The following is a 288,358-nucleotide window of genomic DNA, read 5'->3' as shown; positions in this document are numbered from 1 at the left end:
AAAAAAATCACAAATTCTGGAGATCAAGGACACACTTAGAGAAATGCAAAATGCCCTGGAAAGTCTGAGCAATAGAATCGAAAAGAAGAAGAAAGAACTTCAGAACTCGAATAAAAGGCTTTTGAATTTACCCAATCTGTCAAAGACAAAGAAAAAAGAATTTAAAAAAGGAAAAAAGACTCCAAGAAATTTGGGACTATGTTAAATTTCCAAACCTAAGAATAATGGATGTTCCTGAGGAAGAAGAGACATCAAAAAGTTCAGAAAACATATTTGAGGGAATAATCAAGGAAACCTCCCCAGCCTTGCTAGAGACCTAGACATCCAGAATACAAGAAGCTCAAAGAAGATCCAGAAATTCATCACAAAAAGATCATCACTTAGGCACATACTCATCAGGTTATCTAATGTCAAGATGAAGGAAAGAATCATAAGATCTGTGAGGCAAAAGAATCAGGTAAGCTATAAAGGGAAACCTCTCAGATTAACAGCAGATTTCTCAGCAGAAACCCTACATGCTAGAAGGGATTGGGGTCCTATTTTTAGCCTCATTAAACAAAATAATTATGAGCCAAGAACTAGTAGCCTGTGAAACTAAGCTTATAAATGAAGGAATGATACAGTCTTTTCCAGACAGACAAATGCTGAGAGAATTTGCCACCAACAAGTCAGCACTAAAAGATCTGCTAAAAGGAGCTCTAAATCCTGAAACAAATCCTGGAAATACACCAAAATAGAACCTCCTTAAAGCATAAATCTCACAGGACCTATATAACAGTAACACAATTAAAAAAAAACAAACAGGTATTTAGGCAACAAATAGCATGATGAATAGAATAGTACCTCACATCTCAATACTAACATTGAAAATAAATGGCCTAAATGCTCCACTTAAAAGATACAGAATGGCAGATTGGATAAGAATTCACTAACCAAATTTCTGCTGTCTTTAGGAGACTCAGCTAACATCTAAGGACTCATATGAAATTAAGTTATGGGGTGAGAAAAGATAATCCATGCAAATGGACATCAAAAGTGAGCAGGACTAGCTATTCTTATATCAGACAAAACAAATGTTAAAGTAACAGCAGTTATAAAAGACAAAGAGGGACATTATATAATGATAAAAGGACTAGTCCAATAGGAAAATATCACAATTCTAAATATATATGCACCTAACACTGGAGCTCCCAAATTTACAAAACAATTGCTATTAGACTTAAGAAATGAGACAGATGGCAACACAATAATAGTGGAGGACTTTAATATTCCACTGACAGCACTAGACAGGCCATCGAGACAGAAAATCAACAATGAACAATGGACTTAAACTATACCCTACAACAAATGGACTTAACAGATATTTACAGAACATTCTACCCAACAACTGCAGAATATACGTTCTATTAATCAACACATGGAACTTTCTCCAAGATAGACCATATAATAGGCCTCAAAACAAGTGTCAGTACATTTAAGAAAATCAGAATTGTATCAAGTACTCTCTCAGACCATAGTGGAATAAAATTGGAAATCAATTCCAAAAGGAGCCTTCAAAATCATGCAAATACATGGAAATGAAATAACCTGCTCCTGAATTATCATTGGGTCAATAATAAATCAAGATAGAAATTAAAAATTCTCTGAACTGAATGATAATAGTGACACAATCTATCAAAACCTCTGGGATACAGCAAAAGCAGCGCTAAAAGGAAAGTTCATAGTATTAAATTCCTGCATCAAAAAGTCTGAAAAAGCACAGATAAAAAATCTAAGGTCACACCTCACAGAACTGGAGAAACAAGAACAATCCAAACTTCAACCCAGCAGAAGAAAAGAAATAACAAAGATCAGAGCAGAATTAAATGAAATTGAAACAAACAAAAAAATATAAAAGATAAATGAAGCAAAAATCTGGTTCTTTGAAAAGATAAATAAAATTGATAGACCATTAGCAAGATTAACTGAGAAAAGAAGAGAGAAGATCCAAATAAGCTCAATTAGAAATGAAACAGGAGATGTTACAACTGATTCCACAGAAATACAAAATATTATTTACACCTTTATGCACATAAACTAGAAAATCTAGAAGAGATGAGTAAATTCCTAGAAATATACAACCCTCCTTGATTAAACCAGAAAGGTATAGAATCTCTGAACAGACCAATAACAAGCAGTGAGATTAAAATGGTAATAAAAAAAAAACTGCCAACAACAACAACAACAAAAAATCCAGGACCAGAGAGCTTCACAGCTCAATTCTATCAGACATTCAAAGAAGAATTGGTACCAATCCTATTGACATTATTCCAAAAGATAGAGAAAGAGGGAATCCTCCCTAAATCATTCTATAAAGCCAGTATCACCCTAATGACAAAACCAGGAAAGGATATAACAAAAAAAAAGAAAGCTATAGACCAATATCCTGATGAATATAGATGCAAAAATCCTCAACAAAATACTAGCAAACTGAATCCAACAGCATATCAAAAAGATAATCCACCATGATCAAGTGAGTTTCATTACCAGGGATGGTTTAACATCCATAAGTCAATAAATGTGATACTCCACATAAAGATAATTAAAAACAAAAATCACATGATCATCTCAATAGATGCAGAAAAAGCATTTGACAAAATCTAGCATCCCTTTATAATTAAAACTCTCAGCAAAATTGGCATAAGAGGGACATACCTTAAGATAACACAAGCTATCTATGACAAACCCACAGCTAACATTATACTGAACGAGGAAAAGTTAAAAGCATTTCCCCTGAGAACTGGAATAAGGCAAGGATGCTCACTTTTATCACTTCTATTCAACATACTACTAGAAGTCCTAGCCAGACAAGAGAAAGAAAAATGGAGCATCCAAATCAGTAAAGAGAAAGTCAAACTGTTACTGCTTGCTGATGATAAAATTGTATACCTAGAAAACCCTAAAGACTCATTCAAAAAGCTCCTAGAACTGGTAAACGAATTCACCAAAGTTGCAGATACAAAATTAATGCACACAAATCAGTAGTTCTACTATATACCAACAAAGTGGCAAAGCTGAGAATCAAGTTAATAACTCAACCTCTTTCAGAATCTGCAAATAAAATAAAATACTTAAGAATATACCCAACAAAGGATATGAAAAACCTCTACAAGGAAAACTACAAAACACTGCTGAAATAAATAATAGATGACACAAACAAATGGAAACACATCCAATGCTCATGGATGGGTAGAATCAATATTGTGAAAATGACCATACTGCCAAAAGCAATCTACAAAAGTCAATGAAATTCCCACCAAAAGACCACCATCATTCTTCATAGAACAAGAAAAAACTATCCTAACATTCATATAGAACCAAACAAGAGCCCACATAGACAAAGCAAGACTAAGCAAAAAGAACAAATCTGGAGGCATCACATAAACCAACTTCAAACTATACTATAAGGCCATAGTCACCAAAACAGCATGATACTGGTATAAAAATAGGCACATAGACCAATAGAACAGAATAGAGCACCCAGAAATAAAGCCAAATTCTTTCAGCCAACTGACTTCTAATAAAGCAAAAATAAAAATAAAAATAAAAATAAAGTGAGGAAACGATATCCTATTCAACAAATGTTGCTGGGATAATTGGCAAGCCAAGTGTATAAGAATGAAACTGGACCCTCATCTCTTACCTTATACAAAAATTAACTCAAAATGGATCAAAGACTTAAACCTAAGACCTGAAACCATAAAGATTCTAGAAGATAACATCAGAAAAACCCTTCTAGACATTGGCTTAGGCAAAGACTTCATGACCAAGAACCCAAAAGCAAATGCAACAAAAATAAAGATAAATAGATGAGACTTAATTAAACTAAAAAGCTTCCACACACCAAGAGAAATAATCAGCAGAGTTAACAGAGACAACACACAGAGTGGGAGAAAAACCTTCACAATCTATACATCTGATGAAGGACTAGTATATAGAATCTACAAAGAACTCAAACAAATCAACAAGAAAAAAAAACAAACAATTCCGTCAAAAAGTGGGCTAAGGACATGAAAAGATAATTCTCAAAAGGAGATAAACAAATGGCCAACAAACATATGGAAAAATGCCCCACATCACTAACTATCAGGAAAGTGCAAATCCAAACCACAGTGTGATACCACTTCACTCCTGCAAGAATGGCCATAATCAATAAATTAAAAAATAACCGGTGTTGGCATGAATGCAGTGAAAAACGAACACCTCTACACTGCTGGTGGGAATATAAACTAGTACAACCACTATGAAAAACAGTGTGGAGATTTCTTAAAGAACTAAAAGTAGATCTACCATTTGATCCAGAAATCCCACTACTGGGTATCTACCCAGAGGAAAATTAGTCATTATATGAAAAAGATACTTGCACACACATGTTTATAGCAGCACAATTTGCAATTGCAAAAATATGGAACCAGCTCAAATGCTCATCAATCAACAAGTGGATAAAGAAAATATTATATACATATATGTGTGTATATACATATCTATATCATCTATATCTATCTATATATGTGGAATACGACTCAGCCATAAAAGGGAATGAAATAATGGCATTCACAGCAACCTGATGGAGTTGGAGACTATTATTCTAAGTGAAGTAAGTCAGGAATGGAAAACCAAACATTGTATATTCTCACTCATATGTGGGAGCTAAGCTTTGAGGACACAAAGGTATAAGAGTGATACATTGGACTTTGCAGACTCAGGAGAAAGTGTAAGGGATGGCAAAGGGCAAAAGACTGCACATTGGGTACAGTGAATACTGCTTGCATGATGGGTGCACCAAAATCTCACGAATCACCACTAAAGAACTTATTCCTATAACCAAACACCACCTGTTCCCAAAAAACCTATTGAAATACATTTTATTTTTTTTTGAGACGGAGTCTCGCTCTGTCACCCAGGCTGGAGTGCAGTGGCGTGATCTGGGCTTACTGCAAGCTCCGCTTTCTGGGTTCACGCCATTCTCCTGCCTCAGCCTCCCGAGTAGCTGGGACTAGAGGCACCAGCCACCACGCCCGGCTAATTTTTTCTTTTTGTATTTTTAGTAGAGATGGGGTTTCACCGTGTTAGCCAGGGTGGTCTTGATCTCCTGACCTCGTGATCCGCCCGCCTCAGCCTCCCAAAGTGCTGGGATTACAGACGTGAGCCACCGCGTCCAGCCGAAATACATTTTTTTTTAAAGAAAAGGTTAAAGAAAAGATTTATGATGAGGTGTGTAGGGGGAGATGATGAATGAATGCATGATGAATCTGGGGATCCCATGGTACAGCCAAGTGATGACATCAACAACAGTTTGTTATGTTGTTGAAGAAATCAGAATAGAGATCTGAGATAGGGATACAGAATTGCACATCATCAGAGTGTAGGGAAAGTCACAGGCCTAGATAAGGTCACCTAAGGACAAAGTGTAAAGTGGGAAAAGACAACTGAGGAAAGAACCTATCCCATATTTATAGATTAAGTGGAGGAAGAAATGTCTATGATGTTGACTGGAAAGACCGCAAGAATCAAAAGGAAAGACAGAAGAAAAATGTCAAGGAAGATAAGACAAGAGCATTCAATTACACAGACATGCTCAATGAAACCAGGACTGAATTGTCTATGGGGCTGCGTCATTCAGAAGTCATAAGCTTCATGCAGTGGAGGAGATGGAAGGCTGGTTGCAAGGCAGTGGAGAGTTATCCAGCAGTGAGGAAGTGAACCAAAGGCAAGGGGAAACAAATATCAATAAACCTGCAAGAAAAATAAGGATAAAACAATAGATAGAGGAGACGTAAGATCAAAAGAAATCTGATCATTTTTTAAGAATTATTATTTTGATTTTGTAAGACGAGAAACTAGAGCATGTTTATAAGTAAAAGGAAGGAATCAGTAGAAAAGAAAATACAAAAGTTGCAGAAGGGAGAAAGAAGAAATGCTAGATAGAGCAAGGTAGAGCTATTAAGGCAGATCACGAGGTCAGGAGATCGAGACCACGGTGAAACCCCGTCTCTACTAAAAACACAAAAAATTAGCCGGGCGTGGTGGCGGGTGCCTGTAGTCCCAGCTACTTGGAGAGGCTGAGGCAGGAGAATGGCTGAACCTGGGAGGCGGAGCTTGCAGTGAGCCGAGATCGCGCCACTGCACTCCAGCCTGGGCGACAGAGCGAGACTCCATCTCAAAAAAAAAATAAAAATTAAAAAAATTAAAAAAAAAAAGAAGATCCAGAACACAAAGGGGAAATGGTTATCTCTGAAGAAAAGAACAGACATATCTTTTTCTAAAAAGAGAGAAATGAGAAAGTGAATAGCAATGGTTTTTATATCCATTGGAATCCCAAGGAGGATACGGAATTCTTATTTGAGAGCTTTGTCTCTGTGAATTCAGATTGCGGTCATCACCTGAGAGGTGGTTAAATCCTGAAGAATGCGATAAAGGTGTGGAATAGCTATTGTTAGAAATGAAAGACATGGAACATAGGAAAGAATTACTGAGCAGAACTGAAGGCACATTTGACTCTAGAAACATAAAGTTGTAGCCTTGCATCCCCAAAGCCACACTAATGATATTTTCCTCAGGGATTCTTGCTTGTTCTACAAATACAGGGTTATATATTTTTCTAGGAAAGTGAAGACAAGGGGAAAATGCGTAGGGAATTGAAGGCACAGAATTCTCCCCAAATTAATCACCTTAAGTGACAAAATTAAGAAAATCTGGAGAATTGCCTCAATACGCCATAGATTTGAATGGATTTCCCAATTTCTCCCTACCTTTCTGATAATGTCCAAGATTTCCTTGCCAGGCATTTCAATGCAGTGCTGGAAATTTAAAGCTTAAAATAGAGTACCTAATCTAGAGAACACATTTTCCAAAGAGTAATTACTGAAACAATCATCAAGCACAAATTACAGATAAAGATTCTCTCCTTGATTGGAAAGTTCACAGATTTGGTGTCACACAGATTGTAGGTTTAATGGCCAACCATGACACATAAGTACTATAGGACACAATAAACTTGCCTTAACCTCTTTCAGCATAACTTACTTCAGCTGTAACATAGGGGTTAAAAAATGTGCTTTATTCAGTGTGCATGGACAATACAGACAAGATTAGATAGATACTCAATAAAGGGTATCCATTAGCTATTACTATTTCTTGTTTTGATAGAGGGAACAATGTAAACAGAAAAGAGACACAACACCCAAAATGTGAGGTTATTACCAAGAAAGAGAAGTGATACGAGTTGAAGACAGACTCCACTTAAGCCACAAATTTATCCTAGAGCCAAACCTGTTTGCTGGCTGCTGTTCAAGATGAAAGAAAAAGGCTCAATGCAGCACTGAAGTGTATTGCAACCGTGAATGACAATGGAGAAGGACCCTTTTGCTGAGCTTTTGACACACTGCAACATTAGTTTACCTGATTTATTCCTATTTCTCATATTAATAGCACAGCCAACTTCATTAAAAACGTGCTACATTCTTAGACATTCTCTTCACTGAATCAGTGACATAATAAACACAATAAAAAAAAAAAAAAACAGCACCCTCAGGCCAGGTGCAGCGATCAGGCTTGTAATCCCAGCATTTTGGGAGGCCGAGGTGGGTGGACCATCTGAGGTCAGGAGTTCGAGACCAGCCTGGCTAACATAGTGAAAACTTGTTTCTACTAAAAATTAGCTGGGTGTGGTGGTGTGCGCCTGTAATCCCAGCTACTCGGGAGGCTGAGGCTGAAGAACTGCTTGAACCCAGGAGGCAGAGGTTGCAGTGAGCCGAGATTGCGCCAGTGCACCCCAGCTTGGGCAAAAAGAGCGAAACTCCGTCTCAAAAAAAAAAAAAAAAAAAAAAGCGCTCTCATGCACGTCACAGTTTTTCCTGTTGGACAGTGCATTTTAATTACCACTGCTTTTGAGAAAACAGGAATACCTCCTAAATTCACAAAATATTTTCTTCCCTAAGTGTCCTTGAAAGGCCCTGAAATCCACATCTCAATAACAGTTTTTCATGGGTTAGAAAGAAGTTGCTGGGCTGTTTTTTTTTTTTTTTTTTCCAGGGGAACCAAAGCATAACCATGAGACCCCCCTCCCAGGTAAGAGATAGAAAATGTCAAGGACTGTTGAGCACCCAGCAAATTTCCACAGTGGATCAGTAAGAAGTTACTTAGCACAGGTGTTTAATTATGATGCATTAGGGAAATGGGTAGTGTTCAACGGGCCTCAAGCATGAACCTCCACCTGTGCAGAGGTCTAACATTGGTTCATGGAGTGATAATACTGAGGGGAGTGATTATGCGCCAATCCTGCTCAAGGGTCTTTCTTTTCTTGGTTGATGCAACCAAGTTCACTGCCAGGAAGCCACGGGTTTCCCCACATGAGCAAGTCCATCACACAAGTTTGTAATCTGCATCTGGGTTATCTCTCCAGGAATTAGCCATTTCTGAAAGCAACTAAAAAATCAGAATAATTCAATATGCCCTGCAAAGAAAGTCTCTCCACGTAGAGAGACTTCCCCAAACTCTGGCTTTATAATAAGCAAAAGAAACCAATGTACTGGCCAAATGGCCAGGCAAGGTCATTGTAATTAATTCCCAAACAATAGCCAGTCACCTTCAGTTATTCTGGATAGCATTCTATGGTCAGGACTGCCCTGAGGCCCATTAAATTGAGCATTGTCCTAAGACATTCATAAGCATTATCTCAATTAAGTCTCATTTATATTATTGTTTACACTATTGTGATTACTATTTTAGAGATAAGAAAATTGATGTTAAGGATTGTGACATTGTGATATAGCTTTGGATATGGGTCCCCACCCAAATCTCATGTTGAAATGTAATCGCCAATGTTGGAGGTGGGGCCCGATGGGAGGTGATTGGATCCTGGAGGCAGATTTCTCCTGAATAGTTTAGCACCATTCCCTTGGTACTGTCCTCATTATAATCAGTGAGTTCTTGAGAGATATAGTGGTTGAAAAGTGTGTGGCATCTCCCCCATCTCTCTCTTGTTCCTGCTCTCACTATGTGATGTGCCTCCTCCCCCTTTGCCTTCTGCCATATTTGTAAGTTTCCTGAGGCCTACTCAGAAGCCAAACAGATGCCGATATGCTTCCTGTACAGCCTGCAGAACGATAAGCCAATTAAACTTCTTTGCTTTATAAATTACTCAGTCTCAGGTATTCCTTTATAGCAATGCAAGAGCAGCCTAATACATCAACGCTTATATTTTTACTTGAGCTATCTGTCTGCTCAAGACCCTGTAATACCATGCACGAGACTCTAGAGCCTAGGAAGAGTATGGTAAATAATAACATAGGCAAAGTTTGTTTCCTGCATTCCCAAGCCTACCACCCACCCATGCCACTTCAGGACTCATTTATCTTTCAGACAGTCTCCTTCTCCTTCTCCCTTTTTCCCCTACCCAAAGTACACAGTTCTCTGTGGCTACCCTCTTAAGAACAGGGAAGCAAATCTAATAAGTGAGTCTTGAGCAAAGCTACTCATACTTAGTAGAAAATGATTATACTATGGTCCTATCTTTTAAGGATTGGCAGATGAGAGACAGTGTGTATGACCTGGTAAAATTAAACAATCAACAATGAGATAAGGCAGAAACATTAATAGCCTTATCATCATGAAACTTGGGTTCTCTCATAGACTGTGAGCTCGTAGAGAACCAGGATTATGCATATTAACTTGTTTAACTAGCTCAGGGTCACTTGCATAACAGAAACTGTATATATGTTTGTCAAACTGGGTCAAACTAATTCTGGCTTTCCCACTCAGTTTAGAGTAACCTAATAGAAACAACTTTGTAGACCTCAGTTTATTTATCTATATTGTGGGAGAGTTAGACCACATCAGTGGCTTTCACACTTATTTTTCATGGAACCCTGCATTCAAATAAAATATTAATCATGATCATAAACAAATTAAACAGATAAAAGTAAAGCCATTTTTGTTTAATTAATAGGCTATCCCCTTCCTCTCTTCCCTAAACAGTAACAAAAACCGTTAGAATGTGTTATACCTAACTTTCATGGCGCTTAATGTTTATTAACTGTATGTGTTAAACATCCCAAATTAAACTTTGTTTTAATACAGATATCTCACTGAATTAATTTAATTTTAACTTTCTGGGCAATAGTGTCAACACAGTCCATTTAGAAGGTATACCACTTACTAGCTGGATGACTTTGAAAATTTTCTTAATTTTTCTAAGCTTCATAGCCTTTAGCTCTAAAATGGGAATAGTTTGATGAAGAGGATACAAGGAAATAAGGAATGTAGTATACCTATCCAATACCTTCCACAGAGTAGGTGCATATTTAATGTTTCTGTTGGAGGGAAGAGGTTTTGGACCCAGCATAGGATTCCAGCACTGCACACTCAGACAGACCAACAGAGTTTCTGGTCCTGCAACAAACCTGAGGGTGGCTCCTTAGGGGCAGATATACTCAGGCAATACTGAGAGGAGGGACTGCATGGGCATTGGTTACTGGCTGCTATGATAGCAGTCAGCTTCTCTCTGGGGCGAACAGTACCCTTGTACTTAGGAGCTGTAAAAACAAACCCCAGTTTACTATCTTATTTGGAATTTATTTTTCTCCAGTCATAATAAAGTTTGTGTGTGTGTTTTGTTGTTGTTGTTGTTGTTGTTTTTGAAATTAATTATATCAGTCAAAACTCCCAGGTTTCGTCAAGATTTTAAAGCCTATTCAACACAAACATTTACTGTCATCTAGTAAGATTTCTCTGCTCCCTCCTCCCAGGAAACATATCAAATTGAACTTGAAGAAGGTTCATTATCATACACAATTTCAAGTATGGTCGTGAACTATTTAGATTACTACTTAGAGTAATACTTACTATTAATTTTGCATAACTGCTAATTAGCAATGAGACACTTGAAATTATTTGAAATTTTTGACCCAATTTAAGAATGTCACAAATATTTTAGGAAAGCAGTTACATTGCCAAAAAAAATCCAACTGAATATTTAAAATCCATGCCTTTTATGACATGCTAATTATATTTCAATTTTAAAAGAGGTATTACAGATATTCAAAATGGCTACACACCAGAAGTTCTTATGACTTGATATTGTTATGTGGGATGAATACTACATATAATTAACATGTGAGATATGAACACTTTTTATTAGGCCTTAATGGAAGTACCTAACCATTTTTTTTTATCTTTAGGGATTCAAAGAATGTAAGATTCAGTACGGAGGTCAGTGACATGCTGAAACATTTGAATTCTCCCATTTCATGAAGCATCAGTTCTTTTTCCCTCTTCAATTCTTTTATGTGACTGACAGTTCCATCCATTTTTTCCTGAGGCTACTATTGAAATTCCTTTGTACTTGTAGAAGCAAGTTTGTTGGTTCAAGAATTTTGTTTTACCTCTGCCTCTAAGACTTGTCAACGGCAAATTAGGACAAGGAATTCTAATTTATGTTTCAAAGGCCTCAATAGTAGTGAGAAGTATTTTTATTTACATTCCCCCCCCAAAAGTGTCAAGTCAAGATGATGAACCACAACACACTACTGTACAATTATTAGAAAATTCCAGGAGGAGTTGTGAAATATGAGAAGTAAGGGCAAGTGGGAAGAATGTGGCTAATTCTAATAAGAGTCCTAAAATGTGCAGCACAGCAGCCGAAATTGGATTGGAGGGAAGCAGAGTGTATATCTGGCCCTTGTTTGTTCACATTCATTACATATAAACATATATATATATATAACCTTCCCATAAACATATGTATATTTAAAGAGGTTAAAACTATTTCTAATGTTTCTACTACTACATAATAAGCCTAAACTAATACAAGCTGGTCTTAGCACAAACAGTGGCTTTATCATGCTTGTTTTGTTGACATGCTGTGAATATTTTCAAAAATACAGAAAAGTTGAAGCAAATTTGCAGTGAATGTTTATATATCCACTACTTAGAATCCATAATTAACATTTCCTGTATTTGCTTTATCACATATATATCCACTTCTCTCACCTGCTATCCAATCATCTTATTTTTTGAAGCAGCCAAAGTAAGCTACAGACCTCAGTAACTCTAAATCTCAGTGTGTTTTTTATTTTCTCTTATCCTGACGCTAATCTAGTCACTGAATGATAACATTGGTGCTTTTAGCTAAGGACTTTTAGTTTTTTAGTATTTTGTCTTTTTGCTTGAATGAAGGTATTTTACTTGTTAGATCATTCTACTGGCAATATTATGGGGAACATGCAAAGTGGGGATGAAGAGGAATAGATTTCCATCTCAAGCTCCATTCAGCACAGTGCAGAAAATATGATACAATTACATGGTGATAAATTCAGCTGCCTTCCTGATTATGATTTCCCTTAGACATTTCAGATTTAAGCTCTATGACATTCGAGATTCACCTATCACTCTTCAATTCTAGGGCTGACACTAAGGAACTGAGGCATTGGTGATGGATGTATGTTCTTCACAATCTTGATCAGTATCTCTCCTGTTATGGAATCGTATCAGGTGTATCAGGTCCTCTCTGGTCCGTGGACATGTCCCCTTCTATGCCAGCACTGGTTGAAGTGTAACTAGAGTATCATTCAGTCCTTAGAGGGTTGTTCCACTCTGTAGTCTTCAATGTGGCATTCCCTGCAAGGACAAAACCTCTACATGCCCAGTGACATGTTTCATAGCTCATTTTCCTTCACACGGAGCAAGGGGCAGGGAATAAGGCACAAGAACTTTTGCATGTTCTCCAGTCCCTCTTTGTGGCTGCAGGAAACATGACAGTTTTTTCTTTGGTCTTCTTACACCTAGACAGACCACAATGGCATTTCCATTCTCTGTTGCCCATCCCAGGGTTGCTTGGGAATTCTCTGCTTTTTATGGCTTCACCCACAGGTAGAGGAAGACTGCTTTCTAATCTCAGATCCTCAAGCCTAAAAAAAATTCGATTCTGCCCTCCTCACCATACACATAGAACTTTCACACCTCATCTAATACTCTTCTTTCCTAAAATCTCTAGCCTGTCTCTTCTAGCCTAGAAGGTTTTATATTCACTCACTGTGCCAGGTAAAACAGGATAGCTATGTATTCTTCCAAATTTATTGTTTAATCTAGGCTCTAGATCTTGGGAGATCAGAAGCTGAGCATTACCTTATATTGTTTTTCTTTGCATTTCAGCTGTGACTTCAATTTCCTTGGCACATAGAGTCCAAACATAGTTTGAACAGAGGAAAGGTGGTGGAATAACAGATTTTTTTAGCAAAGCAAAAAGCATCACAATAATATTTAGCTCATCTCTTCATATCTGCACTGTATGGGTTCATATGTTGCCTAGAACAGTAGTTCTCAACTGGGGGCAATTTTGACCCCCCCAACTCACACACAGGGGTCATTCAGCAGTATCTGGAGACGTTTTTGTTTTTTCACAATTAGAAGAGGTGGGTGCTACTGACATTTTTGTTTTTCATAATTAGAAGAAGTGAGTGGTTCTTGCATTAGAGAGACGTGATGTTGCTAATCAAACTACAATGCACAGGATAGTCCCCACAACAAAGAACTTTCCAGCTTTCCTGCCAAAAACAGCAAGAGTGTCAAGGTTGAGAAACTGTCGTCCAAACCAATCCTTCTAAAACTATGTTTGAGGGAGCCCAAGGATTCTATGAAAGGGTTATCTCAGGAGCTGTGGGGAAGATCAGTAGCCTCCCCCATCTTGCTCCAACCAGAGTAATTTTACTTTGCACATAAGTTCCCATATAAAATTTCATTTTGTGGGAAAAATGGAGGGGTTATTCACTATATTTTTAAAATCACTATAATAGATTATCCCTAGTGAAATGTTTTCCTAATTTTTTTTACAGATCATAATTTTTTAAGGTAGGGGGACTAAAATGATATTTTGCCAATTAATCACATTAATAACATTTTTAAAGACTCTCATTCATTTTTACTATTATTTACCATTGTCTCATAAAAGCAATAATCCTCTCCCAGCAAAAAGACAATAAATTTATAATTTCAGAACAAAGAACAGCAATTCGAACTGAAACATTGTAGCCTCATGGAAAACTTACAGTTGTTATTTGTGCTTTTCTCATTTGCAGCAAACCAGCCCAGCCTCTGTTGAGAGACTGATAAGAACCTCTGCTACAGAATCCTTCAACTCTGGGATTCAATAAAATCTTTCCTCACAGACACACCCAGGATCAATACTTTGCATCCTTCAATCCAATCAAGTTGACACTCAGTGTTAACCATCACAAGTCCACCTGTTGTCAACTTGAACCCATACACATCTCCTGAGATCATAAGTAATCTTCAAATAAAGACAATAATAAGGTCACAATTACACTAACATAATAGAACTATATTTTTTTACAACCGGAACACCCCAATCCTCAACCCAAATAGTATTACATAAAGTCAACAATACTTAAATTCCTCAAAGTACTGTCTCATTAATTCAGTGGCTCTTGCAAAGGTTTCTGCCCAAAACTATAATAGTAAAGAGGCCTACATTGACAAAGACTTCTCAAATAAGCCACAGCAGTTAGAGTTCTGAATCTGGAACCTTGTCCAATTAAGCCTAGGTTTTACAGATTCTAATACAGTGTAAGAGAAAAATACATTGTAAGAAATCACAGTAATGTTTTTGTTCATAATGGATAGTTGCCTCCATTTAGTTCTCCCTCCCTTCATCTCCAATCCAAATTCCCAGGAATCAGCACCATAACAATTACCAGCAGGACTAGACTCACTAACCCAAGGTACAAGATTGACAATCAAGAGTCAGTTAAAGAATGAACAAGAGTGAAGGTAGATGACATTATATCTGAATTTGTGACTGCTGACCAAATGATTTGAGTGAAAACTTACCATTTTTATGTTCATAAGCCATGAAAACAAAGACAAAGATATTCTCAAGCATTGTTCTAAGCCATGAAAACATACACATTGATATTTTCAAGCATTTTTTTTCTATCATGAGGAACACAACAAATTCCTGTCAGTAATGGTTGCCCAGGGCCCACAACCTGTGCAGGTAGTGGGATCTCCAATTGATTCTGTTCCATGTACAACCAGAATGAGAAGACAGGAAGCAAACATTAGCTTTTATTTATGTTTTTTTTTAGCTGTATTAACTGGTAAAATCTACTTCTCTAGAGAGATCTCATTTGTAAATACTTAGACCATTTTATTCTCCCCCATTAGCCCTCAGCTCCATCCTCCCCCTCCCACCAGCTAACATTCACATAATGAAAATAATTTGTCAATGAACAGCTCTTAGAAGAGATAAAGTCATAACACAAAAACAATTTCTTCTACATGAATGTCAGTGATGTCATTGTATTTTACATTGCTAAGAGAACTGACATCATTATTAGTCAATATTAATGAAACTTCAAACAAATGACAATGTAGACTACAAAAATATCACAAAATAGAAGATATGCTTTTAATTCCTAAGGGTTCAAAGTCTAAGAAAAATTCAATGTAATCGTGCATAACATAACCAGATCTTATCTGGCCCCTAGAACTCACAGGGTGAATCACACATAAGGCACACACACAGCGTTTTCCAATTCTATTGTGGGCTTTGATGTATTATTGTTACTTTGCTTCATTTTGTTTTGTTTTGCATGGACATAATAATAGAGAAAAGGTGACTAAAAATGGAAGTGAAGCAATAAAAGAAAACAACTAAAATATATTGAACTTATATTCTGGGTCAGATGTTACGTGTAACTGTTTTATTTATTCTAAAGTAGTTCTAACAGTCCTTTGAGATTAGAAAAATAATCTATGTGTGATGAAATTGGAGTGTAGAGAGGTTAAGGACGCTTTGCAAGTCCATACCTTTAACCCCAAATAAGACCACCTTCAAAGTCCCTTATCTTACCACTCCATCAGCTGAAAGAGGGTGCATTGAGCAGGCTTTTATAGTGTGCCTATCATATGGTAGATGCTTAATTATGGAGTCATGGAACAGGAACTTGGAAAAAGAGGAACTTTTTAAAAATTCATTCATTTCACAAATATTTATTGAGTACTTACCCTGTGCCAGACAGAAGAGAGGCTCCCACCTGGAAATGTTGACAAGGAATAAAAGATAAATATTAGTCAATTGCTGATAATTACTGAATCTCACCCAATCCCATTGGTCAGCTTTCCAAATAGCTTCTGCACTCCGGTTGGTAACCTCACATTATTGGGGGCATGTGATTCCCAGCAGATCTGCTTCTCCCCAGAAGCCTGTTTTCTAGGCTCACTCTGATTTCCCTGACTTTTTTCAATCACAGTTTGCATACAATCTGCAAATTACTAATTTTTTCAAGTTCAAATAATTTAGTCATTAAAAAATAATAAGCCTTTTTAAAAATCTTTTGTAAAAGTTAAATAGTGCCTAGTTCACAGAAGGTAGCCACAGGGGCCTTTTGTTTTTCTTCCTAGAAAGAAACAGAGAGCCTTAGCCCAGCCTTCTCATTTTACTGATAAAGAAACTAAAGCACAAGGAAAGGACTTGGATTTTTATACTTACAGGACTACTTACTAACAAAACTAAGACAAAAACTCAAGTCTCCTAACTCCTGGACTAGTACTATTTGCAATTCTATGACCACTTCCCCTGCCATTTGGAATTGAGTCAATTCCCCAAATAGGGAAATCTTTCCAATTTATAGCTTTAATTATGTGTATGAGAGTCACCAAATTTTCTGCCTATTCCCATGCCCATTTTCTAATTAAACAAGTGATAAAAGATGTGACTGACGTAATGAACATCAAAAAAGAAGAAATAATGAAATAAACATTATGAGGTTATGACTTGGCTTGAGATCAATTCACTGGTCTTCATTATACTTATTCATACAAGCTTGGGTTTTATCCAGATGAGCTCCAACTCTGTATTCTAATTCAGCACTGTGGTAGCTTCACATATTTTATGTATTTAAAAAATAGTAAGACATCAAATCCAATCAAGAATATTTAAGATCTTATATGCATAAAACACTATCATAGGCAATACAGAAAAATAAACCTGTTTCAAAGACAGAGTCCCTGATACAAACAAGTTTTACAACTTTTTTTGCAAAAAAAAACAACAGAATTTCTTTCAGGAGAGACATGTCATTCATTCATTCATTCTCTAGTGAAATTGAGCATCTATTATATACAAGCACTTTATTAGGGAGACCATCAGTGAAAAGGATCCAACAAAAGAAGCACAGGTATAGATGTATTCATTATTCATTATATATTGTTGCATAACTAACTACCCCAAAACCTAGTGGTTTAAAAAAACAACAAAATTGTATTATTCTATAGTTTCAATTGGTTTGGAATTGAGTTATGACTCAGCGGGTGCCTCTGGCTCAAATCTCTCATGAGTTGAAGTTATGCTGCAGGCCAGAGCTCCTATTTGATCTGAAAGCTCAACTGCACAGGAAGGGGGCTAGAAAAGGATCTGCTTCCTATCTCACTCACACTGTTATCGGCATACTTTAGTCCCTTACCATGTGGGCTTCTCCACAGGGCTGCCTTGGGACACAACTGACTTCCCTCAGGGAGAACACTCCAAGAGCGAACACCCAAAACAGAAGCCATTGTCTTTTTATAGCCTAACCTCAGAAGTGACATCCCACCATCCCATCACATCTTCATTATTCTGTTCAGTAGAAGTCGGTCAATAGGTCTAGCCCACATTAAAAGGGAGAGAATCATAACATGGAAGGAGTCATCACTAGGGCCATGTTAGGGACTGTGTATCACCACAGACCTTGCCCATAGGAAGCTTAAAGCCTTTTATATTATAATTTTTTTTACTATGTTGTTCCATGGGTTTAAAATATAACGGGCCAATGGTAGGTTCTCAATAGACATTTGTAGAATACTAGGTGATAAATAAAAAAGGCAGACTGGGGCTAAATTGACAAAGTCCTAGAATGCCTAGGTGAGTATTTTATAATTAATTTAGTGGACAAGGTAGAATCACTCATAGTTGGACCATTAAGGAGCATAACAGTTGGGGAGAACTTTTCTTCAATCTAATAATGTCATTTGCCACCAATTCTTCTGTTCTTTCCCAAGTGATGAGAAGATGGCTTCCATCCTTGTTTCTACTTTAAGGTTATCACCTATCCCAGTTTGCTGAGACTATGGGAGTTTGCAGGACATGGCACTTCAGTGCTAAAACAAGGAAAGTTCTGGGAAACCTGGGATGAGCTGGTCGTCCTACTCTACCTCCATAACTCATTTTTCCCTTCAGGAGGAACAATGGCCAAATTGATTGGTTCACATTTCCATGGGTTACCTCAAAAACTAATAGTCTCTCTCTCACCATACTGGGCCAGCTATGCTTGGCCATGGTCGGGGGGCTCATCTCATGCTTCCACTGCCTACTCGAGAAGGCTCAACCAAGTTCTCTTGTCTGGGTTTGCCAACAATGAAACAGATGGTGTACACTGCTTCATTGTGTCTATTTCTCAACTCAGCGGAAATCACAGGGAAAGGAACCAATTAAGATCTTCCATATATTTAACAACGATTGAAGCTGTATTTTCAGAATATTTAGTGAGTATTTATAAAGTGCTAACTATGTGCCACACAAAGTATTAGAGAAAGAGAAATAAGGCAATCCTTACCCTTATGACACTCACAGCTGAATGGGAGGACAGACGTATAAACCAATTTTTAAATACAGCACATTGAGTCATAGTCAATGTCTGTTAGAAGGGTAATAAAAGTTTTGAGTGTTTCTTCAGGAGGTGATGTTTGAATCAAATCATAAGAAATGAATACAAGTTTGTGAGGCAAATATGTTAGAAAGGGCATTCTAATAAATTGAACAGCATACAAAGATATCCAAGTATAGAAACATGAGGGAAATAACAGAAAATAATTTAAAATGTCTCCATCAGTAGGAGAATGCAGAGGCATTGCAAAAAAAAAAAAAAGGTAAATTTTATCTGGGTACTGGATGTTCTGGAATACCGATTACGACTAAAGACTAAGAAACTTAAGTTACAGATTGGAAGGTGGGAAGAACAGCTATTAACTCTGAATACAGTTGGGGGCCATGCAAAAACTGGAAATAAAATGTGTATTCATTAGGGTTCTCTAGAGGAACAGAACTAATAGGATATATATATATATATATATGATATTATATTTTATATATATAGGAGTTTATTAGTATTAACTCACAGGATCACAAGGTCCCACAATAGGCTATCTGCAAGCTGAGGAGCAAGGAGAGCCAGTCTGAGTCCCAAAAGTGAAGAACTTGGAGTCTGATATCTGAGGGCAGGAAGCATCTAGCACAGGAGAACGATGTAGACTGGGAGGCTAGGCCAGTCTAGTGTATTTTCACATTTTTCTGCCTGCTTTATATTCGCTGGCAGCTGATTAAATGGTGCCCACTCAGATTAAGGGTGGGTCTGCCCTTCTCAGCCCACTGACTCAAATGTTAATCTCCTTTGGCAACATCCTCACAGACACACCCAGGATCAATACTTTGCATCCTTCAATTCAATCAAGTTGACACTCAGTGTTAACCATCACAAGTCCACCTCTTATCAACTTGAACCCATACACATCTCCTGAGATCATAAGTAATCTTCAAATAAAGACAATAATAAGGTCACAATTACACTAACATAATAGAACTATCTTTTTTTACAACCGGAACACCCCAATCCTCAACCCAAATAGTATTACACAAAGTTAACAATACTTAAATGCTGACATGAAGTCAATAAATCTTATGTTACATGATAAAGGAAAAGGAAATAAATGAAGATACTTTGTTAGTATAAGTGTATACATGTACAAACATGTTTTTAACACAAGGAGGAGGAAATACTCATGACAGTTGAGTCCTCGTTTCTGCAGCTGGTCATGTGGTTGTAGCTGGTATTGATGACTACCTTCTTCTACTACCCATTCTGCATTCCCTTTGCCTTCAGCAAGCACCTCAGCAGGTACTGGTTTTTTTTCCAGTGGAGTGACCCAAACCTTCATTTCTGAAGGGTCTGGGCCATTTGTACTCCTGCCTGAATTGGGCTGTTGTAGTTTCCCATTACCTTAATCACAAGGCATGGTAATACTAAGAGATGCCCTGATGAATCTCTTGTATTCCATGCATTCTCTTCCTTACTTCTCTTGTGCAGTAGTAGACTGATTTTGTCTTGATAGTCTGGGTCAATCACCCCAGCAAACACTGTAACTTCCTTCTTAGCCTGTTGACTTAAAGGTAGGAGGAATCTAAAGTGTCTGGGTGGCAATCTTAACTTTTAGTTTAATGGAATCATTATTGTCTCCTGGTGGCAGAGTTTCTCCCTCTGGATCTGAGACCTCTAGGCCAGCAGAACATAATGTCATGGGAATCGGAAGCAAACACTTTGCTAGTGGACCACTAGGGGTGATGGTGAGTAGTGCTACTTCCACTTTCCCCCCCTTGATTCCTGGACCCATGAATCCTGGCTATGGGAGAAACAGTATCATATATTGGATGCTGATTCAGAGCATACATGGCCTTCTGGCCAGTCCTGCAAATATTGTCATTGTAATTGTGACTTAAAATGACCATTCCACAGTTCTACCAATCCAGTTGCTTCAGGATGATGAGGAACATGGTAAGACCAGTGAATTCTATGAGCATGAGCCCACTGCAACATGTATTTAGCTGAAAAAGTGAGTGCCTTGGTCAGAGGCAATGCTGTGTAGAATATCATGACAGTGGATAAAGCATTAGCCCATGGATGGTAGTCTTGGCCAAAGCATTGCATGTAGGATAGGCAAACCCATATCTGGAGTAAATGTCTATTCCAGTGAGGACAAAACTGTGCCCTTTCCATGTTGGAAGAGGTACAATATAATCAACCTGCCATCACGTAGCTGGCTGATGACCCTGAGGAATGGTGCCATATCGAGGGTTCAGTGTTGGTTTCTGCTGCTGACAAATTGAGCACTCAGCAGTGGCCACAGCCAGGTCAGCCTTGGTAAGTGGAAGTCCATGTTGCTGAGCCCATGTGTAACCTCCATCCCTGCCACCATGGCCATTTGGTTCATAGGCCCATCAGATGATGACAGGGGTGACTGGGGAAAGAGGCTGAGTGGTGTCCACAGAACAGGTCATCCTAGCCACTTGATTATTAAAATCCTCCTTTGCTGAGGTCACCCGTTGGTGAGTGCTCACATAGGATACAAACATCTTCACAGTTTTTGGCCACTCAGAGAAGTCCATCCACATACTTCTTCCCCAAATTTCTTCATCTCTGATTTTCCAATCGTGCTTCTTCCAAGTCCCTGACCATCCAGCCAAACAATTGATGACAGCCCATAAATCAGTATATAATTGCACATCTGGCCATTTCTCCTTCCAGGCAAAATACACAACCAAGCACACTGCTCAAAGTTCTGCCCACTGGGAAGATTTCCTTTCACTGCTGTCCTTCAGGGATGTCCTAGAAAGGGGCTGTAGTGCTGCAGCCGTCCACTTTCGGGTGGTGCCTGCATATTGTGCAGAACAATCTGTAAACCAGGTCCTAGTCTTTTCTTCCTCTGTCAGCTGTTCATAGGAAATTCCCCCTGATGCCATCAGTGAAGGCTGGGGGAGAGAAGGCATGGTGGCAGGAATGGAGACCATGGGCATTTGAGACACTTCATCACATAACTTACTTGTGCCTTCAGGACCTGCTAGAGCCCAATCACATATATACCACTTCCATTTGATGATGGAATGCTGCCGTGCATGACCCACTTTATGACTGCATGGGTCAGAAAGCACCCAGTTCATGATAGGTAGTTCAGGTCACATGGTGACTTGATGACTCATAGTCAAACATTCGCCAAAGCTCAGTAAAAGGCTAAGAGCTGTTTCTCAAAAGGAGAATAGTTATCTGCAGAAGATGGCAGGGTCTTGCTCCAAAACCCTAGAGGCCTCCAATGTGATTCACGTATAGGGGACCACCAAAGGCTCCAAACAGCATCCTTGTCTGCCACTGACAACTCAACCACCATTGGATCTGTTGGGTCATATGGCCCAAGTGGCAGAGTAGTTTGCACAGCAGCCTGGACCTGTTGCAGAGCATTCTCCTGTTCTGGACCCCACTCAAAACTGGCAGCCTTTCAGGTCACTCAATAAATGGGCTGGAGTAACACACCCAAATGAGGAATATGTTGCCTCCAAAATCCAAATAGGTCCAGTAGGCACTGTGCCCATTTCTTGGTTGTAGGAGGGGCCAAGTGCAGCAACTTATCCTTCACCTTAGAAGGAATATCTCGACAGGTCCCACACCACTAGACCCTTACAAATTTTACTGAGGTAGAAGCTCCCTGAATTTTAATCAGGTTTATTTCCCAAACTCTGGCAAGCAAATGTCTCACCAATAGCCCAGTGTGTTTGCTACTTCTTGCTGACTGGATCCAATTAGCATAATGTCATCAATGTAATGGATCAACGTGATATCTTGTGGAAGAAAAAAGCAATCAAGTTCTCTCCCAATAAGATTATGACACAAAGCCAGAGAGTTGACATGCCCCTGAGGTAGGACAGTAAAAGTATATGGCTGGCGTTGCCAGATGAAAGTAAATTGCTTCCGGTGGGCCTTATGGACAGGAATGTAGAAAAAGGCATGTGTCAAGTCAATGGGTGCATACCAGGTACCAGGAGATGTGTTAATTTGCTCAAGCAATAAAACCACATCTTGTACAACAGCTGCAATTGGAGTCACCACTTAGTTAAGCTTACAATATCATTCTCCAAGATCCATCTGTCTTCTGCACAGGCCAATTAAGAGAGTTGAATGGGAATGTAGTGGGAATCACTACCCCTGCATCTTTCAAGTCCTTGATGGTGGCACTAATCTTCACAATCTCTCCAGGGATGCAACATTGTTTCTGATTTACTATTTTTCTAGGTAGAGGCAGCTCTAATGGCTTCCATTTGGCCTTTTCCACCCTAATATCCCTCACCCTACCAGTCAGGGAGCCAATGTGGGGGTTTTGCCAGCTGCTAAGTATGTCTATGCCAATTATGCATTCTGGCACTGGGGAAATGACCACAGGATGAGTGCGAGGACCCACTGTAAGTTGGACCTGTGCTAAAACTCTATTAATTACCTGACCTTCATAAAACTCTACTTTAACTAAAGGACCACAATGACATTTTGGGTCCCCTGGAATCAACGTCAGCTCAGAGCCAGTGTCCGGTAGTCCCCGAAATGTCTGATCATTTCCCTATCCCCAGTGCACAGTTACCCTGGTAAAAGGCTGGAGATCTCCTTGGGGGAGGATGGGAGAAAGATTAACAGCATAAATTGTCAATAGTGTAGTAGGGTCCCCTTTGCAAGGGGACCCAGCCTTCACTTCATTCAAGGGGTTCTGGGTCTGTAAACTGGCTCAAGTCTAGAAATTGATTGAGGGGCCTTGATTCTGTTTTCATAATTCAAATTAGTCTTTTGTCCATAAAACCTAGAAATTTTTCTGTGTATATAAATTAAGTAGGAATGCAGTAAGCTTCCTCTCAATTTCATGGTGTTCTAGAAGCACCATGATTAATTAGCCAATGCTAGAGCACTACAGGAGTCAGACTATTGTAAATGCTGCTTTGCCTCTGCTGTTCATTACAGTAGGTATGCCCACCTTGCCTTTGATGGTTGAGTGCTGCCACTTGGCCCCTGCCACCTCAGGATCCAATTATTCCCATTGTATTTAAATTTTGTAGCTGAGTGACTGCAGTTCCCAATGTTAGATCTGACATACAGAGAAGAGCAATTACAGTGCTCTTCAAAGATGCAGGTGCTGCCCTCACAAATCTATTTCACAAGGCATTGGTCAAGGGTATATTTTCTGGACCCTCCCAGCTGGGATGAGTAGGTCTAAAGTGACTAATTCACGCCACCCATCCCAATCTCCCTAAGCATTTGGATCCCTTCCTCTACATTAAACCAAGGGAGATCAGGCATTTCCAACTCGCTCACAGTGGGCCATCTTTTAATCCATATTTCAGCCAACCAGGCAAATAAACTATTAGAATCTTTTTTAATTCCCCGAACTGCAATATTAAATTCAGAGTTTCTACTTAGCGGGCACAAATCAATAAATTCAGCCTGATCCAACTTTATGTTCCTTCCACCATTATTCCACACCCTTAAGATCCATTTCCATGCCTGTTCTCCAAATTTCTGCTCGTATAAATTAAAAAACTCAAGCAATTCTTTTCTAATGTAGCTCACCTACTCATGGGTCACACTCTCAACTTCACCTCTCGGGGCCTTCTGGGAATTTAGTCTAAGTTATAGGTCTAGAAGCAAACAGGGGTGTTGGGGGTGGCACCTGAAGAGAATCAACATTATCTTGCCTAGCAACTGCCTCAGGGGAGGCCATCACTGTTGCCTCAGGTAGCACACGCTTTACCTCCTCAGACAAAGGTGGAAAGGCTGATGGCAGCATGGGTCCGGGAGGGGATGTTACCATTACTGCGGATGGGGAAACTATTTCTTTGGGCAAAAAGGTTTCATCAGAGCTTACAAACTCAGTGTCCCCAGCTTCATCAGGGTCCTCCCACACATCTCATTCTCTTCCAATCAATGTCCTCACTTTAACAGTAGACACCTGGCGAGGCTGTGGATACATCTTTTGTTGCAGGTCAGCCACTCGCATGATAAGAGTTTGTGTTTGTTTTTCCACAATTTCAGCTCTTTCTCTTTAGGAGATAAGACTCTCACTCAGGGAAATCTTAGCAGATTTGAGGCTCTGTATCTGCTTCTGAAGCCATGAGTTAGAATCCCTGAGCTTATTTTCTTTTATCACTTTGTCTGTTGAACTTAGAAGCAAACAACCAGCTTCATTATGTTCCTTGATTCTCCACATATGGTCAAAGGCATTATGTATAGAATCACTAAACTCCTTGCCTCTCATGAGCGGTAAATCAGGAGTGTCAAATGCATTTATTTTGCATAACTCTCTAAACAGTTCATGCCAAGGAGCATCAGTCTTCTCCATACTATTAGAAGTAGAATCCTTAGCATTTTGGGGTCTAATCATATTAAGCAGCCAACTCCAAAAACCCCAAAACTAACAAAAGAACTCTATCCTTAATATACTGTTCCTCTGGAACCACCCCTGGCCCTAAGATCTGTATTAGTCAGGGTTCTCTAGAGGTACAGAACTAATAAAATAGATATATATCTAAAGGGGAGTTTATTAAGTATTAATTCACACTATCACAAGGTCCCACAATAGGCTATTTGCAAGCTGAGGAGGAAGGAAAGCCAGTCCAAGTCTCAAAACTGAAGAACTTGGAGTTTGATGTTCAAGGGCAGGAAGCATCCAGCACAGAAGAAAGATACAGGCTGGGAGGCTATGCCAGCCTAGTCTTTTCACATTTTTCTGCCTGCTTTATATTCTAGCTGTACTGGCAGCTGATTAAATGGTGCCCACCCAGATTAAGGGTGAGTCTGCCTTTCCCAGTCCACTGACTCAAGTTAATCTCCTTTGGCAACACCCTCACAGATACACCCAAGATCAATATTTTGCATCCTTCAATCCAATCAAGTTGACACTCAGTGTTAACCATCACAAAGTGGTTGTCACTGTATGAAATGAGGAGAACAAATTGGACAGATACAGGTAGGGAACAGAATCTTCAGGACTCTCCCACCAGAGATAGAGAAATAAAAGCACAAGAATCAAAGGTGACACCAAGACATTTATCCTGGGAGACCAAGAAAGGAGAAGTGCTCTCAACAGAACTAAGAAAGTAAGAAGAAGCCAGCCTTCTGAAAACTCATTCAGTAAAATAAATGTTTTTTTTTTTTTGGGGGGGGGGCGGTTGGTAGAGCATCTAAGTTGGGATGTGGAACAAGCAATTGAAAATGTAGGCATAGGTCATAGGAGAGACAGCAGGGCAACAGATACAGGTGTGCCTAGAGATGATGGGTGATCAATGATCCCCAAACAAGAGAGATGATATTTTTTTAAAAGGCAGAGACTGAATATTTAGAAAAGCAAACATTTTCTAAACAGAAGAAAACAGAGCCTTTTGAAATAAGCAGTGAAGAGAAGCAGTTCAGCAGTGTAACTTACAAGAAGGAAGGGAGACTTTCAAGAAAGCAGAGATGATCAGTAGGACTGAGATATCGAAGATGTTGGGGATTATATGGTGGCTATGAGAGTGTGGCCATTCATGAACAGTCTTGGCAGAGAGGCAAATAAAGGTAGCACAGGTGTGATAAATGAGGAGAAACTGGTGGAGTTGCAGGATAGATAAAACTTATCAGAAGTACTTTTGTTTTTTTTAGCTTAGCAAGATTTATGAAGAAAACTCCTTCAGATTATTTGGCTATCTATGCAAAACATCATTTGTGAACAACATCAAATATTAAACCTAAATTTCATCTAATTATTCGTCTATCTAACCAAATAAGCACTATGCCAGGTATTACGAATACAAAAACAAGAGTTGATTGGTGATCTTTACCTTCAGGAGGGCCTTCCTCCTGTTAGTCACAGACTAAAATACGAATAAAGATGCCCAAAGTATGGCAGTTGCTACAGCAAATCACAGAGGACAAAAGAAGTTCAAAGAACAAACTGGAGTTTCCTTCAGGGCTTAGGGCTTACTAACATTTCCCCCTCAAAAAAAGACCGCAAAATGTTGATTCACCCACAGAAGAGTGAAAATCAGAATAGGCTCCAGTGACACAAAGTTGTCAGACCCTCATAAATATACCAAATAGCAACGAACAATCTCAGACAATATAAGATAAAGAACTTGAATTTTAAAAGCTACAGCAACAAGTGACTCAAAAAACTGAGGGACTAAACAAGCAATCTTTTGTTATTTTCATCAGAAACACTCTTTTTGCTTTTAACTGCAATTGGTGACTACTGACTAATAGAAAATGTGTAGGAATACAGTTTAAGGGTTGTATGTTACCGTAGATAACACTCATAGGATCTTGCTACTTAGAGGTCTTACAAAGGTGTTGTCAAATAGATAAGGTCTGATACAGTTCAAGCATGAAAAACATATGATTTATCTGTATAGCCACAGCACAAGCTAAGGATAGAAGCTGGGATTCTTCCTTCTGCAAAGCAGAAACAAGGCAAGATTGCTAACGTCATCCTGACTCACCAAGTGCAGCCAAGACTGTTCCTTTCAGCAAAATTGCTGAACTGTGTGGTCGAGGCTGGATGATTTTCATACAAAGGGACACTTCCACACACACGGCTCTCCAACAGCAGAAGAATCTGTGAGGCTACAACAGATGTGCCCTATTGAAGAATCCTCTCCACATGCGCAGGCGCCAGAGGAACAAGTGGAAGAACAGATCAGCCCAGCAGGGGCCACTTGTGGTGGAAGAAGATGGCAAATGAACTTACAGGCCTCAGCTTAAATCTGCCACACCTGGTGTTCACAAAGCTGTGAAACAGAAAAGAGAAATATTCAATTATCCATTATCATATAGACTGTACACCTTTCTCAGCACTCCTCAGGCTTCACGTCATCTGCAATTATTACCGTCATGGCTAATTAGCACTAAAGACAAGCCACAACACGCCAGCACTATACTACCCAATAGAGCTTACAGGCACCCAAGCCCTGCTAGGCAGTAACTACTGTAGTTTAGAGACAGTTAGGCTGCCCAGGTACCTCCTCTTCTTAGGGTGAAGGGTGGGAAGAAGGAGGATAAAAAACAAATGAATCACACCTGGGAAGGTCTTCCTCCTTAGGAGAGGGTCTGGGCTTCCCACGTCATCAGCTGAAGAGGGTTTACACTGGAGACTAGGCAGAAAAATTACCCCATGCCCCCACAACCCTTCAAACATGGAGTATGAACAGGTAAACATATGTAGCTAAATGTTTTGTGAGGCTTCAGGTAAAGAACTCTAAGAGAATGTCTATGTCCAAGATAAGAAGCACCATTTCGGGCAACTACATGAGGCTATGATTCCCATCACGCCCTGGAATCTACAGATTTTACAGTCAAAAGGGCTTTGTAGGACTTATTTGCTTGAACTTCTTAATTCTACGGGTTAAAAAACTGAGACCCAGAGAAATAATATATTTAATATGACACAGAAATGATTCAAATATCTAAGATGATGTTCATCTAGTTTTATTTACTCTGGACAACAAAAATCTTGGCACTGCTAATTACTAACCTTATAAAGTCAAGTGGAGGATTTGTGGGAAATGGATGGCCCCATATTCTTTAATAAGAAGAATATAAACTTCCTAAAGAAATTTAATATAATGGTGTAACAATAAATTCTAATGTCAGTCTCCAGACCCTTCACACCAGGAAGAGGTGATACCTGGATCTAGTTCTTCCGGGTCTCCCTCATGTTCCTCATAACCACACCCCATGCGATGGGGCATGAACTGGGGTGCAGGAGGAGGTGACACCTGGATCTAGTTATTCTGGGTCTCCCTCATGTTCCTCATAACCATACCCCATGCGATGGGGCATGAACTGGGGTGACCATTACTTGCTGCAGGGTCTCCAGTACCGGATTCAGGTAATGAGTCACCTTTATATTTTAGCTTCAAAATGGCATTCTAACTTAAGCATAATTTGAGGATTGAAGCTTCTCTGGAGACATATCTTTTGGTGCTGTGGTTACAGGAAGGCTTCTTTGTTAAGCAGAGTAGGCGTAGGTAGTACAGTGACACTTGTCTCTTTTTCTGTAGAAGAGTTTGATAACAGTAGCATCTTGTAGAGATGAGAATATTAAATAAAATAATACAGAGAAGAGTGTTTCCAAAACAGTTTGAGCTCTCTAAATGTTAGCTATGTATTTTGTCTTAAAGTGAAAATAACCTGTCTTTATATATACCTGAAGATAAAATTTCCTGTATCAACATCTCTCAGAAAATGGCACCTTGGGCACTACTTCTTAGTCATTACATGATTGATATAATAGGTGCTCCAAATAATTACTTGGCAAATTGGGAAGAGTCCATAGTATCTTCCTTTAATCTAGGTGTTTTTAGGGAGTCGTCCTTTCTACAACCGACTTCCAGTTTTGTAAGATGTCAGTTCCAGTGTTCTCTTGCCAAGGGATACAAATCTATATCCACAATCATAACTGCAGGTTTCTCCTTCCTGTTGCCCACAAATATAATGAATTTGGCAGAGCCTAGATTGTAGTTTTCTATGACTGAATGGGCCTGTATTCCACTTCTACTTTGAGGCCAACTGCCACTTAACTGTGATACAAATCTGTGATTCTGATATTGTTATAAGTGAGGCCTACAGCTTTTTGACAGTAAGTATGTTTTAATTTTTTTTTTTTTTTTTTCTTTTTTTGAGGCAGAGTCTCACTCTGTTACCCAGGCTGGAGTGCAGTGGTGCAATCTCGGCTCACTGCAACCTCAGCCTCCCAGGTTCAAGCAATTCTTCTGCCTCAGCCTCCCGAGCAGCTGGGACTACAGGCGCACACCGCCACACTCGGCTAAATTTTTTGTATTTCAGTAGAGACGGGGTTTCACCATGTTGCCCAGGCTGGTCGCAAACTCCTGAGCTCAGGCAATCCACCCGCCTTGGCCTCCCAAAGTGTTGGGATAACAGGCATGAGCCACGGCGCCTGGCCTGTTTTAAATTTTTTAAGTAAGCAGGACAGAGAGGAAGAGAGAGAACCTTACTGTATTATCCAAGAGCAGTGATGATCGTGTGGTTATGAAGTGAGCTCAGTGTGCTTGTCCTTGCATCTAGCAAATACTATACAGCTCTATTTCTCCACTAAACTCATGACTAAATGGGGACTGTCAAATAAGTGAGGATATTGGGACAGTACCTGTCACCTACCACAGGACACACTCAGGTCAAAAACTGCATTCAAAGAAACATGTCCAGCCTCTAGCCATTTATTTCAGTCTTTTTGTTCTAATTGATATTTTCTTATATACCATATAAGAAATCAATTTAAAAAGGAAGAAAGAGATCAATAAGAAACATGTATTCTCAAAAGCTTACCTAAATTTTCATTTACTAGCTGATTTACACCAGAACACTTCAAGTATTCCATCAATTTGAACACCAAGTTCTATCAAGTTTAGTAAAAATATTTGAAGGATTATTTTTGAAGGCTATTCATTTAGTTGCACTATTCACTAAAGAAACAAACATAATTATTACAACAAGCAACTTTTATATATTCCAAACCAGCTTAGTTTGGTTTACTATAAGCCAACATCTTTGACTTGTTATTGCTTTTATATTTCATTCCAATAGTTTAAAAAATACATAAAATAATCATTTACATTTTAACATGCCATAAGTTTATATTCTGAAAGTACTTGGCCAGGCACAGTGGCTCATGCCTGTAATCCCAGCAGTTTGGAAGGCCAATGTGGAAGGCCAGACTCCTGGTGCTTGAGCCCAGGAGTTCAAGACCAGCCTGGGTAACGTGGCAAAACTCCATCTCTACCCCAAACAAAACAAAACAAACAAAAAAAACAGAAATTAGCCAGGTGTGGTAGTGCTTGCCTGTAGTTCCAGCTACTTGGGAGGCTGAAGTGGGAGGACCACTTGAGCCTGGGAGGTTGAGGTTGCAGTGAGCAAACATGGCACCACTGTGCCTGGGCAATAGAGTAGACCTTATCTCAAAAAAAAAAAAAAAAAAAAACACTGAAGAAATTTGAAAAATGCATTTGAATATTAATCTATCGTTTTGTGCACAGTTATATGAATTACATTCACTTATGTAAATTAAGTATATAGATTCATTGCCTTTAATCACACACAGGAAAATATTAACATGTATAGAGTAGCTTTTACAGAGCAGTGGAAGTATGACAGATTAATCATATCAGAAAAATTAATCACTGGAGAAATTAAAGAGTTTTTTTTCTCTTTTCCTTCCTCTTCTGGACCTAAAGAATATCCATTTCTATATCTCCTTTGTTCTGCCCCCATCCTGTGGCCACAGTCCTCTTATAAACCCAGAACTTCTTGGCATCTTCCTCCCCATGTGAAAAAGGATTCTATGGGCTAGTAATGATCCCAAAGTGATTTTGCAAAGACGAAGTTGGGCTGAGTAGTGGTAGATCCTGGATCAGCGCCTCACATTCCTCTCAGTAGTGTATGCCCTGACTTAGATGGGGTAATACTACAATTAATAAAACCTTTGGTCCTTTTGCATTTTCTATCCCTTTGTATCAAATCAGATAAAAAAGTAAGAAATATATAATACAATCAAGAACACTTAAGAACATTTTCAAGCTATACATATAACAGATCTTAATGGCCCCATTGGTTAGTGATCAGTCACTTTGATGTCAGCAAAGGAAAAGAAGGAGAAGAGAAAACAATCTTTAATTGTGAACCTATAGATAAAAATAAGTCTGAGTTTCACTTTTACCATTTTCTCTCCCCTTTAATGACTCCATCATTTTTGCATTAAAATATACATAACATAAAATTTAATATTTTAACTTTTTAAATGTACAGTTCAGTGGCATTAAGTACATTCACATTGTTGTGCAACCATCCTACCATTCATCTCTAGAACTTTTTTATCTTGCAAAACATAAACTCTGTACCCCTTAAACAATAACTCCATCTTTTTGTTTTAATTTTCTTAATGGCCAACATGTGTCAGTCAGCCAAACTTTTTAGCATTTGCTGTCTACTTATCTAGTAAGGAGGGAAATTGGAGATGATGTGTCTGCCCCCAGGGAGTTGACATGTTACAACGGAAAGTTGGACAAAAACACTATCTCATAAAGCCAGTCATTGAGCACACACCTGACACTTAGGCAGGTGCTACATTAAGTGAGTTTCAAAGTAGAATAGCTGATAGTTTAGTTTCAAATTTCCCAGTCGCAATTCAAAATACATAGCCCTAATTCAGAGGAATATGCTGTTTTTAAAAACGATGAATCCTTTCAATAAGAAGGAACGGTGCTGCTATTTTAACCACACTTCTCAGTATGTTATTTTTGAGGGTTAATTGGTCTTTATTTTACAAATCCTCTGGGGTAGTTTTAGGTCAACTGAGACAGGCATTGACAATTCCTGAAAATCCCAAAGCATCTCCACATGTTTCTTAAACTATTGTTGGCTGCTGTGAGCAGAAGTGAGGCTAAGTGGGAATCCCTGTATTCTTGGGCCTATATGTAGGCCACAAGTCATTCTTATTTCTAAATCTGTCATATCAGAATGTGACAAATAGCACTTCAAAATTTCCAGGCCCAGCCTAAGAGGTTAAAATACAATTTGCCCTTATTAACAAACATTGCATTTTGTCTGAAAATTGGCTGTACCACTCAAAAACAAACAAACACCTCTTATTCACCTTTCTGTCTCAGGAGGTCAGCATTGAAAAGCTACCGTTTAATTTCTCTTTTTTAAATGGGAACCAGGTGTTGTATGCGTGTGTGTGTGTTTTCTTTAAATCACTGTTATTACATGGCACCAAACAGAAATGGACATGCTGATATATTCCAAGTTGACTATTTGTGTTCTCTTTGCTAGTGATCATTAATTTCATTTGGACAGTTATTCATGTAAGCAATTTGCCACTATGATGACTGAGAAAAAATACTGAAGCAATAGGTTTTTAAAATGTTAATACGTGGAAAGAGATATAAATCTCTTGCAAAACATATTTCTTCAAGTTTTATATTTAGTCTCCGGTGATATAAACCATAAAATTGTGCTAGCTAGTCCAAGCTGTTTTTATTGAAATCTTGGTTTGGGAAAACAAGGATTGAATCTCTTAAAAGCTCATTTGGAATATAAATATTTGAGCTCTAGCTATAGTACATCTATAAAGATATCTAGAATTCAGGAAGATAACACCAATGGAAAAGCAAATTTCTTTGGTTCAATTTTCTCATGGAAAATGACATACATGCTGCTTTAAATAGCTGCTGCTGCTTCATGAAATTCTTCAGGAAAGGATCTATTTGAAAGGTTTTTGTTCAGCATGCTGTACTTCTGCTGGTGTCTCGAGACTGTTACTGAATTTATATGGAAATGAAAGATGGAGACAGCAATGCAAACCTAGTGTTTTACAAACTCACCTTTGTCTGGCCTCACATAAAGCTGTGCAATTGACCTCATTAGATCTGTCACTTGCTGGTTTATTTCTGGGCCTCTCTCTAGCTTAAAATAACATGAGAACTATCCCCAGACACCTTTCTAATAGAAAATATATCACTGGAACAGGATAATCTGGACCCCATGGCATAAAGCAATAGTGCAGAGGAGTTATGGTCACCTAAGAGGACCAAAGGGACATCTTCTGATTGGGTTGAACTTACTTAGACATTGCTACCTTTCAACTTCTTCATCTAGTCTAGCTCTCAGGATTTTTGTTAACTGCAATTATCCTGCCTTTGAAAAAATTATGTGTCTCTGCTGGACAAAACATATTGTATTCTTAATGTTGAGAAATGGCTTGGAAAAGAGATCCAGTCCAACATCTTATATTATAAATGAAGAAACTGAGACCTAACATGTTTAATGACATATGAGCCAAAAACTAGCCCTAGTATGCTGATTATCTGTCTATTGTCTTTTCTTATAAGTCATTTACACAATTATGGCATTTATTTGGTGTGCCTCCATGGAAAAGTAATTCTTTTAAAATATAAATAGGGACTAGAAAATCTTTCTATACATAAGGGTATAAACTATATCCCAAAAGGGTTCTTGTTTTCTTTAATTATTTTAAACTATCTTTTACTATCTGTAAACATTAACTTCTCCTCAACAAGCAAATCTAGAAAAATAAATTTTTCTATCACATTTTGTCAAATTGAATCATACATTAATTGAAAGCTTAAAGAATTATTGTAATCACTTACTATTTTCCTTTAATGATTTTCAAATTTTGAGATGGAGCCAAATACCTTTCTGAGTAAAAAAAAAATAGAGCAATTTACAGAAGTGATATATATTTGGCAAGATTTGCAGGTAAAATGGGTTTTCAAAATGTACGTGTTTGAGTAGATTCTCTTATGGGATATATTTAAAGATATCACACTTAAAAGGAAGCTTGAAGCAATATCATGTTCATAAAAATTAACTGCTGTCTTACCTAATGTACAAGACCTGAATTCATGTTTAAAATACTTCTCTCATAGCTGTTTTCAGAGTTGGCTAAAATTTTACAATAAATTTTTGTAATGATACAATCATAAGATTTAAAGAATCATCAAAGGGCCTAATTTTTTCTTCTTTATATAATTTCTGTACTCCAAAGGTGGTTTTTCACTTAAAAGATAGCACTATCTATAAAAGCAAGCTATGGCCCTGGTATGATTAATTCTTTTCATTTATCCAGTCATTTTAGAGTCAGCGATTCAGTAGGGAGGAGATGACACACTCAGCAGGTGTAATTCAGAAGAATGCAATAAAGGGACTATTCACTAAGATGCAGGCAGAGTTAAGGGTAACTAGCGAGGAATGGTGCCTTCCATTGGCCAAACTCAAGCAGAAGCAATGGAGAGCAAGAGAAGCCTGCTGTGAAGTCCATAGAAGTCTGCTTCGGTTTACAAGTGCACAAAGCAAGGCAGAGGGGTGCAGAAGGGGAGGATGAAGAGTGGATCTGAAAGAGGCAAAGTGTGAATATCCAGCACATTGTTCCATTTGGAGTCATTAATTTCTGTGCATTCTCTTAGCACTTTATATATCTGCATAGCATTTATCACATCTTACAATATTTCATTATTTACATACTTATGTCTCTCAGTCATCTATGAGCATCTCACCCTGAAACTAAGGAGAAAGTTACATGCAATTTTAACAATTTCAAGGCTGTCATTTGGGCAAAGAAGGAAAAAACACAGCCTACCCAAACCTGACTGCTGGCATCAAAGGAGAAAAACAAAGAGAGGGAGATGGAGTTGCTTTTCTTCCTTTCTTGGGACCAGGGTATGGTTTGCTGGTATAATTCCCACAAAAAGAACAGTAAGATAAGAGGAGACAAGGTATGGGGTGTGGAGAGGCAAGCTCACCTCCTTGCATCAGAGCTTAGATAAAGGTTTCCCACCTCATGGCCACTTCCCTGGGAGGCTCATTTGACAGAGATTGTGTGGTCACAACCACAGTAGCACAAATCCAGTCTCTTACATCTGTTGGCTCAGGTCTATGTTTAACAGATTGTTCTTTTTTTCACAGGTTTATTTATTCACAAACTTATTCCACAGAATTTTCTTTTTCCACTGAGTCTTTCATAGTATGGGTGTCCCATAGAGCAGAGGAAACAGTGACAAAAGAAATGAGTCTAAATGCTTTCTTGAAAACGTGAAAGTATTTTAAAATCACTTCAGGCTCCTTAACTGCTAAGTAGATGCAAAGATCTGTTACACATTGGAGAAATTACAGTCTCGGCTTCCTCTTGAGAAAGCATCATTTGTCTTGTACAGCAGAACTCCAGGGACACAGTGATATGGTATTTGTTCATTAACTACTGTCCAAGTCCTCCTAACTAGGTTGTAGCAGATGACCTTCTCATCACGTAAGCTGACCAGACCTTCTACATGAATGAAATCTGATTGCTGAATAGTAAGCAAAGCTTTCTAAAGGAATTAAACACATTTAATTTTTTTTTTTTTATTTTTGAGGCAGAGTCTCGCTCTGTCGCCCAGGCTGGAGTGCAGTGGCGCAATCTCGGCTCACTGCAAGCTCCGCCTCCTGGGTTCACGCCATTCTCCTGCCTCAGCCTCTCCGAGTAGCTGGGACTACAGGCGCCCGCCACCACGCCCGGCTAATTTTTTGTATTTTTCAGTAGAGACGGGGTTTCACCATGGTCTCGATCTCCTGACCTCGTGATCCGCCCGCCTCGGCCTCCCAAAGTGCTGGGATTACAAGCGTGAGCCACCGCGCCCGGCAGGAATTAAACACATTTAATTTTATCAAACATGTAACATTTGCTATCACAATATATTGCTTGATTGGAAATTTAAAGGTAAGCATTAATATACATTAGTTTGCCCAATTTTTCCTCCTCCCTCTCATACATTTAACACAACTCTGGCTTTAATGTTTATTTAGATTTCATATTGGAATTTTCTTGGATCTTTCTTTGTCCCTTCTAGGGTAATTTTATGGAGCTATATTCTTTTTCTCATTGTACTCAGAACCCTAAAGTGAATAAACAGGAATGTTGATTCAACTTTTTTTATTCTTCGTTTTATAATTTTAGTTATGAAACATCACGGTTATCTGGAAGTTTAACACTTGAAACCCAACTCAAATGTAAGCTAAAATAAACAACACCATGATCAACAATAACAAAAAATTTTCTGTATGTCTCTGCAATAGCCTGATATAAAGCAAATAAACAAAAAGCTTACATGCTTAACTCCATAAGTCTTCAAAGGGAGCTACGAATAGTATTTCTGAATTTCTCTAACAAATAGGCTATCTGATTTCTTAGCACACAATATATTTATGAAAACAGTATAATGTAGCCATCAAGAATTGAGACTCTAGAGTCAGACCCACCTTTCGTGTAATTCAGCTAAAAGTTACTTGTCTCTGTGTGTTTCAGTTTTCTCATGGTAGTAGACAGCCCAGAAGATGGGCTACAATAATTCCTGGTTCATTAGTGTTCATGTCCCTGTGGAGTCCCCATCCCTTGAATGTGAGCTGGATTTAATTACTCACTTTCAACAAATAGAATACATCAGAAGCAGTGAGATGTCACCTCTGAGATTAGGTTATAATGTCCATTCTTTCTCTATCAGAAACCTTATTCTGGGAGAAGCAAGCTGCACATGTTGTGAGCAGCCTCATGGAGAGGCCAATGTGGGAAGGAACTGATGTCTGCAGCCAACAAGCAACAAGGACATGAGGCCTGTCAACAACCAAGTAAGAGAGCTTAGAAGTGGATCTTTGGAGTCCTTCCAACAATTGTGTTAGTGACCTTGAAAGTGGACCTTCCCATCGCTTGAGGTCAAGAGTTTGAGACTAGCCTAGCCAATACGGTGAAACCCTGGCTCTACTAAAAAATACAAAAATTAGCCAGTCGTGGTGGCACACACCTATAGTCCCAGCTACTTGGGAGGCTGAGGCAGGAGAATGGCTAGAACCCTGGAGGTGGAGGTCGCAGTGAGCCGAGATCGTGCCACTGCGCTCCAGCCTAGGTGACAGAGTGAGAATTCATCTCGAAAAAAAAAAAGAGAGAGAGAGAGTGGATCCTCCCAATGGAGACTTGAGATGACTGCATTTTGGCCAACATGTTAATTGCAGCTTTGTGAGAGACCCTGAGTTAAAATGACCCAGCTAAGCTACTCCTAGATTCCTGATAATAAGAAACTCTGAGACAAATGTGTGCTATTTTTCAATCACTAAGCCGTGGGGTAATTTTTTATACAGCAATAGATCACTAATACAGATTTTGGTAATGAAAGTGTGGTGCTATTTTAAAAGACACCTAAAATGTAAGAGTGGCTTTGGAACCAGACAGTGAGTGGGCTTCGGGTAAAGTATTAGTTAACACTTAACATGCCTTGAACATATCGTGGAGAATTTTGTACTTTGAGGATACAGCAGGTGTGGGCTTGTAGGAAAGCAAGAAAAGTCTTACTGAAAACTGATTAGAAAGCAATAAATGATAAATACAGCCATCTATGACACAGAGATTCTCTGAAGATTGAATGACTTAATGCATGAAAACATGCAGCATAATGCCTAGTACATAGTAATCCACTCAATAAATAATATAAAATATGGTGCCTCCCGCATGTTCTCATTCATAGGCGGGAATTGAACAATAAGAACACTTGGACACAGGGTGGGGAACATCACACACCAGGGCCTGTCATGGGGTGGGGGGATGGGGGAAGGATAGCATTAGGAGAAATACCTAATGTAAATGACAAGTTAATGGGTGCAGCAAACCAACTTGGCACACGTATACATATGTAACAAACCTGCACATTGTGCACATGTACTCTAGAGCTTAAAGTATTAAAAAAAAATGGTGCCTCATGCCTGTAGTCTCAGCACTTTTGGAGGCCGAAGTAGGGGGATTGCTTGAGCCCAGGAGTTTGAGACCAGCCTGGGCAACATAGTGAGACTTTTTTTCTACAAAAAACCAAAAACATTACCCAGGCATGGTGATGTGCCCCTGTAACCCCAGCTACTCAGGAGGCTAAGACCGGAGGACTGCTTGAGCCTGGGAGTTTGAGGTTGCAGTGGGCCATGATCACGACACTGTACTCTACCCTGGGCAACACAGCAAGACCCTGTCTCAAAAATAAATAAATAAAATTTTTAAAAATATTGAATATAAAAAAAATTCATTGATAGAATCTGGCAATAGAAAAAATAGCTGACAATATTGAATAGTTGCACTAAGATTATAAAACTAGACATGAAAACAAAAAACAAGGTATTTGAGGTGCGTTTAGTTAGAAGAAAACATCTCAGCAGCCCATACATGAATACAGTCATCCTAGGAATCAGTAGGGGATTGGTTCCAGGAACCTCATAGATATCAAATCCTCATATGTTCAAGTCCTACAGCCAGCCCTGTTGAACCTGTGGATACAAAATATCAGCCCTCCTTATCTGTGGGTTTCACACCCTATGGATACTATATTTTCAATCTGTAGTTAAATTTGAGAATGCAGAATCTGCCGATATAGAGGGCTGACTGTAATTGTATTTCTGCTCTGTACAATAATGACTTTTTATAATTACTCTTATACACATAAAAAACAGAATTTCATCAACATTTTCTGAAAATTGGTAACTTACGATTTTTCTGTTTCTCTTAACATACCTCTACTTCTCTGGTTACCTAAAAACTTCAGTCTTCTCTTTTCCTTGCCTTCCAACCTCTAACCTAATTAAATACCATATCTTGTTGGTTCTTCCAAATGTCTGCTCTACATACCACTTCATTCATATATATATATATATATATATATATATATATATATGTATATACACATTTTAAGCACCTCTGTCCAGGATCTGGTCACACTGTGCATAGCCTACTTTAATAGTCACACAACTCACACCCTGCATATAACTGAAATCCCTCTGTCTGTGATTGCCAGCACCAGCCCCTGTACACCCAGACAACAGGACTGGAAGCTGAGAACCCTTCTTGAGTTCTCATCTTCACTTCTCACATTTAACTGGCAATATAGTTCTGCTCAAGGCTGCAAGTTAGGATGAAAAAAAGATGAGAGTCAAAGTACACTTCATGAGAGTACTAACACTTAGAAAATGGACAATTAACACAAAGCATTATAGAAGTTCTAAAGTAAACACACAGCCCCAAAAGGCAAGAAAACAGAGTTTCAAGGAGGCAATGCTAAACAATGGTGAGTGCAAAAATAAAAAGTTTAGGTGGACAAACACTAGCAGAAATTAAGCATCTTATTTTTTATTATTTATTTATTTATTTATTTATTTTGAGATGGAGTCTTGCCCTGTCACCCAGGCTGGAGTGCATTGGCACGATCTCGGTTCACTGCAACATCTGCCTCCTGGATTTAAGCAATTCTCCTGCCTCAGCCTCCTGAGTAGCTGGGATTACAGGAACACAACACCATGTCCAGCTAACTTTTTGTATCTTTAGTAGAGACAGGGTTTCACCATGTTGGCCAGGCTGGTCTCGAACTCCTGACCTTGTAATCTGCCCATCTTGGCTCCCCAAAGTGCTGAGATTATGGGAGTGAGTCATTGCGCCCTGCCTGAAACTGAGCATCTTCTATATGTAAGGTGCTATGTTAGCTAATTCATTTATTCAACAGATGGTACTGAGGACTATGTCCACAGTACTGTGTGAGGTACTGGCTACGTCACAGGACATATGACAGTGAAAAATAAATATGCTGCCCCACTCACAGATTTACAATCTAAAATGATCTTATTTGATTTTCATAAAAGCCCTAGGGTTGGTATTATACCCTTACGTTTCAGATTAAAACATGGAGGTTCCGCTGTGTAATGTAGTTTATCAAAGATGACACAGCTATAAAATTATGGGGTGGGTATTAGAGCCCAGGTTAGATTGACTCTAAAGTCATGTTCTTTCTACAATATGATCCTACCTTCATAAGATGAACATTAAAAAATGGTCATTGGAATTGGCATCCAGACATAAAAACCTTCCATTTCTATAGGGTAGTAGAAGCAGACTACTATACTTCATTCCCCTAAAAGGCCTGATAATTCAGACATTGGAAAGAGTCTCATATCCATGGGCCAAAAATTTTCCCCAGGCTTGAAAAAAAGAAGATAATACCATCCTCTGTTGTAATAAAGAATTTAAGAGCCAAGATGGCCGAATAGGAATAGCTCCAGTCTATAGCTCCCAGCATGAGCGATGCGGAAGATGAATGATTTCTGCATTTCCAACTCAGGTACTGGGTGCATCTCACTGGGGATTGTTGGACACTGGGTGCAGGACAGTGGGTGCAGTGCACCGAGAGTGAGCCACAGCAGGGCAAGGCATTGCCTCACCCAGGAAGCTCAAGGGGTCGAGGAATTCCTTTCCAAGCCACGGAAAGGGGTGACAGACGGCACCTGGAAAATCGGGTCACTCCCACCCTAATACTGCGCTTTTCCAACGGTCTTAGCAAACGTCACACCGGGAAATTATATCCAGCACCTGGCTCTGAGGGTCCTATGCCCACAGAGCCTCACTCATTGCTAGCACAGCAGTTGGAGATCGAACTGCAAGGCGGCAGCGAGGCGGGGGGAAGGGCGCCCGCCATTGCTGAGGCTTCAGTAGGTAAACAAAGTGGACCGGAAGCTCAAACTGGGTGGAGCCCACCGCAGCTCAAGGGGGCCTGCCTGCCTCTGTAGACTTGACGTCCGGTGGCAGGGCATAGCCAAACAAAAGGGAGCAGAAACCTCTGCAGACTTAAATGTCCCTGTCTGACAGCTTTGAAGAGAGTAGTGGTTCTCCCAGCATGCAGCTGGAGATCTGAGAATGGACAGACTACCTCCTCAAGTGGGTCCCTGACCCCTGAGTAGCCTAACTGGGAGGCACCCCCAGTTAGGCTACTCACACAGCCGGGTACTCCTCTGAGACAAAACTTCCAGAAGAACGATCAGGCAGCAACATTTGCTGTTCACCAATATCCATTGTTCTGCAGCCTCTGCTGCTGATATCCCGGCAAACAGGGTCTGGAGTGGACCTCCGGCAAGCTCCAACAGACCTGCAGCTGAGGGTCTTGACTGTTAGAAGGAAAACTAACAAACAGGACATCCACACCAAAACCCCATCTGTACATCACCATCATCAAAGACCAAAGGTAGGTAAAACCACAAAGATGGGGAAAAAACAGAGCAGAAAAACTGAAGATTCTAAAAATCAGTATGTCTGTCCTCCTCCAAAGGAGTGCAGCTCCTCACCAGCCACGGAACAAAGCTGGACGGAGAGTGACTTTGACAAGTCGAGAGAAGAAGGCTTCAGACGATCAAACTACTCCAAGCTAAAGGAGGAAGTTCTAACCCATTGCAAAGAAGTTAAAAACCTTGAAAAAAGATTAGATGAATGGCTAACTAGAATAGCCAGTGCAGAGAAGTCTCTAAAGGACCTGATGGAGCTGAAAACCACGGCAAGAGAACTATGTGACGAATGCAAAAGCCTCAGTAGCTGATGCAATCAACTGGAAGAAAGGGTATCAGTGATGGAAGATCAAATGAATGAAATGAAGTGAGAAGACAAGTTTAGAGAAAAAAGAATAAAAAGAAATGAACAAAGCCTCCAAGAAATATGGGACTACGTGAAAAGACCAAATCTACATCTGATTGGTGTACCTGAAAATGATGGGGAGAATGGAACCAAGTTGGAAAACACTCTGCAAGATATTATCCAGGAGAACTTCCCCAATCTAGCAAGGCAGGCCAACATTGAAATTCAGGAAATACAGAGAACGTCACAAAGATACTCCTCGAGAAGAGCAACTCCAAGACACATAATTGTCAGATTCACCAAAGTTGAAATGAAGGAAAAAATGTTAATGGCAGCCAGAGAGAAATGCTGGGTTACCCACAAAGGGAAGCCCATCAGACTAACAGCTGATCTCTCGGCAGAAACTCTACAAGCCAGGAGAGAGTGGGGGCCAATACTCAACATTCTTAAAGAAAAGAATTTTCAACCCAGAATTTCATATCCAGCCAAACTAACCTTCATAAGTGAAGGAGAAATAAAATCCTTTACAGACAAGCAAATGCTGAGAGATTTTGTCACCACCAGGCCTGCCCTACAAGAGCTCCTGAAGGAAGCACTAAACATGGCAAGGAAAAACCCATACCAGCCACTGCAAAAACATGCCAAAATGTAAAGACCATCGAAGCTAGGAAGAAACTGCATCAACTAATGAGCAAAATAAACAGCTAACATCATAATGACAAGATCAAATTCACACATAACAATATTAACCTTAAATGTAAATGGGCTAAATGCTCGAATTAAAAGACACAGACTGGCAAACTGGATAAAGAGTCAGGACCCATCAGTGTGTTGTATTCAGGAAATGCATCTCATGTGCAGAGACACACATATGCTCAAAATAAAGGGATGGAGGAAGATCTACCAAGCAAATGGAAAACAAAAAAAGGCAGGGGCTGCAATCCTAGTCTCTGATAAAACAGACTTTAAAACAACAAAGATCAAAGAGACAAAGAAGGTCATTACATAATGGTAAAGGGATCAATTCAACAAGAAGAGCTAACTATCCTGAATATATATGCACCCAATAGAGGAGCACCCAGATTCACAAAGCAAGGCCTTAGAGACGTACAAAGAGACTCAGACTCCCACACAATAATAATGGGAGACTTTAACACGCCTCTGTCCACATTAGACAGATCAACGAGACAGAAAGTTAAGAAGGATACCCAGGAATTGAACTCAGCTCTGCACCAAGCAGACCTAATAGATATCTACAGAACTCTCCACCCCAAATCAACAGAATATACATTCTTTTCAGCACCACAGCACACTTATTCCAAAATTGACCACATAGTTGGAAGTAAGGCACTCCTCAACAAATGTAAAAGAACAGAAATTATAACAAACTGTCTCTCAGACCACAGTGCAATCAAACTAGAACTCAGGATTAAGAAACTCACTCAAAAACTGCTCAACTACATGGAAACTAAACAACCTGCTCCTGAATGACTACTGCTACATGATAAAATGAAGGCAGAAATAAAGATGTTCTTTGAAACCAAAGAGAACAAAGATACAACATACCAGAATCTCTGGGACACATTCAAAGCAGTGTATAGAGGGAAATTTATAGCACTAAATGCCCACAAGAGAAAGCAGGAAAAATCTAAAATTGACACCCTAACATCACAATTAAAAAACTAGAGAAGCAAGAGCAAACACATTCAAAAGCTAGCAGAAGGCAAGAAATAACTAAGATCAGAGCGGAACTGAAGGAGATAGAGACACAAAAAACCCTTCAAAAAATCAATGAATCCAGGCACTGGTTTTTTGAAAAGATCAACAAAATTGATAGACTGCTAGCAAGACTAATAAAGAAGAAAAGAGAGAAGAATCAAATAGACGCAATAAAAAATAATAAAGGGGATATCACTACTGATCCCATAGAAATACAAACTACCATCAGAGAATACTATAAACATCTTTACACAAATAAAGTAGAAAATCTGGAAGCAATGGATAAATTCATTGACACATACACTCTCCCTAGACTAAACCAGGAAGAAGTTGAATCTCTGAATAGACCAATAACAGGCTCTGAAATTGAGGCAATAATTAATAGCTTCCAACCAAAAAAAGTCCAGGACCAGCTGGATTCACAGCCGAATTCTACCAGAGGTACAAGGAGGAGCTGGTACAATTCCTTCTGAAACTATTCCAATCAATAGAAAAAGAAGGATTCTTCCCTAACTGATTTTATGAGGCCAGCATCATCCTGATACCAAAGCCTGTCAGAGACACAACAAAAAAAGAGAATTTTAGACCAATATCCCCGATGAACATCGATGCAAAAATCCTCAATAAAATATTGGCAAACTGAATCCAGCAGCACATCAAAAAGCTTATCCACCATGATCAAGTGCGCTTCATCCCTGGGATGCAAGGCTCGTTCAACATATGCAAATCAATAAACATAATCCAGCATATAAACAGAACCAATGACAAAAACCACATGATTACCTCAATAGATGCAGAAAAGGCCTTTGACAAAATTCAACAGCATTTCATGCTAAAAACTCTCAATAAATTAGGTACTGATGGGACTTATCTCAAAATAACAAGAGCTATCTATGACAAACCCACAGCCAATATCATACTGAATGGGCAAAAACTGGAAGCATTCCCTTTGAAAACTGGCACAAGACAGGGACGCCCTCTCTCACCACTCCTATTCAACATAGTGTTGGGAGTTCTGGCCAGGGCAATCATGCAGGAGAAGGAAAGAAAGGGTATTCAATTAGGAAAAGAAGAAGTCAAATTGTCCCTGTTTGCAGATGACATGATTGTATATCTAGAAAACCTCATTGTCTCAGCCCAAAATCTCCTTAAGCTGATAGGCAACTTCAGCAAAGTCTCAGGATACAAAATCAATGTGCAAAAATCACAAGCATTCTTATACACCAATAACAGACAGAGAGCCAAATCATGAGTGAACTCCCATTCACAATTGCTTCAAAGAGAATAACATTCCTAGGAATCCAACTTATAAGGGATATGAAGGAGCTCTTCAAGGAGAACTACAAACCACTGCTCAATGACATAAAAGAGGATACAAACAAATGGAAGAACATTCCATGCTCATGGGTAGGAAGAATCAATATTGTGAAAATGGCCATACTGCCCAAGGTAATTTATAGATTCAATGCCATCCCCATCAAGCTACAAACGACTTTCTTCACAGAGTTGGAAAAAACTACTTTAAAGTTCATATGGAACCAGAAAAAGAGCCCACATGGCCAAGTCAATCCTAAGCCAAAAGAACAAAGCTGGAGGCATCATGCTACCTGACTTCAAACTATACTACAAGGCTACAGTAACCAAAACAGCATGGTACTGGTACCAAAATGGAGATATAAACCAATGGAACAGAACAGAGCCCTCAGAAATAATGCCACATATCTACAACTGTCTGATCTTTGACAAACCTGACAAAAACAAGAAATGGGGAAAGGATTCCCTATTTAATAAATGGTGCTGGGAAAACTGGCTAGCCATATGTGGAAAGCTGAAACTGGATCCCTTCCTTACACCTTATACTAAAATTAATTCAAGATGGATTAAAGATTTAAATGTTAGACCTAAAACCATAAAAACCCTAGGAGAAAACCTAGGCAATACCATTCAGGACATAGGCATGGGCAAGGACTTCATGTCTAAACCACCAAAAGCAATGGCAACAAAAGCCAAAATTGACAAATGGGATCTAATTAAACTAAAGAGCTTCTGCACAGCAAAAGAAACTACCATCAGGGTGAACAGGCAACCTACAGAACGGGAGAAAATTTTTGCAATCTACCCATCTGACAAAGGGCTAATATCCAGAATCTACAAAGAACTTAAACAAATTTACAAGAAAAAAACAAACAACCCCATCAACAAGTGGGTGAAGGATATGAACAGACACTTCTCAAAAGAAGATATTTATGCAGCCAAAAGACACATGAAAAAATGCTCATCATCACTGGCCACCAGAGAAATGCAAATGAAAACCACAATGAGATACCATCTCACACCAGTTAGAATGGCAATCATCAAAAAGTCAGGAAACAACAGGTGCTGGACAGGATGTGGAGAAATAGGAACACTTTTACACTGTTGGTGGTACCATAAACTTGTTCAACCATTGTGGAAGTCAGTGTGGCAATTCCTCAGGGATCTAGAACTAAAAATACCATTTGACTCAGCCATCCCATTACTGCGTATATACCTAAAGGATTATAAATCATGCTGCTATAAAGACACATGCACACGTATGTTTATAGAGGCACTATTCACAATAGCAAAGACTTGGAAACAACCCAAATGTCCAACCATGATAGACTGGATTAAGAAAATATGGCACATATACACCATGGAATACTGTGCAGCCATAAAAAATGATGAGTTCATGTCCTTTGTAGGGATGTGGATGAAGCTGGAAACCATCATTCTCCGCAAACTATCGCAAGGACAAAAAACCAAACACGGCATGTTCTCACTCATAGGTGGGAATTGAACGATGAGAACACATGGACACAGGAAGGGGAACATCACACACAGGGGCCTGTTGTGGGGTGGGGGGAGGGGGGAGGGATAGCATTAGGAGATATACCTAATGCTAAATGACGACTTAATGGGTGCAGCACACCAACGTGGCACATGGATACATATGTAACAAACCTGCACGTTGTGCACATGTACCCTAAAACTTAAAGTATAATAAAAAAAAGAAAAAAAAATAAGAAATCCTGAAAATGCCAAGAAGACAGTGGAAAGTGTTTGGCTCATGTTAATTAAAGAATCAACAGAGAAAAAAAATTAAAACATATAAAGAATTTAAGCTCAGAGTCAGACAGATCCGATTTGAATTCCAGCTCTGCCGCAAAATAACTGTGCATCCCTGGGCAGGTTACTTAACCTCCTCAAGTCTTAACTTCCTCATCAGTAAACCGGAGAGAATAGTAACTATTTAACTGAGTTGTGTGGATTAAACGATGTAAAGCATGTGAAATGGTACTCCTGCCATTTGTGATGCATCCTCTGAATGTTAGTTTATTAGAAGTTTCGTGGAATGAAATATTAACTGAGGCTTTCCTACTAAGAACTTTCATTCTAAAAGGGAGAATGAGGCATGCAAAAATTAAACAATACATATAATGAAGTAGCATGAAATAAATAAATTTTATGCAAAATGCTTTTGGAGAATAGAGGAAGGAGCAATAAATTCTGTCATGACGAAACATTTCAGTGATTATATGATTTTGGGAAGACTTATTTCAGTTAGTTTGTTAAAACAATAAGTCATTTTAGAAAACTTACTTTAGAAGTAGTTCTAGCTGTGGGATTAATTTTATTTTTTAAAAAAAAAGAAATTCCAGGAAAATCCCTGATAGAATTTTCAAAAAGAACAATCCAAAACTTTCCCTTCCTTAATTCTTCTCCAGTGCTTTTTCACTCTCAAGAGAAAAGGTGAAAATTACCTTCCAGGTGCCAGAACAAACGAGCCAACATCTCTCTGAAAGAAGGCAGCATGTGCCTCAGTGAATGAGGCTCAGATGCCCACTTGGAATTCTCAGTCTTGCCTGCCCTGATTTCAAATGGAGCTACCCTGCTGACATGTTCTTATTTTGTCCCGGAAATGTAAATATGCATGGAGGAGAATGAGATTCCATTATATAACCTCTACGTGACCTTCTGATTTCTGTTATTGTTTTCCTAGGGTAAAAAGATGATAAACAAATAATGCTAAATAAAGTTATCTACAATGTTCATGCATTCTACCTGCTATTACAGAATGAACCTGTTGCTTTGTCATGGTGTTATGAAATTAAAAAGGAATAGCTACTTGACTTTGAGGAGACAAATTACTTCTTTAAAACCTCAAAGTAAATATTCCTACAATGAAAGGGAAAAAATATGTATTCCTTGTTGATTAACAATTGAGTCAATACACTGATACTGATTTTGATTTAATTAGATGTATGTTTTTCTTCTTACTCTAGAACGTATATCAATTGAAAATATCCATCTTTGTTAACAAGTAATTACAAGCTAAAGAAACCTTACAGTATTTTAAAAAATGTAACAGATAAGAAAACCTTATATAATGCCCAACACTCAGTGCTGGTGAGGTTAAGCTGAATTTGGAATTCTCATTTTCTTTTGGTGGCATGATGCCACAGTTTTGGAAAAGAAAATAGCCAAATATAGGTAGTGAGATAAAGATTATCATCTCCCTTAGTTCTATAAACTCTCTCTCAAGAATTTACACTCTGGAAAAGTTTCAACATAATCAAAATGTTTTAAGAGTGAGCATAGCAGAATATTTATAATAGCACAAAGGAATTGGAAACAATATGAAAGTTCATGATAGGAAAATAATATGACAAAATTTTGAACTATTGTGATATCAAAAAGTCATTAAAAAGATATTCAAACTATGTGGACACATGAAAAATGTATTAAGTGAAAACACAAACAATAACGTGGTATGCACACATTAGTTACAATTACATAAAATACACATATATGTAGTCAAGGGCTAACAAATCATATGGAAAAATGAAAATAAATGTTATGATTATGAGATCATAGACATTTTTTCTTTTTTGAATTTTTTAGTGCTACAACATAATTTTTCAACAGTAAGTGATCCATGTATGAACCAAGAAAAAACTTTACTCTTAAATGTCTTCTAACATATTCTTATGGGAACTTTATTCTAATTAACTTGCCCATTTCTTATTTTTATTGATTATGTTTACCTTATTTTTATTCTCCCCATTTTAGATGTTTGAGAAAATGAGTAGTTGATTAAACATGCAAGAATTTGATTAAGGAAAATACATGTGCAAAAGGAAATGGGGAAAGAGTTGGAAAGGGTCAGGGAAATCATCAGAACTTGAGGGGAGGAACACCAGAGATGGCTGGTGGAAGCAATGTAGACCCTCCTCCCCACGGTCTCAGAAAGATTGGCCAAACCCTGGGCAAGTGGTTCAGGCAGTTATTTGACAAAGAAATCCCAATGTCTTCCTGAAAACTTAGCAACCTGCAGCACACAGTCTTTGGCAGGGAGCAGCCTGTGCAAGGTGAGGCCTCACAGCACACATGGCACAGAAATTTAAAATTCAGCTTCAGCAGCCATTGGTCAATTACCACCTTCTATTAGGAGGTCTGACAGTTATATTCTCCAAGCTGCCATGGTACCCAAATATGATAGAAAGAAAGTCACCCGTACAACAATACTTGAATATCAGTCTGTCTGTCGTGAATGTTTCATAATAACTAGAGTGACAATAAACTGCTAAAAGAAAAAATTTAAAAGCATTTAATGTCAAGAGATGATAGTACAAATTAAAAACTATTTGGGACCATTTAAAGGGCCATCCTTCTTTTCCTTGACCTTAATGAGCCACAGCTACGTTAATACTGGGAAGCAGATGCTACGTGGCCCATACTAAGTTATTAGTTAAATCAAATATCTGCCTGTATGTTCTAACTGAAATGTTGTACAAATCAGTGAGCCATAATATTTAAACGATGAGTTACACATTCCTTCCATAAGGTTTACCCAAAGACCTTGGACACTGGTCCCAAGTAGTCCATGACTCAGCTTCTGGTTCTAAAACTTACTTGTTGAATGGTTTTAGAGGGGGAATATGAGTCGTTCGGCCTCAATATTTACATAAAAACTGGAATGATTATACTTCCTTCATATTCGTCATTATGGTAATTAATGAGATAACATATGTGAAACACTTATGTATTCATCTATTTTGCATTGTTATAACGGAACGCTTGAGACTGGGTAATTTATAAAGAAAAAAGTATTTATTTTGGCTCACAGTTCTGCAGACTGTATAAGAGGTATAGTGCTGGTATCTGCTTCTGGTGAGGGCCCCAGGAAGCTTACAATCCGGGTGCAGGGTGAAGGGGGAGCAAATGTGTCACATGAGGAGAGACAGAGTAATAGAGAGGAGAGGATGTGCCAGGCTCTTTTAAACAACCAGCTCTCTAAATAATGAGAACACACGGGCAGAAAGAGGGGAACAATTGACACCTGGGTCTACTTGAAGGTGAGTGGGAAGGAGAGGTTCAGAAAAAGAAAACTCAGATACTATGCTTAGTACCTGGATGATGAAATAATTTATATACCACCCCACTGAGTCACGAGTTCACCCATATAACAAACTAAGCATGTGCCCCTGACCCTAAAATAAAAGATAAACTATTTTTTAAACAAAAAAATGAATAAACAACCAGCTCTTGTGTGAATTAATAGAGCCAGAACTCACTCATTACCCCTGGGAAGGCACCAAGGCATTCATGAGGGATCTGCCCCCAACACTCAAACACCTCCCACCAGGCTCCATCTCCAACACTGGGGATCACATTTCAACATGAGATTTGGAGGGGACAAACATCCAAACAATATCAACTTAGAACCATACTTAACATATATTGGTAATCAACAAATTTTAATTCTCTTCCCCTACACACACACACACACACACACACACACACACAGAGAGAGAGAGAGAGAGAGAGACAGGCTTTTATCAGGGCAAGTGGCTCTTTGGTTTATCATGTTTTCCAGGACAAATCCAGCCTTCTCAGATTTTTTTCTATGGTCATACATCTTCAAAAACCACTTTTCTCCAATTTTACCCAGCCCAACTTTCCTATCCAATCAAACTGGTCCCCCCAGGATCTCCCAAACATACCATGTTTAGTCTCAACAGCAAATATTGCAACTTCTGACCCTCTTCTCCCTTCCTCTCTACTTTTTAAACTTGTATTCACATCTTACCTTTTCACAGACCCACTCATCTCCCATTTCAGTGAGCTTCTACAGTACTTATTAACATATTGTTCATCTTGGGAGTAAAACATATATGCTTATCTTACCACCTTCTACCATTCTTTATCCTCCCAGGTAACTAGGAAGATATACATTAAACCCATAGTAAATTCTGAATTAATTTTTGTTTAATAAGTAGATACTCCCTATATGTCAGCTGACTATTGACATAGAGCTTTATGCTGTGATATATTTGTAAATCTATACACATTACAATGATTTAAATGTAAGAAAAAAATTAATTTGTACTTTATATAATCAGCTTACCTGGTTCAGAAGCACATGTATGAACAGTGACAATCAGAAGTGATCTCCAAAATAATAGTATTATTAGCTACGGTATGACTACAATGTCATTGTAAATTTAGAAATTAATACAACACTTATAAATGCTCAAATGAATAAATATGCTTCCACATGTGTTCAGTGGGACATAAGAAATACAGATCTGATGACCACTGATCTAAGGCATCTCATACTAGAGCTTTATCCTAGAACCCAGTAAGGGTCCATTTAACCTTTAGACACTTTAAAAATAATATCTGAAAATCATCAAACATTACTTTAGCACACACTCATATCCAATTAGGACCCATCAAGATCCCACATAAAAACACACGGTCTAGACCCAGCACCAGTTTATATGCTTCTAAGTTCAAATGGGCACTATCTAAAAGTCCTGTACATTTAGAATAACATAATTCCCAGGAGAATCTATATTAATGTACAGAGAATAAATAATACAGCAGGAGAAAAAGTCCACTGGCAAAATTTCTATCAATCAATAAATGTGTTGAAATGGAGACATGATGAGATACGATGTGGCATGACATGGCAGAACATTTTGTTTCAGGTGTCCATTGCAAGGGTCCTATAGCTGAGGGAGAATGTGGAACAAGAGGCAAACCCCAGAGAGAAGAGACTTTACCTTTTTAACTTAGGATTTACACTATGTGTCTTACATAACCAGGTATGATAAAGGAAAATGTGTTTCCATCAATCAGAGAAGGAAGCCATGAAGAAGAAAGAGGAGGTGAATAATTGGCAAGCTGGGGTGTAATGATGGCACTGGAAAGCTATGAAGTCAGGAATGGAGTACGTCTGCCTAAGACAAGTACCTCTGGGGGAAGGGGGAATCATGTGTCCTAGGAAAAGAGCTGCACACGAGAGCTTGGAGCTACATTTTGGAAAATCTTCAAACTGCTAGTAAAAAGAATATTACATTTACCAGTGGGGACTTTATAAACATGAAACGTAGTGTTTGTATAATGCTTTAAATTCCTTAGGGGAAGGTGTTATGTAGACACAAATAGGCAAATTATGAAATCAAAATCCAACATTTCTGAGGGAGTTGTCTTTGTGGAAGCAGAAATACTTTCCCTGCCCCACTAGTTTTCTTTCAGAATCAATTTCACTTGCCCTAAAATTTCAAAAAGAGAACAGCCCACGATATTGAACGCCTCTGCAGGTCAGCCGTGTTTTCTCCAACAGTCATATCTGGCAAAGTGAAGAAGTGGGAAACGCAGGAGCTGTTTTTTAAGGATGAGTTTTTAGCAGTACAGCGTGGAGGATCAGCAGAGGAAAATCTCTCCTTTGGCCATTCTGTTTCACTTTCCGCAAGGGAACTATTTTCTTCATCATCTATCCCAACTGACAAGTACAAGCACTTTGGGCCCTAACTGAATGTGAACATTGTCAAAAGGAATTGGGCTAACGGGAGGCATCTGCAGCTCCACCCCCATTGCATTCTGGTGGGGGCCAGGTCGGCCGACGTGGCATAGAGGCTGGTGGGTAGACACCCCCGCACATGGATCCTCACATACTGTATGCATCATGACCAGCCATAAAAACAGTCACAATGAATCAGCTGTGCTGCGGAGAGGCTCCTTGGAACCTTCACATTCGATTTCCATCCGACTGACATCCGCAGGTTGTAGTCGAAGGCTCGATTAAACAGGTTTGAAACTAACCCACAAGTCCCTGACTGGTGGTGACTCACTCGCTGACTGGGCCACTGGTTTGAAAGCTTTTGCTGGTTTGAGAGAACTCACGGTAGACTTGACTGTGTTTGCAAATGGCTAAGGGTTTCATTTTTTGAAAATACACATCTGTCAGTGAAAGCTTCCTGACCTCTTGAACGAATAGTTGCTAGAAGGGGCCTAAGAGCTTCAAGAGGAGAAAAATTCATTCAATCAGGAATTCCAATACAAATACCAATTTAGAAAATGAGCTAATCCACCTTGACAAAATGTTGTCACTGCAAAGTTGCAAAAAGGAATTACGCATAAATACGACTTTAAAAATTAGAGGCCCCAGAATTTAACAGCTTAAGTTTGCTTCAAAGGACTGCAGGGAAGCAGCAGTAGGTTTCAGGTGACAGCTTGGAATTCACTGGTTCCCTACTCGGCTCAGGTACAGGTCTGACAGTAACACGAGCTTTCCAACTTGTTTCAAACTGAAGTATTATGAAAAGGTAAATTATGTTTTGTATTCATGACTGAAAGCATTTTACTTTAAAGCCAGTGCGGCTGACGCTGTCAAGGTAGAGATTCAAGTTTTATGTACAGTGCCTCCAGCCCAGCCGATGTGAGTGAGGCAACATGACAGCTTGTAATAAGTAATTTTTATACAGTTACATTTATCACTCAAGTAGGCTTGGCAATATTAAACACAGACCTTAAAATACTACAGAAGAGGAGGACAGGGGCTGGAGGCCATGGAGGCATTTCCCCCGTCTCATTGCAAATGTGGGTTTGTGCATTTTTTTTTCCGCCATGTATTCCTGTTAATAAGGCACTTTTTAAGATATGCGTCCAAATGCTTTCCGACTGTTAATATATCACTAAGAGGTTAAGAATGGAATGACCCCATTTGGCCCAAAGGATGTTATTTCAGGATTTAATGAATTAGATATTGCTACCACTTTCAGGTGAAAATCAATTGCTTCAATTAACAAATTTCTACCAATCCAAATATTTACAAAATGGAAGGCCTCGAGTCTTCAATTTCTGCTGCATTATACCTTTGTTTCCCCTACAGCTGTTCCCTTTGCATCCTTCATTAGCATCTCATTTTTGCTAAAGCCACAAGGCCAGCTATGTCTCTGCAATGACATGAGGCTTTCCTGCCTTCAAAAGCTGACAATTTGGATATTCTTTTCCTAAGAATTTCAATAGAGTGGAGTTTTGCTTTTTTATCATTTATTCAAATATGTTTAAAGTTGGGGAAGTATAAGAATTAATCTAGGCTGGGTGCAGCGGCTCAAGCCTGTAATCCCAGCTCTTTGGGAGGCTGAGGCGGGTGAATCACTTGAGGTCAGGAGTTCAAGAGCAGCCTGACCAACATGGTGAAACCCCGTCTCTACTAAAAATACAAAAAATATTAGCCGCCTAAAAATTAGCATAGTGGTGCACGCCTGTAATTCCAGCTACTAGGGATGCTGAGGCAGGAGAATCGCTTGAACCCAGGAGGTGAGGTTGCAGTGAGCTGAGATTGCGCCACTGAACTCCAGCCTGGATGACAGAACAAGACTCCTACTCAAAAAAAAAAAAAAAAAAAAAAAAAAAAGAATTAATCTAATTTTTTTTAACTGAAATGAATATAGACAGAGAAATATAGATATATAGAGATCCCCATCTAAAAAACAAAGTCCTATCTAACATGGCATACCCTTTAAGAGTTTTAAGCAACTTACTCATTTATCCATGTAATCCCATTAATGTCTTTATGAGGTGGGTACCATTTTTAAACTTCTGTATCTATTAGATAAGAAAATTAAAGTACAGCAAGGTTAAGCAATTTTTGAAAGGTCACACATCCAATAAATAGTGTAATATGGACTTGATCAGTCTAACTATAGAGTCTGCTCTACTTAACCACTGTGCTAACCTGCCTTTTAAAGCAAACTGTAGGGGAAAAGAGACTCTAATGAAAGAAAGTGTTCATTCCTTTCAGCTGGAGTAGATATAGAAACCTTGGTTCATGAGAAGAAAGCTGTGGTCACACCAATTTGCACTTATTCATTAGATGTCAAGTGCTTTTGTGAGCATTTAGTTGGACTTCCCACATCTTTCTTTTGGGTTGCCTGTAAATAAAGCAAATCAAAAAAAGCAGGCAAAGTACTTTTCCCCCAAACTCTAGCTGAAACAAGTAAAATTGAGTTAACTTGGATTCATTTGAACTATGAAGTCAAAATCCATTTAATCTGTGCACCCAGAATTTAATTCCAGTTTTCCAGTGTAGCCCCCAATCATTTATTTATTCTATAAACATGCATTGAGTGCCCATTATGTGCCAGGCAAATGCTAAGTCCTGTGGAAACAATGGTGAACTAGATATAGTTCCTTTCTCGTGGAGTATACAGTCTAGTGATTTTGGCCCCATATGTTCCAGCTGCTGTACTAGATAATGAAGACAAACATAAAATAGACATTGTTCCTACTGTTAAGAAATTGATATCTATAAGTGAGATGTAGCTATATAAATAAATAAGCACCATTAGGGTTAAAATTGCTGTCAGGTGTATATACGGTGGGCTGTGTGATTAAAGAAGCTTACAAATAGATTATTAGGACCAAGTGTCCTTTGTCCCCCAACTATAAAATAATCTATCATTCAAAATAGCAAACCTATGTTTAAGAGATAGATATAAATGAGTATATTTTTCTTTGAATCCATTCAGACATGATGATGGAAGCCACTATAGTTGGAATATTTGTGTACCCCTAAAATTCATATGTTGAAATGCTAACCCCCAAGGTGATGGTATTAGAAGGTGGCGCCTTTGAGGAGGTGATTAGGTAATAAGGTTAGTGCCCTCATGAATGGGATTAATGCCCTTATAAAAGGGCTTCAGAGAGCTTACTTGTCTCTTCCACTATGCGAGGCCACAGTGAGAAGGCCCTATACTATGAAGCAGAAAGTGGGTCCTTACTGGATACCAAATCTGCTGGTGTCTTGATCTTGGACTTCCCAGACTCTAGAACTATGAGAAACAAATTTCTGTTGTTTATAAGATTTCAATCTATGATATTTTGTCATAGCAACCAGACCAAGACAGAAGCTAAAGAATAGGTTACTTCTAATTCTTATCAATACCAAAATGAATTTCACTGTCATTCCAGGAAATTACATTTACTGTCTTGAGGTCACCAACCTCATTTGCTGGAAAGAAACTAGACCTGGACTCTGGAGACTGCTGAATAAAAGCTAGAACTACTGCTGTTAAAAACAATGGATCAGAGAAGTCAAACCTCTGTTCTGATTCCACCAAACCAGAGAGAAATTTGGGGAAAGAAGCTAATGTGTGAACCAGTTTCCTTCTGACATTTGTGTAGAGACAGGGAAGAAATTCATCCAGATGATTGCATTTTAACATTGCCAGTGAGCTCACCCACATTTGGATACTTAATATAATTTCAATTTCTCTACATCAGTGGTTCTCAAACAGGAGTGATTTTTGTCCCCGAGGTGATCTTCAGCAATGTCTGGAGACATTTATGGTTGTCAAAACGTTACTGGCATCTAGTGGGTAGAGGCCAAGGCGGCTGCTAGACATCCTACACTGCACGGGACAGTCCCACAACAAAGAATTTTCTGGTCCAAAATATCAGTATTGCCAAGGCTGAGAAACCCTGCTCTACAGACAGCACAAATCTGGAAATAATTTGGATTCCTACCATCTCCAAACACCACACATAGGCAAGTTCTACTGACCACCAAGGACTTCAGCTCAAATGAAATCACATGACATCTCTTGGACCTCCAGGGAGTGCTGATAGAAAGTGGTCAGAGAGCAGGAAATGGCTTCTAATTAGTAGTGTCCTCACAGGATACAACTGCAGAAGATAATTTCCTGTCCCCTTATTTGATGGGAAGATTAATCTGTTACTAAATTCCAGATGAGGAAGATTTTCAAAAGTTTCAAATAGCAAGATTGTAGCCATACAGAAGGCAATTATGTGCAATTTGTACAGTGTTCGACAATCAAAATGTAAATACGATGAGTTGGTTGCAGTAAATGCATACGGCATGTTTACCTTAAAGAACATCAAGCTGAAGAAATTCTAGTGGGGTCTGACAGTTGGGAAGAATTATCTTTTCAAATTGCAATTTTTATCTGTGAGATAAAAAGGAAAAATAAGATATTTACTCCTGGGGAACTATTATCTCTGTGTGTGTGTGTGTGTGTGTGTGTGTGTGTGTGTGTGTGTGTGTGTTTCCCCTGATAAGGAGCAATATAGGTATGGGGCTTTGAAGAGATGGAGATTTGATAACTTCAGTGTTCTGGCAAGATTTATCTGCACAGAGACAATTAATTTTGTTGCATTCACAGTGTTCTATACAACATCTAAAACACGATCAGCTTCTCAATAATATTCTCTTCCTGTCATATAATAATGTATACACCTAGTGTAGTGTTCGATTTTGGTCCTTATTTCCTGATTCTGAAAGCCTACTAAGAACTTTGGCAGCAAAAAGAGTTTGCTAATTCCGGGGGGAAACAAAACCTAGCTTCCATTTTTGCTTACATGTAAAGCAGCCAGTTCAGTTTGGCAGAAAGTAGACATACAACAAATAGTATTCTCTCTGCATCCCTTCCCTTTTTCTATTTGCCACAAAAGATTTTTCTTCTCTATTGCTAAAACTTACAGAGGCAGGAAAAAAAAAGACTGGGATATTTACACACATAATGGGATAGCCCATGACAAATATATTTTTATTCAGATATCAACCTGCTGAAAATGTTAGGTGGTTGAAGTTTTGCAATAAGATGGCAAAATATAAAATTTAGAGTACCAAAAAATACTGGACTTTTTGCTGCCTTCTCTCCAAAACCATAATGCATACCCACACAGACTTCAAACCAGAACACACAGCAAGATCCAGCCTACTCCTAATATTAGGAAGCCTCCTCATGCATTTGCCAACTAGATGCCTTTTAGCATCCTTACTGGAGAGCCCACCACAGTGCATGTGCAACAGACGGGCTCTTCATGGCTGGCTGACAGTGCCTGCCTGTCAAAACACTAGGCTGGAAGCACCTGACATGGATCGCATCATAGTCATGTAGCTATTTACCTGACGAAGCTTAGTCCAGCTGCTAACCATGCCGTAAGCCTCTAGCACACACCACAGCTGCAGTGAAATGTGATGCCTGAGAGCTGTTCAAACCAACCAGCAGCCAAAGTCTACTCTAGGTAGCACCTAAGTTTCATTTCATTTCAGCAAAGTAACTAACAGTAGTTACCATTCTTAGGCAACTTGTTGTGGGTGAAACAGATATTGAAAGGTTTTGCTTTACTTTTGAATATTGGAAAAGCTCACAGAATTGGGGTAATGTTAAACATGAAGTACACAGTATTGATAACTGTAGGAAATATAAAAGCGTATTATTTTTGTTTTGCTTTGTTTTGTTTTTTTGAGATGGAGTCTCGCTCTGTCACCCAGGCTGGAATGCAGTGGTGCAATCTCAGCTCACTGCAACCTCTACCCTCTAGGTTCAAACCATTCTCCTGCCTCAGCTTCCTGAGAAGCTGGGATTACTGGTGCTTGCCACCACGCCCAGCTAATTTTTGTATTTTTAGCAGAGACGAGGTTTCACCACGTAGGTCAGGCTGGTCTCAAACTCCTGACCTCGTGATCCGCCCGCGTTGGCCTCCCAAAAAAGCTTATTATTTTAAAAAGCTTTTGGAGGAAGAAACCCTATAAACGATTACACTCTACTCTTTCTCATTATGGATGGGGTTAATGAGGCCCAGAGTGCTATAGTAACCTAGCACGATTCCCTGATTTGAAATCCCTTGTGCTTGCCAACATGCCATCTCCTCTCATAAGCATTAATCAACATTTATAAACAGAAAATCAAAGTTTATCCATAGAATTTATTATATCGATACAAGTGCTGTGCAGTACAATTTGGCAATATCTATCAATTACAAATATAAATACTGTTTCTTACAGCAACTTAATTTTTAGTCATGTATCTTATGGCAACACTTACTCACATACAAAATGACATTTGTACAGGGTTATTTCTTTGCAGAATTGGAAACAACCCCGATGCTCATAAATAGGGAAGTGACGGATTAAACTATAGTATATCACACAATGTAATTGAATACTATGCAGCTGTATAAAAGGAAAGACCACTTTCTGTGTTGATATGAAAAGATCTCCAAACATCCAGGGTATATTGTTCGGAGAAAAAAGCAAGGTATTAATGAAATATCTCTTGTATGCTACCTTTGTGTAAAAAGGGGGCTTATAAGAATAGATATTCATGTTTGCTTTTATGTATTAGAAGTATAAAGGAGAATTTAAAGTGATTATCTAGAGGAAGCAGTGGGAACAAGAACTGTGCTGTGAGCAAACCTTCTCCATGCATAATTGATTATAACACTTTTTCTGCTTAGACCACGTAAGTGTATTACTCACTTAGAAATAATACAACATTTTGAAGAATTAAAGATACAAAACTAAACTCCATGAAGAAAATAGACTTGTCATTTGCTTTTGAAAAGTCCTGTTACCCATAAAAATGATTCATACTGATGTCCAGAGATTGCTTAAGTGCATACTATTATCAGACTGTATTTATGATTTAAAAGGAAACTTCTGCCTTAATCTCTGCTTCACAATTGCTCAGCCATGCGCACACACACATGCATGTGATCCTTCCTAATGATATAATTTCAGCCATGTTGGTAAATTGGTTCTGGGTTTGTCAGATGGCTTACCCACTCCATCTCTTTACAGGCTTAGCTCTCATAGGCAGCCATGGAAAATAATGGGGAAATCATTTGGGAAACATGGAACTTCCAGAGAGTCAGATTATATATAAATATTGGTTTTGGTGGCTCACGCCTGTAATCCCAGCATTTCGGGAGGCCGAGGTGGGAGGATCACGAGGTCAGGAGACCAAGACCATCCTGGCTAATACGGTGAAACCCCATCTCTACTAAAAATACAAAAAAATTAGCCAGGCGTGGTGGCGGGCGCCTGTAGTCCCAGCTACTCGGGAGGCTGAGGCAGGAGAATGGCGTGAACACAGGAGGCGGAGCTTGCAGTGAGCGGAGATCGTGCCACTGCACTCCAGCCTGGGTGACAGAACGAGACTCCATCTCAAAAAAAAAAAAAAAAAGAAAGCTATTAGGCATAAAATATAGCTAGGTTTGCAATCCAGTGTGTGACTTTGACATGGGATATAAACCTGATCCTCTCTATGGTTTGAGAACAGTCTCCTAGTCTATAAAATGGGAATAATAACAGTGTCTCCTTCACAGGAAGCTATGAGGACTAAATGAGATAATGCAGGCTAAGGTTAGTGTAGTACTTCACACATCATAAGCACCAGATCGATGTTAAATTGACCAGCTCTCTCCTCCTTTTCATTTCTTCTCCCATGAATGCTTAGTTAAGAAGATACCAAAATTAGGACCTATCAAAATATATTGCTGTTTTTTCGATTTCTAAACAATCATTGTATATAAACTCCCATGTGTCCTATGATCTACCTGATGCCTTTCAAATCAGATCACATTGGTTCCCAGTCTTTCACTGTCCATCACTGTTAGGTATATTCATCCCTTCTCCCCCTTAAAGCACTGGACTTCTAGCATATCCCCATTAAATCCACTTGGGATCAAACACGAAACGCAGCTTGGGGTTACCTAAGAGTCTTAATTTATAAAAAACACACACACACACAGAGAGTACATGTGTTAAATGCTTCCATAGAGCTAGGGATTAATAGTTAAGGTCAGAGGCTCTAAAACTCTACCACTGTAGCTCATGATCGTCTATTGAAAGGAAGGCTAAAAGTTAGTTTTACCATGTCTACAAGGAGGAAGCAGAATCATGCAATCTTTTATGTTTTCTACACCATCCCAAGAAATTTTGAACCCTCGCCTTAGCGTCTAAGGCAAATCATTTTCAAGACTGCCTCAGTCCTTTTCCCACATTCCTATCGTCTGTCCCAGCTCTTCCGAATGTCCTGGGATCTCTCAGAGTCACTGTAGCCCTCAAGAAGCAGATAAGGTTATGTAATTATAAAACAGCCACTAAGTGCTCGAACCAGAATAAGAAATAACTTGAGGACGTTTTCTGTTGTCAGACAGAAAGTGGCACCAAGTTTCTCCTAAGCTAAAACAATTCAGTCAGAGACATACCCAAAGTAACTGCAGCTACCATCTTAATTCATTTACTTCAATCAAACAATCAAATCATCTCCATTGTGGTAAAATCTAATTGATGTTATGACAATTAAGCCTTAAACACCCTTCTCAATCAGTCATAGAAACTGGGACTTGGTATTCCCCTCGGTGGTTAAACTTTTAAAACCTGATTGTTTGCTTTAAACCACACCAGAATAAGAGACTGGTGATAAATTGTGTCTCTTTTCTGGTTTAGCACCAACTACATGCCTAACCAGGTAAATTGCTTGGCACCAGTCTTCCTAACTCAAAAAAAAAAAAAAGTTGTTAAAACATTAAGGACAGAGTAATTATGATAACTGAGATAATAGCAATGAACCTGACTCCCTCTTTGCTTTGAGGAATAGCTATACATCAATCCCTACTTTCCCACCCCTGGAGGCAATGGGTAACTTGTAAACTTGGACACACTGGCTTCAGTTATCAGACCTCAATTTCTGCTTTAAGAATAGACAAAAATCAAGTCCAATAATAAGTACAAGTGTTATGGAAGAAATCAATGTTTGCTAATGCTTTCAGATCTTGATTGAAAACTGCCTGGGGGAGAACATTTTTTAATAATTATGTTTGCATTCTGTTCACATAAATACACTCCATTTTCAGTGTGGTCGAGGTGCAGCTCGCCCTAGAGTTTTTCTATTAAGTTCTACCTTGAGAAAATCTTGTGGAAGCTTCTGTAAGATGTTGTTATTATTACTTTTTTTTTTTTTTTTTTTTGCAAAGTAGGTTGTGAGAGATTTCTTTTTCCTAGAAGATAAAAATGTGCAACTGAACAGTAGTTGACAGCATCTTGTTCAGGCTAAATTCCTCGTCTCCAGACAAGGTAGATTTAGGCAACTACGATTGACATCCCTGAAAACAGGAATAGACTAAATAATGGAAGCACAGATAGATGTGGGGAAGGGCTGTTATAATAAACTCAGCCAACTGTTCAATTAATAATTTTTTAAAGAACTAAGTCTTACTAAATGCCCATGAAGCTTTCATTCCAAATCATTTGTTTAATTTCATGTGTAAATTATGGAAACACACCAATTTTCCAACTATTGAAACAGATTTTGGAGCTATGTTGTTTGAAGTGACTGTAGTTCAGAAACATCTCTTTTCAATTAGCTCTGAAACCTCTTTCAACAGCCTTTCATAAATAGGCCAACATCAATGGCATGCTCAGATCTAGTGTGGGTCTCTAATGGAAATGCACAATGGGCCTCGCGCCATGCCTGCAGGGGCAAACATCTTCCATTTCAGACAGATCCAATGAGAAGTGGTGCCAGCTATTCTGGGTCTCCCACTTTTTGGTCTCAGGTTTAGCTCATCGCTAATCAATGCTTGTGTTGTTTAATTACATTGTACAATCAGTAATGGTTTGTCACTCGTTGAACCTGGGCGGTCTTCTGAGCCATCACCAATGTAAACTGCAAAGGCAAGGTAACCTTAACTGCCAGGACTCCACATTGGAAAACAGAAACATCTTCCTGATAAAAGGAAATGCTGAGTTTGGGGGGAAAAAGAAAAGGAAGATAATGTTCTTATATTTAAATTGTACAAAATACTAGAGGCCTGTCCCTTCCCTATCCAGAATTCTGGACCAGAAACGTCTCCCCACCAAAGGGTTTATACAACTCTTATCTATTCAATAGCACTTACTGACCTGAATGATACTGGAAACTCAGTAGACATTGATTGATATATTGACTAAGAACAAGTTTAGCATATATATATATCCACATATATATATATATACATATATCACACACACATATATAGAGAGAAAGACAGAGAAAGAGAGATATGTATTCCTCTAGTACATCGAAATTCTGAAATTGATTTCATGTTCCATTAACTAGGAATGTGATGTTGCATGGCACTAGAGAATGAAAATATTTTTTAAATAAAGGATTAATTATCTTACAATAGCCAAAATGTTTATGGTCATATAAATATATTTATTAGTGATATAGTATAGTCAACAATCAATAAGAAGAAATATTTAACCAATCAGAATGGACACAGACTTGTCTGCCATTATATCTTAAACTTAATCATAAAGTGTTAAGTTTAAGAAATTAAGTTTATGTAAATTAACAAAAGCTTAAATTCCAACACATTCATAGCCAGAATGGTGTGTTTTGTCAGCATAGGTAGACAACCAGACTTCTGTCAAAATGTACTGCAACATGGATGGTGGAGTACAGCTAGAAAAGTAAGTAACTGGGAAATTAAAGTGCTGTGTTCAGTTTCAATGCTGTACCTCAAATAGATTTAATCCCAGTGCTCCTGTTGTTAGCAATAAGAAGATATTCTAGTTATATATTGATAGAACTGGTTTAAAAAAAAGCAGATATTGGTATGTTTTTCCTAAAGTAAACAATAAATATAGGGATGATTTGTTTTATAAGAAATAAATTAATTGATAATTATTCCATTTGCAAAATCAAATCAAGTATGCCCTTAGAATCTCTTTGAATGGGAAAAATCTGTTGCCTTTAAAATACGTTCTTTCAATTAAACATTACAGGCACTTTTATTAAAAGTAGGAAGAAAGACAAAATAATCTACTAGTTCCGCTCATCTGAAAGTTCCAGCCAATAGAATAAGTAAAAGAAAGAAATACACAATTAAGAAAGGAGATATCAGTGCATCATTATTTGAATATGATATAATTGTCTATGAAAGACAACTTAAAATCTAATAAAAGGTCATACTATGTGTTAGAATGTAAATATTAATTGCTCCCCCACATATAAGAAATTAACTTTTTAGAAAATTTAATTGAAAATGTACAGCATACATCAAAAATTCACAATGCTGAAAAATAAGCAAGTATCTAGAAATAAATAAACTTAAATATATGCAAGTTTCAAATGAAGAAAACTGAACAATTAAAAAACTTCAAATTCATGAAGAAGTGTATCATGATTAGGTAAAGAAAGACATAATATTATAAAGATATCAACTCTTCCTTAATTTAGCTTGTAAACTTAGTTCTGTTCCAAATCACAATGTGGTTTTCATAATAAAGAAAACAAATCTAAAACTCATTCAAAAGAAAGACTTGAGGAAAAATATAAAGAATTTTAATGAAGAATAAAGAGGTCACATAATTTAATTTTTTAATTTAATATTTAATATATAATATACTAAATTATATAATAAAACTACAATATTTTAAATACTTTGGGAGTGGCATAAGAATTAAATAACAGAAAAATTGAGCCTTAGAAAGCTAAGAAACAGACTGTCCCCTGCACATCAACTTAGTTATGTTACAGTATTTCAACCCAAATTCAATGAAAAGAATCCTTCCAATAAATATACAAAATTTGTTAACTATTTGGAGGGAAAGTTAGATCTCTATCTCAAACCATACACAAAATAAATACCAAATTGACTAAAGAGTTAATTGTAAAAACTGAAATCATAAAAGAATTAGGTAAAACAAAGGATAAATCCAAAAGAACAATTAATAACTCTACACAACAACATTGATGCATCCATCTTAAGTGCATGTTGCTAAGTGAAAGAAGATAGTCCAAGAAGCCTACATACTGTATTATTCCACTTATGTGACATTCTGGAAAAGGTAAAACTATAGAGATGGCAAAGCCTGTGGTTGCCAGGGGTTTGGAGATGAGGGAGGGTTAAAAAGGTGAAGCACTGGGGATTTTTGATGGCTATAAATCATTCCATGTACATTCCTGAGGAACCTGGTGCTGAACCATTCTTGGACAACCTGCTTCTGGGTCAGGGTTTTGTACATAGCAGAGTGGCTGTCTCACTGTGATTATTGAGTCAGCCCTTGACATAAGGGTGTGTAAGATATAATAAAGAGAAAACACCAACAATAATTTTAACAAGCAAAAAATATAAAAATAAATAAAATTATTTTATATGGTACTACAGTGGTGGATACATGACTCTGCATTTGTCAAAATCCATATAGCACCTTAAAAATACCAACCAGGAGGGGAGGGGATGCCCGAATAAGATGGAACTGTGAGAAAACAATCTAGCTGTGTTACAAATATTTGATATAACTTGTGTAAAGTACAACAATGTAGGGGCAAGGAAAAAGACTTACTGACCTAAGTAACTCTGGAAATGACTGGAACCATAAAACTAAAAACAAATAAAACTGTATATAGCACTGAACTCAACCTGGCAATTTGTTTTCTGTGGGGTCTTGGGTGACCAACTCTGAAACCAGTACACATGTAGGCTGAGATTGGAAAAATAAGTAAAAGGATGATAGTTGCTGGAGCCAGGATTGTTACCTGAGGAGTGAGAATTTACAGATAAGCAAAAGGCTAAGAATGAAGCATGTGTTTGTAGATTAGAGTGAGAGACATGAGTAGGATCTCATGTTTAGCTTAATAAAGATGTTAATGGATATATATAATCATTGATGTTATAATCAACATATATAATCATTGATATGGATATATACACAGATTATACATATACTTTCTTGCTCTGTCAGCTGAGAGGATCTAGAAACAAGGATTCTCCAGTAGCAATGTGCAAACCCAGGACTCAAATTTTCATTTCTAATAACACCCTACAATAAAAGGAACTAAGGCTCCTTGGAGAAATTACTGATTGCAGAGTTGGGAAAGGAATATACAAGATTAGCCTGGAGCTCCTTGTAGTGTCAGGAAGTAAGGAGGTGCTCCAAAACCAAATGATTGGGGAATGTCAACTCTTTGACAAAAGCCAACTGAAAGAGCTCCCACCTGGGCAACAGGATGAAACCCTGTCTCTACTAAAAATACAACAATTATCCAGGAATGGTGGCATGTGCCTGTAGTCCCAGCTACTCAGGAGGCTGAGGCACAAGAATCACTTGAACCCAGGAGGCGGAGGTTGCAGAGCCGAAATCATGACACTGCACTCCAGCCTGGGTGACAGAGCGAGACACTTTCTCACAAAAAAAAAGAAAAAAAAGAAAGAGAAAGCTCTCAATGGCCAAAACTGGAACAATTTGAGTAATGAAATTGATAACATTGTATTGGATTAAATAAATGGATTAAAGCATGAAAAAAATCTCCATGAGTTTATACAGATATAAATAAATCATTGAAAAAGTAAATAGGAGAGAAGAGACGAATCTCCTGTAATGAATTCCAAACAACTTGTGTAGATACTCCACTGTCAAGGAGTTTCAAGCATTAACTCCCTACAATTTAAATTTGTGCCACGCATATGGAAAAATAGGTGAGAAGACAGACGAGTAACTTTACAGTGGAAACCTGATGAGCACTATCTTTCTCCGATGATCAAGGTTAATATAAATGTGGCTTATCACTGATGGTGTGTATTTTTGATATGATATAATGATGTAGAACTTTACCTCTATGTTGTGTCTCCCAAAAACCCATAATCCCAATCCAATAATGAGAACAGTATTAGACAAATCCTACCTGAGAGACGTTCTACAAATATTTGGCCAGTACACCTCAAAATGCAAAGGTTATCAAGAACAAGAATGGTCTGAAAAACTGTCACACCCACAGGAGCCTGCAGAGGCATGATGATCAAATGCAATGTGGTGGTATCCTAGATGAGATCTCAGAACAGAAAAAGGACATTAGGTAAAAACAAAGGAAATCTGAATAAAATATGGCCTTCAGTTGATAATAATGTATCAATAGTGGTGTATTAGTTGTGACAATGCATTGTACCATTTGTGAAACGAGCACTATACTAATGTAAGGTGTTTATAATGAGTGAAACTGAGTGCAGAGTATATGAGAAATCTCTGTACTATCTTTGCAAGTTTTCTGTAAAACTATTCTAAAATAAAAAGTTAATTTTTGTTTAAATGGAAGAATTGTTTTTGATCTCTGAGTTGAAAAGACCTTTCTAAGCATAATGCCAAAAGGTGAAATCTCTATAAACTAAAAGATTAACAGATTTGACCTCATAAAAATTAATGATTCCTGAATGGTATGGCCTAGGTTTTCATCTAGGGTTTTATGGTTTTATGTCTTACATTTAAGTCTTTAATCCATCTTGATGTAATTTTTGTATAAGGTGTAAGGAAGGGGTCTAGTTTCAGTTTTCTGCATATGACTAGCCAGTTTCCCAACAACATTTAGTAAATAGGGAATCCTTTCCCCATTGCTTGTTTTTGTCAGGTTTATCAAAGATCAGATGGTTGTAGATGTATGATGTGATTTCTGAGGTCTCTGTTCTGTTCCATTGGTCTACGTATTTGTTTTGTTACCAGTACCATGATGTTTTGGTTACTGTAGCCTTCTAGTATACTTTGAAGTCAGGCAGCATAATGCCTCCAGCTTTGTTCTTTTTGCTTAAGATTGTCTTGCCTATGTGGGCTGTTTTTTGGTTCCATATGAAATTTAAAGTATTTTTTTTTAATTCTGTGAAGAAAGTCAGTGGTAGCTTGATGGGGATAGCATTGAATCTATAAATTACTTTGGGCAGTATGGCCATTTTCACAATATTGATTCTTCTTACTCATGAGCATGGAATGTTTTTCCATTTGTTTGTGTCCTCTCTTATTTCCTTGAGCAGTGGGTTGTACTCCTTGAAAAGGTCCTTCACATCCCTTGTAATTTGTATTCCTAGGTATTTTATTCTCTTTGTAGCAATTGTGAATGGGAGTTCACTCATGATTTGGCTCTCTGTTTGTCTATTATGAGTGTATAGGAATACTTGTGATTTTTGCACATTGATTTTGTATCCTGAGACTTTGCTGAAGTTGCTAATCAGCTTAAGGAGATTTTGGGCTGAGATGATGGAGCTTTCTAAATATATAATCATGTTATCTGCAAACAGAAACAATTTGACTTCCTCTCTTCCTAATTGAATACCCTTTATTTCTTTCTGTTGCCTGATTTCCCTGGCCAGAACTTCCAATACTATGTTGAATAGGAGTGGTGAGAGAGGGCATCCTCATCTTGTCAAAGGGAATGCTTGTCAAAGGGAATGCTCCCAGCTTTTGCCCATTCAGTATGATATTGGCTGTGGGTTTGTTATAAATTGTTGTTATTATTTTGAGATATGTTCCATCAATACCTAGTTTATTGAGAGTTTTTATGGGCAAAGTCTTCATGACTAAAACACCAAAAGCAATGGAAACAAAATCCAAAATTGACAAATGGGATCTAATTAAACTAAAATGCTTCTGCATAGCAAAAGAAACTATCATCAGAGTGAACAGGCAACCTACAGAATGGGAAAACACTTTTGCAATCTATCCATCTGACAAAGGGCTAATATGCAGAATCTAAAAGGAACTTAAACAAATTTACAAGAAAAAATAAACAACCCTATCAAAATGTGGGCAAAGGATATGAACAGAGTCTTCTAAAAAGAAGACATTTATATGGCCAACAAACATACAGAAAAAAGCCCATCATCACTGGTCTTTAGAGAAATGCAAATCAAAACCACAATGAGATACCATCTCAAGCTAGTTAGAATGGTGATCATTAAAAAGCAAGGAAACAACAGATGCTGGAGAGGATGTGGAGAAACAGGAATGCTTTCACACTGTTGGTGGGAGTGTAAATTAGTTCAACCATTGTGGAAGACAGTGTGGTGATTCCTCAAGTATTTAGAACCAGAAATGCCATTTGATCCAGCAATCCCATTACTGGGTATATACCCAAAGGATTATAAATCATTCTACTATAAAGACACATGCACACATATGTGTATTGCATCTCTACTCACAATAACAAAGACTTGGAACTGACCCAGATACCCATCAATGATAGACTGGATAAAGAAAATGTGGCACGTATACCCCACGGACTATTATACAGCCATAAAAATGGATGAGTTCATGTCCTTTGCAGGGATGACATGGATGAAGCTGGAAGCTATCATTCTCAGCAAACTAACCCAGGAATAGAAAACGAAACACCGCATGTTCTCACTCATAAGTGGGAGTTGAACAATGAGAACACATGGACACAGGGAGGGGAAGATCACACACTGGGGCCTGTCGGGGGTTGGGGGTAGGGAAGGGATAGCATTTGGAGAAATATCTAATGTAGATGACAGGTTGATAGGTGCAACAAACCACCATGGCACATCTATACCTATACCTATGTAACAAACCTGCACATTCTGCACATGTATCCCAGAACTTAAAGTATAATTTTAAAAAGTAATAACTCATAACATAGTGTAAAGGTATATTAATTGAGGAGAAATTTTTTGCAACATATACTTTAGCAAAAAAAAGATATATTTAACCTGTAAATAATGCTTTTTATAAACCAATAGTATCAAATTTTAAAGACAACCTCATGAACTAGCAATTCTCAAAAGAAACGCATAAGTTCAATAAATATAGGAAAAGCATTCAACCTTGCTAAGTAAAGATATGAAAATACAATCAAATAAGCTATTACTGAGCAAAATTATTTTAAATTATAATGTCCCTTATAGCGTGAAAAGAAAGAGGAACAGTGGAAGGTACAATTCTAGGTGAGAATGAAATTTTGCTGTGTTTCCAGAAACAAAGTTTGTCCAAACATATGCACACAAAACACACACACACACACACACACACATTCATACACATAAAGGCATTAATATAGAAAGTCCACTTCTAAGGATTCATCATAAGGAAGCAATGGACATACAAAAGAATGCTCCAGTAAAGATCTCCAATGGCAGGAATTTAGTAAAAACGAATTATAATGATATAGGAAACATAAAACCTGGCAACTAATGAAAATCACTTATTGATGATTCTTTAATGTGGTAATATTTATAATGTATGAGAAATAAAAACAGTTAACTTTTATTTTTTAAAATATGCCCACAAAGCAAAAGACTGAAAACAGACACACAAAATAGTGGTTTCTCTGTGAGAGGTAGGATTGGACATAGGAGAGGATAGAAAAACTGCTATTTTTTGCAATTTAAAACATATATTATTTGTGTTTTTATAGCATCCATGTGTTGTTTTATAAGTTAAAAACTAATGAAGATGTTATTTTTACAGTCTTCTTCCAAAAAATTACTGCCTAAAAATTTCAGTTTATATTTTAGTTGTATAGATATGCAGAAAAAGCTGGGAAAATATATACCGAAATGTTAATAATATTTGCTACTGGTCATAAGATTACTGGGTGTTTTTGTTTGTTTGTTTTGTGCTTTTCTGAATTTTCTCTTTTTTTAATTCAAGGTTTATTCTTTTTTATTTTCCTTCCAGCTTTTAACTTAGGTTCAGGGAGTACGTGTGCAGACTTGTTACATGAGTAAATTGTGTGTCACTGGGGTTTGATGTACAAATTATTTTGTCACCCAGGTAGTGAGCATAGTACCCAATAGGTAGTTTAATTCTCACCCTCCTCCCATCCTTCACCCTCACGTAGGCCCCAGGGTCCATTCTTACCCTCTTTGTGTCCAAGTGTACTATATGTTTAGCTCCCACTTATAAGTGAGAGCATGTGGTATTTGGTTTTCTGTTCCTGTGCTAATTTGCTTTGTATAATGGCCTTCAGCTGCATTCATGTTGCTGCAAAGGACATGATTTAATTCTTTTTTATAGCCGCATAGTATTCTATGGTGTATACGTACCACCTTCTCTTTATCCAATCCACTGTTGATGGGCATCTAGGTTGATTCCGTGTCCTTGCTATTGTGAAAAGTAACGCGCAATGAACATGTGTGTGCATGGGTCTTTATGCTGAAATTATTTATATTCCCTTATATATCCAGTAACAGGATGCTGGGTTGAATGGTTTAAATTATGTTTTAAGTTATTTGAGAAATCTCCAAATTGCTTTCCACAGTAGCTGAACAAATTTACATTCCTACCAGGTATGTATAAGCATTCCCTTTTCTCCACAATGAATTTTCTAATTTAACAAAATTACTGCAATAATAATAGTCATTTGTAAGAAAAAAAAACCCAGAAAATATAAGATAATTTTAAAAGATTTTTTTAAATTCAGAAACAATGCATACATAGTTATGTTTTTACTTTTATTTCAATTTTTATTTTAGATATTGAGAGAACTCCAGAAAAGTGCATTTATAAATAGTTATTCACCTAGCTCCCAATGTCTTTCTTTTAGTCACTAAATACTAATTCTTTGAATGGTTACTTACTTTGTACCACAAACTAAGATGACTATTTTTCCATAACTCACCATCTTTCAAAAAAACTGTAGGATATAATCAATTTGCCTTCTTTAGAAAAGAAATTAGACATATTGTCAAAATATTGTGTAACTGGATTTGAATTGCTACAATTATAAAACTTACAGAAATTCTAAGACAATTAAATATGACATTTGGGCAAAATGGCCATCAGGCTAAAATAGCTGGGGGAAGGAGGTATGGGCAGAGAGGCACTTGCTGATACAGATGCCTCTGTAGGTTATGACCCTAATATATCTTGATATAAACGTATAAAACTTTTAAAGTGTATCCAAATTTATAGTGTAAAGGGATTTCTGAGGACAGTGGCTTCTCCTAAATTAGGAAACCCAGAAGTATATAAGGATCCTTAATTAAGTTAAATAATGCCTAAAGAGTGTCTAATGTGATTGTTTTCAAAGGAAAATGCCGATGTGTTCATAAAACAGGTATCAGTGAAAGTGATTTGGAGTTAACTGCTGTTCCCAAGTTTAACTTGAAGAAATTTTCTAATTAAACATCACCTATTTCTTTAATCAAATCAAAATCTAGGTCCTGTAAGTCAGCTGAGATCAAAACCTAAGGTTTGTCTAATCAGCATATCAGTATTAGCTAAAATTATGCCTCTGAATGATGGCAGCTAATAGGTGCACATGGCAGTTTCCTCCCAAAGGATATTTAAAAATATGTTCTGCCATTGTTGGCTTTTATTGAGCTTCTTGCTCTCTGCATCTTTCAAAGAAAGTTATAAAATGAACTGATTTCCACACACAATTTGGTTTCCTTATCATCACATTCTCCCATTAGGGCCTTGGAGGCATTGCTTCAGGAGCTCTGGACTTCAGTCCTCACTCGAGAATGAATTAGTTATACAAGCTTGAGCACACCTGAACATCCATTTCCTTATCTGCAAAATGAAAGCTGCAAACTGAATGATCTCTAATATTCCATCCAGTTTTATAATTTTAAATCTCTTAAGTCACAAAATGAGTTAGTGCTCAGTACATTTAACTGATGGAAATCAGTTTCTTAAATAATCTCATTAAACAAGGTGCATAACTTCCTAGATGTGTAGGAGTGTTAACTGCTTTAGAAATGTGTACTAGTCCACTATTGCCTTTCAAATGCTGCATAACACACCTAACCAAAAATCACTGGCTTACACAATTATTTACCCTCCTGCTCACAGAAGGGTAAGTAATTGTGTAAGCCTCCTGCAGTTGTCTTGGACTGTTCTGTCTCAGCCTCCAAAATGTAGGATGGCTAGAGCAACTCTGCTCCATGTGTCTCATTCAGTGGTCCAAGGTGGAGGGGCAGCAGATACCTAGAGGCTGTTTTATTAATGAAGGAGTTTGGAAGCTCCAAAAGGGGCCAGTGGAAAAATCAATGCTTCCTAATACCTTGGTTCAAACTGGCAGATTATCACTTCCACCTACGCCCATTAGCCAAAGCCAATCTTATCACCAAGCCTAACATGAATGAGCCAGGGAAACAGACCCTTCCACTGAGGTAGGGAGTGGACAAGGGAGTAAGTACTTCTGAAAAAAATTCCAGTCTATCACATTGACAGACAGCCCAAAGAGCAGAGCTCATGAATGCAATTTTCTTTTTTTCTTTTTCTTTGCTAAGATAGGATTTTGCTCTTGTTGCCCAGGCTGGAATGCAATGGCGTGAAGACTCACTGCAACCTCGGCCTCCTGGGTTCAAGCAATTCTCCTGCCTCAGCCTCCTGAGTAGCTGGAATTACATGTGCCTGCCACCACACCTGGCTAATTTTTGTATTTTTAGTAGAGATGGGATTTCACTATGTTGGCCAGGCTGGTTTCAAACTCCTGACCTCAGGTGATCCACCCACCTCAGCCTTTCAAAGTGCTAGGATTACAGGCATGAGCCACTGTGCCTGGCAAATGTATGCAATTTTCTAAATGACTTGAGTGGATAATTAGCTATCATTCATTGAATCAACACATGTTTTGAAGAACCTTCTAAGTGTCAGGCAGTGTTCTAGGAGCTGACAGGGCTTGCTGGCAAAATAAGATATGCAGGGTGAGAGAAAAAAAGATAAAGATGATGACTCCCAGATTTTAGGCTTGTAGAAGCTGGATGATGGTACCATTTACTGAAACAGAGAAGAGCAGGAGAAGTAGGTTTGGGTGGGAAGTTAAGGAATTTGCTTTAGACTTTCACCATGTGCACTGGTCTTTACATTTTATAAAGTGCTTTCACTCACATTATGTCCTGTTACTTTTCATCTGACAAGGAAAAGTGGTGAATAGCCTGTTTTTGTTTTCCATTGCTGCCTTTAAAAAAAAAAGGCACAGATTTGGCAACTCAAACAATACACATTTATTATCTCATGATTGCCTTGGGAAAGGACTTCAGGTAGGAATTGACTGGGTCTTCAGCTCAGGTCTCACAGGCTGAAATCAAGCCAACTGTACTTTCTCACCTGAGTTTCTAGGTGAGCTGTTCTAAGCTCACTGGTTGTTGGCAAAATTCTCTTCTTTGCAAGTGTGGGACTGAGATCTTTATTTTCTTTCTCCCATTGGTCAGGGTTGGTCTCAGCTTTTAGAGGCTCCTTGCCCCCATAGGAAGATCACAACATAGGTGTTTTCTTACTATAGGTTAGCAGGAACCTCTCTGACTTATTCTGACACCAGCTGAAGAAAACTTTCTTTTTTTAATGGACTGGTAATTAGATTAGGATCGCCCAGATATTTTGGGACTTTAATTCCATCTGCAAAATCCTTTCACAGAAGTACCTAGATTTGTGTTTGACTGAATAAGTAAGGGCTAGGAATGTTAGGAGGGGACCATCTTTGGAATTCTACCTACCACATAAGCCCACTTTGCAGATGACTCAACTGAACCTTGGTTAAATTGACTACCATCAGAAAGCACATCTAGTGATGAGGCTTATATCTGATCTTCACCTTATGATTCAGTCTAGAGCTCCTTCCACCATGCCATGCCTCCTCTTTTTCTCCAGGCACACTTCCTACAATACAGTGACCACTTTCCCACTTGCCTTCTTATGAGCCCTGAACTGTAAACAATACAGCACCCTACAAAATTATAATTGCATTATTATTTACATATTCATGTGTCAAATCTCACGTAGCACTTAATAAGCACCGTAGGAATTAACCAAAGCAGGGAGTTTCTAGTTGTACATTTAGAGAATCATGGCTATGCACATTTGATGTTAGCATTTCCTTTGAAACATTTTCACAGCCATAAAAGTAACCAGCATGCTATTAACCAACATGTTAAAGTGGTGCTAATACTATTAACAATATCTTTTTTTTTTTTTTTTTTTTTTTTTGTGATGGAGTCTCCCTCTGTCACCCAGGCTGGAACGCACTGGTGCAATCTCAGCTCACTGCAACCTCCGCCTCCTGAGTACAAGTGATTCTCCTGCCTCAGCCTCCTGAGTAGCTGGGATTACAGGTGCCTGCCACCACACCTGGTTACTTTTTTTGCATTTTAGTAAAGACAGGGTTTCACCATATTGGCCAGGCTGGTTTCGAACTCCTGACCTCAAGTGATCTGCCCACCTCGGGCTCCTAGTGTGCTAGGATTACAGATGTAAGCCACAGCGCCCAACCCAATATCATTTTTAAAAGTACTGTTATCAAGTATTTATCAGAAACAATAAGTTAAACAAAATTAATCTGGCAATATAGGGCCTTTTAAAGCTTGTAATATGCTAATATGTGTTATAGAGCAACAAGAGGGAGATATAACATATGAAACTTCATGTAAAGCCTTTTTTCTATCAAGCATTTCAAAGTGCTAGCTTGCCACAGGACACTTTAGTTTTACGTAAGACCAAGTCCCTTTCACTCATCACTGTCAAGGAGTATCCCTTACCTCTGTAGCTTTCGAGGCCATGGGTAGTGGTAGGATGGATAAGCCCATTCTACCTTAAGAAACTCTGTGTCCTCAAAGTGACCAGTGGAAAGGTGTTGTGGTCAGTCTGTTGCTATTCAGTGACAAGTGTACCTTAAAGAATGGAAATAAAAACACATCAAAACTGGAACTTTTTTTTAGGCCTTATAAAATATATTCCAGAAATGAACCTGGAGAAAACAGAAGGTCTAAGGAAATACTATATTGGGGAAAAGAGAGGGGGAAAAAGGCATCTAGCACAGACATAAATTTTTATGTCAGCGGACCTAAGATGGATATCAAAGTACATATTAAATTTACCCAGGATAACTAATCTAAATGACCTAAAAACCAAATCTGCCATTAATCCCAAACTTGGTGATAAATCTATGGCTGGACATTAAAAAAAAGATGACATGCATAACTTATACTATGTACATCAGGTTCCAAAGCACATAAAGAAAACTTGGGAATGTATTACATGTGACCTCAACTGTACACTAAATTCTGAGCAGTTCTTGCTTTAGATTTTTTAGTTAAGAGAAATATTCATAGCATCATTTTTTCTTGATCAGCGTAGATGAACTGTACATAAAAAAGACATTTTATTCTTTCAATCAGTACTATTTCTTCAAGTATGTTCATCTTTTTCCAGTGCTCTTTCAGCTTCTCTTTCTCATCATCAGGAGACATTATGGGTGGCCTATTGCTAAGCTTTGCAGAGAAGAAACCCAGCAAACCTACATGAGGCTTATTGGAGCTCATAGCAAGAGCTCAACTGAGAAATAATTGGAAAATGATCGCTAAATGACCAAGTCACTGCTGCTGCCAGTGGACAGAGCAGCATATCCTGTTTACATGCCCATCCTGACAGCTTCAATAAGACCAGCTCAGAGATTGTAAACCTCTTAATTACTTAAACCTAACATCTGAGGACTTCATAGTTGGGTGGAGTAGGGTTCTAAGTTTTCTTGGACCAGCCCACTTTCTTTTCCAGATGCTCTTTCTCCACTCTTCAGTGCCTGCTCCAAGGGATCATCATCTTTTTCCTGGGAACTAAGCTGTTTCATTGCTCAGGGGAGACTTTGACACCAACAGCTTAAACAAACACCTTTTACGTTCTTGCCACTCTTTTTTTTTTGTTTTGTTTTGAGACGGAGTCTCGCTCTGTCGCCCAGGCTGGAGTGCAGTGGCACAATCTCGGCTCACTGCAAGCTCCGCCTCCCGGGTTCACGCCATTCTCCTGCCTCAGCCTCTCCGAGTAGCTGGGACTACAGGCGCCCGCCACCACGCCCGGCTAATTTTTTTTTTTGTATTTTTAGTAGAGACAGGGTTTCACCGTGGTCTCGATCTCCTGACCTCGTGATCCGCCCGCCTCGGCCTCCGAAAGTGCTGGGATTACAAGCGTGAGCCACCGTGCCCGGCTCTTGCCACTCTTTTTACCAAACACCCTGCTATCAACCTAGAAATAGTGGCTTGAAAATATCAGCTGTAGTAATAGGCAAAGAAAAATTGTCTCCTCATATTTTCTACTAGTGTGGTCAAGGAAATAGCATATTAATATTCAGAAAGATAACCATATTCTCATATAAGCTTAGTAGTAGAGCTTTTCTCATAAGAAGCTCTGTATTCTTTAGTTTGTGCAATTATTTATCTATTTATTCGATTAACAATTTATCAAGTTTTCAACGTGTGCCAACACTGTCTTAGAAGGTGGAAATGCAGTGATAAAGACCAGCATCCCCAGTGAAAAAAAAAAGTACAGTTTAGTGGAAAGGTAGACAAATATTTGCAATGCAGTGTGATTGAAGTTACAATAGCCATTATCTTGAGGTGAGATAGCATCGTAGAGGCCAGAGAGTTAGCCAAACCTGGAAGAAGGAAGCATGGTACAAGAGAGCAAAGGAGGGCATATTTAGGCTGGATTTGAAATGATAAATAGTGGATTATTTATTTATTTACTTACTTTCTTATAGTTAGGTAGTTGATTAGTTACTACTCACATTGTTCCAGAAAAATGTAAGGAAACTTTCAAAAATGTCTATAATATCAAAAGGTAACAGAAATGCAAAATAAGGTTTTTGTTTAAAGTGGAGAAGCAGGGACAAAGGAAAAATAGTGGGGAAAACCAGTTGACCTAAGAGTGAAATTCAATGCATGCTAGTAAATGTCTATGTGTTTGTAAGATGAGAACCACAAATTTGGTTTCAAGCCTTGCAGCAGCCATCATAAAAAAAGGAATTATGAATTAGTCCTCAGAGAGATGAATTCAAAATAAGAGCTGATATTCATCCAGTTAAGCATTTGCAAAACAGAGATAAAGAGAAAAATCAGTAACCTACGAAGTTTTCATGTAGTAACATAGTCCACGAGTGAGAAATGAGGATGGGTGAAGCTACAGAGGTAAGGGGTCACATTAAACGGAGCTATCAGAGGATTTTAAGAGCGAGTTGACACTGTCAAACTTTTTATTTTAGGAGTCTGAGTGGGGCAGTTACCCAATTAAGAGCTGATGAGGACTTGCAGGTTATGGCAGTGGAACTGTAGAAAGTAGAATGAATTCAAAGGATATTAAGGAGTTGGAATTGACAGGACTATCCATAGAGAGAGGAGCAGGTGCCATACAGGTGAATTGTACTTCAAAGCCTTTGGGTTTTGCGTGTTTAATCTTTATGACAGAAATTCAGTCTAGCCGGACCGTCTACAAAAGATACAAAAGGAAAGTCTAATGTGAACTAATTTATCTAATTACTTTTCTCCAATAAAACAAGACGGGAGAAAAAATTTTAGAACAATTGCATTTCTTGGGGTAAAACACTGTCCTGGTTTGGGGAGGATTCACAGCTATGGGCAGCTGGGAAGGCAAGCTGAGCAGCCCTGCAATAGAGTTGGGTGAAAAGATTGGGGAGGGGATGCAGAAAAAGAGAGAAGGATGAATCCCAAGATGTATTTTACATGGTTAAGAATTTTGCCTAACACTTGCTCAATGGAGGTGAGATGACAGTGACATACATCAGATTTAAGAATTCAGTAGCATACACTTTGACCAAAACTAATTTTATTAATATGGTGATTTGCTTTGAGAATAGTATATCTGGTTACTGGTTTCTTCGTTTTTTTTGTTGTTGTTGTTTTTTGGTTTTTTTGGTTTTTTTGACTCACTAATTTTGGTTCATTTTTCAGCCCTTTCTTTTTACCATTTTTATATCTTTTTAGGGCTATTTCTCTGTTTATTTGAATTAATTTTTAGTAAATGATTCTATAACCTCAAACTCAAAGAATAAATAAGTTAAATAAATTAGAGGTAATTGGGTATAACAATAATGATGATAATGGCTATTTATTGAGTACTTATTATGTGCCAGAGATTCTTAGAAGAGTTTTTACATTACTAATTTAACATTTACAATAACTCTGTGATGTAGTTACTATTAATATCACCATTTTACAATAACATATAGCAAAATAAAATGGCTTGTCCTAGGACCAACCCTCTTCACTTTTTAACCCAAATCATATCTATACTGGAGGAATTTCACCAGAAGAATCAGTGTGCTGGTACTCTAAATATTAATGTTGACTGAATGAATGTCACTAATATTTGACCCTCTAGAATAACATCTTACCCTTATTAATAACAAATGATCATCTTAATAATATATTCCATTTGCTTTCTTATTCTGCCCTCACAGGATCCCTGTGAGGTAAACGGGCAGAGGACATTGAAGAGCCATAGAAGAGACAAAAAGAGAACAAAACAGCCTGTTTACTCCTGTTCTGTATTCTTCTGAATGTGTAAATCATTTTTCCTAAAGGTATAAACTTCTACTTCTGGTGTCTTACTAATTTATTCTAATACCTTACTAGCTACAAGTGGCCCCTATCAACATAACTGCTTGTTATTTCCTGTTGATGGTATAAAATGTTCGACAAGGTTCTCAAACTTCCAATAGTAATATTAACTTCCTGTACTGTTCACAAAACCTCAGTGAAAAGTCTCCAGGGAAAGTAACCATGAAAATAAACAAAGATCAGACACTTTATTGAAGTCCACGCCACTAGAGAAGAGCTTAGTGATATTATGTCTATTCTATATTTTTATGATGGGAAACTATGTTGCCATTATACTTGATGCTATTGCTGCCATACATGCCTTGAAGTAGAAATTGGTGCATTCTCTAAGGAGGGAAATTTAATAGTATGTATTAAAATCACAACACTCATACCAATTGATCCAGCAATGCTACATCTGGGGTTTGTTCATAAAGATATACTCTCACATGGGTGTAAAAATATTTAGCTATGGATCAGCCCTGCTTTGAGTAGAAAATGTTAGAAAAAAACTGATAATAGAGAATTGGTTAGATTAATTATAATACACTAAACAATTTAATACTATACAGTACCACCCATCCATATTTGCACTTTTAGTGGTTTCAGTTACCCTCAGTCAACCACAGTCTGAAAATACTACATACAATAAGATATTTTAAGGGCAGGGGTGGGGATGGGGAGAGAGATCACATTTATACAACTTTTATTACAATGTGTTGCTATAATTGTTCTATTTTATTATTGGTTATTGTTGTTAGCCTCTTTCTGTGTCTGACTTATAAGTCAAACTTCATCATATATATATTTATATACGAAAAATATTGTGTATATATAGGGTTTGGTGCTATTTGTGGTTTCAAGCACCTACTGAGGGTCTTGGAACATCTTCCTTATGGATAAAGTGGGTGGGGGAGACTACAGTAAAGACAAAATTAAAAAAAGGAATAAGGTAATTCTACATATACTACTGATAAAGTAAGACTGCCCCACAGATATATTAAATAAAAAAGCAACACGCAGGACAATTTGCATTGTATGCTACCATTCTTGTTAAGAAAGAGAAGAAAGAAGAGAAGATGAAGAAATATTAAGAGGAAAAGGAAAGGAAACAGAAGGAGAAATATATGAAATGCTTCCATATGAATGAAGACTCTAGAAGGATATATAAAGCAATAGCGGGAATTGCCTTTGAGGAAGGGTATTGAGAGGCTAAGAAGCAGGAGTGGGAGGGAGACTTATACACGTGTATCTATTTGGATCCTCCAGGGAGATGCTGCCAAAATGAAATTATAAGTACAAGAGATCTATTGGGGAAAACATTTGTAAGATAAAAGGGAGGGGAATTAGGAGTAGGCAAGGAGAGTCTTCCAACTGCAATGTGGGTTTGACACTTGAGAAAGGAGAGAAGAAAGGAAGAAAGATAGGACAGGAGGAGCCTCAGAGTGCAGTGCAGCTCTGAGGGAAGTTCCAGCCAGGCCATTGGAGAACCAAACATCCAGTGAGTGCCCAATAGAGGAGTCCCACGTCAGGCAGAAGTGCCCTGGTGCCAAAACCCTCTTCGTGTTCAGTGCCAATACATTGCAGCCTCAGCATAAACACTCTGGCAGATCCTGAAGTGTGGCAGCTGGAGGCTGTCAGCTAACAGATACTGCTGTATGTTGAATAATTTTATAGGGATGGTGTTGAATAATGCTTAATGACTTAATGAATAATAATTAATGATGAATTATACATGTAATATTGTTAAGCGGAAGAAAGATTTAAAACATAATTTAGATAGCATAATCCCAGTCTTTTTAAAAAGAATACATGACAGGTAGAGAGAGAGAGAGAGATGATAGCTAGATTGATCGATCTATCTCATGGTACATACCAATGCATAGTCACAGAAAGATTGGGAGTACATGTAAAAAATATTAACAATGATATAGCTAAATATTGAGAATAAAAGTTATAGTTATCTTTCTCATTGTGCTTTCCAATTTTTTTAAATTTACATTGAAGATGTAGCACTTTTTTTTTTTCAAGGAAACTCCACCAAATAGGAGTTGAACAATAAGAACACATGGACACACATCTAGGCCTGCAGGGGGTTGGGGGGCTAGGGGAGGGAGGGCATTAGGACAAATACCTAATACATGTGGGGCTTAAAACCTAGATGACAGGCTGATGGGTGCAGCAAACCACCATGGCACATGTACACCTATGTAACAAACCTGCACATTCTGCACATGTATTCCAGAACTTAAAGTATATTAAAAAAAAAAAAAAAAGTCTAAGATCTGAAAGCTGGTAAGTGACCGAGCTGAGAACACAAATCCCAGACTATTTATTTATATCTCTCTGTATAAAAAAAATCTGAATAAATTTCAAAAGCGTTTTTTCCACTCTCATTTTTTAGTGATTTATGGAACTCTGAAAATATGAGCCAATTGTATTCTAAGGACACGCTCTGTGTTCACTCCCTTCATAGTTGACAATGATTAGACATGTGAATCAATCAGATGAGACTATGTTGTCTGGAGCTACAGATCCTATTCAGGTTGTTCAGTGTCTAGCAGATCTCTTAAATCTGATATGCTTCATAATACAAGATCAACATGCATGTGTTTCCAAAGGAACGGTGGAAACATGGAAATGCAACACAGGATTGCAGACCTGCCTCCCTAAAACCAAATAAGAAGAGCCCTCAACACCCTTGTCAATGTCTACAGACATAGTTTTTGTGTAATATTAGCCCCAGTGGAATTTATATTCTATAATAAAATAACTGTTTGCATACAAGTCTTATCCTGCTGGTTAGTGTGTAACTTCTTTTAATGCTAAGGAATTGGCTTTATCCATATTTTCAATCTCTGGAGTTTGCAGTTCTTTGTAATAATATAAATGTTGACACTTACGGAGTACTTGAAATTACGAGGCACTATACTATGCTAGAAACCTACATGTAAAATTTTATTTAATCTTCACAACAACCCAGGAAATATGAACTAGATTATCCCATTTACAGATACCAGAGGCCCAGAGAAGTTAATTAATTTGCCCAAGATCAGAGGAGTGGGAGGTGGTGAAGTTGGGATTCCAGCCCATATTCTAAGCTATATTGGTCAGAATTTAGTTGATATTTGCAGTTAAGTACCCAAGTACATATTATAGATCAAGGTCTGGCAGACTATAGCCTGTGGGCCAAATACAATGCACTGCCTATACTTGTCTGGCCCACAAGCTAAGAATAGTTTTAACAAGTTTAAATAGTTAAGGGAAAAAATAATATCTTGTGACACATAAGAATTTTATGTAATTCAAATTTCAGTGTATTTTATGAGAACCCAGCTCACTCAGTCATTTACACATTGTCTATGACAGTTTTCCCACCATAGTGGCAAAGTAGTTGCAGTAGGGACTGTATGGCATACAAGGTCTGAAATATTTACTGAAGGAAACAAAACAAAAAAATCTTGCAGACTGCTGCTACAGATGAAAGCATTATCCTTGTATTTCCTTGGAATCAGCCAGACTGCTTTTTATAAAACAGGCTCTAGACCTACTAAGTTAGACTTCCCAAAAGGGAGGTCCAATAATCTATGTTTTTAAAAATTCCCCCAGGTAATTCAGACAATAAACCAAATTTGAGAGCCACAGCCAAGAAGCACTTTGGCCTTGGGCAGTTACTCCTTGGGGACCCTTTTATTTCTAAATAAACAACACGTAGTTGGGACAGCTAAAACCCCTCCATGCTCCAGAACAAACCACCTACCAATCCCTGACATGACAGAAACTGGGAAAAATGAAAGCATTCAAAAATGAAGAGGATTAAGGAGAGACAGTTTCTTTTCACTGTTTGCACATAGTTCATTAGAAATGACACTTCCGAAGAGCAGGAAATGACTTTGTGAAAGGATCTACTTATCAAATTCAAGAGTCATGTTTGCAACCAGCTTGTCTCTTTCTGCAGAAGAGCTGCTTCCGCTTAGGACAGGGCAGCTGACAGACAGCCCTGGCACTCAATCGTCTCCTACCATTAAAAGCACAAGTTTGAGAAGGCACATGAGCCTGCTTCAAGCCCAGCGTCTTAAATGAATACTCAGTCCTAGGTTCTAATGCCCATCCCTCAGAGCTTGCTAACTGGCTTTTACTTCTATTCCCACTCTGAATTTAAACCCACAAATCTCACCAATTGGGATCCCAATGCCATGTCTCACTTTACAAGAAGGGGAATGTTTAAACACAGAACTCCAAGAATGGAATGAATAACCTGAGTTAAACATGCCCTCATGGGAGTTGGAACCTTTCCCAAAAAGGAACAGCAGCAGCCCAAAATGATAAATTATTCTCATATTGCAATTTTACCTAGGGCCTTTGTGGCAGAAACCATCCATGTGCCTCTGAGGATGGGGCTAGTCCAGGAAGCAAGGAGTTAGGAGACTAGAACCCAGTCTCATGGGTAACCCAGTGTATCTCCAATGCTATATCTGGGAACTATGCTAAAGATGCTCTTTCTATTTCTTCCTTCCCATAGCCATCTTCTGTACAAGATTTGCTGTGACTAGTTTTTTCAACAGAGATGATGATTAGTTTTGCTAATTGGTTACCTACCTTCTCTTGCCTAGGCCTCACTCAGCCAAAGAACGCAAGGGAGAATTTTGTGTCAGGTACTGTGCCTTGTGCTTACTCATCTTCTGGACTTATTAACTCCATCTGTGACTTCCCAGTAAAACAAATACCTTGTCTGCACACAGAGATGAAACCTATAATCAACTTCAGGAACACTTACCAAACAGAAACTAATCAAACTCACTCATCTTGGAAAATTGCCCTGGGTATCACTCCCACCCACCCTTCCTCCTTCCCTACCCCTAGGTTTTTCTTCTTCTGTGGCCCCACAAATAAATAACTTGACTTATACTTAAGCACCTGTGGTGACTGGGTGAACTGTTAATTATAAAATTCGGATATACCATCTGGGTTAACATTTGGCTGAAGACAGCTGAAGCTCTCAGTGCTTCTGAGAAAAACTATGAATAATCTTTTCTATTAATTATTATACTATTTTCCCCAGCTGGTGTTTCCTTGTTTCTCCTCTCTGCCTATCCAAATCCTAGCACTCCTCTAAGGTTCCGCCAAGTCCCTCCTTCTCCAGTATGCTTGCTCTGAATTCCCAGCCCACATGATAAATCCTAGTTGTACTTATAGTCAGTATCCAAAAGTTGATTCCTTAATTATCTTCTAATTGTTTCATATGTATTAACTGAAACTCCTGAATGTAGGGGCCTTACACTCTTTTGCAACTCTCAACGTGCACAGCACCCCATATAAATATTTAGTTAGCACTGAATTTCATGTACATTTCAGGACATGAATAACATTGAATTATCAATCTGAAGGGCAGGAATCCAGGGCTTCTTACTCTTTGCAAGTGTCCCACAACCAACCACATTATTGGACGCTCTAGAAGCACTCAACCTTCTGAAGAGTTAGAAAACCATACATATAAATACTCTGAAGGCCCAGAATACGTAACCTTATAACTGGAAGGATCTTTGAAATAATCTAATTGAAGCTTTTCTTTTTACAGAAAACTGAGGTCTAAGGAGGCCAGGTGATTCTCCAAGAACAAGCAGCCTGTGAGTGGTAAAAACAAGGTCTTGCTTTTCTCTCTTCTGTACTTTCGTGGGAACAAGTACCCAAGGTTTAGTTCTGTTGCTACGCTTGGACATGTCATTCTTGGCTTCCTGATCCTCAAGTGCGCTCGCCTGACCAGCTAATCACAATTACACGCACAGGCCTAACCACAGGTCATCAGATCCTTTTGAGTGCCCTCTCATGATTATGATTTTCCTCTAGAATCTATAGCCAGAATGTCTCCCCAAGACCCAAGGGCATCCTTTCAAAAATTATCCCAGACAAGCTTGGTTGTATATTTGTTTCCTCCAAACTGTAATTGTTCCTTTGGTCTTTGATTTTCTCAGACATCATTATGCAGTTACCATTACACTGCTAGCCTGAAGAGCTGGCCACACAACTCTCCTCAGAACAGCTGCCAAATTTGCCAGTGGTGCTATTTCCTAGGCTGAGGCAAGCAGGATAGCATTTCTCGCTTTTAGGAACTAGAATTGCTCCTTTGTTTTTTAAGCTTGAGGTAAAAGGCTTTCCTCACATTTATATGAGTACTAAAACCAAATCCCTCCAGCCAGAATGCTATCACATTTGCAAGACCTGCCATTTCCCTGGCAGTTCCATTTATCAGAATCAGGGAGGTAAACCGGAAGCTGTCTGTGTGGGTGCCCAGTGAGGTCACTGACACGCCAAACATTGGATGAGGTCACAATTTGACCTCTTGCTTTTTGATGCTCCGTTGAGCTTTGGCCTACAAATTGTGCCTGAACTGTTCTCAAAGAGTATTGTTTGTTTTACTTTGAGTCTTTCATCAACTCTGAATGAACTACAGATAGTAATGATTGGAGGAGTTCCCAAGAAACAGGCAACAATGGTAAAGCCTTCCCAAACATTTCTAATGATCTGTGCCCTCTGACAATACTGGTACTGGGCAAAATTGCAATGTTCACCTCCGTATGATAGGTATTCCCCTACTATTGGGGCTGCCTCCATCTAGGCATCCAGACCAGTGACCCCACGGATGGCCGTGATTTCTCACTGTGCTATTTGTTTTCATGCTTTCCACTAAGAAGCACCCGGAAAATGAAACTTGTCTGTCCCTTCCTCACTCCATAAATCAAGTCTCATCTGTATTAGCCCATGGGGGCCCTGATTTCTGATAAAACTAGCTACACAAGCTATGTAAATTTGAGGAGTTTCTTTAACTTCTCTCTATTAAGTTTTATTATTTTTAAAAAGAAGAGGTGGGCTAAATGCTCCAAGCTGCTTTGTGGTTTAACACTGAGTCTGTCAGTAAACTCCAGTAGGAGTTGGCAGGGGAATTAATATAACTTCCTCGCTGTACTTACTCTGTGTTGCACATTACATTTTAATAGACAACCTCTAAAAATTACGTCCTTCAGTGACTTCAGTAAAGGCAATTTCAGGCCCTGTGGCAGATCAGTGACAGAAATATTTCTGACCAGGAAGACTTTTCTGCATCATTTTCACAGACACTGTGGGATGATAGAAAAAGATCTGATTTGATATCACAAAAGCCTAGATTTGAATGTAACTCAACCACTTATTGGCTAAAAGACCTTGGGCAAATTACTGCAGTTCATTCCAAGTCAATTTTGTCAACTATAAAATATCTTAATAATACTTTTCTCAAAGTCATATTATTGTTTTTGTAATGAAAAATAAAATAGGAAAATATATTAAAGCACCTAAACAATACCTGGCATATAAAACATGTTCAGTAAGTGTTAAGACCTTTTTGACTTCTATCTAAATTTATCCTGCATATGTAAAAATTCCAAATTACTTATTTTGAGTAATCCATAAGGTGAATCTTTTCATTTTCTATGTGTGAGATATGAATTATTAATGTAGTAAAAAAAAAAAAACCCTGACAGATGAGAGAAAGCAAACTGAAAGTGACTTGTAAGAGACATATAACTCAATCATGTCATAGCTATTTGTTTTTTGTTTTTGTTTTTGTTTTTTTTTTTTTTTTTTTTTGAGAAGGAGTCTCGCTCTTTCACCCAGGCTGGAGTGCAGTGGCGCGATCTCGGCTCACTGCAGGCTCTGTCCCCCGGGGTTCACGCCATTCTCCTGCCTCAGCCTCCCGCGTAGCTGGGACTACAGGCGCCCGCCACCTCGCCCGGCTAATTTTTTTTTTTATTTTTTAGTAGAGACGGGGTTTCACCGTGTTAGCCAGGATGGTCTCGATCTCCTGACCTCGTGATCCGCCCGCCTCGGCCTCCCAAAGTGCTGGGATTACAGGCGTGAGCCACCGCGCCCGGCCAGCTATTTGTTGTATATTATTTCAGAGGTCTGGCTGCACATTTCCACTGCTTCAGGAGGCCAAATTAGCTAGCCTGACCCAGGAATGAGCTCAATTTGCAGCTACCTAAACACATGAAACTCAAAAATGTCCTTTTCTTTAATTCTAATAGAAAAATAAAAAAAAAGAAACTAAAGCTAGGTTTTTTTGAACAGGGATACCGAGTCTGCCTCCCCTAGCTCCCTCAGCTAGCATCAAACTAAGGCCTAGAAGATAAATATTGCCTCACATTTTCAGGAAAAAGTCCAAAAACCACCCCTAAAGTCCTTCCCCTGTAGGCATTTCCTTTTCTCATTACCTTTCTTACAGGGAAATTGTAATACACAGTCCAGTGAGTCATCGCTTGTTCAAATATGGCTCCAGCTGTGAGGACGCTGTGGAGAGAATTCTCAGCATGGACATAGTTGGACCACATTGGCCTAAGAGGCTGAGATACCTCAGGAATTAGGGTTACAGGCCCTCAAACCAGAGGGTTAACTTGGGGGAAATGAGTATTTTGCTCTTTTATCACCAAAAGATAGAAATGTCCCAAACTAGTGATGTGGACAGCAGCATTCTATAGCTCTCAGAGGTCCGTGGCTTGCATAATGGGACACTGCCTTGGGAGGAGGCCACACTGTTTTTGCACCCTCTCCCTCAGTCCTATCCACCTCCTGCCTGTCCCTGCTTGCTCCAGAGCTTCCTTTCTCACCTCCCTCTCCATTCACCTCCAAATCTCATTTCCTCAACAGGCCTAAAGTAGATGGAAGGAAAAAATCTTGGACATTTTAACCAATTTAAGTATGAATAACTAATCCTATTAATCCAAGTAGTGGCATTTAAGACAATGGGCAAAGTAAAGATTTAGTGACAGGTGAGGTCTCCTGAGAAAATTGTCTCTTCTCTTCATGGTCTTGGGTAACCTATGTCAGTAGCCAGGTTCACCTGCATATTCTCAAATCCAAAATTTCCTGAAAAAAGAAGATGAGGGATGGATGGGTTTTAGCTAGAGGAACTCTGGTCTCAAATGGTAGTATGGTCAGCCTGAAAAACTACATCAGGGATGTCCAATCTTCTGGCTTCCCTGGGCCACATTGGAAGAAGAAGAAGAATTGTCTTGGATCACACATAAAATACGCTAACACTAACAATAGCTGATGAGCTAAAAAAAAAAAAAAAAAAACTGCCAAAAAAATCCCATAATGTTTTAAGGACGTTTATGAAATTGTGTTGGGTCACTTTCAAAACCATCCTGGGCCACATGCGGCCCATGGGCTGTGGGTTGGACAAGCTTGAACAGTATGATAAAATCAATTTTAGAAGGGTTATTTTTTCCTCAGGGCACCATGAAGTCTGTTAAAACAAAACAAACAAACAAAAACTGAGTGGTCACAACTTTGTCAGAAAAGAAGTTTAAACATTTCTTTTTTTATTGGGTTTTTGTTTGTTTGCTGGTTTGTTTGTTTGTTTTTGAGGCAGGGTCTCATTCTATCACCCAGGCTGGATAGCTCACTGCAGCCTTGAACTCCAGGGCTCAAAGTGATCCCCCTTCTTCAGCCTCCCCAGTACCTAAGACTACAAGTACACTCCACCCCACACCCAGCTAATATCTTCTCTTTTTTTCTAGAGACAGGGTCTTCTTAGGTTGCCCAAGCAAGCTTTGAATTCCTGGTCCCAAGTGATCCTCCCACCTCGGCCTTCCAAGTCACTAGGATTACAGGCGTGAGCCACTGCACCTGACCGGGGAGGAGTCTGAACATTTCTAAGAGTCAAAGATTCAGAGAGGGTGGAGCCAAGTTGGCTGAATAGGAACAGCTCCGGTCTACAGCTCCCAGCCTGAGGGACACAGAAGACGGGTGATTTCTGCATTTCTGTTTGAGCCACCGCTGCTGACACCCAGCCAAACAGGGTCTGGAGTGGACCTCTAGCAAACTCCAACAGACCTGCAGCTGAGGGTCCTGTCTGGTAGAAGGAAAACTAACAAACAGAAAGGACATCCACACCAAAAACCCATCTGTACATCACCATCATCAAAGACCAAAAGTAGATAAAACCACAAAGATGGGGAAAAAAAAGAGCAGAAAAACTGGAAACTCTAAAAAGCAGAGCACCTCTCCCCCTCCAAAGGAACACAGTTCCTCACCAGCAACGGAACAAAGCTGGACGGAGGATGACTTTGATGAGTTGAGAGAAGAAGGCTTCAGATGATCAAACTACTCCGAGCTACGGGAGGAAATTCAAAACAATAGCAAAGAAGTTAAAAACTTTGAAAAAAAATTAGACGAATGGATAACTACAATAACCAATGGAGAGAAGGGCTTAAAGGAGCTGACGGAGCTGAAAGCCAAGTATCGAGAACTACAAGAAGATTGCAGAAGCCTCGGTAGCAGAAGCGATCAACTGGAAGAAAGGGTATCGCTGATGGAAGATGAAATGAATGAAATGAAGTGAGAAGGGAAGTTTAGAGAAAAAAGAATAAAGAGAAATGAACAAAGCCTCCAAGAAATTCCGGACTATGTGAAAAGACCAAACCTACGTCTGATTGGTGTACCTGAAAATGATGGGGAGAATGGAACCAAGTTGGAAAACACTCTGCAAGATATTATCCAGGAGAACTTCCCCAATCTAGCAAGGCAGGCCAACATTCAGATTCAGGAAACACAGAGAACGCCACAAAGATACTCCTTGAGAAGAGCAACTCCAAGACACATAATTGTCAGATTCACTGAAGTTGAAATGAAGGAAAAAATGTTAAGGACGGCCAGAGAGAAAGGTTGGGTTACCCACAAAGGGAAGCCCATCAGACTAACAGCTGATCTCTTGGCAGAAACTCTACAAGCAAGAAGAGAGTGGGGGCTGATATTCAACATTCTTAAAGAAAAGAATTTTCAACCCAGAATTTCATATCCAGCCAAACTAAGCTTCATAAGTGAAGGAGAAATAAAATACTTTACAGACAAGCAAACGCTGAGTGATTTTGTCACCACCAGACCTGCCCTAAAAGAGCTCCTGAAAGAAGCACTAAACATGGAAAGGAAAAACCGGTACCAGCCCCTGCAAAAACATGCCAAATTGTAAAGACCATTGAAGCTAGGAAGAAATTGCATCAACTAACGAGCAAAATAACCAACTAACATCATAATGACAGGATCAGATTCACACATAACAATATTAACTTTAAATGTAAATGGGCTAAATGCTCCAATTAAAAGACACAGACTGGCAAACTGGATAAGGAGTCAGGACCCATCAGTGTGCTGTATTCACAAAACCCATCTCACGTGCAGAGACACACATAGACTCAAAATAAAGGGATGGAGGAAGATCTATCAAGCAAATGGAAAACAAAAAAAGGCAGGGGTTGCAATCCTAGTCTCTGATAAAATAGACTTTAAACCAACAAAGATCAAAAGAGACAAAGAAGGCCATTGCATAATGGTAAAGGGATCAATTCAACAAGAAGAGCTAACTATCCTAAATATATATGCACCCAACACAGGAGCACCCAGATTCATAAAGCAAGTCCTGAGTGACCTACAAAGGGACTTAAACTCCCACACAATAATAATGGGAGATTTTAACACCCCACTGTCAACATTAGACAGATCAATGAGACAGAAAGTTAACAAGGATATCCAGGAATTGAACTCAGCTCTGCACAGAGTGGACCTAATAGACATCTACAGAACTCTCCACCCCAAATCAACAGAATATACATTTTTTTCAGCACCACACCATACCTATTCCAAAATTGACCACATAGTTGGAAGTAAAGCTCTCCTCAACAAATGTAAAAGAACAGAAATTATAACAAACTGTCTCTCAGACCACAGTGCAATCAAATTAGAACTCAGGATTAAGAAACTCACTCAAAACCGCTCAACTACATGGAAACTGAACACCCTGCTCCTGAATGACTATTGGGTACATAATGAAATGAAGGCAGAAATAAAGATGTTCTTTGAAACCAACGAGAACAAAGACACAACATACCAGAATCTATGGGACACATTCAAAGCAGTGTGTAGAGGGAAATTTATAGCATTAAATGCCCACAAGAGAAAGCAGGAAAGATCCAAAATTGACACCCTAACATCACAATTAAAAGAACTAGAAAAGCAAGAGCAAACACATTCAAAAGCTAGCAGAAGGCTAGAAATAACTAAAATCAGAGCAGAACTGAAGGAAATAGAGACACAAAAAACCCTTCAAAAAATTAATGAATCCAGGCACTGGTTTTTTGAAAAGATCAACAAAATTGATAGACTGCTAGCAAGACTAATAAAGAAGAAAAGAGAGAAGAATCAAATAGATGCAATAAAAAATGAAAAAGGGGATATCACCACCGATCCCACAGAAATACAATCTACCATCAGAGAATACTACAAACACCTCTATGCAAATAAACTAGAAAATCTAGAAGAAATGGATAAATTCCTCGACAAATACACCCTCCCAAGACTAAACCAGGAAGAAGTTGAATCTCTGAATAGACCAATAACAGGTTCTGAAATTGTGGCAATAATCAATAGCTTACCAACCAAAAAGAGTCCAGGACCTGATGGATTCACAGCCAAATTCTACCAGAGGTACAAGGAGGAACTGATACCATTCCTTCTGAAACTATTCCAATCGATAGAAAAAGAGGGAATCCTCCCTAACACATTTTATGAAGCCAGCATCGCCCTGATACCAAAGCCTGGCAGAGATATAACCAAAAAAGAGAATTTCAGACCAATATCCTTGATGAACATTGATGCAAAAATCCTCAATAAAATAATGGTAAACCGAATCCAGCAGCACATCAAAAAGCTTATCCACCATGATCAAGTGGGCTTCATCCCTGGGATGCAAGGCTGGTTCAACATACGCAAATCAATAAATGTAATCCAGCATATAAACAGAACCAAAGACAAAAACCACATGATTATCTCAATACATGCAGAAAAGGCCTTTGACAAAATTCAACAACGCTTCATGCTAAAAACTCTCAATAAATTAGGTATTGATGGGACGTATCTCAAAATAACAAGAGCTATCTATGACAAACCCACAGCCAATATCATACTGAATGGGCAAAAACTGGAAGCATTCCCTTTGAAAACTGGCACAAGACAGGGATGCCCTCTCTCACCACTCCTATTCAACATAGTGCTGGAAGTTCTGGCCAGGGCAATCAGGCAGTAGAAGGAAAGAAAGGGTATTCAATTAGGAAAAGAGGAAGTCAAATTGTCCCTGTTTGCAGATGACATGATTGTATATCTAGAAAACTCCACTGTCTCAGCCCAAAATCTCCTTAAGCTGATTAGCAACTTCAGCAAAGTCTCAGGATATAAAATCAATGTACAAAAATCACAAGCATTCTTGTACACCAATCACAGACAAACAGAGAGCCAAATCATGAGTGAACTCCCATTCACAATTGCTTCAAAGAGAATAAAATACCTAGGAATCCAACTTACAAGGGATGTGAAGGACCTCTTCAAGGAGAACTACAAACCACTGCTCGATGAAATAAAAGAGGATACAAACAAATGGAAGAACATTCCATGCTCATGGGTTGGAAGAATCAATATCATGAAAATGGCCATACTGCCTAAGGTAATTTATAGATTCAATGCCATCCCCATCAAGCTACCAATGACTTTCTACACAGAATTGGAAAAAACTACTTTAAAGTTCATGTGGAACCAAAAAAGAGCCCGCAGAGCCAAGTCAATCCTAAGCCAAAAGAACAAAGCTGGAGGCATCACGCTACCTGACTTCAAACTATACTACAAGGCTACAGTAACCAAAACAGCATGGTACTGGTACCACAACAGAGACATAGATCAATGGAACAGAACAGAGTCCTCAGAAATGATGCCGCATATCTACAACTATCTCATCTTTGACAAACCTGACAAAAACAAGAAATGGGGAAAGGATTCCCTATTTAATAAATGGTGCTGGGAAAACTGGCTAGCCATATGTAGAAAGCTGAAACTGGATCCCTTCCTTACACCTTATACAAAAATTAATTCAAGATGGATTAAAGACTTAAATGTTAGACCTAAAACCATTGAAATCCTACAAGAAAACCTAGGCAATACCATTCAGGACATAGGCATGGGCAAGGACTTCATGTCTAAAACACCAAAAGCAATGGCAACGAAAGCCAAAATTGACAAATGGGATCTAATTAAACTAAAGAGCTTCTGCACAGCAAAAGAAACTACCATCAGAGTGAACAGGCAACCTACAGAATGGGAGAAAATTTTCACAACCTACTCATCTGACAAAGGGCTAATATCCAGAATCTACATTGAACTCAAACAAATTTACAAGAAAAAAACAAACAACCCCCTCAAAAAGTGAGCGAAGGACATGAACAGACACTTCTCAAAAGAAGACATTTATGCAGCCAAAAAACACATGCAAAAATGCTCATCATCACTGGCCATCAGAGAAATGCAAATCAAAACCACAGTGAGATACCATCTCACACCAGTTAGAATGGCCATCATTAAAAAGTCAGGAAACAACAGGTGCTGGAGAGGATGTGGAGAAATAGGAACACTTTTACACTGTTGGTGGGACTGTAAACTAGTTCAACCATTGTGGAAGTCAGTGTGGCAATTCCTCAGGGATCTAGAACTAGAAATACCATTTGACCCAGCCATCCCATTACTGGGTATATACCCAAAGGACTATAAATCATGCTGCTATAAAGACACATGCACACGTATGTTTATTGCGGCACTATTCACAATAGCAAAGACTTGGAACCAACCCAAATGTCCAACAACGATAGACTGGATTAAGAAAATGTGGCACATATACACCATGGAATACTATGCAGCCATAAAAAATGATGAGTTCATGTCCTTTGTAGGGACATGGATGAAACTGGAAAACATCATTCTCAGTAAACTATCGCAAGGACAAAAAACCAAACACCGCATGTTCTCACTCATAGGTGGGAATTGAACAATGAGAAATCATGGACACAGGAAGGGGAACATCACACTCCGGGGACTGTTGTGGGTTGGGGGGACGGGGAAGGGACAGCATTAGGAGATATACCTAATGCTAAATGACGAGGTAATGGGTGCAGCAAAACAACATGGCACATGGATACATATGTAACAAACTTGCACATTGTGCACATGTACCCTAAAACCTAAAGTATAATAATAAAATAAATAAAATAAATAAAAGATTCAGAAAGACTGGTTGCCTCAAAAGTCACATGGGTATGTGCCCTAAATTCTACCCATGAGTAGCAACCCCAAGACTTACAGTAACCAAATACCCAGACATCCTATTTTAAAATTTAGGAGAAAAGGAAGTATGTCTGATATAAAACTAGTTGAGGCTCAAACTTTAATATATAGGTTTATATATGTATATATGTGCTTATATATGTTTAATATATCAGTAAATATGTGTGTAAATATGTTTATATGTGTGTAATATGTGTATATACATGGCATGTATATCTCTGTATATCTATTTACACACACACACACACGTATATATGACACTACTACCAAAAAAAAAAAATCAAAGGCAACTTGTACACAGGATTTCCAACACTGTCATAATTCTCCCTGGGTTAGGATTAAACACCAGTTATAACCACTGTCAGCTTTTCAGTTCCAGAGAAACTGTTATCCATTTCCTAGTTCACATAAAGAGGTATTATTAAAGCCTTGTTTTTATGCCCTTGAAAAGCTCTGATTTACTGTTCTCTCAAGCTGTTCAGAATAAGTTGGTTATCGGAATGCATGTGATAAAGTTAGCTGCCTCTTTCACTCTTACCCCAAAGGGATTTGTACTTTTAATAGGTGAAGGCCAAGTTTCTTTTAATTGATTCATAGTGGTTGTACATATATGTGGGGTACATGTGATATTTTGATACATGCATACAATGTATAAGGATAAAATCAGGGTAATTGGGATATCCATCACCTCAAACAATTATTTTTTTGTGTTGGGAATATTGCATGGCTTCTCTTCTAGCTATTTTGAAATACACAATAAACTATTGTTAGCTATAGTCTCTCTACTGTGCTATCATACACTAGAACTTATTTCTTCTTCTTTTTTTTTTTTTTTTTTTTTGAGATGGAGTTTCATTCTTGTTGCCCAGGTTGGAGTGCAATGGCACAGTCTCAACTCAATGCAACCTCTGGTTCCCAGGCTCAAGCAATTCTCCTGCCTCAGCCTCCCAAGTAGCTGGGATTAAATTACAGGCACCCACCACCATGCCCAGCCAATTTTTTTGTATTTTTAGTAAAGATGGGGTTTCATCATGTTGGCCAGGCTGGTCTTGATCTCCTGACCTTAGGTGATCCACCCACCTCAGCCTCCCAAAGTGCTGGGTTTACAGGCGTGAGCCACCAGAACTTATTTCTTCTATCTAATTGTATTTTAGTACCCATTAACCAACTTCTTTTCATCTTCTACTCCAAGCCTTCCCCACCTCTAGCAACTGTTATTCTACTCTTTCACCTCAATGAGATACATTTTTTTTTTAGCTTCTACATATGGACAAGTTCTGTGCCTGGCTTTCTTCACTTGACATAATGTCCTCCAGTTCCATCCATGTTGCTGCAAATGACAGAATTTCATTCTTTTTTGTGGCTGAGTATTCGTGCGTGTGCATGTGTGTGTGTGTGTGTGTGTGTAACATTTTCTTCATTCATCCATTGACAAACATTTAGGTTGATTCCATACCTTGGCTACTGTAAACAGTATCAATGAACATGGGAGTACACGTATCTCTTTGACATACTGATTTTCTTTCTTTTGGATATGTAGTCCACAGTGGGATTGCTGGATTGTATGGTAGTTCTAGTTTTAGTTTTGTAAGCCATCTTTTTTTCTTTTTTTTTTTCATAGTAGCTATACTAATTTACATCTCCCCCAGCAACATATGAGTATTCCCCTTTCTCCACATCCTGGTCAGCGTTTGCATTTCCCTGATGATTAGCAATGTTGAACATTTTTTATATACGTGTGGACCATTAGTATATCTTCTTTCGAGAAATGCCTATTCAGATCTTTTGTTCATTTTAAAATTTAATTATTTGGGGTTTTGCTATTTTTTATATCAAGAAGGTGGATTGAGCACAAATAGAATGTAGAAGTGTGTCTTGTCTCCCTTCATAAATCCAACAAAATTGATAATAAAATTTTCTCTTAAAGGGACTAAACCCCTAACTGTGAAGAAAGGAAGATCATTTGGTTTTTTAAAAAGAGAGAGAGAGAGAACTCTACAAATTCCTTGAAGATGGACGGTATATGGAAACATTTTTGCAGAAAAACAAATAAGAGGAAGCCTAAAATAAATGCAGAAAGGTACAGTGGGTTGGTTTCTTAAATGTTTTAGGGAAAAGTTATTTTGAATCTATTATTCTACATTTTAAATATAGTGAGAAAATAAAGAAATCATTTACACAAAGTGCTTAGAACGTTCACCTCCTGCATAGCCTTTTTAAGTAAGTAACTTAAAGATATGCTCTAACAAAGTAAGTGTCAAATTCAAGAAGGAAAGAGCCTTGAGCTATTAATAATCTCTGGAAATAACTCAAAAATTCAATAAAAATAAATCAGAGGTTGACAGAGGTGTAGACAACCCATAAAGCAATTGCTCCAAACAAGAACAGAAACTTAGTGGGCTCCATGACTAACTTTTCAGGCAGGAGAAAGGAATTGATCCCATTCAACAGATGGGATGAGCCAGAAGTTACAAGGTCATAATAATATGGTGCAGAAGGCTCTATTTCTTCTCCTAGTAATTAGAAACCCCAGGAAAACAAAAGCTGTTCAAACAAGTTATAAAGTAAGAAACAAACTAAACTGTAACATGATTAGAGTATTTGAAAGACTTTAAATAAATGAAATTCTATTGACCTAACACTGGAACCCTGATTGCTCAAGGGTCATAAGGGGTTTGAGGATGTAACATTTATTTTATATATAGTGAGCAAAATTTACATAAGTATAATAATGTAAATGCTTGTCACTGGACTTCAGCTATGAAAACATACACATAGACAAAGTAGAGGTCTCCGGGAAAAATCTCTTTGTGTAGAATAAGCCTTCAAAGCAACTGTCATTCAATAAACAGCTATTTTTTCCTTCATCAGTAGCCTTTCCCTGAAATTAGTTGCTACCTTTAGATCTTAAGTAATAAGCAAGAAGAAGCAACTTAGGTATAGTTTGAATTCAGGCATAAATTATGACTTAGGCATACATTTATGCTTGTCTTTTGTGTTATTACTTGAAAAAATGAGAAAGTTATTTGTGAATAGGCACCTTCAATGGTGAAAGACTGGTAACTCCTGTAAAACCCCCAAATGTTCACACAGAACCTGATGTCTTTTATTCTCCTTTTAGGAGGCCATTGCAGATATACCTCCTGGATCCTGCTAACAGAATTGCAGTCACATTCTTTGTGGTCCCAATAGCTACTGGAACATGACTCAGGCAGTCCCTCTCCATCCCCAGAATGTGTCATGCTCTTCCAGGAGTAACAATGAATGAAACCTCTTCTTACCTCTCCCTGGCTCTGAGTACGACAGTGGTGGCATATTGAATGAGTCTGATATATTTCTGCCTTATCAGTCTATTTATTTTTTAAAAAGGAGAACCTAATTTCACTTCTGGGATTTAAAGTGAACTTTTATTTGACTAACAAAGCTCAGAAGAATTAAGGAAAATTACTCAAGAGAATGTAAATGCTATCACTCTCAGCAATGTATATTTAAACAAGAGTTAACAGAGGTTTGCAGAGGTGAAGACATGAGTGAGCGAGCAATCAGGTGGACGACAGAGTAGAACCACTAATACTCTTGTGATTGATGGGGAATCCAGAGAGGCTACCTGGCCTGTAAATGGAGGGACTGTTTGCCAATACACACCTGGAGGACAGCACCTACAAATATGAGCACCATAGGGTTCCATAGTTGGAGGGAGGTCAGGAGGAAGAGCAGCCTGGTGTGGTGGAAACAGAACCCGAGTTACCCTCAGAGGTGACTCAGTTCAGTCCTGACTCTATCATTTACTGGATGAGTGACTCCAGAAGTCACTTATGCTTTTTGAGCCTCATTTTCCTTTTTGATAAAATAGGAATAATGACATCCATACCTCAAGAGATAATGCAAAGTTCCTGGCATTTAAAGTTCTCTCATATATAGTTGCTTTCCTTCTCTACAAAGGCTTTATGTGTTACACCTTTTCCTCAAAACCACTCTGAAGATGTCAATTCTTTATAAATCCTCTTACTAGTACTGAGGAATAGCTTATGGAATATTAGGCCAGTTATTTCTTCTTTTCTTCCATCAATTATCTCACATTTTATTCCTCATTAAAAGAAAGTGTTTCTTGACTTCCAAGATTTTTATGTAAATGCTCAAGGTAAAGTGGGTACATTATGCTGAATATTGTGTGGACAAGCAAGGCATCAGTGAGGTGATTTTTTTTTTTTTTTGACATGGAGTCTCTCTTGGAATGCAGCGGCAGGATCTCGGCTCAGTGCAACCTCTGCCTCCCGGGTTCAAGCGATTCTCCTGCCTCAGCCTCCCGAGTAGCTGGGATTACAGGCACCCGCCACCACACCTAGCTGTTTGTATTTTTAGTAGAGATGGAGTTTTGCCATGTTGGCCAGGCTGGTCTTGAACTCCTGACCTCAGATGATTCGCCCACCTCGGCCTCCCAAAATGCTGGGATTACAGGCATGAGCCACCGTGCCCAGCCCAGGTGATATTTGGCCTGAGTCAGCTTTGCCTTTCTGCCAATTGGCTCATTGACCCCCTCCTCTGGAGCTGATTGCAGCAGGGGTGAATTTCTATAAAGTGCTGGAACCACAGGTCCTTTAAGATACTGCCTTCTCTGTGGACTTAGAAATTCCACCGTTAAAACTACTCCTTATAGTTTCCCATCATGTTTATTTTGTTATGATTAGGTTGAAAGGAAAAGACTTTTTACTAGGTAGTCTTATCCTCTTTGTGTATGCTTTCTGTTAAAATAAAAATCTGAATTGTTCCCCTTTCCTGAAGGTCTCTTAAAAATCATTATTTTATTATTTTTTTTCCTTTTTCGTTAAATGTCATGGCCAAGAATTATTTCCTCATGATTTATCATGGAGCACTCAGATTACCAGTCCATTTAATGTCATTTCACTTTACTATTTGTGCCAGTTAACAAGATTCAGGAAAAACTTAGTATGGCAGCGACTGCTAGGCCAGTTGGCTACATGCTCTTTCACAGCCAGATAGCAAAGATTTACAGCAGCCATGCCCTTCCCATTAACAAAGAAGGGATTTTTAATCAAACCTCCAAAAAGAACAAACAGATCTCAACCATAAATCTGAGGTCTGGAAATAAACTAAACATATTTGTCTACATGGATAATCCAAGACTCCAAGGTCCTATGAAAATGGGCCCCACTAACACATCAAGTTTCTCAATTTTCACAAACATAGCCAGTTCCTCCACCATCTTTTTATATCCTCTGCTATCCTAGTATCTCAGGAAGCTCCCAGGGGTTTCCTGTTATACTCAGAGTTTCCTCAGGCCAGCACTCTAATTTAAGCTATTGAGCTTTTCCAAGTCACCGTCCACAGCTGACTATCACTTGGGGCCAGCCCTCTGCCATACACTATCATGGCTACTCCATCTCAGACTACTGATGTTGCCTTGAGATGCTGCTCTCCCTACTGATCCAACTGATGTTTACTCTTGGCAGGGGAACGAAGTAAAGCCATAAAGTACATGCACACTGTAGTCTATGTGAAAGACAACCTCTGAAATTGTGCAGTGTACAACTTGCACAACCATGCATAGCCCTGGCGCTGATCAAAATTCTCAGTGCTTACCTGTCACTACTTGGAAAGAAAACAGCTTTCTGCTCACCAAACCCTACTTTGAAACTACAGTCAGAAATAGTTTGTAGACCCCCAGTTATGATAGTTATTTAATTTTTATACACAGAGCATTTAAACAAAGGGGACATTCATGATGTCAGAGTGGCTGAGCCAAGGTACATTAAGATCACAGTAATACACTATACTCAGATCGGCTTCTCTCTCTCATCTTACTCTTCTTCATATTCTGTACTGAATCTAGCTTGACATATTGTGTTTTGCCTTCCACTGCATCCTCCCAAGGCTTTCTGGGATATCTGTATATTTCTAGACTGCCATCATTGATCCTGTTCATGATCTTTTCTCAGGATATTTCTCAACCCCATTAGTCTGACAAAACAAATGAATCCTAGTTGAAGATAAGGTCACCAACCTCCCAGAGCCTATCTTCCACTTGGGACTCAGCTGGGTCTTCCTGTCGTATGCGTGTAGAGACTCTAACCAGAGTTGTGTAAGTTTTCTTTTATATCAAGTCAAGCCAGTTAGATACCTCAGTCCCAAAACAGAACTTTGATCTTAAGCAGCATAAAGCAAGAACATAGGAAGACAGTCCATGTTCATCTCTCCCACTTCAGTTCCCAGACAAGACTGTCCAGTGCTTCCTGCCAGAACTGCCCTGATTTTTGTCTTTTTTCCACGCTTACTTCTCCAACCTTTTAGCAACTTACTGAGCTGACAATTTTCTTTGAATTAAAATTCCTTTTTTGTTTAAATTAGCTAATCGCAGTTTCTGTTGCTAACACCTGACAAACCCTGATACAATATGAGTGAATAAAACAAAACATTGCTGGGAAAAACACACACACCAAAACAAAACAAAGAAAACCTTGAAATATTGGAAAGCCATACTTTGTCTCTTGGTTCAGTAGAATCAGTAACATAAAAATGTCATTTATCCTTGAATTTACTTTTAAATTCAAAATGATCCATATTAGAAATCCAGAAAAGGATTATTTTTGAGCCTGGACAAAATAATTCAAAATTTCACCTGGAAAAATAAACATGTTATAACATATAATAAAATTTTGGAAAAGAAGTGAAGAGGTACTTGTCCTGGCAGATGTGCAATTATAAAATCTATTATAATTAAAACCATGTGCTGATGGCACAGGAATAGAAGAAAGATAATGGAATGAAGAGAAATTCAGAAACAAAGACAAGCATATTTAGAATTTGATACATTTTAAAGATTAGCATTTCAAATTTGTGAATGAGAGAGAACTAGGGATTATTCAATAAGTAGTGTTTACAAAATTGATTAGCATTTATATTTAATAAAATATAAAATTGGAGCCCTACCTCACTTCTTATTCCAAAATCAACTCCAAATGGTCCACATAAAATATGGGTGAATATTTTATAATAAGCCATAAGATTATTGAATATCATTTATATACTTAAAATTTAACATGTAAAGTTTAAAAAGTAAAACGTAAAAGTACTAGAATAAAACACAAGTGAATAGAAATGTAACAAATAAAGAAAAATTAGAGTAGTATTAGAGTAAAATGTAAATATTTTTATAATTTAAAGTGGGAATGATCTATCTAGAAAATACTATACTATATTATTATAAAATACTAGAAATAATATACCATTTAAGTTATGTGTATGCCTATCATGGGAGAAAAAAACTAGAAACAGACTCAGTACCTTCTACTAAATATTTAGTTAACTATATTATGGTATCTCCATTCAATGGAATACCATATAGCCGTTAAAATAGATAACATAGAGCTACATAGTGCTCATGTTCATGCTCTATTTTAAGTTTGGGGCTTCTCCTAGTCACTCACTACCAGGTGGGAAGAGCTCTGGAAGGGTCAAGGGCTAAATTGTGTTCTCAGAAGCACTTTTCCATGGAGAGAAGTGGGGGATAGATGGATCTGGATCAGGACAAATGATCACTTTCACTCTATGTTCCATGACTCCATTCACAGTATGAGTGTAAGAAGCAGAGAGCCAGGACAGGTGTGGGTTTGGGACAAAGGGCCAAGGAGCCCACTCCTCCAGTAAATGGTAGGCCTCAGGCTACAGTGATAAAAGGAGTTAGTCCTCAAGGCCACCTTTCCTTATAGGGTCAGAGAACAGATAGGCAATGGGGCCAAAGCCCTGACCAGTAATAAAGAGAGTATTAACTAGAGTGTCCTCTGGGTAGCATACACCTTTGTAATCAAGTATGATGGTTAGCAGGATAAGGAAACTCAGCTTCTCAATCCTGGTTTTGATTCCTTTCATAGAGCCGTAACAAAAATGTCAGAGGGCCTGATTCATCTCTTCTCCTATAGGCTAGGCTTGATGGTAGTCAGCAAAGGTACAATCACCAACAATTAAATCTTTATATCAGATTTCTCATAGTCTTGAGGCAATGCTTCTTCATACATCTATCTCTAATCTTTGGTTTTTTTTTTTTAGATGGAGTCTCACTCTGTTGCCCAGGCTGGAGTGCAGTGGTAGGATCTCGGCTCACTGCAACTTCTGCCTCCCGGGTTCAAGTGATTCTCCTGCCTCAGCCTCCCGAGTAGCTGAGACTATAGGCACCTGCAACCACATCCGGCTAATTTTTTATATTTTTGGTAGAGACGGGGTTTCACCATGTTGACTAGGCTGGTTTTGAATTCCTGACCTCAAATGATCTGCCTGCCTCGGCCTCCCAAAGTTTTGGGATTACAGGCATGAGCCACCATGCCCGGCCAAGATTCTAATCATTTTAATGAGAGGATACCTCTGTCTTCTCTCTTTCCTCCCACCAACTTTCCCTTCTCTTTCTCCTCTACCCACTCTGCTGTTTCGCTCATAGATTTCTTAAGGCACTTAACATATTTATCTTGCAATGTAAATGAAGCCTGTTTAATTCTTCTAATATAACTCTTTGATGGGAATACTCATTTTATCCATCAATTACCAATTAAGTGGAAAAAGTACATTTCTCAAGTCTGTGCTTAAATGGTAATTACTCAGAGAGGTTTTCCTGAATCCTCAATTCAAAATCACAACTCCTCATCATAATTCTCCCATTCCTTGCTTTCTTGCTTTATTGTTTCTATAGCACTTAGAAAATACTATATTGTTTAAGGTATAAACAATATAGTATTTTAGAAATTTGTATATCTTGTTTACTGTTTGTCTCTGTCTTTCTCTCTCTCTCACACACACACACACACACACAAATGTGAGCATGATGAGGACAGGAGGTTTACTCTGCTTTATTCACTATTGTTTCCCTAGAACCTAAAATAGTATCTGCCACACAGTAGGTGCTCAATATAGTTGTTGAGATATATACTGTCACCTTAAATCTGAATTTGAGATAGAATAAAAAATCCCTGTCCCTAACTAGCCAGCCTAACTTACCTGAAGAAATGTCTGGCAGCTGTTACCAGGTCTTTCCTTCATGCATAATTCGAGTTGCTTCTCACCTCTCTGGTTCTCTAGCAGGCTCAGAAAAATAGAAGATGGGTGAGTCATGGGCAACCTTATCATGGTCAGGAGGCATGTGTGGTAAGAAGGTACTTTTCAGTAGAATCCTATCAAATGCTGGACTGGGGCAAAAGGATATGCTTATGAACATGGGAGGAATAGGAACACCTCACCAGAGGCAACAGCCAGTGGGAATGGTCCTTCCATCCTTTGAGGAAACTACAATGTGAGCAAGAAGGGATTGTTGCATATGCATTCATTGGTGTGATATTTACCTTTAAATATATAGAAAGGTCATTGGCTTGTCAGCTCGGCAAAGACTTATATATAAGAGAAATTTAGATATACTTCTTATTTGTGATAATGCTTTAAAGTTTATTTTTTAAAATGTTTTTACATTCATTTCTATCATAGACCCTAACATGTAATTTATGAAAATAAACCACCATCAATCTAGTGTTCAATGTAAGTTTTAGCAACATCAGTAGCTCCCCTGGGAAGTATGTAATGAGTCTATTTTAAAAAGTCTTTGAAATTTGAAAACATGAAAAAAAAGTGAAGCTCCAGAATTGTTCATCAGTTGCCAATTTCAATGTGATATATTATTGAAGAATCACAGCAGAGCTTCATCAGAAGGCCAAAAAGGCCTACCTATGAATAATATTCATTCTAAAGAGTAAGAATAGATGAGGAATAAGACCACCTTGATGCTGTGATGATGCTTTTCTATAATACAAATATTTGGTCAACGCTCTTTCTCCAAAATCTTGCTTTCTAGATTTTACCTGGAAATTTCTAGGATCCTGCAAATCCTTGCAAAAGTCAAAAGAGGGAAACGGCCTAATTCTCTCTTATTTACCATGCACCACCTAGGTGAAACAAGTTCTGTAAATTACTCACTGTTTTTATTTACCCCTGCTGGGCTCCTTGTAAGCCTTCCTGGGTTTGTTATACTCTGAAATATGGAGCATTAATGACCTTTTAGAAAGTGCCAACACATGTCAGGAGGTGGCTACTTGCTCTGCTCGCCATAAAAAAAGGGTGTTAATAGGCTCCAAAGGGGGCCCTCAGTTAGGAAAATAGTACTTCAAGCCTTTATTAACTGACTGCTATCTTGTAGGGGGATCCAAAGTGGTAAGCCCTCAATTTGAAGAAAGGCTACATTCTAGAACAAGGGAAAGAAGGCACTAATGGGGTCCTTTTACAATTTGAATTAGATGTGTGACCTTATAAAGCCTGATTAACTATTGTGTTTTCATCTCCCCCTGTTGACAATTGGTTTGTTAAGTGGCTTCTCTTAATAGCAAAATGAGTGTCACAGAGAGGGTGCTGCTGGAAGCCAGCCTTTACAATTTCCAGTATGTATCAGATCCTTTCCAGCTGATTTTAGTTCATAGATAAAAATGATTTGAAAATTGAAACCAAAAACAGAGGCATTTTTGGTTCTTATAATAGCTCTGTCTCTGTCATTCCTTTGACTATTTATTGTCAAAGAATTTTTAGAGCATTTTCACGACAAGGATAAAAAGATATTGGATTTTTTGTCCCTCTACCTCTCAGAACAGGATTGCAGTAATGTCTGGCCTGATTAACAATTAACTCCAAATGACTGAGCTACCGCATTAGTATAGCAACAATACAGCTGAGCTGGCCCTACCTCTGCACAGAAGTATTTGGGAAATGGCATGTAAAATATCCAATAGATCCATCTAGGACTCCAATGTGTGTCTTAACTCATGAATAATTTGGAGGAAAAAAATAAAATGCCTATACGCCTTCCACTCATTCTCATCACCCCACTCCCCCAGCTTCACCTATTGATACACTTAATATTGAACCAAGCGTTTTCACTAACATTCTGAATGTTTACTTGGAAGTTGTTTCACAAGTTGATTCCAGTTAGGACCAGAACCCAAAGCACTAAAATACCCTGGGAAAAGCTAGTCTCCTGCTATGTCTAGTTGAGACTGGAAGTAGTAGCATTAGACATCTTGCCAGAGAGTTTGTTCTCATGACATTTATAACCCAACTTTGTAATGCCAAAAGTCTAGAAGAGTTCTGGATCCAGTTATGCAAAGGCAACTTGATACTCTCCCAATTGTCCCTTGAGTAAATTATGACAAGTTTGAGTTACATGAGCATGTGGCACCTCTCCCAGACATACAGCTTCACACACAGGTAAAATGAGGTTAAAATGGACATTAATAAGGCACCCTTGACCGGAAGAAGGAGTCAGAAAGGGCCTCATAAAGGTCAGAAGGGAGAGGCAGGTAGTGCTACTTAAGTTGACTTGGTAATGAGAGCAGGGAAGGGGGACATTCTGTCCTGCTGCCCTAGGTTGATTGTGTATATACTGATTGCACATTTACTTGAGTACTGGTTTAGGAAAGCAATGTGGGTAGAAGCAGCTAGAGCAGTCTGGGTGATCAAAAGCAGGTTACTCGGCCCCTCTGAACCTTAGTTTTCTGAAAAATAAAATAAAGTTAATGTAAGGCAAAAATTAAGTTAATAAATTCTATGAAGTACCTAGCACAATGTTCAGCACACAGTGTAACTTCAATACATAGTTATTGTTCTCAACAACAACAATATTACTATGGTGAGCAGAATAATAATTTGCCCAGAAGATATCTATGCTCTAATTCCTGGAATCTGTGAATGTCACCTTATATGGCAAAAAAGGGACTTTGCAGATGTGGTAAAGTTATGTTCTGAGATGGGGAGATTATCCTGGGTTATTCAGGGGGTCCTAAATGCAACCATAAAAGGCCTTATGGGAAGGATACAAAGGGGAATTTGACACAGAAAAGAAGGTGGCAATGTAATGACAGAAACAGAGACTGGAGTGACACAACCACAAGTCAAGGAGTGCCAGCAGCCACCAGAAGCTGAAAAAGGCAAGGAACAGATTCTCCCCTGGAGCCTTCCGAGGGAGTGCAACCCTGCAGACACCTTGATCTGGGCCCACTGATACTGACTTCAGACTTCTGCCTTCCAAGACTCTGAGTGAATACATTTCTGTTGTTCTAAGCCCCATAGTTTAAGGTAATTTGTTACAACAGCCACAAAAACAGAAATAATTAACCTGCAATGTTTACAATGTTCTCATGAATGAAACCCCCAAGTGTCAGAAGATGAGTGGATATGTGAAATGGTTGCGTCAATCACATACTTAAGAAGAGGAGGGATGGGGTTATCTTCAAAGAGTAATGTGATGAATTCCTGTTCAATGGCCCCTGTCCGCAATTATCAACTCCAAGGCCTAATATACTTAACTATTTTAGCTCCTTGAAAATTTCAAGTTTCGAAAGTTACCTAATGATTTGCAATTAATTCAGAGAAGAGTCTTAAGACGTATCCAGTTAACACCATTATTTAATGTATTAAAATATTCATCCACCAAACATCTACTATTCATACTAAATATTGAGAATGAAAAGCGAAAAAAAAAAAAAAGACTAAGTATCTGTAACAAGAATACTCAATCCAGTTAGAAAACACCACTTAAACACTAAAGAACACATTTATGCTTAGCTGTTGTGGCAGATATCACAAATTGCTCCCCAATATTTGTTGTCTTGTTTTTATATGGCATTGAACCCATGGCCATCGAGAAAAAAAAAAAAACTACATTTCTCACTCCCTTGCAGCTCAGTGGCTAAATAATAAATTCTGGCCAGTAATCTGTGAGCAGAAGCAATACATGCAACCTTCACTTCATGCCCAAAAGAGAAAGGGGAACACAATCCCCTTCTCTTTCCTCTGCCCATCTGAATTTAATATGAATATATTAGTGAGTATACTTGGTAAAGCAGACAAGAATAACAACCATTAAAATCTATTTAAAATAATAGATTTTAAAGTCTACCTTTCCAACACTTTGGAGCCACTATAGCATCCCTGGACTATTTATGTTCAGATGTACATGAAAGAGGGGAAAATACAAACAACCTTTATCTTGTTAAAAAGATTATGTTCTTTTTGCAGTGATCAAATCTAGATCCAAATGAAAGGAACTACCAATTCTCCATGATTCAAAATGATGTCTGTACATACAAGTAGATAGCTGAAATCAGCCTTTTTGTGAATTAATAACACCAGTTAGAAACAACTTTATTTTAATTCCAATTCTAATGCTGCATTGCACACTTACTTGTTTGAACTAGATTGGCTGGAAGATGGAGAGAAGAAACAGCGAGAAAGTGCTGGACAGTCCTAAGAACAGAAATTCAAGTGGGTGAAGTAACAACAAGTAAATGGTTTGTGATTTACCTTCTACTCCCAAAGGACGTGAGGTAAAATAATCAGAATGGTGCCCCAGAATGCACACAGGATTTGAGGTCAGAAAACAAATCCTAGTCCCAGTTTCATTACATACCAGTGTTGTGACCTTAAACAAGTCAATTAAATTCTCAGAACTTCAGGGATTTCATCCATAAAACGGGCACAATACTATTTATACTATACAGCACATATGAAAAAAAGTGTAATAACAAAAGCGATCCTACAGGGCAAATGGGAAAATATTACATAAGCTATTACGAAGAGCAGAGGTTTCCAATTGGAGCTTAGGAGTGGAATTTTCCCCTTAGATATGTTTTTGTTTGAGCTGCCCAGTGTCTACATTTTTACTTTGTTGTCAACTTTTGCAACCAAGACAATTCACATAAAAGTACAAACTCTCTTAGATTTTTTTTTTTTTTTTTTTTTTTTGAGACGGAGTCTTGCTCAGTCGCCCAGGCTGGAATGCAGTGGCGCGATCTCGGCTCACTGCAAGCTCCGCCTCCCGGGTTCACGCCATTCTCCGGCCTCAGCCTCTCCGAGTAGCTGGGACTACAGGCGCCCGCCACCGCGCCCGGCTAATTTTTTTGTATTTTTAGTAGACACGGGGTTTCACCGTGGTCTCGATCTCCTGACCTCGTGATCCGCCCGCCTCGGCCTCCCAAAGTGCTGGGATTACAAGCGTGAGCCACCGCGCCCGGCAAACTCTCTTAGATTTCTTAAGACATCTAAGAGTTGGACAGCATTTGGTCCTCATCCTTGCCATGCAACAGTCAGTTAATTTTGAGTATTTATTTATTTATTCATTCATTCAACCAGTCTTTATTTATGATGGACTATGTATATGGCTCTGTTCTAGTTGCTGAGTAAAGACGCAATTGAAACACAGGTGAGACCACTGCTCTCCTGATATTGCTTTCTGGGAGGACTCATCTACCATCCCCTGGACCAGTCCACTCACTTGTACTCCCTGTGTGGATCCTGTGGGCTCTAGAGTTTGTGGCTCTAGACTGCTTCCAGGTAAATGCTTTCTAGAGTGAGAAGAGGTAGAGAGGTTGCACAGTTGTGTGCCTGGTGGGATAGGGGTGGGTGGGCAAAGTGAGAAGAAAAATAAAGAAATTGAAATTTGCATCAAAATGCTATGGTCTTAACCAAATAACCTTTAGAATTAGACAAGACAGGTAGCTTTTCTACTTGCTCATCCACTCATTCAATAAGCATTCGCTAAATACTGAGTCTGTGCCAAATACTGTACCAAGAGGTAAGATATAGAGATAAATGCCTCAAGGAGCTAATGGGATTCTATTTAGACATCCTCAAAATCTCAAGAAATGCCACAATCAGACTTGCAGTATTTCAAACGAAGGAGACTTCCCCATAACCACTGGCATGCCACCAAGACTAAAAGTCAAGTCTTTTATTCAATGATGGCCATATCTAATTTGGGTTTTTTTTTCCCCCTACGTCTTTTAAGTGCTTTATATGGATTAAACCATTCTGTTCTCATAACAACACAATGCAGCAGGCATTACTTTTATTCCTACTTATGGATATGACCTAGAAACATACTGTTAAATCCTGTGTCTACTTTTTACATTTGTAAGATCTGGCATTTCTTCTCCATGACCTAGTTACTTGTCCTGAGTATATGTAAGTTTGCTGTCTGTTTGCTTAAATTTCAGACATTTTACAAGCAAAATTTGGTGAAAAGGCATTTTAATTTCTTCTCCACTTACCATTCTCTGCCTTGAGGTGCTTTATTACCAGGAGTACAAAAGCTAGTTCAGGGAAATAACAGTATTATAAGAGTTGCTATTGTTTATTGCAGGTATTACTATATTATGCTAGATACCTCACATATTTTTTTTCTTTTATCACTCCCTTCTTATTCAGACAAACAAGGAATTGAAGCTCAGCGAGATGTGCAATTTCCTGTACTTATACAGCTAATAAGTGCCAGGGCTCAAATATAAACCCAGACTTCCAGCTCAGTGCTCTTCATATGTTCCACATGACATATTCTGAAGGGACTGTAAAGGCAAAATTATGTATAAAATATAATTGAAGCAGACGTCTCCAAATTTTTGGTGAGCCCAAAGATTTCCAGGCAGAGGATAAGGCCTGGTCCCAGGCTAGGGATTGGCATAATGAGTAGCGGGGGCGGGGAGGTCTAGAAGGGAAGTGAGCTTTCTGGGAGGTGCTACACTGCTTGTAACAGTCACAGAATTCCCAAACAGGGGCAGGGCACATGTACTATCTAGTAGTCTGCCTGATAAGGCTTCAAGTTCTACTGGTAGATACTGATGCAGTCAATCTAAAGATGAGAATTTTTAAATGCCTTTGGTTTTAGGGTTGGTTTCTTTCATGTGGTCATTTTCACCTAATTAAATGATATTCAGTTCAAAATTACATAGAAACAACTAAAAAGACCTTAGGGGAAACAGGTTCTTCTGGATGAAAGATCAAATTTAGCCACCAATAAATTCAATTCAATGAAAAATGGAAACCACAAACCAGACTGCCTGGTTGCATTGCATGTATGCTAATGTGCCATGCATTTCTGATGCATTAGTACAAAACGTTCTATATATTTCATACATGAAACCATGTCTTAGAAATAAAGAAATAGATCAAATAATAAATGGCAAATGGTCACTGTTAATCTTTGACTTATTTTTAAATCGTGGTACTACTTGGAAGATCAAGTAATACCCATAATGTTAGAAAAACAAAATTATTGTTTTATGGATGTCCTTTGTTTAGAGAGGTCCAGCTATTTCAATATATGTCTCTTTGGCCATAATACTCTAAAAAAAGGAAAGACAGAAAGAAACACAAAGAGAGAACAAGAAGAGATCTGAAGAGAAAGACTGGGAAAGGGAACAGTACATGGGAATATTTTTGCTTCCAGCTATGGACAAGTGCCACACTTTCTCTTGATAACCTTGACCTGCTTTTCCTGGCTCAGCAGTAGCAGCTGTGTCACATCGGCTTAGCATCTGCTTATCAATCTAACTGTGCAAACCTGACCCCCGCTTCCAGTGTCCTTAGCACTGAGGAGATCACAGTGACCAGGTTGACTGAGCAGCCTGCAGAATGTAGGAAACAATCAGTCCTTAGGAGGAGGAGGGCAGGACAAGGTGTGGAGAAATGACCAGAACATGGTCTCTTTATTGTCCAGTGATCATAAGGAGAAAGAATATTTGTTGGGCAGCACATGGGACAGATTGTCCTAAAGTTGCAGAATTAATGGGTTGTTGAATCTTAAAAAGAAAAATGCCATTCCATCACACACCTCAGTAAATATGTAACGGTGTGTGAAACCTCTGGGAGCATTGCTGCACTGATGCTTCGCCGTGATATTCATATCTTCTCAGTCAAAAACGGAGACACCAGGAGCAGCATGAGAATACAAAGCAGAGAGATGGTGGTTAAGAGTTTGGCCTTCTTGTCAGGCTTCCATGGTTAAAATTCTGACTTCACCACTGACCAGCTTTGGGCAAAGTACTTAAGCTCAATGGGACCCTTATGTTCTTGTGAGGATTAAAATAGGTAACGAGTAGAAAAGTATAGAGCCTGACACAAATGATACAATGGACTTTGGGAACTTAGGGGAAAAGGTGGGAGTGGGGTGAGGAATAAGAGTACACATTAGATATGGCGTACACTGCTCGGGTGATGGGTGCACCAAAATCTCAGAAATCACCACGAGTGAACTTATCCATGTAACCTGAAACCACCTGCTCCCCAAAAACCTATTAAAATAAAAAAAAAATTGTATAGAGACTGGTTTCTGGTATGCACCCAATAAATATGTAGTCTGAGAAATATGAGTGTATTTATAGAAACAAAATATTATTAAAAGCTAAGATAATTCAGACTGTAGAAACGGGGCCTGTCCTCAAAACAAGTGTTTGCATAGTGCAGATAGATAGCATGAATTCGACCACAATAAGGCTCAGCGTGTGATGGCTCCTTGTCAGAGGATTTCTTCTGATCTGGGCCCGTCTCAATAGCCTAGCCTGAAGTATCCTCCAGTAGTCATCGAGTCAACAAATATTTAGTGAGTCCATCTTAATCTGTTCTTATAACTTAGAAGCAGTTCTAGACACTGGGGACACAGCAGTGAAGAAGAGTGTTAAAGTCTCTCCCTCACAGAGCTTACATTCTAGAAGGAGAAATAGAAAAAGATAAATAAATAAAGAGATACATAAAGTCAGGGTGTGGTAACTGCTGTGAAGAGAAAGAAGGAAAGGAGATAGTGAGGGATAGGGCTATGGTTTCTAGTTAGTGTGGTTGATTGTCCTTGAGGAGGTGATACTTGCAGATATCTGAAAGAAGTGAAGATAGGAGTAGGGCAATTATCCTGGGATATTTCCAGGCAAAGGATCAGCAATAGGAAAGACTGAAGCCAAGTGTGTTTGGCAACCCAAGGGAAAGCAGGTCAGTGTGCCTGGAGCAGAGTGAGTGAGGGAGAGAAATCAGGAGATATAATTAGAGAATTGGCCAGTGGCCCATCATGTAGGTCATCAGATGCCATAGTAAGGAGTTTGGAATACCTAAAAATATGCTGAGAAGACATTAGAAAATTTTGAGCAAAAGAATGTCATGATCTGAGTTATGTTTTACAAGGACCCTGACAGCTGCATGGAAAATAGATTATAGCAAGTAAGATTGGTTTCAAGGAAACCAGTTAGGAGTCTTCCCAGACCAGATGATATATGAGTAGCTTTAATAGGATGGCAATGGTGAGATGTGGTCAGATTTGGGATATATTTTGAAAGTGGGGCACACATGATCAGTTGATGGTTTGAATAATGGTATGAAAGAAAAATAAGAATCAATATTGACTCTAAGTTGTTTTTTAACAAAATCCAGCTGTGTGAATAATATTGTCACATTGAGAAAGCTCAGGAAGTAGTTGGTTTGAGGATGGAGGGGAATCAAGTCTGGACAAGCTAGGTTTGAGATGCCTATTAAATATCCTGATGGATGTCAAATAAGTAAGATAAATGAAACTCGAGTTCAGAGGAGAGGTCAGATTAAAGATATATTTAGGAGTCAATAGTATATAGTTGGTATTTTAAATGGAGCTGAATGAGATTAACAAGAAAGTGAGTACAGCTGGGGAAAACATCCTAGCATTTAGAATTGAATGAAGCAGGATCCAACAAAGACTGCAAAGATTTCTTACTTAGGACAAAAAGTGAAGAAAAAAGAGGCTGAAGCTAGGCAACCAGAGCCCCACGCCATAATCACAGCTGTATCACAGGCTAGTATCAAGGTCTCTTCATTTCCACTTCATAATCTATAAAATGAGGATTATCACCTGTGCCTGTCACACTTTTACCATTGTTGAAAGCCAAAAAAGCTTTCATCTGTGACAAGTCACCAGAGAAATGTTTCAGCACCACTAGCAGGCAAGGAGAAAAAAGTTGTGAACCCAAGAAATATCATACCCTACTGGGAAGAGGAAAGACTAGGAGTGATATTGTGCTAATTCCAAAATATGTGCAGTCCATATCTCCATCCCCCAACTCCCAACTTCTCCTTCCCATCTGCTAAATAATGTCAACTCTAAGCTACAAAATGAATGCCCACAGAAGAGCATTAATGGAATAAGTCAGAGCAGTGTCAAAGAAGAGAGAAAAGAAAGAAAATACTGGAGAGATTTAAAGAGCAAAGGAAATAGTAGATACTTTCCTTCCTTCCTTCCTTCCTTCCTTCCTTCCTTCCTTCCTTCCTTCCTTCGTTCCCTCCTTCCCTCCTTCCTTCCTTCCTCCCACCTTCCAGTTTTCTTTTCAAGATGGGGATGTTGCCCAGGCTGTACTTCAACTCCTGAGCTCAGGTGATCCTCCCGCCTCAACCTTCCAAGTAGCTAGGACTACATGTGTACACCTCTGCAGCTGGCTTTTTAGATATTATTGTGTCCTTCCAGGTTAGGAATTGAAGAAGAAAGAGGAGGAAAAACAAGTAATCTTGGATACTTGCCGTTTCCATGAAGGGAGGGAAGCAGCAGGACCTTTTGAGAGAAGATCAATGCTCAGCATCCTGGTAGATAGCAGAGGAATCCCTGATTAGTAATTCAACTGACATTGATTCAAAAGGTTGATTTGCAGGCATTCAAGCCTGGGAAGGAGGAAGTTTGATGTGCTTTCCAAATTGGAAGTGAAAGAATAATTTATGTTGGAGATTTGTTTCTGAGCAGAGAAAGGAGATGAGATAATTGAAAAAATAAATGATGATACCACCCAGAGTTTCAGCTTTCCTTCACTTTTTATAGGAATAAAATAATGAGTAGAAGAGAAGGTATAAACTAGTTTAAATATATTCCAATATATAAACCATGCCAGAAAAGCAACCATCAATTTCTCTTCCCCTTGAACTTTTCATTTAAGCACAGACCCAGTTTTAGAGACTAATGAAGAGAAGATATAAACATTGATGAAGAAATCATTTAATAAAATGCCATGAACACAGTTAAATAGTATTTAAAGATTTGGGAGAAGAGGGGTATCTTAAAAACAAATAAAAAGTACATGATAACATAACCAGTACAATTATTGTTAACATTTGACTTAATTGCTTCTTTAAAAAAACAAAAAAAGCTTTACATATCATCCTCAAGTCCATTGTGTCCTAATGCCCACTGCTAATCCTCTAGCAATAATAGGTGTTATTCAGTATTTGTTTTAAATTATTACAAATGTTGTCACACTGTATCTACCATTCTACAACTTGCCTTTTTTATGAAACATTATTTTTTGAGATGCATAGATCTTGATATACAGAGATTTCTTTCACACATTTAATTTTTTCTGATAGTCATGCATTCTTACACTATTTCATGTGATCCTTCCAACACTAAGTGAGTTAAATGAGTTATAACATCTCCACTTTACAGATGAGAGTATTCAAGATTGCCCAGGGAGTAGGTGTAGAACCTTCTGGCTTCCTGGCCAATTCTTCTTCACTGTACCAATTGTTTTCAAGCTTATATTTTTATCTGTAAAACTTTTTTTCAAACATGAAACTTATATAGAATGCCAACATGTAGGAGGCATTCACGTTAGAGCTAGAGGCAGAGGTCCTGGGCTCTGCCCTCAGCCTTTCCTACATCCTGCAGTGGCCCTTGAAGCAGCTTCATGAACCTCTAGGTCTCTGTGGCACCTGTTATGGAAGCCGGTGTACTAAAGCAGTGGCCTTTTTGCAAGCACTACGCAGGCAGACAAAAGTTTTAAATACAGAGAACAAAACGTCCATAGCAATTTGGTCAATGAGAGAACGGAACACACTTTTTGTGATGCCACCTATGCAATGCAGTGTAATGGCAAAAGGCGGCTAGCAAATCTTGGCTGGTATCCAGTATGCAGAGAAAAAGCTGTTTAAAAGTCTCCTCAGCTTAGAGTTTGGCCAAAGTAGGTTTCAAGAACATAGAAACCTCATATCGTGAGGAACACAGAAATGCTTGAGATAGATGACAAAAGCAGTGAGCAGACATCAAGGAAATGGTGGTTCTTGCAGAAGAAAGAAAGGAGAGAACAAACCCTTCAAAATAAGTGGTTTAGTTTTTGACAGGAAAGAAATAAAGCATTCAGAGAAATTAATAGACAAAAATGAAAGCAAAGACAAATTAAAACAGGTTCTGTATATATGGAGCCAAAGTTTTAGACGGGGAAAAAGATAAGAAAGGTGGGGTTTTTAAGGTTTTGCTTTGCTTTAGGTAGAATGATGAGAGTCTGAGAAGAAGAAGGAAGGCCTCAAGATAAAATAAATACATTTTCAAAAACATGGGGATATCAGTAGTTAAAGAGTAGACATAATGAACGTAGCAAGCTGGGTGCGGTGGCTCACACCTGTAATCCCAGCAATTTGGGAGGCCAATGCAGGCGGATCACAAGGTCAGGGGTTCAACACCAGCCTGGCCAACATGGGTGAAACCCTGTCTCCACTAAAAAACATTACAAAAACTAGCCGGGCATGGTGGTGTGTGCCTGTAATCCCAGCTACTCGGGAGGGTGAGGCAGGAGAATTGCTTGAACCTGAGAGGCAGAGGTTGCAGCGAGCCAAGATCACGCCACTGCGCTCCAGCCTGGGTGACAGAGCAAGACTCCATATCAAAAAAATAAATAAATAAATAATAAAAATTTAAAAATTAAAAAAATTTAAAAAATAAAGTAGCATAAGCTGGAGAAGCCTGAAAGACAGGATATGGCACTGTGAGGTGAAAAAATCAATTTAATTTGTGATTAAAAAATAAGATTATAGATCAAAAGTGACACATTGCATACAAATCTATATGGCATAAGTACTACAGAGAAGGATGATGTTGAAAGTCCATCTTAACTAAATATTAGTGTCGTAAGGTTCAGGATAAGAAGAATAAGAAAACAGCCAGGCATGGTGGCTCACGCCTGTAATCTCAGCACTTTGGGAGGCAGAGGCGGGCGGATCACCTGAGGTCAGGAGTTCAACACCAGCCTGACCAACACGGAGAAACCCCATCTCTACTAAAAATACAAAATTAGTCGGGTGTGATGGCGCATGCCTGTAATCCCAGCTACTCGGGAGGCTGAGGCAGGAGAATCCCTTTAACCTGGGAGGCGGAGTTTGCAGTGAGCCAAGATCATGCCATTGCACTCCAGCCTGGGCAAAAAGAGTGAAACTCCATCTCAAAAAAAAAAAAAAAAAAAAAAAAAGAATAAGAAGAATAAGAAAATAATAAGAAAAGTAATCTTATTGATATATAACAAAATATGGATGAAACATACTTTTAGACATAAGGTAAGATCTGGCCTACCCAAACTACCCAATAAGGGAAATAATAGTAAATGTTCAATCAGTTCCTGTTCTGCTGCTAATCTTAAAGCCATTTTTTAAGGAAGAAGCCATTAAGGAAAACTGAACATATACTATAAAAAGAATTACATACTAGATGATATAATTAAATGTAACTCTACTCAACAGTACTTGTGAGTAATATACAACTGTAAGTACATACCCCTCAGCAAGAAAATATCTACAAGAAATGTTTGGCCAGAATTGTCAGCTGTTGTTAAAATATGACTTCAGTCTTGGTCCTTCCTATTTCATACAAGACTCATTAATTCCAGATATCAATGCTGATATGCTTATAGTAATGAGCTCTATAATTGTTCAATTATACAGTTTTTCTGGCTGTAGCCACATAAGTTTATCTCTTGTGTTTCTACTGTTCTGTTTCTATTTATAAAATTCTATTTGTTATTTTGAAAGTTGATGTTATACATAAAGTATAGAAGGCATGAATACTTTGTTGGGTTTGTTAATTTCCTTTGTTAATTTCTTCCATATTGTACTGGTTTAGAAGAATATTACTGACTCTCATGACTTAGGTAGGAAAAATAATCTTCAAAATTGAACACAAATTACTCAAATGCTTTTCTCTATGGTTATTTATTTCTTACTCTAAATGCCACCATTATAAAAAGCTTTGTTATCCCAGATGTGAGTTCAGTCTAGGCAACCACATTGAGATAATAAGTAAATCTGTTATGACTGTTTTGTGTGCATTACGCTGTCTGAAAAAATTAAATGACAAAAAGAGAGAAGTGGGCCAGTTATAAGTGATATGATTTATGTGTAAGAAAATCTGTGTAATACAAAATTTGTATAATACAAAATGAAAGATAGCATCTTTGCTAATCATGCTATGGTGATAACTGATATTAATGTCTCAAAATTCCTGAAATATTAAATAAATAAAAGATGAATAAGCCAAGTCCAGTTAGAACAAGAAAAAATCAAAACTATGATAAAAGGAATAATCAAAACTTAACTCTCAAGATATCAGAGAAGTAGTCATATGTTAAAATATAATATAAAAAATATTCATTGGTAGGAGATAAGATGAAGGTTATACCAAACAAACATTCTCAGCTACAGAGTGTTTAATGAAATAAAGTAGACAGGAAAGTATAAGCAAACAAAGCATAAACAGAAAAGAGGAACTGAGAAAAGTGTATGCAAACAAAGTACAGGAGGTAGTAAAGTGAAAGGTAAGGACTGCTTATCAAAAATAATTCACAGTAATAAAACAAAAAGACTATTTAAAGTGGTTCGAAAAGAGACACACTAGAAATAATGGTAGAATAATAGTAATCCTCATAAACCAACCTCAAAAAGCAAGAAAAGAATTTTAGTTCAAGAGGACACATGTTAGGTAATGCCAAGAAACTTAACAAATGATGAAGAATAAAAGTCTTTAATAGTAGACCTTATAACTCAAAGAGGAATTAAAAAGTTTTAAAATAAATACATACTTAAGTCACATGACCTCACTGACATGGAATTGTAGCTCCACAAATGTTAAGATGGGGACAGGTATGGGAAATTATGAGGTGACAGAATAATAATAAATAAGAAACAGCAACAAAAATTTACTGTTTTAGGAATTGGTAAAACAGTAGTGTTTTTAGCAGAAATATCATTGGCTAGTCGGGATGGGACCAGAATGATAAGTTGTGTTCATGATATTATATGTTAGGTGTCTTTGGAAAATTCAAGAGGAAATACCCCCCTTCATATATTCTCAACAATAAATCTACTGACCCAGCTATATCAGCACCCATTATCTATGCCTTCCCTCCTGTTAGATGGATTATTATCATTATATTTATTCTATGCTGTTTTCTAGCATCAATCGCCTTACAGTACACTAGATCTGGTCCCTTCTCACCTACATTGCTCTGGCAGTGTCTCCTATCTCTCCTGTGTTATCAGGTTTTCTCTCTGTATTAGATTATCCCCTTCAACAGATAGTATTCTTTAATATCTTTTATCTTTAAAACAATCTCCCTGTACTTCACAACCATGTCATTAATCTCTTCTTTACAGCAAGAATCCTTGACAATTTTGTTTAGACATTCTCTCCTTCTGTTCTCTCTCAACCTACTCCATTAGAATTTCCTTTCCCACTGCTCTACTGAAATAATTATTGCTAATGACATTGATGGCTTTTATGTTGCCAAATCCAATGGTCATTTCTCAGCCCTTATCTAACTTAATTTATCAGGATGATTTGATACACTTAATCATCCTTGCATCTTGAGACACTTTCTTCACTTGGCTTCTGCGACAATATTTTCTCTTGCTTCTATTTTTACTTAATTGATTATTATTCTCTTTCCCCTTAACTAGTTTTTCCTTATCTTCCCAACCTCTAAATGAAATATTTGGGGGCCCAAGAGCTCATTCCTTTGACCTGTTCTTTATCTGTGTCTAGATGATCAACCCAGTTGCATGGCTTTAATGATCACTTTCATATTGAGTATCCATAAATTTTTATGTCCATGCTTGACTTCTACTGTACTCAAGATTCATATGTTGAACTTTCAATTGAATATCTCATAGGTGTCTCAAAATTAACTTCTAAAAACTCAAACTTTTAAAAGACAACAGAATAAAAACCTAGATGACCTTGGGTATTGGAATGACATTTTAGATATATCACCAAAGTCATGATTCATGAAAGAAATAATTTTAAACCTGCACTTCATTAAAATGAACAACTTCTGCTCTACAAAAAGAAATGTCAAGAGAATGTGAAGACAAGCCACAGATGGGAAAAAATATTTTCATAAAACATGTCTGATAAAGAACTATTATCCAAAATACAGTCTTAAATGTTGGGTCTTAAGTGAACAACCTAACTGAAAAATTGGCTAAAGACCTGAACAGACACCTCACCAAATAAGATACGGTAAGTAAGCATATTAAAAGATGTTTGACATCATATGTCATTAGGGAATTGCAAATTAATGACGAGATATCACTACATGCCCATTAATTCAAATGGGTAAAATGCAAAACACTGACAACATCACATGCTGAAAACGATGCTGAGAAACAGGAATTCTCAATTGTTGCTGGTGGGAAGGCAAAAATAGTATAGCCACTTTGGAAGACAGTTTGGTAGTGTCTTACAAAATTAAACAAACTCTTACCATATGATCCAGAAATTGAAATTTCTCTCTTTGGTATTTACCCAAGTGAGTTGAAAACTTATATCCACATAAAAACCTGCACTCAGATATTTATGACAGCTTTATTCCAAATTGCCAAAACTTGGAAGTAACCAAGATGTCCTTCCGTGAATGGATAAACTATGGTATATCCAAACAATGGGATATTATTTGATGGTAAAAAAAAAAAAAGTTATCAAGCCATGAAAACACATGGATGACATTTAAATGCATACTAGTAAATGAAAGAAGTCAATCTGAAAAGGCTACACACTCATTATTTCAACTATATGACATTCTGGAAAAGGCAAAACTATGGAGACGGTAAAAGAATCAGTGGTTGGGCCGGGCGCGGTGGCTCATGCTTATAATCCCAGCACTTTGGGAGGCCGAGGTGGTCGGATCACGAGGTCAGGAGATCGAGACCACGGTGAAACCCCGTCTCTACTAAAAATACAAAAAAAAAATTAGCCAGGCGTGGTGGCGGGCACCTGTAGTCCCAGCTACTCAGAGAGGCTGAGGAAGGAGAATGGCGTGAACCCAGGAGGTGGAGCTTACAGTGAGCCGAGATCGCACCACTGCACTCCAGCCTGGGCGACAGAGTGAGACTCTGTCTCAAAAAAAAAAAAAAAAAAAAAAAAAAAGAATCAGTGGTTGCACGAGGTTTGGGGGAGAAAAGTAGAGCATTGAGGACATTTTAGGTAGTGAAACTATTCTGGATGAAATTGTTACCAAAAAAGCTGCCCCCACCAAAAAAATGGGGTCCCTGCCTGTTTGGTGCCATGGAGCCAATATGCAAAACCAAAAGTGTCAAGCAGTGCAGGCTTTATTTCATGGCCATGGAATGGAGAAGTGGGAGCTTAGCTCACAAATCAACTTCTCTACTAGTGAAGGGTGAGGAAGTTAAAATACAGTTTCTCTAATGAAGAAGTGGGACATTAAAAGCAAGGGAAGGCTGGGCATGGTGGCTTATGCCTGTAATCCCAGCACTTTGGGAGGCCGAGACGGGAGGATCACTTGAGGTCAGGAGTTCGAGGGCAGTCTGGCCAATGTGGTAAAACCCTGTCTCTACTAAAAATACAAAAATTAGCCAGGCGTGGTGGCACACGCCTGTAGTCCCAGCTACTCAGGAGGCTGAGGTGGGAGAATTGCTTCAACCCTGGAGACGGAGGTTGCAGTGAGCCGAGATCACGCCATTGCACTCCAGCCTGGGCAACAAGCGAGACTCCGTCTCAAAAAACAAAAGGGGCCGGGCGCGGTGGCTCACGCTTGTAATCCCAGCACTTTGGGAGGCCTAGGCGGGCGGATCACGAGGTCAGGAGATCGAGACCACGGTGAAACCCCGTCTCTACTAAAAAAAATTACAAAAAAATTAGCCAGGCGTGGTGGCGGGCGCCTGTAGTCCCAGCTACTCGGAGAGGCTGAGGCAGGAGAATGGCATGAACCCGAGAGGCGGAGCTTGCAGTGAGCCGAGATTGTGCCACTACACTCCAGCCTGGGTGACAGAGCAAGACTCCATCTAAAAAAAAAAAAAAAAAAAAAAAAGCAAGGGAAGAATATTCACGTATTCTCTGGAAACGGGCAGGGAACTTCCTGAAACTGGAGTGTTGCCATCCTTTCTGTCCTTTTATTACTTCTTCCAATTATTGTCATGGAGATTGTCAACTGTCATGGCACTGGTGGTAGTGTCATTTAGCATGGAAAGGAGATTATAATGAGGCCTGAAGTCTTTTTGAAGCTGTTCAGTTGGCTCTAAGCAGTCTCAGTTGGTCTGGTTACAGGGGAACTTTTTATTGCAGGTTTCCTGTTTCTTAAAGACAAACAGAGTTATAGCAGGGTAGAAATCTAGTTATGTTACATAGGCATTACACCAGGTAACAATATGACAATTATGAATACAAGTCATTATATATTGTTCAAAGCCACAGAGTGTACAACACCAAGGATGAACCCTAGCATAAACAATGAACTTTGGGTGATAATGATATGTTAATGGAGGTTCATCAATTGTAACAACTGTACCACTCTGCTATGAGATGTCCATAGTGAGAGGTTGTTTGTATGTAGAGACAGGTGGTATATGTAAACTTTCTGGACTTTCTGCTCAATTTTGCTATGAACCTAAAACTTCTCTAAAAACTAAAGTTGATTAAAAAAAAAAAAAACTGAACCACCCCCAAATGTTGTCAGTCTCACTTCTCTGTGTTAAACATTTGCAACATCCTAGATAACTCTCCTACAGCAAATTCTGTTGGTTTCACTTTCAACATATATTTTTAAATCTGGCTCCCTCTCACTGCTACCATTGTAACTACCATTCCAGCCCAAGACATAATCGTCTCTCATCTGAACTAATACTGTGTCTTCCTAATGGGTCATCCTGCTTATGTTATTCTCAATAGTCTATAATTCACACGACATCAATGATACTTTGTGAACAAGTCAGATTATGTCCCTTGTTTGCTTAAAATGTTCCAATCTCACTCACTATAAAATCCAAAGTCTTCATTGTTGTTCACAGCCCTAAGATTTGGTCTCTCTGCTTCCTCTCCAACTCTCCTCCCACCTTTCCTTCCCTTGTTGAATTCCTTCCTGACATACCAGTTTCTCTGCTCTTCTTAGGACCTCCTCAGTCCTCTCCTGCCTTGAGGCTTTGGCACCTGCTCTTCCTTCTGCCTGGAACATCATACCACCCATAGCCACATGGCCTGCTTTCCTCCTTATGTTCTTCAGGTCTCTGCTCTAGTGTCATCAGAAAAGGCTTCCTTCACCACCTCATAAAAAGAAAGCACCACTGTCACTTCCTATCAACTTACCCCACTTTACATTCTCCATTGCATTCATCATTACTTCCCCTTTCTTTGTTAATCTCTTTCACCTAAAAATGTAAGCTTCATGAGAACTGGAGTTTCATATTTGTTTCATTGCTATATCTTTAGCTTCATTACAGTGCTGGAACACAGCTGGTATTCAGTACTAAAATTTGTTGAATCACCCTCTTTCTGGGTTAGAGATACTGACTTGAGCCTCAGATACATGGACTTACCAAGGGAGAGGAAGTTTTCATTGAAGAAGGCTGAGGACAGATTACTAAAACCTTTGAGAGGCTGCAGAAAATAGAATAATCAGAATGTAGAAAAGTTTTCTTTAGGTGTGTCTTTCATAGCATACTTACATGCCAAACTACATATCCAAACAAACATTCTTGAAAGAAAGGAGATAACACCTATTAATTATTTGAATAACTGTTTGGGGAGAAAGAGTAATAGGAACAACTAGTCTCTCTATATATACTATATCCAATTTGAGCCAGCTCTCCAAAACTAGGAGAGAGAAAGAAGAGGAGTGGGGTAAGGCTAGTTGCAAAAAAAGCATTTATGTGACTTTGCTGAAAGGAAGGCTCTAGGATTTAAAAATTTGCATGATCTTGGGGATAAAGACACTATAAATGCAGAAGTCTGTCAAAGTCTGGAGAAGAGGTAGCCAGAAGATGAAGTGCATTTAGAGGTAAAAGGAGAAGGAAACAGATGTAAGAAGGAATCACAAATACTTGAGCAATCCAAGCTTATAAGAAATTGTGTTGGCTTTGGTGGTAGAAGAGGAAGAGTAAACATGTATTTATATTATAAAAATAAACCTTATCTTTTAAAAACTACAGATCCAGTGAAAAGCACTTCAGAGGGTCTCTACTAATGTGTGAGATTAAGTCTTCTGATTACCATTTTGTACCTCCAATAATGTTAGTACAATGCATTTTCAAATGCTTTATGCTGCTAAGCCCAAAAGAGTAGCATTCTTAAATAAAATTTTGTTCCAACCTCCAAACTTTCCTTACATATATTTATTGACTATTAAAATGTGGCATCTAGGATCTCCTAAGTGAAAAGTAAGAAAGGAAGGCATCACACATTTAAAGCAACAGTTTCCAGAGGTTTATAGTAAGAAGAATTTGGTGGAGTGATTAATACTATTTGGAAGCTAATTGCTAACCAAACCACTGCCAACTCCTGAGAGTTAGTTAGAAAATGAATTAGAAAAGTCTTCCTGAGCAGTGAAAATTAGGAAGCTGACAAAAATTTATTTTTAAAGAATAGTGAGACAAACTGGAGAAAAAATATCATTTTGACTGTGGCTTTAGGAGTGAAGCAAAATATACAATAAAATAAAAATTCACTCAGAGTTGAGTTCACCCCATTATTACTCTGCATTCTTTCTCTAATTCATGTGGTGAGACAGGGCAGAGGCTAAACCCATTTTATTGTCACTACAACCTAAGCATAGAACTAGCCACTGAAGGGAGGCATCCAGCTCTGGGACATCTCTGTGCTGATTAGCAATAGTGAGCAACCTCTGTACACACACAGGACCTTCCATAAGACATACACAGGCAAATAACTAACATTCAATCTCAGATATTTAGCTTTAAATTTTTTGAAAAATCTTTATACACATGTCTATGTATATGCACAGCAAAACTGAATTAACCATGTATTTGAACTTCTCTTCACCTAAAAATATTATTGCAGTTTTGTATGCACCTAGCAATGTTAATCTTTCAGAAAGCTCCTGGGATGATCAAATATGTCAATATGTCCATGTGGATCTTGGAATCATCTGTAAAGATTGCTGCATAAGTATAATTGAATTTTTCCCTATTTCCAAGTGGACAATAAAATTCTATCCCACCCTCTTCCCCTTTCAGATAAATACGTTTTTAAATGGAGTACCTTCTCAGGAAGGTAGACAGGGGAAGAAAAAGAGAAGAATTTAAATCAATTTATTTGATTTTCTATTCACAAGACTGGGCTCTCATGAATTTGAAGGAAAAATGATAAGAGTAGCAACTATGTGTGGGTTTCAGTTACCCACACTATTCCTATTCTTTGTTGTGGCTAATGTTTGATTGGTGATTTATTAAATTAACTGGGGAATATCAGAAAAGGAGTTCATTCAGCTTCCTTTCTGATCATTCTTATCCTTTTATGTAGTTTATTTACTGAAATAAAATTTGGCAATTTCCTCCCGACCTGATCTAACACCAGAGTGGGAGCAAGATGCCATCGCCAATGTGACTTCATGCAAAACCTGACAACTGTGTGCTGTTTCCACAGAACTCCCTGAAAACAGAATAGACCAAATCCCCATGCGACTGAGACATTCTGTAGCCAAAGGATACCCCTCGTGAGATGAATTTGGCATACCTTTCACACTGAAGTCTCCCAGAAACTTCAAAACCTCATGGAACATAACCCAGGGAGCATACATGGAAAGCAAAGTAGCGTGGCATTTCTATGACCATAATATGTATATACATTTGGTGGATGAAAGCCTCATGTTGTATTCCTCTGATCACACATTGGCCAGGCCTGTGTCAGCTGTTTAGAACTGGCTTGACCTTTTGGTGTGCAGAAGCTCTTTAGTTTAATGAGATCCCATTTGTTGATTTTGGCTTTTGTTGCCATTGCTTTTGGTGTTTTAGACATGAAGTCCTTGCCCACGCCTATGTCCTGAATGGTATTGCCTAGGTTTTCTTGTAGGATTTTAATGGTTTTAGGTCTAACATATAAGTCTTTAATCCATCTTGAATTAATTTTTGTATAAGGTGTAAGGAAGGGATCCAGTTGCAGCTTTCTACATATGGCTAGCCAGTTTTCCCAGCACCATTTATTAAATAGGGAATCCTTTCCCCATTTCTTGTTTTTGTCAGGTTTGTCAAAGATCAGATAGTTGTAGCTATGTGGCATCATTTCTGAAACTATCATCAGAGTGAACAGGCAACCTACAGAATGGGAGAAAATTTTTGCAACCTACTCATCTGACAAAGGGCTAATATCCAGAATCTACAATGAACTCAAACAAATTTACAAGAAAAAAACAAACAACCCCATCAAAAAGTGGGCAGAGGACATGAACAGACACTTCTCAAAAGAAGACATTTATGCAGCCAAAAAACACATGAAGAAATGCTTCTCATCACTGGCCATCAGAGAAATGCAAATCAAAACCACAGTGAGATACCATCTCACACCAGTTAGAATGGCCATCATTAAAAAATCAGGAAACAACAGGTGCTGGAGAGGATGTGGAGAAATAGGAACACTTTTACACTGTTGGTGGGACTGTAAACTAGTTCAACCATTGTGGAAGTCAGTGTGGCGATTCCTCAGGGATCTAGAACTAGAAATACCATTTGACCCAGCCATCCCATTACTGGGTATATACCCAAAGGACTATAAATCAGGCTGCTATAAAGACACATGCACACGTATGTTTATTGCGGCACTATTCACAATAGCAAAGACTTGGAACCAACCCAAATGTCCAACAACGATAGACTGGATTAAGAAAATGTGGCACATATACACCATGGAATACTATGCAGCCATAAAAAATGATGAGTTCGTGTCCTTTGTAGGGACATGGATGAAACTGGAAAACATCATTCTCAGTAAACTATCGCAAGGACAAAAAACCAAACACCGCATGTTCTCACTCATAGGTGGGAATTGAACAATGAGAACTCATGGACACAGGAAGGGGAACATCACGCTCCGGGGACTGTTGTGGGGTGGGGGGAGGGGGGAGGGACAGCATTAGGAGATACACCTAATGCTAAATGACGAGTTAATGGGTGCAGGAAATCAACATGGCACATGGATACATATGCAACAAACCTGCACATTGTGCACATGTACCCTAAAACCCTAAAGTATAATAAAAAAAAAAAAAAAAAAAAAAGAACTGGCTTGACCTTACCTCGGAAAAGTTGCTCTTTCAAGAGATATCCTTTGCTTAAGACCCAGTAGAATCTCATGCAACAGGACAAATAATACCTGTCTGACTATAGTTTCAATCAGTGTCAAATATAAACTTTTTTTCCCCTATCCCATGTCAGTTATGGAAAAAGAAGGAAAGTCGTGCAGTTTAGTGCATAGCCAATCTTTAGACTCATGTGGGAAGCTTATTAAAAATACGGATTACTGGTACCCAGACTTACTTAATCAGAATCTCTGAGGGATAGATGAGCCTTGGAATCCATGTGTTTAACCCTTGCCCATGGGTGATGCTGAAAATTACCCAAGTTTGGGGAAGCCCAGTCAAGTAGAAAGCATGTGACATGTCAGTGGAGAGAGGCTTCACATCATCTTTCCTTCCGGAGGTGTGGCCTTCACTCGGTCTCAACTCTCTGGCCTGTGAAATGGCGATAAGGCTGACTGCCTCCTTTCCCCCTCATCTCACTGAGATGTTGTTTAGACTAAAGAGACGCTGACCTTAATTTTCTGATCTGTGGATCGGAGAAAGCAGAGGCATGCCCTTCTCATATCTATGCAGGGTTGAGGGTATGCCTCATTTGCCCGCATGCAGTGCCCAGCTTGTATGCTGCCACTCTGTTCCCATGTTTCTGGAGTGGCATAGCCTGGGGCAGACAGAGCACAAGGATGAATGAATCTGGCAAGTCTGTGGACAAGCTGATGATACGGTCTTGCTGGGCCTGAATGGTCTGACCCCCATCCTTCCTCCTAAGTCATCCCTCCTGGGAAAATAATAATCTCTACGTTATCAGGAGTATGGTGTTGTCAGCCACCTGGAGTGGTTGGGGATGAGCTTGGCACCGTCAGAAAATATTATAAAAGAGACAGCCAGGAAAGTCTTTTTCTGTCTGCATTTTGGAGATGTAGTTGGGTATTCTAGAAAACAAGAGCTGGTCAGATGGAAATAAATAATAATTAATTTTTCTTTCAGAAATCTTTGTGGATGGTAAATGTGCTATCTTCAGATGAAAAAGACACCCCACCTAGTTCAAGTCCAGTTAACACTTTAGAGAGCTCATATGAGAATGCTTGAATATTCAGTGATAATGAGCTGTGGTTTTTAATGCTTACCTATTTCTATTATAGTGCCTGCACAGGTTGGACACATAGTAAGTATTTAATAAATACAAGTTGCCTAACTGATTTTTACATCTGTCCACAGAGGTGTTGGGATTTCTTCTAGGGATGTAATAAGCCAAATGGACTGTGTTAATAATGCCCCTGTACTTTGGAAACTAGAGAAGGCCTTTTAAATACAAAGAAACCAGATGTCACCAGACCCTTGCATTTTCTTGGTCTCCTAGGCAAGACCCAGAGGGCCATGCTATTGCCATGGATATAGTCTCTAATGAAGTATTTATGCTCAGAGACTCCAGCCAGCTAGAAGAATATTTATGTGGCAGTAAAAAACTTTAACAGAAAGCTGTTTGGCTCTAATAGTTTCAGGTATTTCTACACATCTCTGCTCACCATGTGTCATGTTGAATTATACTGTATCCAGCATGTGACAGCAGCAGCCCATAATGGAACTTATATAATGGAATGGCCTGAGAGATGGAGTGATAGGGTGGCAAGAGAATAGGGGAAGGGAGAGAAGATAGGTAAGAAAAGAACTTTAAAGAGAAATATTTCTTTTACATTTGTTTGTTTGATTTCCAGATTCAGAAGAAAATGAAGATTGTAAAGAGAAATATGTGTAGACTATATATATATATATATATATATATATATATATATATATATATACACACACACACACACACACATGCATAATAGTGAGATAATGGGAACATATACGGATAAATTGAAGGCAGCATAGTGTAGTGGATCAAAGCACAAATTCTTGAGCCATACTTTCTGAGTGCAAATCTCAGCTTTGTCATGTACCTAGCTCTGTGACCCCAAAGCTACTTAGCCTCTCTGTGTCTCTGTTTTCTTATCTGTAAAATGGCAATAACAATAGTAATACTTCATGGAAGTTAATGTGAAAATTAAATGATTCATTGTTTTAAGTATTTAGAATACCTGAACCATAGTGAATGCTACATAAGTGAGATATATGTATGTATATGTGTATATATAGTTTTATATTTATACATTTACATATACATTTATATGTATTTATAAGTATATATATATAGTTTTTAAGTCAAGCACCCATTGTATACCCTGAATTGAATGCTGCAGCAGGGGGCATCAGTGTAGAATCTGACTTTGATAGGTGTCATTCAAACCATAAATGAATATTCTCCGGAGAAAAAAAAGTAGTTTTGAGCTTGGACATGTAATTTCCCTGGTCATTTCCCTTGGGGAAAAATGGCAAGCCTGTGCAACTCTTACTAATAGATACTTAATACTGAATATGCTGATCACTATAATGAACACTTTTCAAGGATTATCTAATTTCAGCCTCACAACACTGTGAGTTGGAACATAGTATCCCCAATCCATAACAGACAATAATAATAGACAATAGGCTGCATAAGGAAAAACTGAGACACAAAGCTACACAGAAATATGCCCAAATAATGGTGAAGCCAGTGTTCGAATCTAGCAGTACAACCCCAGAGCCCATGCTGTGAACCACTCTGCAGCCAGTACTCTAGAAGGAAAATATCACAGGAGTCATAAGTTTAAATATTCAGAGAACTGGTCAAAAAGTGAGCAGAAAATATAAGAAGGAAGAACCCTTCGGTAATTCCTAAAGAGAATCATCAGTTCGTTGCAGCCACATTTGTACTTCTGGTTTAGGTGGCAGGGAGGACAATATAAAGCTTTCACAGAATAGAAGAGAAAAGTCTGAGTACATCTTGCGAGGGTTCACAAACTTTGAACCTGTCATTTTGTGTGAGTCTGAGAAGCAGCCAGAAAAAGAATGAAAGCAGATTGCTAGCTGTTTTTATGACAGTGCTTCCAGATTGATTAAGCACTTAACATTGCAGCTGATCTAAAGTGAAAATGGAGCTACATTTTGAAAGCTTCTCTTGCAGAAGCTTTCTGGGTGAATCTCTGGTTGATACTTTGACCTGGGCAGCCTCCTCTGCCTTCTTCCTTTCTCTGTCCCATAGAAAGTCATCTTGATTTTTAAAAAATGATTTGCATTTCACCAGATATAAAAGTTTAAATTTCACATGTCCAAGTGCAGTTTGCAAAGGAACTTTCCCCTCCACCCAACTAACCCAAAACATCACCATCTTGATTCCTGAAGCAATTTACTTTTTCCCTTTGTGGGCCTGAACAAACGCAGGGGCTGCTTAGGCAGTAACATAAGGGCATTTAGGAAAACAGCTCTACTAACTAGAGAACATCTTGTTTAGTACTTAACGCTACATGATGAAGAAAAACTTCATCCTGGAGTTTGCTAGGTCTACTTTCTCCCACCATTTCCATCTGTTATTTGGCTGTGATACTGCCAGCAACTCAGATGGCTAAGTGCTCATCCAGGACTTCTAGATTAGGGTCCGTCTGTTAACCTATGAGTTTTGATCAGTCACTCATAGACTCCATTTCTTGGATGCCTACAGAAAAGTTTCTTAGGTTGGACATAGTTAACAAAACAAAGCATTCCTTTTTCTAGGAAAAGGGAAGAAAATTACCATATCTCTCATTTTCCAGTGACATCTGGGGGTTCATGTTTACCACCACTAAGTCACTATGACCCTTTCCAAAAGTATTCTATCTAAAGTAAGTGTCTTTAACCAGGCACAGTGGCTCATGCCTGTAATCCTAGCATTTGGGACACCTGAGTGGGAGGATTGCTTGAGGCTAGGAGTTTGAGATCAGCCTGGACAAAAACGTGGGACCTTGTCTCTACAAATAATTTTAAAAATTAGCCAGGTGTGGTGATACATGCCTGTAGCCCTTGCTACTCAGGAGGCTGAGGTGGGAGGATCGCTTGAGCCCAAGAAGTCAAGGCTGTAGTGAGCCCTGATTGCGCCACTGCACTACATCCCAGGTGACAGAGCGACTCTGTCTTAAAAAAAAAAAAAAAAAAAAAAAAAAAAATTCAGGCCGGGCGCAGTGGCTCATGCCTGTAATGCTACCACTTTGGGAGGCCAAGGCGGGTGGATCAACTGAGGTCAGAAGCTTGAGACCAGCTGGGCCAACATGGTGAAACCGCATTTCTACTAAAAGTACAAAAAATTAGCTGGCTGTGGTGGCGGGCACCTGTAATCCCAGCTACTCGGAAGGCTGAGGCAGGAGAATTGCTTGAACCCAGGAGGCGGAGGTTGCAGTGAGCCGAGATCATGCCATTGCACTCCAGCCTGGGCAACAAGAACGAACCTCGTCTCAAAATAATAATAATAATGATAAATGTTTTCATGTAATATGTATAGATTTATAGATATATGGGCTTATTTATAGATCATTATGATACACACACAAAGAATTGAAAGGCTATTCACCAAAATGTTCACTCTGGTTATTTTTAGATGGTGGGATTCTCAGTGTTTTTCTTCATTTTATATAATAATATTTTCTAAGCCTTCTATAATGATTACATATTTCTTATGAAGTAAACGGAAAGGTATTTAAAAGTAAAAATTAAATACCTACTCTTTCTCATATTTCTAAGAAAGATACAAAAATGAACAGAGAAACTAAGACATTTTCCCAGGGTACTCCATGACCTTGATAAATTAGAAAGCCAGGTCAAAAGTAGTCTAATTTTGGTTGGATCCAATCATTTCCTGCTGCTTTCCTGTGAGTGCATGTATCTTTGAGAATTTCATCTTGCTGTGCTGTCCAATATGGTAACCACTAGCCACTGGTAGTATTTAAGTTTTATTTAATTAAATTTAAACATAATAAAAATTCAAAATTTAGTTCTTCAGTCTCATAAGCTATATCTTAAGTTCTCAATAGCCACATGTGACTAATAGCTACCAAATGAACAGCACAGAAACATAAAATCACATCATTGCAGTAAGATTCATTGGACACTGCTGGTATAGGTGCTAAGCTGCTAGCTAAGCACAGTGCTACAATCAGCCATGAGCAACTCTTGAAAGGGAAGGCCTCTACACATTTATATGAAGTAGAAAGCATGACTCTACTTATACCTGTTTCTTTGTCACACTGCATCGAGAAAGAGTGACTATAAGTGTACTCAAGGGACTATGTGCTTAGTATACAGGGTTAGGCCATAGACCTTAATTTGAAGAGTCTCTGGGCAACTATAAAACCTAAATAGAAAAGACAGGAGTCACAGAGGTTCCAGTGGAAATCTAGACCATCTGCCAATGTCAAATTATAAGTGGCTTTCCAAACAGCTTAGATACGTCTTAGCAGTGCACAATGGTGGAAGCCCATTCCCATCTCCACGTAGCAAAATGCAGGCAAGTTTTCATGCACAAAGAAAAACATGCAGTACCAGCAATGGGCAAAAGCACAAGGCACATAAACATCCTCAGTGATTGCTATACCACAGAGGTGAGAAGAGAATAACTTTTTGAGCATACAGGAGACATACTTTGAACTTAGTAATTAGAGCTCAGCTTATTTCATATCATGTATCCTTGGATTGTCATTTCCATTCTTGCCACACAATATGTGATCCTTGGACCAGCAACATCAGCATCACCTGGAAACTTAGAAATGCAGAATCTTATGCTCTACCCTAGACCTGCTGAGTCAGAAACTCATTTAAAAGAGATCTCAGGTGAGTTATGGGCACATTAAAGGTCCAGGGTCCCTGATTTCTCTTTTTCTTACTTTACTTTCAATTTCTAGATTGAAAGAGAAGCCTCAGATCTTCCAACCAAATTTTGTGCAGTACTCTGGATCTGGCAAACAGCATGAGATTTAATAAACATTTATTGATTAATTGAAAATCTGAGGACTTGACTTTCAGAGAACAACAAACCAGCATACTTTGAATGAGGTGTCAAAAATATTCTTTTTTTTTTTTTTTTATTATACTTTAGGGTTTTAGGGTACATGTGCACAATGTGCAGGTTTGTTACATATGTATCCATGTGCCATGTTGATTTCCTGCACCCATTAACTCGTCATTTAGCATTAGATGTATCTCCTAATGCTGTCCCTCCCCCTTCCCCCCACCCCACAACAGTCCCCGGAGCGTGATGTTCCCCTTCCTGTGTCCATGAGTTCTCATTGTTCAATTCCCACCTATGAGTGAGAACATGCGGTGTTTGGTTTTTTGTCCTTGCGATAATTTACTGAGAATGATGTTTTCCAGTTTCATCCATGTCCCTACAAAGGACACGAACTCATCATTTTTTATGGCTGCATAGTATTCCATGGTGTATATGTGCCACATTTTCTTAATCCAGTCTATCGTTGTTGGACATTTGGGTTGGTTCCAACTCTTTGCTATTGTGAATAGTGCCGCAATAAACATACGTGTGCATGTGTCTTTATAGCAGCATGATTTATAGTCCTTTGGGTATATACCCAGTAATGGGATGGCTGGGTCAAATGGTATTTCTAGTTCTAGATCCCTGAGGAATCGCCACACTGACTTCCACAATGGTTGAACTAGTTTACAGTCCCACCAACAGTGTAAAAGTGTTCCTATTTCTCCACATCCTCTCCAGCACCTGTTGTTTCCTGATTTTTTAATGATGGCCATTCTAACTGGTGTGAGATGGTATCTCACTGTGGTTTTGATTTGCATTTCTCTGATGGCCAGTGATGAGGAGCATTTCTTCATGTGTTTTTTGGCTGCATAAATGTCTTCTTTTGAGAAGTGTCTGTTCATGTCCTCTGCCCACTTTTTGATGGGGTTGTTTGTTTTTTTCTTGTAAATTTGTTTGAGTTCATTGTAGATTCTGGATATTAGCCCTTTGTCAGATGAGTAGGTTGCAAAAATTTTCTCCCATTGTGTAGGTTGCCTGTTCACTCTGATGATAGTTTCTTTTGCTGTGCAGAAGCTCTTTAGTTTAATGAGATCCCATTTGTCGATTTTGGCTTTTGTTGCCATTGCTTTTGGTGTTTTAGACATGAAGTCCTTGCCCACGCCTATGTCCTGAATGGTATTGCCTAGGTTTTCTTGTAGGATTTTAATGGTTTTAGGTCTAACATATAAGTCTTTAATCCATCTTGAATTAATTTTTGTATAAGGTGTAAGGAAGGGATCCAGTTGCAGCTTTCTACATATGGCTAGCCAGTTTTCCCAGCACCATTTATTAAATAGGGAATCCTTTCCCCATTTCTTGTTTTTGTCAGGTTTGTCAAAGATCAGATAGTTGTAGCTATGCGGCATCATTTCTGAGGGCTCTGTTCTGTTCCATTGATCTATGTCTCTGTGGTGGTACCAGTACCATGCTCTTTTGGTTACTGTAGCCTTGTAGTATAGTTTAAAGTCAGGTAGCGTGATATCATGTGAGCATTTTAGTAATTCATTTTGGTTTAAAATGAAAAAATAGAATATCATATAGTAATACTAATAAGCAAATAATAAACCATGATTCCTTTGTTCTTTACATTGCTGTCTATAAGGGCAATCATTTTTAAAAAGCTTTTATTGGATAGCTTGTGCAGAATCATGCCCTAATTATAGTCTTCCTTTTTATTTGCCATTGAGAGGAAATGCACCAGATGAAGCTGTTTGAGACTCTATGGTTTGTTCAGCTGTATTAAATGCTTCTAACTGCTGACTTTTATCGTTCTTAACAAGTCAAGACCAGACTGAATGTCTTTGAGGATAATTGTTTTTATTCATTTCCCTTCTGTATTGCTAAAATGGAGGCAATATGTAAATTAAGGAAAGAGATTCGGATTCAGTACTGCCCAGACCTCGGCTGGTACTCAGAAAGAAGCAAAACCAAATCTCCTCTGCTCAGTTTATTTCATGCCTCCATGATCGGTGGGTTCTCCTGCAAAATGGACAAAATTTATTGATTCTTCAGGGTGGTCATCATGCCACTAAGTTGCATAACTGATATGTGCAAAGAATTTATTCTAAACAATTTTTTTAAAAACTGTGCTGCTGTATGTCAATGCTTCTAACATTTAGTTCATATCAATGTAGTCCATGATGCAATTAGTAGGGTTATAGTATGGCAATTACTAAAGGCCAGGATTCAGACCTTCTGGGTCTTATCCTCAATTCTACCATTTATCTGTGGGACAACCTTGGGATAAAGAAATAAAAACATTTGGCAATGTCTGAAGACATATTTGATTGTCATGAGTTGAGGCGATGCTACTGGCATCTAGTGCATAGAAGTAAGGAACGCTGCTAAACATCCCTCAATGAACACCCCACAACAAAGAATCATCTAGTCCCAAATGTCAGTAGTGCTGAGGAAGATCAACCCCATATATAAAGAGCCTATTATCATCACCATCATTCAGCACCGACATGCTGAAACAAAAATCACAGTCTACCAAAACACCAGAGACTTTGAACTATGGAATCCTCAAATCAATAAACAAGGATTCAGTGAGTTCTTACTTTATGCTCAGCACTGTTTTAGGTACCGTGGAAAACACAATTTCTTCCAGAAACTCGAAATTAGAATAAACTATTCAGGCCTAATAGGACAATTCCTCATTGATCCATTTCAGTAATTTTTTGCTGCCTCTCGACATGGTGCCCCGTCTAATTACAGGATGACTCCCTATTCCCCTGGGATGCCACTTTTCGGTCTCATTCACTTCCTTGTTCTGAAGGAACAGCAATTTGCCACTGAATGGTTATTAGCCTTTTTCCCTTTAAGAGACTAAGAAGGAAAAAAAGCCCACAGGATAATTTTAAAAGTTGTTGCTCCAGTTTTTCTCCAACTTTAGAAATCTCTGTTGGCTTTTAATTAAGAACTTGCATTTAGACTGTGAGATGAACCAGATTTGAAGGATTGTGGATTTTTTTCTTTTAATGAAATGACACTCGTTTCCCTAGGAGGGGTTTTCCCCAGATTCTCATTGTTCTACTAAAGATGATTTACATGGGCATCTGTGGAAGTAGCTGAATCTGTGATTGGAGTGGGAGGCCAGGGTAGGCACACTGCGCCTTCCCTCTGAGAAACTAGGAAATAAACACCCTGGGGACACGAGCCGAGATCCTCACAAACTTCAGTGTGAAATGGCCTGGAGGTGGAGTAAGTCAGAGTGGCAGCAGGGACTATGTGAAATAAGACTCAAAAATATGCCATGAATGTGACTGAGTGAGTCAGCTGTTTCAGAAACCTGCAATGCACATTTTCAGTCTACTCCCTCTCCTCACTTGGCCTTAAATAATCTTGTGCATATTCAGAAGGAATCAATGCTAAAGTACATCTATACATCCAATTATTGGGGACTCACATTTTGAAGTACCTAAATGCTTTCTTTATTTCTGAGCCACTTAGCTAAGGATCAGGGTAAAACAATGTTTCTCCGTATTGAAATTAGTAGGAAAAAATACGATAAGGACAAAATATTTGCAAATCCTTAAAGTATCTCTCCTAAATATACTTATTAATTATGAATGGGAAAAAAGCAACTTTAAAAAGGAGTAACTTTATGATGGATACATTTGGCAGACATTATCTTAAGCAAATGATCAAGGTCAAATCATCAGTAATAAGATACACCAATATCTTACACCATTCCTATGACGAACTGAGGACACATCATTTCTATGGTATTCTTGTCCTAAAATATATAACTCCAGGCTGGGTGCAGTGGCTAATGCCTGTAATTCCAGCACTTTGGGAGTCCAAGGCGGGTGGATCACTTGAGCTCAGGAGTTTGAGACCAGCCTGGCCAACATGGTAGAACCCCATTGCAAATAAAAATACAAAAATTAGCAGGGCATGGTAGCAGGCACCTGTAATCCCAGCTATCTGGGAAGCTGAGGCATGAGAATCGCTTGAACCCAGGAGGCAGAGGTTTCAGTGACCTGAGATAGCACCACCTCACTGCAGCCTGGCTGACAGAGCAAGACTCTGTCTCAAAAAAATAAAAATTAAAAAAAAAACCCACAAAAATATATAACCTCAATCTTAGCCTGAATAAAACATCAGACAAACTCAGATTGAGGGACATTATACCAAACAACTAACCAGAGTCTTCAAAGATGTCAGAGTCATGAAAGAGGAAAGACTGAGAAACTGTGATTAGAGCAGACTAAGGACACAAAATAGCTAAGTGCAAGGTACGATCCTGTACAAAATCATGGATCAAAAAAGAAGACATTACTTAGCGGGGAAAAAGTGAAATGTAAATAAGGCTTTCAGACAAATTAACAGTATTTCATTGTGTCAGTGTTAATTTCCTGGTTTTCTTAAATTCTATGATTATATCATAATAATATTAATGTTAGGGAAGACTCCATGAATGGTAAACATTCTCTGTACTATTTTGCAAATTTTCTGTAACTGAAGGCAAACCTCAGGGATATGTCAGGTTCAGTTCCAGATCACTGAAATAAAACAAATTGCAATAAACCAAGTCACACACTTTTTTTTATTTTCCCAGCGCATATAAAATTATGTTTACACTATACTGTAGTCTATCAAGTATGCAATAACATTATATCTATAAAAACAATGTACATACCTTAATTTTCAAATATTGCTTAAAAGTACTAACAATTATCTAAGCCTTCAGCAAGTCATAATCTTTTTGCTGATAGAGGGTCCTGCCTTGATGTTGATGGCTGCCGACCGACCAAGGTGATGGCTGCAGATACTTGGGATGGCTATAGCAATTTCTTAAAATAAGACAATGAAGTCTGCCAGCCACATAGATGGACTTTTCCTTTCATGAAAGATTTCTCTGTAGCATGCAATGCTGTTTTATAGCATTTTACCCACAGTTGAACTTCTCCCAAAACTGAAGTCTATCCTCTCAAATCCTACCACTGCTTATCAACTAAGTTTATGTAATATTCTAAATCTTTTGTTGTCATTTCAACAATGTTTGCTGCATCCTTATCAGCAGATTCTTCATCTCAAGTAACTTACTTTTTTTCATCCACAAGAAGCAGCTTCTCGTAATTCAAGTTTGTTGATTAGATGGCAGCAATTCAGTCACAACTTCAGGCTCCACTTCTAATTCTAGTTCTCTTGCTATTTTCACCACATCTGCAGTTACTTCCTCCACTAAAGTCTTGAACCACACCGAATCATCCATAAGGTTGGAATCAACTTCCATCAAACTCCTGTTAAGATTGATCTTTTAATCTCCTCTCATGAATCAGAAATGTTCTTGATGGCATCTAGAATGGCGAATTCTTTCCAGAATATTTTCAATTTATTTTGCCCAGATCCATCAGAGGAATCACTAGCTAGGGCAGCTTTAGTCTTATAAAATGCATTTCTGAAATAATAAAACTTAAAAATTCAAAATTACTCATTAATCCATGGGCTGCAGAATGGATGTTGTGTTAGCAGGCATAAAAGCAACATTAATCTCCTTGTACATCTCCATCAAGGATTTTGGGTGACCAAGTACCTTGTCAGAGAGCAATAATATTTCAAAAAGATCTTTTCTTCTGAGCAGTAGGTATCAGTAGTGGGCTTAAAATATTCAGTAAACCATGCTGTAAACAGTTATGCTGTCCTCTAGGCTTTGTTGTTCCATATAGAAAGCACAAGCAGAGTAGACATAGCATAATTTTTAAGGGCCCTAGAAGTTTTTTTTTTTTTTTCTTTTTTTTTTTTTTTTTGTAGACAGAGTCTTGCTCTGTCCCCAGGCTGGAGTGCCGTGGTGCAATCTCGGCTCGCTGCAATCTCCGACTCCCTGGTTCAAGCCATTCTCCTGCCTCAGCCTTCTGAGTATCTGGGATTACAGGCACACACCACCACACCCAGCTAATTTTTGTATTGTTAGTAGAGACAGGGTTTCACCTTGTTAGCCAGGATGATCTCGATCTCCTGACCTTGTGATCCACCTGCCTCGGCCTCCCAAAGTGCTGGGATTACAGGCATGAGCCACTGCACCCAGCCTGGGCCTTAGAATTTTTGGAATAGTAAATGAGCATTGGCTTCAACTTCAAGTCACCAGACCCCAAGAGAGTCAACCTGTCCTTTGAAGCTTTGAAGCCAGGCACTAACTTCTCTTCTTTAGCTATGAAAATCCTAGATGGCATCTTCTTCCAATAGAAGACTGTTTCATCTGCATTGAAAATCTGTTGTTTAGTATAGCCACATTAATCAATGATCTTAGCTAGATCTCCTGGATAACTTGCTGATGCTTCTACATTAGCACTTGCTGCTTCACCCTGCACTTTTGTTTTATGAAGATGGATTGCTTCCATAAAGTCCATGAACCAACCTCTGCTAGCTTCAAACTTTTTTTCTACAGTTTCTTCACATTCCTCAGCCTTCATAGAACTGAAGAGAGTTGGGGTCTTTCTGTGGATTAGGATTTGGCTTAAGGGAGTGTTGCAGCTGGTTTGATCTTCTATCCAGACCACTCAAACTTCCTCTATATTAGCAATAAGGCTATTTTGCTGTCTTGTCATTCGTGTAGTCACTAGAGTAGCACATTTAGTCTCCTTAAAGAATCTTACCTTTGCATTTACAGCTTGGCTATGTAAATGTAAGCTTAATTTTTGGGCTGTCTCAGCTTTGGACATGCCTTCCTCAGTAAGATTAATCATTTCTCACTTTTGATTTAAAATGAGAGACATGCAACTCTCCCTTTAACTTGAACACTTAGAGGTCATTGTAGGGTTATTAATTGGCCTAATTTCAATATTGTTGTGTCTCAGGGAAAGGGAATCCCCATGAGGGAGAAAGATGGGGAATGACTGGTTGGTGGGGCAGTCAGAACACACACAACATTCACTGATGAAGTTGCTGTCTTACATGGGCATGGTTCTTGGCACCCCCAAAACAATTACCATAGTAACATCAAAAATCAGTGATCACAGACCACCACAGCAGATATAATGATAATGAAAATATTTGAAGGAGTGCAAGAATTACCAAATGTGATGCAGAGCCAAGAAGAGAGTACATTTTGGAAAAACAACATGCACTCTCTTGGTACATGTTTGTGGCAACCTGGGGTTGTAAATAATACAATAACTACAAGGCACAATAAAATGAAGTATAATTGTATGAAAATATTTTAAAATAAAATATTTAAAATAAATAGGCAGAAAACTGCCCACATTAATGCTTAATTAATGCAGGGATATAAAGGAATCAGTTGGTCCTTCTAGAAAGTTAGAAAATTGGAAGAGTGTAAATGGGAAAATAAGTATGAAGAATGGGTCTTATCCAGAGCATGGTGGAGTAAGAAGGGAACTTAGACTGATGAAAAAATTTACTTCTGAACCAGAAAGAACCAGGGATTTTTTATGTTATTTCAAAGAGTGAAACACAACACACTGAGAAACTCTTTCTCCAAATCCAAGCAGATCTTTGCTAAGCCTCCATGAACCTTAATGCCCAGTGAACTAGGGTTCTAGGACCCTGCAGGCTTTAGATAAGCACAGCCTCCCACATTTTGCCCACCCACCATTTCACAAATGCCAAAACACATGAAAACACCTGTCCATGATCATAGTTTTTAGATATAGTTACAAACTTATATTTTGTGCTTGTTGGCAGCAAACTTTGTTTCCAGTGAAATCTTATGGGGAACTACAATAAGTTAACTAATCTTTAATAAGTAAAATAAGTAAAACACAGAAAAGCCATAAATAATAATAATAATTATGATGGTTAATATTGAGTGTCAATTTGATTGGATTGAAGGATGTAAAGTATTGTTCCTGGGTGTGTCTGTGAGGGTGTTGCCAAAGGATATTAACATTTGAGTCAGTGGACTGGGAGAGGCAGACTCACCTTCAGTCTGAGTGGGCACCATCTAATCAGCTGCCAGCATAAAAGCAGTCATGGAAAAAGCCAACTTGCTGAGTCTTCTGGCCTCCATCTTTCTCCTGTGCTGTATTCTTCCTGCCCTGGAACATCAGACTCCAAGTTCTTCAGTTTTTGGATTCTTGGACTTACACTAGTGATTTGCCAGGGGCTCTCAGGCCTTCAGTTACAGACTGAAGGCTGCACTATCAGCTTCCCTACTTTTGAGGTTTTGGGGCTCAGACTGGCTTCCTGGATCCTCAGCTTGCACACAGCCTGTTGTGGGACTTCACCTTGTGATCATGTGAGTCAACTTTTCTAATAAACTCCCCTACATATGTACATCTATTCTATTCTGTCCCTCTAGAGAACCCTGACTAATACAATAAATAATATGATTATTAATAAAATAATAATGGCTCATGCCTCTAATCTCAGAACTTTGGGAGGCTGAGGCGGGTGGATCACGAGGTGAGAAGATCGAGCCCATCCTGGCTAACACAGTGAAACCCCATCTCTACTAAAAATACAAAAAATTAGCCTGGTGTGGTGTCAGGTGCCTGTAGTCCCAGCTACTTGGGAGGCTGAGGCAGGACAATGGCGTGAACCCAGGAGGCGGAGCTTGCAGTGTTTTATTATCGGGTCCACATTACAGATGAGGAAACTGAAGCAGGGAGATATAATTCCCTCCTCCCGCTGCCCCCAGTATATTTTAAGAGAGGTTTATTGAGTACAACTACATACAGTAAAGTCTACTCTTTTTCAGGGCACAGTTAAATAAAATTTGAAACACGTCCATGTAAATAGTCCTATAACTACTACCATAAATATATAGACTATTATCCTATCCCCTGAAAAAAATTCCTTTTGGGCTCTTTGTAGTCTCTCTCTCTCCCATCCTAGCCTCTGGAAACCACTGATCTGTATTCTGTTCCTCTACTCTTGCTTTTTCTAGAATTTTACATACATGAAGTCACACAGTATGTAATACTTTGTGTCTGACTTCTTTCACTTAACATAATGCTTTTGAGGTTTATCAAGGTTGTTGCATTTATTGGTTGCTCATTTTTTCATGTTGCTGAATAGTGTTCCATTGCGTGGATTTATTACAACCTGTTTAGCTATTCACCAGCTGATGGACAACTGGGTTGTTTCCAGTCTGGAGTTACTGTGAATGATGCTGCTATCATCAACATTCACATATGTAGCTTTTTGTGAACATATGTTTTAATTTATCTTACCTAAATATTAGTTTGATGCAAAAGTAATTGTGTTCTTTGCCATTAAAAGTGTGGCATGTGCCTGTAATCCAAGCTACCTGGGAGGCTGAGGCAGGAGAATCGCTTGAACTTGGGAGGAGTAGGTTGCAGTGAGCCGAGATCATACCACTGCACTTCAGCCTGGGTGCAACAGAGCGAGACTCCGTCTCAAAAAAAAAAAAAGTATTGTATTGAAAGTAATGTCATTAAAAGTAACGGCAAAAACCGCAATTACTTTTGCACCAAACTACCTAACCTAAGAGTGAGGTTGTTGGGTCTTACAGCAAAACTGTTTTTCAAAGTCACCATACCATTTTGCATTCCTACCGGCAATGTATGGGACTTCTAGTTGCTTTACATCCTTGTCAGCACCTGGAACGCTCTATCTTTTTAATTTTAGCTTTTCTAGTGGGTGTGTAGGCATATCTCAATTTTAATGGGTTTTAATTTGCATTTCCCTGATGACTAATGATGTTAAGCATTTTTTTGTGTGTGTTTTCTGACCATTCATACATCTTGTCTATTGAATTGTCTATTGATTTTTTTTTTAATCAAGGATTTGTCTTCTTACTATTGAGTTGTAAGAGTTCTTTATATATTCTGGATATAAGTCCTTTATCAAATATGCATTTTATAAATAGTTCTTCCCATTCTATAACTAATCTTTTGATGTTTTTAACAGTGTTGTTCAAAAATTATAAAAAAATTTATAATTTTGATTAAGTCTAACATCAATTTTTTTCTTTCATATTTTTGAATTTTCATATATTTTTTCAAATATTTTTCAAATATTTCATACTTTGTATCCTATCTAAGAATGCTTTGTCTAACTCAGAGTCATATCTCTCTGATATCTTCTTCTAGGTACTTTAAAGTTTTAGCTCTTACATTTAATTATATGTTCTGTTGTAAGTTAATATTTATGAATGTGTAAGGTAATGATTGAGTTTTTTTATATATAAATAGCCAATTATCACTTGTTGAAAAGACTGCCCTTCCCTCGGTTTTCTTATTTCTAAATATTTTATTTCTATGCCATTGTAAGTGAACTATGCATTTCAATTTCCATTTGTTTTTTGCTAATATATGCAAGTAAGACTGCGTTCAGAAAACAGACTGCAGCCTACCAAAAACACTACTAGAACTAAAAGAACTAAAAAGTGATTTTAGCAAAGCTCTAGTCTATTTTCCAAACTCAACCAATTCTTTATTAGAGTTTTGAATTTAAAAGATAATATAAGCTAATTATGAAAGATCAAGAATCACAAAAGTGAATAAAGAAAATATTAATGATCTTTTTCCGTCTCATCCTTAATCCCTCCTCCTTGAAGCAACCAGTGTTTATACACATTTCTTACATTCCCACATCACATTCAAGCAGGTATCCAGTTAACTTTTCAAAATCTGGAGTGCAGGAGAGGTGAGATGTGCTCAGTAAAAGAAGAAAAAGCAGAATTAGCCTGCCAGACTTTCTGTCCCTGTTTCTAAAATCTATCCCATAGGAGAACAAACAGAGTTGACAAAGAAAGCAAAAGTGCAAAGGCGAATTACAGAAACAAGGAGAGTGTCTAGAAAGAAACAAAGGAGAAGGTTGTCTTTATAAACAAGAAAAAGAATTTCCCACTGACTTGGGGAGAGGAGACAGGTCTATAAGTCCTAGAGGAGCAAAAAACAAGGGATGCAAGACCTTTCAGAAAAACAGTACCTTTGAAAATTTACAGATGGCACTATTGGAAACCTTGTAAAGATTGTTATTTCTCAACTGTGGTATGAAAACAACAATGACCTTCAAACCTAAAGTAACAATGGAAAAAGAGCAAATGCACAACGAGATGCAGCCTGCTTGGAGAGAAGGCTAATGATCAGAGAGGACCACCAGCCAAGGCACTGTAACTACCTTTGATTACTCACGACCCAACAGGGGCCCACAAGAAAGATAAAGATAGAATGTTTCACCAGGGAGGATGGTCAAATCAAATCACCTTATAAAGAATGGAATGCAACATTTTGTACCTCATGAACCTATTTTGAAGGGCTTAGAAATAAAATTTTCTACAGCTTAAAGACTATGGCCTATTTACTGAAACTCCTAGATGGATGATGGATTACGAATGTCTGAATAGTCCTAACGGTCAGGAAGTCCGAATTCTAGTCTTGTCTGTGCTTGAAATATGATGTGTAGCTTTGAGCGAATATCTTCCTCAGATTTTCCATATGTGAAAATTAGACGTCTTAAAATATGCCTTATACATAAACCTGAATTTTTGAAGTTCTATTACAAACTACCAAAATATTGTGATATAACCAAAACACAGAATAAATACTAAATAATAAAATGCAGCGTAAAAATACAAAGAACTCATCCAGATAGCATTATATAGCAACTTCCTCTCTCAAATCATTGCAAAGACCTTGTAAGAGCAAGAAACTCTTCAATGAATGATCTGATGCTTCATCTTTTGTTGTTTGGATAGCCAGCCCCTCAGACGTCAGTTCATTTGCTCTTGGCTTACATACCATTCTCATAAGTGGCTTCTCCCAAGTCCATTAGATTAGAAGCAGCAAACTAAAGGTAGAGGAAGGAGATCTGACGATCAAGAACAAACATAAGGATAATATCACAAACAGCTGAAGAGAACAAACCTCAATAACAGATATGATCACTCCCAATCATACTGCACTGAAACTAGTACTATGGCATATATTAATTCATGGTGACTAAATTCATAGGTTTGGAAATGGAAGGGACTTGGAATTTATCCAATGAAACTTGCTAAATATCAATGAAGTAAACCAAGCCAAAGCCTAGGGAGATGACTGAGGGGATCTCTCAAGTAAGGTAACCTCCCATGCACACACACACACACACACACACACACACACACACACCACTACTTAATCATCGAGTTGAAATAAGAACCTTAGTTCTACTTTATTACTCTAACAATTGATTTTGAATTAAGAAAAGATTACGTTTCTTAAGGTATACTCTATATCAGGCTTGTCCAACACGCAGCCTGAGGGCTGCATGCAGCCCAGGACAGCTTCGAATGTGGCCCAGCATAAATTCATAAACTTCCTTAAATCGTTATGAGATTTTTTGGCTATTATTTTGAACTCATCAACTATCGTTAGTGTTAGTGTATTTTATGTGTGGCCCAAGACAATTCTTCTTCTTCCAATGTGGCCCAGGGAAGCTAAAAGATTAGACACCCCTGCTCTATATTGTCAGCAAGGAATTTGATCATCTATTTTAGCAAGAGAAGCCTCCAATGTGGTAAAACTTTTAAGTATCTCTGGATGTATCAAGAAAAACATATTGTTGAACATATCATCTCCCAATACAGTTGCATAAATTACAAATGACAGTGCGTGCATGTCTGTGCACATGTACACGTGTCTCTGTGTTTATGTGTGTATATATGTTAAGAAGCACCCAATGGTGTGTGGCAGTCAACTCATACAACCTCTCAAGAGCCATTTTGTATATCTTTGCTTAACACCACATTAGAGACATCTCACAAACAGTTTGAAATCAGCCATGGTGGGAATATCTACATGACCAAAGTTGGCAACAGCTACAAATTAAGACTTTTTTTTTTTCAGGAGATCTGATTGCTAAACATTTACCAGCATACCGTCTGATAAGGTATATTATCACATACATATATTTCTTGAAAGAAAATACAGCTTTAATAAATACATTCACATTATTGAATACATGCAGGGTAAATAACATTATCTGTAATTTTGTACTGTTGATACTTTAAGAGTTTTATTTGTTCTTATAAACATTGAAACTGAGAATCATTTTTCTTTAAATATAGGAAGGAAAGAAGCAAGGCCTTTTTCTATTACTGACACCTTATTACACAATTAATAAGATGAATAGGGGAGAGAAAATATATATCTGTTCAAACTTGTGAAGCATTACTTAAACATGATGTGAGCAAAAACCAACATCCCAGTTCTGTAGTTTGCTGTGTGATGAGATGCAGAGTGTATGGCCAACCACATCCCATGTTCTATATGCAGTCCTAACAGCTTAACAACAATTTTTTAATGTCTCTTTATGAATTTGAAAGGTCTGGAAGAATGGAGTACAAATGAAATGCCACATGACAAGAGTCCAGAAGTTTCAGACCTAATTCATCAAGTATATATAATATTTACAAGTCCTATATATATTATTGCCAATTACTTTTGCTTTTACAAATCCTTCTGAAATGAAGTGGTTCTCTTGCAATTGGCTTCAGTCGGATTTTTCATGGTTAAAAGGGGGCTTTTTTACATAGTGACCAAAAGTATTGCTGGTATATTATATGTGATAATAAGATAGTTCCCCTAGCTCTCATATACCCACCTTATAAAATGGAATATAAGTCATACTAAATCTTTATTAAAAGAGACCAAAGGTCAACTAACATAATACAAGTAAGGGTTTTAACACTGATAATATGAAGTTTTTCGGTTTTATATACTGGGACTGTGAATACAGGCAACATTCTTGTTATTAAAAAACAGCTTTATTGAGATATAGTTCACATACCATATATTTCATTCATTTAAAGTGTACAATTCAATGGCTTTGAGTATATTTACACAGTTGTGCACCATCACCACAATCAATTTTATAACGTTTTCATTCTCCCTAAAAAATTCTATAACCCTTAGCCATCACCTTGCAATCTCCCCAAATCCCTCATTCCTCCACCAGCCCTAAGCAACCACTATTCTACTTTCTGCCTCTAAATATAAACTTTCCTATTCTGGACATTTTATATAAATGGAGTCATATCATCTGGGGTACATTGTGACTGGCTTCTTTCACTTAGCATAATGTTTTCAAGGTTCATCCATGTTATAGTATTACGTTTCTTTATATTGCCAAATAATATTCTATTATATGGATATACCACATTTTGTTTATCCATTCATCAATCAGTGGACGTTTTTGTCATTTTTACTTCTTGTCTGTTATGAATAATACTGCTAAGAATATTATGTACAAGTTTTTGCATGAACATATGTTTTCATCTCTCTTGGGTATATACCTAGGAGTAGAGTTGCTGGGTAGCTCTAGGTTTAGCTGTTTGGAGAACTGCCAGATTGTTTTCTAAAGCAACTGCACCATTACGTTCCCACCACAGGTGACATTCTTATTTGGCCAAAATACCCAGGGAAACTATGGAATCCCACTTAAAACCCCCAAAATCCAGTCAATTAATATTTTCTTTCCTTTATTCTGCCCATTTGTATTAATTCAATAGCTGCTCACTGTATTGAAAAGTTGGCTCCACTAACATGACTATTCTATTCTAACGCTGTTGGCTTTCTTTTCAAAACACTCAACACTTTAAAGCAGTTTTTATCTTAAATTTTAATGAAGGAGAATTCGGTGGTGGTAATTAACATAAGGTTTGATGTTACTAAGACAAACTCAAACAAATGGCTGTAGCCACGTCAAGAGGTCTCATTTAGAAGGTTTATTCTTCAACACCCACATGTAGAGGACACAAAAAAATGTGGTTCTAATTTTTTACAGGATCACAGTCAATTAAACCTGCATAATGTTAGTCTCTTCTGGATCTATTTTCAGTGAGTGCATTTGAGAAGGTCATACTGTAAGAGATGACTCAACAAACCAAAACTCACAGTAAACAAAAGAAAGACTTTGATACATCAATATTCTCCCCTTCTGTTTGGAAAAAGTGACCATTGCACTAATGACTACACATTACAATGAAGCAGCAGCATCTTACCTTATCTTTCCTGTCCGTCCAATTATTCACCTCTACGTGTTTATGGACCACTGTCAGCAATTGTTCATGGAAAGAATTTATGCACAAATCACCAAAAAAATTCCAAAAGAGCCTATGGAAAAAAAGAAATGGCTTTTATTTTGGGGAGGAAATGGAGCCAAATGCACCTATTAATATTTCCTTCTTTCAAATATTATAAAGCCAAAGTGAATGATTGGTTTAGAGAACAGTAAAATTGCTAGAAATGTCCTCATCGACCCCATAGGGCATTGTTGAGGAAGCCTTATAGATGCACCTCTTTACATCTGCCTAAGTCCCCTACCACACCAAAGCTCCTCGAGAACAGCACTTTGTTTTCTCTTCTTGTAGCATCCCCATAATGACTCGCGTCCAATAAGAGCTTCATAAATGTTTTCTAAATGAAGGCATTAATACGATCAAGAGGAATATGATAAGACTAAAAACACAGGTCATTTATAATTTGCACCAGGGGCAACACTGCTGCCCGACTGGTAGTTATTATCAGTAATGCACCCTAATCCTGCTTCTGCCAAAAGCCCGCTGGCACCTCTGAAATGATGACACATTCACAGAACAACAGGCCAGTGCTACATGTCATTGCCAAGTATAGTGGGTGAACAGGAAATAAGGAATATTTGATGCCACTGAATTGGTGGGAGATGAATTTGGGTGGCATGAAAAAAATTCCACATATTTGTTCAACTTCTAGACACCAATATAATTATATGTCAAAATTTGTGGGAAAGTTTCAGTGGCCCAGAATGTTAAAAAATCCGTTTTGGTTTTTTTTTTTCCCATCAGGAATCCTCTTACGTCCGTTGGATAAAAAGAAACCACAGAAGTACTTTTCATAACGTCTTAGCTTACCATGAAGTGCCACTCGAAGCACATTCTCTCTAATCCCCCAAATCCTTGAACAATGCAGAGCGCTGAGAGATCAAACCCAATTCTGTGATATTCCAAATTAATTTCAGAAGTCTTTGCACATGTCTTCAGTACACTTTTTAACATGAATCTCATACTACAAGGACAAGACTAGGCATGTGAAGCCTTGAATTCTAATTCCAGTTTGTCTACTTGGATCCTCAATGAATTACTTAATACCATTCAGTTTGTTTTTAGATTTTTACCTCAATCAATTTTACCCAATATCCAGGTTACAGAGTTGTTGTCAAGATCAGATGAGTTATGTTGGTGAACCTGCCATGTATATGGGAAAGCACTTCACAAATACACATTAGTGTAGTCAACATCCCGTGTGCATTAGCCAAAGATGTTATTTTTATTTTTGTTAGGGAGATAAATTTCCTATTTAAGTAGTAGATACCTCGAAGATATTAATACATCATTTTGGACTGCCACTGGAGTGCAATGATTTTCAGATTCCATAGGAAATATAATAAACATATAAATAATATGTGGTGGAATGTAAAAAAAAATTGCCCCTGAAGAAAAGAAAATGGTTTTCTTTAAATCAAATTATTTGGTCTTAATTCTATTTCCATCTTTGACTCAGTTTCTTTAGTTGTGAAAAATAATTATCACTTCTCATTTTGGGGGTGGTATTGAGAAATAAATAAGATATGTCATAAATGGCATGTAACAGATACCAAATTAGATATAATTTCTCTTCCCTCACAATTCATTGGTTACAACACTATAAGCCATAGATCATAAAATCAATGTTTGCATTAAGATGATTATACAAGGGACTGGGTCTGCTCTACAAAATCACTTACATAAGTTTATACATGAAGTTGAGTGTAAACAGGAACTAAAGCAAAAACTCTAAAATCTCCAAACTCTTCACGCCTGCCCCAAACACATCATATTCTCTCATCATTTTTCATAGTGAAAGAAAAGGAAAAAATCAAGTCTTCTTCATTCATGCTGTTGATGTTCTAAATTACCCACCAGTGACTTTCAATGTTCCACTTCTGCAGGATTTAGACTGCAAACTCCACCCCCTTGTAAATCCTGCTGTGACAATAGATTTGATGTTGTCCCTTTCTATTTGAACAGAGTAGAGTTTTAGAGACTGTCCCGTCATATTCAGGTCCAGTCACAGGACCTGAATTCAACTTGAAGAGGTCTCTGCTTGTCAAACTTTCTTTCAGTCCCCATCTCTTTTCCTCCTTGCCTCCTTCCTTACCTGCCATTTTTCTGGTCCACCATTAATAGGCCCTGGAGTTCCAAGTCCCACTTCTTAATCACTCTAGGCCATGGCACCACCAAATGTTCCAATATGACATTTCTGGGGTGCTAATGTTGTTGCCATTCTCCAAACAAACTGCTTGGAGCCTTCTTTCAAGTTTTTTTTTTTTTTTTTTTTTTTTTGTAAGAGACAGGGTCTTGTTATGTTGCCCAGGCTGGTCTCAAACTCCTGGACTCAAGTGATCCTCCAGCCTCAGTCTCCCAAGTAGGTGGGACTATAGGCACGCGCCACCATGCCTGACTTAGAGCTTTGCTATTTGAGCCCTCTGGAAACCAGTATACTTGGGAGCACAGGTATTGGATATCTAGCTCAATGTACTATCAAAGACTTCCCGGGGCATAGGATGAAAGTTTGGGAGGAGGTGCTGGAGAGACAGACATTAAGGAATCCCAGCCAATTAGGTTTTGTCTTGTAGAACTCTCAAGGCAGATACATGTTTCTGTAAAATGCACTATATGTGATATCGGGGGAATATCCAATACTAACACAGATTGCAAGTCCAGAAAGTGAACGAAGTAAGAAAAGAAAAAGTATAAAATTATATTCTACTTTGTGAAGTAGTATTAATTGCACATACTTAAAAATTCTTATTCTTTATGCCTAATCACCACTGAGATTGAGAATTAATATATAAATTAGTAAATGTTTTAAATTAATTTGTATAAATATTGCTGGACTAGAATGTGTATGTCAGCCTTCTTCGAATCTTGCTTTCATAGCATGTTCATCTGTCATAAACTTGTCTGCTCACAACTTTAAAAAGCATAAAGGAAGATCTTGCATGTTTCATAAGACATTAATAATTGAGATGACCAATTACTTGATTACATAAGTTAATTAGTTAATGTCTGAATATTTATTTTAATTCCTCTACTAGAACTACATATTCATTGACTTTTCTTTACATATGTTCTTATAATATGAAAAGAAATGTAAATGAAACAGAAATACAAATAAACACATCTGTCTTAAATGCCCTAAATCACACCACAAGAAGTGGATACAAAATTTGTTAAGCTCTTATTTTACTCTAATTTATTTTTACTTTTAGACACAGAATCTCACTCTGTTGCCCAGGCTGGGGTAGAGTGCTGCAACGTTGTCCAAGATGTCTGGAACTCCTGGCCTCAAGCAGTCCTCCAGTCTTAGCCTCCCAAAGCTCTTGGATTATAGGAGGGAGCCACCATGCCCAGCCCTGCAGTTCTTTTTAATACATCGATGGTGCTTACATTTGGCACTGAATTGTTCTGCCATTATGGTTTGCATGAAGGAGAAGAAAAATCTCCTTGAACACAAGGTTAAATTGGTAAATCTGAAAAGATCATATGGAGTTGCAAGCACTCTATTGATAACTACTTATCTGTGTTTTACCAGCTCTTTCCATGACTCTCCTACCTTCTTTTTCCAAGTCAATTTCTTAAATGACCAGGACATCATACACCATAATCCCCATATACACAAATAACAAATAAAGGTTCTTTTAGGGTATGGGTGGAGTGAATTTTGATTCTTTAAGCAAGGCTGAAAAATCTTGATTTTATTCCTATTATACATGCAGGAAAGCAAGAAGACATTTTAGCCGTGCTACTTTGCTCTTCTATTTTTTACCTTGGAATGTATGTCCTTCTGTGCTCCCCTCCCATCCCACATTAATTCTCCAGCAGCTCATACATATGGCTGTGTAAGTCAGAGCCTTCATTTCTAATAATTTTCAACCGAAAGACATGCTTTATTTTTTAACTGGAGCATAGCTAATAATGCAGATGAAATCTGGTCCTGGTAACATTTGATCTGGCCTCAGATGAGAGAAGCTAGGTGGCATCAGCCTTTTCTGATATAATCTGCAGCCAAGGAGTGGCACCAGTATACAAGTGACATGCATATCACATGTATCAAAGAGGAAGCTCAATCTGTAAGGCAGTAAGACTCTCTCACATCCCAGCATGGGTGCTGGCCCTGAGCTGCAGTTTCAGTAATTGACATAGTTGCCCAATGCTACAAAACAAACTCAGAAACTATTCTCATTAGACATCCCCCTGCTTTGTGACTCTGTTATTGTAAAACCCAAACACTGAGCCCCATACCAGCGTGGCTCTGTTTTTAATTAGTTCTGATGGCATTGGGCTGTAAGCCAAAGAAAAAATGAACTTCCTGTGACTGAGGCTTTTTGCTCAGTATGTTGCTTCCTTCTTAGAGAGATTGTTTTCACAACATTTTATGAAAAGGACTACTGACATAAATAATATGTTTTTACTGCTTTTGATTTTTTTTTCAGGCCTATAAAAAGCAGCCAAAAGTCAGATTTGTACAGTTACAATGCCATTATTTAGTCTTTTTTGCGACCCAGTTGATTTGTCTTTTGATTAAAGACATCCTACACGATTAATTTTTTTAATGGAGAAAACGCAGGCTTCTGTTAAAATTTTAAGACCATGAATGTTTTAGTGTTTCCACTAAATTAATTTGGTGATATATTTTTTACTGCCTGGGTCATTGCCAACATAATGTTAGAATTGAGATGCTGGTGAGGTCACCTTTGGAAAACAAAGAAGTAAAGGGCAGATGGGAATTTCAGACAGATAAAGAAAAATTTAGACAAACGCTGGAATCCTATACAAGATGAGACTTCCCTGGCCACTGATTTTTTAACCTATCCAGGACCTTTTGAAAATCCTTTCAATATGAGAAATTTTTCAATTTCTGAGTCTCTCCTCCTCAAGTTAGAAGCTGGGCATTTGTTTTCCCAGATCCTCTTGTAATTTGTTATGACATGTGACTTACTCTCTGCCAATTAGACCCACCCACTTACGACTTCAATTTAGAAGAAAGTGAAAGGAGAAAGGAGACACCGCATGGAACTCCTTCCTTCTGGCAAGAGAGGCATAGGGCTATCTAGCAGCCAGGAGCAGCAGTGGCCCAGGTCTTACTGGCACCTTGAATCAGTGTCAACAGCACCCTGTGCAAAGCCGTGTACAAAGGTGGCGGTCATGGGGTCTCTATCAAATCAGTGCAGCAGTAGGGCTGCGTACCCTATCTGGATGCATAGCCTTCAAGTTTGACTCCTGGCTCTCCTAAAGATTCAGTGAGTTGGCCAATCACCTTTAACAATTTAATTTTCTACTTATCGTAGCTAGAGTGACATTTGTTTTTGGCAAACAGGAACTCTAGTACAACCATATTGACTCTATGCTATGCTTCCAGTAAACAGGTAAGAAGATGGTGCTAAGCAGCAGTGAAGAGTCTTTGGAGTCGGTAGGACATGGTTTGGAATCCTAATTCTTCCACTTAATGGTTGTGTGAACTCAAGACAATTGCTTAACTCCACTGAGCATTCCTTCACCTGAAAAGTGAGGATGTGCAATCCACAATTTATGAATTTCTTCGAAAATTTTAGTAAAATATGGTTGCAGTTATTATTAGTACCACTAAGATGGGCATTTATGTGATTTTTTTCAACTCTTTTTAGGTATGGATATAAATTTTATTTTAAATAAGTAGATATTTACTTTATTTGGGTTCAGGCTTAGAGAATCACTGAATTATAGTCTCAATTTATCTAGACATCGCCTCAGTCATGCCTATGCCTCTAAAAGGGTAATTGTCTGCATTTTTTCTGTAAAAGACCAGAGGAGATGCCACTGATTATTTTTTATTCAAAGCTATTCATACATACGAGTACATTTTGATCAAACAAAATGATTCCTACAATGTTTATGCACCTGTTCCTTTTGAACACTTTTAGTAGCCTGTCAAATTTCTATGCATCCTTCAAAGCACACTGTAAATTCCATCTCCTCTCTGAAACCTTTTCCTGCCTCTTTTGGTCAAATAGGAGTTTGCCTTCTTTGAACACTGATTATATTGTCTCTTGTGACAGTTAATTCATTCTTGCTTACGTGAAAGTTATTTGTATACATGCCTTAAGTCCCCTCACTGGCATAAACTAGGCTCCTTAAGATGAGGATTCATCTCTGTATCTCCTGTAGCCTTTTGCCAAGTGCTCTGTACATGCCATTCCTGCATAATATATTATAATCTATACTACTGTAATATTTTCTCTTAGCTCTGTAACTATATTGGAAGCTCCTTGAAGACACATATATTTCTTGTTCATCCTTATATTATGCTTGGTGTCTAATATTCTCCTTGGTGTCTAGCACATATTTGTGGAATTGCATTAATAAACATTAAACTGAAATTTTCTCTATATTTTCACCTTTTATTTATTTATTTATTTATTTTTTTTTGAGAGGAGTTTCACTCTGTCTCCCAGGCTAAAGTGCAGTGGTGCAATCTCGGCTCACTGCAACCTTCGCCTCCTGGGTTCAAGTGATTATTTTTCCTCAGCCTCCCCAGTAGCTGGGATTACAGGCATGCGCAAATTTACTTTTGGAAATGAACAATGCAGAGAAAGAAAGCTGCTACTTTATAATGTTAAAAATATTACCTGTTGGCTGGGTGTAATGCTGTCACAAGGACAGGCATTTGATGAGGAAATGTAATATATTTCATTGAGGAGTTATGGTTTCATTTACACTGATATAAGGCAAGCAGGTAAGCATGTAAGCAAGAAAATCAAACCATCCACGATCATGGTGAGGGTGGGATATCAGATGCAAATACAATACGTATGTTAAGATTGTGTATTATTTTGTAGTAAAATTCCCATGTGCAAATGTGAAATTGCAATATTAATAAATTTACTTAAAATAGTTCTGCTGTTTTAATGTATTAACTTGGAAGACCAAAGAAAATTAAAGTAAGAAAAACATTGTATACAACCTGCAAAATTAACTCCAAAGCTTTAGCTTCTAAACCACATCACTTTAAGTGTTTTCTAAAGTAATTGTCCTTAGTCTGTGTAAATATATAATATATAATTACATTGTATAAACATGAATATACATATGTGTATCTGTCTCTCTGTGTGTATTCTTTGTCTATGTGCATTCTTAAAATTGTTCTTGAAATACTCAAAATAATATTAATTGGAATTACCTTTGCAGCAAGTAAAACACAGTGTTTAGGGAATGAAGAAGTCACTAACTTTCACATTATGCCTTGCTTTAGTATTTGAATTTGTACCATGGGAATTTATTATGTTATGTTTATTATGTTAATGCATATTTTTTTGTTTGTTTTTTGAGACGGAGTTTCGCTCTGGTTGCCCAGGCTGGAGTGCAATGGCATGATCTCAGCTCACTGCAACCTCCACCTCCCAGGTTCAAGTGATTCTCCTGCCTCAGCCTCCCAAGTAGCTGGGATTACAGGCATCCGCCACCACACCCGGCTAATTTTGTATTTTTAGTAGAGATGGGGTTTCTCCATGTTGGCCAGGCTGGTCTCGAACTCCTGACCTCAGGTGATCCACCTGCCTCAGTTTCCCAAAGTGCTGGGATAACAGGCGTGAGCCACTACGCCTGGCCTAATGCGTTTATTTTTAAACTAGCCTACAATAGGAAGTAGACAATGAGTATATCCTTCAACTAATAAATTCTTCCTTTTAACTTTGTTTTCAAGAAATATGTGCACTTGATTAAAAGGTGAACCTATAAGGAAGCATCACTGTATCTAAAAACAAAAATTTGGCTGGGTGTCATAACTCATGCCTATAATCCAAAATGCTTTGGGAGACAGAGGCAAGAGCTTTGTTTGAGGCCAGGAGTTTGAGACCAGCTTGGGGAAGATAACATAGTGAGACCCCACCTCTACCAAAATTAAAACAATTAGCTGGACATGGTGCCATGCATCTGTAGTCCTCGCTACTTTGGAGGCTGAGGTGGGCAGATCACTTGAGCCCACAAGGTCAAGGCTTCAGTGAGCCACGATTTCATCACTGCACTCCAGCTGGGCGACAGAGCAACCATCTCTAAAAATAAATAAATAAATACATGAAATTTATTTTTTATTATATACTATATATTATTTTTAATACACATTTCCGTTGTGAAATGGAGATATATAAATAAATAGTATATAAAAATATTCCATAGAAAGCTAAAAAAGATAATCTCATAGAAGTAGAGGATAGAATAGTGGTTACTAGAGGCTGAGAAGGGAAGGGGTAGGGTAGATAGGTAGAGCTTGGTTAATGGAGACAAAATTGCAGCTAGATAGAAGGAACAAGCTCTACTGTTCTATAGCACTGCAGGGTGATGATACCTAACAATTTATTGCATGTTTTCAGGTAGCTAGAGAAGATGGTTTTGAACGTTCCCAGCACAAATAAATGATAAATGTTTGAGGTAATGGTAATCCCAATTACCTTTATTTGATTATTATACATTGGATACATATATCAAAATATCTCACTGTACCCCATAAACATACAGCATTATTATGGGTCTATTAAATATATTTTTTTAAAAATTCCACAGAAGTGTCTACGGAAATGTTTTATAGAATAAATATATTCTATAGAACACCATGTAACAAGTAAAAAGAAAGAAGTAGGATAGTGGCATGGAAAGACCCCCAAGACCTGTCAATAAATAAAAACAAGCTGGGTGTGGTGACTCACGCCTGTAATCCCAGCACTCTTGGAGGCTGAGGCAGGTGGATCACGAGGTCAGAAGATCGAGACCATCCTTGCCAAAATGGTGAAACCCCGTCTCTACTAAAAATGCAAAAATTAGCTGGGCGTGGTGGTGAGTGCCTGTAGTCCTATCTAGTCGAGAGGCTGAGGCAGGAGAATCACTAGAACCCGGGAGGCGGAGGTGGCAGTGAGACGAGATTGCGCCACTGCACTCCAGCCTGGTGACAGAGCGAGACTCCATCTCAAAAAAATAAAATAAATAAAAATATAATAAAAATGGCAAGTTGTAGGACATGACTCACAGTATGATCTGTCACTTTATATGTGTAAATGTACAGATATATGTAGGTTAATAAATAACAGAGTTCTAAAAAGATGCATACCAAACTGTGATTAGTGCTCCTGGAGAGTCAAGTGGTTATTACAAGGAAAGATAATAAAGAAATTTCACTGGGTGCAGGAAATCAACATGGCACATGGATACATATGTAACAAACTGCACATTGTGCACATGTACCCTAAAACCTAAAGTATAATAAAAAAAAACAGTTAATAAAAAAATAATAAAATATTTTGAAGTAAAAAAAAAAAAAGCTAACCTCCTTAGAGTTCTGCTGTGAAAGTTAAATGCGAAAACTATCCTTTTATACCGTTGATCAAGTTTATTGAAAATGTACAGAGCAAAGATATGATTTGAGTATTTCTTCTGTTCTAGGAATATGCATCAATGCAAATATATTTCTGTTAAATATGACATAAAATAGTTTTCAAAAGTGTAGCTTCATTCTTCTGTACAAACCCAAATAAAACGTTTATCTCTGTTAAAAAAAAAAAGAAATTTCATTTTTTAGTCTTATAACTCTATCATTTGAATGTTTTAAAGTTAAAATATTGTAATATATTTTCTATATAAAAATTAATTTAAATAAATAGGTAAATAAAGTCAAATTTTCTGGAAGTTGGAAAAAGCATTTAACGACTATGGTAACACAGATTATTCAGTGCTAGGGGTCCAGATAAATAAGCACATTTGAAAACTAAAAAAGGAAATTTCTGGAACACTGAGTTTTCTTGGAATAAAACTACAAGGATACAGTCTGTTACCATGAAATTTGGATATTGTGCTGAAAAACAAACAGGAACACAGATAAAAGCAATTTCACTCTATGTATACATATAATGTTATCACTAAAAATGTAATGCCTTGTTCCAAAAACTGTTCTTCTCAATTTATTTTGGGATTGTCACCCAAAATTATTCGTTTTGCTTTATTTGTTGTTTCAAGATTTGAAAGAATAACTGTTAGATATGTCTCAAAGCATGAAGGTAAAAAACAGAAAATGTTTAAAAGAAAACCTTATTAAACATTTTTGTATTGATAAATTCACAAGTAGCTGTCCTTGCTCAGTTGCCAAGTCACAGTCTTTTGAAGACAAGGTAAAATACCATCTACCAAATCATCATAATGAGAGGCGCAGGCTACCTTGCCTTCATGCTTCCCCATAAGGACACTTGCTCTCTATTCCCTTCTAAACGTCTGTCAGCATAGCCCTTTACAGGGATACTGGTATGTGGATTGATTTTACAGATATGAAAAATTTCACTTATGAATTTCCTTGGGCAACCAATCCTTCACAGTTGCCACATTATAACAACTGGGTGAATAGACTTAAATACATCAACTAAGTCCACAAAAACAACAATGAAGCTGTCTCCAACCTCTGCCCTCCCCCATTCCCCTGCAGACCTCACCTCCTACTGGTCTCTCCCCTGTACACTCCACTTCTTGCTCTCACTTTGCCAGGCAAACTTCTGGAATCAGGACCTATTACCTTATGGGTCTGTGTGCCAGGGAGACTCTTCACTCCATACTTCCTTCTGGCCTCTGCTCAAATGTCACCATTTCAACGAAGGCCTCCTGTTCTTTACTTTTCTCAATAACACCTACCCACCATCCAATATATCACACATTTTATTTTTTCTTGTTCCACAGCTTTATTAATAATAACTAAACAACTAAAATCAACTAGATGCTCAAAAATAGGAGAACTGATAAGTCCACTAAGACACCTGGAATACTGCTGAGCAATACAAATGAAGAAATTTTGGATACGCACAATTGTAATAGTTTTCTATTGGTGCCATAACAACTTATCACCAACTTGGCTGCTTAAATTTATCACGTAGTTCTTTTTATATGTATTTTATTTATTTTTTACTTTTATTTTATTATTTGTTCCATCCTATCCCAATAGAATGTAAGCTCTTTTAAGGTATATATTTTGCCTGTGTTTTTCACTCTTTTATCTTCAGAGATAGAACAGTATCTGACACATGATCGATGCTAAACAAATAACCCCATAATTATAAGACATCTCATATCAATGATATTTTTCCCTAAATGTTTGATGCACATAGAAACTAGACCTTTATATGAAGGGGTCAAAGCCACTTTTATGAAAAACTGATTTTCTAGACCAGAAAAGCTATAGTACTGAGTTTAGATTAGTAGATTAACTGAGACAACTACTAGGTTCTCAACTCCCTGTGGGAGTAAATAACAGTGCCATCAAAATGCCGATGCCCACAGAGCAGATAGAAGGGTTTTGACAGCATCGGTGCTCAGTCACCACTCTCCCAATCACAATGGAGTTATCAATCACTCAAGAAATTTCAGGAAGTTCCTTGGCCTAGCCAATAGCTGGAAGAGAAGATACAGGTGGGGCAAGTTTCTACCAATGAGAGAACGTCCAAAAAGGGGTTAAAGGGGCTCAAACACTACTAATCTGTCTTATGTCACCTTGGCAATAGAGTAGAGGAAGCCTTACATTAAAATACATGGTTGCGGAATTCTCAAAACATTGCAGGTTCTAGTGGACTGAAAAATTGAATCACGCTTGGCCTGGCAGTGAAAGGTGTGATTATAGGAACAGTTGCCACCTGTCAGATAAAGTCTCAAAAATGTGTAGCAAGAGCAGTGACAACAGAGCTGGAGCAGACACTTTAGAGATGAAAGCACACTAAACCAGGCAAAAGGACACTTGGAAAAAAAGGTCCAAAAGTGTCTTCAAATGGTGTCATCATCATAGCTTCTCCGCTCGAGCTCAGATTTATTAAGTAGTAGGTTAGGAATAAGCCACAGTATGGAGCTGACCACCACAACCTCAGAACCCAAAAGGTATTTGCTAGCTCATTCCTTTGTCAGAAGGTTGAACTAACCCAGCCACAGCACAGCCAATTTTAGCACTTTGACTTGTTAGCAGGGTAACCTCCACTGATGAATTTTGAATCTGGTGATATCATATAGTATTAGTCACTAAACTGCTATGTACCACCCTTTTCTGCCTATCTACATGGCACAGAAATAATCATTAATGGATACCACAGGTATCCACATGCATTCATTTCCACAATGAGAGAAGTTTGTCCAGGTAGCCTAAGAAAGAAGGTATCAGGTTTTTGTGTTATTTTTTCACAGGAGAAATGTGATCCCTCATCTAGGGCCCTTGAAGCCACTTTCAGTCTGTCTTTGTTTCATATTATGTTATCCAGATCTGTGCCAACTACTTAGTAGGCCTCATTCAAGTAAATTACCATCTCTGATTATGATGAAATAGATCTAATGCACTGATTAGGGTCTCTTCCTAAACTGCCTGCCAAGTTTCTTGCTGAGTTTCTCTTGTTAATATCTCCTTTACCTTTCATGGCTCCTTCCTAATTGGGCATCGTTTAGATTTAGTAATGATACTTCATATTATGTTGGCAATCTTTTCCCAAGTAACATAAATGGAAATATTCACCTAGAAAAAAAAAGAGAGAGAGAGCACTCATTTGTTGAAACCCAAGTGTACATCTACATTCTATAATCCCAGGTCCAGTTGATCAGATGATGTTCATAAAAATCAAGTAGTAGCCTCGTTTAATGATATATTTTATTGTTTACAATAAAAATCAACAGAGATGTACAGAGCACTATTACAGTTTTTTTCAGCAAATGATCTGCATCTGCCATTCTGTGGACACAGCTAAAGTTAGCCATTATATCTGTTCCAGTGAATTCAGCTAAATCATCATAACAAGCATGGTTATTGTGCTAAAAGACATTAACAGTCACCATTTTTCATTTCCATCAGGGGGTAAAAACTGTTCTATCTTTACTTCTAATAGATGGAAATTGAACTAAAACTGGAAATAGCTCCAAATGGCAATGCTAATAGTAAATGTGACATCTAAATAATTATCCTAAAATAAATAAATGGGAGGAGATATAAAAAGCCCTCTTCTTCACTTTTTCCTAGAACAGAAAAGAGTTATGAAACATTATATCTTTTAAAATAAGTTCAGTTTAAGACTCAAAACAATAATTGGGCTGGTTCTCCAGACTCTATTATGAGTTCAAATCAACGACTCTGTTCCTAACACAGTCGTTTGTTTCTACTTCAAGAAGAAATGTATTACTCATCTATCTGTGAGAGAAAAAGATAACAATCAGTGAACTTATAGAAATTCTCACCACTATATGTCTATACCAATATCAAGTAAAACTAGTTTTTATACTATTATCATTTCAGTAAGTCCTGCCAGTTGATCATATAAACCTAGTAAGCTCACCAGCATTTACTTAAAGAATAAAAGCAGATCAACCTTATATTGCTCTTGAGTTAAATATAAGAATAATAATAATCTTCTATATTTTATATTGACGACTTGCATCACAAATCACTATCTTGTTATGATGTATTATACTTACTGACGATAAGGATTTGAGGTTTTTTTGGTCTGGAATGACCTGACTGCAAAAAGGAATTTTTTTTCTAGTGGTTCTGTTTCCTTCACTTAATGCCAGGCACTGTGGCTGGCTGTGTAATCTATCCAGAAAAATATTTCTGGAAATACAGATAGTAATATAAAGATATAGATATATTCTACTTTCTGGAATATACACATTTCATGTGAAGCAATGAAATATGGAGATTGCTGGACAAATTCTACACAGACCAGAGTGTGTAGAAATCCACTGATAACCCTGGACTGTGAGGTAAGAATGAATCAAACTCAGTCAAGAGACTGAAAGACTTCGGCTCTGCCATCCACATTCTCTACATAGTTGCCAGACTTTCTGACAAAACCTAAATGACTGGTGCAGGTCAAGTGGTCTGAGCTACACTGCTGCACTGACAAAGTAAAACAAAGAATAAAAGGAAGATTATTGAAGTAAAAAGTGAGGTATTGCCTTAATTATCTGCATGATTACCTTATATTTTAATTTCCATATGCACACACAGAATCCTTTATCTGGATTCAAGTAATTTCTTAAAAAATATGACTGTGGGCAAATGTTGATTCAGATTTGGGGACTGTCTTAATCGGCAATTTGTGAAGTCAGACACCAGTCAATCAACAGATATTGAGGCACACTGTGTGTTTATTCCCTATCTGGAAGACAACAGGGACCCAGAAGTATGTGGCATGACCTCATCCTTCATGTACATAAAAAGTAGCCAGGGAGCTAGACCTGCAGCAAAGACAGGCAGTGTCACATGATGATGAAACACACAGGTCCTAGTGCCCAACTACTGGGGTTTGAATCCCAACTCTGACATTTACTTCTGATGCCTTAGATCAGTCCCTGTCTGTCAAATCAGCATGACAACAGTACCTACCTCTTGTTGTGTACATTAAAAGATTGGATCGAAGAAGGTACACTGTCTATATTTTTGAATGGATGAACAAATGAATAAAATTTCACACACAGTTATAAAGTACAGTGGTCCAAAATATAAGAATCCTAATTTTTTTTTTGAGACAAGGTCTCTTCCGGATACCTAGGCTGGCATGCCATGGCACCACCATAGCTCACTGCAGCCCTAAATGAGTAGCTGGGATTACAGGCTCCAGACACCATACCTGGATTTTAATTCTAGTTCAGACTCCACTGCTAGCACTTTGTGTGAGCCTGAGCCAGTAACCAACTTCCCGAATTTTAATTTCCCCTACCTAAACATAAAGGTTTAGCCCAGATGGTTTCTACACAATATTATAGCACTGGCTTATCATTCTATAATTACACATTCTTAGATAAATAGAGAAAGGGGGTATCAGTGAGGGCTGGAGTCATGGAAGTTTTCATTAAGGAAGTTAAGGTGATCTACCTAAGGGAAAAGGTGAAATAAATTTGCAGGGTCAGTGCCAGAAACAAACATATGAGAAGATGCTGAGAAGGAGTGGGACAGACTAGGGGAACCAACGAGACAAAGTTCTGCCCTATTTGGAGTCTTCACACAAGAAAGTAAAAGGAAGTGGGCTTTTATATGAAGGATGAGAAGTATGCGGGTAGAGACTTGAAAGAAAGTAAACGGGTTCCCTTGTAAGCTGATAAAAACTCAGACGTTCTAAACTTTTTCTGAGAAAGGGGAATGACAGCATGAAAGCAGTGATTAAGGAAGATTAATTTGATAAAGTTATGCAGGAGAATTGGAGGAACATAGATAACAGATCCAATTACTCTTTCTAAAATTGACTATTAATGCTCAGAGAAAAAAAAATGCAATGGTTGCAATAGCTGCCTCAGAACAAATTTTATTCGTCTACAGCTAAAACTCAAATTTTAACCATAGGTGGTATGTAAGGAATTTAGTAAATCATTTGACATAATTAAAAATTAAATACATATAGGTGTGTGTATGTATATGCATATATGTATTTAGATTAAGTACCATATGGTACATGCAAATAATATATTTAAATACTATTGCTCTGTCTACATATCTCTCCTCAAAGATAAATGTGGTGTGAATCAAGTGAAATCTTACAGATTAGAACCTAAAATTTCCGGATAACCCCAATCCTACCACATGATATTATAGCCGTGTATAATAAAATAATTTTTAAACAATTGCAAACTATCATTTAGCACAAGAGAAAAGGAAGGCGGATGTTAGGGGTCAAAAACTGTACTATTCAATGAGCCCCACTTGTGTTTCTCTACTATTCACATTAACAGCATAAGATTAAGCAATTCTTAGCAATTAGACAAATCTTAGCAATAGAAGCAAATGATTTATTAGCTCTTGGCCACTCAGAAGGAAAAGAAGTTTGGGCAGTTTTCAACAGTGCGGGCTTTGTTTAATCTTCATGTTTTGAGAACAGAGTAAATTGAATTTGGAATCGCAGAACTAATTTAACAAACTCAGAGTATTTTTTCCACACTATCATAAGCAAAGAGAAGTGAGAAGGGACACAAAAATATAGATACATTAAATACCAACTATATACCCAACACCATGCTGGACACAACTTAAATGTTATTTATTTCTATTAAGAAAGCTCTGATATTTTCCTAGTTTTAATGATAAAAATTTAAAGTTTCAAGTACTAAAGAAATGTATCTAAGGTCTCACAGCAACTAAATGACTGAGCCATTCAAACCAATTGTGCCTAAACTTTGATTTAGACCTCTATGGAATAACAGGGGAAAAATTTACTTTCCTGCTTGAAAAAACCAAAACCTATAAAATATGTAAAATAGGTTTCCAAAATATGTAAAACAAAATATTCAAAACACTTAATATTATACAATGAGGAACAGCAAGAAAAAAATGTTTCCTGAGAAACAGGAAACAAACAAGTAAACCCTGCAATTTCCCCCAATTTACTGTGTTGAGAGGGTTTCCCAGATCCCGCATAAGAATATGGAACACAGATGAAGCCCAGAAGACCCCCAAAGTTGAGGAGACAGTGCTGAGAGTCTGAAGAGATCAAGGCAGCCAGAATTTGCAGGACAAATTCCTAAAGAGGAGAGAATTGCACATGGAGAGAACTCCTTAAAGATCTACAGAAGATGCCCTTCAGTGTTCAGCTGAGTACAAGTAACACATGTATGTGAGGAAATGACAGGGAAAGAATTACAGGCAATAGCTAGCAATATCAGTGCCTGACACTCACATAGGGCCAGCTAAAGTACCTAGCAAACCTCAGGATTCAAGGGGAATAGGTTGAGTACACAGGATGCTCTTGCCTCAGTAATGGAGAATCCATTCCTGCTCATTAAATCTTCAAAGCAAGACCTGAAAAGATCAAAATAATGTCAAGTAACTTAACTGCATCCCAAGAACAAAGCTCAAGAATATCCACAGAAATAGAAAACTCTCTAGTAACCAACAATGTACAATTCACTGTCTGACATAACAGTAAAAGATAACTAAGCAGAAGTAGGGAAATAAGACTCACAATAAGAAGAAAGATGAATCATTCAAAACTGACCCAGAGCTGATACGTTTTTATATTTAGTAGACAAGCACATTGAAATAGTTGATAACTAAACTAAACAGGTTCAAAAAATGAAGTAGAGTCATAGCAGATTTTTTAAAGGCCTAAATTGAACTTTCAGAGATAAAAACTACAACATTCAAAAATAAAAACATACCAGTTGAGATTAATGACAGATTAGGCATTGCAGAAGGAAAGATAAGTGAACTTAAAGACATAACAATAGAAACGATCCAAAATAAGTCATAGAGTAAACACAGAATTAAAATAAAGAAAAGAAAAAGAAAGAAAGAAAAAAGCAAAGAATTAATATTGTTAAAATATCCATACTACCCAAAGAAATTTATAGATTCCATGCAATCCTTATCAAAACCCCAATGGCATTATTCACAAAAATGGGGAAAAAATCTTAAAATTCATATGGTACCACAAAAGATCCCAAACAGGCAAAGCAGTTCAGAGAAAGAAAAAAAAACATTGGGCTGGGTGCAGTGGCTCACACCTGTATTCCCAGCATGTTAGGAAGCCAAGGTGGGTGGATCGCTTGAGGTCAGTACGATTCTGGCCAACATGATGAAACCCTATCTCTACTAAAAATACAAAAATTAGCCGGGTGTGGTGGTGAGTGCCTGTAATCCCAGTTACCTGAGAGGCTGAGGCAGGAGAATCACTTGAACACCAGAGGTGGAGATTGCAGCGAGCCTTCCAGCCTGGGCGACAAAGCGACAATCTACCCCCCTGCCAAAAAAAAGAAAATATTGGAGGCATCACACTTCCTTATTTTAAATTATATTACAAAGCTATAGTAATCAAAACAGCATGGTACTGGCATAAAATCAGGCATAAACCAGTGGAATAGAATAGAGAGCCCATAAATAAATCCAAACATATGTGGTCACCAACAGGACAAAATAAGAAAAATTGCCTTTTTGATAAACGGCAGTGGGAAAACTGAATTCCCACATGCAAAAGAATAAAATTGGGCTTTTTTCTAGGGGGGCGGTTCCAAGATGGCTGAATAGGAATGGCTCCAGTCTACAGCTCCCAGCATGAGTGACTCAGAAGACGGGTGATTTCTGCATTTCCAACTGAGGTACCGGGTTCATCTCACTGGGGCTTGTCGGACAGTGGGTGCAGGACAGTGGTTGCAGTGCACCGAGCATGAGCTGAAGCAGGGCAAGGCATCACCTCACCTGGGAAGCAAAAATGGTCCGGGAATTCCCTTTCCTAGCCAAGCAAAGCTGTGACAGACAGCACCTGGAAAATCGGACCACTCCCACCCTAACACTGTGCTTTTCCAATGGTCTTAGCAAACAGCACACAAGCAGATTATATCCCACGCCTGGCTCAGAGGGTCCCATGCCCACAGAGCCTCGCTCATTGCTAGCACAGCAGTCAGACATTGAACTGCAAGGCGGCAGCGAGGCTGGGGAGGGGCGCCTGCCATTGCTGAGGCTTCAGTAGGTAAACAAAGTGGCCTGGAAGCTCAAATTGGGTGGAGCCCACTGCAGATCAAGGAGGTCTGCCTGCCTCTGTAGACTCCACCTCTGGGGGCAGGGCATAGCCAAACAAAAGGCAGCAGAAACCTCTACAGACTTAAATGTCCCTCTCTGACAGCTTTGAAGAGAGTAGTGGTTCTCCCAGCATGGAGTTTGAGATCTTAGAAGGAACAGACTGCCTCCTCAAGTGGGTCCCTGACCCCCGGGTAGCCTAACTGGGAGGCACCCCCAGTAGGGGCAGACTGACACATCACATGCCCAAGTACCCCTCTGAGATGAAACTTCCAGAGGAACAATCAGGCAGCAACATTTGCTGTTCACCAATATCCACTGTTCAGCAGCCTCCCCTGCTGATACCCAGGAAAACAGGGTGTGGAATGGACCTCCAGCAAACTCCAACAGACCTGAAGCTGAGGATCCTGACTGTTAGAAGGAAAACTAACAAACAGAAAGGACATTCACACCAAAACCCCATCTGTACTTCAACATCATCAAAGATCAAAGGTAGATAAAATCACAAAGATGGGGAAAAACAGAGCAGAAAAACTGAAAATTCTAAAAATCAGAGGGCCTCTCCTCCTCCAAAGGAATGCAACTCCTCACCAGCCATGGAACAAAGCTGGATGGAGAATGACTTTGACGAGTTGAGAGAAGAAGGCTTCAGATGATCAAACTACTCCAAGCTAAAGGAGGACGTTCAAAACCATCGAAAAGAAGCTAAAAACCTTGAAAAAAGTTTAGATGAATGGTTAACTAGAATAACCAATGTAGAGAAGTCCTTAAATGACCTGAAGGAGCTAAAAACCACGGCACAAGAACTACATGATGAATGTACAAACCTCAGTAGCCAACTCAATCAACTAGAAGAAAGGGTATCAGTGATTGAAGATCAAATGAATGAATTGAAGGGAGAAGAGAAGTTTAGAGAAAAAAAGAATAAAAAGAAATGAACAAAGCCTCCAAGAAATATGGGACTATGTGAAAAGACCAAATCTACCTCTGAATGGTGTACCTGAAAGTGATGAGGAGAATGGAACCAAGTTGGAAAACATTCTGCAGGATATTATCCAGGAGAACTTCCCCAATCTAGCAAGGCAGGCCAACATTCAAATTCAAGAAATAAAGAGAATGCCACAAAGATACTCCTCGAGAAGAGCAACACCAAGACACATAATTGTCGGATTCACCAAAGTTGAAATGAAGGAAAAAATATTAAGGGCAGCCAGAGAGAAAGGTCGGGTTACCCACAAAGGGAAGCCCATCAGACTAACAGCTGATCTCTCAGCAGAAACTCTACAAGCCAGAAGAGAGTGGGGGCCAATATTCAACATTCTTAAAGAAAAGAATTTTCAACCCAGAATTTCATATCCAGCCAAACTAAGCTTCATAAGTGAAGAAGAAATAAAATCCTTTACGGATGAGCAGATGCTGAGAGATTTTTGTCACCACCAGGCCTGCCCTACAAGAGCTCCTGAAAAAAGCACTAAACATGGAAAGGAAAAACCAGTACCAGCCACGGCAAAAGCATGACAAATTGTAAAGACCACTAATGCTAGGAAGAAACTGCATCAATTAACGAGCAAACTAAACAGCTAACATCATAATGGCAGTATCAAATTCACACATAACAATATTAACTTTAAAAGTAAAGGGGCTACATGCTCCAATTAAAAGACACAGACTGGCAAATTGGATAAAGAATCAAGACCTATCAGTGTGCTGTATTCAGGAAACCCATCTCACGTGCAGAGACACACATAGGCTCAAAATAAAGGGATGGAGGAAGATCTACCAAGCAAATGGAAAACAAAAAAAGGCAGGGGTTGCAATCCTAGTCTCTGATAAAGCAGACTTTAAACCAACAAAGCTCAAAAGAGACAAAGAAGGCCATTACATAATGGTAAAGGGATCAATTCAACAAGAAGAGCCAACTATCCTAAATATATATGCACCCAATACAGGAGCACCCAGATTCATAAAGCAAGTCCTTAGAGACCTACAAAGAGATTTAGACTCCCACACAATAATAATGGGAGACTTTAACACCCCAGGGTCAACATTAGACAGATCAACGAGACAGAAAATTAACAAGGATATCCAGGAATTGAACTCAGCTCTGCACCAAGTGGACCTAATAGACATCTACAGAACTCTCCACCCCAAATCAACAGAATATACATTCTTCTCAGCACCACATCGCACTTATTCCAAAATTGACCACATGGTTGGAAGTAAAGCACTCCTCAGCAAATGCAAAAGAACAGAAATTATAACAAACTGTCTCTCAGACCACAGTGCAATCAAACTAGAACTCAGGATTAAGAAACTCACTCAAAACCACTCAACTACATGGAAACTGAACAAGCTGCTCCTGAATGACTACTGGGTACATAACAAAATGAGGGCAGAAATAAAGATGTTCTTTGAAACCAATAAGAACAAAGACACAACATACCAGAATCTCTGGGACACATTTAAAGCACTGTGTAGAGGGAAATTTATAGCACTAAATACACACAAGAGAAAGCAGGAAAGATCTAAAATTGACACCCTAACATCATAATAAAAAGAACTAGAGAAGCAAGAGCAAACACATTCAAAAGCTAGAAGAAGGCAAGAAATAACTAAGATCAGAGCAGAACTGAAGGAAATAGAGACACAAAAAACCCTTCAAAAAGTCAATGAATCCAGGAGCTGGTTTTTTGAAAAGATCAACAAAATTGATAGGTGGCTAGCAAGACTAATAAAGAAGAAAAGAGAGAAGAATCAAATAGACACAATAAAAAATGACAAAGGGGATATCATCACCGATCCCACAGAAATACAAACTACCATCAGAGAATACTATAAACACCTCTACACAAATAAACTAGAAAATCTAGAAGAAATGGATAAATTCCTCGACACATACACCCTCTCTAAAATTAAACCAGAAAGAAGTTGAATCTCTGAGTAGACCAACCAGGCTCTGAAATTGAGGCAATAATTAATAGCTTACCAACCAAAAAAAGTCCAGGACCAGATGGATTCACAGCCGAACTCTACCAGAGGTACAAGGAGGAGCTGGTACCATTCCTTCTGAAACTATTCCAATCAATAGAAAAAGAAGGAATCCTCCCTAACTCATTTTATGAGGCCAGCATCATCCTGATATCAAAGACTGGCAGAGACACAACAAAAAAAGAGAATTTTAGACCAATATTCCTGATGAACATCGATGCAAAAATCCCCAGTAAAATACTGCCAAACTGAATCCAGCAACACTTCAAAAAGCTTATCCAACATGATCAAGTGGGCTTCATCCCTGGGATGCAAGGCTGGTTCAACATATGCAAATCAATAAACGTAATCCAGCATATAAACAGAACCAACCAAAAAAACCACACGATTATCTCAATAGATGCAGAAAAGGCCTTTGACAAAATTCAACAGCCCTTCATCCTAAAAACTCTCAATAAATTAGGTATTGATGGGACGTATCTCAAAATAACAAGAGCTATCTATGACAAACCCACAGCCAATATCATACTGAATGGGCAAAAACTGGAAGCATTCCCTTTGAAAACTGGCACAAGACAGGGATGCCCTCTCTCACCACTCCTATTCAACATAGTGTTGGAAGTTCTGGCCAGGGCAATCAGGCAGGAGAAAGAAATAAAAGGTATTCAATTAGGAAAAGTGGAAGTCGAATTATCCCTGTTTGCAAATGACATGATTGTATATCTAGAAAACCCCATTGTCTCAGCCCAAAATCTCCTTAAGCTGATAAGCAACTTCAACAAAGTCTCAGGACACAAAATCAATGTGCAAAAATCACAGGCAATCTTATACACCAATAACAGACAAACAGAGAGCCAAATCATGAGTGAACTCCCATTCACAATTGCTTCAAACAGAATAAAATACCCAGGAATCCAACATACAAGGGATGTGAAAGCCCTCTTCAAGGAGAACTACAAACCACTGCTCAACGAAATAAAAGAGGATACAAACAAATGGAAGAACATTCCATGCCCGTGGATAGAAAGGACCAATATCGTGAAAATGGCCATACTGCCCAAGGTAATTTATAGCTTCAATGCCATCCCCATCAAGTTACCAATGACTTTCTTCATAGAATTGGAAAAAACTACTTTAAAGTTCATATGGAACCAAAAAGGAGCCCACATTGCCAAATCAATCCTAAGCCAAAAAGACAAAGCTGGACGCATCATGCTACCTGACTTCAAAGCATACTACAAGGCTACAGTAACCAAAACAGCATGGTACTGGTACCAAAATGGAGATATAGACCAATGGAACAGAACAGAGCCCTCAGAAATAATCCCACACATCTACAACTATCTGATCTTTGACAAACCTGACAAAAACAAGAAATGGTGAAAGGATTCCCTATTTAACAAATGGTTCTGGGAAAACTAGCTAGCCATATGTCAAAAGCTTAAACTGGATCCCTTCCTTACACCTTATACAAAAATTAATTCAAGATGGATTAAAGACTTACATGTTAGACCTAAAACCATAAAAACCCTAGAAGAAATCCTAGGCAATACCATTCAGGACATAGGCATGAGCAAGGACTTCATGTCTAAAACACCAAAAGCAATGGCAACAAAAGCCAAAATTGACAAATGAGATCTAATTAAACTAAAGAGCTTCTGCACAGCAAAAGAAACTACCATCAGAGTGAACAGGCAACCTACAGAATGGGAGAAAGTTTTTGCAATCTACTCATCTGACAATGGGCTAATAACCAGAACCTACAATGAACTCAAACAAATTTACAAGAAAAAAACAGACAACCCCATCAACAAGTGGGTGAAGGATATGAACAGACACTTCTCAAGAGAAGACATTTATGCAGCCAACAGATACATGAAAAAATACTCATCATCGCTGGCCATCAGAGAAATGCAAATCAAAACCACAATGAGATACCATCTCACACCAGTTAGAATGGCCATCATTAAAAAGTCAGGAAACAACAGGTGCTGGAGAGGATGTGGAGAAATAGGAACACTTTTACACTGTTGGTGGGACTATAAACTAGTTCAACCAATGTGGAAGTCAGTGTGGCGATTCCTCAGGGATCTAGAACTAGAAATACCATTTGACCCAGCCATCCCATTACTGGGTATATAACCAAAGGATTATAAGTCATGCTGTTATAAATACACATGCACATGTATGTTTATTGTGGCACTATTCACAATAGCAAAGACTTGGAACCAACCCAAATGTCCATCAATGATAGACTGGATTAAGAAAATGTGGCAGATATTCACCATGGAATACTATGCAGCCATTAAAAAGGATAAGTTCATGTCCTTTGTAGAGACATGGATGAAGCTGGAAACCATCATTCTCAGCAAACTATTCCAAGGACAAAAAACCAAACACCGCATGTTCTCACTCATAGGTGGGAATTGAACAATGAGAACACATGGACAAAGGAAGGGGAACATCACACTCTGGGGACTGTTGTGGGGTGGGGGGAGGGGGGAGGGATAGCATTTGGAGATATAACTAATGCTAAATGATGAGTTAATGGGTGCAGCACACCAACATGGCACATGTATACTACATAACAAATCTGTATATTGTGCACATGTACCCTAAAATTTAAAGTATAATAATAATAAAATAAAATTTTAAAAAAAGAAAATGTGGCACATATACACCATGGAATACTACACAGCCATAAAAAAGGATGAGTTCATGTCCTTTGTAGGGACATGGATGAAGCTGGAAACTATCATTCTCAGCAAACTATCGCAAGGACAAGAAAGCCAAACACTGCATGTTCTCACTGATAGGTGGGAATTGAACAATGAGAACACTTGGACACAGGAAGGGGAACATCACACACCAGGGCCTGTTGTGGGGTGGGGTGAGGGGGGAGGGATAGCATTAGGAGATATACCTAATGTAAATGATGAGTTAATGGGTGCAGAACACCAACATGGCACATGTATACATATGTAACAAACCTGCACATTGTGCACATGTACCCTAGAACTTAAAGTGTAATAAAATATATATATAAAATAATAAAAATAAATAATGTTTTCCAGCAAAAAAAAAGAATAAAATTGGACCCATATCTTACACCATGCACAAATTCGACTCAAAATAGACAAAATGCCTAAATGTAAGACCTGAAACCATAAGACTCCTAGAAGAAAACACAGGAGAGTACTCTTTGACATTGACCTTGGCAATGATTTTTTGGATATCACATCAAAAGCCCAGGCTACCCTGGCCAGGTGAAGTCACTCATTCCTGTAATCCCAGAACTTTGGGAGGTAGAGCCGGGCAAATTGCTTGAGCTCGGGAGTTTAAGATGAGCCTGGGCAACATGGCAAGACTCTGTATCTACCAAAAATACAAAAAAAAAAAAAAAAAAAAGCTGGGTGTGGTGCTTTGTGCAAAGGAAGCAATCAGTAAAATGAAAAGCAACCTATGGATTAGAAAAAAAAGAAATATTGCATGATCTAATTACATGTGGAATCTAAAAAAAGAAAAGAAAAAGAAAACTCAAATATACAAAAATAGAGACTAAAACAGCTGTTATCAGGGGCAGGGGTTAGAGAAGAAATTAAGAGATGTAGGTCAAAGGATACAAAGTAGCAGATATGTAAGATGAAGGTCTAGAGATCTAATGTATAATATAAGGGCTATAGTTAATAATGTAATATTCAGGATTTTTGCTAATTGAGTAAATTTTAGCTGCTCTTGCTACATATAGAAAATGGTTATGCAAGCTGATATATATGTTAATTAGCTTTACTATAGTAACCATTTTACTATCTACGTATATCCCATTACACCATGTTGTATACCTTAAATATACACAACACAATTTATTTTAAAAGAAAAAAGCAATGGTGAACTGGGAGACATTAGCAGTCTAATGTCTCCCAGTTGCTCTTGCCTCAGTAATGGAGAATCCATTGAGTTCAATGGAGTTCATTGAATCAGTGGAGTTCTTGAACGAGGAATGAGGTAAGTCAGAAAAGTTGAAGAAATATTGACCTAAAATTATTCCTATTTGATGAAAATTATAAATCCAAAAATTTAAGAAGTCCAATGGACAAAAAACATTAAAAATATGAGGAAAACTGAAGTGCATTGTAACCAAACACTTTAAATCAGTGATGAAAAAAAGTTTCAAAAGCAGCAAGAATGAAAACACTTTATGTACAGAGAATCAAAAATAGGATGACAGATTTCACATTATAAACAATGAAACAACACAAGCAAGATAGAAAAGCAATCTCTTTAAAGTAATGGGGACAAAGGGTCAAACTAAAACTATTCTCATTGAAAACAGCTTTTAAAAATGAAAGTAAAATCAAGACTTTTTAGAAATATTAAGCTGAACAAATTCATCTCCAGCAAACTTCATACTAAAAGAACTACAGAAGGCAGTCTTTCAGACAGAAGGAAAATTACACCTGATGGAAATACAGATCTACACAAAAGAATGAAGAACATAAGAAAAGGTAACTACATCAGTAAATATATTGCTTTTTTCTTCTTATTTAAATGCTTTAAAAGATAATTGATTGTTTAAATAAAAATATCAATGTCGGCTATGTGCAGTGGCTCACACCTATAATTCCAGCCCTTTGGGAGGCTGTGGGTAGATCACTTGAGGTCAGAGGTTCAAGACCAGCCTGGCCAACATGGTGATCTTTGTCTCTATTAAAAAAATACAAAAATTAGCTGGGTGTGGTGGCGGGCACCTGTAATCCCAGCTACACTCAAGGCTGAGGCAAGAGATCACTTGAATCCAGGAGACAGAGGCTGCAGTGAGCCAAAATTACTCCACTGCACTCCAGCCTAGGCAACAGAGTGAGAATCTGTCTTGAAAATAAAAATAAAAATAAATTAATGTAGTATCAGATTATATGTAGAAATTAAATATTTGACAAAATAACATGAAATTATAAGGAGAGAAATTAAAATTTATTATTTTAAGGTTCTTAATATACAAAGTAGTATATTATCAGTTTAAGATAGTCTGCAATAATTTAAAGCTATATACTACAAACACTAAAGCAACCATTAATATAGCAAAATTGAAAATATGAAGTTAATAGGGCAACAAAGGAGATAAAATGTAATTTTAAGAAATATACAAATAATTCCAAAAAGACAGGATAATAGTAAAAGAGAATGAACAGATAAAACAATTATAACACAAACACCAAGCTGAGAGACTTAAATCTAATCACACAATAATCACACTAAATGTAAATGGTCCAAATACCCCCATCAAAAAAGAGAGACTGTCAAATAGATAATGAAAAAATTCAAGACCTAACTACAAAAAACACACTTAGAATATAAAGTCACAGATAGGGTAAAAGTGAAAGAATGACAAAAGAAGAGACTTTCTTCGCCAAGAGTCGTCGGGGTTTCCTGCTTCAACAGTGCTTGGACGGAACCTGGTGCTTGTCCCCCACCCAGGCCGGCTGCCCATAAGCAGCCCTCTGTCACCTCTTCACCACGCCCTCAGACCACCCCAAGGCCCCCGCCGCGGCTCCAGCACCACGTGGCCACCTCTTCTTAGTCGCTGCCATGACGACCGCGTCCACCTGGCAGGTGCGCCAGAACTACCACCAGGACTCAGAGGCCGCCATCAACTGCCAGATCAACCTGGAGCTCTACACCTCCTAGGTTTACCTGTCCATGTCTTACTACTTTGACCTCGATGATGTGGCTTTGAAGAACTTTGCCAAATACTTTCTTCACCAATCTCATGAGGAGAGGGAACACGCTGAGAAACTGATGAAGCTGCAGAACCAACGAGGTGGCTGAATTTTCCTTCAGGATATCAAGAAACCAGACTGTGATGACTGGGAGAGTGGGCTGAATGTGATAGACTGTGCATTACATTTGGAAAAAAATGTGAATCAGTCACTACTGGAATTGCACAAACTGGCCACTGACAAAAATGACCCCCATTTGTGTGACTTTATTGAGACACGTTACCTGAATGAGCAGGTGAAAGCCATCAAAGAATTGGGTGACCACGTGACCAACTTGCACAAGATGGGAGCACCTGAATCTGGCTTGGCAGAATATCTCTTTGACAAGCACACCCTGGGAGACAGTGATAATGAAAGCTAAGCCTCAGGCTAATTTCCCCATAGTCATGGGGTGACTTCCCTGATCACCAAGGCAGTGCATGCATGTTGGGGTTTCCTTTACTTTTTCTGTAAGTTGTACCAAAACATCCACTTAAGTTCTTTTGATTTGTACCATTCTTTCAAATGAAGAAATTTGGTACCCCTCCAAAAAAAAAGAATGACAAAAGATAGCACATGTGAATACAAATAAAAAGTAAGCTACAGTGGCTATATTCATATCAGACAAAGTAAATTTCGGAGTAGAGAATATTACCAGTAATAAAGATGATTATTTCACAGTGATAAAGGGGTCAGTTCATGAAAAAGACATAATCCTAAACCTAATAAAACAGTTCAAAATAAATGCAGCAAAAACTGAAAGGAGAAAGAAACAGATCTCCAATTATAGTCAGAGATTTCAATCCTCTTTCTCAATAAATGACAGACTAATTAGCTAGAAATCAGTAAGGATATAGAAAATTTGAACAGTATCAATCAATTTGACCTAGACCCTTCACCCAAAAACAGCTTTCTGTGAAGTGCACACTGAACATTTACCAAGATGGAACATATTCTGGATCACAAGTAAGTCTCAACAAATTTGAAAGCATTCAGATCACACAAAGTGTATTATCTGAATAAAAAGAATTAAATTAGAAATCAGTTAAAAAAAATTTTAAATAAATCTGATAACTACCATTCTACTCTCTACTAAGAGATCAACATTTTTAGATTCCACATACATACGATTTTATCTGTCAAGTTTTTAAAATAAAAATCAGTAAATATGGCAGTTCTATTCAAAATAAATCAATAACATAAAGATATCTGAAAAATTCCTCCAAATAATTGGAAACTAAATACCATACTTCTAAAAATAAATAAGAAGAGTTACTAAAAAGCATTTGGAACTGAATGAAAATTTTTAAAGAACAAGTTAAATGTATGTGATACCACTAAAGTAGCATCTATGAAGAAATTTATAGCACTAAATGCTTATAATGTAAAAGAAGTTATCAAATCAATTATCTCAGCTTCAGACTTAAGAAACTAGAAAAAGAAGAGCAAATAAAATCCAAAGCCACTAGAATAAACGCTGTAATTTTTAAAGAGCAGAAATCAATGAAAACAAAGTAGAAAAAAAACAACAAAACAAAAATGTTATTATTTGAATAAATGAATAAAATTGAAAACATTTGTCCAGACTGATCAGGAAAAAAAGAGGGAAGATACTAATCTTTTATCTGTTAGACTGGATTTTTAGTTAAAAATTTCCTCAGACAATTCGGAAATAGATGGATTCACTGATGAATTCTACTAAACACCTAAGGAAAAACATACCATTCTATGCAAATTCCTCCAGAAAATTTAAAACGGAGGGAAATGTTCCAACTCATTATTGGAGGCCATCATCATGCTATTACCAAATCCAGACAAAGCTATTATCAGAATAGGAAACTACTGGCCAACATCCTTCGTTAACACGGATGTAAAAATTCTAAACAATATTTTAGCAAATCAAATCCTATAACATATACAAAATATGAGGCATCATGACAAAGTGACATTTATACCAGGAATGTCAGATTGGTTTAACATTTACAAATCAATTAATGTAATTCACTATACTAACAATCAAAAAAAGAAAAACCGAAAAACCATATAATCATTTCAACAGACATACAAACAAAGCATTTGACAAAATCCCATATCCATTTCTCATAAAACTCTCAACAAGCTAAGACTAAAACAGAACTACCTCAACTTGATAAAGGGCATTTACAAAGAACCTACAACAAACATTACATTTATAATATTTATTAGTGAAAGGCTGAAAACTTTCCCCCAAACATCAGAAACAAGACAGAGATATCTGCTATCACCAGTTTTATTCAACATTGTACTGGAATTTTCTACTCAGAGAGAGAGAAAGAAAAAGGCATAAGAAACAAGTAAAACTGTATTTGCAAAAAAACATGGTTCACAAAGGTATAACTGGAAATCTGATAATATCTACCAAGAGAAAAAAACTATAGAATTTATCACTGAATTTAGGAATGTTTCAGGACACAAAATCAAAATACAAAAATCAATTGTATTTCTCTATATTATTGATAAACAATCAGGATTTGAAACTTCAAAATAACATTATTTGCAATAGCATCAGAAACAATAAAGTGAGGAGAGATAAATTTGACAAAACATGGAAGTTCTGTACAGTGAAAACTTCAAAATGTCACTGAAAGAAGCCCTAAATAAATAGATACACCATCTTCCTGAGTCAAATGACTCAATATTTCTAAGATATCAAGTCTAAAATGTGATCTACAGGCCGGGTGCGGTGGCTCACGCTTGTAATCCCAGCACTTTGGGAGGCCGAGACGGGCGGATCACGAGGTCAGGAGATCGAGACCATCCTGGCTAACACGGTGAAACCCCATCTCTACTAAAAATACAAAAAATTAGCCGGGCACGGTGCCAGGCGCCTGTAGTCCCAGCTACTCGGGAGGCTGAGGCAGGAGAATGGTGTGAACCCAGGAGGCGGAGCTTGCAGTGAGCCGAGGTTGCGCCACTGCACTCCAGCCTGGGCGACAGAGCAAGACCCCGTCTCAAAAAAAAAAAAAAAAAAAAAAAAAAAAAAAAAAAAAGTGATTACAAATACTATGAATTTTCATTTATAATCCCAGCAGGGTTTTTTTTTGCAGAAAATGATGACAAACTGATTCTTAATTTACAGAAAAATAAAAGGACCTAGAATAGCCAAAAACACCTTTGAAAAAGTAAATTTAGAGAGTTAACATTACCTGATGTCAAAGCTCATTATGAATCTGCATGTGTGGTATTGGTAAAAAGATGAATTCATCAGTGCTACAGAATATAGATCCCCAAAACACACACACACACACACACACAAACACACACACACACACCCACATATGTGGGAAACTGGTTTTTGACAAAATTGCAAAGGCATTTCTGTGGAAATAGAATAGTCTTTTCAAAAAATCAGAAAATAATACTGTAATAATTAGATATCCATATGCAAAAAAAACCCAACATCAATCCATACCTCTTATATACAAAATTTACCCCAAAATAGATCATAGACCTAAATGCCAAACCTAAAATTATAAAACTTCTAGAAAAAATGTGTATTGGCACAAACTTATTAGCTACAATACCTAAGTACAATCCATGACAGAGAAAATTGTTAAATTGAACTTTATTGAAATTAAAATTTTCGACCCAGCCATCCCATTACTGGGTATATACCCAAAGGACTATAAATCATGCTGCTATAAAGACACATGCACAAGTATGTTTATTGCAGCACTATTCGCAACAGCAAAGACTTGGAACCAACCCAAATGTCCAACAACGATAGACTGGATTAAGAAAATGTGGCACCTATACACCATGGAATACTATGCAGCCATAATGATGAGTTCATGTCCTTTGTAGGGACATGGATGAAACTGGAAACCGTCATTCTCAGTAAACTATCGCAACGACAAAAAAACAAACACCGCATGTTCTCACTCATAGGTGGGAATTGAACAATGAGAACACATGGACACAGGAAGGGGAACATCACACTCCGGGGACTGTTGTGGGGTGGGGGGAACGGGGAGGGACAGCATTAGGAGATATACCTAATGCTAAACGACGAGTTAATGGGTGCAGCACACCAACATGGCACACAGTTACATATGTAACAAACCTGCACATTGTGCACATGTACCCTAAAACTTAAAGTATAATAATAATTAAAAAAAAAAAAGAAATTAAAATTTTCTGTCACAGTGCCTTCAGAAGATAGTTAATGGAATGAAAAGGAAAGCCACAGGCTGTGATAAAGTATTTGCAAGTCACATACCTATCTGTTAAAAGACTTATACCCAGAACATATAAAGAACTCTCAAAACTCAGTAATAAGAAAAAAAATTCCAATAGAAGTATGAAATTATGGACAAAAGACCTGAACAGACATTTCCCCAAAGAAGAAAAATGATGGCAAATAAGCACATAAAAAGATGTTCAATCTCATTAGTCATTGTAGAAAGGTACCACAATGAGGTACTATTACACATCTGTTAGAGTGGCTGATTTTTTTTTTAATTGACCATGCCAGACAGGGTTTGGAAAAGTAGTGAAAAATCTGGAACTTTCATACACTACTCATGAAAATAGAAAATGCCACTTTGGAAAACAGATTAGCAATATCTTTAAAAATTAAACATACACCCGTCATATAATCCAGCCATTCCTCTCTTATTTACCCAAGAAAAATGAAAGCATAAGTCCACACAAATACTTGTACATAAAGGTTCCTAGCATCTTACTTGTAATAGTCAAAGCCTTAAATGATCAAATGCCCATCAACAAATACATAAACAAGCTTTGGCACATCCACATAATGGAATACTATTTAGCAATAAAAGGGAATGAACAATGTTGGTACACACTGCATATGGATGATTCCATTTACATAACTTTCTTTAAAAAGCAAACTAATATACAGTGAGAGAGAGTAAATGACTGGTTGCTTAGATAGGAGGAGAACACAAAATAACACAAAAGAACACAAGGTAACTTTCGATTATATAGTTTTCATTATTTTATTTATGGTGATGTTTTCACAAGTGTCTATAAGTTTAAAAATTTATCAAACTTTATAACTTAAATATATGCAGCTGACCGTATATCAGTTATATCTCAACAAACCTTTTTTTAAAGTAATCAGACTTCAAATACCAATCTTTTCTCCACTGTCCTCCCACATCTGACGTGCAAGTATTCAATTAAATGAGTATTTATTGACCCCACTATGTTCCAGATCCTGCACTTGGCATTAAGAATACAAAGAACAATAAGTGAGCTTTTGGAAAGCTTATTTTTAAAAAATAAATGTATATGTAGATCAAATGGTAAGCACTGCTAAATCCCATTTCTGGTTCCACTTTATGTCTCTGTCCTTGTTTCCTTCTTATGCTATATGATTATAGCTTCTGTATTCTTGGATTATCTTTGAATTATCTCTGAAACAAGATGAGATATAAATAAATATAAATACTTATTCAAATGGCTAAAACATGAGATTTGTCCTCAAGAAATTTGCAGCAAAGAACAGTCTGGCTTTCTCTTCCGGTACTTTGCATCTAGTGGAGAGAGTAGACATGTACACTAATAAGTATGCTGCAAGTTTTGATTTGTTAATACCATGAAGATATTAATACATTTAATCTGTAAATGTGTACAAATTTTATAGGAGGGAGCACTGGAATGTTTAATTTGGACAATGCCAATACAAGTTTACAGAGAAGAGAGAACTTTCCATTGGGTTTTGAAGGTTCTGCTGATTTTCAATGGACAGAGGTGGAGGAACAGTCTGAGCAGAAAGAACATCATAAACAAAGGAGTGAATGTGAGAAAGGTCAGCATATGTTCCTAGGCTAAAGAATAGTTTAATCAGGTGAGACAGACACCCAACACTAGCACTAGCCTTGTGGCATTTGCGGATTATTTAATCTCTTTAGGTTCCAGTGCCCTTAACTATGAGGTGGGAATATTTACACTATTACACCTACCTAAAGAGTTTCTTAAAAGGCCTAAAAAAGAAGTGATGCAACAAACATATGTGTGCATGTGTCTTTATAGCAGCATGATTTACAACCCAAATGTCCAACAACGATAGACTGGATTAAGAAAATGTGGCACATATACACCATGGAATACTATGCAGCCATAAAAAATGATGAGTTCATGTCCTTTGTAGGGACATGGATGAAACTGGAAACCATCATTCTCAGTAAACTATCGCAAGGACAAAAAACCAAACACCGCATGTTCTCACTCATAGGTGGGAATTGAACAATGAGAACTCATGGACACAGGAAGGGGAACATCACACTCCAGGGACTGTTGTGGGTTGGGGGGAGGTGGGAGGGACAGCATTAGGAGATATACCTAATGCTAAATGACGAGTTAATGGGTGCAGCAAACCAACACGGCACATGGATACATATGTAACAAACCTGCACATTGTGCACATGTACCCTAAAACCTAAAGTATAATAATAAAAAATGAAAAAAAAATACTTGATGTAGTACCTACTAACCCAACAATGAAAAGGAATGCCATTTGCTATTTATACTTTATTTCTAAATTAAACCTAAATTTAATTGATAAAAAAAAAAAAGAAGTGATGAACCTAAACCACTTAGCATTGTGCCTGGCACAGACCAAATGCTTACAAAACCGGTAGCAGTTATTATTAGCATGAGGTTAGAATCCAAGGGAGCATAACAAGAGAAAAATTTATATCAGGCATATTTGTATAGTGACAAGTTGTTACCCCAGTAGCTTCATGAATGTATACATTCAATTATACAATGACATCATTCTTTCTAAAACAAAGTTCTGACTTCACCTGGTCTGCTAAAAAAAAAAAAAAAAAAAAAGCATTAACAATGTGAGGGGTGGGAAGGGGAAGCACAGATGGCAATTTCATGCTTGAGAATTCAATCCTTCTCATTTGGGTTGAAAAGATAAAACAGACCTTATGGATCTCTTCCTCTATTAGTGTGTCTTTGACTATAAAAATATATATAATAATCTCATCATAATTTACAGTTGCATAATTCTAAATCTCTTTTTTTAAGTTCACAGAATCATGTTTCTTAAAAGGATCATCTTTTCCAAAATCACATTTTTAGGCCAATAATAGAATAAACAAAAATTCCTTGAACAAACATACCAGCAAACAAATAAAAGCTCATCTGCAACTTGCTGCATACTACATTGTGATTTCATTTACAAGAGTCTCAGACAAAGAAGATCACCATAATTCTCAAAACGGTCGTGTCATTGACAATTAAACATAAGTTAAGAGTGGCCGCAAGAGGCTGAGGCAGGAGAATGGCGTGAACCTGGGAGGCGGAGCTTGCAGTGAGCCGAGATTGCGCCACTGCACTCCAGCCTGGGTGACAGAGCGAGACTCCGTCTCAAAAACAAAAACAAACAAAAAAAAAGAGTGGCCGCAACAAAAACCTGAATAGACATTCATTCACGTGTCTGGTATGATGAGGTATAATCTAGCCTGAAGGGAAGGAGATTGAGCAGATCAGAAAAAGTAACAAGATTTATTTGCTCTAAGACTAACTATATGCCTAGTAAGGCAGTGGTATACTGTTAAGATTTACATGTTTGCAAAACTAGAAGTTATCATAACCATATTAACTTTCCTTCATTTTTCTTTCCCAGTTCCACCCTTGCATTTCTATCCCCAGTCTATATGATCTCTGGAAACATTGTTGATCAAATATTCTAAGAGTGCCCATCCAGAAACCAGTAGTTCTTGCTTAAGCAATTTTTTTTCTTATAAGAACAATGAATTACATAAATTCTTTTAATTCATGAACAGAGGCATTCAATCTTAAATATGATACATTTTATAGATATAGATAAAACACTTGAAAATTTAGAGTTATTGAGAGGGCAGCAAACCTGTAAAAAGGAAGTATATTAATAATCCAACAAACTGATTATCATGATTAGGTTTTAAAAACAGAATATTCCATAAGAAAACAAGGAAAGGGGTTCTAAACATAAGTAAAGGCCTTGCTTCCAATGACATTCTTTTTTCCAACATGGAACACCTATACAGATAGATGAGATAAAGATGCAGATTTTTTTCCTATCCAGGGAGTTTAAGAAATGCCTCTGGGACTTTCCATATTAGCAGACCAAGCTGAGAGCTTGAAAAATTTAGTGGGGTGAAGAAAATTCCTACAACCCTTTTAACACAGGGTCTATTTCAGTAAAGACTTGAAAAGTAAGAGAGATACAGGTTTCATTCCACTTTTTATAAATACATATATTCCAAATAGAAGAGGTGAGATAACCAGAATGATATTTTATTAAACAACACATAGCATTTAATTTGTACCAGAAACACAGAATCATTTCACAAGTACTATCATTTAAATGAATCTTTAAGACAACCTTAAAATGAAGTTTCCATTATTATCTCCAATTAACAGATGAGAAAACCAAGATACAGAAAGGTAAAAACAAAACAAAACAAAATAAAACAAAAACACTTGTCCAAGCTTACATGGCTATTAAATGGCAGAACTGAGTTTGGAACCCAGGCCACTTGTCTGCAAAATCCATATTTGTAATCACTTCATTGCTGCTTATTTTTCTTTAGAAGAGCTTCTGATTGGAGATAATCTTTGAACATTTCTGCCTGTTACAGAACCCCAAAAGAAATTTTATTTGTATGATAGACACTATTCTACATGCAAAATCAATATTCCTATGGGGAAATTTCCCTAGCAACTAGTTTAAAATGCCTTTTTAGGCCAGGGCTCACGCCTGTAATCCCAGCACTTGGGGAGGCTGAGGCAGGCAGATCACCTGAGGTCAGGAGTTTGAGACTAGCCTGGCCAACACAGCGAAACCCAGTGTCTACTAAAAATACAAAAATTAGCCTAGCGTGGTGGTGCATGCCTGTAATCCCTGCTACTCTGGAGGCTGAGGCAGAAAAATCACTTGAGCCTGGGAGGTGGAGGTTGCAGTGAGCCAAGATCGTGCCACTGCACTCCAGCCCGGGCGACAGAGTAAGACTATGTCAAAAAAAAAAAAAAAAAAAAAAACCCTTTTTAATTACTAATCACTTCAGAATGACTGCTCAAGGGGTTAATAATCTTCCACCTCCCTTAAAGAGAGACAGATAGGTGATAAACAAGTATGTGACTCAACGATTTTATAAACATTTCTGGGAGGCAGGTGGTAGGCTTGCTTTACAGGTGAAAAAAGAGGCATGGAGCCATTCAGTGACTACTCCATGACACACAGATTCTTTACAGACAGATCCTTCACAACGCGCTATGAGCACAGCATAACCTTATGTAGCAGCTGTGAAGTCTTCTCGTCATCTATCCTATTACAGAAAAAGAAAACCTGGTACAGTCTATGACTCTTCACAAACGAGACTTCCTGCAGTAGAGGAATCATAAATGACAAGGCCCATGAGCAACAAGAAAGAAGAAAAATAAGCTTTCTTAAAGAAAGCAGGCCCAGACAGCACAATGACTGATTGTAGAGTAGATAGTGCTGAATGTAATTGGCTCCTTCTTCTTGATAAAGGTCAAAGCCATCCTCAAAATGACTGCCCTGTTCAGGTTTTTCATAATAGATTGGAAAATATGACTCAGACAAACACCCAGGAAGGCTTGGCTCCTAATTTGTCAGGTTTTTGAATGGATAATCTTTAAACTTCCTACAAAAAAATACTGTAGCATTTCCCAAAGTAGTTTTCTTTTTCTCTTTCTACCCAAGAGAACAATATAAGCTTGAGAAACCATGTTGTGTGTGCATGCCTGCAGATTTGTGTAGTCATCCCCTACTTTTCAGACATCAAAAATAAATCCACCACTAAAAACAAAAGCCAACCAGCATGGGGCACATAAGGTTCCATTCAAATACCACTGCACTCTGAGGTGAAGGTGAAGCTTAGCAGTCCTTCCTGATTGCTTGTCTTTGTATTAATACCCCCAACTGAATGAACATCCAGAAGATGGTGCTTACTCAGGACTTCACTTCAGATTGTTACACTGAGGTATCCACATAAAGCATGAGTAGTGGTTATTGCCCTAGGCTTACTATTTCTAATTGTATTGTTTTGCTGTTCTGCTTGGTTCAGTAAGCTCATGCATTAATTGTGTAATGGCATAGAAAATAAAATATGAAAAACATGTTTGTTTAAGCAGTGGCATCCTGGCTGCCTTCTTTAAATACCACCAAGGCTAGCAGTCAGTTGGAATGAGTAGCAAACATCATTTGATTTCCAGCAAGGTGAGGGGTACCTTCTCCCAGTTTGATTTATCCTGCTTTCATCATTACAGAGCAAACCCCAGAATGTTGTCATCCTTTACAGGCTTCAGGTCCCATCAGAGTACTGGCTTCACTTTGACTGTAGAAGATTTAGTTGAAGCAGTATTCAAGAGTATAGAACTTGTCAAGCTACCTATCCAGTGAGAAGTCTTGAAATAAATGGAATTTCATTACTTTCAGAGTGAGATAAATTGCCAAAAAAGTCATACAAGGCTTGTAATAATGTGGCCACTGAATAGTTGTTCAGCCCCAACATTAACCATACCTTAACCATACTTTTTCTCCCTAAACTCATCCCAATCTCAAATAAATACATAATCATTATTCTATCTGGAAAAAAATTATATGATCTCTTTGATTCCCTGTGCCTTCTATGGTCATAATATATTTGGACATGCCATTTGTACTGGTAATGATAGGCTAACTGACATAACAAATAACTTCAACATTTTGTCACTTAATGCATTAAGGTTTATTTCTCACTCAAGTCACTATCCAATTTAAGTCAGCAGTGGTTCTCTCTGCTCTTCTCAGTCATTAAGGAATCTAAGCCCCTTCCACTCAGTAGCTCTAATATCCTCTAGGATAATCCTCAGTCAGGATTCCACAAAAGACTTAACATGTAATTGCCATAGACATTTACTACATGTGAGGAATTAGCCATCTCCTACACATCTATAAGGATGCTAGCTAAGTACTAGCCTTGCATGAATTGAGAAAATAGTCATTAAATCATTTTCTATAGAGCTTATTTCTCTATGAACCCTTTGAGGAAGGCTGCTCCAGGGCATGGTCTTCAACGTTGGCTGCATATTAGAATGATACAGGAGCTAAAGCTAAGAGCCACTAATCTGAGAGCTCAGCATTTTTAGTTAAATCAACTGCCTGCATCCCAAAGAAGGAAGAAAAAGAGGGTAAAAAACAATGCATGGAAAATCACCCAGGAGGTCTTCATGTGGATTCAGCATGGAAATGGTATAAAGCACTCTGCCCACATTCCAGTGGCTGGAACAGTCACATGGCCCCACGTAACTGCAACCAGGTAGGAAATGTAGTTTCCTCTCATGTACCAGAAGGAAAAGGAAGTGGAACTTCCTCTAGCAGTATCTGCCATACTCTTCCCTTTACCTGAGAAGACATTGCCTTTCCCTTCCCCCACCTCTCTCCAATTGTTCCTCTTGGTTAGGTCCTCTTGTCTTCTGAAACAGTGGTTACCTGCTTTGGAAAACCTTCTCTCTCCATCCTCCAAAGCTCCTGGGGTACACCTTTATCAGCACACCTATCACACTGATTCTGGTTAGTTTCTCTGTCTCCTCCGGCTCCTAAAGATACACAATAGGTCCTCCATATGTTTCAAAAATTAACAAATGAAAGTGCCAAAATGTACTTCGCATACATATATACCACAGTTAAAGACTTAATATTGTCCCTATGTCTTAGATTTAAGAAACTTAGAAGCCTTAGAAGTAAAAGACGTATTCAACACCACAAGATGAAAGAGATAAACAGGAATACTCTTATACTTGAGTAAATAATTTATTGCTTACCATTCAGGACATAGGCATGGGCAAGGACTTCATGTCTAAAACACCAAAAGCAATGGCAACAAAAGCCAAAATTGACAAATGGGATCTAATTAAACTAAAGAGCTTCTGCACAGCAAAAGAAACTACCATCAGAGTGAACAGGCAACCTACAATATGGGAGAAAATTTTCTCAACCTACTCATCTGACAAAGGGCTAATATCCAGAATCTACAATGAACTCACACAAATTTACAAGAAAAAAACAAACAACCCCATCAAAAAGTGGGCAAAGGACATGAACAGACACTTCTCAAAAGAAGACATTTATGCAGCCAAAAAACACATGAAAAAATGCTCATCATCACTGGCCATCACAGAGATGCAAATCAAAACCACAATGAGATACCATCTCACACCAGTTAGAATGGCGATCATTAAAAAGTCAGGAAACCGGCCGGGTGCGGTGGCTCATGCTTGTAATCCCAGCACTTTGGGAGTCCGAGGCGGGCAGATCACGAGGTCAGGAGATCAAGACCACGGTGAAACCCCGTCTCTACTAAAAATACAAAAAATTAGCCGGGCGTGGTGGCGGGCGCCCATAGTCCCAGCTACTCGGAGAGGCTGAGGCAGGAGAATGGCGTGAACTCGGGAGGCGGAGCTTGCAGTGAGCCGAGATTGTGCCACTGCACTCCAGCCTGGGCGACAGAGCGAGACTCCGTCTCAAAAAAAAATAATTTAAAAAAAAAAAAGTCAGGAAACAACAGGTGCTAGAGAGGATGTGGAGAAATAGGAACACTTTTACACTGTTGGTGGGACTGTAAACTAGTTCAACCATTGTGGAAGTCAGTGTGGAGATTCCTCAGGAATCTAGAACTAGAAATACCATTTGACCCAGCCATTCCATTACTGGGTATATACCCAAAGGATTATAAATCATGCTGCTATAAAGACACATGCACACGTATGTTTATTGCAGCACTATTCACAATAGCAAAGACTTGGAACCAACCCAAATGTCCAACAATGATAGACTAGATTAAGAAAATGTGGCACATATGCACCATGGAATACTATGCAGCCATAAAAAATGATGAGTTCATGTCCTTTGTAGGGACATGGATGAAACTGGAAACCGTCATTCTCAGTAAACTATCGCAAGGACAAAAAAACAAACACCGCATGTTCTCACTCATAGGTGGGAATTGAACAATGAGAACACATGGACACAGGAAGGGGAACATCACACTCCGGGGACTGTTGTGGGGTGGGAGGAGGGGGGAGGGACAGCATTAGGAGATATACCTAATGCTAAATGACAAGTTAATGGGTGCAGCACACCAACATGGCACATGGATACATACGTAACAAACCTGCATATTGTGCACATGAACCCTAAAACTTAAAGTATAATAATAATAATAATAAAACTTAAAAAAATAATAATTTACTGCTTAATTTTTCCTATCTTTTACTCTTTCTGTTCAATCTTAAAAATAGAGTGATACATTTATAGGGAAAAACACTATGCTCCTTTATAGGTCTCCACAAGCTCTTCTTGCTGAAAACAGCATACAAAATACTTTTCCTCTTCAAAGCCCAATGCAACACTGGAAAAGCAATGGAGAAGAAAGTACTCAGTATCTTTTCCCAACTAAAAGTTGTACTGCACTGCTTGAGCACAATTGGAGGAGCCCTAGGTTTATCAAAAGTATCTGCCATTTCTAAAAGAATATAAGTTTATTACTTACATCAGATATAACAAAAAATAATCAAGTTTCATCATGTCTTATATGGGATTTTGAAGTTCCTTCCTTCCTTTCCTTCCTCCCTCCCTCCCTCCTTTCCTTCCTCTCTTCCTTCCTCCCTCCCTTTCCTTCCTTCCTTCCTCCCTTCCTTCCTCCCTCCCTTCCTTCCTTCCTCTCTTCCTTCCTCCCTCCCTCCCTTTCCTTCCTTCCTTCCTCTCTTCCTTCCTTCCTTCCTCTCTTCTTTCCTTCCTTCCTTCTTTCCTTCCTTCCTTCCTCCCTCCCTCCCTCCCTTCTTTTCTCCCTTCCTTTCCTTCCTTCCTTCCTTCCTTCCTTCCTTCCTTCCTTCCTCCCTCCCTCCCCTTCCTTCCTTCTTTCCTTGTATTATTGCCTCTTGTCCTGCAACAGCTAAAATGAAATCACCTGTAGAAAGTGGCGAACACTGTTATCTATTTCTCCGTTTCCAAATTCAGAAATCCTATGCAGTTTCTATTTCAGTAAAAAGGTTCCTATTAAAATAAATAAAACAAAGTAAATATTAATCCAAAATACAGAAGCAGACATTCTAAAGATCAGGAAAAGAGGACAAAATATTTAAAAAATGCATTAATCGTATGTTTACTGACTGTTGGCTTTCCCATAACCATCATTTGTTTTGAAACTTGTAAATATGGGTAGCTAAAATAAAAAAAAAATGCTGTTTTTTTCTTAAATTAGATATGAGAGGTGGCAAAATTCCCAAAATCAAACAAAACCTTTCCTATATTCAAAGTGTCAAGTTTGAAACCAAACTCTGAACATGGAAAGATAAATTAATTCACTTAGAGTAACCTGCTTCTAAGAAAAATAATATGCTGGAGGTTTATAGACTCCTAAATGGCCATTTCCAAGCATACTGATGGTTCAAATATGTATAAGTCAAAGAGCTGTCAATTAAATATCTTATAAAATATACATTGATTTAGAATTGCCTAGGAAGATAAAAGATTTTGACTTGTAGACAAAATATAAACTATTTGATACCTTAAAATAGGCTTCAAGCCAGGCACAGTGGCTCACACCTGTAATCCCAGCACTTTGGGAGGCCAAGGCAGGCAGATTACTTGAGGCCAGGAGTTCGAGACCAGCTTGGCCAACACAATGAAGCCCACATTTCTACTAAAAATACAAAAATTATCTGGGCATGGTGGTGTGCCCGTGAATCCCAGCTACTCAAGGGACTGAGACCCAAGAATTACTTGAACCCGGGAGGTGGAGGCTGCAGTGAGCTGAGATCATGCCACTGCACTCCAGCTTGGGTGACAGAGCAAGATACAATTAAAAAAAGAAAGAAAGAAAGAAAGAAAGAAGAAAGAAAGAAAGAAAGAAAGAAAGAAAGAAAGAAAGAAAGAAAGAAAGAAAGAAAGAAAGAAAAGAAAAAAAAAGAAAAGAAAAGAAAAAAAATTGGCCTCACAATTTCCAATGTGTTACATCTAGAAATAGAAACTTGTCTACATAAAGAAACACAAAAGGATTAAAGCGTTGCCATACTGTGGTGGTAAAGGTGGATCACAGATATGCAATAGGAATACTCAAACCAGGATCAGATCATAAATCAATACCAGAAAAGCAGTGGAAAAAGTCAGATTCTGGCCTGTAAGAAAGAGGAAAGAAGCAAAGTGAAGGTCTAGAATTAAGGTCAAGATTTTTTTTAAAAAAAAAGAACTGAGTAGGCTGGGCGCGGTGGCTCACGCTTGTAATCCCAGCACTTTGGGAGGCCGAAGCGGGCGAATCACGAGGTCAGGAGATCGAGACCACGGTGAAACCCCGTCTCTACTAAAAAAATACAAAAAATTAGCCGGGCGTGGTGGCGGGCGCCTGTAGTCCCAGCTACTCGGAGAGGCTGAGGCAGAAGAATGGCGTGAACCCGGGAGGCGGAGCTTACAGTGAGCCGAGATCGCGCCACTGCACTCCAGCCTGGGCGGCAGAGCCAGACTCCATCTCAAAAAAAAAAAAAAAAAAAGAACTGAGTGAAAAGGATTTCAGAATTCAAAATCGAGAAAATGGAGTAATAGGAACCACATTCAGACAATTCCAAAGGTGAACAAGTTAGCAAAAAATGACAACATGAGGAGGAAATAGCTATTCTACAACAGCAGCAAACCAAATCTTACTCTGTTGGGGACATTATGAAAGAGGCATTATACACCTTCTTGAAGGAATTGTGGAGCATTTAAAGATGTGGTCCTGGTATCTGACATCAAGAATTGTAGATTTTTAATTTATGGTAGTGGGAAAATTCATGACTTATTTCATGGGTCACAAAATGAACAAAAATTAGTAATCATGAAAATTGATTGAGTTCCTCAAGGATAACATACCTCATTTAATTGTTGAGCTAGATATGGTATGCATATACTGGCACTCAGCACTTTTTCCCACCTTCTTCTATTGTTTCTCATTGTATTACAAACACTGGAAAGTTTAAAAGTATATTCCCAGAATTTCTTTGCAACTAACAAAACACATTAGGTTTACAAAGTAGGTTTCCCCAATTAAAAGCACTTCCTGAAATCTGGAAAGCAGAAGTAGATGGAGATCACATACCTGTGGCTTTCAGCATATTTTCTGATGACAAGCAAGGCTATGAAGAAGCCAATGCCCACAGCTTTATAGATATTGATAAGGAATTGGAGAAATAGCACCTGGGCTCAGTTTCCCAATCCTCAAGCAGTTATAGATGTAGCAGTGGGAGTGGTGGTAACAGAGGCTATGACAAGCTCCCACATCCTAAATTTCAGTGAGCTCTTGACACATGGTTCTAGTGGCAGCCTCTTGACTCCCACATTCTTATGTGTGGCAGAGGCAGCAACTCTCTTGGGAAACCAATTGAATAGTTTTGTTTTCAGAGGATATCCTCGCGGTCCAGCCTAGCGCTTGCTCTTTAGCTCTTCCAACAATTTCATAAGCACATAATTAACCTGTATTAAATATCTTACTGTTTTAAAATACCCAAAGTGGTTTTAAAGAATTGAATCTTAATTGATATAAACTTCAATATAATCCTGTGGGATTCTATTATTATACTTTTTTTTTTCCAGTGAGAAAACTAAGGCCCTGAAAAGTTAAGTAAAAAGCAAATGGAAACAGAGGCTACAGAGAGGATCTATTTGCAAAACATGCATCTGATAAAAGCGTTGTATCTAAAACATATTTAAAATAAAACTTTTAAATCCCAATATGAAAACAAGCCAATTTTAAAATGGGCAAATTTCTGAAGCGGACAACTTATGAAAGATATACACATGGCAGATGAGCCCATAAAAAGAAGTTCAATTCGACATCATGTGTCATCAGGGAATTATGAATTAAAATAACAGTGAGTAGCACTACATACCTTTTAGAACAGCCAAAATCCAAAACACTGATAATGCTACTGATGATGAGGATGTGGAATGAAGGAGCTCTTATTCATTGCTGGTGGTAATGTGAAATGGTATAGTCACTTTGGAAGGCAATTTGCCAGTTTCTTATGAAACTAAACATACAATCCAGCAATCACATTTTTACCCAATGAGTTGAAAAAATGTCCAAAGAAGGCCTGAAAATCAGTGTTTACAGCAGCTTTATTCATAATTGCGAAATCTTGTGAGAAGTCCTTCAATATGTTAATGAATAAGCAAATTGTGGGCATCTATACAATGGAGTACTGCGCGGTGATTTTTAAAAATGAGCTATCAAGCAAAGACATAAAGGAAACTTACAAACATATCGGTAAGTAAAAGAAGCCAGTCTAAAAAGGCTACAAACTATATAATGTCAAGTATATAACACTGTAGAAAAAAAAAAAAAAAACACGAAAGAAAGTTAAAATATCCATTGTTGTTAGGGCGGTGTGGATGATGCTGTAATAGTGGATACATGACATTGTGCATTCCTCAATCCCATAATATAACACAAAATTTGAACCTTCATGTAAACTATGGATTTCGCTTAGAATATATCAACATTGATTCATCATCATCAATTTAACAAGTGTACAACACCAACACAAGATGTTAATAAAGGAAACTGAGAGGGAAAGATAACATTAAAACTCTATGCTTTCTACTCAATTTTCTGAAAACCTAAAGCTGCTGTTTTTTTAAAAAAGAAAACTATTAATTTAAAATATACAGGATATAAATGGCTATTTATGAGAATCTACATCTATAATCATACTTAAGGGTGAAAGAGTGAATGTGTTTTCCCTGACATCAGGAGCAAAACAAGGATGTCTGCTGTTACCATTTCTATTCAACATTGTACTAGAGGTTTTCATCAAGGCAAATAGTTAAGAAAACGAAATAAAAAATACCCAGATTGGAAGGGAAGAAGTAAAACTATCTCTACTTACAAATGGATGATCTTGTTCATACAAAATCCTGAGAAATCCACTAAAATAATAAACAAGTTCAGAAAGACTTCAGGACACCAGATAAACATATAATAATAAATTGAATTTCCATACACTAGTGATAAGCAATCCAAAAGTGAAATTAAGAAAACAATTTTATACTTGATTGGTTATACTGGAAATCCTTGAACTTTACACACTCCCATAATTTCATAAAGGAAACTCTGAATGTGTAAAAAAAAAAAAGAAAGAAAACAATTTTATTTAGAAGAGTATTAAAAAGAATAAAATACTTAGAAATAAATGTAAGAAAAAGAGTGCAAGGATTATACACTGAAAGCTGCAAAAATTTCATAAAAAGAAAATTTAAAATATATTAGTAAATTAGTAAATGGAAAGTCATTTCAAGTTCATGGATTGAAAAATTTAATATTAAAATGGTAATACTCCCAAATGGATCTACAGATTTAACACAATTCCTATCAAAATCCCAGTTACCTTTTTGCATCAATTGACAGTCTGATCATAAAATTCATGTGGAAATGCAGGGGCCGAAAATAGCCAAAACACAGGAACTACTAGACATGTCCAGGCACTATGCATCCCCACCTTTCAGCTCCTAGAACAGCAGAATGGTCCCCAGAATCACCCTGACACTGTAGATGACATGTTCAGCCTGGATAGCCACCAGGTTTATTTAGTGTAGCCCTGTCATCTTGCTGAAGAGCCAAGTAATCATCCTTATATCACAGTGGGCCATTGCCTCTACTACCCTGGACCACTGGGATGCCAAGTGTAGTGTCATGAGTTTCTCACCAGACCTCATCCATACAGGGGTAGCCAATGATCATGGGGAAGACTTTGATTTACAGAAAGAACTGATTGGGCAGGTGATGAACCAGCTTAGACAGTAACTTGTCAGCCAGTTGCTCCACACATGCTGCTTTTGTCTCCTCCCCAACGTACCCTACCCGATGTGGCTAAAGTGCTCTAGGAGGTCATGCAGGTTGAAAGTCCAATTTTTTTTGTCCATGATTAGAGAATTCCTTGAAACGATTGCCAAAGGAGACAACCATGGGAGCCCAGCACAGTGACACACAAACAACTTACAGACTTCCACAAGCAAGTCGCTAGTGCTGAGGAATTTAAGCAATTTGCTGGACCTTGCAAGACTTCACCAGGTTCTTTCAACAGCTCACACTCCTGCTTTGTTCCTGTCACCCAGGGATGTCTTTTAAATTAGAAGACGAGAAGAAAACAAAAAACCAGACTGTGTCCCACAATCAGAAACCTCCAATGTGGCAGAGAGGCCTTCACCACCAGCAGGCTGTATGGCAAGGCATGGAGAGACTCCAGCTTTCTGAGGCCATCCTGAGGAGATCCTGTTTGGGGTGTGAGGGAAAATCAGAGCAGTTTAAAGAAAGATGACTGCAGCCTGCCCAGTGGGGCGGGAGGGGAGCTGGTTTCCTGGCAAACTTGTTTCTAAAAGGAAAAATAATTTTAAGAAATTGTTTTTAAAAGAGCTGGGCGCAGAGGCTCATGCCTGTAATCTCAGCACTTTGGGAGGCCAAGGCAGGTGGATCACTTGAGGTCAGGGGTTTGAGGCCAGCCTGGCCAACATGGTAAAACCCCATATCTACTAAAAATACAAAAATTAGCTGGGCATGGTGGCATGCACCTGTGATCCCAGCTACTTGGGAGGCCGAGGCAGGAGAATTGCTTGAGCCCAGGAGGCGGAGGTGCAGTGAGTCGAGATTACAGATTACAGCATTGCACTCCAGCCTGGGTGATAAGAGCAGAAAAGAAAGGAAGGAAGGAAGGAAGGAAGGAAGGAAGGAAGGAAGGAAGGAAGGAAGGAAGGAAGGAAGGAAGGAAGGAAGGAAGGGAGGGAAAGAAAGAAAGGAAAGAAAGAAAAAAGAGAAAGAGAGAAAGAGAGAGAGAGAAAGAAAAAGAAAGAAAGAAAGAAAGAGAGAAAGAAAGAGAGAAAGAGAGAGAGAAAGAGAGAGAAAGAAAGGAAGAAAGAAAGAGAAAAACTTTTTTTAAAAAAAAGAAAACTAAATTTGAAAAAAAAAGTCTTGAAAAAGAAAAACAAAGTTGGAAAATTCACACTTCCCAATTTCAAAATTTAGTACACTGCTACAGTAATCAAATCAATGTAGTATTGGCCTAACAGTAAATATATTGATCAATTAAATAGAATTGAGAGCTCAGAAACACACTCTTAACATTTACAGCTAATTGATTTTCAACAAGGTTGATTTCCCCAATTTAATGAGGAAGGAAATGTCTTCTCAACAATTGGTGTTGGAACACTGAATATTCACAGACAAAAGATTAAAGCTGTACCCCTTTCGTACAAAAGATAAAAAAAGAACTCAAAATAGATGATAGGCATAAGTGTAAGAGCTATAATTATAAAATTTATATGAGTTTCCTATGGCTGCTGTAACAAACTATCACATATTTGATGGTTTATACCAATACAAATTTTTTTCTTTTACAATTCTGGAGGCCAGAAGCCCAAATCTGGAAATCTATAGACGTCTGCTCCAGTCTTTGGCTGCGTACCAATCTATGCATGTATGAGAAGCCAGGAATCAAACCACTAGAAAATAGAATGCTGTGCAAATTCTTGGAGCCGATGTAGGACAGAAAAATGTTGATATTTCCACCAGATAAAATTTCCTAAATCATGCATCATTGATTAGAATCCTCAGAGGGGTATCATCTTAGTAGTAGAACTATATTAACCTTATAGTAAAAGCTCTTCTAGACCCACCTTAATAAAATGTAAAAGCTGGCTGGGCATGGTGGCCCAACACCTGTAATCCCAGCACTTTGGGAGGCTAAGGCAAGTGGATCACCTGAGGTCAGGCATTCGAGACCACCCTGGACAGCATGACGAAACCCTGTCTCTACTAAAAATACAAAAATTAGCCAGGTGTGGTGGCACACACCTGTAAGCCAAGCTACTCAGGAGGCAGGAGAGTAGCTTGAACCCAGAAACTGAAGGTTGCAGTGAGCTGAGTTCACGCCACTGCACTCTAGCCTAGGCGACAAGAGTGAAACTCTGTCTCAAAAAAATAAAAAATAAAAATAAATAAAATGTAAAAGCCAACCTCAAACAGAATGAACCATTTCCAAGTAATATAGTGACATGCCAGAAAAAAAGTCCAACTTTATTTAAAGTAATACAAAAAATTACAGTACCCAAAAATATGAAATGCACAATACACAATATCCAATCAAAAATTACCAAACAAAGAAGCAGGAAAAGATGAAACATAAATTAGAGAATAATCAATTAAAAGAAATAGAGATTACACAGATAGTAGAATTATCAGGAAAAGATGTTACAACAAATATACATATATATAATATATAATTATGTTACACATGTGTATATATATTCTAAAATATATATGTTTTAAAATAATGCTCTAAAAAGTATTAAGTATAAAGAGTAATGCAAAATATTTTTTAAAAACCCAATGGCACTTGAACTGAAAAATACAATCTCTGAAGGGAAAAATACACTGGAAGAAATCATCAGCTGATTAAACACTGCAGAAGTATAAATCGATGAACTTGAAAATATAGAACTAGAAATGTCAAAGACAAAAAATAAAGAGTAAAAAATAATAAATGAAAGACTGGAAGAATTGAAAAACCTGAACAGAGTATGAGTGACCTATAGCATGACAACCAGTTTTCTAACATACAAGTAATTTAGGTTTCCAAAAAAAGAGGACAGAGAAGAGACAAAAATATATATAATTTTCCAAATTTTCTAAATCTATAAGCCCATAAATCTAATTTCAACAAACCTCAAGCAGAATAAACAAAAAGGAAACCACACCAAGACTTTTGTGTTCAATTTGCTGAATATCAGTGACAAATAGAAAACTTAAGAGCAATCACAGAAAAAAAAAACACATTATTTCCAAGAAGAAATTATATCAAAGAAGAAAACACAATAAGAAGTAGAAAATGTTTTAAAAACATCATTTAAAATTTTGTTATATGCAGCCAAAGAAGAGTTTAGAGAGAAATTGAGAGCTTTAAAATGATTATATTGGAAAAAAGGGTTCTCAAGTTAATATCTAAATTGATTTTCAAAATTAATCTTTAGAAATCTTTTAAAAAGAGAAAATTAAATCTAAAATAATTGAAGGAAGAAAATGATAAAAATAAGAGGAGAAAACAAAAACAGAAAAGATAACAATAGAAAAAAATTTGATATACCAAAAATCAGCTTCTTCAAAAAAATTAATAAACTTAACAAATCTCTAGCCAGATTTATAATATTTCCAGAAGAAAATAGAAGAAACATAAATTATCAATACCAGAAATAAAATACCATTAAATGTTCTATAGACATTAAAATAACAATAAATGATCATTATGAATAATTTTGGGCCAAACAATGAAGAATTCAGATTATATGAAAAATACAAAGTACCAAAATGTACTCAAGAAGAAATCGATAATGGGAATAGCCCTATTTTTGAGAAAGAGTAAAAGATTGAATATAGTAAATAGAACCTCTTAATCTGATCTCGTGTATTTTAATTTTAGGCCCCAAATCAAGAAACTAGCACTAATTCTCAATATTGACAACAAGGGTTTATGTGAATTGAAATGGAAGCAATCATGGACATTTAAATTCAGGCTAAGACAACCACATCTATGAAATCGTAGACTTGTAAATCCACAAACAGCAAACCATTCTGCCTGTTTCCAGGATTCCCAAATTCTCTCCAACCTTCCTATTCCCTATGCTCTCAAGCAAAGTTCAAGCCAGGCTGTAAACCAAAGCCAGTCCCGGCAGTACCATATCAATATGATTTCAAGAAATCTGCCTATGTATCTGAGTCCTTTAATATGGAGTCTAAGAGAACTTCTAGAGAAGAGATTTAAAATGCAAATAGCCCTAGAGGTAGTATATACATCAATAAATTTTCGGTAAGATTTAAATGACTAATTTGAAGTATCATTTTTCAAATAAATTTTTGAGAAGGATGAGATGCACATGTCTGAAGAAGCAAAAGGACAGCAAAGAAAGGAGAATCCAGTATATACATGGGAAGTTGATGCTGAAACAAATTTCATTTACTTCAGTTTGACAAAGGTTAGTGTTACCATTGTGTAGGTGTCTGGCAAACTACTCTAACACCATGACCTTCCCTAGGGCCCAGGAATTAAGGGACTATTAGGTGACTCTTCGGGATAACACTTCACACACACCTCCTCCTCTTTTACAATTCAATGATGCAGAATCCCATTTCCAATGCTGGCCATGTTATTTACTTAAATGAAGTCATTTCGTTCTTATTTCAAAATCTAGGTTTTTAAAAATTCTTTTTAATTTTAATGAAAATGGATACATCCAATCTACAATAACCTTTTTGGTATATTACTATCGGTACCCCTATCATGTAGGTGAGATAATTACTCTATGATTTTCCCTACCCCAGCCCCTCATTCACATTAATAAATGTGTATGTCACTTATCTTTAGAAATGAAATAAAATAACCCTTTTGCTTCTTTTTTCAAAATTAGGCACATGATAATATTTTGAAAAAAATATTAATTAAATTAAACTAAAAAGATTTTATGAATTATTTTCCTAGAAACAAGAAAACATATATTTTCACTACTATATGTGTTTGCCTTTGAAAACACAGGTATTTAATTAATAATAATAGTCCCCTGGATTAATTTTGGCAGTTTATGTAGACTCAAAGACATATCTGACATTTTTAAAATTTACAACAATGTACACAGAATGCTACCAAAATGGTTTAAACTATGTAATTACACGTGCTGTAAATCTCCCTTAAGTAATTCACTACCTGTATCACTTATAAAGACAGACTTTGCTTATTCTTCTTTTATGGGAGACTAATAGAAGGCCATTATCCTTTTGGAGTGAAGAGATTTACGGATATATCTTCCATTAGCATTAATAAGTGTCCATGTGAATCACTAGGCACCAATAGTGGAAGAGACCTCCTCTATCTATTGGGTAATTGGCTATTTTAGTTAAAATATAATTTTAGGACAGGGGGAAAAAGTAACATTCTTAATATAATTATCTGAGGTTAAGACTACATTAAAACAACATGGTAAGAAAAAAAGGGTGACTTGACACTTTATTTGGCATTTATTTTCCCTACTTCCTAAGTTAATCATAAGCATAACAATAAGAAAGCAAACATAAAGGTGAATAAGAGTGACTGCTTTTGAAAAGACAGAAGAGTGCATTACATGATATCTAAGCACATTGACATAGATCATTAAATTAACAGAATTGAGTCACAATAAAAGCATATTGTTTCCTTCATATGGCAAATGTTTGCTACACTTGTACCTTAGACTAACATAGGATTTGCTTAACATTTTAATTGCATTATTTTAAGTAGTACAATGTCTTCCAAATGTTCTATTACTCTGCATTTTTTTTAATTCTACATTGCTGTTCATGCATATGGGCTTCTCAGGGTCCCTGGCACAATTTTATGTACCTCTAAATATCATGTGCAGATGGTTACATTTTAGTTTTTCATTCCGCACATAGAACTTTCATGTGCTTAATGTAAAGCCAGGCTTAGCATGTCAAGTTGTCTTGTGTGACAAATAGTTGTATATAAATAAATTCATTGGATACACTTTAAAACAAAACAGAACTGTTTAACTTCTCAGAAATAGGGTATCAGAAATCCAGGAGTCTTTCTTTCTATATTTGGCAGATGATTTTGTAAGACTCGGGTTCACTACTGGCAAAGTAAGTTATATCTTCATGGTTTAGACAGACAAATACCACATAATCTCTGCTCAAATTTAAAATGCATGCCTGTGTAATATACATTTGCAAATCTGTCCTAGAAATGTTCTGCCACAGATCAGATGCCTTGTTATAGAGAAATCAAACAGTTCTTTAAATAGAGGTTGAAAATGCAGCAAAAGCTAATTTTTGCAGTACAAAACTAATTGTGTGTTTTATTTTCATTTAACAGATTAAATATAGTTCTACCCTTTGCTTTGATTCCTCTTCTGTTTCTTACAAATGCGACAGTGTCAGAGTACACACAGGGATTCCACTTAATTTAAAAAAAAAAAAAACAGAGTCATGAAGAAAAAAAGGAACAACAATAAAAACAAAACAATTTATAGGGTTCTAGTTACTAGCATTTCACAAAAGGCATTTGAGGGAATTTTTGGGGAGCTTTTTTATGGTTCTCACAGTGGATGCTACATATTTATTTATTTGTATCCTATATTAATTGTAAAATCAAACATATAGAAGGGAACCTATAAAGAAATAAATCAGAAATGAAGAGAAATGGATGACTGCCTCTTTGTGACATATTTTCTCCCTCAGCCTTGCATATTTGCATTAAAGTGATTGTGAATAATGTACATTTGACCAGTGCTGTCTGCAGAACTAATGCCTATAAAAGGGATGGGAAGTAGCATATGTTGTGCCTAGGGCAGAGAAAGTCCAATCACCCCCACTGTGAGAGTCTCCAACTAAAACGCAGGACAGCCTGGGATTTAGCCTAAATGAACCCAGCAGGGAGAAACAGGACACAGTCCCTCAGTCCACATTTAAGCTTCTGAACTAAGATTTTTAGAGTTTGCTTCAAAAAGAACCCATAATCTCTATCATGTCCTTTGCACAAAGCATTGAAATTTTTTTCTTTGTCTTATCTACCTATTCTACAAATTTTCAAGGAAAACCATTACAGCAAGAAATTAAACACAAGAAATCAGTTGTTACAGAATCAAGATGTATACTCTTTATTGCCATTTTAGCAACTCTCTCCTCTTGCTTGAGCTATTCCCCGGCATTATCTGACAAGGCACAGTTTTGTCAGTAATTGCAAAATGTTTTAGGCTTGTGGTTTCACTTTTATGTTTTTGAACTCTCCTGGAAATGCTCTGCTATTAAATACTTTGCAGAGGTTCTCTGTCCCGTTACGTAATCTTCCTGTGACCTCTAGCACCAGGTTCAGATTCAAACTAGCTTTCCTTCTACCTATATTAACTTGATAGTTGAAAAATAGCAATTATACAAGTGTATAAGAATAACAAAATTGGCTGAACTAGGGAAATAAAAGTTGCCAAATTGCTGTGTTTGAATCAGTAGGATTGCCTTTTGCCTCATTAGCTGCAGTATTAAACGGGAAAAAACAGAGTAGGGCTAGAAAATATGTATTCATTTTGGTATTTATGTAATCCAAAGGGGGAGGGCAGTAAAAATAAAATAAAATTGAAAAACTTGTAAGTTGTATCACAGCATGATATGAAAGAGCCTGTGCAATGCTGAAAATAATACAGAATTGATAGGATATAGCTTATCTTTTCTGCTGCTATCTTAGTGTTTAATTCCTATTCAAATTACTGTGAAGATGTTGTAATGTTTCAGAATGAAAGAAAGCTCCAAACCATTGATTTTAGTTTATTGGCCTATTCCTTGGATGGGTTAGGAGGGTGGTAAGGATTGCCCTGTTTTGATACTTCAAAGGACTTCATTCTTTGAATGATTAGCTATTATGGAGGGTTACACACTGTCATGAAAATTAAGTTTTGGGTGTTTAATTTCATTTCTTTGGGATCATAGCCTAAGTTGTGCAGATCAAAGACCTTACCCCTACCCTACTCCCCTCTACCGCCCGCCCCACTTCACCTTCCTGATGTGCCAGAGCCCCGTGATTATTTGTTTTGGCAAGCTGGGCATCCTTCATTTTTTTCGCATAATTTCATTCATCACCCAAGGAGGCCCTCATAGTGTGTAATCACTGTAGTTTCTGAAATCAACCCAACCCACCTTGATGAAATTTCATTTGAGGCCATGATTCAGTGTCTTAGATTCAGGAGATGTCAATTCCCTGTTAGGATTATAGAGCAGCTTCTATCTGCTCCGTAGCATTATAAGCACCTGTAAATCTTGAAGAAAAGAGTTAATGGAGTGGGAGCCTCCAAAACATTCTACCAGAAAAAGTAACATAAAAATTGCTTAACATTAGTTTATCAGATGCTAAAAAACAGTGGTTGTTTGACTAATTAATTGAAGCAGATAATTATTCATCTTATATATCATCATGTCAGTATTTTCTATCTTAATCTTAGCTTTCAGGCTATTTTTAAACTACAGACTGGGGGAAGGAAGTGTCATTCATTCATTTATTATTTCAGCAAATATTTAGCAGCCACCAGATTAAATTAGGGGCCACTGAACTTAAAGCCCCATGCTGGAGATAGACAAGTAACTAGCAATTTACAATGCATTGTGATTATGCTATGATAAACTGAGATTCTATATGACAGCGAAGTAGAGAATGCAAAATATATATATATAATTAAATTATTTTCTTAGAAGAGCTTTTAAACTTGTTATCAAACATGCAAATTGCTTTACTGTGCAGTTCACATGAAGGTTGCCCTTACTGTTGTTTTACCAATAATAATATATTATGGTTTATTTGTTTCTTACTCACTGAGGGTTAATATTGCAAATAAATTGGGAGTTGGTGAGAGCTAGATCATTCGGGAGGAATCTTCATATCAGACATTCTTCCTCTTATGCTTAATTTTACAGTCTTTGGTCATCTCACATATTGCTGCTGGGGCTGAAAGAAGTTTGTGTTGTGATGTATTACATTTGTCATCACGTGCCCCCAAAGCCCCTCCTCTTCTTACATTGCTTTATTGTAGTATAAGGTCTAAAACTCATGAATCTTGCTGTCTTCCAATAGCCCCCTTCCATAACACAGTGACCTGTGCAGAATTAGAGCTAGTAATTCAAACCAAAAAGGATAAAAAGCATAAAGCAACTGGCTTGCTTCCAGATTCCACCATGACATTTTTTTTTTTTTTTTTTTTTTTTTTTTTTTTTTTTTGAGACGGAGTCTCGCTCTGTCGCCCAGGCTGGAGTGCAGTGGCGCAATCTCGGCTCACTGCAAGCTCCGCCTCCCGGGTTCACGCCATTTCTCCTGCCTCAGCCTCTCCGAGTAGCTGGGACTACAGGCGCCCGCCACCACGCCCGGCTAATTTTTTGTATTTTTAGTAGAGACGGGGTTTCACCATGGTCTCGATCTCCTGACCTCGTGATCCGCCCGCCTCGGCCTCCCAAAGTGCTGGGATTACAAGCGTGAGCCACCGCGCCCGGCCTCCACCATGACATTTTTAAAGCCCAAATCAAATACTTTAAGCAGTGCCCTTTCTGAGTCAGAATTTTAAGCAGCACCCTTTCTGAGGCTGTGTGTGGCTCTGTCAGGAGCCCTGGGTTCTAGTTTTGCTTCTGCTAAATATAGAAGGCAAGTCAGGAGTTTCCTCATCTTTAATTGGAAGAGGCAGAGACTGCAAGATCTCTAACATCAATGTCAACTCCAATATTCTAAAAATGAATTTTAAAATAAACTAGATAATTTTTTTGTTATTTTAATGTTCAAACCTTTAACCTACCCAGTCTTTAAAGAACATTTTTAGGTAAGACTTCTTACATCATTCTAACATATGCAAGTGGCCAAGAAATGGTATACTCTCCACAATTCTGAAATAAAAATTCTGAAGCCCAGAGAGATTTAGTGATTTTTCCAATAATATGCGGTGGCTTAGCAGAGGAATATGGAACCCAATCCTTATCTTTTCAAAATTTACATGAAAAAACACAAAATATTCCATAGGAAAAAGACAATTTTTTTTTTTTTTTTTCGAGACGGAGTCTCCCTCTGTCCCCCAGGCTGGAGTGCAGTGGCCCCATCTCGGCTCACTGCAAGCTCTGCCTCCTGGGTTCACGTCATTCTCCTGCCTCAGCCTCCGGAGTAGCTGGGACTACAGATGCCTGCCACCACGTCCAGCTAATTTTTTGTATTTTTAGTAGAGATGGGGTTTCACCACGTTAGCCAGGATGGTCTCGATCTCCTGACCTTGTGAGACAGTTTTTAATAATTGTATCTGATTCAGTTAATAATCTGACCCCCAGTATGAATTGGTGAAACATTAAACATATTTGGCTCTCTGACAGATAAACTAGTTTAAACTGCCAAAATTAATACTTAAAGGAATCAGGTGTTCATTGGAGCACCAAATGGGCCACAGAGAAAGCACAGATTGATGCTCCAATGTCTCTGTATTTGATAGTGATATTCACCACTGGCAGGCAGGAATCTAGGCCAGACGTATCTCAATATTAGCTTTCTTCTCTTCCCCTCTGAATGCTAAATATCCTGACATCACCATTTGATCTGTATACTTGGAAGTCTCCCTGGACTGGTTAGCAAACTAAGAGCATACCTCCTAAAAGTGAATATGTGTACTCTTAACTTGGAGTGTCTCTAGCCCTCAATGGAACACTGAGATAAAAAGTCAGGCTATTTTAAATGATATGACATGATTACCACAGAATACAGAAGCCTGGATTCCAAAGAGGTAACACAGGTAATTCAGTCCAGACAATGTCTATGTCCTTTGCCTCCATCTTGTCTATCTTCTGCACATTTTCTAAAATGTACAATCTAAGTCTGCACTAGGAACAGATTCTGAATAAATGCTATTGCTAGACTGTGTGTGGAGAAGAGGGTTGAAAACATATTTCTTGATATCTTGCCCAGGTATCAACTCAGTCCTTTCAGCTATTTCTTTCCTGAGTTGAAATACAGTCATCTAGAAAATGTAACTGCCTAACGCATAGAAATTCAAGTTTTTTAAAACATATATTTCAGTGGAGATTATCATGTCAATTATGTTAATGTAACCATTTTGTATATAGTTCAAACTTCAGAGACTATTTTATCTTTTGTAATTCAGTGTTGTCCAGTACTTTTGCTCTTGCCAAATCCCTACCTCCTAATCCATACTCAGTAAAATTAAAGCTTGGTACTGGTCACTGTGACTCTTGTCTGCAAGTAGACAGGTGATAAACTCAAAAGAATAAACTCGCTCTGTCCCAATTTTAATCAGGCAAATGAAACGGTAAGACATACTGATAATCAAATATTTTAATTTTTTTATGTTGAAAGCATATAGGGTCTTCATTTGAAGTCTGATTCTATCTTACTTTCATTCTAAGAACAGAAAATAAATGAAATTTTGAGATTAGTTTGTATGAAGGAGTTTTTTTCAATATATTTTTAGGGACAGATAGTTTTACATAATTATTTAACAAATATTAGATAGAGCATACTCTGTGCCAGATGGTATTCTAAGTGCTTTATGAAACTTAACTTATTTAATTCTCATAACAGTCCCATGTGTTTCTATGAGTATCCCCATCTTATAGAGAAAGAGACTGAGAAACAGAGTTTAGTAACTCTCTGAATATCAGCAGCCAATAAGCGGAGGAGTTGCGATGCAAATACCAGCAGTATGGCTCTAGCATCTATATTCTCACATCTCAACAAGATGAGTTAAATGTCAATAAGATAATATGAAAAGTGGAAAACATTTCATTTCCAATGAAAACTAGAAGAATCACTTAATTTCCTGAACCTGATCTCAGTCCTGGAATCATGCTTTCTCATGACTTTTTCAAATATTTACAGAGCATTCTGAGAAAAGTGCTATTGTTTCTCAAAAATAATTTCCATAGTCTTCTCTAAATCTATGATAAGTACTTGTACAGCTTTTACCAGACTGATTTTTGGAAATGAGAATAATGAAGGAAGTTCTAGAAAGAGAAAATGGAAGAGATATTCCTATTGTTTTCATCTTAATTCACATAGAGGCACTAAAGAAAAATAGGGAACTGCAGTTTAAATGGAAACAGCCCTCCAGAGCAAACAAGCTGAATCATCATTCTCCTACTCCACCTTGTAGTCTTGTAGTTAAGGTTCTGAACTTTCATTGTGTGGCCTGAGTTTGATTCCCAGAGAACCAGTTCATTGGAGATGTAAATCCTTTAACTCACAAGGAAATCCTGAGTCCCCCATTCTGGGACTCTGTGCTATTTGATCATGCAGAGCTTTAATTTTCTTTTGTAAAATATGGTGAAAATACCTGCCTCACAGTGTTGTTGTAGGAACTAATTGAAATAATATAAAGTTATTGGCAAAGTTCCTGGCATAGACAAGCCCTCCATAGATACCCAAATCCTTTCCTCTTGTAGAAATAAGGGCATTCCCGTTTTTAAATATAGAGGGAGAATTATTAAGCTTTCAAAAATGCAGTTGGAGAAAACACTCATTCAATCATTTAACAAATATTTTTCAAGTACTTATGATGTTCCAGGAACTATTATTTCAAACAATAGACTAGAATTCCAGAAGGTTGAAAACTCCCACAGATACTTGTTTCAATGTTTCTAATTTCATTGGAAGCAAATGTGCAAATGAGTGATTTCCACCACTTTTGATTGTTGTTCCTTTGAAAAACCACACTATTTAGTTCAACAAGAACAGAATATTCTGTGTTTACTTTGTCTATTACTTGACTTGGTAGGAAAATCATTTCTGAATAACCACACATACATACACATACATACACAAGCATACAACACTTGGTCCTAGGAAGCAACCACAAAGCATTCAGAAACAACAAGCTACATGAAGACCAATACCATTCCATTTCTGGCCATTCCAAGGAAGCCTGTTCCTAGCGATCTGCAACATCCAAGCCCCTTTGCAATGATCAATGTCTAATTGGATCATTGGTATTAAGACAGTGCCTTTCAGGTTTGGTCTATTTTGCTAGAAATCCAAGAACATGTACCTTCTTTTAAAAAATTATCCAGGTTTGTTACTTGAGTCTCTGGTACAAATATTAACGAATTTTCAGCTCCATAAGAAGAATAGGGCAAATGACCTCAGACTTAAACTGTTTCTTCTAGCTTTCTGACTTGCCCATCAGGTGGGAGGCAGCTACTACCTGTATCAGCTACCTGTATGGCACAAAGACACACTTTAATTCTTCTCAGGTTGGCTCTTCACTAACATAATTGTTTGGTTCATAGCCACTGCATCTGTTCACAGAACCTAACATTAATATCTCAGCCCTTCTCCTCACTGTCTTTCCACTTCCCTCTTATTTCTCAGTGCTGCAGGTCAAGACATATAGCCCCCTTGATTGATTTCCAGTAGTCATTCACATTATCACTCCACAAGTAGCTATTGGGCACCTAGTATGTGCTCTGTGCTAAGTACCGTGGGAGTGTACTACAACTATGCCTCAAACAAAAGTATTTATTCTGGTTGGAATATAGGACTTAGATTAAGTTTCTCCTAACTATTCAAGAGGGTACATAATTAACAACCACTGCACACGTTTGCTATCTGATTCATGGTTCTACACTGCCCTCCTCCAAAGTCCCTAGCAGAGATCTCAAAGAGAACTCCCCTGTGACATTGAGCACTCCTCACTATATCTTCCAAACAGTCCCTCTGCACAGGAGATGCTGCTTTGCAATACTTTATATTCTATCCAAATTCCTTTAATAATATAATCTCTCTCAGAGTTGCCCCAGGGTTTTCAATGTCTTCATCTGAACTCCAAGATGAACCCCTAGAATTTATTCCTGCTGCTAAATCTGTCAGTATTTCCACAGATTCCTTGGAGGGTTATACTTTGGCTGTACAATTTCACTTTAGGATAAGAAGATCTTAACAGGAAGACAGCACACACACACACACACACACACACGAACAAATAATCTTTGGTTGTGTATTTGATGAAGAGAAAATTTAAAATCACAAAATCCATTATTTTTTAGGCAGAAAGGGTCCCATGAAATTATCTAGAATTTTAAAAAATTATCAATCCTACAGAAGAGGCTCTAAGGCTCAAAGAGAATGGGTCTTGTCCCAGCTTATAAATTTCTAGGATGTTTAAGTATATTTATCTTCTTTTATTTACTCTATGAACATACTTCATTCTCTAAAGAATTTTTCACTATTTATAGTTAACATAGACTTATAAAAATTCAAACAATTCAGGCACAGTTTTCATCAACCTACTTTTTCTTCTCTGTTTCATAACTTTTACTGCTGCTTCTCTCCAAAAATGGAACTATTGGTTCCTGACACCACTTCTGAATTCAAGTAAATTCAATTAAGCCAATATTTAATAATAATTATGCTAAGCCCTAGAAATCCTCGGTCTATAGATTTAAACTCCATAGGTCTAAAAGATTTCTGCAAATACATGAGTTGGCCAATTTGCAAGTGAATGTGAAGATTCAAGTAGTCATTGTGATTGGTACAGTGTATATTTTTACTTACTGTCTGGTGTGGGAGCCTATAAAGATTAATGCATTAAGAATACTTTTGAAGAAAAAATTAGAAAAAGAACTATCGCATAATTCAGTCATCCCACTTCTAGATAACAGTATTGATATTCTGATTTAAAATACTTTTGCAAATATGACAGCTCTCCAAAACTGCTAAAGCCAACTTTTCTGCAATATGCAAACTCTACAGCTGAAACCACACTTACATTACAAGAAACTGGCTTATTTTTAAGCTCACACCTGTAATCCCAGCACTTTGGGAGGCCAAGATGGGTGGATCACTTGAGATTAGGAGTTTGAGACCAGCCTGGCCAATATGGTGATTATTGTCTCCAGTAACAATACAAAAATTAGTGGAGCGTGGTGGCATGTGCCTGTAATCCCAACTACTCGGGAGGCTGAGGCAGGAGAATTGCTTGAACCTGGCAGGCAGAGGCTGCAGTGAGCCAAGATCACACCACTGCACTCCAGCCTGGGAGACAGAGCAAGACCTTGTCTCAAAAAAAAAATTATTTTGCGAACAGAACTTTTTTTTCTTGAGTATATAAAGGCAATTCAGACCAAAGTACAAGTATGGATCATGTCATTACTTGTATTACTAGGTTGTGACCATATATTTTAAACCTCTAAAAAGTATATAACCAACATATAAAATATGATACAGAGAACAAGGTTTTGAATGAATCAATAGCATTATGCTGCAGAAATGGAAATTAAAATGCTAAAATGCAGCAAGATCCCCATAGAACACAGTCCAAGTCAGGCATGAGAGAATGGCTCCTGAAAAATGCCTGCACTACAGGCCACCAGTAAGGAACCAGTGAGGAAAAAGAATTTTGCACCCCTCCCCCAGATAGGCCAGGTTCACAATAATGGAGACCTAAAAAGCAAAGCTCCTAAAAGTTTAAAGAAACAAAAGAATCCAATGATCAAAAGAATTAAATAACATTAAAAAAATAGAAGACCAAATAAAAAAGTGGGTTGTATCCACACAGTCAGAATATCCCCCTCTGAATGGCTTTGTCTGCAGAACATTCCCTCTGAAAGCTATGACTTAGGAAAATGCTCTTTTCCCATGGATTCTCTAAGTGAAGGGATGAGTGGAATCAGAGTCTTCATTTGCCTCTCTCTTTCATTAGTATTAATAAAGAGGAGGCAGGATGGTCCTGGGGTATGTCATGATGTGAGCTCAGTGAAACAGGAAGGAGACAAAGGAGAACCTGGTTCTAGCTATACTGCCTACTCGGCCACAGAAAAGTGACATAAAACACTTTAAGCCTCCTTTTTTTTAAAAAAATTTAAGGTATGTATAATGCCGCATTTTTTTCATGCCTCTTATTTAACTGCCTGCACTTTTCTTCTAGCCATAGTGAAATACTTGTAGTTCCCAGAAAACAGCATGTTCTAATTTTTATTGTTACATCTACTATTCCCATGGCCAGAAATTCTCTCTGTACTCTTATTGTCCCTCCTCACCCACTTAGCTAATGTTTATTTATGATTCAGGTTTTAAATTAGACATTACTTCATACAGAAAGACATCCCTGATGCCTCAGTATTGATCTACATACACCTCCTATGTATCCCGATAGACAGCAAGTACTTATCATTATCTCAGTATTCTGGGCACTGAAACCCCACCCTTATCCTCCTCTAAAAACTTCCTGCCAGCTTAGCACAGACTAAGCACTCAAAAAATACCTGTACAGGAAGGGGAGGGGAGGGGAAAGGAAGAGAGAAAAGGGGATAGGAAGGGAGGAGGGAAGGGAAGAGGAGGGGAGAAGAAAGGAAGGAAGGAAGGAAAGCAGGAAAAAAAGGGAGGGGAGTAGGGAGGGAAATTCAATGGAACTTAAGTTTTGGATTGGAATGAACTTTTAAATACCTGAAAATTAGATGCTTTAATGCCTATGAATGACTAGGAAAGAAATGGGTCTGTTCAAGTTACAGACAAGGTGTAAAGAAAGAAGATTTATCGAGCATGTTTGAAAACAATGGTTAGAAGAAAAAAAAAACTTTTTTTCTATTTGTACCTCTATCAATTTAACATAGTTTAAACTAGTTGGTTATAGATACAGATATAGATAGATATATAGATACAGATAGTATACCCTGAGGGTGGAGGGGCTGGGGGATGGGGAGAGAGGCCAAAAACAACTAGCACTTACTAAAAAATTAAACAACTAACACTTACTATGTTGCATGCCCTTTTTAAGCACTTTCATGTACTAGTATTTTACCCTATCAAGGGGGTACTATTATTACCACTAGTTTAAAAATGAGAAAACTGAGGTTCAGAGTAATTAAATAATTTACCCAAGGTCACAGAGCTGCTAAGTGGCATTTTCTATGTGGGTACCTTTGTTGAAGCTCCCAGTATATTTTGTTTGGCTGAAACAGTGCTTTTTGTCTGCTTGTTTTAATTTGATGACTTTAAGGTGGGTACAAGCTCTCCTGGTCAGCCCAGTTCTCACCACTCCTAGTTGTCTTAGATGTTTTCCCACTTTGATAATTTACATTGCCTGCCTAGCCCATAAAGGAATGTAAGTTCATAACTCCTGTCAATCAACCTAATTTAATTCCTGTCCTTTACCTTTTTGTCTTACCCATCTGCCCATACTTACACCTCTCTCATAATCTGGAATATTTTCCATGACCTCTTTTCCAGATTCAACTGCCATACTCAATTCTTGCTCAAGGCCCAGCTTTAAACCTTCTCAGATTAACCTCAGTACTTTAATAACCTTGCATATGTCTTGAATTCCAACAGTACCGCATAGTTTTTGGATTATCATTTTACTCACTGGCTTCATTAATGCACACCTTATAACCCTCCTGACTCTCCATCAGAGTGTAAATGTAGTTGATGGCATTTGTGATATGCCACAAAAACTAGACCACGGTCTAGTTATTCAATCAAATACTAATCTAAATGTTACTGTAAAGATATTTTGCAGATGTATTTGGGGGCCTCTCATCATCAATTGAGTTGAAGGAAAGGAAAATGTCCTGAATTACCTGTTGGAGGCTTTATAAGTAAGGCTGAGGCTTGAGAGACAGACAGAAAGAAATTTCACCTGTGGAGTGAAATTGTGAAAAAGTATTATATGTTTGGAAAAATATGCACGATAAATTAGATAAATAAATGCTGAGAAATAGAAAAAAAGAAATTATTAGAGCAAGCTAGTATAAATCATGGAAGCCTTTTGAAAAGAAAAATGTTTGAAATGCAGTCTTAAGCAAGTTTTGAATGTAGATTAGTAGAGTCTACATAACAGTGGAGGAAGAAAGAGGAAAATATTTCTAAAACAGTGGCAGTACTCAGTACTCAGTAAACCATATGCATACCTGCATATTTGTTTGAACAGTTTTTTCTTTTCTTTTTTTTTTTTTTTTTTTTGAGTCAGAGTCTTGCTCTGTCACCCAGGCTGGAGTGCAGTGGCGCAGTCTCGGCTCACTGCAAACTCCGCCTCCCGGGTTCACGCCATTCTCCTGCCTCAGCCTCTCGGAGTAGCTGGGACTACAGGCGCCCGCCACCACGCCCGGCTAATTTTTTGTATTTTTAGTAGAGACGGGGTTTCACTGTGGTCTCGATCTCCTGACCTCGTGATCCACCCGCCTCGGCCTCCCAAAGTGCTGGGATTACAAGCGTGAGCCACCGCGCCCGGCCAGTTTTTTCAACATATAGAGCTCCAATAATTAAAATGCAACAAAACATGTATTTTAACTGTCTAGGTTCCCCCATCTTTTAAGTTCATTCTACCAAGCTGTCACAGTGATAGCAATAATTGTTGTTTACCATTTTAATATTAAAGTTTTCTCACTAATGGCGTTAGTTTTAAATGACTTTGATTTGCGATTTTCCCCCAACACTGTGCTTTTAGAATGCATGACATGATTATGTATGAAATGGGAGCTGAAAATTCCCTTAATATCCATGAGCATGTATTTATGCAGTCTTTAAAATTTAGAATTATGTAGGTTGCCTAAGCACTAGGTTCAAACTTACAAATATAAATGATTACATATATATGGTAATCTTCCCATATATGAAGGAATTGCAAAAAGCAGGGAAAGAAGCAGTGAGTACAGAAGTTCAAGGTTACAAGTTTCTGGACATCCCACCATCCATACAGCATGCATATTTTTTAAATATTCTGAAGCTTCTAGTTAGCTATGCAATGACTCAGAATTGGCACAAAATGTCACTAAAACCAAAGGATATTATTTGGTTTGAAAATTGGTTTCTCGTGTCAGTTAAAATTCAGAAACATATTTTCTACTCCATTCCAACGGATTTCAACTCCCCCACTATTATGTAAAATTATTTTAATCAAATGAAATTATGTAGATCAAATTTAACTCTTCACTGAGTTATAAACCCTGAGTGCAAGAGTTATAGAATGGAAATATTGATATTCCACCGGGGCAAGTAGAAGAAGTAGCCTTTTTATGATATTGTTTTAGGAGCTAGAGAAAGAATTCTTGCCCCTAAAATATTAAATTTAGTTCATATTTAATTTAGCAGACATATATAAAGTGCCTTCTATTTACTAGGTCCTGAGTTGACGAATGTGAGAACACAGTTGTTGCCTTCAAGAAAATCACTATGTAATGAAAATAATAGCTGTGAAGTAATGTAATAAGTATAATAATAGGTATCTACACAGAACATTATGGGACCAGAAAAGAGGGTCTCCTACCTCTGGCAAGGACAAGAGTACCAAGGGTGACTTTTTGAAGTAGTTATCCCTGAGCTGAGTCTCAAAAGATAAGGAGGAGATAGCCAAGCAAAGAGGAAGAAGGAGGGCCTTACAGAAAAAGGGGGACGCATTAATCGAGCCAACATCAGAGCCACACTGTTTTTAGGCTAGTGAAGATAATTTAGGGTTGTTGCAGCATCAGGAATGTGGCAAGGGGTAATAAACACAAATACACCTACTTAAGTTCATAGCAGACTATATATGATGGATCACAAAGCCTCCCCTGCTGGAATAGATGTACTTGCCATTTGAGAGTGTGAATAAAGGGAAAACCATGACCAAAACGAAGCCTTAAGACATTAACGGCAAACATTGTACCTTTGTAATTTTGTTTAGGTGGGTCCTAAGCAAAGACAGACAAACAACTGCCCCTTTAACATCAAAAAGCCATCCACAGACAATTAAGCTTGCCTACAACATAAACAATGAAGCCACAAACACGCTCTTAGACAATTCCAAAAATATCATTGATATTATGATGAATCAAAATATTATTGAGTAATCAAATTATTGTTTTAACTGCTCTATTCCTTGTCATCACAAAAAATTGTCCAAGTTGTATGATATCTCATATACCCCTCCATACTATACCATGAGTATTAGATTCTCTGGACATTTTCCATGTAAATAAACAAATAAAGGAAAACAATGTTAGTGTATGTAACATGTAATACTTTCCTTCAAGACATTTTAACTGTTAAATGTCCTGTCTACTATTCTGGGAATAGTGGTAGGCTAATCTATTTTTTATCATCTCAAATTCTGGTGATAGTCTTATGGACATAGAATTAAATGACATAATGACATGATCTTTAAAAATCAGTCAGGTGGACATCAAATTATGCCTGATCACTAAGAACGTGTGATAATTTTGTTCTTACCCGACTTCTATCTTCTAGACTGGGGGATTTAGATTATCATAAGAAAAATGTGCCATATAGGCAAACGTTACAGCTTAGTAGTTAAATAGAAGGTTTTGAGAGTCACACAGATCTGAATTAAAAATCTGTCTTCTGCCACTTATTAGCTCTGTGACCTAAGGAGATGTACTTAACTTTCCTAAGCCTGGGGGACAATGAAAGAGACACATTACATGCTGCTCCTCAAAAGTCCAGGCAAAACCAAGCCCCAGTCCCCGCAGGGTGGCCCAATCAGTAACACACATTCTTACATCTTTTAATTTTCTCTCCCTCATTCCTTATATCAACCCCTCCTCCTGAACTCTGGCTCCCTGGGATGGAAATGCCCAAATAAACTACCTCCATCCACACTTCCATCGCAGGCTCTGCTTTCAGGGGAACCCGACTAAGATAGCACATGAAAGTCTATGGCTGTGGACTTTAACTACAGAGTCAAGTCCCAAATTTAGGTTTTTTACTACTCCAGACAGATCCCTTAGGAAACTGGGTCCTTCCTTGACTGGCTTGAAGGAAAAAAGCACTTCTGTGTTAAATACTTCTTACGCTTATGGGACATTTTGTTTTCTCCAGGTGTTTCCAAGGCATCCAGAAAGAGCTCTTTCCAACTGCACCAAATTCCATTTGCTTTCCATACCCTGTCCCCACAACGGGTGCTGCAGAAGCACAAAGCCAGTCAGATGCAGGAGCACACTTGGAAGTATAAGGCAAAATGTTCCAGGAGCAATTCTGAACCAATTCTGAAGCTTGGAAGCTGAAGGATATACCTTTCTTTCCTTGGTCTAAATTTCGCAAAGTATTGATCAGTTCCGTAATGCACATTTTGATTGCTTTTAAATTGTTCTTGATTTCACTTTTTCTAGTCCTTCACCCCTGTTCTGTGTACTTTCTTCCCAAAATAACAATATCAAATCCTTGTCTCAGCCTCTTCTTTTAGGGGCACCTAGGCTAAGAAAATGTTAGCAGGTTACAGAGTATAACAAACATACCCTGGGAGCATGTTGTGGCCTCAGGCTGTTCCAGAGAGCTGGCCCTCTAGTCAACTGGATAAAGCCCTAACTCTCATCACAAGTGGCCAGGCCTTCCAGGCCTGAGATGTCTAGGGTCACAAGGTGTTGCTACCCCTTTAAAATACATAGCAAAAAGTCATCATACTTATATTTCCAACACAGCATTGGTGCTATAGTCAAACTGCTGCATTATCATATTATAATATAGTTACATCAGTCAAATTTCATCGAAGGCCTCCAGTCTTCAACTATTTTAGGTTGTTGACCAAAGTTTAAAAAATGGCACATGGATACATATGTAACAAACCTACACATTGTGCACGTGTACCCTAAAACTTAAAGTATAATAATAATAAAATTTTTAAAAAAAGTTTCATCATGAGTGACATTAGTTTGGAAGACCCCTAATCTCAGTGACATAGTATATCTCCGGCCTATTACTAAATCAAATCCCTACCCAGGAGCTGTGTTTAAATGGAGGAAACAGGATGCATAACTATGAAAAACATTGGTATTAATGTAATTCCATAGAAATTAAAGTTTATATATAGTCTCTTATTTTATAATTAATACCCAAAGTATATAAAAAGCTAATAAAATATTAAGTGATCTAGACAATAGAGAATATGACAGTAAAATTAAAGTTTAAGGGCAAAAAAAGTAGAAAAAGAGATAGAGAAAGGGTATAGTCTAAGGGTTCTAAGTTACCCTTCTGAAGCTCTAACTGAAGGCCACCTGGAAAGAATGGTTCATGGTTCTTCATTCCACAACAAATGAAGTGGAAGTAGTACAACTCCTCAGGATAGAAATCCATTGTCTTGAGGCAAGAGAAATGGAAGAAGCAGGTGCTGAAAAAAAAAAAAAAAAAAAAAAAAGGATTGGAGATGCTAGGAGCCTTGCCCATCAAGATGGGAGCACAACAGTTCAGTGCCCAATACAGCTGCATTGCCAATACACTGAGTCAAGGATAGCTGAGGAAAATAACTCCCAGAATTGGAGCAGGGGGGATTTGCTAAACTAATATTGACTTGAATTATGTAATTTGCCAGGCTTTGTGCTAAGTGATTTACACTCCCTACTCACTTTAACATTTGGAACATTTCTATAAAGCAAATATTATAACTGCACTTTTTAGATGAGAAAACCGAAGCTTAGATTTTAAGCAAGTTTCCTAAGACCAAACAAATTAGTAAGTGGTACAGATAGACAGACCTTCCTGACTCCAAAGCTGCTGTTCTTTTTATAACACTAGGCTGCTCATCATCCTTTTTTTATGAGTCAAGACAACTAATTACCAAGCTATTAATTTACATCACAGCTTTCATTCATGGAAAAGTAATGTGTTTTCCCTACAAGGATGCCAGAATTGACAGAAGCATCTCACTAGCTTAATAACAAGAAGAGCAATTTTTTGTTCCAATATTGATGCTTGCATTTAGAAATATAGACCTTGTTTTGGAATGGAATTGATTACATAGAAATTGACTGAAATAGGTTTGACTTAAGAACTGTGGAATACAAATAATTTTGGTGGGCATTATATAGTAAAACAACTCCAATGAGGAATGAATAGCCAGGACTGATATTTTTCTTTTAAAAGAGAAAAAGGAAACACAGAAAAAAAGAAGCAGTATTTCCACACAGACATTCAGCAGAAAGGAAATTTAAGCTCCAGGTCTTCAATGACTCCTTCTAACTCTAAGACCATTCTCCAGAGAATGATCTGGAGGGCTCTCTGCTCTGAGCAAGTCTCTTTGGGGACGGCTCTGTATCTTCCTTCCTACTCAAATTCTTCCCTTTCTAAAAATGTTTCAGGCTTGTCTTTGAACTATTTGTGACATTAAAATGTAATTCTGTCTTTCCTCTTGCCTTTTCTGTGAAAAGTAGTCCATAATTACTCTCTCTACCACCACTCATAAACCCTTAGAATGTCTGCATGTATAATGTATCACGCATGTGCTCAACAGAATATGTTTCTTTCTACTTAGAGAAAGCCTTGGACATCTGACAAAGTCTTCAAGTTTCTATAGCTGAATTTTAAGCACAGTATCTTCTTTTCTGCATTTAATATTGACCTCAGGCATCTGCTGTGGCTTTAAAGTCTACAAAATTATTATTCAATTTACATTCTTAGGGTTATTGAATGCCAGTTCCTTAGAGGCACTGTGGTTGGCTTGTCTTGGGATACTTGAGTTGCCTTATCCCTATTTCTTTGCAAACTTTGTCAAGACTTAAAATTCATGATTTTTATTAGTTTTTGGATGTCATGTTTCATGGAATGCCTCATCCGTGGTCTGGAGTTCTAAAGAACTCCACAGCCACCTGCATTGTTGACAGAAGCAGCTTTGCTTAGGGTGTTACACCACTTGGGAAAGCTCCAGATAGAGGAGAGTTTATCACAATAATAATATAGTATGAAGTTATTTGCAATGAAATATATTAATACTCAGATAAATACTCATCATGGATATCAGCGAGGATTATCCCTGAATGCCATTTGGAGAAAGAAAAGTACTTTGTAATAGGAAAGTTATGTTTATACCTCTGATCTCACCTGTTGCATTTCCCTCCCATTCTGCTGATAATTTCATACACTTTTATGTAGGGCAATTCCAGACTCCATTACTGTTCCAAGCTCTGACATTCTCATAGAAAATGAAAAACTGCCATAACCTTCCCTCCTGCTCATAAAGTCCTAGAAGTGGTGGATCAGACCAGAGAATTTTCTGACTTAGGGTAAATTTTTTATTCTTTTACGTAAATCCCCCAGGCAGAAATAAGGAAAAAGTATTTCAAACACAATTCCAAATATTTCACTTGGAATTGCTCCCTGAGAAGAATGGAGCAGCTGCCAATTAGCATATCTGTAGATCTTCTGAACAAACTCAGGAATATTTTCACTAATAAGTTGACTAAATAGAGCCCCCAGCTGTCACCTGGGTACATACCCCCACAGGAGATTTTTGTAAAAAAATAAAGAAGGCTAATTGATTATTATTTCTCAAAATGCCTTCAAAAGGCATGGACTTGAAGAGCTGACAGAGTCTATAAAGTTCAACTGTCTACAAAAGCCCCCTCATTTTATAGGCAAAGAAACCAAGTCCCAAGGAGGTTAAGAGAATTAACTAATTTCAAGGTCATGTGGCTACTTAGTGGTAGAGCCAGCACTGGAACCCAAGTATCATGAACACAGATCTGGAGTCCTTCTCACATTGATAAAAATAATCTATAATATGCTATTCCATTGTTTTCATAGCTTAGAAATTTAATATAGTGCCTTATTTTTCTCAAGAGCTTAATTATACCTACTAATCACATATCATTATTCTTTCAGATATCTACTGAAACAACTGTAATGTCATCAAAATACATGTGTTGTGGCCTGTAATCCCAGCACTTCAGGAGGCCAGGGCTGGAGGATTGCTTGAGGCCAGGAGTTTATGAGCCTAGACAACATAACAAGACCCTTTCTCTACAAAATAAATAAAAATAAAATAAAATGTTGTGGTCCCATTTTCCTGAGGAGGAAGAGTTGATATGATAATCATAAGGCTTAGTGTATACTCTCTCAAAAATTCTCATAATAAGGAAATGGAACTACTTATCAGACCATAACGGTAGCTAGTTTTCATTGTTTTCTATTTTTCTCTGATTTTCTCAAGAGTTACAGCATGCCCCTCTTGTTTTTATCAAGAGTTTCATGCATAGCCCTTGACCTGTAACAGGCATTCTTTTTCTGTTGGAATAGATTGAATTCTTATACAAAACTTACCTAGATGGCAACAAAAACAAAGCCTTATATTCGAGAACATTTGAGTATTCTTGAGTGTTTAAATATCGGGATAGACAGGAAGGGGCAAAAAACAGAGCCATAAAAGTCTTTGGAGTACCCATGAGTTCAGCAGCCCCTACATCAAGTTTCAGAGCAGCCCAATTTGGGGAGTCTATTTCAGGCAAACCAGAAGCAAAACCAAAATGAAGATGGCTGAATGAAAGAAAAACTATGAGTTAACACAATCTATACTGCTTTGCACTACCATCGAAATTCTTTGCAAAACAATAATAATAATAGTAGTAAAAGAGCTGAAAGTCAAATCAATGTTGGGTGTACCCAAACTTAAGTAAAAATTAGCTTTTTACTCTAGAGAGTCATAAAATGGTTCTCTATCCAGAGTTGTCCTGGGCACATTGAGTGGCCATTGCCCCCCACCTCCAGAATACCTGTAACAAGAGGGGAAAACCAGCTCACTATAGTATCGACCTGACTTTCCAGGTACCCTCAGTATAGTTCCAGGTCTAAACTCCAGTATTCCTAGGACATCTGAATCTTCAACTGAAATCAAAATATGTCAATACCACAGATGGTCTTTTTGAGTCCCTTAAAGGAACAGGGAGTTAGGTACAAGGCACATAGGATACCACGTCCTAATACATATTTGCACATACGAGAAAGAAACGTCTATTTGGGTTCTGGGTTTAAAAGGAAACAGGGTTATCTTAGGGAGTGTTCACTCAATTATGCCTATATAATATGAAGTGTACAAATGCTTCAAATGAGCTTAACATTACTAGTTCCTTGAATTCTTTGGGGAAAAGGGAAAATCTTAGGAATTAAATTATTAGTCTTCTGGAAGAGAATGTACTATTTATTATCTCTTTGGATTTTATTAAATTTCTGTTTGTGTACATACTTCAATTTTAGAGCAGATAGATACACTCTGGCCAATGTCTGGACACTTCAATCTTCTAATACTTCAGACATTGCTCATCAGCTGCACCAATTTGAAATGCTCTTATTTGTACATATTAGTGTACACAGAACTCTTTATTGGAAGAAGTTTTGTTTCTTTTCTAAATTCCTTATACCACTAGGATGGGAAGTCTAAAGTACTCTATAAATACCATTGAAAAATAATGAAATCAAAATACAATATGGCAACTACCCTATTACCAAAACCTACAGAACAGAAATTTGTTGTACAAAACTTCAACGATTTGACCCTGATATATATTTTTAGATTAAAAAATTACATCTGCAAATTCTAATAGTTTCTGAATTAACCTTTGATGACAGACTTCAGAGACTGAATCAATTGGATTTTAGTAGCAGTAGGTACTGAGATGCTGTGTTAAAAGGAACAGTAAAGTGGTCCCTTCTTTTAACAACATCCTCTCCTTTTAACTTAGTGCCAAATAAACACAACTCCTGGAATGAAGATTTAATAGGGAAAAAAAAAGGAAAATTTCCCAACAAATAATAGCAGCAGCATGTAAAACCCATCAGGAATTAAGATACATCTCTGCCACCAGATTAATAATGAATAAATAAGGCCCACTAATTTTTACTGTGCTTGCAGTAAAACAGACCACACAGGCCTTCTCCTCTGGAATCTGTAAGCAGTGCTTTAAAATCTGTACATAGCTTTGGCACCTGTAATGACTTAGGATGTTCAAGGATGTCTAGAGGAAAAGGTATTCAGCATTTTCTTACACATACAGTTAAAAATAATTTCCTCACTATTACCTACTATGACCCAGAGGACAGCTGCAGGCCCAAACACCAGGGGTACTATTCTCTACTCATCTATTATCGACATTAGTTTTTTTTTTTAATGTGGCTCATCAATTAACCCTATATAAATTCATCCTCTAGCCCTAATGATTGATATAAATGTTCCCCATCTGTGATAACATAATTTACAGTACTAACACCATTTCATCTACAATTCTGCATAGGTTTTTGACTTGTACTAAGATCTTACATCACTTTAATTTTTCATATTGAATTCATTTCAAGAGCTGCACCCCAGGATCCCCCTCACATGACATTTCATTTTCAGGACAATCTGTAAACACTATGGCAATCTGTAAGCCAACCTGATAGGAGGCTATGTTTATGGAGACCCCAAGGAATTACTGTTGCTGAAGGGAGACTGTCTCTTACCATGTTGCTGCCCCCACATTTGTGACAGTTCCTGCTAATGGCTATGTTCTGACTGATGCTGCTACAGCACTGACTCAGATACGGCAGAAATCACTCTCTGGTGGAGGCTTGGACAATTGTCCAATCCTTAGTTGTCAGAGAATAAGACAGGAATCAGAATGTTTATATAGAGGCAGAAAAAAACCCATGTTCCCCCTTCTCAATCCTAAATTTCCTAATCCCACTGTACTACCCAGCTGTGTCCTATGTTATGATGAAATCTTGACAGTAAAGAATTTCAAGAGAGCCCCATGGGTTCTGTGCATTTTCACATTTTTTCCTCTAGCTAAATTCTAAACCTGCTACTTTTTAAAACAGGTGTGTCTTTGAAGATTTTAGTTTAGATCTAGGACCTTTTTCGTGGGAAAACCCAGTGAAATCACTGGGAGGCATGTGTAGATGACATATTTAAGTGAGCCTGAAACAGTTAAACAGCAAAAGCCTGTCAAGGAATCTGTGAACAGCTTTTAACCAAGGGCTGCTGATGTCATGGGGGGTTGTTGATAGCAAAACACAGGAAGTTAACAATAAAGTAAATTACTTCTGAGTAGTGGTGGAGACACTTTTTTAACTAGTGCTCAGCCTGAAATTTGTTTTGTTTCCCACCCCTAAAATCCAGGAATATCTTCAAAGTCTCTCCACAGCTACAGCAAAAAAAAAAAAAAAAAAAAAAAGAAAAGAAAAAGAAAGTGTTTCTAGGCAGGTATAGAATAACCAAACAAGTACCAAATGGGAGGCTAATCACATTTCCAGTATTAACATGAATCCATGTAGTAGGAGATAGGAAGCAAATAGCTAAAGCCAGCAGATAAGGCTTTATTTACCAGTATACAGATAGCAGTAGATAAGGATTTTGCATTGCAAATGCTAAACTCTATTGTCACAGGCAGAGAGACAAAGAATTCTACGTAATTCATATATAAGTATGACAGAAGTGTGACAAGGCCTCTATGGACCACTGTAAGATGCAACACATCAACATGGGCACATGGGTACGGACTGATGTGGACTCCAGCGGTAATAGGAAACTTGAGTGTCTGGACCTGAACCACAGCAGAGATGTTTTTCTAGGCACATCTGCTGGTGGCTTTGTTGGGAAGAAATTAAGAAATAACACAGAACTTAATATCACTGTTCCCAAATATTACTTAGAGTTTGTTTTGTCTACAGCTGTGTGTAATTTCATGATTTAGCAAGTACATCTATTTCATTCTATTACGAGCAATTAATTGTTCTTAATATTTTTGTATCTTTATAAAGTGTCTTTATATATATTTCAAATAATTCCATTTGATCATTTTTAAAGAGAGAAAATTCTACCAAAAGGTCACAGATTAGGTTTTCAATCAAGATTTTTGTGTTTGTTTGCATGTTAAACAAAATGATATCTGACCCAGGCCTAGCCCATTGTAGAGTATCTTGCATTATATGTTTATGCTGAGAACACAATATTACATATTACAAATGTGTGAGCTATGTTGTTTGACCAATCCGAACCTTCAACACTGCTAGTTTTTTGTATTTAATGTAAATAAATATGACAGCATCTAAGCCTGTTAACTCTTATTCACTAGTGAGAGATGAAAAGTTATTAGTTGTAGAAACACAGTCCAAATACACAATTCGATTTTCCTCTCTTTAGCAGCAGGAAATTCTCTCTGAAAAAAACAATGCTTTTTCCACTTTTTACAACATTTTTATGTAGAAACATTATCAAACTTACACAAGTGATTTCAGAAGAAATCATTCCCATATTCACACAGATTCACCATTTTACCTCATTTTGTTACCTTCCTTCCTTTCTTTCTCCTTCTCTCATGTTCTCCTAAAATATTTGAAACTAAGCTCTACCCTGTGTGTGTGTGTGTGTGTGTGTGTGTGTGTGTGTGTGTGTATATGTATGCATTACATTTTACCCTATAAGTACATATGATTATGATTTGTCAATCAAAAGTAATATTAATTTTGCCAGGTGCAGTGGCTCACACCTGTAACGCCAACACTTTGAAAAGCCAAGGCAGTATAATTGCTTGAGCTCAGGAGTTCAAGACCAATCTGGGCAACAGAGCGAGATGTCATCTCTACTAAAAATTTTAAAAATTAGCCAGGTGTGGTAGTATAGGCCTGTAGTCCCAGCCACTTGGCAGGCTAAGGTGGGAGGATGGTTGAGCCCTGGAGATCGAGACTGCAGTGAGCTATGATCATACCACTGTACTCCAGCCTGGGCAACAAAATGAGATCCAGTCTCAAAAGTAATTATAATTTTAAAACAGAATAAGTTGCACATATCATGTCACTTTATCAAAGTACAATTATCAAAACTAGAAAACATTTGTGCAACATTATTTTCCAATATATTGATTATATTTAAATTTCATCAGTTTCTCCAATAAATCCTTACAGCAATTTTTTCTTGGATCCAGCTTCTATTCTGGGATTACAAATTGCATTTAGTTTCAAGTCTTTTAAAATCTGAAAGAAATAGTTCCTTGGCCAGTCTCTTTCACGGCACTGATATTTTTGAAGAGTGAAAGCCACTTGTTTTTTACACTGTCCCTAAATTTGGGTTTACCTGATGTTTCTTTGTGATAAAATTCAAGTTATGTATTTTTTTCCAAGTTTCAAACAGCAGAGTGTCAAAGTATGTGGCTTCTTCTCCGGATATCACATGAGGAGGCACATGGTACTTGTTGAAACAGTGGTAGCCAATGTTTTCTACGGATAAGATTTTTTCTCTTACAATTAATAAGTAATCAGTTGGGTACATGCCTTGAAATTATATAAATAACTTGACATCCATCAAATTGTACTCATTAGTTTTAGGATCTATTGATGACTCTTGTCCAAATCAATTTTTACAATGATAGTTTGCAAAATGGTGATTTTTAAAAAATTCTTATGATTCTCTCTATATTTATTACTTGGCACTCTACAACCAGGAAGGGCTTTCTTCTCTTTTCCTTCTACTTAATTATCAATTAATTGATTGTTAGTATGGAATTATCAATTTTTGTATTTTCCATGGGTTATAATCCATTACTATCCTTACTCATTTTGATGGCAAATTGTCCCAGATTTGTCCAATGTGAACCCCTCAAGCTGTCTTCTTTAACAGTCTCTTTTAACCATACAAAACTCTAATAATATATATTTTTAAAAAACAGTTTTCTGGAGATCACTTATGTTGTGTATTATCCATTGATATTATACGAGAGAAGGAAAACAGCCTTCTATTTTCAAAGAAATTCCAGTAATTCTTAAACAGGGATAAACAGTTTTTTTATTGCAAGATTTCTGAGAGCATTTACTATGCTAACATGCATCTTAAAGCTGTAAGAGATGAATATCCTGAAAATGGTTTCAAGTCATAGGAAACTTTTTCTAATGTAGCATTTGGCAGGACCATATACTTAAGAACACAGCTTATTAATGATAAATTAGTTAAATCTGAAAAGAATATTCTTACTTCCAACAAGTTCTGGTTTAGAGAGTAAATGAAAAGTAACCCACATTTTGGTCTAAATCTAATATATTTTGTTAGATGGACATTCTCAGATTAAACCAGAAACTGCCCATAGTATGTATTTATTAGCCTATCCATAAAATTATGTGATTTCTAGAGCTAATTTCCTTGAAAGGACATTGCAATGAAAGTTTTCTTAGCATTATCTGAAGCTAAGTTGGTATCAATCATGCCTACAGGTAAGGTGAGAGTTTCCTATAAAACAACCTGCCAGACATTAAGTAGAAATAATGAGCTCTAGTTTGGTAAATTTGTTTCCCTTAATGCTCAAGTAGTAGGTCTGAAACTTAGTTCGCATTAGAATCTTTTGGGTGGCTTAAAACAACAGAAATTTAGTCTCTCACCATTCTGAAATCCGGAAGTCTGAAAATAAGATGTTGGTAGGGTGATTCCTTTTGGAGGTTCTGGGAGAGAACCTATTCTATGGCTCTCTCCTAGCTTCTAGTGACTCTCCTCAATTTCTGTCATTCCTTGGCTTGAAGACACAGCAGTGTCTGCCTCTGTCTTCTCATGGCTTCTCTTTTTGGGTCTCTTTGCATCTTCTTTTCTGTCTCTTTTAAGGATACCCACCATTGAGTTTAGGGCCCACCCTAATCCCAGATGATCTCATCTCAAGATCCTTACCTTAATTATATCTGCAAGACTCATAAAAAAAAAAATAAATCAGGTCACCTTCACAGGTGCCAAGAGTTAGGACTTAAACATATATTTTGAAGGACAAAATTCAACCCACTCTAGCTAATACAATAAAACACGTAAAGATGATTTGCTTTCCTGTCGTTGGCTTTATGTGCAACCTTAACCAAAGCAATTTATGTCCCTCTTCTTTCACATACAAAATACAGAATAGGGTTCCTTTTTATTTTTCATTTCACGTGAGGTGCTATGTTAGTTAATGAAAAAATCCTGGCTCCTAGTAAACTAACATTTGTAGCACTGAAACAGAACACTTTTTCATATATGAATTATATTAACCATCACAGCAACTCTAGGAGGCAAGTATAAAATGATATTTCCATTTTATAAGTGAATAAACTAAGATACAGTCCCTTAAAGCCACAAGTAGCTGGTAATTGAATTTATAGTAAAGTCACCTATCTCTAATTACCTAGTACTTCTTACATGAAGATTCATGCCTTTCCCCTCTTTTACTGGATACATTGGCATGTATAAACCTGGAATGCTAGGCCTTTGTTTTCATGATTTCACTACAACAACAACAAAAAAATCAGCCTTTCTAGGAACTAAGGATTATCTCTGCTAAACTGATGAATGCCAGACTTGCTAACTTGCTTTGAGTAAAAACAAAGCTGGCACTCAAGGAAACAAACATATAAGAAGAAATAAAAAAGAAAGGACGGATGAAAGGATAGAAGGTAAAGAGAAGAGAAGGAAACAGGAGGGAAGGGAAAGACAACTCAGCTTTAAATTATGCATTTTTTTTATTTCTCTTCAACTTATCCAACTTAAGAAATAGCATTGCCTCCTTAGCTCAACTTTATGTTCTTTTGGATCTAGAAAGCTGTGTCTCTTCACCTTGTTATCCTCTACAGAAGCTAGTGCATTGCCCTCTATATAGTAGAGTTTACTATGTTGAAATTAATTGAATCATTTGCTCAGGCTTATAAAAATATTTACCAGCAAGACAAAGTTTTCTGAATCTTTCTTTAGGGTTTGGAATTTCTCTTTTGTTTAGAAAAACCATTGCTCTCTAAATCCATCATCTGACTATATATCTGAGATGTGTATCTTTGAGAGAAGGTCAGAAAGGCTACTTCAGAGTAAACTGTCTTATTATACACATCACATTTACTAAGACATCTCTATAAATAACCTGTTTGCCCATATGCAATTGCATGGATATAACCAGGTGCAAATTGTAAAATATCTCTTTAGAGTCTCCAGTAACTCCATTCATTTTTTGCGTAGTGGTAACTCCATCTCATTATTAAAAACACAAAGAATATTTTATTGTGAATACATCCCATATATCCGAACAAAAAATAAGCTGAAATTAATCTTTCTATTTTGACAGAAAATCATTCATACGAATGTACTGTTTTACCTGTAGATTTGTGCTTTAAAAATCTTTAATTTGTAATAGAGAACTGAAAAACTTTGCCTCATGTTAAGAGAATTTCTGGCATTCAAGAATCGGGTAGAAGAAATATTTAAAGTGAAGGAAGCCTTTTCTTGTCTCAAACTCATGTTAAATATGTGGCTGAGTCAATTTTAACATAATCTTTGAGGGTCTCAAAATTAGCCTTGAGTTAGAAAGAACAGTGGTATTACCAGCTATTTCACTTACTTTCTCACTTGTTGATCTATTCTTTCCTTTATTTCTCCATTCTGTCCTATCTTGCTTTCTTTTCCATCCTTATATTCCTTTCCTCATTCCCCCTTTGGACAATCATTTAACGTATTCTTTGTCTTTCTATGCTCTTAAATCCTGATGATTAAATGCCAGAAAGCAGAGATCTTTCCAAAACTCAGTGCCCTCTCTTCCTGCACTACCACCCTGACTTGTGTATATACACCCCACCCCCAGAAACTAGAGGGTTAAAAACACACTTAACATTCATCAGAAGATACTGGGTCATAAGGAACACTATAGAAGTAGCATTAGAATTGGGTCCCTTATACACATCCCTTTAAAAATATCCTAATTCAGATATACACAACCCTTCAAAATATGCTAATTCATTCTTTCATGATCCACCTAAATTATTGTAGTCAAATTGATAAGTCAAATTTACTTTCTATTACGATTTGGAGGACTCTGGTGTGGCAGGATGTCCATGGCAACTAGAAGACTTCCAGAAGGTCAGGTTAAATCTCTTTAGTTGTTTATTGCTGAACAAGCCTATTAACTTTCCTCAACAGCCCTCTGCTTAACTAATTCTAAGTAGTTCATAATATATTAGATAAATTGTTGTGGGGAATTAAATAAAATATATGAAGGCACACTATAAACTGTACAAAAGCTAAACAAATATTAATTATTGTTTTAATTATACTTTTCAACAAAAGCTTTTCCTTCAAGTTTATTCAAGGCCCCAGTCAAATTCTGAAAATATCAGTTAGAAGAAAATACACAGTCTCAAACGGAATGATAAAATGTCAAGATACTGAAGGTTCACTGGATATCCTCTATGTATATCCCGGGAGTCCTCATCTGAAAATGAAGATCTGGTTGGCTCAGTGATCTATTTACAGGAGAGGAAGAGGAAGAGGAAGAAGGAAATGGAGATCTACCTATATATTCAGAGACACACACACATAGAGGGAGAGAGAGAGAGAGAGAGTGTGTGTGTGTGTGTGTGTGCATCTTGGCTCCACTTACTAAATCTCTATCAAAATGAAGAAGAGAAGGGGGATAAGGAAGAGAAGAAAGAAAACTATAAAACACAATATTTCTGCATCTGGTACCATTGACTAAACACTCTGAGGATTTATTGTAAAAGGGACCCAATTCTAATGCTACTTCTACAGTGTTCCTGTTCCTGATGACCCAGTGTCTTCTGATGAATGTTAAGTGTTAAGTTGCTTGGTTTTTTTCTCCTAAACAAAGAGGCCAAATGCATTGCCAGTGCTTTGCTTTCTTTAATGCCACTATTGTGCAGGGATTCACTCAGCAAGCTAGAGGAATAACATGTGGGTGTTGAATACAAAGAGGCAGCAGGTTCCAAATGCAGCCTCCAAACAACAAGGCTGTCTCCACACTCTGCATGGCATGGAATAAAACTGTGTTTTGTCCAAAATTTAAAAGCCTGACCTGCGGGTCCTTAGAGGAGAAAAAGACTTTCTGCAAAGGTGACATCTGGATTCTCTCCTTGCTTCTGCTGCTACTGCTGTTTTTACCACCATTTTCTGTATTCCCATTTCTTTGCTGCAACCGTCAAATTTTAAGTTTGAAAATATTTTATTCTGCCCTCCTGCATGAAATAGTTGGAGGAGGGAAAAGCTTATGATTTCTCAAACGGATATAGTCCTCTTATTGTAAAAGGGTTTAAAGGCCCCACCATTTCTTCCAGAAATTTTAATAAGCATATAGGAATAGCCAGCTGGCTAATCCTAGGAATATCCCTCCTCCCTGATCATTTTATAGAAAGATCCTGTGGTCAGGAAATATAAAGCTTTCAACACATTGACCACAGCTAGGATTATAGCCTCATATGGTAGAGATTTTTCCCACTGTCTTTTTCTGGGTCTTGTCAATATCCAGCCGTCCTCTCAGGGGTGTTGAAGTCACCTTCACCCTTCTCACCGGGGAGAACTTCAAGATTGACTGCACTAATGAGGGAGTCTGGAATTGAGACATTACATGTAAATCCATCACTGTGATTAAACTTAGCACACACACTGTGTGTGCTTGGTAGTTTCAAAGAGCCTGGCTATTAAATGGCTTCATATTTTTATACCTTTTGGCACCCTCATAAAAGGACTTAAGGAAACAGAATTTTTCCTCCACAGCTACAGATGGACTAAGGCAAATCTATGCTAAGAAGCTATAAAATAAATTGAAATGTCTTAGGTTCATTGATAAATCAAGTCAGTAGCTCTGCAGAGTACTGTTAAATGTATAAAAACATATATTAATAAAGTTATACATGTATGTAAGGACAGATATACGGGGCAACACCTATTAAATTGCAAATAAAGTAAAACCTCATTAATTCAGACTCACTTAAATCGGAATTTCTGATCTACCGAAAGTCTGGCTAAGCAGAAGTTTTCCTTTACCATATCAATGGACAAAAGACTTGCTGAACAAATCTGTAGTGTAAATAAAGTTTATAGGGAGCATATGTAGACTGTTTAAGAGAATACACTGTTGTTAGCATCCTCAAGTACTTCAGAAACACCCATTTACACACAGATAATTGAGAGTATAATTGCAAAGCATTCTTAAGTATTAACCAAAGTAGGCACTCTAAGGACCTCTAAAAGGAATCTTTAATTATTGCAGGTCCACTTCTTTTATATACTTGAAAGAGGTAAATCTTCATCCTTTTAAAAATATCCCATAGTTCAAATTTCCCACAAATGTGAGAAGCACATCTTTCTCTAGCTAATGCAAATTAATAAGCTGCTAAAACATATATTATGCTATAATACATTAATGTACTAGATTTTTTGTTTTTGCTTTTCAAGCAAAACAAAATTTTAGCAAAATTTGGTATTTGCATATTTATGTGATGCCTATGGATGCATACTTATATTTATAGCAGGATGGGATGACAGAAAGAGCACTGAACTTATCAGCTCTGCCACTGTCTTGCAAAGTGAGCTTGAGTGTCAGCTTGAGCCTAGGTTTCCTCACCTGTAAAATCAAGAGAAGTGCTTTGGTAACCATCCTACATCTCAGACTTGGTGCAAGGATCAGATGATGTTATTTAAAGCAATGAAAGTACTTCATAAAGTGAAAGGCAAATATGTTCTAATTATTTTATCTGCAATGGATACTTATCTTTGATTTAGAAGGAAATGAAGATGACATATATCATATTGAAATAACCAGTTATATATTTTATGTTCATTATTACCAAAAAGTGTACTGTGTCCCACTTGGGGTAAAACTGAAATTGAAGCAATCTACAAACATTATTCATTCTATTTACCATTTAGAGTGCAGGGGTAGGCATTGAAACCATAAGATTTTTTTAGCAATTTGTAGGAATATTTTAGATTTTAAAAATCTTTGTGATTTAATGTGTCAAGTAAGCGGAGTTTAAATGAAAATCTCACAAACATACAAGTTTTAGAAAACACAGAATGGGTCAGTCCTAAGGGCAGATAAAACAGTATGTCCAAATCAAGACCTCTGTAGCTTGGATCATCTGCCCTCTTGTAGCCAACACCTAGCACAGTGGCTAGCACACACTTAACAATTATTTGTTCTACTGTGATGCCTCTTGGTGAGGTATTAGCAAACCCTAGATAGATTTGCAAATGCAAGGACAATATACTTGCCCTCAAGGACAAAATACTGTAAATTTCATAAGGTAAAGGACTAGGTCTGTCTTATTTTCTGATGTAGCCCCAGATTGTAGAACTAGTGATTGTTCAGTAGAATGTGTTGGGGATTTTTAAAAAGAAGAACTTATTTAGGCTGGGCACAGTGACTCACTCCTGTAATCTTAGCACTTTGGGAGGCCGAGGCGGGTGGATCACCTGAGGTCAGGAGTTCAAGGCTAGCCTGGCCAACATGGCGAAACCCCATCTCTACTAAAAATACAAAAATTAGCTGGGCATGGTGGCATGTGCCTGTAATCCCAGATACTAGGGGGAGCTGAGGCAGGAGGATTGCTTGAACCTGGGAGGTGGAGGTTGCAGTGAGCCAAGATCGTGCCACTGCACTCCAGCCTGGACAACAGAGTGAGACTCCATCACAACAAGAAGGAGAAGGAGAAAGAGAAGAAGAGGAGGAGGAGGAGGTGGGGTGGGGAAGGAGGAGGAGGAAGTAGGGAGGAGGAGGAGGTAGGGAGGAGGAGGAGGAGGAGGAGGAGAACTCACTTAATGAGCAAGCAACTCCTAGAGATTATGTCTTATGTAAGTTGACTAAGATGTGGTCTTTATACTCAGTCTATCATATGAAGTGACCAGGGAGACAGAATTTTATAGAACTACGGGGCAAAAGAGTAAGTGTCAAGTTATGAAATAAAGTGCTCTGGGAACATGCAGCACTGTTTTGCTATGCCAGTTGCACATTAAAATCATCTAGGGATTTTTTGAAGCAATATCAGTGTTCCAGATCAATTAAAACAGAGGATGGGGCTTGGGCACTAGGATACTAGTATTTTTTTTTTGGAGATGAAGTCTCGCTCCGTCACCCAGGCTGGAGTGCAGTGGTGCAATTTCGGCTCACTGCAAACTCCACCTCCCGGGTTCACACCATTCTCCTGCCTCAGCCTCCTGAGTAGCTGGGTCTACAGGCGCCCGCCACTACACCCAGCTAATTTTTTGTATTTTTAGTAGAGACGGGGTTTCATCGTGTGAGCCAGGATGGTCTCGATCCTCTGACCTCGTGATCTGCCCGCCTCAGCTTCCCAAAGTGTTGGGATTACAGGTGTGAGCCACCATGCCCAGCCAGGCACTAGTATTTTTTTTAAAAAAATTAGGTGATTCTAATGTGCAGCCAGCAATAGAATAGTTGACAGAGAAGTTAAAAAGGAGTAATTATAACAGGTAGAGGAGTTAGGAAAGGACATTTTCTAAGGTGAAGTAATATTTATACTAAGTCTGTTTGTCTTTATGATTCATGAAGTCCAGAAAAAATGCCAAATTTTTCTCCTTCCAAATTTTCAACAGATCTTCTCTTAGAAGAGAAACGGATTATGATGGCAAGTTCTTCCCATGCACTGCTCTTCCCAACCCTTTGAAGTTCTAATCCCAAAGACTTAAAGTGGTACCCGAGAATCTTTAAAGTCCTAGACCACATCTCACTTTGGAAAAAGATTCAATATCTGGATCAATTCAAGATACTGAATTGATACAGATTCAATTCAACCTAGAGCAAGGTTAGGAAAAAAAAAGGAGAATAAGGACCTTGTGAATCTCAAGTGGATGAATGTTTGATATTTATCTAATTTTCTTCACTTCAAGAGTTCTTCACATGTGGGCAAACCCAAGGATGTGGATTTAATCAGGGCTAGTATGACTTGAGAAGTCAAAGCATTATCTTTATCTGTCATAAGTTTCAATCATGTTTATACTTAGTTATAATAACTTACACTCACTTTTATTTATAATAATAGGCGAATGACTTGGACCCCATATTGAGAAGGGAAACAACAGGGTTCTTTATCTTATTACTCTGACTTTCCAATACCAACCAAGTTAGAGGAAAAATTTTTCCCTCTTCTTGCAAGTAATGCCAAAAATTGTGTACCAAAAGAGTATCCATTGTAAAGGATCTGTTTTTAAAAATAATTACTCAGGAGTAAACAGACAATCTACACAATGGGAGAAAATATTCACAAATATCCAACAAATGTCCAATATTCAGAATCTATGAGGAACTTAAACAATTTAATAAGCAAAAAACAGATAACTTCATTAAAAAGTGAGCAAAGGACATGAACAGACACTTCTCAAAGAAGACATACAAGCAGTCAATAAACATATGAAAAAAATGCTCAAAACCACTAATCATCAGGGACATGCAAATCAAAACCAAAATGAGATATTATCTCATACCAGTCAGAATGGATGTTAAGAGAAAGTCAAACAACAACAGATGTTGGTGAGGCTATGGAGAAAAGGAAACACTTATACACTGTTGGTGAGAATTTAAATTAGTTCAGCCTCTGTGGAAAGCAGTTTGGAGATTTCTCAAAGAACTACCTCTTTTACCAAGGACTCGCCAACATGGGCCACGTTTGCACCAAAACCATGAAGAAGGCTGCCTGGGTCATCATAGAAAAGTACTACATGCACCTGGGCAACGACTTCCACAGGAACAAGCGCATGTGCAAGGAGATCGCCATTATCCCCAGCAAGAAGCTCCACAACAAGATAGCAGGCTATGTCACCCATCTGATGAAGCAGATTCAGAGAGGCCCAGTACGAGGTATCTCCGTCAAGCTGCAGGAGGAGGTGAGAGAAAGGAGAGACAATTATGTTCCTGAGATCTCAGCCCTGGATCAGGAGATCATTGAAGTAGATCCTGACACTAAGGAAATGCTGAAGCTTTTGGACTTCGGCTGTCTGTCCAACCTGCAGATCACTCAGCCTACAGTTGGGATGCATTTCAAAATGCCTCGGAGACCTGTTTGAATCTTTTCTGCAATGCTGTATTATTTTCAATAAATCTGGGACAACAACAAAAAAGAACTAAAAACAGAACTACCATTTGACCAAGCAATCTCATTACTGGATATATATACCCAAAAGAAAAATAAATCATTCTATGAAAAATACACATGCCCCTGTATGTTCATTGAAGCATTAATCACAATAGCAAAGACATGGAATCAACCTGGATGCCCATCGACAGTGAATTGAATAAAGAAAATGTGGTACATATACACTGTGGAATACTATGCCGCCATAAAAAGGAACAAAATCATGTCCTTGGCATCAACATGGATGCACCTGGAGGCCATTATTCTAACTGAATTAATACAGAAACAGAAAACCAAATATACTTCATATTCTCACAAGTGAGAGCTAAACATTGGGTATACATTTACATAAAGATGAGAACAATAAACACTGAGGACAACGAGACGGGGGAGGGAGGGAAGGCCAGGCACAGTGGCTCCCTGCTATATGTTACTTTTGATGAGTATAAGGTGGATCACTTGAGGTCAGGAGTTTGAGACCAGCCTAGCCAACATGTGGAAGCCTGCCTTTACTAAAAATACAAAAATTAGCCAAGCATGGAGGAGGGCGCCTATAACCTCCACTACTCGGGAGGCTCAAGCAGTGGAATCGCTTGAACCAAGGAGGCAGAGGTTGTGCTGAGCTGAGATCACACCACTGCACTCCAGCCTGGGTGACAGAGTGACACTCCGAATCAAATAAATAAATAAATAAATAAATAAAATGGAGTGGGGAGGTAAAGTTTGAAAAACTACCTACTGGGAACTATGCTTACTACCTGGATGATGGGTTCAGTCATACCCCAAACCTCAGCATCTTGCAATATACCCACGTAAAAAACCTGTGCATGTAACATATAATCTAAAATAAAAGTTAAAATTGTAAAAATAAAAAATAAAAGTAAAAAGTTATAAGTTTAAAAATACTGTACTCCAGTCCAATTGGATCAGAATTTTTTTAAGCTCTTTCCTTCAAAACTATAGAAAGATTATTTAGAAAAAAATTGACACTAATATCTAAAATAGAAACCTAAGCTCTAACATCTATTGTAGAGGAAAGAGCACTTTGAAACCAAAGTTATAATTGCAGTTCTGTCAAGAGTTACATGCATGAGGTTGGACAAGCCATTCTTAAACATCTTATGATGTTAAAAGAACTCTTTCCAAGCTAATGTTGCATCCTATTTTAAATTCAACATATTAACAACAGTTTCCGAATGCATCCAAGCAAGTGTATTAGTCTGTTCTCAAACTGCTAATAAAGACATACCCAAGACTGGGTAATTTATAAAGGAAAGAGGTATAATGGATTCAGTTCAGCATGGCTGGGGAGACCTCACAATCATGGCAGAAGGCAAAGGAGAAGCAAAGGCATGCCTTACATGGCACAGGCAAGAGAGCTTGTGCAGGGGGATTCCCATTTATAAAATCATCAGATCTTGTAAGACTTATTCACTACCACCAGAACAATAAGGGGAAAACTGCCCCCATGATTCAATTATCTCTACCTGGCCCTGCCCTTGCCATGTGTGGACTATTACAATTCAAGGTGAGATTTGGGTGGGGACACAGCCAAACCATATTAGCAAGCAAGTGAATGTCCTGAGGTAAAAAAGTTAACATCCCTCTAGTGTTTTCGGCATTGGTTTACAGATGCCAATATTAAAAATCACTTGAAATTTGGTTTCACCACTACCACCTTTGAATAGGAGCTTTTACATCTCATTCTAAGTATTTAGCACCCTGGCCATTCTACCTGGCCAAGTTATGAAGATCATACATATTACCTTTTTTTTTTTTTTTTGAGACAGGGGTATTACTACGTTTCCCAGGCTGGTCTTGCACTCTTGGGCTCAAGCAACCCTCCTGCCTCAGCCTCCAGAGTAGCTAGGATTACAGGTGTGTGTCACCATGCCCAGCTATATATTACTTTTGATGGGTATAGGTAGCCCATGTGGACTTTGTTGGTAGTCAGAAACTTTTTCCTACACAGCTATTGCTTATCTAAATAAAAAAGCCACAGCTCCTGCACTCTATTTTTTCTGCCTAAGTAAGGCTGTGTGTGGATAAAATGTTACTAGGCAGTAGAAGGAAACATTAAAAGGGTACTGTTATCATTACAGTTTTAAGTTCCATCATACTTATTCAAGGACTATAAAGCAATGGATTAAAAAGATGCATGACTAGAATAAATGACAAGACAGATCAGTCCTAGAGACACCATACTTTCAGGCCTGCCACTAATAGATCCAACAAGTGTATTCAATTCAACTGTAAACTTACAGACCTAACCAGAGCCTGAGAACTCATGACCACTGTTGCCTGTGTAGATTCAGAAAATGTGCTTCTACTCCCTCCATCCATATATATTTCGTAAGTCCTCCTTTTGTATTAATGAGACCTTAAATATTACCTATAGGGCCCATAAACCCCTTGCTATATGCCCTGTGTGGCCAGGTGTTTACAGACCCAAAGACTTGTCAAGGAATCAGCTGGATAGAAAAGGAATATAACATGTGTTTGATTGGCATGATGAATTATATTATTAAAACAACCCAGGGTATGGATGATGGCAAGTCCAAAGGAGAATCAAAATCTCCCAAATCTTCCCTATAGCTGAGAAGGGCCACAAAGGACCTAACTGATTATAAGGTTAGAAATTACATTTTCAAGTTCCCATCTGGAGGCATGTTTGTTTCTTGCTGTGTAAGTTTGCTCCTGAGTTCTTCAATGGCCTGTTTTGAAAGGGTGGAACTGAAACAAATGTCTCTGTCTTAAAGACTTGAAAAAAAAAAAATCATTGAAAACAATGTAGGGATATAAATGTCCGCGCCCACAGCCAAGATAAAAAATGCAAAGTCTGGGCCACCTTGCCTTTAATTTTCTAACTGCTGTTTTGTAAGGCTGTGTCATGCTTCTCAGTTCAAACACGCTTTGGCTCTTTATTATTCATGGACCTTTTTCTCAGTCAGTGGTGTTGAATAATAAAACAGCCTAGGATCAAATGGGCCAATTCTCCACGCCTGACACCAACTGCTACTGTTCGCTGGGCTCTGCCAAGCGTTGCCTCTGATAATGAGTGGGATTTGGTTAAACAGTAAATTAATGAATAATGAAATATCCAGGTTGATCAGTTAGAGAGCACGCTTGCTTTGCCCTAGGCTAAATGCTTGGGGCAGAAATTACTCTCAAACGGCACTTGCCTGGCTGCTGGTCTGGATAACTATTTTACAGCCTATTGCTTGACAGAATGCTGGGGAGGGGGGAGTCAGTGAGGGAGAGGAAAGAAGGACAGAGTTATTAACAGCAAAAAAAAAAAAAAAAAAAAAAAAAAAATGGGACAGAGGAAGAATAACCTAGTTATCACCTTGTAGGTTTCTAAACTGCATGTGTAAGAACAAAGTCACAAATATGACCTGGAGAAGTCAGAATTCCAAAATTCCCAACACATGTTTAACATCAAGGAGAAATGATGAGTGATAACAGTCTTCTATGTGTGCACATATGTGATTAAATGTAGAATGATTCAACTGCAAACTCATGTTTGTGTATCCATGTTAGAGTGATGACATGCAGGGAAGCCATCCAGTATCCAGTTGACAGGAAAACTCTACCCTCATTTTAAGGTTTCAGACTCTGGTTACTAGACATACCCCCTTCTACAAATTTTAGAACATTAAAAACAGGATGGCTTTTCCAAATGACATCCATTAGGAAAAACGTTTCACTGCAATTGTGATTCATTGAGATACATACAGAGAGATAGAGGTATAGAGAGAGATATTTTGTCACTTTTCAACCTTAACTTCACCCAAAAGTTTTAAGTTGTTATGGAGTTTTCTGCATGCATATGTAATAGGTTTGCTCATTCAAGATCGCAGGTATATCCTTTCCAAGAGACAAGCTTTGGATCATCAAAAACCCACAACAGAGTGCCATAAGGACAACATGTACTGAGAAAATGTGTTATTTCACTGTTGACATTTGTTTTGGAGATACATTTCTCTAATTGGTTATCTCTGGAATATCTTATTCTTTCAGATGTTTGACCCTTTCAAATGGGCTTGAGATTAGTGGACTTTGCAGTTTTACACACTAAAGGTTGAAGCACTTTTCAAAAAATTGACAAACATGTAGTGAGTATTAGTGTTTTGTCAAGGTTGGGGTTTGGTTTGACTTAATTTGTTTTTAGGTGGATGAAAGAGGGATGTGCCTTCACAAAACTGATCAGAGAGTGAAAACGTATTCCGGAACCTAATTTAATAGTCCTCACATCTGAAAGTAAACCCCAAACAAGGTTGAAGAGAGGCAGACTGTCTTCTGTTCCTGTGTATAGGTGACATATGATAGGAGCGTTTTTTAAATGCCCACAGAGTAATAAAGATGGGGAAGAAACACATGAATTACCTATATCTTCAGAGTACATAATTAGTACACTCCATTCCTCAGGGCCTGAGAAGCAGCAAGGCTTAGTTGATGTTATTCCACTCGTTTCATCCTGAAAAGCAGTGTCATAGACAAAGATTTAACCTCTGCACACTGGCACCCAACTCCCCCTCCCAAGAAAAAATAAAATGCTCTAATTGTCTTTATTACTTTCAGACATTGGCTCCAAACACAGATGTTCACTCCTGAGAATTAAAGGAAGGGTAAAAGGTCACAGGGACGAGATCAGCTTGATCCTTCTTTAGATTATTTGGCCCCATTGTCTTGAATGGTCTTCATTTTTGAAGAAGAAAAGAATATTTAGATTGAACATAAAAGTGAACGCATCATTCAGGGGTCTCATTTCACTGGGAGGGCTCATGCCTGTGACCCCCTCTCCTGCCTCCCTAAACATAGCAAAAGGAAAAGCATGTGAAACAACGTATTTTTAAAAAGCCTTGCTTTTGCCCCAATCTTGATAGTTCCCCATCTTTAGGAATCCCTGGCCAAAAGAATTCTATATTGAAAGCAAGAGGAGCAAGAGCCTTAAAACCTAAGCAATGAGAAAAACAACAACAACAACAACAACAACAAAAATTCCTTCTGCTTAACATATGCGTCTCTCATAAAATTCACATTGGCAAACACTACTTTGTTGTGTTTTTTATTTAGTCCTGATATTGGGGAGTTCCCAAATTGTGATATTGTGTGTATGAGAGTGAGTAAGTAGCCCTAACTACAGTCCCCCAAAAGGGCCTTTCACCTAGTCACTTGGCAAATCATGTATCAGAGAGGATAACATTTACCCAAAATTCTTCCCAAGATTGATGCTTTAATCTCAAAAGTTAGCACTGGCATTTTTTGTATGTTTTTTATTTGTTTGGCGAGGACTAGCTAATGGAGCACTGAGGTTTGATTTGGTTCTATACCTGTTTTCGTTGCATTGCCTAGTACTTTCTCAGCCATTTTGTGAAACACCTACCTGACCCTTTTCAAACTTAGAACAAGCAGCTGACCGTTTAGAAGTAAAATCCAACGCTGTGTAGAAACTGTCTAAAGATCGGATTTCCTAAATCCGAGAAACTCGAATTTCGAGTCGCACTCTCTTTGCCCACGTAACCACCACCAGCCTTCCGCGCAATCAGGTGCTTCTGAGCTATAGGGCATCTGATTGAGAGTCCGGACGCTGAATTTCCAGTGTTCAGGGCCTTATGGTTCACACGGCAAATGCTAGGGCTCCGTGACTGGACTCGATCCTCCACCCTATTCTACGCAGTAGACCTGTCTCGTTTGGGGAGTTTCCACACTAGAGAAGACTTGAATGACTTGCATGTTCAGTCCCAGTCTCAGAGAAGCTCCCCTTTCCACGTCTTTGTACCCCAGCAGTCATGTGCCAGCTTTTCTCCAGTCATTTGATAAATGTCTGCACAGTTCGGGACATGTGGCTGTTACAGGGAACAAACTGTGACACCCCTCCCTCCCCCCAAATTCTACGCCTATACGCCGTGGCCATGCCCTCCTCCCCGTTAGGCAAATGGTTGGGTGAGCAAGCGTTGGCTAATGACATCTGACAGCCACATCCTTGAAACGTTTGCTAATATCTCCGCGAACAGGCACGTTCGGGACGTTAACTGGTCGAGTTACAGATGACTGCCAGAGTTGCCCTCCGTGCAGCCTGGGCAAGTCATGCTTTGTTAAGTCCATTGGCCATTATGCTGATTTTAAAAATTTTAAAGAGCATTTTTATGCAGAGGACTCTCTCGACAGCAGGTGTGACCCCTATTTGGGCTCTGGACGCCTCTCGCCTGAGTCAACTCCAGAAGGCTGCAGCCCTTAGGAGAGAGGAGGAAAAGCGAAGAGCAGGGTGGGCAGGAACTAATAGGTTTTCGAACAAGTGGGCGAAAAATCAGTACCTGACCTTGCTAGCTTGTGACCACCGTGGAACGTGTTGAACTTGTGTGACAAAACTGCTTCCTCAATCTGGGCACACGCAGCTTTCAAAAAAAAAAAAAAATTAAAGGCTTCCCACGCTGCAGCCCCTTCAAACCCCAGTGCCCTGATCCCGAGGGCGCGCCACAAACTGTAGCAGGCGAGCTGCGAGCCCTGGCCAGTCCCAGCAGCTGGGGTTACGCCCGGGGGCGCCACGGCGCGTGCGCCTGCGTGGGCGTCCGCGCGTGCGCGCTTCTTGACACCCTGCTTGGCAACCTGGAAAGCGTGCCTAGACGCGGGCTCCCGGCGCCTTGTGCGTCGGCTCGGCGCAGGCTGGCGCAGCGCATGCGCGGTTCGTTGGCCCGCGGTCCCTGTGCCCAGAGCGTGTGTTATTACCCAGTCTCCCAACTGGTGTCGGTGATTGAGCTCTGGAAACCTGAAGGAAAGACAGTGGGAGTGCGCCGGCATGTGACCCAGGGGAGGGGCATAGCGGGACCCAAGCCGGGAAAGTAGACCTGGGGAGATGTTTGACTGACCTCATCCGGAGTAAGCCCATGGGGTTATTTATGAGGCCTGATTTAAAGTAGTGGCTGCCAGGAAAGTGAAAAAGGAGCTCACCTCAAGCTATGAGAGGAGCTACAGTCGCAAGAATGCTGTTTATGACTATATAAATCACCGTGGAGCGTGTGATGGGAAATATGGAGACTGCGAGTTTAGGATAGAAACAAGGAAACAAAGTCAAGAAGGAAAAATGAGTTTTCGCCCTCTCTTTTTTATCCACTCCCTCTGACCGCGCGCAGTTCCTCCCTCCCCTAGGAGGCCGCGATCCCGGCGGGGAGGAACGGGAGGAGAGCGCACCCCCCGTCGTTGGTCGGGTCTGCCCGAGTCTTCCCCAAGTTTACACCAGGATCGTTAGAGAGCCAGGGAATACATGTAAATAAACAACTTGGAAGATTTATGGGAAGGAGTTCAATTTTATAGGACTGTATTTATAGAGCAAGCGCTGGCTCACTTATAAATAGATTAATGGGAAGCTAAAATTAATGGACTTGTGAGCTGCACGTTTAATTTCTGAGGCTTCAACATGACAGACAACCGCCCTCGAAGTCCAAGCATGGAAGGCAGCTTGCCCCGAGAAGCCGTGAGCGCCCTCAGGAAAGGACACTTACCACCGGGCCAACAACTCTCAGGTGGCTCCTAACTCTGGCGCCCAGGGTTCCTGGGGAGGAACCCTACCGAACTGTTATTTGCAAATGAAGAAAAGGAATGTGGCTTCATAAAAAAAAAAATCGGGTCTTCCTTCCAGCACTATTTTTAATCAAGCCCTTAACCCGCTAACACGGGCCGGCGGGTGCGTTGTGGGGCACCGTAAGTCGCCCACCGGATCTGGCGGTCTCAGGATCCCCGCGCTGGGCCGGTCAACGACCTAGAGGTTCTAGCTACTGCTCTTTCCTTACTCCCTCTACAGCCTCCTAACACTGTAACAAAGGGGCCGGGGAGCTGTGACACGCAGCCCAGGGCTGTCTTAGTCAAGGCTGTCTCCAGCTTCCAACCCCTTTTCTTTCCCTTTTTGGTTCTTCTTGGCAGGTCTTTCCTTCAGTTATTTTCAGGCTCCTCAAAATCTTGGGTTTTACTTACTAAAGGTGATTGTTTCAGACCCTCTCTTTGCCAAGTGGCGGTGGTGGGTAGGAGTATCCTGGAGCTTACCTGTGGGATAATAGATTGCAGGTCGGTTTATCAAGGGCTCGTGCTAACCTTGAGCAGGAAAAATTGCCATAGGATATGGAAATTACCCACCACCTGCTTTGTATAATCCCAGTGGTAACCAACTCCCATCCTCTGTAAAGCAAATGAAAAGGACACTCAATGTAACAATTGAACCAGAGAATAAAACATATCTATTTTTTTCTAGATAAATGTATGTCCTCATAAGAACACATCCCTTGGTTTTCTCTGCTTCCTTGTTTCCTTTTATTCCCCCCCTTTTTTTTATTTTTGCTTTTCTTTGATTCCACTATTTATAGTTCTAGCCATGATCTTCCTGCTTTTAATTAATAGGACAGGAAGGGGGAAATCTCACATAGAGCAGATTCCATTGTTCCTTCTGCCTTTCCCTATAGGGAAGTCCAATTGAAAAAGATTCATGTTTAAAAACAGAAAATTGGTATGGGAGGCATATTATTAACTGAAAACAAACTATATGCTAAGCACTCTTATATATAAATCTGGGATCATCATGATTTAACGTTTCCAATTATCCTTAAACTCATATACAGGTTGCTGTTTCTGCTTTTTATAATTAAACTATAGGCAATATTGATGAAGTAAAGGACCTTAAGAGGTCCATATTTATTTTTATGGATAAAGACCTTGAGGCGCAAAAAGGAACAGTGACTCATCCAAACTGTATAACATCATGGATGATTTTGCTTTCCTGGCCTCAAGGAAGACACCTAAGCCTTGGAATAAAATACAGATTGAGACGATGTTTGATCACTGCAGCCCATTAGGGCCCGGCTGAAGCCTATTAACCCAGGTGTGAAAAGCTCTGGCTTCTCTAGGCAGCCTCTGAGCCTAATGTAGGAGCCCCCCAACTTCCTAAGACATGTACACTTTTTTCCTCTTCTCAATTGAGGGAGCTTTTTCCTCCATTGTTTATGGAGGGCCTTGCACTGCTAATGAGATCAGGGTCAGGTTCAATCCTGAAATGGGGGTTAACTCCTTCATATCCCAAGTTGAGGGGTGCAGGAGCCCACACCCAGCCCTGAAGACTTCTCTTGCACCGTGCACCATCTCCTTCTTAGAACACCATGCCAGAATGCCAACCCATGAACAGTGGGAAGGGAGCATCATCTCTGACAGTGACCCAGAGTCCTCTAGTTACCTGGGAAGTAAATTTGACTCCTCGATTTGTAAAGGGCGGAAGAAACCAAAAGATTCAGTTAACATTAGCTTTTATTGCAAATCTGGTTAGAAATAGGAGAGAAGAATGTAAATTTGGAATTTAAAAAAATCAAAAACACTTCCTAGTGAAAAAAGTGTTCATTTTTCTGAGAAGCAAAATTTATTATATTTCTGTTGTAATGAAAGCGCTGTGGGTGCTTCGGTGGGGGAGAACAAAAAGTAAAAAGCTTCTTCTTATACTTTTCCTCTGTTGGTAGATTAAAAACATTGTCCACATTTAAGAAACTGAAGATGAAAACACAACAAAAACACAACAATCTTTTTATTTATGTAAATCAGATTAACACTGAACAATAAACCAATTTCTACCCATTACCATAACAGCTTGTTTATAAAGAACAGAAAAATTCAGATAGGATTCTATCTAGGGTCAAGCGGTTTTTTAACCACCCATTCACAGAGGTATAGATTCACAGATAAATAATCCCAAACTACTTGCTCGCCATATTTACACATTCCCATTAAATTAAGCATAAATAAATATATACAAACTTAACATGAATACCCTCCAGAGCTCTTCTCGTGAAGAGTCAATAGATTGATATTTCTTGATTGTGTGGCAAAAACGATGTTAGAGAATTAGAGACCAACTCAAAAGAGGAGTCGATTTTGGCATTTAAAGAAGGATAGTGTTCATTCCGTTAAAAAAAAAAATTGATACTTTTTTTTTTAAGCCAGTAATTTCACATCGTCAAAGGTGGGGAAACGCCGTTAGGGCTCTTGAGGCAACATCAGATGGTTTAAGGTTATTTCCTTTCCACATAATGTATTACAAGTACAGGATATCAGATGTGATGACAAATTCTCTATAAACACTCTTAACTAGGAACGCATTGTAGCAGAGGAACAGTGTGTAGATAAGCTCGAAGTTTCGAGTTTTCCATTCGGCCAAAGTTTTCATAGGATATGAAATAATTGCTTGAGAGAAAGTGGCTTCCTTGGCCAAAGAAAACAAAGCAGCCAGGTCTTTGAAAGCCTCTTCGGTTCTTTAAGTGGGAGTGGAGAAAGCGATGGGTGTGGAGGCCAGAAAGAAGGAAAGAAAATGCAAGGTAATTGGGGGTGTAGGAGTGAAGGTGGTGGGGAAAGGGTGGAGAAAGTTACCTTCCCACTTTGGGGGAGAAGTTAAAGATCTTTTTAGATGACGGAATCCTCACCCAAACAGGACATTTCGTGCTCCCCAGAGACCTACAATACGTGCAGGAGGTGGCAGGGTTAGGCAGAGAATGGTCTGGAGATCTTTGGAACCTTTGAAAGAACTTGCGAAGTGGAAAGTGTGAAGGCAGCACTGCCACATCCTGACTCCTCCTGTCTTTCGCTATTTTGTTTTGGGACTGAGCGTTTAGGAGTGGGCAGGGACCAAATATCTGAAGAGTGCAGGGGCCGGGGGGGAGAGCTGCAACTCACCTGTTTGGTTTGAAAACAAAGCTCAAAGGGGCTTGCCTTAAACGTTTCCCTTGATTTAAAAGGCAAACTATTGCGTTAATCCTACTGTTTATTGATTTATAGGCCCAAGGAAACCAAATCTTTTAATAACTCAATTATCAGATAAATGTAGCGGGCCTGGCTAAGGAAAGCAAGGGGGCAGGGGTCCTACATGAAAGAAGTGAGGGAGGGAGAAGGGGTAGTGGGCTCACTCCACGAAACGGAGTTGGGGGCGCAAAACGTTCTATCTCGCTGGAGCAAGGAGGAACACACAAATGAGGGCGTCTGGCAACGAAGGTACCCTGCTTTGCCAGTAAGACAATTCCCATCCCATTTCCCCGCTTTAGGATTTTGAAGGTGGGGTGTTTCCGTACTGGCAGAGGTGGAGGAGGGGAAGCTTCGGATTCCTTGGATATTTCTAGGCCACTCTCCCTCCAGGAACAGGCGCCCGGGGTGGCCGCTGGTGGCGCTGGGAGCCCTCCCCACCTGCAGCCCACCGGGCGCCGCCCCATTACCTACTGGAGAATGGGGTTTTCTCGGTCGCTTTAGCCCTTAGGGTGAAACCGAGAGCGGGAAGGGCCCGCGCAGTCGGCAGCCCCTCCAGAGGCTGATTCTATGTCCTCAACACGACTGGGCGCCTGTGGCCCACACGCTCTCAGGACCTGCACAGTAAGAGCAAGGCGCGTCCATCGCGTCTCTCGCACGTCACACGCGTGGGGCGCGTTGCCCTGCAAGGAAAGGAGACGATCGTTTTCAGTGTGGTCTCTCCTGGCCTTGGGCAGTCAGAACACATCTAATGTGATCGGCCAGGCTCTCGGACGAAGGCGCAGGCCTCTGAGCTGGGAAAAGAGAGTGACTACACTCTCCATAACGTTTAGTTCTTGGCCATTGTATTCCTCTCAACAGTTCTAGGGCTGGGCCCTGAAGATCAGAAGTGCTAAACGAAGCTAGGGGTTGGAGATGGGCTGCAGTGTGGCCCTAACAATTGCTTGGGCCCTTTTGGTGACCTGAGACCAGCTTCCTAACTTCCCCTTCCTCTTTCAATAAAAATGGGCAAAGCTCTGAGCAGGTTCCTAAAACCCCAACCCAATCCCCACCCCCCCAGTCCCCACCCCCACCAAGGCAAACCGGGAGGGGCGCAAAACCGGGAGTCCTGGAGAATTGAGTGGGTCCTAACTATAAATCCTGCAGAACAACATCTATATCGTTATCTTTAAGGGGTATTGCAAAGATCTTGTCTACTTTGTTAAATAGGTGAGTGTATCTACACTATATTTAGAGACCTCTCTCATTCATCCCTATCCTGGGATAATTTCTCACTGCTTTTGCGGAGGTGCAGACAATGGATTCCAGATCTTATTTCAAGATAATGCAAAGATGGAGCCCAAGAAAGGAGCTGGGCTGCCAGAAGTGAGAAATATTAAATGCATGAAACTTTATCCACTGGGAATAGTCCCAATGTATCCAGACGGTAAAAATCAAAGCTGAAATACATCTCCCTTCACTTTGCATTATTTTGCCATTATATGCCAAAACAAGCGCACGTCTGGGAGGGAAAAATGCCTCATTCATAAAGCATCTTTTAAGAAAGCAATTGTTACAGAAATGTGGGCGCTTGTGCCGCCCTCCTCCCCACGTCCACTCGTAAAGCTGCTTCTTTCCTCGCTTAAACAGCAATCACCAAAGAACCCAGGGAAATCAAATCAATTTTAAATGCAGGGCAATACTATTAGAATATAGGGATCTAAGAATCCTTACTCTTTTCCCTTAAAATTCATTTTGCAGACCCCCTCCCCTGCCACCTCCACCGGAATTGGAGTGTTGAGGAATGTTAGCATGTAGATTCAAAGCTGCTTCCATCATATTGGCCACTTTCTAAATTATTCCCTTTGAGCTTCTTTAAAGAAGTGCACCTGCAGAATTCTGACACACAGTCTTTGATTAAAAAGGGATCGGATTTTTTTTTTTCTCTGTACCTTATAGATTGTGTAGGAAGCCCAAGTCCTCTTTGAAGAAGCTCATAAACCATGCGGGCAAAGCTTTGGAAAACAGAAGAGAATGAAATGGTACATACCCCTCCGAAGGAATTACATACTAATCAACGTATTCATAGTGTGTGTGTGTGTGTGTGTGTGTGTTTACTATAGTTCATAAAATTAGTATATGACACAAATATAATAAATGTGAGATTCTCTCTATGCAGATGCTGGCAAGGCTGGGAGCTAGTAACATTTCTGAAAGGAACTGACGATGAGTCTGAATCAACTTATTGGTCCGGATTTTCCTCAGCCTCCAGAACCTGCTCTGTCGGCCGGCACGAAAAACTGCAGCCTCTGCCTGGTCTCCGCAGGCCTCCCGCCCCGCCCTCGCCCTCCCTAATTATGCAAGCGGCCGGGGAGCCGGTCCCGGTGAGTTAAGATCGCAGGGCTGGGCGGGGGGGTACCCAGAGGACTGAAACAACGCAAAAGGGCCAACCACACTCATTTTCATCCCAGAAGATTCCCGTAACAATCTGAGGAAGGGAGGGTAACATGGAAAAGGGTGGCTGGGAGACGGGTGAGGTGAGATGGAGGGCGGGGACTGCGAGAGAGTTTCCTAAAAATATATTTAAAATTAAAAAGTTCGTGCGTCTCAGTCAACCAGCTCTCAAAGCATTGACACCAACGTTTCTCCGATTTTCTTCCAATAAGTTAGCGTTTTTCTCATGTTTAGTCTTATGTTTATTTTCCAAAGGGAAGGGGAAATCATGGTTTTCTTTTATTATCAGTATTACTAAACTCGAAAGAACCTAAGTGGAAAATCCGGACGGTTGTCTCCAAGTGTATCTTGAAATAGACACTGAGAACCGATATTGTTGCTCCGTTGTACGCCTCAGTTTTTTTTTTTTTAAGGTATTTAGCTTTTGTTTTTAATTTTGATTGTATGTGTGTTCTACCTAATATAATTCTTCCAAAGCCAATCCAATATTTTAAAGCTAAAATTAAATTTTGTCTGTTTTTCCTTTTGTATTTAAAACATTTTTCCTTCTTTTTTAAAAAATTTTTCATTTCCTGTGTTTCTCCTCCTTGTCGCCAGTTTTACTACCTGGGCCTTCCCCAGACGTGTGCCTGTTAGTGGTGCTGTTGTTCAAGAACATCTTGTCCATGCCTTTGAGCGCCTCGGTGAGATAGTTCTGCAGGGCCGTGAGCGCGGCGCAAATGGCCGGGGCGCCGAAGCCGTGCGTGATGAGGCTGAAGTGCGTGAGGCAGCTCTGGATCCCCGGCTCCAGGATGGGGCTGGGTCGGCTGTTCCCGATCGGTGTCCGGTCCTGCGCCAGTAGATCCGTAAATTCTTTACAAAGTTGCCTGCAAAGGGGTGGGCGAGGCACAGAAAATCACCCTCAGTGTCGTTGTCATTGGCATTAGAAAGGAGACGCTCACACAAGCCCAGAGGCGCCGGGTCACCGAAGAGCGAGGCTAATGTGGGCGATTCCGCTCTGTTTCCTTTCCCAGCGCTCTCCCTTCTCGAGCAGCTGGGACTGAAAGGAAAGCGGGGGTGGGGAGGTAATGCACCCCTTCCACCCCAAAGCCTTGCCTTCCCCCGACTTCAGCCTTTTTCCCCTCCATTCCAGGACCGCGTGGACTCTGCTCTGGGACATTCGCTAGGCTTTAGCGGTTGATTTTGAATACTTCATAATGTTGAGCTCTTACCTGGCATTTCTTTTGAGCTATTTCCCCCGCGTCCCTCCCACCTCTCCAACCTCTTGGTGATCAGGAGCAAAAAGCCCTGAAAGATTTAGGCCCCTCGGCCACAAGCCTATCCCTGGCACTGAAACAGATTGCTGGAGCCTTCCATGGCTCAGGGCAAGAAACTGTTTATTCTAGAGAATGCTGATTCCATTCAAAGCAAAAACCTGTTTACCTGCAGCATTGGGGGAGGGAGATAGTTTGTGCCTTTCCTCCCTTTCTTTCTTCTAAGTGTAGGGTACTGAAAATCTTTGTATAACCAGACTGTTGTCAATATAAAAGGATCCCATATACTATAAATAAAACCTAAAGGTAGGCTGTTAAGACACTAAGGAGGATAGATTTTTATTTGTTGAAGGTTTTTATTTCCTCAAGCCACCTACAATTTAGAGCAATCTCCCAGCCTTAGAAATCCTGCGTGCCTACCTATGGATTGAGCTTATTTGAGAAATTTTAATATAGGAGCTGGATGGGATGGTTTTAGCCCTAAAGGTCAAATGGCTGGCAGGCAGATACACAGCATCCCAAAGGCCACAGCTTTTCATAGATGGGCAGATTTCTCATGTCCACCTGCCTGTACCCAGCCTATGGGTCTGTGGGGTTTAGAAAAAAAAACAAACCTACAGCACTCCAGTCCTAGACCCACAATAGGTTGGCCTGACTGACAGATACCTGGCCACACCTGGCCTAGCCAACAGGTAAACAGGGCAGGTGATTGGACTCGAAGAACCCTGGGGCATCCTTTCCTAGGGTGCTGCCACTTTGGGATAGTGGCTAAATCTGATGAGGAATACCATCCAGTCACAGCAGCTAAACAGTTGCTGGTTTTAAGGTGGGTGGATAGAGAACACTAACAGGCACCCTCGATTCTCCCTTTGAAATACACACATACATCCTCACAACCAGGAAGAAATAGATAAGCGTTCTGACCAAAGTGGGGCAGTTTTTAAGCTCTTAAGAGGTACACCTTAGAAACACCTGTGGGGTTCAAACACACACTCCCAGGCCCCCACCTCCAGTAATTCCAATTTAGAAGATTTGAGGATAGCCCCATACAGAAATGTCTTGAAAAAGCTCACCAGCTGATTCTAATACCCTAGGTTCAGAAGTGCTGGCCTAAGAGAAGCCACAGTGCTTGGACAGGGAGTAGTTAGATGCATACTTTAGAGAAATGAGAGTCATTTGTGGGTCCTATCTATCCTATCTGATTTATACACTTTGGTTTTATTTTTTTCCCTGAAGTACCCTTCCTCTTTTATAAAGCACAACTGATCCCCCACCCCCACCCCGCGCCTCACCAGACACCAGTGCAAGGGGTAGGAGGGCAATCTACTGACAAATATCTATTATACTGCTGGTGGATACAGCAGATGAAAACCTTCAAGAAAGAGGGTGGATGCCAGGTTTTGATCATTGGGAGAGATGGGTAAAGTCTTTCCTTAAGTTTGTACTCATTACCAAAGTGCCAAAAAAGATATTCTGAACTGAGGAGAACAAATGCTTAGAGTCAAACATTTTAAATCTTCAAAGCCCAAACCAGGGTCTGTAAGCAATTAAAGTTCTGGGACATTAATATTTTTTGACCCTGCGGAAAGGGGCAATCAAATTCCAATCACGTCTCAAAAACATCTGGACAAATTTGAGCAAATGATTTTTCAGCCTTCCATATATTTCTTTAAATTACGCTGTCAACGGGACAAACCGCGTCCTCCAGCACTAAATAAATGAGCGCCGCTGTTTGGGCCGCGCCTGCAAGAGAAACGTGCGGGCGCACGCAGCGCCGCCCACTGCAGGCCTGAGCCGGCCATAAAACACCAACAATATGACACTGAAGCCAAAGACAGGAGTAAATCAAATAAATAGAAAACCCACTGTAAAAGTTCAAATGAGCTCTAGACCTAAATTTAGCCAGAGATTTACTGTTTTCCCCTCTGGAGTTGTAGTAAATTTTACAAGTCTGTGGAAGATGACAAACGGCAACGTTGGAAACGGAGTAATTAGAGCTGTGGGTAGAGATGGGTACACGTGGGTTTTATAGACACCCTGAGAGAGCCCACATGGCTATGTGGCTACGACAGAGAGATAGATGTGAAACCCAGGCAGAAATATGCACCTTCGGATCCAGGGAAGAGCTGGAACAAGAACTCACTCAGAAAAGATCTGCCTGACATCCCCAGAGTGATAGAAGAGAATTGTAAGAAGCCTGGATTCGGATTAACAAAGCCATTTTCCCCAGAGAGGACACCTGAGACAAACCTGTAGCCCATCAACTCTGCCCACCTTGCTTGCCAGAGGCTGCAAATGCTACTTCTAGACAACCCTCTGGATTCTTTCTCTGCCCCTCCCCATCACCTACTCCAAAGTCGGGCGGCCTAGCCAGCTGGGAGTGAGATGAGGGCCCAGAGTCTAATAAACTCACTTGGTGGCCAACAGCATATTCTTTCGGGAGTGCAGGTCACTCGGGTCTGTGTGCTGCCGGTTCAAATACTCAGAGACGGCTTTGGCGGGAAACTCCGTTTCGCAAATGTACCCAAAATCCCGAGCTAAGTGAACAGCTTCTCCTGAAAAAGACAGCAGTAAAGGTAATAATCAGCACCCAGGCCCTAAATATCCCAGGGCAGGAGACATTCCCTTGTCAGCTTTGTTAGTATTTCCAGAGAAGGCCAGCTGTTGGAGCCAAAAGCAAAGGTGAGAGATGCCTAAAGGAAAAATGATATAATTAAAACTGGTGGGACCAACTTTGCTCCTGTCTCTCTTTCCTGCCTTTCCCTGAGCCAAGTCCTAGCTAGCCATCGCCTGAATAGCTACGGGGTCTCCTACACCCTAATCTTTTTGTCAAGAGCCACCTTATAATTGAATTTGGACATTTGGCTGGACATTTAAACCAGATTCCTCTTTCTTTTTAAAGCACCTGTCACACTTGCTTTAAATAAAATTTAAAAGTCACCATCATCTTGCTACAATTGTATTCCAACAAATATATAAAAACAAGCCCATGTATATATATGTCCACATATATATTAAAGACTATATGTAAAATGTATATGGAAAGAGTATTTCTATCTGCAATGAAATAATAATTCTCCTTGTCACTTTTCCTGCTAGTCAAGTTTCAGGTTTCTCCCCTTCAGAGGTTCCTGTCATCATCCTCCTACTTCAGCACTTTTCACTGCACAAAGATGACACAGTAGTTACAGAAAACTGGGGTATCTAAGGTATTACTGAGTTTATGTGAAAGCCCCTTTCAAGTAAAGCATTATTACCCTTTAAACACAGCCTTTTGGCGTTCAAGGAAAGACCCCATACATGAAAAACAGATATGTTGAAATACCCCATAGCTACATTATTTTTAAGGAGGATGACTTACTTTTAATCATTATTATCATAACAACAAAAGACTTCAGGCATGGTGCTTACAAGGAGTCACAAAACCAAAAACTGCCAAACAAATATTGGAATTTTAGTGGCGTTTCCAGTTTCCTCCCTTCTCCACTAAAATCCCTGTCTTGAGCTAAAGTTACCTTGATTGCTTTTCAAAATGAGGACTATGATATTAGCAATTCCCTGAAGGGTAAAATGTGAAACTTCCAGGCTGAGAGTCAACCACTAGTAAGTGTGGTCTGGAAATTTCAGTGATTCCTGCCTCTGGAGGGGGTTCGGGCCAAGCAACTTTGCCTTAAAAATGGCCAAGTATAAGGCCTGTAACTGTGATGATTAATGATTGCTGCTTAAATATTTTAATGTTCCATCTTCTAAAACCAACTCTCTACAGGAGTGTCATAATATTACACCCATACAAATGGAATTAAAACACAAGACCTACAAGCTAGATGCTAGAGAAAATTCTGCATCTTCCTCTATTAGGACCATCTGACTGTACTTCATATTATTTCCCACAAATTCAACTGCAGATCTTCTTGTTCTAGACGTGTAGATGATTTTGTTTATTACATACCACAAATATCATCCCCAAACCCAAACTGATGAGTAAATTGTAAGGTGCTTATTGCAATTATCACCCTTTAATTCACAAATGATGAATCTACATTGAAGATAATACCGGACTCCCCTACATATTTCTTCACCCCTCCTCCCCAATCTTCCCCTAGCTATCATTGGCCTTACTAAGCTATCAATATTTCAATAACAACATGTCCCAGGTAATCTGCAGATTTGGCCCTAGGAGTGACAAAAGTTTTAAAATAACCATTAGGGGTCATGAATGCAATGTGTTTTCTACTACTGACAATTCAAATCTGGCAAGGTGAAGGGGTATAGAGTGAATTATTGCTTAAAGAGTTACTCTTGTAAGAGTTCACATAGAGGATGTCCTGCACGTGGCAGCAGGAGTGACCCCTGCTTTGGCTTGGAGGCTGGACCTGAGCACTCTTCAGAGCACAGGAAATCTCATATACTTCCCTTGCCCTGTCTACAACTGCTGGCTTCCTCTAAGTAAAAGGACCTTTGAACCTCTCTCAAGCAGCCGCTTGACATCCAGCTCATAAGAGCACAACAATCACAATGATTTCCAGTTAATCATGAAATGTGTAAAATGTCAGCCTCCAGCCGACAGTTAAGCTCAGCCACTTCCGTGAAATGGCCACACGTCTTGCTTACCTTCCACCAGGGAGGTGAGTAACGTGACATTTGCTGCTTTGCGCCTGCCCGCGGGTAAATTCAAACCGATTTTTTCTAGCCTTTCTCGCAAAGATCTCCCCCCATTTTTCGATTTGGCTCTGAAATTGCAAGAATTAACATTCTGATTAACCTTAGAGTGTTCCTGAAACAAAGTTTAGACTTAGCAATCTAAAGCCCAGTGGAGCTTGAAGAGGTTTTAACTTGAGGTTAGCACATTTTCCCCCTTCCTTTTGGTTATTTGCTGATAGTTTGCTGAGGTTTGCTTAATTTCTGCAATACAGAGAAATTTTTTAACTGAGTTTTCTTTTTTTATCTTGTGAGAAAAGAAAAAAAAAGATACCAGATGGGAATAATTAGGTGTAGGTTATGGGTCTAGAGAAGGTAGAAGCTGCACACGCACGTGCATGTTCCTTCCTTACCATGGAGTCACTGAGGTGAGCAGAAACTGGGTAAGCACAACTTTGCCGAAAAGAGGGAAAGAGCCAAGTGGCTCAGAGAGGAGAGCGTGCTTGCTGCAACAGGTGGGCTTTGTGAGGAAGGGGTCAAGAGTTGCTGTATATGGTGTTATGTTAAAAGGAGAGAGCAGACTGAAATAGAAATGGTGATGATCATAATAACAGTAAAACTAACACTTTTGGAAGTGTAGTTATGTGATAAGCACTTTATATTGATTATTTTACTTCATCTCAGCAAGTTTATATATACAGGCTTAATGTTCAGGGGGCGACTGAAAACTTCCACACTCTGAGGCTCAAAGCACTCACTTGAAAACTGAATCAAAGGAGGGCAGAGCAAGAGGATTGAAAATGAGAGTTTCTGGGTCACACCCTTAATTTCTCCCAATATTCTCCTTGTATGTGCTAAAGTATGGACAAAAGTACAAGTAAAAATCCTCAGTTACTGTCATCTCTTTTGCTGTACTATTCATACAGTCACTTTTAGGAAAGAAAAGGACTGTCAACCCCCAAAACGGGTTATCTTGGAAAGTTTTGTCTCATACAAAGTCACTTTCATATCAGGGACACTGCCAAAGTGTTCAGGCATTGGCAGGGACTTCAAGGGAGGCATTACATCTTAAGATAAAAGCCACATTCTCTCCCATTTCCACGAGGAGGAGTCAGTCTCTGGGCTGTGGAATACTGTGAAGCACCTGAATGGCTCCCAGGAATACCTATAAATACTTCTAAAGTGGTATTATTGCTATTATTGATGGTGGTGTTATTGAAGGAGGGATGTCACAAATTTAGAAAAAGAGTTTATCAAACTGGGTTACAGTGCATCAGCAGGTTGAAAGACCAATTTCACTGGGTGCCAACTGCATTTAAAACATGCAATAAAAGAGAAAGAGTACACTGAAGGTATGAAGAGAGTTGCTTCATGAAACTTATGGGTTTTTTTGGGGGGGGGCGGAGTGGGTGTTAGTTTTGCTTTGTACTCAGGCTGGAGAATGCCCCCTGAGATGTCCTAGGGGTGAGAGGAAGAGAGGCGCCAGGCGCAGGGCCAGGAAAGCGAAAGGTCCCCAGGGCGGCAAAATCTGCGGTAGAACGTGCGCGGCGCGGGCAGGCCTGGGTGCAAGGGCACTAGAGTCTGTGGGCGAGCACGTGGCGGCCGCGGATCCTCACAAGCGCTGCGCGAAAGCAATGCTCGGGCCACCCGGTTGCTAGGCAACTGCGTCAGACTGCAGATTGGGTTTTGCTGGAACCTTCTCCTCACTGTCCAATAAATAAAAACTGGTGGTTTATTTTTATTTGTTTTTTGTTTTTGTTTTTGTTTTTGGTGGTGGGGTTACCTTCTGAGGACTCCGCCGAGGAGAGATGCATTGAGGCATTCAGGAGGCGACAGCCGTCTCTGAACTTCTCCCACAGTTACTTTGTACTTCGAAGTTGAACTGAGCAGAGACAAACGGCCTGGGACGGAGCAAAACACCTCGCCAGTGTTGACAGACATGCCTCCCAGGAAGCCGTCTTTATTCATCATTAGAGAAGTCACCGATTTGGGAGGAACCGGAACTAGAAAGAGAAAAAATTGCCTTAAAGGTGACCAAGTTTCGATCCTGGTGACTGGCTGATAGAATGTGTCTCTGTGTGAGGCCACAGGACAGACGCCAAGTGGAAAGCTGAGGGAGGAAGTGTTTGTTCCAGTGGGGCTGCAGTGCGTTCAGAGTGCTGTAAAAAAACAGACGGCAAAGCCAGACCTCCTCTGGAAACTTACTTCGTATGTAGACATATGAGTGTCATTTGCTACTGTCCTGCTTACTACCCACAAATCAAGAAATCAAACAACCCAGAGTTTGGACTGTGCTGGGAACCAGGCAAATCCTATTCCATCGTGTGCTAACTCTGTGACCTTAGACAGCTGATCGACTCTGTCTGAACCTCCTCAGTTTCCTTATCCGTCTCCTGAGTGTAATAATGCCTATCTCATTTGGTGCTGAAGCCTGACGGTGATTATCACCATGCAGTGATATAAAATGGTAATTCCAATGGAAACCCCTTCCTCCTTTCCTATTGGACCCAGATCTATGGTCATAACTAGAAAGGATAATGAGGCTGGACCCTATCAGATACTATGCCCAAGAACAGACAAATAATACCATTGAGCTGGGGAGCTGGGCCTAAAAGAGCTGCTCAACTCTTTAAAGTAGGCTCCATTCTTCCCTACGTAATAACAGATTCATTTAGAAAGGAACCCAAATGCTCATCTTCAGTGAAAGCAATTCTGCAGTGACATGAATTTTGTTTACAAATTAAAGCACTGGCTGGTGATTGTTTGGAGCAGTTATGATTTACAACAGGTGCCCTGATCAATCAACCAATCACTCTAATTCATATGAGCGGCGGTCTTGCCTTGCCCCAATTGTTTCTTTTTGGCAAGTAATTGATAACAAACCACACTCAAGGTATGTTTTATGCAGAAGTTAATAAGAGTTGACAGCTGGTTGCCACTGCTACCCTGGTGCATTCAGCCTCTCCAGCCTGTATTTCTGCTTAATTGTGTTTCAGTGTCATCTGCATGTCAGAAAGAGGCTAGGCTCAGTGGAACCAGAAGGCTGGGAATGAGGAACAGTCAATCTCCCAGTTCCCTGGCAGTATTGTCCCTTGGACTTCACTGCTTAAGCCCATTTTCTTTATGTAGGTTTTACAGGCCCCTGAACAGGTGACTATACCTCCTGACTTTCCCTGTAACTTTGCTTCTTCCACTGGGATATGAGGCCTCCAAATCTTCATGGTATTTGTTGATCACCAGTCCAAAAAATCTATGGAAACATTCATCTGGTGGGAAAAAAGAGGTTTCCAACCCTACCTATTTGATAAAATCTATCTCACTCTGTAATTGTGTGGAGGAAAGATATGCTGTCTCTGTCAGCTGGAGCCTAGAACCCTATATATCAAACAAGATGCATAACCTCCCTTCTATGGAACAGACTAACCAATACTGTGTATTTCTCTAACAGTTTATTCTCTCTACCACAGATTCCAGTATACAAACCTCCATAGTTGTTTAGAGACTCCTAAAAGCCAGGTTGGTCCCAAATCTTTTATTTACTATGAATTTCATTAGATCCTTTACAAACACCTTGTGGAAAAGAGCTTTATTACAAGAGTGGATGAGGAGACTAAAGCATTCCCTTCTGCTACTACCTGGCAGGCACTTTAGGATCTATGGATCTGTCCACAGAGCCCAAAACCTTGTCCCAGATGGATGAATGATGTTGGCAACAGAGTAGATATTCTGCACTGTCATGGGGTGGGGACAGGGGATATAGAAAGGTGTTCCTTCTTTTTTATTTGCCTCATTTTCTCATCAGTGAATCTGCTTCCCATTTAAGAATGAATCAATGAAAAGTTGAAGTGTGAATGTTAATCAGATTTGAGTAAAATGTGAAGTTAAAGTCACTTAATAGCCAGGTGATTGGTGGGGGCATATATTTCAATCTATCTTATTCTTCACAACAGTGCTGATATCCATAATTCAGACTCATAGTGAAGGCATTATAAACAAATAATTGACAATCATAGGAGTTGGCATTATGAAAACTTGGAAAAACTTATTTTCCAAAATATAGATGGCCCTTTGTAATTTTAACATTATATGAATTATAGAAATAAATTATATAAAAATCTCACCTCTATACTTAGCAACATATTTATCTCTAAATACTATTTAGAATATTTTTTTTAAATAACAACCAACTCCACTAAGCTGAAAGTACTAAATTCAGTTCCTGCTTCCTACAGTGGATAACCAAATACCCACTGAGTATTGGAATCTTACCTGCTTCTCCCTGTCCCAGAAGCTAAACCTCTGGAAAAGCCACGCCTTTAAAGAAATGTTATAAACCACCCTGTAATTTCGCTATTGTTAATTGCCTGATTCACCTGACAAGAGCTATTTCCTTTGGAGAATGTATATTGCTCACTGCCATGGGTTGAGTACCTTTCTGTATATACATTCTCACCTGCATACCCCCAATCCAGTCAGCTTCTGTCAGTACACTGCCCTCTCTGGGAAGGTTTTGTTTTTGTTTTTGTTTTTGTTTTTCCCCCTCCAGTCAAAGCACCGACAATGTCAGAAGATGTGCTTTGGACTATATTTCCATTTTCTAATTTAAGTATCACAATTGTGTTCCCAGCCTCCTATCCTCATGTTCTAAACCTCTCTCCTTAGTATTGGTCCCCTAGACTAGATCTGACACATTTCTTGTCCCAACTTTCCTTTAGGTCCATAACTCCATCATCGTCTACTTTCCTTTCCACTTTCACACCTGCTTAGCTCACCTGATTAACCCCGTATTCTACTTTCTTTGTCTTTTCCCTTCTGCTTTCTTCCAGTTTATCAATAAACCCAGAGCTCAACAGGGCCTGGTTGATTTGTTAGTAATTATGAGCACACCGTTCCTGCTCATGGAACCCAGAGATGACTGAGATAGGTTTAAAGCGACAGCAGGAAATAGTAAGGAAATGGGGCATGGCAAAGCTCAGCATGAAGCTTTCAGTTCTTTACGTGTTTACAATTTTCTGTTCATACATTAAAAGTGTTTTTCCTCTTCAGTTCCCAGTTGGGTGTCAAGGCCAAGTTCTGGATGTCACACCCACAAAACTCATTCCCCTCCCTTTTTTGCTGCATTATGCTGGGGAGAAGTAAAAAAAAGGCTAAAAACAGACCAATATTTCATTAACATGGCTGGAGTTTTATTTAAGAGAGAGGAAAGAAAAATGATTGGAGAAAATATTATTCATTAGTGGACTATAGAAGAACTACAGTGTTAATAGGCTAGCTTTTAATCTCTACTCTTTAAACTTCAGTGTGAAATTATAGTTTCGAGAACTTGGTGTTTGATTCGATCTGCTGGTGAGGAGAAGGGAAGAAATGAACCTATCTTATAGATTCATGGGGTAAGTCCCTTCGAAAGGCACTCTTGACCTAAAGATGTAAATGACATTGGGAAACAACCAGGAGGCTTAGCATTGGCTCAAAGTGGCCCCTAAAAGTTAGCACTCTTTTTCTCACCAGCAAAGCACCCTTTCCTCAGATCTAAACACTTCCTCATGTACCTGAGCATAAAATTTTATTCCACAACTATAGTGCATGTATAAGTGTGGGGACTGAAACTGTGGAAAGAAAAATTAAATAATTTCCACAAATAGAGCAGGGATATTAAAAAACTCAAACATCCAGTATTGGCATCTTATAGGGACAGAGTCTAAAAGGCTAAAAGGCTGGAAACGGAGTTGGGTCTCATGACTTACATGGTGTATAGGACCTTGAGAAAGTCATTTACTGTCTGTCTCAGTTTCAGCACTTGGAGTGTTGAAGAAGAATGTCTAACCTGCCTGACTTTGAAAGAGTGGCTGCAGTGTTTCTCAGGGTCTCTAGTTGATAAATAGCTATTGGGATCCAAGTCCAACCTGGAAATGGGAACTTCTTCCTTTTGAGAGGAAACCCATACCATTCAGAGACTCTGACAGACTCTCAGAGCATTTTACCTTCTAGGTCAGAAGAATCCCAACAGAATCAATTGTAATAGAAAGTTGGCAATTTCTTTATTTCCCATGAAAGAAAATCCACACCAATCAAAGTGTTTATGTGGGGAAGGGGCCAGAACTAACGGGAAGGAAAGTGGGAGAGAATGGAGGTTGAACTGAAACTAACCAAACAGGATATCCCTAAGACCAATGAAAATGCCCCACAGTCACAACATTTGAACCTTGGATTCCAGCCACGCTAGCCTTTCCAAGAAATCCCGGCATATTTTCTGCTGTCTAAGGTGTTAAACAGATTGCATATTGGCCTCTTATTGCACCAAAAACTTTTTCTTAAAGTTTAAGTGAGCCTTTTTTTGAGTTAAGCAACATGATGATGGCAGTGATCATTTTTATTAGCTGGGTATACCCTCTTCCTCCCCCCCAGATTTCTAATCTTAATGGAACTGAGAGTTAGGAATGATTTTTTAATGTCTCGTTGGATTTTTAGACTGTTAATGTACCGAATCCTTCTCATTATTACTTTATTGATTGCTCATTGACCAGCCCCCTTCAAATCGTATTAACCACCCTCTGCCGGTTTAGATTAGGAGAGTTTAAAAAGCACCTTTCATTAGTCCCCCCGCCCACTCCCGCCATGGAGTTGAGACTAGGCAGCTTAATGGGAGCTCTAATGGGGCAGCTAAGAAGAGAGGGGCCACGGTCCCTGCCGATTGCATTAATAGCTCAAAGGGGGCCAATACAGAAAATTAGCCGTAAACGAGCTCTGGAGATCTTCAAATGAAAGAGCCATTTATCACGCTGGCTACCTTCACTCCACTCGTTTGCTCTCTCTACTGGGAACAACTCATTTCCTCTTAACTAAATTACTTCAGAAATGTCAGCTAAGCCCAGATAGCAAACATAACAAGAGAGGGAGCCCATAAGCTATGGGGGTGATATAAACACAGGTGAAAAATTACACTGGTTAAATTTTAGAAGGGGCCTTACCATAACTGGAGAAAGAGACATAGAGATAGAGACATGTATCATTTATGACTAAGTCTTCTAGCTTCGTAAACACAGAGTCAGAGACCCCCAAACCTAGACCACTTGCCAATCTTTTACTAATGAGGTAGAATTTTTTTTATCTGCCTAAAAGCCCATTAGAAAATATATTAAGAAACCAAGCCTTCTTCCATGTGTTGAAATTTAGACTATTTAGTTCACAAGGCTTTCTCACCTCTTTTACAAAATTAATCTCTTGGAAACGTCTCTCATAATTGGGGAGATGGTGAGCAAAGAGACTAGGGTGCAGGGAAGGGGCTAATGAACCCACCACACTTTAAGTGGCTTATAGTGAGTTAGAAAAGTAAATCAACCTCGTATTCTTATTTTGCCTATGGCTCTCTAAAGAAAAAAAAAGATAGGATCTTTTCTTCATGTAATAAAGCAAATATGTCAAATACTAAATAATGCAATTGACCTACCATTTCATCATATTCATACCACACCCTCTGAATCAATTAAAGTAACTGGGATACTACTTAAATATTTTAAGCTGCACATTTTTTAAAAAGCTGTACATTTGGGGGGACATAAAATGTACTCTTCTGTTTCCACAAACAGAATCATCAACTTTAGCCATTATTTTCCTTTTCTTATTCCTGGAGACAACCTTGCACATAAATATTCACATTTCACTGACAAACATATACAAGCTCTGAAACCAAAGCATCCCACATCTAAGAAAATCTTCAGCTCTGTTTTGCTAGGCAAGCTAAGTTACAAATATTTTTATTGGACTGGCTATTAATAACATTTCTGATTGGTCATCTGTTGGGCATGTTCCCTTACCAGCCCAAATGATGTTGCTAGGATACAGAATCCTGAGCTAAGGGGTTCTAGCTTTCCATGAAAAGGGAGGAGGAACTAAAACAAACCGAAAAAAGCCAATGGAGAAGCTCCTCCCCGACCCCACCCTAATCAACCAGCAATTAACCGAAAGAGGAGACCCAAGAGAAAACGGGAAAAGTGAGCTGTCAGTCAGCACAGTTGCAAATTTAAGCACCGAGCCTGGGTATCCTAGCAAATCCAAAAGCTGGCATTAAAAGCCAAAACAATATTATTTAAAGATGAGAGAGAGAGAGAGAGAGAGATGTTTTAAGCAACCACTAAAATAAATAGTTATGCCCCAAACCTTACTATACTTTAGGATATTCATTCCAAGGCCGAATGGCATCATTGCAAGTACAGCTTCCCCCACCCACCTTTCAAAGCTACTCTTCCTGCCTTTGTAAAAGAAGACAATTTAGAATACCTCACCCTGTTTGGAATCCTTATTCCACAATCCTCCTACTATCCCATTTGAGTCTGGATGAATTACTTCCCAAAGCATTTTTTCTTTTAACTGTTTTTGTTGAATGTCAAGTGGCTCAAGTGAATCATAAATGATTGAAAGCTGGGGATTGTTGACACTAAATATAGGGACAGAATTTCTCCAACATCCATAAGAAAGGGTTACAGTATTAAAATTTTATCTTCAATGCCAGTTTCTGTGATAATTAAAGATTGCACTGTTTACACATTTAAGCTCCTAAATTTGTGGCATGTGAGTGACATTCAGGCCTCTCAGCAGCTACGCTAATCGCCAGGCATTCTCTCAGTGACTGTCAGAGAAAAGGAGAAAAAATTAAGCAGCTGCAATACGACCAAAATGAGTTATTGTAATTACATTTAATTAGTTTAATTAGTTAATTATTTTGCTTACAGCTGTACAAGAGACTGCAAACATTTGTTAATATCACATGCCCTTTAACAGTATGGGGTGATTCCACAGTCACACTAAATCATGAAGGCATATGTAGGAAGATTTAGAAATGTGCTTAGGCTGTCTCAGCTTCTCAGGATGCGCATATTTAGCAACACATTTGGCACAATGAAAAAATAAATTAAAAACAACTCATAAAACATAGAGAACTGGAAACAAAATTATCACCAAAAAAATCAAATACAAAATGAAGAAAGAGCTATCTCAATAACATAGGATTTAACTCAGCAAACTCCAGTTATCACTGAAATAATTGTAGCACCTTCTTGAAACCAGTGTTTACCAGCCAATTCCACACATGATGATAGCTCAATTATTTAAGATGTATCGAAAATGGCTACCAAATATGCCATGAGAAAAATTGCAACAGTCTGTCTCACTCATCTGAATTTGTGTCTGAGGTTTTCATTCTCCCTTGCCCAACTTCCGTCTTCCCAACATGCCCTTTCCCCTAATCTGACAGCCATTGTCCTATAATTGTGAACAAACATTTATGTCTTGCCAAATAATGAATTCCCCCAAAGTGAAAACTCATCATAAGGACGTTAATGCATGAGAAAACTTTGCTTACTTTTTGGGGGAATAATCCATACCTTTTTTAATGACAGACTGGTCCAATAGATTCATGCCGCTGTTATTGGCATCTTCAACTGACTGTGAATATAAAAATATCACTATTCAAATTGACTGGATATTAAAGAATTGCACACATAAATCATGTTATTCTAAACTGGAGTTTCTGTTGTTTCCATTTATATTAATTCACAAAGGGCTGTTTTATTATTATTATTACCTCCAAATCGACATAGAAATGAAATTTACTCAAATTATAAATTTTTCCAATGGAAGAAGTGGAGAAAAAAAACTTTGAGAGACATCTGGGATGCAGCATTGGTTTAGTTACTGTATAAAACGTAGATATTAGACAGATAAACCTTTATATTATTTGCTCTTATGTATTGTAAAAATTTGGCAACAGCTGACAGATTTTCACCAATATTAGTAAGAGCAATTTGTGTTTTCCATTCTATCCCAGTGCATCTTAACCCCAGAGCCATTTTACAATACATAATAGTTTACATTATGGGATTTTAATTAAAGTCTGAGCGATTTGGAATGGAATGCAAACAGCAACACATAGGAACATGTTTGCAAGCCTCTAGGACTGCACACCCATCACAGCCCATACACGTTCCTGTAAACTATGAGCTTCCTGCTGCACAATGACAGTCTCTTGGAGGAACCTTCACCATTGACCCTTCCTCCCAGTCCTGCTGATGCTGCTTCCCAGCAAGGAGCACACCTGTTAGGAAGGCAGTAACTACAGACAAGCAGACACCCACAAAGGTCTAGATCCTCCCAGTCAGCACCTAGGTAATCGCAAGGAACGTTCATCTTCTTTGCCACAGTTTCATTCCAGAGAAGGAAAGTTTCAACTCTGAGCACTGGTAGCACTTCTGAGAGGAATTAGCCGTTGGAGCAAGTTTCTTACTGTCAGAATACACATGAACAGTTCTGGCTGTGCATCCCAGGGCGTCCAAAAGCAGTAGATTCCCTTTCTCTCCCCACCAAGAAAATAAGTGCTAGGTCTTTCTAAAATCTACAGCTGCTTTCTTGACCCTTCAAAACCTAAGTTGGGACCAAATTGTTATCAACTTTATAGAGAAGTAAAAAGCAAAGGGCTTGAGCGTGAGGAGCTGTTTTCACAGCACTCACACCGACTCATGCTGCATCCTCTCAGTGTGAGTTCATCACAAGGAAAGGACTGTCTACCCCAAACAAGCAAAACTTTAGAAATGAGATGATAGAATCATAGAGGGGGCATGTTAATTTGTTTCTTTTCATGTTTAATAGTCACTCTTTTGTTCTCAGAAAGGTGAGCAAAATTGTTATTCTCCATAGGAACTGTTATCCTTGCTGCAATGAGCCATGCACATCTTAATAGTAAAAAGGTGTTTTAAAAATATTTCATGTAACTTGTTCATAACTCCTCAGGGGACCCTGCCACACACAAACACACACGATTCACACCTTTCTATGATCATGTGTATACAGTGACAATGTGTCCAGGCAGGACAGAAATATTCTCCTGTGCCTTGGGCAGCCAGACCCTCACTTACACTGGCCTGGACCCGGGAGCCCTCACACCTTACCCTCACTTTTGTACGTAAATATGTATAAACGCCTCATCAGCGACGTGGGGTAGTTGTGGTAGTTAATGAGAAGGCTCTTGTCTGATTTTCTATCTAATTACGGCAGCCTGCTGGGTTTTTGTACAGGATATTCACGCAGCATGCTGGCGCTTAATCGTCACAGGGAGGATCGTAAAGATTTAATTAGGACTGCATGCGGAAGCTCAGAAAAACAACTCAGACTCGTAATTACTAGACTTCTTTAGTTAAAAGTGATACCAGGGGTTGCTTTAAGACACTCGGGTGTGTTTGAGTGTGTGTATGTGTTTGGGGGAGTTGACTTAATATCCTTATATGTTTATATTCATGGGTGGTAGAGGTGATGGGAGGTAAGAGAGCAAAGATGGGAAGAAGAAAAGAGGTGTACATGGCAACTAAAGAAATCCCAAACTAGGTGTCATTTCACTCCCTCTGTCTCTCTCTTTGTAGGTGTTTTCCTGAGTTTTTAACACTTGTAGCCCCCTCCCCAACCAGACACACACACACACACACACACACGCGCGCGCACGCATGCACAATGGGTGAAATGTAGCATACCCAGAACCCAAACAGTGATTTGCTAGTTTAATAGCCCCTGTGAGTAAATTGAAATAGAAATTGACAGGGTTTTATAGTTTCATTTAAAAAAAATATTAGAAGCATTTGGTTAATTAGCTCTCCTCTTTCTCTTCTCTCATGGTGGGGGCTGTGGCCCTGAGTGTGGTGCATCTGGGTCACACAACAAAACCCTCGACCCATAGGCAGGGCAGCACCCTCAGGGTCTGCCAGCTCCCTGACTCAGGGGCATCTGGAACACACACGAGGTCCTTGAGATCGGAACAAGTAACTTTAAGGTCCAGGCCTAGGCACTCTCTGGTCCTTTTAAAGACTGGACCAGTGCAGGCCACCCATTCGATAGCTGCAGGAAGAGCGCTGAAATCCCAACCTGCTTGTGTAACTTTAGCCCCCGCACCCCAGATCCCTAACTCGAAAGTGGATCCTTCTGTGTTGAGCAGATGATTGGAAGCCTTTGGATTCGAGACTCTGGTCCTGGAAACATAACCCCTGGTCTTTGTCACCTGCCCTCCATCAGTCAACTTCACCCTGGCCTCAGGAGGTCTATCATCTCTGTGGAGGCAGAGACCATCCCTGTCTTTGCTGTTTCCCTCTAGGGACAGGAGCAGGGTGTGTCCCTTGCACTATAGGGGTCGTCCCAAGAAGGTCCCGTAGGCCTCCCGGCAGGTGACGAAATGAGATAAAGCAGGGAAGGAACAGGGTGGGGGTCGGGTGAGTGGGGAGCCTGCAAGTGGCTCCAGTGTGCTGCCTGCTGCTTTTCTCCTTTCAGATCTCCACCTCTGTGGTCTGTATGCCCGACAGCAACAACTTGGCCCCGAGCTGCTCTGTTCACACAAACACTAAATCCTTTCCGACGCTTTGACAAGACTATTCTCCCAAATGTGCACTGATCTGGCCCTGTTTTTCTCTCAGACGTTGCATTTCACCAAACACAAAAAACTCTCTCAATTATTTCTTTAAAAACATTTAACTAAAGAAATCTGCTCCTTCTTCTGGGGGGAAAATTTCTGAGTTCCTTCGCTAGAGTCACTTGGCCTGTAGGGTGGTGGTGACAGGGCCGGCATTAGCATCACCAACAGTAATGGTGATGAGTTGATCTACTTTCATTATCCAGCACTTTGAACCATACTCAGAAAGGTTAATTTAAAAACTTTTCCCCCCGAGACACATATTACCCCAATGCATTAAAAAAAACTATTAAATACTTCCTTTCTCATATGATATTCAGAAATGAGCAATATCTCTAGACAGGAAGAGTCAAGCTCAGTTAAATCAACAAAACCATCATCACTCTTATTACTATCAGTAAATCCAGGCACAAATCAGGTAATTCTGTCCTTTTTAAAAAAATAAATAACTGAATTTCTTTTAAAACAATAAACAATCATAGACCACACAGAGACAGCATTTGAGGCTGTCACCACATTTTAACTATTTAAAACTATTTTTTTTCAGCAAGGTACAGAAGAATGACTTGTGCACCCTCTTCTCTTTCCCATTTTATTTTCCTTTGCTTCAGAGGTATGTCAAAGGATGCATAATAAATACAACTATGCCAATGAAACTGAAGTGTCAATTACATACCTGTAAACTATATTTATCTTTTCTGCCGACTATTTAACTTAGGGTGAAAAAGCAGACCTGCTTAGAATCACCCAAAGAGTTTTTAGGAATCATTTCTTTGATGTGTCTTTGTTTAGTTTAACCAAGTATTCTCAACCAAATCAGGCTCCATTGTGTAGACTGCAGATGGGATAGTGGGTGGGTAGGGGGAGTGTTTTGAGCCTTTTGTTTTAAGGAATAAACACGTGATGCCTCTCAACTGGGATGATGGCAGTGGGGAGAGAAGAGTGTTAATATAGGCAGAGGCCAGGAGAGGGAGGTGGAGGATATTACACTACAGTCACTTAATGAACCAAAAAGTGAAAAGAATTTCCAAAATGGTATCTACCATCATGGACTCCCGAATTACGGCGTTCTGAGTTTCTCCTTCACATGTATTCTATTTCTCAGATGAGGACTGCAACTCTATCTTGGGAAAAAGCTCTGTGGCTTATGAGACATTCAAAGCAAGACCTGGCTTAGATGATCATAGCTCATTGTCATGCTTAGCAAAATCTTTGCAAATCCAGCAGCAACCTCTGGAGCATACAGAGGCCCCTGGACCTTCATGCTGAAGCTCTAGCCTCTAGGCAGCCAGGTTTTCACCTGCCAAGTCAGCAGGACAGCCCCACTATGGGGTGTGTGTGTTGGTAAAGAAGCGGTACCAAGCTTGCTTCCACAAAGCACTTAGAGAATATGCAGGAGGTGGTAGCTGAGGCAGGACAAAAGCATTCGCCTTTATTCTAATAATCTTAAGGTATCAAAACAAATACATATTTTTCTTCTTCAAGATTTAATTTCTTGTGGTTTGGATTATCATAATTAGACCTCTGGAAATCGCCACTATAGAGCCATACATACAGACACACATAAACAGTTCTATATGACTGTCTAGTCCTGTTCTAAACATGGGAACAAACTCCCCCAAAAAGAGACAGAGCTGCCCTCTCCTGCCCTTCCCCCCTCCAGAAGCATTCCTTATTCGTGGTCTTTTTTGTTTGTTTGTGGTTACCTGCACGTCTTCCATTCCGGGATGGCCGAGGCCGTGCAGCGAGAGGCTGTCACCCATGCCCGCGTCCAGGCCGTGGTGCGCCGAATGCAACAGCACGTCCGGCCGGCGGACCGAGTGGTAGTCCCTCCGGGGGTCAAGGCCCGAGAGCTGGGGCAAGGCAGCCCGAGGCTGGGGCAGGAGAGAGCCGGCTTCCGAACCCACTTCTTGCCGCTGCCGTTGCCCCCAGGGATGCTGCTGGGGCTGGTGCAGTGGGTTCAGGGAGTAGGGGTCGTTGACGTGGGAGTAGGGGTCCTGGCTCTGGTGGTAGGGGAGCGGCTGGTAGGGGGGTGGGAAGTAGGGCGGCTGGAAGTCCGACGACGGGGTGTGGGACAGCGGCGGGGCGCTCGAGTAGGGTCCTTGGGACACCGAGCCCAGCTGGGAGAGCCGCGAGCTGTGGCTCGGGACACCATCGTGCCGGTCCTGGGAGCGGAGAGAGGAAGGGACAGAGAGCCAGAGAAGGAGACAGAGAGAGAGAGAGAGAGACAGAGGCAGAGAGAGACAGAGAGTGCAGAGAGGAAGAAAAAAAAATACAAGTGACAAATGGAGAAGCCCGGCTGTTGTACGCTCTTCCCGGGACAAGGGAAGCAAGGATCTGAAACTTAGACCCCCAAGTTGACTCAGAGGGCCACATGATTTCAGCAATTTCAAACCCCAGGCTTGGGGAGAAAATGGGAAAAGAATCACCCACTTAACTATAACATTTTAGCCGCCTTTTGGGGAGTGCAAAGCAGGCAAAAGGCAGGGGTACAGGAACAGTGTGTATGGAGGGAGATTCTAAATGCCTTAATTAAAATTGTAGGAGTCTTACATATGGTGTTTGCTCCTCTGGGTGTTTTTAACTACTTTTTTTCTGACTTACAGAGGTACAAATCACAACAAATAAAACTTCATAGTATTTGCTGTGCTGCTCCCCCGATTAAAATCCAACTTCTGCCTTAGCTGGAAATGCAGCTGTCTGATCAGGGGGAGCTTTCCACACAACCTGATCATTCCAAGAGCTCCAAGGAATCCGCCTGGTCTGAGTTCCCAGTCACTCCTCCCTCCCCAGGAGAAATTAAATAACTTAAATAGTGTTTCATTGAAATGGATCTCATGCGAAATCATATCCTAAGCCAATGTTGAATTAAGTTGAGTTGTGGTTCACAGGAGTTATTTCTAAGACTGTTTTTCTATATCTAATGCTGTTACACTCAGGGTGTGAAAATGAAGGACCTAAAGTTGGGGTGGGGGGAAATAAAAGCCCAGACAACTTATTCCTGGTCCTATCTGGAGTGTGAACTAAGTGAAAGAAGAAGGGGGAGGTGTGTATATGAGGGAGGTGGACTTTGTTTCTCCCTCTCTTCTCTGGAAACACCATGGTAAACTCCCCATGGTTCTTTCTGCAGAAATAGTCACCTAAATTTCCAAACTGCAATGGCAAATAAAAAGTTTTTCTTTTCGGCCTCTCCCTTCCCAGCTGACTCATGGAGCTCAGACGGAGAACACACAATGCAGAGAGAAGCAGCTGCAGCCTCGTCCAATTATGGTGCTAAATTACCAAGCCAAAGGCGCTCAAAGGAAGACAGAGAGAGGCAGAGAGTGTGAGACACACACACACACAGAGACGCAGAGACAGAGAGACAGTGAGAGGAGGGAGCATGCAATTCTGGTAACACGTGAATCCAAACTCACCATGGATGAATAGGTGTGGACTAACATCTGGAAAAAAAAGCCTGGTTACTGCTCAAAATCAAACAATGATTAAAAAAAAAAAATCAAGGAGTCCAGCAGAGAAGCGAGCTGGACACAGGAGCTGAGCTTGATGTGTTTCCAGGACAAGCCATCAAAAAAAAAAAAAAAAAAAAAATTACACCCGCCCCCCCACCCCAACAAGATTGGCGATGCCTGTCACACACAGGCAGAACTATTCATCTGTCTCTTTGCTGTCTTTTTGGCCTCTTTTCTTCTGCCGTTCTTCGGGGCTCCAGATGCAGTCCTCTTCCACCCGAAGCTGGGCTCAGACTGCTCGGGCGCCCCTTCCTCCCTCCGCTTGCCTACACCGCCTCATAATAATTGATATTCATGACTATTAATATTACACGAGTACTTTAAAGGGAGAATGGAGGACAAATGGAGCGTGAAGCAGCAGCGAGCGCAGAGCTCCCCTACTATTGTAAATGACGTTCATTCAGTGGAGAATTACTAGATGTAATCAGACGAGGGGGCTGGCAAAGGCAGACTGGGGAAAAAGTTTAGCAGGAAAGAGGCAGAACTTCAATTAACTGTGCCGGGGACACGAGTAAAGCAGCCCCTGCCCCTTTGGATAAGGCAGTGAGGGAGAACAGTGCTGGGAGGTTGTATAGAATGGAGGTGTCCTCCTACCTGAAGAGAGACTTTCCTAATCCGGAGGAATTGATCGCCCTGGGTGCTTTGTGTGAGGATTACAAAAACAAAATAAAAAAGATTGCTTCATCATTTGGAGGCGAGAGAAAAGAAAATTGGTGGGCCTGGTTATTTACAGTGACTTTTGCAGACTTTTGTTAAATGTGGAAGATTATGCTCATTTGTTAAAGGACAGAAGCGAGATGGAGGCTTTTCATTCCTTGTGCAGCCTTTTCCTGTTTAGTGCTCACATAGTTTGCGATTTTTACCTCAATTTAAAACATACGCCATCAATCTTCAAATACACTAAACTTATCTTTTCCAGGCAAAGCCAGAGGCAACAGAAAACCTTTTTGGATGTTTCAGGAACCCGTTCAACTGGCCTGACTGCCATTTCTGTTAAAGTTCAACCTTAGTCCAGACTTAAATAGGCTCCTTCCACCGAGCTGCGGATTCTGTTTTTTGAGCAGAAAATTTAGGCAGACAGGACCACCTGTAATATTCCCTCTCTCTCCCTGTTTCTTTCTCTTTCTCTCTCTCCCTCCCCTCTTTTCTCTTCTCTCTTCCCTCCCTTCCACTCCACCCCTCCCTCTTCCTCTCTCCCTCCCTCCTTTTTTCTCTCCCTCCTTCCTTTTCCATTTGGCTACTTTACTTTCTGTAAAGAACGAGTGTTACCCTGGTTACTTTTTAGAACCCACTGAAATGCCTCTGCATACATATACCTTGAGCTGTTTTCACCATGGCCCCACGCTTGCTAATGTCATGCCCACTTTGGGCGCTAATATTCTTTAGGACAGTTCTAGCGCCTTCGACTTTACCATTATCCCGCCTGTTAAGGAAAGAAAAGGAGGCCGAACCGAAACAATCACCACCAGGCGCTTAGGCGCGGCTCTTCGTTACAGTCGATACACAACCACAAAGAGGAAAGGAAACCCCAAGCATCATTCAGCAACAAGACGAATCTCTCTCCTCTCTGCGCTCTCGCGCTCTCTCTTGCTTTTCTCCCTCTCCTCTCTTCTCTCCTCCTCCTCTCTCCTACACACCTCCACACATACACACACCCCAACATTAGGATTCGGGGCGCGCAGGAGATGTGGGCGCCAGGCGCTGCCTGTGGGCGCTCGTCGGAGCCCGAGTCCTCCAGGAGCTTGCCGGCCGCGCCTGTGAGTCGCCCACTCTTAGGATCTTCGAGGCGGCTCCCCGCCGGGCTTTCAGGAGCTGTCCCGATCCGGAGGGGTCGCGTGTCTTTCTCGGCTCTTTGGGGAGCGTCTGCATCCCTCCACCTTTGGTCTGACCTAGCGGCCCGCGCCCGCCACCCGGGAGTCTGCTTCTCTTCCTTCCTTTTCTCTCCAACTTTTCCTCTTAGCAATCTCCACGGCCGGCTTCGCCCGCCTCCACTTCCCCTCTTTTCTAACTCCGCTTCGCCTTTCCGAAGTTTTTATTTCCTCCCTCGACGTCTCAGCAGAGCGTTCCCTTCCTCCCTTCCCCTGGCAACCACATGGGGCTGTCCCAGGCCATTCGCTTAAGAGCGAGGCTCCGCGGGCTTCCCGGTCCCCAGCCCGGCCCGCCGCGCGCCCCGCGCCTCGCCCCCCTCGCCCGCCTCGCCCGCCTCGTCCGCCTCGTCCGCCTCGTCCGCCTCGTCCGCCGCGCCCGCGAGTAGCGGAGCCGCCTGGCCTCCGCATCAGCCCTCGCCCGAGCCAGAAAAGGGCTTTGGCGAGGGCGATCCCGGCCCCGGAGGCGGCTGGCCTCCTCCGGGCTGGGCGCAACTTCTGCCCAGAAGAGTTGAGCTAGCCTCAGTGCTAGAGACCCGTGCTCATTGAACGTGGGCAGAAATTTCCGTGAAAGATGCCCACGCAGGGGGCGGCTGCGATTTCTGTTCGGACGCAGTGACCCTCAAGGAAGCAAAACACAAGAAAACAGAAAATAACAAACTGCTACAACTTCTTCGATTTTGCTCTATCCATCCGTATCTCCATCCATCTACCTCTTTCCCGCTAATTCTCTGTCCTCTACTTGGAACCATTTGTTATCAATTTCAGAAATTTTATTGAAAATAAAAATTAAAAGCCCGAGTCTGTTAAAAATGAGGCTTGAAAACCCAATTCTCTTCCACATTTAAAACGTGAAAAGCCCCTGCCTTTATCAGAATCTCGATTTTCTCTGACAGCGTGCCCACATTCAGTAGCACCACATTCCCCATCAGAGCTTAAAAGGGTGGGGTGGGGTGGGGGGAGGTGAGGAAAAGAGAAAGAAAAATAAAATAAATAAAAACATTACTAAATTAAAGTTGTCAGATTTCAACCTTAAAGTCCCTTTTCAGAACAGCGAAGCCTTCCCTAGCCAGCTTTTCTAAAAGTTAAAGAAAGCTGAGAAAACCGACCAGAAATCTACGAGTAAATAGCTTAACAATATATATCAGTTGGGGTATCAAGAAGCTCAAATTCTCTATCTGCAAAGCTCTAAGATGCATCTGGGGGTGTCGACTCACCTCATAGATATCTTCGTACTTGACATTCTCCACGAGCTTCCAGAGCATGATGGCAGCCTGGTCTCTAGGAGGTGAGTGCATTCATGTGAGGAGCAGATGTCTGGCTTCTCAGGACTCCGCTGTCTGTAATGATCCATCTATAATTGGAAATGGGGGATACACACCAAATCCGACGCTCCTCTCCCATCGCAACTTATATCTGTTGTCTCAAACAATAGGCTGGACAAGTTAGCCTCAGCAAAGAGAAAAAACATTATTGCACACACAGGAGTTAGATGCAACCCACAGACATATATATTATAAAAATCATAAACCCGTATTTACACCCAGACACCCACATATAGTTATATAAGCACCTCTGGGTCACACAGTCTGCAGACTCCAAATGTGCATTTAACAGAGAGTTGTTCAGGGTGGTTAATATAATACATACATTTTAAAACCTCTATATCGAAAATGACAAATCATTGTAGCCACTAACTGAAGTCTTTGCAATTCATAATGAGAAACCAGGGGCCATCAGTCCCCTATTTTCTATGTAGATTTTAAAGGGGGACACTTACCAAGATTTTTAAACACAAAAGCTCCCTCCTATTCATGTATGTTCCGGAAGAGAGTATTTTGAAAGGCTGGTTATGGGGGATTTTAAGGACTATCTCTCTGTGTTGATGACTACACAACTTTTTTTTTTTTTTTAACTTTATCTCTGTCACCATAGAACAAAAAAGCTAGCCACCATTGGTGACCATTTCTAATCTTTTCTGATCATTTTGCCTAACACCTTTGGAAACTTAAATACACCTCAGTTTGTGCTGCTTGTTGTTTTAGGTGTTGTTTGTGTGCATTTTCAACGGATTCCATGCACCATTCCTCTTGGCTGGAGTCTCCATTTTATCAAGTTTTTTTCAGATGTTGGAAGCAACGTACGCACACGTTCACACAAGGTTAATTTTGAGCCTTCTTTGCAGAGGCCAAGGACATTTTATATTTGCATCTGTTGTGTATGACTTGTAAGTAGTTTTAATCATGAAGAGTCAAGAAAGGGCCACCCGAATCTTTGAAAAGGTTTAAGCAGAATGTCTTCAAAGAGATAGTGAAAAATATTTTAGTGCATGTGGAGTTTCTTTTTTTTTGTATAATTTTTCTTAATAAGGTGATTCATATAGTTTTTTAAAAAGGAAAACATCATCAGCAACAAGAACAATATTAACCAGACTTAGAAAATGGGCACCATTTAAGGCGCAGGGATTCTGAATTTTATCATGAAATGAATACTCATCTGTTCCCCTGTTCCCCCTTTTCCCATCCCCTCTGTGAGAGCTCCTCATAGCCGGAACAGACGCCCAGAAGAGGATCTCTGTCCCTGAGACAGACGAGAAATGCCAGGAGGGACCGAGGAGGGATGGGGCAATTTGGGGTGGAAGTTATTAAGCCTGGTGAGAGTGAATCTGCAAAGGGTGATTGTCTTTAAATCCAGGACTGCTGTGTGCAGCTCTGCGCGAACAGGGATGGACGCCGTTTGAGTAGAGGGCTCCGGACAACCGTGTTGGACGTCGATTCAATCAAAACCAAGGAGAAGCTTCATGAAGTGCAGAATAAACAATTCTGCAGATTTTTAATTTAATTTTTAAAGATAAGTCAAAGGAAAAGAACACAAAGAAGGTGCTTCAGAAGGAACTTCAGAAATAAACCCTTTATTTCCGGTTGAATTTTTTATGTTTCGTCTTTTCTTTTCTCCTCTTCCTCCCTCCTTTTTGTTTTCCTTTTTTCTTTCCTTCATTTCCCTTTTCCTTCCTTCCTTTCTCTTTCCATTCCTTTCTTCCCCTTTAAATGTTAACCTTAAATCATACACAATCTATACAGATTTTTCACTAGGAGCATCAGCAAAGATTTTCTTCTTTGCTTCCAGAGCTAGTTAGGAGATGGGGAGGGATTTTTCTTAATCTTATTGTGTGGTGGGACTTGAAACGGGTTCCACACCCGCTGACTTCTAGAACTAAAATCAGTGCCAGATCAATACTCTGAAAGATAAATATTATAGACTTGGAAATTCAGATTCTCCAGACACAAGACATTTCATTAATGGAAATAATTGTTTTCTCCCTTTTAAATCAATAATTCTATCATTGTTATTACCTAAAGATCATTACAACCCAAATAAAATGCATTTGGAAAAATCTTACTTTTTTCTCTAAATGCCTTTAACACCTTTTAATATCTTTTTGGTATATTATTGCCTAGTCTAAAATAAATAAACTCTGAGATTTAACAAAACAAAACCTGCAAGAGATAATTTTACACATAAATTAAAATAATGTAATGTATTGTGTTAGTATAACTATTTTATAGCCTTATATATGAATAATTTCAAACTTTTTATATGTAATTTTGTTTTATGCTAGTATTAGGTATTTTTTAAAATGGAAATATCTTGAGATATTTGGTTAAAATTTAAGTTCTTTAGGAAACCTGAAAATTAACAAATCTGGTTTTATTAAGAATGAAGCATAAACCTAAAAATATACACATATATATAGAGAAATATCTTCAAAATACATAACCATAATTAAAATCCTGGTTAATTTTTTTTAACGTGGGCGTTATTCGAAAAGTCCTAGACATTGCAAGGTTAACCGTTCCCACGGAGGGTTCCCTGTCATTGAACGGGCAACAGCGCCCTCTGTCGGAATTTTATAGACGCAAACCCTGCAAGGCTCCTTGACTTCTTTTTCGGCAAAGGTTTCTTTCCGTTCTTGAAAACCTGTTATTGAGAGGAACATTTTTAAAGTTCACTTCTTATAACATTTACTAATTTTAGAAACGATCGTTCTAGCATCTAAAAAGTTCAAACGCCGGAAGAAACGCACAATAAAAGCTCAGCCGCTACGGAGAAAATTTTTCCTAACTTGAACCTACCTCTCTTGCTTTTACTTTCTATTGCCTTTCGCGTTATCGCTCAATCACATGACGTAGGGAAAACATTCCCGCAATAACTCAATAAATGGAAACACAAAGGCAAAACAAATTCTGGATTTGAAGGAAATTAAACGAGTAAAATACGCATTTTCCTCGTTATCTTGCCTTATGTCCATATTTCTTTTTCAGGATACGCACATGCACTCCTAGGTGGAACCGCACTTCAGACATCCCACATAGTTAACACTCTTACTTTCCTCTTTCATTTGCATTTATTTCAGTTTAAAACAGCAAAGAAAAGAATTATTGATACCCTCTTTTTTTTTTTTCAGCCTCAAATAGAGGGAATATTATTCAGTAAGTGTCGGAGTCTATAATTAAAAGCAAATGCACCCAGCATGAAGCCCTCTGCTGGTGATTTTCGAAGTAGGTTCGGGACTGTTTTTTAAAAAATGTAACAGAAAAATATCATTATTAAATCAAGGTCAACTAGGAGCACTTTCATGTCTTCTTTCATCTTTCTTCTAAAAATCTAATTATGAATTATCTAAATTTACTTGACTTCCTTCCTTCCACTAGCCCTCACCTTTGCACCTGTGGGTTAAGACTCCATGAGCTATCTTCCTTGGCAAATGCCCACTGTACCACCTTTTCTTTATCCATTACACAGTCTCCCTGGGTTTCCCCTTTCCATCTACCCAACACACAAAAATAATAAAATTAGAAAAGTCAAGAATTAGAATTATTGTGTCAAGTTTGCACCCTGGCCTTTCTCATTTGAGGTGGTGGGGCAGGCTATTTAATAGCCTGAGGTTCAGTGTACTGAACTGCAAAATGGAAATGATTGTGAAAATTTATTAAAATAATATCTGTGGGAAAATATATGTGGTACTATTGCTTCGTAAACAATTTAACTTATCATTGTCTCAAAACACTTAGCGGGGGGTCAGGAAAGTGGAGGCTTCTAACAACCAGGGATTTGCAATAAGCTCCTGGTTAGAAAGTGGAGGTGGGAAACCCAATACAGGTCTTCAGACTATGTACTCAGCGCTTTGCCCACAGTCTCATGATGCTGTTTTACTTCTTTCCTTCTGAAGTTAAGAAGACAGTATTTTTGGATCATTGAGTATGTCCAGGGTTATTTTTTATAGTCCTGGATTTATAAGTAGGCAAAGGAAAGAAGAGGGGAAGGAAAAACTGTCTTACTTTAGCATCCTCAGATATTACCCCACCTCTTACCCACCAGAAGCATTACTGTCTGCTGAGATGAATAATAAGACACGACATCCATATAACAGATCTTGATAAGTTAAAAAATGATAAAACATGACAGCTCGATTTTTTATTGTTGCAGTCTGGCTCCTAATTTTCCTACCATGTTTCTGTCTTAAGCTTTCTCGTGATTATATTTTTGGGGAAGATTCGGAAGGTGTTTTCATCATCAATTTGGAAACAAAATACTGTTGAATGTCTGAAAGTACAATTTAAGCACCTGCCTTCAGATTTCTAGGGCTTTGATACCATGTAGGTTTCAGTGACTTGGTATGAAGAAACGAAACAGGAGGGACTAATGTTCACACAGGAGTGTTTTTAAAAAATGAAATGTGGGTGGGGTTATCTTTAGATTGACTCTTCATAGTTATCGAGATTGAGGCAAGCACCAAAGAGGAAAGAGCATTTCTTACTTCAATCATAATATTTAGTTGATGGTACATTTGTAAACTTGTAAAAGATACTGGGTTGAAATCACTTGTGAGAATAAAAATAACTGTAACTGTGAAAACTCATCCTTTCCCTGGGACTTTTGAGAAGCAACAGTAATTTTATTGTAGATTTTAGATGTCCTGATCCCCTTAAGCTTTTCTGTTTAACTATGGGGGTACGAAGTGGCTAAGGGAGCAGTTTTGAAATTCCTATCTCTTGGAGGTAAAGAGGTTAAAGAACGGAAGATGAGGGGCTGAAGTAAATAATGCAAACAGCCATGCAACAATTGTTTTCAACACCAATGGGCATTTCACATACAAAATGTGAGAGGTGTGTGTCTCCTCTGCCATAACTAATGCAGGAGGACAGGTACTTTCATCATCGTGGATGCTTTCCACATTATTGCTTTAAGAAGGAGCAATCTTGAAGGGTGAGAATACTAAACAATTTGGTTTCAAAATGCAACCAGTAGACCAGTACACATCTGTGAGGAAAAAAAATTTGCAAGTAAAGACTTTGAAAGATGTAGAGCAGAAATATAACCTTTAAAGCATGAATAAACACATACAATGTATAGCATCAGAACTGAAGTGTCTCATAAGTACAAGGGACATTTGGGAGAAATTAGCATTATATTGGAGCTACTTCCTAAAATTCACGATTTGGCATTCTGATAAAAATAGGGAAGGATCTTCATTTTATGCCTCTTTTTTATTTCTTTGACATAAGATGAGTTTTTCATTTACTAGTTATATTCCCTTGGGCAAGTCCTCTGACCTTTCCAGATCTCAGTTTTCTCGTTGATAAAATGAGGAGAATTCGGCCAGAAGCTCACACCTGCAATCCCAGCACTTTGGGAGGCCAAGATGGGTGTTTCACCTGAGGTCAGGAGTTTGAGAATAGCCTGGCTAACATGGTGAAACCCCGTCTCTACTAAAAGTACAAAATTACTCGGGCATGGTAGCACACGCCTGTAATCTCAGCTACTTGGGAAGCTGAGGCAGGAGAATCGCTTGAATCTAGGAGGCGGTGGTTGCAGTGAGCCAAGATCACGCCATTGCACTCCAGCCTGGGGGATAAGAACAAAATTCCATCTCAAAAAAAAAAAAAAAAAAAAGGAGAATTTACTAGGTGATATTCAAGCTTCTTCCATAGGAATGGAGTTCATGAAACTGATAAAAGCATCAAGTAGTAATTAATTAAATTTTTTATTTTAAATATTACTCTTTTGAGACAAGGTCTCACCCTGTTGTCCAGGCTGGAGTGCAGTAGCATGGTCACATGAACACTGCAGCATCACCCTCCTGGGCTCAATAAATCCTCCCACCTCAGCCTCCCCGGTAGCTGGGACTACAGGTGCACGCCACCACACCTAGCTAATTTCTATTTTTATTTTTGTAGAAACGGGGTCTTGCTATATTGACCAGGTTGGTCTTGAACTCCTGGCCTCAAGCAATCCTTCCTCAGCCTCCCAAAGCACTGAGATTACAGATGTGAGCCACTGGGAGCAGCCAAAAAAATTTAAATGAAAGTGTTCTTTCTGAGCATGTTGCAGCAAGCCTCATCTTTCTGGAGCCCCTGGAGCCCTCTGTGAGAGAGTTTAAAAGAATTGGTCCCAATCTTTTAATAAATGGCAACCACAAAAATTTTTTAGGAATACGATCTTAGAAGAAAGCAAAGAAAGAAAGGACAAGAAAACAGTGTCTTAGTTTGTAGAAGCTGCTATAAAAAAAAAATACCTCCCAGCTGTGGCAGGAAGCAACATGACCATTCGTTCCTATTAATTATGCTGCCATTAGGACAGAATGTAAGATGCTGTTAAATTCTTAATCTTATGTGTTGTATTTCTGACCATTTTCTCTCTTTCTCTCCTTTTTTTTGTTTGTTTGCAATAAAAATAAGTTTTTATGTATGGCCAAAAGGAATACCCTAGAATGGGTAATTTATAAACAGCACCATTTTATTGCTCACAGTTCTGGAGCTTGGGAAGACCAAGATTAGTTAACCAGTAGATTCAGTGTTTGGTGAGGGCCTGTTCCAATAGATGGTTACCTCACATGGTGGAAAGGCAAAAGGGGCAAACAAGCTCTCAGGCTTTTTTTTTTTTTTTTTTTTTTTTTGATGGAGTCTTGCTCTGTCACCCAGGCTGGAGTGCAGTGGCACAATCTCGGCTCACTGCAACCTTCACCTCCCGGGTTCAAGCGATTCTCCTCTTCAGCCACCTTGAGTAGCTAGGAGTGCAGGCGCCTGCCACCATGCCCAGTGAACTTTTTGTATTTCTTTTTTTTTTTTCTTTTTTTAGCAGAGACAGGGTTTCACCATGTTGGCCAGGCTGGTCTCCAACTCTCAACCTTAGGTGATCCACCTGCCTCGCTCTCTCAAACTGCTGGGATTACAGGCGTGAGCCACCGCACCTAGCACTCAGGCTTCTTTTATAAGGGCGCTAATCCCATTCACCAGGACTCTGCCCTCCTGACCTTGTCTCCTCCCAAAGGCCTAATTTCTTAATGCCAACACATTAAGAGTTGGATTTCAACATATGAATTCTGGAGGGACAGAAACATTCAGACCATAGATATAGCTTGAGGGAAGAGAATATTATTTTAATAGCTAGTACTTAATAGGCACTTTGAAAAATTCAAGGATGTATGTCTACAAGAATAACATCTTAATGTACTAAAAGAATTTGTAGTTATAATCTTGAAATTATGGTTAGTAATCTTTGATAAAGTATGCAGAGTGGAACCAATGTCCAATAGCAAAGGCTGGAAAACACTTCATTCTTCAGAAAGAGTGATACTAAAGCCAGGCTCAGTGGCTTATGCCTATAATTCCAGCACTGTGGGAGGCTGAGGCAGGTGAATCACCTGAGGTCCGGAGTTGGAGACTAGCTTGACCAACATGGTGAAACGCTGTCTCCGCTAAAAATACAAAAATTAGCCAGGTGAGGTGGTGCACACCTGTAATTCCAGCTTTCCAGCTACTTGGGAGGCTGAAGCATGAGGGTTGCTCAAACTCAAGGGGTGGAGGTTGCAGTGAGCCAAGATCATTACACAGCACTCCAGCCTGGGCGACAGAGTGAGTCTTGGTCTAAAAAAACAACAACAACAAAAGGTGATACTAGACGGATACTAGAAACTACAGATGGGGAATCATACTATTGTTTCCCTAAGAAAATGATAATTTAGTTTGTCAAAGTGCAGTTAGTCAATTCTGGAAGGGAATGAAGAGATCTCAGAACTAGCATGGATTCAGGAAGAACAGATAATTCCATATGTTCTCATTTCCTTTTGCTAAAAATTCACTAGACTGAATATTGGAGACACAGTGCATCTGGAGCTCATGAAGACATTTCAAAGGTTTTTCATTGGCTCCCTTATCTAGGCTGAGTGATGTTATGGTATTTGGAGACTGTCTTTCTCTTTGATGAAGGATATGAGCTTTGGAGTAGGACAGATGTGTGTGAATTCCAGATCTGTTTACTATCTTGGACATTAAGAAAATTATCTAACCTCCCTGAGCCTCAATTGCTTTGTATGATACATATTTTCTTATTAAACATATTTCCTACATGAAATATGTGCATGGCAATAGCCATTGTGTGGGAATAGTCATCATGATTGAGATAATACATATAAAATGCTTTTCGTGACTCCAGTATAAGGAAACCACTCAGTATATGTTGTATCTACTGTTTCCATCTCAGATTTGCAGTTATTTGAATAATTATCTCCCAAAGAAATTAATTGATTAATAAAAAACAATTTAAGACAGTAGCTTTAATAGTTGGCCACAGGACTTTGTCCTTAGTCTCATTCTTGCTAATATAAAAGACTTGAAGAATAATTACAAGACATGTTAGTTACTTTCTAGGTGCTAAACATCAGGGAAAATAGTACACTGGATTACAGAATGAGGATTCGCAAATATTTTAACAGGCCAATACTCTGGAACAAATCCCAAAAGCTATAATTTAGCAAAGATAAAAATAACAAAAATATGAGCAAGAAGTGGGGGCCTCATAGACCGACAGAGGAAGACATGAAAATACCCACAGATTTTTACCACTCAGGGTCCTTATGGTTTCTGGACTGTAGTAACCACATCAGCATCATGCCTAACAACTTACTGAGAATGAAAAACCTATAGAGTAAGTGAAATCCCAGGTTGCATTAGTAAACCTGGTTTAAGTGCAGAAAAGTTGCCATTATGTTTTATGCAAACAACATAAAAAGTCCAACCGTTTTTTATGTTGGTAAAACTGCATTTCAGGACTTGTGTCCAACTGGAGTGGCTTGCTCTATGACTATCACTGATAAACTAAAATGTCTCAGAAAGCATTCAGGCTAGGTACAGTGGCCGTAATGTCAGCACTTTGGGAGTCGGAGGCAGGAGGATTGCTTGAGCCCAGGAGTTGAAGACCAGCCTAGGCAACATAGTGACACTTTTTTTTTCTACAAAAAATAAAGAAAACTTAGCTGGGCATGGTGGCTTGTGCCTGTAGTTCCAACTACTCAGGAGGCTGAGGTGGGAGGATCACTTGATCCCAAGAAGTAGAGGTTGTAGTGAGTCAAAATTGCACCATTGCACTCCAACAGAATAAGACCCTGTCTCAAAACAAAAAGAAAAACAAGAAAGCAATCAAATTTTAAAAAGTTCTGAAAGTCATGCCAAGGGAGAAAGAGTTGAGAAAACTGAATTTTTACACTAAGAGAAAACTTGGGAATGTGAATGCTATCTTTCAATATTTGATGATGGTCTTGGGGAAGGAGAATTAAGACTGAGGAAAAAATTGGCTTTTGTCTCGTTCACTGCTATATTGCCAGTGTATAGCAAAGTGGCTGGCTCAAATGTGTTCAAAGCATTTTAGGCAAAATAATTCTCTTTTGCTCTAAAGATACAGAATAAGATCAATAGAGAGATTCTACTAGGAGGCAGATATAACTCAGTGTGAGAAAAAAATTTTTAAAAATTTCAAGCACTAGAAAAAGCATCTTTGATTATGGTGAACTGTCAGGCACCGTAGGATGCAGGCAGAGTTTGTACGACCTCAGTCTAGAATGGGGTAATGCTGGGGCAGGAGGTCTATCTATATAACGCTGGGCAGGAGGTCCTCTGCAACACCAAGATGCTGGGATTCTACTACAGGTGCTCAGCTTGATATTGCATTGTGAGTTCAGCAGATTAATCATTGTAAAGGACTGGCATTGAGAGATACATGTGGAAGATTCCATTATTTCTGCATCTGTAAAAGTGTTATCTGACTGGGGAATTGTACACATTTCTGAGCCCATGTTTCGTTGTAATGCATATGTTATCTGATATCTATTAGTAGAAACAACATCACAGTAATTATACTCAACAGCTTTATTGGTCTGTCAGTCTGATTGTTTTGCTTTTGTCATTATCACTTTTTTCCATATTTAATAGGATTTATGTGAGTGGCTTTATAGAATGAAGAAAAGCAAATTTATTTATTTAGGGTATGGATGAAGGGCCTTTTAGGCTTTTATTTGCAATAATTTTTGAGGAACATTTGTTTGATCCCTAAAGAAATAAATGCTTTGCAGAACATTTCTCCAATGAACACACTCAAAGCCAGGCTCCCTTTGAGGGAGTTTCAAAAACCTTTAAGTGATTTAAATAAGTATACAAGTAAAGAGAAGCAATTATTTCCAATTCCCTCCTTAATTGCAAAGGAATGTGAAAACTCTTCATAAAACTTTCACTAGTATTTACAAAGAAAGTATGAAGAATGTTCTTTTCCTGCTGTATTATAAAATATTTTTATTAACCTCATCATTACAACCTAAATTAAATTTAAAAAATATTTTAAGACTCAACTAAGCATGAACAGTCACTTTTTCATGCTTTTTCTTACTGGCTGTCTTGATAATTTTGGACAATACACTGTAACCTCTGCCTCCTAGGTTCAAGCGATTCTCCTGCCTCAGCCTCCCGAGTAGCTGGGATTACAGGCATGTGCCACCATGCCTGGCTAATTTTGTATTTTTAGTAGAGGTGGGGTTTCTCCATGTTGGTCAGGCTAGTCTCGAACTCCTGGCCTCAGGTGATCCGCCCGCCTTGGCCTCCCAAAGTGCTGGGATTACAGGCGTGAGCCACTGAGCCCAGCCAGAAAGTTTTTTAAAAATAAAAATTGTGATTAGTGATTGGTAAATTAAATGCATATGTGTGTGTGTGTGTGTGTGTGTGTATGGATTAGTTCATTTTCACATTGCTAATGAAGACATATCTGAGACTGAGTAATTTATAAAGAAAAGGAAATTTAATGGACTCACAGTTCCACGTGTCTGGGGAGGGCTCCCAATCATGGCAGAAGGTGAAAGGCACGTCTTACATGGCAGCAGACAAGACAGAAAAGAGAACCAAGTGGAAGGGGAAACCCCTTATAAAACCATGTGATCTTGTGAGACTTATTCACCATCATGAGAACAGTATAAGGGAAACCACCCTCATGATTCAATTATCTCCCACCTGGGCCCTCTCACAACAAGTGGGGATTATGGGAGCTGCAACTCAAGATGAGATTTTGGTGGGGACACAACCAAACCATATCAATAGGGGTTTCTATTTGCTTCATTTCAGGCTCTGAGATTCTGCATTTCTTAGGAGAAACTCTTCCATATTCTGCTAGTGGTGACTTTCTCCCATGAAGTCTCACTCTGAGCATTTCTAAATCTTGATTTATACACTTGCCAATGGAAGCCTATCTCCAGGGTCACATCTTTTACCACCTTCTTAGGTTTTGGCTCTTGGTCCAAGGAAAGCAAAGAGCATTGGTCTATGAACCAATATGAAGGCTAGCCTTGGCCTCGACTCCACGCATTACCTAGACTTGGCTGGTCTTTTACCTCAGAATCCAGGAGCTAGATGTTGTGAGTGAGTGTTCAAGCATATTGAATGACAGCTTTTCTAAGCCTTTCTTCTGTGGAAATACAGCTCAGGGAGAGAGCAGATCAGACAACAACTAGTCATTGGAGATGATAGAAATGATCTAGGATATACAGCTTTACTTGGCAGCAACTTTTCTGGTTTTCACAAATCCGTAATGAAAGTCTGACTATGGTTTCTCCTTAACCTGGTGTTTTAGGGCAATGGGTCTTTCTTATTAATGACCTTGATATTGTTTTTGCAAATAGTTTTTATTTCAGTTCTAACCAGAGGGACAGTCCTAGAAAATGATGAACACAATTGTAGAGAATGTGATGACAGTGGCTCCAAAGTGACCTTGTACCTAAGCAACTCAAAAGAAAAAAAAATGACTTTGGCTAAAAAGAGAGACCAGAATTCCAGGGACCTCCAAGTCACATAAGATCTGAAAAGAAGCAGCATACCAGCTCTAGCCATTTATCCAAATATTATCTAGTGCCTTAAACTATTATTTCCAACCAACATTTATTTTTTTCTTCAATGGAAGAAGAACACCATTTATTCTGGAGTGATTATTATATTAATATACCCTATACCATCAACTTATATTTGAGAATAAATGCAATTACTCCTATGTGAAATGGTCACATTACAGACACTTCAATTAAATTAGCAATTTGTGGATTTAACTGGGCAGAAAGACACAAAGGACCACCATCATTAACTCTGCCCTTTACTCCACATTTATTTTATGTACACTGATTAGGATTCTACCTGTTTTGACAACAACAACAACAACATTGCTTTACTTTTTGTTATGGTCTTTTCTACTCTTGAAATTGCTTCCTTCTGTCTAGTAGCCTAAGAGTATTAACTAATAGCTGCCACCTATTGAGACCTCACCATGTCTCATGCCCTAAATGAAGCACAGTACTTTACTTTAGCTCACTTAATTTCATCTTCACAGGGTCTACGAAAAATGCACTCTTACTCGAGTTTTTCAGATAAGGAAATCAAGCCCAAGGGGATTAAGTAACTTTCATCAATTTGTATAGAACTTTTAAATGACAGAAATAGGATTTGAGCCTAAATTTGACTGCAAACCTGTCTCCTTAGCCATGTAAACTTTCAAGGCTCAGAGTCAGCTTTACTCTGACTTCCACAGGCCAGTGGTTTGGACAATGGCAAAACCACATCACACATAAGAGAGACAGAAGAAAAAAGTAGAATAAAAGAAGGAGGGAAGAGAAATCAAATAGAGGAAAGGAAAGAAAGATGAATAGAGAAAATGTAAAAATTTTAAAGAAAGAGAAGAAAACAGACACAGCATGTAGTAGGCTGCTGATTTTCTGAATAGTGGTACTCAACATGCAGGTGGGTAATCTTGATCCCCTGAGCATATCTGGAAATGTCTGGGGACATTTTTAAATTCTCAGTTGTCATGGAAGGTGGTGCTGCTTCTGGCATTTAGTGGGCAGAGGCCAACAATGCTGATAAACATTAAGCAATGCGCAGAACAGCTTCTACAGAAAGGAATTATCAGTATGCCCATAGTACTGAGGTTGAGAAACCCTGGTCTAGGGTTTGCTTGTCCAACCTCCCCTAGCTAACACCAATCATTAAAAAAGGACATTTTGGAGAGAGAAATGAAGAGATCTTCAACATCTAGGATACAAAAGAACATGAACGAAGACTTAGTACTGGTAAATTCTTTTGTTTTCCTGCAATATCTGAGAAAAAATTCTATAATGTAGTTTTAGAGTGGCACACTTCATATATTTAATACAAATCGAATATGTTATTCAATATAAATTGCAATTTAATGTCAGTGAACTCTAAGGAAGCAGAATGGGGTTGAATAATCAGTTCTAACTCTCCTCTGTGAGGACTTTAAAATCCCAGTGTTGGAACAGAGAGGACCATAAGGAACCATTATAGCAGGCCTGTCATTTTACAGAGGAGGGAGTCAGGGTGCAGAAAAATGAAGTGACTTGCCTAAGGCCATAGATGGCTGGGTTGAGACAAAACCCCAGTTCTTCAACCTCCTAATTCTCAGTTCTTTCCCTCTATCAAACTTGGTTCTGCAATTTACTACTAACACTAACCATCAGAAATGACTTAAGCATCTTTTTCTTTAATTTATCAGGTCTATTTGTTAAAAGCACACAAGATGCAAGCACAAACCCTGACACTCAGACATAACAACTTACAGATTCCTTTCAAAGTTTTGTAATAGTTAATACACTATCCCCTCTTTCTTCTGGGGAAAGAAATGTAATGATAAGAAAGTATTGTATTTGATTAAATCAGATTATAATTTTGCCATGATGATAGTTGCCAAGCCTTTATAACTCACAGTAGTAGTAACACTTTGAATTCACCATTTCTCTTAATTTAATGCAGTTTTCAAATATGTCTTTCTCATCAGTGTAACTTAAGCATTGTGAAAATAAAGCACAAAAATTAAAATCAGATACATGAATGAACTATGCATTAATATACAAATATTTATTAGGTGCCAACTGCTTGTGTTGAGCACCTCAGATTGTGCCAGTGACAGCTAACACTTAAGTGCTTCTCTGTGCCAGGCAATGGTGTAAGTGTATGTGTTATGTGTATTAACTCATGTACTGTACTAACCGCGGTAGGATCTGGAGATGACAAGAAACTAAAGGCCAGTTCCTCTAACTTTTGAGAATATGTATTTAATTAGAGAAGCAATGCATGTGAGGCTGGTGCCCACTTGTACATAGAAATGTCTGATCAAGCCTAAAAGTAAAACCAATAGGAGATAAAGCTACTATTAGTAAGAGCATGATTTTAATCAGAGAGGGTTTCTGGGAGAAGGTAGATGTACAACTAAAACTGAAAGGAAGCAGAAGAGAGGGAAAACACAGAGAGACACAGGAGGATTGGGTGTCAGGCATTGTGAAAGTATAAAGAACCCTTTTCCAACTGCAACTGAGAAACCATATTAATGATATTGTAATATATGTTTGATTAACTGCTATTTTTTCATAGTTATATTCTAAGGCAAAGTTCTAAAACTAATTAAATGACTCAAGGTGAATTGAATTCAACTTGACCTACCTTAACATGATACTTGAAGCCTTTATCTGCAAGCCAGAAGGGAAGCTTCCCAGAACTGGAAGAGGATCCAAGCAGAGGATCCGGGGTTCTTCCTGAGTGTGAAAATGAATGTTATTTTTCCCTCCAGGCTGCTTCTAAGGAGTTAGCTCACACCTCCAAAAGGCATCTAGTAGTCTGTCTCTTCAGCTAGCCAACAATTTCATTTGGTGGGAGATAAAAACAACAACAACAAACCACTATTTATTTTCCTGGGTAACTGGAAAGGTGTATAGGATGATGGATTAATTCGCTCACTGATATAGTCAAATATTTCTTGTCAGAGGTGCAACTTACTCAAATATTATGTATAGAGTGAGGTGATAAAAAAGCAGCAATAATACCACTTTTGTTTTAATATCAGTTAATTATTCTAAAATAATATTTTAGAGGAATTGTAATAAAATCCTAAAGCCTAGATATAAAAATTTCATGTGTGGTTGACTACAGATATGTTAAAAATTATTCTACTACTTAAATTTACAAGAAGAAAAAACAACACCATTAAAAAGTAGGCAAAGGACATGAACAGACACTTCTCAAAAGAAGACATTCATGCAGCCAACAAACATATGAAAAGAAGCTCAACATCACTGGTCATTAGAGAAAGGCAAATCAAAACCACAATGAGATACCATCTCATGCCATCTCATGGTGATATATATTACAAAGTCAAGAAACAATAAGCCAGGCACAGTGGCTCACGCCTGTAATCTCAGCACTTTGGGAGGCTGAGGCGGGTGGATCACCTGAGGTCACGAGTTCAAGACCAGCCTGGCCAACATGGTGAAACCCTGTCTCTAATAAAAATACAAAAAATTAACTGGGCGTGGTGGTGGGTGCCTGTAATCCCAGCTACTCAGGAGGCTGAGGCAGGAGAATCGCTTGAACCCAGGAAGCAGAGGTTGCAGTGAGCCGAGATCCTGCCATTGCACCCCAGCCTGGGCTACAAGAGTGAAACTCCTTCTCAAAAAAAAAAAAAAAAAAAAAAAAGAAAAAGAAAAAAAAAAGACACAATAGATACTGGAAAGGTTGTGGAGAAATAGGAATGCTTTTACACTGCCAGTGGAATGTAAATTAATTCAACCATTGTGGAAGATAGTGTGACAATTTCTCAAAGATCTAGAACCAGAAATACCATTTGACCCAGCAATTCCACTACTAGATATAAATCATTCTATTGCAAAGATATATTCACGCATATGTTTGTTGCAGCACTGTTCACAATAGCAAAGACATGGAATCAATCCAAATGCCCATCAATGATAGACTGGATTAAAAAAATGTGGTACATATACATCATAGAATACTATGCAGCCATAAAAAGGAATGAGATCATGTCCTTTGCAGGGACATGGATGGAGCTGGAAGCCATTATCCTCAGTAAATTAACACAGGAACAGAAAACCAAACACCACATGTTCTCACTTTGAAGTGGGAGCTGAACAATTAGAACACATGGACACAGGGAGGGGAACAACACACACTGGGGCCTGGCAGTGGGTAGGATGTGGGGGAGGGAGAGCATTAGAAAAAATAGCTAATGCATGTGGGGCTTAATACCTACGTGATGGGTTGATAGATGCAGCAAACCCCCATGGCCCACATTTACCTATGTAACAAACCTGCACTTTCTGCACATGTACCCCGGAACTTAAAATAAACATATATATAATATATTATATATTCTACTGATTAATCAGAACAGTTTTGGGGAGAGGTCTACAACTAGTTGAACAAATCCAGCAGAGGCTTGCTTATAATTGTTGCTTTGTAGAGAAAACGGAAAGAATGGCATGGTTAAGAGACTATTTTGGGTCCATGGAATAAGAGGCATAATTTGTACATTATGCTGTTTTGAAAGCAAGCCTGACTCTATTTTTACTTACTGATATATGTTGGCTCTTGGCTTTTACCTCTTTGATTTTTTTTAATGGGTCTCACTTGCCCCATTCATTGGATCATTATTAATGTAATCTTTAAAAGAACATTATTAGAAGTTGTTGACATTGCCTGCCCAAGGGATTTGAGGTCAGGAAGAAATTATATTAAAAATCATACTTTAAAAGTTCTGTATAAAGTTAACCTGTAATTAAAATCAGACATTCCAGATTAACCTCTGTTATAAAATGAAACAAATAAGATAAATGAAATATTGTGAATGAAGATAAACAATAGATGCTGATAAATAAAACATGATTATTTTCATTACTTAGGTAGCTTGGGTTTCATGAGGAATGGGGAATGGCTCTGAAAATTTAAATTTTGGCATAGTTTGCTATTAGACCATGGGAACATTTCAGCTTTCATTCTCTATGCAAATAATGGCAATACTATACTTTGGGCATTCCTGGGAAAAGAGACAAGATTAATTTTAACAAATACTTTAAAATCTTTTTTTATCTTTTGATTAGAGTGAAGAAACACAAAGCAACTTTAGGAGGTGGTTAAAAAATAACATAATAAGCAATGTTGCCTCCTTCAAAATCTAGAACATTGGATGGGAACTAAGTTTCCCCTTTAGCTCACCAGATTCTGGGTTTACACTTTTATATACAAAGAAAGAGTGAGAATACAACTGGTTAGATACAAAAAGTGGAGGAAATTATGGAAGCCTAGAAACGCGGATATGATAATGAGTGAAAAAAAACACCTGGCATCATTTTCTTTATAGGACTCACCTTTTTCTTGCAAACAATCTAGATCTTGAAGTAAATAAGATGGTTTAATTTAGTGCCTGAAATAGAACCACACATGGTTCATCACTCAATTGCAATAATAGATAGTGTAAGGGAAAAATGTTTTTACTTGAATAGTTTTTAGCATATTACAAGAAATAAACATGAAATTAGATTCCGTTATGCATTTTTGGTAGGGATAGCTTGGGAATTATGTGTTGTCAACTGCATCATATTGAAGGCAAATGATGTAAACCTGTGCCATTGCTGGTGATATTAATGTTGATTGCTTCGTTAACACAGTGTCTGCTAGGTATCTCCATTATAAAGTCATTCTTTTTCCTCTGTGGGGAGGAAGCACAGAACTAATACAATATCAGAGATACACTACAAAATATCTGTTAATAATCATAAAAGGAGGACTGAGAAACTATTCTATATTGAAGGAGATTAAAGAGACGACAACTGAATGCAAGATATAATCTGATATTTTCTTTTGCTGTAAAATATATTATTGGTATATTTGGAGAAATCTAAACAAGTTTGTAAATTATAAAGTAGTATTTTATTAATACTATGTTTCTGATTTTGAAAATTAGGGTGTGGCTATATAAAAATGTATTTGAATTTAGGAAACACCACTGCAGTATTTTGGGGTAAAGGAGAATTATGTCTGTGATTTATTCTCAAATGGATATATAAAACAATTTAGGTAGAATGT

The 288,358-nt window shown here is 38.6% G+C and overlaps 2 protein-coding genes, 2 long non-coding RNA genes and 1 pseudogene across 9 annotated transcripts; 3 read left to right on the top strand and 2 right to left on the bottom strand.

The window, feature by feature from the left end:
* Positions 1–52,030: 52,030 nt before the first annotated feature.
* On the top strand, positions 52,031–83,218 carry LOC129473420 (uncharacterized). The gene is made up of 3 exons (XR_008654251.2): positions 52,031–52,472; positions 78,438–78,560; positions 83,190–83,218. It is a non-coding gene; the product is annotated as an uncharacterized lncRNA (long non-coding RNA).
* Positions 83,219–133,671: 50,453 nt separating this feature from the next.
* On the bottom strand, positions 133,672–238,757 carry LOC129473421 (uncharacterized). 3 transcript variants are annotated; one of them, XR_010119015.1, is made up of 6 exons: positions 238,516–238,757; positions 236,585–236,675; positions 214,555–214,694; positions 210,175–210,233; positions 200,767–200,885; positions 133,672–133,773 (listed from the first exon to the last, which is right to left on the bottom strand). It is a non-coding gene; the product is annotated as an uncharacterized lncRNA (long non-coding RNA). The 3 variants fall into 3 exon arrangements; XR_010119013.1 differs by having other exon boundaries at positions 238,521–238,757; XR_010119014.1 differs by lacking the exon at positions 133,672–133,773 and adding an exon at positions 143,345–143,517 and having other exon boundaries at positions 238,521–238,757.
* LOC129473103 (ferritin, mitochondrial-like) lies at positions 152,166–174,447 on the top strand (annotated as a pseudogene).
* LOC129473419 (small ribosomal subunit protein eS17-like) lies at positions 231,723–232,130 on the top strand. Its single transcript, XM_055263896.1, has one exon. The coding sequence runs from the start codon at positions 231,723–231,725 to the stop codon at positions 232,128–232,130; it is 408 nt and encodes a 135-aa protein (XP_055119871.1).
* Positions 238,758–241,742: 2,985 nt separating the features above from the next.
* TFAP2B (transcription factor AP-2 beta) lies at positions 241,743–270,945 on the bottom strand. Of its 4 annotated transcripts, XR_008654261.2 has the most exons (10): positions 270,886–270,945; positions 270,323–270,459; positions 267,145–267,171; positions 265,435–265,893; positions 260,667–260,727; positions 253,070–253,289; positions 251,260–251,378; positions 249,062–249,203; positions 244,894–246,261; positions 243,608–243,645 (listed from the first exon to the last, which is right to left on the bottom strand). XR_008654261.2 is itself a non-coding variant. In XM_055263948.2 (9 exons), the coding sequence occupies exons 2-9, from the start codon at positions 270,401–270,403 to the stop codon at positions 245,961–245,963; spliced, it is 1,410 nt and encodes a 469-aa protein (XP_055119923.1). In that variant the 5' UTR covers positions 270,404–270,459; positions 270,886–270,945; the 3' UTR covers positions 244,883–245,960. The 4 variants fall into 4 exon arrangements, 2 of the variants coding, with proteins under 2 accessions (XP_055119924.1, XP_055119923.1); XR_010119012.1 differs by lacking the exon at positions 267,145–267,171; XM_055263948.2 differs by lacking the exon at positions 243,608–243,645 and having other exon boundaries at positions 244,883–246,261.
* Between the last annotated feature and the right edge of the window lie 17,413 nt (positions 270,946–288,358).

This window comes from Symphalangus syndactylus, chromosome 23 (genome assembly GCF_028878055.3).
Source record: "Symphalangus syndactylus isolate Jambi chromosome 23, NHGRI_mSymSyn1-v2.1_pri, whole genome shotgun sequence".
NCBI lineage: Eukaryota > Metazoa > Chordata > Mammalia > Primates > Hylobatidae > Symphalangus > Symphalangus syndactylus.
This window is presented reverse-complemented; position numbering and strand designations above follow the sequence as displayed.

What these genes read in the sequence shown, in the direction of transcription:
- LOC129473419 (XM_055263896.1), top strand. Translation starts at nt 231,723, where the DNA reads ATGGGCCACGTTTGCACCAAAACCATGAAGAAGGCTGCCTGGGTCATC.
- TFAP2B (XM_055263948.2), bottom strand. Translation starts at nt 270,403, where the DNA reads ATGCACTCACCTCCTAGAGACCAGGCTGCCATCATGCTCTGGAAGCTC. An exon ending in AGTACGAAGATATCTATGAG is followed by an intron (nt 267,172 to 270,322) that starts GTGAGTCGACAC and finishes TTTTTTTTCCAG; the next exon opens with ATGTTAGTCCACACCTATTC. An exon ending in CCGGAATGGAAGACGTGCAG is followed by an intron (nt 260,728 to 265,434) that starts GTAACCACAAAC and finishes TTATATTCACAG; the next exon opens with TCAGTTGAAGATGCCAATAA.